Source organism: Salmo salar, chromosome ssa26, assembly GCF_905237065.1.
Source record: "Salmo salar chromosome ssa26, Ssal_v3.1, whole genome shotgun sequence".
In the NCBI taxonomy this organism is placed as follows: Eukaryota; Metazoa; Chordata; class Actinopteri; order Salmoniformes; family Salmonidae; genus Salmo; species Salmo salar.
This window is the reverse complement of record NC_059467.1, coordinates 12425174-12713531: the sequence shown is the minus strand read 5'-3', so window position 1 is coordinate 12713531 and position 288358 is coordinate 12425174. Positions and strand designations below refer to the sequence as shown.

At 44.1% G+C, this 288358-nt stretch overlaps 1 protein-coding gene and 1 long non-coding RNA gene across 11 annotated transcripts; one reads left to right on the top strand and one right to left on the bottom strand.

Moving 5' to 3' along the window:
* The first annotated feature begins 57604 nt into the window (after nt 1-57604).
* Nucleotides 57605-246892, top strand: znf536 (zinc finger protein 536). 10 transcript variants are annotated; one of them, XM_045708867.1, is made up of 8 exons: nt 58087-58750; nt 77419-77492; nt 85509-85552; nt 117505-117632; nt 138748-141002; nt 178059-178226; nt 183592-185217; nt 243928-246892. In XM_045708867.1, exons 5-8 carry the CDS (start codon nt 138749-138751, stop codon nt 244200-244202), a joined length of 4323 nt encoding a protein of 1440 aa, XP_045564823.1. In that variant the 5' UTR covers nt 58087-58750; nt 77419-77492; nt 85509-85552; nt 117505-117632; nt 138748; the 3' UTR covers nt 244203-246892. The 10 variants fall into 10 exon arrangements, with proteins under 10 accessions (XP_045564824.1, XP_045564830.1, XP_045564823.1 ...); XM_045708876.1 differs by lacking the exon at nt 243928-246892 and adding an exon at nt 218731-221219 and having other exon boundaries at nt 58088-58750; XM_045708875.1 differs by having other exon boundaries at nt 58089-58750; nt 178059-178217.
* Nucleotides 166637-217477, bottom strand: LOC106587308 (uncharacterized). The gene is made up of 5 exons (XR_006762245.1): nt 216926-217477; nt 196761-196803; nt 196525-196640; nt 178010-178201; nt 166637-167318 (listed from the first exon to the last, which is right to left on the bottom strand). It is a non-coding gene; the product is annotated as an uncharacterized lncRNA (long non-coding RNA).
* Nucleotides 246893-288358: the final 41466 nt, after the last annotated feature.

Sequence of the window (288358 nt, the reverse complement as noted above, 5' to 3'; positions counted from 1 at the left end):
CCACGTATACAATATAACCATTAGGCAATGTAATCAACAAGCAGAATAGTGTATAATTCATCAGACATTCACAGTTGAACACGATACAGTAATCACAGGTACAATTATACTCACACACACTTCTGTATAATCATACACAGAGACACACAGGGAGAAAACAGCAGAACCAACTTGCCGCACTGCTTGGCCACCACATGTGGACAGCCCAGTGCCGATTGGCTGGTTTACTGTCACCGGCTGATAGCCAAGCTCTAATGGAAAAGATACAACGCAGCCAAAGAATTTCATTCATTTTTGTGATAGAGTTATATGTTCAGCCTTGAACAACTGGGAGATAATGTTTGGACTCGTTATAATTCCCAGTGTGTTTAAACAGGCAGCACAGAATGCAAACAAAAGCAGATGAAATTTGAAAAGTATTATCAATATTGCAGATAGCGGGTGCCCTTTCCAATCAGAGAAAGCGTATCTCTCACGGCAAATATATGGTTGAATAGTTCATTCGTTTCTATTGGCCTGTTGTGTGTTTCTCTTTCCTTCATATATATTTATGCAGAATTGATGAAAAGGCCAAACAAACTGCCATTAGATATCCTCTTAATTCACTAACCCGGCCTTCTAAAGGTAGCCGGGTACATTTAAAAGGCATTCGTTTACTGTGACTGATATTTCTCTGAGCTCTTTCCAAAGGGCCATTTCTCACGTGCCTTTGCCACAGTCCAGCACTTTTGTAGCACCGGTGTGTGTGTGTGTGTGTGTGTGTGTGTGTGTGTGTGTGTGTGTGTGTGTGTGTGTGTGTGTGTGTGTGTGTGTATGCCTGTATGTGATAGGGTGCGGTGCCACTCTGCACGCTACTGCATGTATTCTTCAGGTATCTTAATAGCTAGCTGCTGGAGCAAAATAATTGTCTTTTTCCAGCCAGTGGGGCTAAAGTCATACAACATAATGAAATGTATAAAAATGAGGGGGAAATGGCAGACAGCAGGCATGCTAAATCAAATGTAGAGAGATCTGAATAATTTAGTGTATATGAAGGCGAGTGGAGGCGCAAATGGAAGTATGGTGAAGTGTCTAAGTATCGTTTATGTTGGCACCAGTATGTGTTAATGTGCACTCATATATCTATGGATAGGAAACACTATACACAATGAAAATAGGGGAAGGGACTGTGTGCCTGGCTGTGTTCTAGCGGGCCGGTGCTTCGGTAACAAGTGAATCGAGCCAGACTACTACTAAATGTCCTCAGACAGTGATCGGTTGATTTAAGCTTTGGTGTGACGGAGAGGAGATGAATGTCAGCGATTTCTTTTTTTAAAACCACAGATTCATCACCTGGCATTGAGGGTAATGAGCGAGGCGTGGAGGTGAACACATTAAACCAAGCCGACTTTGCCCAGCCAGGAGGGAGGACAGAGACGGTACAGGAACAGAGGGGCAGCGACCAGGACCAAACCAAACCCCCTCCACATCCCTTCCAACTCCTCCATGGTGGCCCCACACCTGTCCAACACTGGGAGGCGATTTTACACAACAACAACAACACTAGAACAGGTAAAGAGGACAACCATACTTATTCGCTATCACACACACACGCTCACACACACACTCTGACAGTCCTTGCTAGCTGTGATGCGCCGAAAGGCATGTTTCTGACCTAAGAAGCTGGGACCCTAATGGAGACACAGTTTTATTGTCAGTGAAACAATTTGCCAGTATCTGCAGCGAGCTGCCTGCAGCTGGTGATATAGTGGAGCCGGTGTGTAGTCAAGGCTGACATATACCATCCACTAGTGACAGGAGCGCCGGTCGGAGCACACACTCACACAGGCAGACACCAAACATAGGATCAGTTCACACACAACACTCAGTGCACACTACTCATATGCATGAATGCAATTCAAACATATAGCCACAAATGTGCACATTCACACTGGAGTGTGTGCACACACACCCACACACACATATAGGTCGCGGAGATGATTATGGAAATATTTTGTTAAACATATCAACAGAATGCCAGGAGTTCCATTACAGTGAGGGGGAAAATTCCACTTGTAAAACCAGTATATATCAGGCCGTAACTCTCCCATCTGCTGCACATTTCTGCAGAGTGACAAAGCAGACCCTACACTGGCCTGACCAAGTACACTGCATGAATCACTGCTACCACTCGGCTTGATAAGTAGAGACATAAAACCACAAGGATGTTGGTTCTAATTGTAGGAAAATGCTCATCGGGCTAACATGTCTCGCTTCACCGAATGGCCAACTGTGTATTACAGTTTTATAGACTAAGTCGGCCAAGATAGAGACATCCACAGTGTAACTATCCTTAATGGTGGTTGATTATGGGATTCTTCTCTTAGGAGTCATAGATTGGCGGTGCATAGTTGTCACTCCTGCACTTCCTCCCTGGGTGTTCCCTCTATGTGGTCCGGAGCAGAGAAGTTAGATTAGAGGAAAAGAAGTGGGCACATAAAGAGAGGAAAGTCTGTCCAAGAAGTATTAGTTCTCTTTTTAATTTTTAGCAAGATGAGGAATCCGGAATTTAAATGAAAGAATCGGTTTTTCATCCAGCTAATAGTAATCCATAATCCAGCCAACGTGTCTTAACCACAATGTGGTTGGTCTGATTAACTTTAATGCCTTCCCTCTCAATTTATTGAAATGTTGGAATGAACACATTCGGCTTGGAACCAAAGACTTCTTCTCTTTAAAATGAGAGGGGCACACAAAGTGACTCAGGCTGTGAAATTGAGAGTGGTAAGGAGAGAAGCAAGTTGAGAGAGGAGAGGGGGGAAGAGAGGGCATAGGAAGAGAGGGATGAAGAAGGTGTTGGAGAAAAGAGAAACAAAATAATATTTGACATGATTTTGGTCCATGTAGGACAGCATGAAGATTTACATTTTTCAGCAACACTTCAAATGAATTTCTGTAATGATCCCAAAACCTTGAAAAGGCAAATCCAATCAAACAATATCTAGTGGGTTTAATTTTCTTTGCTGGAAAATGACCTCCTTTGTCAAAGGGTGAGTCGGGGAGAATGTGGGTCGCGATAGTCATACAAATGAAGGGGGACAATTTGGTCTAGTTAAAGCTATTATCCATACAAGTGTGTGAGGGAGCTGCTGTAGCTTTAACACTTTGGAGCTTTGATATGACTCATTGTAAATGATGCTCCAGAAGGTCAATTGCAGAGTTCAAAATGGCCGTTGATGGAGGGAGGAGGATAAATGTGTCATGTTTTCCCCTCTCAGACGCGCTGCGGCGTTTATTTAAAAAACGAATCCCGACAGGCCTGTTCTTTTTGACTGGCGCAGTCAACATAACATTCTGGCCCATTTTTCTTGAGAAGCATGATTTCTCGCCCATTGTTTTTACTCCTTTTACCTTTAACCATTTGAAAGGTAATCATGCATGATTACAGGGATTAGGACATGAGTGGATGAGCAGCAATGCTCCACTGACCTTTTGTTACTCATTACTGGACGTTCAAAAAAAGTGTCTTGCTAAATCTTAAGGGAATGCTCAGCTCAGTGACCGTGATCTGTTATTGTCTGTCTGTACCATTTCACAGTGGCAGGCACAGAGTGAGGGGATTGACAGTGTATCATACTTCGCTGAGGAGGAGGATGATGAAGAGGATAAGAGTGTGGGTTAAGTGTTTAGCTGCGGTAATTGCGTCACCGGGGGGGCAGTCTCGTACGTTTGGCCTCTGGGCCCTGCAGGTGTGTCAGCCCCCTCTCCTCCTCTCCTCTCTTCTCCTCCTACTCTCCTCCTCTCCTCATCATGCCGACACATTACAGTCATTAGGAGAGTCTCTGCCTCGCTCACAGCACAGCAGCAAGACACACACACACACACATGCAGGATATGTGCCAAACTAGCATTAATTTAATCACTACATTAAAATAGGGCACTATTTTTATATACTGTGATGTGCGCTATATACAGACCCTGGGAAACACAATAAATCCAGATACCCAGTTAAGTGCCAGCTTTGTATAACAGCACTTTATATTTGTATTTTATATATGAATATTGACTGACTGACTGCCTGCCAGTATGCACCCCCGTCTAAAAAAAAAATGGTCTCTCCCACAATTAATGTGGTGCACCTGTGATGCTCGATAAAGACTGACGCACTGTGCACAGGTGTGGAACATTAATTCTGGGGGTGTTCCTTGAAAAGACAACCCCCCCCCCACCCCTCCCCACCCACCCACTCAGCAACCATGCCACCTCACTTCCACCCCACCCTTGGAAAAAAGGCAAATAAAAAAGAAACCAACCCACCACTTCTGTTCATTCAGTGATCTGTGTGCAAAAGTATGTAAATGACTGTGCTGCATACTAATCAATCCTGTCCTTCACACAGATTGAAGGGGAAGGCAAAAAGCTGGCTTGGGGAGTGTGCTGGAGACAGACAGACAGGAAAAGGAGGACAGGGATGCCAGGGAACTTCTCTGGTGCTGAGAGGTACGACCCCTTTCATCACACTGAAACATGGACGCCTGAGTCTAAAGCGACACTTACAGAGAGACTTGGGCTGGAAGTCTTTGACACAATGAACAGAAAGGGACAGAGATACAGTACATTCGGAAAGTATTCAGACCCCTTGACTTTTTACAGTTTGTTTTGTTACAGCCTTGTTCTAAAATTGATCAAATAATTTTTCCCCCCACATCAATCTACACACAATACCACATACTGACAAAGCAACATTTTTAGAAATTTTAGCAACTTTAGAAAAAAACAAAACAGAAATACCTTATTTACATAAGTATTCAGACGCTTTGCTATGAGATTCGTTATTGAGCTCAGGTGCATCCTGTTTCCATTGATAATCCTTGAGATGTTTCTACAACTTGATTGGAGTCCACCTATGGTAAATTCAATTGATTGGACATGATTTGGAAAGGCACACACCTGTCTATATAAGGTCCCACAGTTGACAGTGTATGACAGAGCAAAACCAAGCCATGAGATTGAAGGAATTGCCCATAGAGCACAGTGTCGAGGCACAGATCTGGAGAAGGATTCCAAAAAATGTCTGCAGCATTGAAAGTCCCAAGAACACGATGTCCTCCATCATTCTTAAATGGAAGAAGTTTGGAACCACCAAGACCCTTCCTAGAGCTGGCCACCCGGCCAAACTGAGCTATCAGGGAGAAAGGCCTTGGTCAGGGAGGTGACCAAGAACCCAATGGTCACTCTGAAAGCGCTCCAGAGTTCCTCTGTGGAGGTGGGATAACTTTCCAGAAGGACAACCATCTCTGCATCACTCCACCAATCAGGCCTCTGAATATCTCTGAATGTCCTTGAGTGGCCCAGCTAGAGCCCGGACTTGAACCCGATTGAAGATCTCTGGAGAAACCTGAAAATAGCTATGTAGCGTCGCCCCCCCCCATCCAACCTGACAGAGCTTGAGAGGATCTGCAAAGAAGAATGTGAGAAACTCCCAAAATACAGATGTTCCAAGCTTGTAGCGTCATACCCAAGAAGACTCGAGGCTGTAATCGTTGCCAAAGTTGCTTCAACAAAGTACTGAGTAAAGGGTCTGAAATCTTATGTAAATGTGAGTATTGTGTGTAGATTGATGAGGGGGGAAAAAAACTATAGAAATCAATTTTAGAATAATGTTGTAGCGTAACAAAATGTGGAAAAAGTCAAGGGGTCTGTATACTTTCCGAATGTACTGTACAGTATGGCAGAGGTTCGGAGATAAAAATGTATTGATTAATCAAGGGTGTAATATGGAATAAGCTGAAGAGGGATATGACTGATACATGTACATTATACTGATATTGCTGGTAAGGATCTTCCTTGACTGACGTACAGGTACGTTGTGTAGGTCAGCAGCTGTCCAACACTGTACTGGAAATCACTTCTATGTGCGGAGTACTCTGAAAACCACAGAGGATGGCATTCCATACCAGTTTCAATCAAGTGTATATTTCACATGAACGATCCCAACACAAGCATGACAACAGTGTTCAGGTGATAGACTCTACATCTGTAGTCAAAGCTCTATCCACAAGACCAACCTAAATGCATACCCACTACTGTATTGACAGAACGTGCAAGATGCTGTAGATAACTATGTGTGTGTGCCCAAGCCAAAATACAACAAACTTGCACTATAACTTCTCAAGGCCTTTTCTGGGAGCATCTGCGGTATAAAAAATGCTAATATAAGACTAGCTGATTAATAATTAAACAATTACTGTTATGAATCAATAACTTCTGCACATATTTTTCATCAGCACATTGGTACAATAAACAAATAATCAGTATTAGCAATTCAAATATGCATGGGGGAAAAAAATACATTCTAATCTGTATATTTTGATGAAAAATTAAACAGTCTTCAAAAAGTCATCCTATGGTGCCACATAAATATCACAGTATTTTCTGATAAATGTGTTATGTGGTTTCAATACAGTATATTTGGATGGATTTACTGGCCGTTTGAGCCTGTGCAAAGTTGGACTCACTTTCATTGCAATCTGGAACTTTTTGCTTCTTTCTGACGATACTGTAGCTTCCCTGGCTACAGTAGTTGTATCTATTACAGTGCCTTCTATAATTGATTGGTTGTGTGTTTGTGGTGACTAGATAAAACTCTAGATCATCTTTACTCCGCACACAGAAATGCATACAAGGCCCTCCCTCAACCTCCATTTGGCAAATCTGACCAAGCTGTCCTCCTGATTCCTGCTTACAAGCAAATTCTCAAACAGGAAGTACCAGTGACACACTCAATACGGACAGTGGTCCGATGAAGTGGATGCTAAGCTACAGGACTGTTTCGCTAGCACAGACTGGAATATGTTCCGGGATTCATCCGATAACATTTACCACATCAGTCACTGTTTTACAAGCGAGATAATGGTGCCGGAGGAGATGGCTGTCATTTTACTATCCCCTAACCAATTGTGCTATTGTGTGTGTTTTTTCGCGTTATTTGTAACTTATTTTGTACATAATGTTTCTGCCACTGTGTCTTATGACCGAAAATAGCTTCTAGATATCAGGACAGCGATTACTCACCCTGTACTGGAGGAATACTTTTTCTTTAACGAGTCGGACGGGAAGGATTTACTTCAGACGCCCGACTAGGCCATCATCCCCGTAATTCGCAGGCGAAAGAGACGGAGATATCTTTGACGAAGGTCTGGGTGCCTTGTAAGGCGAGTGTATAATCTCCCTTTACCATCGGTCCTATTAGCCAACGTTCAATCAATGGAAAATAAAATAGACGAACTACGATCACGTATATCCTACAAACAGGACATTAAAAACGGTAATATCTTATGTTTCACAGAGTTGTGGCTGAACGACGACATGAATAACATACAGCTGGCGGGTTTTACCCTTTTTCGGCAGGATTGAACAGCGGCCTCTGGTAAGAGAAGGGGTGGTGGTCTGTGAATATTTGTAAACAACAGCTGGTGCACGAAATCTAAGGAAGTCTCTAGGTTTTGCTCGCCTGAGGTAGAGTATCTCATGGTAAGCTCTAGACCACATTATTTACCAAGAGAGATTTCATCTATATTCTTCGTAGCTGTCTATTTACCACCACAAACCGATGCTGGCACTAAGACCGCACTCAATGAGCTGTATACGGCCATAAGCAAACAGGAAAACGCTCATCCAGAGGCGGCACTCCTAGTGGCCGGGGACTTTAATGCAGGGAAACTTAAATCCGTTTTACCTAATTTCTATCAGCATATTCAACGTTAAAAAACTCTAGACCTCCTTTACTCCACACTCAGAGACGCGTACAAGCTCTCCCTCGCCCTTCATTTGGCAAATCTGACAATAAGTCTATCCTCCTGATTCCTGCTTACAAGCAAAAACTAAAGCAGGAAGCACCAGTGACTCGGTCAATAGAAAAGTGGTCAGATGAAGCCGATGCTAAGCTACAGGACTGTTTTGCTAGCACAGACTGGAAAATATTCCAGGATTCTTCCGATGGCATTGAGGAGTACACCACATCAGTCACTGGCTTCATCAATAAGTGCGATGACGTTGTCCCCAGAATGACCGTACATACATACCCCAACCGGAAGCCATGTATTACAGGCAACATCCACACTGAGCTAAAGGGTAGAGCTGCCGCTTTCAAAGACGGGACTCTAACCCGTAAGCTTATACGAAATCCCGCTATGCCCTCCGACAAACCATCAAACAGCGGTCAATACAGGACTAAGATTGCCACAACCGACGAGCGTTGGAACCTACATCGGTTCCAACGCTCGTCGGTTGTGGCAGGGCCTGCAAACTATTACAGACCACAAAGGGAAGCACAGCCGCGAGCTGCCTTGTGACACGAGCCTACCAGACAAGCTAAATTACTTCTATGCTCGCTTCAATGCAAGTAACACTGAAACATGCATGAGAGCATCAGCTGTTCCGGACGACTGTGTCATCATGCTCTCCATAGCTGATGTGAGTTAGACCTTTAAACAGGTCAACATTCACAAGGCCGCAGGGCCAGACAGATTTCCAGGAGGTATACTGACTACTGGCAAGTGTCTTCACTGACATTTTCAGCCTGTCCCTGTCTGAGCCTGTAATACCAACATGTTTCAAGCAGACCACCATAGTCCCTGTGCCCAAGAACACTAAGGTAACCTGCCTAAATAACTACAGACCCCTAGCACTCACATCTGTAGCCATGAAGTGCTTTCAAAGGCTGGTCATGGCTCACATCAACACCATTATCCCAGAAACCCAAGACCCACTTCAATTTGCATACCGCCCCAACAGATCCACAGATGATGCAATCTCTATTGCACTCCACACTTCCTTTTCCCACCTGGACAAAAGGAACACCTATGTGAGAATGCTAATCACTGACTACAGCTCAGCATTCAACACCATAGTGCCTTCAAACCTCATCACTAAGCTAAGGACCCTGGGACTAAACACCTCCCTCTGCAACTGGATCCTGGACTTCCTGACCCCAGGTGGTAAGGGTAGGTAACGCTGATCCTCAACACGAGGGCTCCTCAGGGGTGCGTGCTCAGGCGCCTCCTGTACTACCTGTTTACTCATGACTGCATGGCCAAGCACGACTCCAAAACCATCATCAATTTTGCCGATGACACAACAGTGGTAGGCCTGATCACCCACAATGATGAGACAGCCTATAGGGAAGGGGTCGGAGACCTGGCTGTGCGGTGCCAGGACAACAACCTCTCCCTCAACGTGATCAAGAAAAAGGAGATGATGGTACGGCCCAGTACATCACTGGGGCTAAGTTGCCTGCCATCGAGGACCTCTACACCAGGTGGTGTCAGAGGAAGGCCCTAAAAATGGTCAAAGACCCCAGCCAACCCAGTCATAGACTGTTCTCTCTACTACCGCATGGCAAGCGGTACCGGAGTGCCAAGTCTAGGACAAAAAGGCTTCTCAATAGTTTTTACCCCCAAGCCATAAGACTCCTGAACAGGTAACCAAATGGTTACCCAGACTATTTGCATTGTGTGCCCCCCCCCCCCCCCCACCCCTCTTTTACGCTGCTGCTACTCTCTGTTTATCTTATATGCATAGTCACTTTAACTATACATTCATGTACATATTACCTCAATTGGCCCGACCAACCAGTGCTCCCGCACATTGGTTAACTGGGCTATCTGCACTGTGTCCCACCACCCGCCAACCCCTCTTTTTACGCTACTGCTACTCTCTGTTCATCATATATGCATAGTCACTTTAACCATACCTACAAGTACATACTACCTCAATAAGCCTGACTAACCGGTGTCTGTATATAGCCTTGCTACTCTTATTTTCAAATGTCGTTTTACTGTTGTTTTATTTCTTTACTTACTTACACACACACATACACACACACATATACACACACACACACTTTTTTTTCACACTATTGGTTAGAGCCAGTAAGTAAGCATTTCACTGTAAGATCTACACCTGTTGCACGTGACAAATAAACTTTGATTTGAACTACAATGTTGTTGATCCATCCTCAGTTTTCTCCTATCACAACTGTAACTGTTCTTCTACAGGCAACTGAGTTAGGAAGGACGCCTGTATCTTTGTAGTGACGGGGTGTATTGATACACCATACAAAGCGTAGTTAATAACTTCACCATGCTTAAACGGATATTCAGTGTCTGCTTTTTTGTTTTTTACACATCTACCAATAGGTGCCCAAATTTATGAGGCATTGGAAAAGATCCCAGGCCTTTGTGGTTAAATCTGTGTTTGAAATTCACTGCTCGACTGAGGGACCTTACAGATAATTGTATGTGTGGGGTACAGAGATGAGGTAGTCATTCAAAAATCATGTTAGACACTATTACTGCACACAGAGTGAGTCCAATTTAAATTCAGGCTGTAACAATAAAATGTGGAAAAAGTCGAGGGGTGTGAATACTTTCTGAAGGCACTGTAATCCAAGGCTTCTGGTTGAGATAATGTATGTGCAGTTGAAGTCGGAAGTTGACATACACTTAGGTTGGAGTCATTAAAACTCGTTTTTCAACCACTCCACAAATTTCTTGTTAACAAACTATAGTTTTGGCAAGTCGGTTAGGACATCTACTTTGTGCATGACACAAGTAATTTTTCCAACAATTGTTTACAGACAGATTATTTCACTAATAATTCACTGTATCACAATTCCAGCGACTCAGAAGTTTACATACACTAAGTTGACTGTGCCTTTATACAGCTTAGAAAATTCCAGAAAATGATGTCATGGCTTTAGAAGTGTAAGGCTTGAGCGTTGTGGGAGAGGAATCAGACGCAGGAAGCAGCGAAATCGGGTAATGGCTTTTAATGAGCTCAACGGCGAAAACACAAGCCGCCCCAAATAGCAATATGAGCGCACACAAAACAAAGTGCCCCAAACACAGGGGACAAACACAGTCGGCGCAAAAACACGCACTAGCGCAAAACACCAACAGCGTATACACAAGCAATACAAATGAGAAACAATCCCGCACAAAGAGCAGGCGGGCCAACAAGCTAATATAGCCCCGCTAATCAACCCAACTAAGGACAGGTGCAAACAATAACAGAAAGGGGGGGTAAACAAAAGGAATCAGTGGCAGCTAGTAGGCCGGTGACGACGAGCACCACCCGAGCAGGAGGGGGCGCCACCTTCAGTGGGAGTCGTGACAGTACCACCCCCCTCCCCCAGCCTAGAGGGTGAGGCGCAGGGCGATCCGGACGGAGGCGATGGAAATCCTTCAACATGGATTGGTCCAAGACGTCCTCCGCCGGTACCCAGCACCTCTCCTCCGGACCGTACCCCTCCCAGTCCACGAGGTACTGCAGGCCCCTCACCCGGCGTCTCGAGTCCAGAATGGCCCGTATGCTGTACGCCGGGGACCCCCCGATGTCCAGAGGGGGCGGAGGGACCTCCGGCACCTCACCTTCCTGTAGGGGACCAGCTACCACTGGCCTGAGGAGAGACACATGAAACGAGGGGTTAATACGGTAATAGGAAGGGAGTTGTAACCTATAACACACCTCGTTTATCCTCCTCAGGACTTTGAAGGGCGCCACACACTGCGGCCCCAGCTTCCGGCAGGGCAAACGGAGCGGCATGTTCCGGGTCGAGAGCCAGACCCTGCCCCCGGTACGAACACGGGGGCCTCACTGCGGTGGCGGTCAGCACTCCTCTTCAGCCGTCCACTGGCTTGCTTCAGGGATTCCTGGACGGCTCTCCAGGTCTCCTTGGAGCGCTGTACCCATTCCTCCACCGCAGGAGCCTCGGTCTGGCTCTGGTGCCATGGTGCCAGGACCGGCTGGTAACCCAAAACACACTGAAAGGTTGACAGGTTAGTGGAGGAGTGACGAAGTGAGTTCTGGGCTAACTCCGCCCAAGGAATGTACCTCGCCCACTCCCCTGGCCGGTCCTGACAATACAACCGCAGAAACCTGCCCACCTCCTGGTTCACCCTCTCCGCCTGCCCATTACTCTCGGGGTGATAACCGGAGGTCAAACTGACCGAGACCCCCAGACGCTCCATAAACGCCTTCCAGATCCAAGATGTGAACTGGGAACCTCGATCAGAGACAATGTCCTCCGGCACCCCGTAGTGCTGGAAGACGTGGGTAAATAGGGCCTCCGCAGTCTGCAGGGCCGTAGGGAGACCGGGCAACGGGAGGAGACGGCAGTACTTTGAAAACCGATCAACAACCACCAGGATCGTAGTGCTCCCCTGAGACGGGGGGAGATCTATCAGGAAGTCTACTGACAGGTGCGACTATGCCCGTTGTGGAACGGGGAGGGGCTGTAACTTCCCTCTCGGGAGATGCCTAGGAGCCTTACTCTGGGCGCACACCGAACAGGAAGAGACATAGAACCTCATGTCCTTAGCCAAGGTGGGCCACCAGTACTTCCCTCTGAGACCCCGCACCTTCCTCGCCACACCATGATGACCCGAACAGGGTAGAGTGTGAGCCCACCGAATCAATTGATCACGGACACCGAGCGGCACGTACATGCGACCCACGGGACACTGTGAAGGCGCAGGTTCCAATACTAACACCCGCTCGATGTCCGAGTCCACCTCCCATACCACCGGTGCCACCAGCCTAGAAGCTGGAATGATGGGATTCGGAACGATGGGCCGGTCCTCAGTGTCATAGAGACGGAACAGCGCGTCGGCCCTCGGGTTCAGGGAGCCTGGCCTATAGGAAATAGTGAACCTAAAACGGGTGAAGAACATGGCCCACCTTGCCTGACGCGGATTCAGTCTCCTAGCTGCCCGGATATACTCCAGATTCTGATGGTCGGTCCAGATGAGAAAGGGGTGCTTAGCCCCCTCAAGCCAGTGTCGCCACACCCTCAAGGCTTTTACCGCTAACAACTCACGTTCCCCACATCATAGTTACGCTCCGCCGAACTGAGCTTCTTCGAAAAGAAAGCACAGGGGCGGAGTTTCGGTGGCGTACCAGAGCGCTGTGATAGCACGGCACCCACCCCAGCCTCGGATGCGTCCACCTCCACTATGAATGCTAGAGAGGGGTCCAGGTGCGCCAACACGGGTACTTCGGTGAACAGCACCTTCAAACTCTTGAAGGCTCCGTTCGCCTCAGTCAACCACCGCAAATGCACCGGCTTCCCCTTCAGCAGTGAGGTAATGGGAGCCGCTACCTGGCCAAAACCCCGGATAAACCTCCGGTAGTAATTGGCAAACCCTAAGAACCGCTGCACCTCCTTCACCGTGGTTGGAGTCGGCCAATTACGCACGGCCTTAACGCGGTCACACTCCCATCACCACCCCCGTCGTGGAAAATGCGATAACCCAGGAAGGAGATGGCTCGTTTGGAGAACACACACTTCTCAGCCTTGACATATAGGTCATGCTCCAGCAGTCTCCCAAGCACCTTGCGTACCAGGGACACATGCACGGCGCGGGTGGCGGAATATATCAGAATATCATCGATATAGACAACCACGCCCTGCCCATGCAGGTCCCTGAGAATCTCGTCTACAAAGGATTGAAAGACGGCTGGAGCATTCTTTAACCCATACGGCATGACGAGGTACTCATAATGGCCCGATGTGGTACTAAATGCGGTTTTCCACTCGTCTCCATCCTTCATACACACCAGGTTATACACGCTCCTGAGATCCAGTTTTGTGAAGAATCTTGCTCCGTGAAATGATTCCACCGCCGTATAGCATTTAGACCTCTGTAATCAATGCACTGATGCAGACCTCCCTCCTTTTTCTTCACAAAAAAGAAACTCGAGGAGACGGGTGAGATGGAGGACCGAATGTACCCCTGTCCCAGAGATTCCGTGACATATGTCTCCATAGCCACCGTCTCCTCCTGTGACAAGGGGAACACGTGACTCTTGGGAAGCGCAGAGTTAACCTGGAGATCTATCGCACAATCCACCTGTCGATGAGGTGGTAATTTGGCCGCCCTCTTTTAACAAAAAGCGATGGCCAAATCGGCCTATTCAGGGGGAATGCGCATGGTGGACACCTGGTCTGGACTCTCCACTGACGTGGCACCTATGGAAACGACGAGCGCCACCCGAGTAGGAGGGGGCGCCACCTTCAGTGGGAGTCGTGACAAGAAGCTTCTGATAGGCTAATTGACATCATTTCACTCAATTGGGGGTGAACCTGTGGATGTATTTCAAGGCCTACCTTCAAACTCAGTGCCTCTTTGCTTGACATCATGGGAAAATCAAAAGAAATCAGCCAAGACCTCAGAAAAAATTATAGACCTCCACAAGTCTGGTTCATCCTTGGGAGCAATTTCCAAATGCCTGAAGGTACCATGTTCATCTGTACAAACAATAGTACGCAAGTATAAACACCATGGGACCACACAGCCGTCATACCACTCAGGAAGGAGACATGTTCTGTCTCCTAGAGATTAACGAACTTTAGTGCGAAAAGTGCAAATCAATCCCAGAACAACAGCAAAGGACCTTGTGAAGATGCTGGAGGAAACGGGTACAAAAGTATCTATATCCACAGTAAAACTAGTCCTATATCGACATAACCTGAAAGGCCGCTCAGCAAGGAAGAACCCACTGCTCCAAACCCGCCATAAAAAAGCCAGACTACAGTTTGCAACTGCACATGGGGACAAAGATCATACTTTTTTGAGAAATGTCCTCTGGTCTGATGAAACAAAAATAGCACTGTTTGGCCATAATGACCGTCGTTATGTTTGGAGGAAAAAGGGGGAGGCTTGCAAGCCGAAGAACACCATCCCAACCGTGAAGCACGGGGGTGGCAGCATCATGTTATGGGGTTGCTTTGCTGCAGGAGGGACTGGTGCACTTCACCAAATGGGAAATGGGACTTCCAAATGGACAATGACCCCAAGCATAATTCCAAAGTTGTGGCAAAATGGCTTAAGGACAACAAAGTCAAGGTATTGGAGTGGCCATCACAAAGCATTGACCTCAATCCTATAGAAAATTTGTGGTCAGAACTGAAGAAGCGTGTGCGAGCAAGGACGGCTACAAACCTGATTCAGTTACACCAGCTCTGTCAGGAGGAATGGGCCAAAATTCACCCAAGTTATTGTGGGAAGCTTGTGGGAGGCTACCCAAAACGTTTGACCCAAGTTAAACAATTTAAACGCTATGCTACCAAATACTAATTGAGTGTATGTAAACTTCTGACCCACTGGGAATGTGATGAAAGAAATAAAAGCTGAAATAAAACATTCTCTCTACTATTATTCTGACATTTCACATTCTTAAAATAAAGTGGTGATCCTAAGTAACCTAAGACAGGGAATTTTTACAAGGATTAAATGTCAGGAATTGTGAAAAACTGAGTTTAAATGTATTTGGCTAAGGTGTATGTAAACTTCCGACTTCAACTGTATGTAGTGTCACTGTGGGACGACGTTGTCGATGCACTTATTTATCAAAACAAATTGTATTTGTCACATCTTACAGTGAAATGCTTGCTTACAAGACCTTAACCAACAATGCAGTTTTAATAAAAATAAGTGTTAAGTAAAAAGATAATTAATTAAAAAAGTGAAAATATAAGTAACAAAGAATTAAACAGCAGCAGTAAAATAACAATAGAGAGGCTATATACAGGGGGTACGGTACAGAGTCAATGTGCGGGGGCACCGGTTAGTCGTGGTAATTGAGGTAATATGTACATGTAGGTAGAGTTAAAGTGACTATGCATAGATAATAAACAGAGAGTAGCATCAGCGTAAAAGAGTGTTCTGGCTAGCCCTTTGATTAGCTGTTCAGGAGTCCTATGGCTTAGGGGTAGAAGCTGTTAAGAAGCCCTTTGGAGCTAGTCTTGGCACTCTGGTACCGCTTACCATGTGGCGAGAACCAGCCTTCCTCTGACACCGCATGGTATAGAGGTCCTGGATGGCAGGAAGCTTGGCCCCAGTGATTTACTGGGCCGTACGCACTACCCTCTGTTGCCATACCAGGCAGTGATGCAACCAGTCTGGATGCTCTCGATGGTGCAGCTGTAGAACCTTTTGAGGATCTGAGGACCTATGCCAAATCTTTGCAGTCTCCTGAGGCTTTGTCGTGCCCTCTTCACGACTGTCTTGGTGTGTTTGGACCATTCTAGTTTGTTGTTGATGTGGACACCAAGGAACTTGAAGCTCTCAACCTGCTCCACTACAGCGCCGTCGATGAGAATGGGGGCGTGCTCGGTGCTCCTTTTCCTGTAGTCCACAATCATCTCCTTAGTCTTGGTTACGTTGAGGGAGATGTTGTTATTCTGGCACCACCCGGCCAGGTCTCTGACCTCCTCCCTATAGGCTGTCTCGTCGTTGTTGGTGATCAGGCCTACCACTGTTGTGTCGTCTGCAAACTTAATGATGGTGTTGGAGTTGTGCCTGGCCATGCAGTCGTAGGTGAACAGGGAGTACAGGAGGGGACTGAGCACGCACCCCTCTGGAGCTCCAGTGTTGAGGATCAGCGTGGCAGATGTGTTGCTACCTACCCTCACCACCTGGGGGCGGCCCGTCAGGAAGTCCAGGATCCAGTTGCAGAGGTAGGTGTTTAGTCCCAGGTTCCTTAGCTTAGTGATGAGCTTTGAGGGTACTATGGTGTTGAATGCTGAGCTGTAGTCAATGAATAGCATTCTCACATAGGTGTTCCTTTTGTCCAGGTGGGAAAGGGCAGTGTGGAGTGCAATAGAGATTGCATCATCTGTGGATCTGTTTGGGCGGTATGCAAATTGGAGTGGGTCTAGGGTTTCTGGGATAATGGTGTTGATGTGAACCATTACCAGCCTTTCAAATCACTTCATGGCTACGGACGTGAGTGCTACGGGTCTGTAGTCATTTAGGCAGGTTGCCTTTGTGTTCTTGGGCACATGGACTATGGTGGTATGCTTGAAACATGTTGGTATTACAGACTCAATCAGGGACATGCTGAAAATGTCAGTGAAGACACCTGCCAGTTGGTCAGCACATGCCCGGAGCACACGTCCTGGTAATCCATCTGGCCCAGCAGCCTTGTGTATGTTGACCTGTTTAAAGGTCTTACTCACGTCGGCTACGGAGAGCGTGATCACACAGTCGTACAGTCGTCCGGAACAGCTGATGCTTTCATGCATATCTCAGTGTTGCTTGCCTCGAAGCGAGCATAGAAGTGATTTAGCTCATCTGGTAGGCTCGTGTCACAAGGCAGCTCGCGGCTGTGCTTCCTTTTGTGGTCTGTAATAGTTTGCAAGCCCTGCCACATCCGAAGAGCATCGGAGCTGGTGTAGTATGATTCAATCTTAGCCCTGTATTGATGCTTTGCCTGTTTGATGGTTTGTCGCAGGGCATAGCGGGATTTCTTGTAAGCTTCCGGGTTAGAGTCCTCCACCTTGAAAGCGGAAGCCTTTAGCTCAGTGCGAATGTTGTCTGCAATCCATGGCTTCTGGTTGGGGTATGTACGTACAGTCACTGTGGGGACAACGTCCTCAATGCACTTATTGATAAAGCCAGTGACTGATGTGGTGTATTCCTCAATGTCATCGGGAAGAATCCCGGAACATGTTCCAGTCTGTGATAGCAAAACAGTCCTGTAGTTTAGCATTTGCTTCATCTGACCACTTTTCTATTGACCCGAGTCACTGGTGCTTCCTGCTTTAATTTTTGCTTGTAAGCAGGAATCAGGAGGATAGAGTTGTGGTCGGATTTACAAAATGGAGGGCGAAGGAGAGCTTTGTACGCGTTTCTGTGTGTGGAGTATAGGTGATCTACAATTTTTTTCCCTCTGGTTGCACATTTAACATGTTGATAGAGATTTGGTAGAACTAGGAGTGCCGCCTCTGGGTGAGTGGTTTCCTGTTTGCTTATTTCCTTATACAGCTGACTGAGTGCGATCTTAGTGCCAGCATCTGTTTGTGGTGGTAAATAAACACCCATGAAAAGTATAGCTGAGAACTCTCTAGGCAAGTAGTGTGGCCTGCAATTTATCACAATATACTCTACTTCAGGCGAGCAAAATCTAGAGACTTCCTTAGATTTCGTGCACCAGCTGTTGTTTACAAATATGCACAGACTGCCCCCCTTCGTCTTACCGGAGTGTGCTGTTCTGTCCTGCCGGTGCAGCGTATATCCTGCTAGCTGAATATCCATGTCGTCGTTCAGCCACGGTTCCGTGAAACATAGGATATTACAGTTTTTGATGTCCCGTTGGTAGGATATTCGTGATCGTACCTCGTCTAATCTATTGTCCAATGATTGCACGTTGGCGAGTAATATTGATGGTAACGGCAGCTTTCCTACTTGCCTTCTGCGGGTCCGGACGAGGCATCCGGCTCTTTGTCCTCTGTACCTGCGTCGCTTCTTCTTGCGAATAACTGGGATGTCGGCCCTGCTGGGTGTTTGGAGAATATCGTGTGAGTCCTGCTTGTTGTTGAAAGAATCTTTGTCTAATCCGAGGTGAGTGATCGCTGTCCTGATATCCAGAAGCTCTTTTCTGCCATAAGATATGGTTGCAGAAACATTATGTACAAAATAATTTACAAATATCGAGGAAAAAAACACATAATAACACAATTGGTTGGGCGCCTGTAAAACTGCTGCCATTCCTTCCGGCGCCATTTTCAATCAATCCACAATACTAACCTAAATGACAGAGTGAAAAGAAGGAAGCCTGTACAGAACAAAATATTCCAAAACAAGCATCCTGTTTGCAATAAGGCACTAAAGTAAAACTGAAAAAAATGTGTCAAAGAAATTATCTTTATATCCTGAATACAAAGTGTTATGTTTGAGACAAATCCAACACAACACATCACTAAGTACCATTTTTCATATTTTCAAGCATAATGGTGGCTGTATCATGTTATGGGTATGCTTGTCATCTGCAAGGACAAGAGAGTTTTTTAGGTTAAAAATAAATGGAATATAGCTAAGAACAGGAAAAATCCTAGAGGAAACCCTGATTCAATCTGCTTTCCAACAGACACCGGGAAAGAAATTCACCTTTCAGCAGGACAATAACCTAAAACACAAGGCCAAATATACACTGGAGTTGCTTACCAAGACAACATTGAATGTTCCTCAATGCCCTAGTTACCGTTTTGACTTAAATCGGCATGAAAATCTGTGGCAAGACTTTAAAATGGCTGTCTAGCAGTGATCAACAACCAACTTGACAGAGCTTGAAGAATCAGAAAAAAATATATTGTGCAAATATTGTAAGAAATCCCGCTACGACCTCCAATGAGCCATCGAACAGGCAAGCGTCAATACTGGACTAAGATTGAATCCTACTATGCCAGCTCTGAAGCTCATCGGATGTGGAAGGGAAACCCAGCTGCGAGTTGCCAAGTGTCGCGAGTCTACCAGATGAGTTATATGCGTTCTATGCTCACTTCGAGGCAAGCAACACTGACCCATGCATGAGAGCACCAGCTGTTCTGGATGACTGTGTGATCTTGCTCTCCGTTGCCGATGTGAGTAAGACCTTGAAACAGGTTAATATTTACAAGGTCGCAGGGCCAGGAAGATTACCAGGACACGTACTCAGAGCATAGTGACCAGCTGGCAAGTGTCTTCACCGACATTTTCAACCTCTCCCTGACCCAGTCTGTAATACCTACATGTTTCAAGCACACCACCATTGTCCCTATGCCCAAGAACGCAAAAGTAACCTGTCTAAATGACTATCGCCCTTAGCACTCACTTCTGTAGGCATGAAAGGCTGGTCATGGCTCACATCAATACCATCATCTCAGACATCCTGGACCCACTCCAATTCGCATACCGCCTCAACAGATCCACAGCTGACTCAATCTCTATTGCACTCCACACTGCCCTCTCCCACCTGGACAAAAGGAACACCTGGGATTGAACACCTCCCTCTGCAACTGGATCCAGGACTTCCTGACAGGCTGCCCCCAGGCGGTGAGAGTAGGCAACAACACGTCCGCCTCACTGACCCTCAACACTGGGGCCCCTCAGGGTTGCGTGCTTAGTCTCCTCCTGTACTCCCTGTTTACTCACGACTGCGTGGCCAAGCACGACTCCAACACCATCATTAAGTTTGCTGGCCTGAACACCCACAACGATGAGACAGCCTATAGGGAGGAGGTCAGAGACTGCCAGGACAACAACCTCTCCCTCAATGTCAGCAAAACAAATGAGCTGATTGTGGACTACAGGAAACAGAGGGCCGAGCACGCCCCCATCCACATCGACGGAGCTGTAGTGGAGCGGGTCGAGAACTTGAAGTCCCTCAGTGTTCACATCACTAAGGAATTAAAATGGTTGTCAAGAAGGTACGACAACGCCTCTTCCCCCTCAGGAGGCTGAAAAGATTTTGCATAGGCCCTCAGATCCTCAAAAAGTTAGACAGCTGCACCATTGAGAGCATCTTGAGTGGCTGCATCACCGCTTTGTATGGAACTGCTTCGCATCCAACTGCAAGGCTCTACAGAGGGTAGTACGTACGGCCCAGTACATCACTGGACCTCTATACCAATCGGTGTCAGAGGAAGGCCCTAAAAACTGTCAGACTCCAGCCACCCAAGTCATAGACTGTTCTCTCTGCTACCTCATGACAAGCGGTACCAATGGATCAAGTCTGGAACCAACAGGATATGAACAGCTTCTACCCCCAAGCCATAAGACAACTAAATAGTTAACCAAATATCTACCCAGACTATGTAAACTTCCAACTTCAACTGTACATACAGTTGAAGTCGGAAGTTTACATACACCTTAGCCAAATACATTTAAACTCAGTTTTTTCACAATTCCTGACATTTAATCCTTGTAAAAATTCCCTGTCTTAGGTTAGTTAGGATCACCACTTTATTTTAAGAAAGTGAAATGTCAGAATAATAGTAGAGAGAATGTTTTATTTCAGCTTTTATTTTTTTCATCACATTCCCAGTGGGTCAGAAGTTTACATACACTCAATTAGTATTTGGTAGCATAGCCTTTAAATTGTTTAACTTGGGTCAAACGTTTTGGGTAGCCTCCCACAAGCTTCCCACAATAACTTGGGTGAATTTTGGCCCATTCCTCCTGACAGAGCTGGTGTAACTGAATCAGGTTTGTAGGCGTCCTTGCTCGCACACGCTTCTTCAGTTCTGACCACAAATTTTCTATAGGTTGAGGTCAGGGCTTTGTGATGGCCACTCCAATACCTTGACTTTGTTGTCCTTAAGTCATTTTGCCACAACTTTGGAATTATGCTTGGGGTCATTGTCCATTTGGAAGTCCCATTTCCCATTTGGTGAAGTGCACCAGTCCCTCCTGCAGCAAAGCAACCCCATAACATGATGCTGCCACCCCCGTGCTTCACAGTTGGGATGATGTTCTTCGGCTTGCAAGCCTTCCCCTTTTTCCTCCAAACATAACGATGGTCATTATGGCCAAACAGTTCTATTTTTGTTTCATCAGACCAGAGGACATTTCTCCAAAAAGTGCGATCTTTGTCACCATGTGCAGTTGCAAACCGTAGTCTGGCTTTTTTATGGCGGTTTTGGAGCAGTGGCTTCTTCCTTGCTGAGCGGCCTTTCAGGTTATGTCGATATTGGACTTGTTTTACTGTGGATATAGATACTTTTGTACCTGTTTCCTCCAGCATCTTCACAAGGTCCTTTGCTGCTGTTCTGGGATTGATTTGCACTTTTCGCACCAAAGTACGTTAATCTCTAGGAGACAGAACACGTCTCCTTCCTGAGTGGTATGATGGCTGCGTGGTCCCATGGTGTTTATAGTTGCGCACTATTGTTTGTACAGATGAACGTGGTACCTTCAGGTGTTTGGAAATTGCTCCCAAGGATGAACCAGACTTGTGGAGGTCTACAATTTTCTGAGGTCTTGGCTGATTTCTTTTGATTTTCCCATGATGTCAAGCAAAGAGGCACTGAGTTTGAAGGTAGGCCTTGAAATATATCCACAGGTTCACCTCCAATTGACACAAATGATGTCAATTAGCCTATCAGAAGCTTGTAAAGCCATGACATCATTTTCTGGAATTTTCCAAGCTGTTTAAAGGCATAGTCAACTTAGTGTATGTAAACTTCTGACCCGCTGGATTTGTGATACAGTGAATCATAAGTGAAATAATCTTTAAACAATTGTTGGAAAAATTACTTGTGTCATGCACAAAGTAGATGTCCTAACCGACTTTCTAAAACTATAGTTCGTTAACAAGAATTTGTGGAGTGGTTGAAAAACGAGTTTTAATGACTCCAACGTAAGTGTATGTCAACTTCCGACTTCAACTGTATATGTACATACAAGTATCTACCTCTTCCTCAAAGTCAACCAAAGGAGATCATCGTGGACTTCATGAAACAGCAGAGGGAGCACCCCCCTATCCACATCGAAGGGACAGCAGTGGAGAAGGTAGAAAGTTTTAAGTTTCTTCGGCGTACACATCACAGACAAACTGAAATGGTCCACTCACAGACAGTGTGGTGAGGAAGGCGCAACAGCGCCTCTTCAACCTCAGGAGGCTGAAGAAATTTGGCTTGTCACCCAAAACCCTGACAAACTTACAGATGCACAATCCGAGAGCATCCTGTCGGGCTGTATCACAGCCTGGTACAGCAACTACACTGCCCTCAACCGCAAGGCTCTCCAGAGGGTGGTGCGGTCTACACAACGCATCACTGGGGGCAAACTACCTGCCCTCCCTGACACGTATAGCACCCGATACCACAGGAAGGCCAAAAAGATCATCAAGGACATCAACCACCCAAGCCACTGCCTGTTCGCACCGCTACCATCCAGAAGGTGAGGTCAGTACAGGTGCATCAAAGCTGGGACCGAGAGACTGAAAAACAGCTTCTATCTCAAGGCCATCAGACTGCTAAACAGCAATCACTAACTCAGAGAGGCTGCTGCCTACATTGAGACCCAATCACTGGCCACTTTAATACATGGATCACTAGTCACTTTATACAATGCACTCTAAATAATGCCACTTTAATAATGTTTACATATTTTACATTACTCATATCACATGTATATACTGTATTTTATACCATCTATTGCACCTTGCCTATGCCGCTCGGCCATCGCTCATCCATATACTTTCATGTACATATTCTCATTCACCCCATTAGATTTGTATGTATTAGGTAGTTGTTGGGGAATTGTTCTATTACTTGTTAGATATTACTGCACTGTCGGAACTAGAAGCACAAGCATTTCGTTACACTCACATTAACATCGGCTAACCATGTGTATGTGACAAACACGATTTGATTTGATTACCTCGTACCCCTGCACATCGACTCAGTACTGGTACCCCGTGCATATAGCCAAGTTATCGTCACTCGTTGTGTATTTATTCCTTGTGTTATTCTTTTTATATTTTCCTCTCTGCATTGTTGGGAAGGGCCCGTAAGTAAGCATTTCACCTCTTATTTACGAAGCATGTGACAAATAAAATGTGATTCTGATTTGATATATGTTCTTAAGATCCGCTGATTTTCCATTTGTTTTGTGCGTTTTTGATATTGTGTGATGACCTGGATAGTGTTTACGGTTGTGTTTTATTCAGTTGCTTGTGTCAATATGACAGTTCCATTTTTCATCTTGGGCTCAATGACAACCCCCCCATCCCTCTCCCCACACCGGTGCCATTGCAGTAATGGCTGATGCCACTGCAATAAGTGTTGAGACTGAGTTCAAGGATAAAAGCATAAACAAATCTCTGATAAGAAATATGACATGGACATCAGCATGCAAAATAAGCTCAAACCTGCGAGCAGAGGCAGCTAGATTAATGATAAATTATGAGGACTCGCCTTGTTTATAGCAGTACTTTTTCCTCTCTGCACCTGCTCATATTCTTCTGGCCTGCAGCTCCGCTCTTTTCTTTTTTTTTCTTTTTCTCCCATCTCTTTTTTTTGGATTCTTGCTTTTTAAATGGGCTAAATTCTACGGTAACTGTGCTAAAACCAGTGGGACTCCCTGTGAAACAGCCCATGTATGATAAAGCTGATTTGAGGGTGTGTGTTATCGGTATCTTCTAAACATATCTTGCTATCAGTGAGAGCAGAGAGGGGAGGGGAGTTAGGGAGGGAGTGGGAACGGGCCTTTTGGATGCAACACTAATAATACACCACTGAGCGTCAACAAAATGCTTAATTTTAATATTAATTACATATATCTCCTCACAACAAGGAAATAATCACTTTGGCCTGGAGTACTGTATTAGATGCAAAGTGAGGCTAAAGGCTACAGTAGTCAATATCGAGTGCTAAAGTCAAAACCCCCACACCTCATTACTTCAAGTGAGAATGTTAATTCTAGTGGGTTTATTAGTTAGAATCAGGGAAAAAGAGGTGGTTTGCATTTTTATTGTTCATTACCAGGGGTTGGCTGTACCTGAAGTTTGAACAGCTCTTACCCATTCCAGAGAGGCAGCGAGAGAGGGATCTCTGAGTGGCTATTGTCTAATTCATAATTATATTTTTATTATGACTAGGCTTCAGGCCTCCTGCTCTGTACAAAGCAATTTCCAGTAAAAGAGCGCTACAAGGGGAAAGTGTTTACATACAAAATTATAAGAATATACTAACAGCGTTTGGTGTTAATAAGCTATAATCACTCACCTAATTTAATCTGGTTGCCATGGAAAACAAATGCCACTTGAGGCCGAAAAGGCGGTGGGAGAAAGGGAAAAGGTGGGCCCTGTTCAAAAAGAGAGAATAAAAGAGGACAGACACACCCACCCACCCCCTCTTATTACATGAAGACACCTGCCTCTGTTCCCTGTGTGTAGCCTACATGGTAGCGAGAGTGCGTGCGTGGGTTTACAGTCTACATGTGTGCTGCTGGGTCAGAGACAGCTGTCTGTGCAGTCAGCATTGCTGTGCTCCTCAGAAGGCAGAAAATTGAGCGGGAATTGGCCTAATTGTACGGAATGATTGATGCCAGTGGAAACCACATTAAAAACACAAGATGCACTTCCTGTTTGGCATGCATGCCATTCTCGGAACGATGCTAATCCCCAGAAGGCTACTGGGCTGTGCTTTTAACTAGTTCATGAGGGGTTGTACAGTAATAGCACTGAGAACCACAAGGAAGTGCTTCACTCACATCAATACAATGTGTCCAGCACTCCTTCCCTGTCTCCGGTTCGGTGCAGTCTGTGGTCTGCTGATCGGCAGGGATTTGAGTATGGGGCTGGATGGGTGTCCATCTCTGTTTATCCTCAGTTGAGTGCAGTGAGTGTGTAGAGGTGTGTGTGTGTGTGTGTGTGTGGTTATGGTAATGATAACACTCACACACTGAGGGTGTAGGCCTAATACATGGAAATAAATGCACAGCACACATCATAGGTGCGGATAGGATTCATAGGATGAATTGAGGATGTGTTTGGAACATCTGTAGAGCCTTACAGTAACCATATCCTGAACTGGGTTGTTTCTAGAGACAAGACACAAGGCTGTTTTTATGTCAGGCATTAAATTAAAGCTCCTCTATGAAAATAATTGTGCATTAAGATGCATGTTCACTCATATCGAATTACTCTTTGAGGGTCCATTCAAACAACACCTCCCTAACACCCCCCCCCCCCCTCCACCACCCCACCTAGTAACTGCATGCATCTATTTTTTTTTGTCCACTGTTTGTTATTATTCAGTGGGAGATTAAAACACACCATGATGCTGAGAAATAGGAATTTATTCAGGCCTGGTCAGGTATGAGTCCCAAGGACCACGTCTTTGAGCTCTTTTGATTTCCGTCAAATGGATATTTGTCTGGTCTTAGTATCCTAATGGAATGACCAGACCAAGGTTATTGTTTGATACAATTTGTATCCTGAGATGCTAAACAGATCACATGACCTGACACTCAGTTCAATAGCCTGACACTCAGGTGCAGTATAGCCTCTTGTATACAGAACCGGTCACAAATGTGGACACACCTACTCATTCAAGGGGGTTTTCTTTATTTTTACTATTTTCTACATTGTAGAGTAATAGTGAAGACATCAAAACTATGAAATAACACATATGGAATCATGTAGTAACCCCAAAAAGTGTTAAACAAATATTATATTCTTCAAAGTAGCCACCCAACCAGCTTCACCTGGAATGCTTTTCCAACAGTCTTGAAGGAGTTCCCACATATGCTTTTCCTTCACTCTGTGGTCCGATTCATCCCAAGCCATCTCAATTGGGTTGAGGTCAGGTGACTGTGGAGGCCAGGTCATCTGATGCAGCACTCCATTACCCTTCTTCTTGGTCAAATAGCCCTTACACAGCCTGGAGGTGTGCTGGGTCATTGTCATGTTGAAAAACAAATGATAGTCCCACTAAGCGCAAACCAGATGGGATGGCGTATCGCTGCAGAATGCTGTGGTAGCCATGCTGGTTAAGTGGGCCTTGAATTCTAAGTAAATCACTGACAGTGTCACCAGCAAAGCACCTTCACACCACACATGCGGAGATCTCGCAAAGACACGGCGGTTGGAACCAAAAATCTAATTTGGACTCATCAGAACAAAGGACAGATTTCCACCGGTCTAATGTCCATTGCTCGTGTTTCTTGGCCCAAGCAAGTCTTCTTCTTATTGGTGTCCTTTAGTAGTGTTTTTTTTCTGGAATTCTACCATGAAGGCCAGATTCGCGGAGTTTCCTCTGAAGCGGCGCGAGCTCTAGGGAAGGGTCTTGGTGGTTCCAAACTTTTTCCGTTTAAGAATGATGGAGGCCACTGTGTTCCTGGGGACCTTCAATGCTGCAGACATTTTTTGGTACCCTTCCCCAGATTTGTGCCTCGACACAATCCTGTCTCGGAGCTCTACGGACAATTCCTTCCACCTCATGGCTTGGTTTTTGCGCTGTCATACACTGTCAACTGTGGGACCTTTATATAGACAGATGTGAGCCTTTCCAAATCATGTCCATTCAATTGAATTTACCACAGGTGGACTCCAATTAAGTTGTAGAAACATCTCAAGGATGATCAATGAAAACAGGATACACCTGAGCTAAATTTCGAGTCTCATTGCAAAGGGTCTGAATACTTATGTACATAAGGTATTGTCCATTTTAAAATAAAGCTGTAACATAACAAAATGTGGAAAAAGTCAATGGTTATGAATACTTTCCGAATTCACTGTGAATATATACTATATATATATATATATATAATTTGTGTCAATTGGAGGTGTACCTGTGCATATATTTCAAGGCCTACCTTCAAACTCAGTGCCTCTTTGCTTGACATCATGGGAAAATCAAAAGAAATCAGCCAAGACCTCAGAAAATTGTAGACCTCCACAAGTCTGGTTCATCCTTGGGAGCAATTTCCAAACGCCTGAAGGTACCACGTTCATCTGTACAAACAATAGTACACAAGTATAAAGACCATGGGACCACACAGCCGTCATACTGCTCAGGGAGGAGACGTGTTCTGTCTCCTAGAGATGAATGTACTTTGGTGCGAAAAGTGCAAATCAATCCCAGAACAACAGCAAAGGACCTTGTGAAGATGCTGGAGAAAACAGGTACAAAAGTATCTATATCCACAGTAAAACGAGTCCTATATCAACATAACCTGAAAGGCCGCACAGCAAGGAAGAACCCACTGCTCCAAAACCGCCATAAAAAAGCCAAACTACGGTTTGTAACTGCACATGGTGACAAAGATCATACTTTTTGGAGGAATGTCCTCTGGTCTGATGAAACAAAAATAGAACTGTTTGGCCATAATGACCATTGTTATGTTTGGAGGAAAAAGGGGGAGGCTTGCAAGCCGAAGAACACCATCCCAACCTTGATGCACGGGGGTGGCAGCATCATGTTGTGGGGGTGCTTTGCTGCAGGAGGGACTGGTGCACTTCACAAAACAGATGGCATCATGCGGGAGGAAAATTATGTGGATATATTGAAGCAACATCTCAAGACATCAGTCAGGAAGTTAAAGCTTGGTCGCAAATTGGTCTTCCAAATGGACAATGACCCCAAGCATACTTCCAAAGTTGTGGCAAAATGACTTAAGGACAACAAAGTCAAGGTATTGGAGTGGCCATCACAAAGCCCTGACCTCAATCCTATAGAAAATTTGTGGGCAGAACTTAAAAATCATGTGCGAGCAAGGAGGCCTACAAACCTCTGTTACACCAGCTCTGTCAGGTGGAATGGGCCAAAATTCACCCAACTTATTGTGGGAAGCTTGTGGAAGGCTACCCGAAACATTTGACCCAAGTTAAACATTTTAATGGCAATGCTACCAAATACTAATTGAGTGTATGTAAACTTCTGACCCACTGAGAATGTGATGAAAGAAATAAAAGCTGAAATAAATCATTCTCTCTACTACTATTCTGACATTTCACTTTCTTAAAATAAAGTGGTGATCCTAACTGACCTAAGACAGGGAATTTTACTCGGATTAAATGTCAGGAATTGTGAAAACTGAGTTTAAATGTATTTGGCTAAGGTGTATGTAAACTTCTGACTTCAACTGTGTTATATATATATATATATACTGTATATCAACTTTGATTTCAGCTCATCCATCAAACCATTTTGTTCTCCTACTGAACAATTTAAACACTGAAATACTATCTCTTCAGCGTTATGGTAATCTAGTGGTTTAGATTTACCTCGGTTTACTGTATTTGGAGAAATTTGTTTTTTGGGGGGAAGAAGTTAGAGAAAAATCAACTGGTCCTTGTGACTATGATTATGGTTTTCTTGTCCATCATCCTCCTCCACTCAGATGCATATCAATATACATCCTAACATCTGCATGTAGCCCACTGGATGCAATATACTCCGGACATTTTCATAATTATTATTTTCAGGAGTCATCAGGGTCTTATATAAGGAAATGTAAGTGACAGGCTTTTAAATGGCTTTTACATCATGTGGGATAGCAGAGGCCCTTTCAGAAATAATTGTGTCAAACTGGTTTTCACCTTTTGCCAATCAATATGCACACTTATTCATAAACTGACGACTGTCCATCAAAAGGCAGCGCTGCCTTTTAATATACATGCTTGCATTTTAATGGGCTACTTTAGCAACAATGCTGCAGACAACAATTTGGCTCCATGTAATATTCACTAGAAAAATGATGATACCTACTCTTTTGTAAGCATGCTCAGACATGCTCCGAGCTCAACCCACACACACACAACACACACACGCAGACATGCACGTACACACACACACACACATAGGGAGAGAGAGAGATACACACACACATAGGCACTCCGTTTGTTGTTAAGTGGTGGCCTAAGTCAGCGTAATCACAGTCACTTTGTTACACGGTTCGTAAATGATTTAAAACTAGATTTCATGCATGCTTTCATACTAATTCACTCTCATTTTTTCATTTTGGTTGGAGAAACTCTGAAAATAATCAAGATTTACTCCATTCTCCAATTAAGCTTCTAAACAGGACTAAGAAAAGGGACTCTATTCATTTTCTTTTGATTAAAATTATCGCAACATGCGTGGAGCTTTGGGGTTTATATATTAAATAATGCATCATTTCATAATTATATAGAATATATCGATTTAAAAAAAGAAAATAGGATACTGGGCAAAATGGTGACTTTAATTAGATCGGTGTGTAAGATATCTCCAGGGTATGATAAAACAATGTTAAATATCTCACAATGGATGTAAAATATGTTCAAACAGATAATGAAACACAAATAAGGCCTCATTTTGTCATGGCTCCTATTTGTTGAAACATCCCCCTATGTATTTCTGAAATGTGTTAATTATATTGAAAATACATGTATGATTAGGGGAGAACATATTTAGGTGCTAAATATGTTACACCCTGTCCCCCCAACTATTTCGGAGCATACATTATCATATTATTACATTACTGAGTTGTCGCACAGGAACAAACATATCACATATGGTAGGAACAGTCTCACATTCCTTAAAGGCATTCTGTTTATCCACCTACAAAAAACACACCTGCACGCCTGCATGCATGCATTCCCACACACACACACAACACCTCTCAATGAATGAGCAAATGGGTTAACTAAGAAAAAAGGCCAGAAGGGTCACTGGGAGCATAATATCCAGGCAACGATGAGCGAAGAGCAAAGTGTTAAAGAGCACTTGGCTGAAACGAATGCATTTACAACCAGAGCAATAATGGAGGAAATAAGTATGCTCTAAACACATGACTTTGCCAAGCAAACAATGCCTGCAGTCTTGTTGAAAATTACAGTTGCTAATTTGAAATGAAACACAAACAGTGGCGTGTTTGTTTCAAACCTCCATTATAATTCTCTGCATAGATCCCTCCTTTGCTATATATAAAGTATGTAAATGCTAGCTGCGGAAGTCAAATACATCAATGAAAGTTGACAGCTGAATTATAACCGGAGCTGAATGCATCAGTCTTTTGTTTTAACTCAAAGAATGGAGCATTTTTAAAACTCACAATGGCTTTAATCAAATTCTCAAGGTTGTTCAGTTTGGCATTGTATTAGTTTAATAGTTTCTGGTTCGCCGTTGACGTTAATGACACATTCCTATGTAAATATAATGTGCCTCTGAGAAGCCATCAAAACATTTTAAGGTCCAATGAATACGGTTGCATTTTTTCCTTTTTCTTCATACAGAAATCTCTTTTTATTTAGCAATCTGCGCCACGCTTACAGAAATAATAAAAATGGTGGATTGATTAATGGAGAGTTTAAGGTAGTGATGCAAAGCATTCATACAAATAACTTGGGCGAAAGAGAGGCAGGATGAGGCGAGAGAGAAAGGTTGCCCTCCACCTCCTCTCCAAGCTCCTCATTGACTTGGAATGACTCCCCATCCCATCCCACCCCCACCTTCCCTCCTCTATATCCCATGTATGGTTTAGGGGCCTTTGGCAAAGATTCATCACCCACTATTGAGAGATAATAAAACAGCACATTTTCTCCGTTTTCAAAGACTGATGAAACCATTTAGAGTAATATACCAGAATACATGAATGTCTCTATCATTTTTGGGGGCTTCATAATATGTCGCTATCTTAAAAGAAAAATGTATGTGTGGAGATCTCAGTTCATATCTTGAGCATGGATGATAGGCCTTCTTTTGTAAATATTAATTGCTTATTTAACTTTTTGGGGGGATATTTTTAACGGTTATTGCCAGTTCTGCTCATGTGATCTTATGCTCATGCCCCTTACCCTTCTTACAGCCCCTTCCACCCTCCTGCCCCATAGTATACTACTGTCACTACTCTGTGTGCCCCCAAGAGAAAAAAGAGAGGCACTATTGACCCCTCTTTTTGTTTGCCATCACTGAATGTCACCTAATCCGGATTTCTAGGGCAAGACCAGTTACGATAGACCAGACCAGACAGATACAGACCCTGCTAGAACATTCTTCAACCGAGTTTTCAAAGTCTGCGCTGAATCATAGTGACAACTAGAACACTCAAAGGCCCCTGATCTTTTTTTCTATATTTTTTATTTACCCCATTTACTACCCAAATGGTAATTACAGTCTTGCCCCATCGCTGCAACTCCCGTATGGATTCAGGAGAGGCGAAGGTCGAGAGCCGTACGTCCTCTGAAACACGGCCCCGCCAAGCCGCACTGCTTCTTGACATGGTGCCGCTTAACCCGGAAGCCAGCCCCACCAATGTGTTGGAGAAAACACCGTACACCTGGCGACCGTGTCAGCGTGCATGCGCCCGGCCCGCCACAGGAGTCGCTGGGCCAATTGTGCGTCTCATCATGGTACTGCATCTCCCGGTCGCGGCCGGCTGTGACACAGCCCGGAATTGAACCATGATCTGTAGTGATTGCGATGCGCCACTCGGGAGGCCCCTGATCTCTGGCATACCCTGTGTCTCTTAGTTACAGTTATAACAAGGCAACAGGGTAGAATACTTTTCCACGAGTGAATGAGAGAGAAGCAGATTGAGAGAGACAAATATCTAAGGAAATAACATGAGGCAGTTTAAAATGTTTCTAAAGACAAGTATTCAAGTAATTCAGCCTTTAAACATCACCTATGCAAATATCAATTAGGATTTACAACGGAGAATGTGTGTTTCATTCTATCTCCTTTCTTTGTGTTGTTTTTGTTGCATTGTGTGTGGCCTGAAAATAAATAAAAAACTCTAAATCAATCAATGTTCACCTGATAGTCTATTGTTCTGTCTCTCTTTTAATGTGTCATTATTATTTATGTACAGAATGCGCTCCAGCTCAAGCTGAATCTACAGTAAAGGAGAGGTACGTATCAAACAAATACAGCACGCAGAAATGTTTTATTCATGCGGATCGTGTAATAGGTTTATTTGTGTAGTTACCTCAAATTAGAACGTCAGAGTATCTCTTTTCGTTTATCAACTGTATTTATCTAAGAAGGCTGACAGAGGTGATAAACTATTGTTTTAGACTCTTATTCCTCACAAAGTAAGCCCAAAACTAGTACTTAGACACATTTGAATGGCGTTCCAAATGAATTATCCTGTCCAGGTAACTGAAAACACCAGTCCTGCCAAACAACAGAAATAAAGAACACAAAGTAGGTTATATCAGATTCCCACCACTCGTCAGACACACATATGTTTGCTTGCATTGTCTTCTCTGTGCTCTGGGGTGTTATATTTGCTTGGTTGGGAAAAACAATCTGATTTGAAAACAACAATATGACAAATTCAACCCCCTTATACCCCCCTTTTAATTTACAATGCAAAGTATAAAAATAAACAGTGAGGACTCAATTTACCGTGGTTTTCAGGCGGAACCCCTAATCCCCTCCCCTCCTCGTCTTCTGCTCGGGGACCTGGATTTTCCACTGGGAGGCTGTGGTCCCTTCTTGGGAGAGATAGGTGGGCAGAGTGGAGGGCCATTTCACACAACACACAGCACCCCCGGGCCCCAAGCAGCCCTGCTCTGATACAGCGCAGGCAGCACACTAATCACACAAACAAGCAGGAAACTCTGGTGCACGCTTATGTGGAGAGAAAAAAACTTAAACACAAACAAAAGAGAGTTGGTTAGACACGGATCTCCATGCAGAAACAGGACTTAGAGAACAAAGGGTGACATGAATAGGTGAGAAACACACTGGGATGTGATTGCTACTGTGCCTCAAAGACATTCTGAGGCTTAAACCCTCTCATCACCATCACTCTCTCCACGAGGGTTTCAGCTGGAGACACGTAGTCACTGTACCATATATATTTTTCCTCTGTCTTCCTCTGTAGGCCTAACTTTCTCCACTTTCAAGAGCACAATAGTATTACAATGGAAGACAACTGACAGCTGTTTACCTTGATGCTCAGCAGTGTTTTTGTTTTCCAAGTTAACCACGCAAAGTGGCGTCCTGATGTGAGTGAGCACACCAGACCCCTCTGATTCCTGGAACCCCTACCAGCGCCAAAACAAGCCTCCCTCCCTCCCCAGGAGCCTGCCGTCCACCCAGTGGGAGGCTATATACCTGCTGAACAGCCCTGCGCATCGGGGGGCCCAGGGTATGATGAGGAGCCCCCCCCCTCCCATCACCACCCCCACTTCACACCAAGCTAGTCTGACAGACTTTTGGAAGGGAGGAGATGATGGGGAGAGAGATCGTTAGATAAACAGAGAGAGCGAGAGGAGGATTGAAACAAGGGGATGACGGAGTGAGATGGATAAAGAGAGAATATACATTTAGAATCTATTGCTGAACAATGATACTTTGTTATACAGAGCTCTGTTAGAGGGGTACAGCCTTGGAGGATAAAGATATACCTTGGTCACTTGTAATATGATGTTGTGAAAACAAAGCATCGTCGCTGCAATACCCCAGTTTAAGCACTAACTCAAAAATGTTGTGTGTTTGCAGCCTGATTACAGTGCCCTATCTTCTTCAAAGTACGGGGGATTTTCAAATTGACATTTGAAGAACAAACACAAAGCTCAATTGGGTGGCATATTTGTCCATTGTTCTTTTTAAGATAAAACTTCTGTTCATGTGGATGTTAAGTCTTCCCGGGTAGCTTTTGTGCGTGCATGTGTGTGTGCTGCCTGTGTCTGTCTACAAGCCCCATTCAGATAGACCTCAGTCCAACTTTTCTGGTGGCCCATGGCCACAACCAGAGCTCTAATAGTGCATGGGAGTCATACATGCAGCAGTGTGGCGCCCCCTTATCTGACGAGACAGCACGGTAAGCTCGGATTAGCATCTATGTCTGGGAAAGTGGACTTCTGCGTAGGACAATGGTTAGAGGAGGGCCCAGGCAGGATGGGAGATATGGGGATGGACAGGGATGGAGCGATGTCAGAAAGCCAATAGACTTGATAGAGAGATCACTTTCATTCTGTCTTCTGTTGTTGTGTTTGCCTTTTCTCCTGGTTTTCTTTGAGTTGTTTAGTCTTTTGGCCACGGTGACAAGTTGCATGACGGCAATATGTTGCCTACTTGGAAGAGGACTTTTTGGTGGTCTGTCATGTGGACGACACTTCAAACCGCTGAAACATCACACTCATGGAGAGGGCTAAGTGGCCCTGTTTTTGAAGTCTTTCTTTGAAATAAGCGAGGCAATCCCCTTGGCCCAGGGATCATATTCTATTTACATTCCCCTTGCCAACGACAGAGGCGACGCTGGCCAAATTCACAAAAGAAGATCCACATTGGAAAATCCGGCTAATCCCTGATTGAAAGTTCATGTGTTGGCTTCGATGTATAAGCTCTGGCAGATTTTCCCAGGAAAGAAGAATACTTTTAAAAAAAATTTTTTAACTGGAATCTTTTGGTGAAAAGGAAGCCACCCTTCCAGGCATACGTAGTGAATGTCAGTGGTCAATGCCCATGTCAATTCTTTTTTAAAGAGAAGCCTTTCAAACTTTTCAAAGGCAGGAGATGTGTCTCTTAACCCTAGTAGAAGAGAGGTAACGTCTTCCAGGAGGTAACACAGTAGTCCAGCTCAACGAGGCCGTCAGGAGGTCATTGACAGTCCAGGACTGCTTGAACACCTCCTAACTTGTTATATTTCTTTCTCTCTCTGTTCCTCTCCCTTTCTTTCTTTCTTTCTTTCGTTCTTTCGTTCTTTCTTTCTTTCTTTCTTTCTTTCTTTCTTTCTTTCTTTCTTTCTTTCTTTCTTTCTTTCTCTCTTTCTCTCTTTCTTTCTCTCTGTGTTTCTCTCTCTCTCATGGTCTCTCTCTCTTTCCCTCTCTTCCAGGGGTGGTGGCTATGGCTAGAGTGTGCGCAGATGGCTGGCCAGCTTGCCTTTAGGGGAAGGCTCCACAGCTTAAACTTCTTGATTTTTCTTTTCTGTTCTTCGGGCAAAACTTTGGCCCTGCAACTTTTGATGCCGCCTGGCGCGGCTTTATCTCGGCGTACATGTGAGGGATAGCGGGGTCCTCCGAGGAGCTGTGGTTGGAAGCTAAAATGCCCGGGCTCTATGGCTCTGTGTACTGCTGCATCAATGAGGCCATCAGTGAAACTCACACATACAGTAGCCGACTCTAGCAGCTCTCAGAACCGCGGGTCACTGGGGTGTTGTATGGACTTGAAGGAGGAGATATTTGGGACTATAACTTCCCTCCCTCCCGTCCCCTTCTCTAAAGCACTGACTTACTGGTACAATGGGAGGGAGCTCTCCCATTCTGAGGGGTTGGATTGATGGACACATTGATTGCTCTATGCTGCTTTAGAGAAGTTAGTGCCAGGATGTAATGCTTTGTCGGATTGTCAGAAACAACAGCGTTTTGACAGTCCACATCATACAAATGTACTTGAAAACTTGAAATGGACATAATTTCATTTCATAATCAACATTTTGTTCCATGCTTATTATAGTGCTAAATTGAGGCTAATTTCATTCAAGAAGAAAGCGGGGTTAACAGAGATACAGTGGTATTGATGCCTTCTATGGTGTTTGACCCCGTGACTGTGCTGTATTACCACTCCACATACCATGCTCTGGAACTGAGTCATCCTCAATAGCGATCCTTAATGGCTCGTTGTACTTAAAGCTATTCACTAGACAAGTGCCACTGTCAACCATGGCCCTCTTGTGTAACAGATCAGTCAAGCAACTTGACCTGTGTCAAGTGAACACCTGATACTGCTAGCTCTGCTTTTAGTGTCCTTTCAGACCATAGAGTTAGTGCTAACTCTCATCTGGAATGAAAGGTAGCCTTGGAGAAATATAGACATGTTCTCTATGACTGTTCTCTGTACCTCCTGAGCTATGGAAATAAGGACATTTTCCTGGATAGGGTACTGTAGGTTCAAATAATCCTTCACTATGTGTTCTTGATTTTACATTTCAACACCCGTAAGTGTGCTGTGCACTAGCAAGTGTGTAATTCAATCTAAAGCTACTGTAATCTCTCTGCAAAGAAGACATAAGTAGACATGGTTTTGTGTGCCTGGTTTTTGTAAAAGGACCGGAGGGCCATTATATTGTCTTGGATGGTAGTGGGTTTTAAATATTGTGTCATAGTTTTATTGTGGTGGTTGTCTTGTGGAGGATGGCTCTATGGGAATTACATTTACCTTCACCTCTGACCCACACTAGCAATTACTCATAAAATTCTAATTATACGGAGAGATTATAACATTTTTTAAATATGATTGGAATATTTAATACACTTAAAAAGTTGTATGTGCCAGCACAGGACATATTTTTTATAGCATCATAATTAAGCCGAGAACGGATTTATCGTCAACGTGCTTCAAGCGTAACCTAATTCTAATTTTCAGGAAACAGCTGTGAATAGTTTATATTAAACTCATATTATGGTTATTTTATGTGGCCTTTTCTGTCTGTTTCTCAGACATCTCCGAGTAGTGGAAACAGACCCACCTCTGAGGGAGTCGAGCACCCTTTTCAAATGTCATAGTCAGAGTTGAAAAGGATTTCAGACTTTTGTCACAGAAATCAATTGAGAACGCGTACAAAATCGGGAGCAAATTGGGCGCCTGCGATAAGGCAAGATGTCCTTTCTCTCCCTAACGAAGAGCAGTGAAGCACGAGGTGTCCCAGGGTAAATAATAGAGGCATCTCTATCTTTCTTTCTCTTGCTCTCTCTCTTTCTCTCTCTCTCGCTCTCGCTCTCTTTTTTCCTTCCTCTCTTTTGCATTCTCTCTTTCTGTACCTGTGTCTCTGTCCCTGTGCAATGTCACAGCACTGAGAAACCTGAAAGGCAATCTTATTTGCCCGTGTGTTGAGCCTTAGAGGGAGTGTACGTTTTCTGCGAGGGCACACAGAGGGTGTGGGAGTGATTGCCCTTACACAATGTAGAACAATATGAGCATGCAGTCAGTCACTCCGTCTCTCTGGCTGGGCTCAGAGGTATTTTGCAGGTGCTGTAGAAAAGGACCCTTCTGCAGCAATGTGTCTTGTCTTGGATGGATCCTGACAAAGCCTCGTCTTTGGGTGCCAGATGGACCCGTGCATTCCCCATACTCTTGCGCTGCTAAGACCTAGGCTTTTCTCCCCTTTTTTTTTCTCCAAAAGAAAAGCGCTTTGGCTGAAAGAAAACCACAGCTGAATGTTATGGTGCCGCTTCTTTTGCCAAGCTGATTTTACAATTCAAAGGACGAAGTGCATGGAAATGCTGTTTCGGCTGCGTGGTCGATACGCTTTTGATGCGAGCTTGAATTGGCAGATATGTCTGCCACACTAATATTTCTCTACTCAGTGGGAAATCTTGATAAAATCCAGAACCGCACAGAAATGCTAAAACACAGCTCAGAGTGTTGTAGGAGCAGATCTTCTCCAGTCTAATTCCTATAAGGCCTAAATAGGGTGACAGTGTTGTCAGCGCAAACGTGATCCTGCTGTGTTTCCGACTTACCACAAGTCTGTGCAGTGTAATAAACAGACACACAAACACTCTCAGAGACACAAACACACACAGACGTTGCCTTAAACTGACGGTCAAAACCAGCCATTTTTATACCAGCCAACCCAAAGTCTTTATTGCTCTCCTCTCTACCTTAACAATGTGTACAGACAGTATGCTTTGGAGGCAGACCAGATTAAACAGATCCCACAACAGCTACTGCTCTAAGAGCATGGTTAGTTCTCACTGTTTGGACTGCAACATATCCCAATTCCCATAGTCATGACCTTCACATTATCGTATACGGTGCATTCAGAAAGTATTCAGACCCCTTGACTTTTTTTTACACATTTTCTTACGTTACATCCTTATTCTAAAATGGATGAAATCAAATAAAATCCTCATCAATCTACACACAATACCCCATAATGACAAAGCGAAAACAGGTTTTAGAAATGTTTGCAAATGTATAAAAAAATAAGGAACAGAAATACCTTATTTACATAAGTATTCAGTCCCTTTGCTATGTGACTCGAAATTGAGCATGTCTATATAAGGTCCCACAGTTAACAGTGCATGTCAGAGCAAAAACCAAGCTATGAGGTAGAAGAAATTGTCCGTAGTGCTCTGAGACAGGATTGTGTCGAGGGACAGATCTGGGGAAGGGTACCAAAAAATGTCTGCAGCATTGAAGGTCCCCAAGAACACAGTGGTTTCCATCATTCTTAAATGTAAGACGTTTGGAACCACCAAGACTCTTCCCAGAGCTCGCCGACAGCCAAACTGAGCGATCGGGGGAGAAGGGCCTTGGTCAGGGAGGTGACCAAGAACCCAATGGTCACTCTGACAGAGATGAAAACTCCAGAGTGCTCAGGACCTCAGACTGGGGCGAAGGTTCACCTTCCAACAGGACAACGATCCTAAGCACACAGCCAAAACAACGCAGGAGTGAATTCAGGACAAGTCTCTGAATGTCCTTGAGTGGCCCAGCCAGAGCCCGGTCTTGAACCCGATCGAACATCTCTGGAGAGACCTGAAAATAGCTGCGCAGTGACGCTTCCCATCCAACCTGACAGAGCTTGAGAGGATCTGCAGAGAGGAATGGGAGAAACTCCCCAAATACAGGTGTGCCAAGCTTGTAGCGTCATACCCAAGAAGACTCAAGGCTGTAATCGCTGCCAAAGGTGCTTCAACAAGGTACTGAGTAAAGGGTCTGAATACTTATGTAAATTTGTTTTTTTGCTTTGTCATTATGGGCTATTGTGTGTAGATTGAGGGGAAAAAAACAATTTAATCCATTTTAGAATAAGGCTGTAACGTAACAAAATATGGAAAAAGTCAAGAGGTCTGAATACTTTCCGAATGCACTGTATGATATGTGCTTGGAGGTCCCCTTCTCCCCAAACCATCCTTAAAAACATTTCAACAGCCCTCCGAGGGCCTGATGGCATCCCTTTGTATGAGGGTACATTTTAAGGTAGGCCCTATGTCCTCTCAAACAGTATTGAAGTCATACCTGCCAGATTCAACCACTTCAAACGCAGTCCCCTATCTATCTCACTCCTGTATCTCCCGCTCCCGCTCCCTAACCCCTGCCCACTGCTAGCTTAGTTATGGATTTGATCAGCACAATAATAAATATTGTGTGTTTTAGAGAGAAAGAATGAATATTGACGTGTGTAAATGTTTCAGCTAAACAGCTTCCACATCGGTCACCCAACTGCCACATCCATCAAGGCAAACCCATTTTAGTGAGTTCCACAGCGACATGTTATCAGACAGGCGTTGTCACTCAGGCCCAAAGTCACAGCGTCGTATCAGCAGGGATATGAAGCACAGTCAAGGAGAGGGCCAGGCCGTCTCTGGGTTAATCTCCCTGTTTTTGTATCTTAAACACCTTCGACTAAGCAGAGTCCCACAGTAGGCTACATTCTTTCAGTTAAAGAAAGAAAACGTTAAGTATTATTCTGAATACATAATTTGAGCTGTGTAACTCAGGCATAAAAGGTAGCTTAAATCACACTACCCATACAAACTCCCTCATTAATATTACAGGGACCATTCTTTGAGTTCATTTAGTTTCTCAATTTGAGCGAGGACAAACGTGGCAAGAGTAAGGAATTATAAGGTGTGCAAATCACATTTTAGGGTTCAGTGTACAAAGGAAGAGCTAAACTGCGTGAACCTTTGTCCCGCCATGACTTCTTCAACATTCAATGTTAAACTAAGCTCTAATTTCCCTCTATGACTTCCTCCTGTTTCAAACCAACTAAAATACATGTGGTCCGAATCCTCCATATAGTTTTTCTTTTTCTTTTTTTAACAAGTGGTATAATGTCATTTCATAATGTTTCAATTTTTAGTATTGCCTTGTTCTGTATGAAGAAAAAAAACACACATTTACGTAGCTTTTATATGGGTCTTGTTATTAGCACTGTGTTTGAAATACTTTATATTGTCTGTACCAGGAATAAATGGTATTTATGAAATATTTTCTTTCTTGCTGGGTATTAAAAAAGCTGATCGGCTAGTCAGTGAAAGTAAGAAACTGATTTCACATTTTGCCTGCTGGAAAAGCAAGTGAAGATGCCAAAGAGTCTGTGAATATCCAGTAATGGAGGCCGTAAGTGTAGGGGATAACTGTTTCAATGCTACTGCTGTCAACTTGGCTATTTATCACATACAATATCCACCTGGAAGTGAAGTTTCTCTGGATGGAGGTTCATCATGAACAGATATGACTTATGTGTTTAAACTAAGAACCAGAGAGGGGCGGCAAGAAATAGATGAAGAATGAGTGAGAGGAGAAAGCTTTTGTTTGGAAAAGAAAGGCTTATTGTTGCTAAAGTGGAGCAATACTCACTCATAACTTTTGGTAGAGAGAAAGATGGAGACACTCATGCAGGGGCATAGGTCAAATGACCTGTGTGTGTTTTGGTCTTATTGTTAATTGAATTAAACTAATGGGTTTAGAAGTATGCTGTGTTTCCTGGTGCTATTCAGGCCTATGCTTTTTTTCTCTTCACATGGGGGAGGTAGTCTGCCACAGTTAACAAATGTAAAAGTATCAGTTTTATTGATACGTGTGTGTGTGTGTGTGTGTGTGTGTGTGTGTGTGTGTGTGTGTGTGTGTGTGTGTGTGTGTGTGTGTGTGTGTGTGTGCAAAAATTAATCAAAGCGGGGGCGATGATGAACAGTTTCTGTAGAATTCTGTCAAAGGTTAAGAGCTAGTTATTTTTAAGAATGACATGAATCTCGGAGAGACAGTGATTGCCTAAATGACCACTGTAATTACCAATTACTTCTTGAAGCAGAGAATATATTCACGGCATGTAGCCCGCTAAATACAGACAGGCATTAGCCCATTTACGTACTAATGCACATCATTTAGATCCTGAAAAGGGCAGATGGGAACACAATGGAAGATATAATAGATACCGTCTAATATCATTCCAAAAAGAATATTGGATTCATTGGAGATGAATATTACTTTGTGTCAGATTGTTTTTCCATAAAAAGTTCCAAATATATTTCCTCTCTCTCTCTCCTTTCTCCTTTTGTAACCCGCTTTACCACTGTGATCATTAACATGGGTATTGCTACAGTAAAGTGAGATCCAGCAAGACAGAGCAGATTACTGTTGTGTGTGTTACTGGCCATTATCCTCGTCTCTGCATTAAAAGACGATGAATATTAGACAAACTTCACAAAACTAGTGTTGAAGTCGTGAAGGCCTCACACTAGTTACTGCATGTTGTTTAGTCTGTGGCATACAGCTAAGCAGTTCCAACTTCTGTGGCGGAAAACAGACTAGAAATCAGAGAGAATGCATTGTAGTATCAAGACTCGTTTAGTTTTCTCTTTGTCAACCAACCTCACTCCAAACCATTGAAGACAGAACGAGGAAAGTCGAGACAAAAGCAGAGGGGGGAAAAGTTGATGACAAGCCTGACTGGCGAAAGGATTTTTACTAAATTAGACATAAACTGCAAAGCTCTGCATCTTCACAGGAACTTGTAAAATCTCATAAATAAGTAAGACTAAATGACAAAGACGGAGTGCACAAACAAAAGCGGTGTACAAGAGAGAGTGTGGGATGTTTTGGGGGGTTGGGATAATGAGTTATATTTTTTGCTTCTTCTCTCAACCCCTTTCTCTCTCTTTTAGACACTGTTCCCTTTCTCTCTTCCTCATTCTCTTCCTCCTCTCCTGTTCCCTCTCTCCATGTCACCACCAGTGTCAGTCTTGTGAGACGCTCCCTGGCAGGATAATAGGGACACATATTTGCTCTCGATGTAATCTCGTCTTCCCTCCATCTGATAAGTACTTTGAGTGGAAGCTGATTATTGTAGTTGGCTGTGAGTTTCAAAGGGAAGGTGGTGAATGAGGGAGTGTGTTTTCTATCCAAACTTTGAACGGGTGACATCATCTCCCCCTTTGCAAAGTCATGTCCGCGGCTGCCCGCGTCCCGCTTGAAAGGGATTAGCTTATTCCATGTGGAGTTTTCTTGAACGAGCGTTGGCACTACACAGAAAGCAAATCCATAGGGGCGAGAGATTCACATTGTAATGGTAGTAATAGCTTGGGAAAAAAAACACTTGCTTACAGCCGTTGAAAAGCCGCCCTATGTCCCACACCCCTTCATCCATTGCCCAATTACAGAATGTTTTAGGATTGAAATGAAACAGGATATTTTTAAGTAGAGGAAACAAAGTGGCTGTGTGATGTTGACTGTTTATTTCTTCCAAATGTCCCTGTCATCTCTTGCCAAAGCAGTTTAGCAGCACCATTGTCACTCCTCACTTTGCCACTGGCTCTACTATGACATCTTTTTGTTTAAAACAATACCTGCCATTCTACAACAGAAGCACTTTTTCAGCTGTCTTAGCATCATCACTTTATCTTTTTGTGTGTACTGAGCTTTTTTTCATGTGATGTTGGCAGTTTTCTTTAATACTTAATGTTGCAGTGAAATGAGGTGACTTACTTCTAAACATCCCAAGGGGGGGGGGGGTTCTCTCATTGTGACCCTGATTTAGGAAAGGTTGAAACCCTTCTCAGATGAATGGAGTCATTAGATAATGGAGGTCAAAAGTGACTTTGAACCTGATAAAGAGACTAGCACAAGGACAATCATGCCAATAAGAACAACCAAAATACCAAAAGAAGAAAGCAACATTCTTCAGTAGCAGTATGGCTATTAAGGCATGGCGTTTGAATGACACATTGATGGCCACAACGCATGTGTCGAATGCCAAGAGTCCAGAAGATGGAACCAGTCTGGTTTGGAGCAGGCCAAACGCTTAGCGGGGAGTCCACAAACTGCTTAGAGCTGACATTTTGTGTGTCTCCGGGAGGTAAGTAAACAGGGATAGGCAGACATTCAAACCCCCCCCTAAACCCCCAATCTCCATCGATCACATTTAATTGTTTTTCCATTGGTGATGTTGAAGATAACATACATTTTCCCTTTACAGTTTAACTGGCATTGTGAGAACAGACCCTGTCTTCTCTTTGACTCAGGCAGTAGGGCTAGAAAATTGCTGATGTACTGTATTGTTCTTAGTCTGATGGGTTTAGAGTTCATTGAATGGGACCAGGTTCTTGTTAAATCACAGAGACTGATTGCTTTTATGTTCTACTGCACTGACTTTTCTATTTCAGCCTAAATAAATAAATAACCTGGAAATACAAAGGGTATGAGAGGGTGAACTCAACATGATTCCAGTGAAGTCGACAGAATATTAGAACATGTGCATTGTTTTACCATGAAACATATAATTAAAATCAAACAAATGGATCTTCACTTTTTTGTAATCTCACAACACTGTACCTGTCCCCAGACTATCCGACTCCAGGGCGGATGCTGGGAGGGAAAAGAGAAGAAAAGACAGCGAGGGACATTCCATACCCCATAGGCTTGATGGGCGAAGGTACCATTTACAAAGCTAATGGAATAGAAGCATTATATTGTAATTCCCTTGATTTGACTCATATTGCAATTCAACTCACATTTTGAGATCAACAAAGTTGGATCTCTTTGGTCAACATCAAAACCACACTGTAGAGCGACTGGGTACCTACCAGCTTCGATGACTTCCTTGGTGATATGTTCACATGAAATGATGCCGCATGCCATGAAAGCAATATCAGCTTAACAAGAACTCGTTGTTTTATGCTGTTGCTCACCATGTGTCATTGACTTTAATGCCTTATAAATACCATTTGATATACTAAATTGCTATGATATTGTCACGTTTTATAATCTCGACGGTAAAATTGTGGTGCTTTTATATAGGAAAATATGAAAAAGGCTCACTCGGGTTTGGAGTTGTACGATGACGAGTCTTGCTCGTTTCACTCAGGGCACTTTGTGTTGATAGCTTACTGTGCAGACGAGAGGCCTGTGGTGTTAGAAATAATTGTTCTTTTCGTAGTAAGAAAGGCCATATCAATTAATAATAAATAGCCTCCTTAGTTATTATGCCACTGCACAGTGGTCGGTTAGCCATTAAACGTGTTTTTCCCCTATCCCTTTTTCAACTTTTGCGGAATGACTAAGGGTATTTACGCCCATAATGTAAGCATTACATATCAGCTGCTTTAACCTATGCGCTTATTCATGAGTTGTTGCGGAACATACGTGTGTGTGTGTGTGGAGAGAGGTGTATTTGTGTGTGTGTGGAGAGCATGTGTGTGTGGAACATGTGTGTGTGGAGAGAGGTGTGTGGAGAGAGGTGTATTTGTGTGTGTATGGAGAGCATGTGTGTGTGGAGAGCATGTGTGTGTGGAGAGCATGTGTGTGTGGAGAGAGGTGTATTTGGAGAGAGGTGTATTTGAAATGAACACAGAGGAATCTATTCATCTCCAAGTTCAAACAATTCTTTGTGGATCATATGCTCTCCCAATTGTACAAATCTAACAGTTGTGTGAAAGGTGAATTTCTCACTGTCTTTTTTTTATGCATGCAGATAGGCATACCACTGCTGGAGAAATAAAGAATTTGGCTAAATCCTCCTCCGAACTCTTTTAATAGAGCCGTGAGGGAAAATACTGTATTTGTTTGAAATATTTAGGGGAAGGCCAGTGGCTACACACCAGGTTTGGATGAAGAGATGTCTTGTCTCACTTCACTCCTCTCTTGAGCACACACCCACTACACACCCATGTGCTCATCTCCTCATCCCTCATTCCATTTAGACATAAAGACGGTTTGGTCTTTACAGAGTTTGGTTTGGTCGGTTTGGTCTTTACCCACCATACATAAAAGTGAAACTTCCAGATTGAACGCTGTCTTCTCATACAGTATACGGCAAATGCATACACACACACACCCAAATGTTGCATTTTGCTCATATATCAAATAGAGCTTGGATTGGAGCAGTTAAGTGATTATTTGGATTCATGGAGACATGTTGAGCTGTGGTGCCGGCGACCTCTGACCTCAGTGATTCTCTGTGAATACGTGTGAAGATGGACCAGGGGCTCAGTCAGTGTGGGAGGAGACAGGAGTGCAGGGTGGATAGATGAGGTGTTTCTAATTGTCAAAACAATAGGCTCATCTGCTCAACTTAAACCCTGTACTACTAGAGGTATAGAGAGGTTAAACCGAGATAGGACTGAGAGTGTAAAAGAGAAGATGTCGCTCTTTGCTCTTTCCAACAGGACAGGCAGTAGGGGATCTCTGAGCCGCTATCCAGTTAGGAAGCATGTGATCTGGTATGTATCAGAGCACCACTAGGACTTTGGTCACGATGCCAGCCAACGTCGCTCAGTAGATCCAACATGCTGCTATTACTTTGATACATAGAGTGGTTGAGTTCACATCACGCACAGTTGATTTTTAATCTCAAGTACTCACCAGCCAAGCAACATCTGTTTCAAAATGTGGGATAGTATTTCCTGTTTCGACTCAAGGAGACACCCCCCCATTCAAAAAACATTCATCCACATATTCGTACATTGTGCAGTATTTACAAATGTATAAGAATTCAAATATTCTGAATAAAATGTAGCAAACAGAGGAGCAGCCATAAGCATGAAAACACATCAGATTTATTCCTCCTGTCTTGTTTACTGGTTCACGGAACACTGGATGCAAACAGAATGCAAATGCATTTGATTGAATCAGGTGATGCAGAGGTAATTGTATTTGGAGAAATGTCCAAGATTTTTTTTTTTATCATTATCAGTAGGGGGGTTTCTTTATGAAATCCATCTTAAACAAAAGCTATCATCGCTCCAAAGGCTTGTGATCTTCCTTTGTCACTTGCGGATGCGTCTTTAATTTCCTTTCAATTAAAAGTAAATATGCGGTTTTATTTTTTTTCCCACTGTGAAATCTAAACAAGAGGAGTCAACATGAGCAGACAGGTGAGGAATATTCATTTTTTTTCCAGATCTGATTCAACAGGCGCTGCTTGCCTCTCCCAATGCTTGTTCTCCCAGTGAGATCCACAACAGTGGAAAAGGAATACTTTTGAATAAATGTTTTATTGTCACATACACCGGATAGGTGCAGTGAAATGTGTTGTTTTACAGGGTCAGCCATAGCAGTACGGAGCCCGTGGAGAAAATCAGGGTTAAGTGCCTTGCTCAAGGGCACATCGACAGATTTTTCACCTTGTCGGCTCTAACCTCTAACCTCTAAGCTACCGGCTACCCGGTAATAACTGGACTATATATATTTTTTTAAATTGCCAAAAAAACATAACCATCATATGATTGATTTTTTTTTTTTTTTTTAGGTAAACCCACTGTGCTGTAGTTTTAACCAGTTTAATATTCTCGACAAAGACAAATCCCTACAGGATTTTTCTCTCCAGGTGTTAATAAAAAGGTGCTATTTTAAACCCCATCGTAAAACATGTTTGCATTGCTGGACCCAAAAAGGGTTTAAAGGTTCCCTGAGAAGTATTGGCCTGTACAGTATGTCCAGTTACCTCGCTATCCCACAGTAATTAAATGTCTGGACACACTTTCAGTTCTGTCTTTGTTTTAAAGCACCCTGCTCTCTCCATGTTTGCCTCGTGCCAGTCTAAATCAAACCGTATCTATGTTCAACAGTCAGAAAAACAACGACGCTATTCAATTTTTTTTTTCATTTTTCTTCAGGAAGGACACCAGTTCAGCTTAAGTAAAACTGAGTCAAGGCCTTGATTTAATATAAGTGATGTCATTATAGGGTCACATTTCAATGTGTAATATGATATACATTTGGTTTCCCTGGGCCTTTCCAGGGTATACTCTTACTGTGCTTTTAAGCTCCTCTGTTTCTCTGTGTGCTTCACATGATAGATGGCCTCATCCCTTCCAAATGTTTTATTGCTTTTGTCATTAGCAGTGGTGGCAGAGGCACACTACTGTCATTTACTGCATATATCTGGGTCAACAAAAGGGAGTTGGAATGAAACTGCAGCTGAATGAGGCCTGGGTATGTGAGATTAGAAGAGTTGGATTGTAAAATGTATGAATGTACACAGATACACCAGCTTGTGGAAATGTATCCATCATTGTGAATCTAAAGACGTATTTTACCGGATTGGTTTTGAGTCACATTATCTCAAACTAACTAGCAAACAATGGGCTGTGACCTTTGACATGTCACCCTCTCAAAACCTAATCTCTCCTCAAGTAGAGTTAATATATATTCTATAGGCTTACCACATGACACACTGACAGAGAAAATGAATTCAACTTCAGTTTTTTCCAACCCAAACTTACTCGGCGCTCATTTGTGTGCTGCGGAAAGGACTAGATGAAGGTGTGGAGAGGCGGAGAGTGAAGAGAGACAGAGAGATAGAAAAGGAGGTTTTGGTTGTGGGAAACCCTTAGCAAGCACAACATGCCATAATTGCTAGGATCTGACTGAATTTTTGGAGGGACTGTCTTTTGGATCATCCGCCACCTTTTGTCTGTTTCTCTCCCAGTTGAAGTGGATGTGTAGCCCAAGGTGAGCTAGTGTGCTGAAGCTTCTCGTTCTTTGGTGTTATTTGTATTTTTGACCTGGCGCCATCGGAAGAATTTTAAATAACAGATTTCCTGGTTGTTTTCAGCAAGGCCTCATGTAAAATGGATAGGGGTGGCACATTTATTGAAGTTTGATTTAAAGTGTTAGGCAAAAAAAAGAGATCTTGTCATAAATAATTTTACTCCTATCCAACCCTGAAATGTATGTTGGCTTGTTAAATAATGCCTCACCTAACACATAATTAGGACAACACCATTCTTTTTACTACGGGTGGTTCTTTACGATTTTTTAATGGATTCGGAGGACACCTGATTGATCTCAAGAAAACATTACCCCTCTGTAAATGGCAGCTAGTGTTTTAAATTCATGTTTCACTCTAAATGATATAGGTTATCATTTGAATGCTCATTATCATTTAGACACAAAATAAGCGAGGGTAATGTGTCCTAGAACACAAGCCACCAGCATAATGTTGTACCCAATAATGTACGTATATATTTGCTTTCGGAGAGTGATTATTGCCATCCGGAATGCCCGCTTTTTGATTTTAACACAATGTGACAAAATGCAAAGAGCTGTAAATAAAGAAAAAATAAAGAATATTTGAGGTGTTTTTTTTCTCCTCTCCTGAAGATAACACCTTTAGTGGAAGTGCCTAGGAGCATTAATAAGCAGACAGGATGTATGGGTAATCTTCAGCTTTGAGCCATTACGCTACATTTATCTGTGACCCACACACTTTATATTATTACAGTTAAAGTCCATGAAAGTGTGTTTAGACAAAGATGAAGGCATTACCTGCACAGAAACCCCAAGTGCTATTAGAGGTTTAGCCCTCGTGATGTGAACTGGATATTAAATATCCTTTATCTTACATTTCTCTCAGCCTCGGGTAAGCTGATATCTCACTTCGCCTTGCCTTATATTGCTATTGCTGCAATAAACACATTGATATCAATGGAGTGAGTTTGTCCCAGTCTGAAAAGATTATGGGAGCCATGCCTCCCTTAACTAAGTATGAGGGCTATATATAGCTACATGTATAAAGAGTGGTGGTAAGTAAGTAGGTTCTGAATAACGATTGACTTAGTGACACAGTGAAGCATCTAGCTGGATGAGTCAAGGGGCAGTGCGGGCCATCTGGAGTTCCTCAGGGATAACACTCACCTGTATTTGATCTCCCCTCACTCCCTCTCCGCCAGTCCCACTACTTGTATTACTTTTCAAGGCCAATGCCGTGCGCTAGCTAGGGAGCTAGTTTTAGCTGTAGCATCCTCCCTTGGGTATGGATGGAGGTTGATGAGATTAACCTATAGCGGTTTTCTTCTTCTCTATTACACTCCAAATTACACACATTTAAGGAAAAGACAGTGGAAATTGTACAAGGGCTGCAATCCTATTTAAAATCCTCTCCTTGGGGTGAGGAATGTGAAATTTGCTGAACCCCTCCCCTCTATCCATCCTTAGCTCATTGGCCCCCCTCGAGTTTTCCCGTTACCTTCGGGCTGCACCCTGTCGTAACCCCCCCCATGGAGAGGGGGGAGGAATTGGGATGGCATGAACACATTTTTCTTCATTTTCTATCATATAGTGTAATATTCGCCTGTAGGTCTGGCATTGTTGATCATGCTGATGATAGACCACTGTATGTGCTTGTCCCATGACTGCAGACATCAATGCTGTATCATACTGTACATATAGGGGAATATCTAAGCCACTACATGGTCAGTTTAACAGACCTTAAAGAGAGACAGACCTTCCACTTGGTGTTCTATAGGCCAGCAGTGTGGGCTACTTGTTCTGTAGCCCCTCCCATAACGATGTGGGAAAAGACCCACACAATCAAAGCCTTGCTACAATGGGCGGACACGCATTATAAAGCGTTAGGGTGGTTGTGACGGAGTATGGAAAACCGGCTCATAACTTCCTGGGTATGAATAGCCCTGATGGATGTCACCAACGTCCAATTCAATTCTTCTTAAAAAGGAGAATCCGAGCTGCTTATTAACTATAAAAGAAATCAATCAAAAGTCAGAGGCCTTTATGCTTAATGTACTCTGGACAAGCAAGAGTGTATCTCTGAATTATTCATGATTTTGATGAGTGAAGTCAATAACAGAACCAATCCTCGTTGTAATTGTTTGTAGTCCAGCGCAAAGGTCACTCGACAACTTCTCGGACGCGTCAAACTATTTTTTCCCCTATCTGAATAAATAGTGAAGAGCAAACCATAATGCTGTTGTGTTTTGTGGTACGCAAATATTTGCTGTCCAGTTGCTGGAGGTTTTAATGCACAGCTCCCTCTTTCCCGCTCCTCGCTTTCTCTGTCTCTCTCTCTCTGTCTCTCTCTAACACACATTCACTGCCAAATGAACACACACATGCACACACATTTACACACACAAGCTTCTTTGAGGAAATTGGGACTGACAATCAACGCCTGAATATGAGGAAACCCATCTCTATTTGAATATCTGTCGGCCCATTGAAACAGAACGTCTACATACACTATATATACAAGAGTATGTGGACACCCTTTCAAATTAGGGGTGTCCACAAATTAGTTTGGCTATTTCAGCCCCACCCGTTGCTGACAGGTGTATAAAATCAAGAACACAGCCATGCAATCTCCGTAGACAAACATTGACAGTAGAATGGTCTAACTGAAGAGCTCAGTGACTTTCAACGTGGCACCGTCATAGGATGCCACCTTTCCAACAAGTCAGTTTGTAAGATTTCTACCCTGCTAGATCATCACCGGTCAACTGTAAGTGCTGTTATTGTGGAGTGGAAACATCTAGGAGCAACAACGGCTCAGCCGTGAAGTGGTAGGCCACACAAGCTCACAGAACGAGACCACCGAGTGCTGAAGCGTGTAGCGCGTTAAAATCGTCGGTCCTCGGTTGCAACATTCACTACCAAGTTCCAAACTGTCTCTGAAAGCAACGTCAAGTCAAGAACTGTTCGTCTGAAGTTTTAAAAATGGGTTTTCTAAGCTCCCTGCCATTGGACTCTGGAGCAGTGGAAACGCGTTCTCTGGAGTGATGAATCACGCTTCACCATCCGGCAGTCCGTCGGACGAATCTGGGTTTGGAGAACGCTACCTGCCCGAATGCATAGTGCCAACTGTAAAGTGTGGCGGAGGAGGAATAATGGTCTGGGGCTGTTTTTCATGGTTCGGGCTAGGCCCCTTAGTTCCAGTGAAGGGAAATCTTAACGCTACAGCTTACAATGACATTCTAGACTATTCTGTGCTTCCAACTTTGTGGCAACAGTTTGGGGAAGCCCCTTTCCTGTTTCAGCATGACAATGTCCCTGTGGACAAAGCGAGGTTCATACAGAAATTGTTTATCGAGATCGGTGTGGAATAGTTTGACTGGCCTGCACAGAGCCCTGACCTCAACCCCATCGAACACCTTTGGTATGATTTGGAACGCCGACTGCGAGTCAGGCCTAATCGCCCAACATCATTGCCCGACTTCACTAACGCTCTTGTGGCCGAATGGAATCAAGTCCCAGCAGCAATGTTCCAACATCTAGGGGAAAGCATTCCCAGAAGAGAGGAGGCTGTTATAGCAGCAAGGGGGGGGGGGACCAACTCCATATTAATACCCATGATTTTGCAATGAGATGTTCGACAAGCAGGTGTCCACATACTTTTGGTCATGTAGTGTAGCAGCAGCACACACAAGCTGAGGAGGACCTAGAGGGGGTCATTGACCAAATGAATAAGAGACAAAATGTCAGATTTGATGGAAAAGTATTCTCATTCCTTAAGTCTACTTCTAGTTGAACTTATCGTTCTCTTTTTTGCCTTGTATATCCACTCTGAAATTATAGATGATGATAACAATAATAATGTCATTTTGTACCGGAATCTCAGTCATTACCTGCTGTAAAGTGCTTCTAATTGATACCTCCAGAGAGATAATGATTACAATGCCCTCCAGGAAGATATTATTGCAATATTAACCTTTGTATATACTTTTATGCAGAAGACTCAGGCACATTAAGTGATCTGTAAATCTTGCTTCTCTTGTAATGCCATTACAAAAGAAGGTATATTCGGAGGTGTGCCCTTTTCCTGATTAAGTGTGTCCAGGGTTTTTGGTCGTCTCTGGGAAATTAATGGCACGGAAGTGCAATTTCCCGATGTCTCTACTCTTACTGCGAAAAGGTTCTCAACCTTTGTCTCTGTGTCTCGCTCTTTGTTTTACCGGCTGGCAGCACGGTAGCCATGCGGCACTACGCTGGACTCCCCAAAACCAAACCATCTTTTCCAAAGTATCAGCTATTTTTGGATGGGCCATTGCTCCAGTGTTAATTGGGCTGCACCACAGTCACCAACAACATTCAGAAACATTCTCTCAGCATTGTAGGGACGCTGCAGGAAGGTTGCATGTCACAATCTGGTACAAAGAGAAGCTCTGCAGCTGTAATCAGATTGAACTGAGATGAAATACTGTGCAGTACACAGTACTTTACTGTTAGCTGTCCTGCTATCCCACTGTAAAGAAGAAAGCTGATTTAATGATTAAGGAGGAGGAGACGGACCCTTGCTTAAGAGATCCTTCAGCACAGCAGCAAAGAACAAGTACTGCTGACAAATGAAAACAAATGAATTCAGGGAGGACTGGTGTGTGTGTGTGGGTGTGTGTGTGTGTGTGTGCGTGTGCGTGCGTGTGCGTGCGTGCGTGCGCGTGCGTTGCAAGGGCACTGATTCAAACCCATGACACAGGGAGCACATCCAAAACTGAATCTTAAGAGTGAGCACAGGAAATTGGGATGTCCTTAGAGTCTGTGACCTCTTGGCACTACAGCTAGCAGGCGCTCTGTCGCCACTGCACCCTAGTTTACCCCCCCCCCCCCCTCTGTAATAACAAGCCACGGCCTCTGGTGTGCGCTGTGGTGAGTGTGGTTTTGATGGGAAGGTTGCCAATCATACTACATTTACTGAAGGTAAGCCTTAATGCAAACAATCAAATCCATAGCTGCATGGCCATTGCTGAGCTTGATCACATTGACAAAGTACGGTTACACTTACATTTCTCTTCATGTACAATGTTAGTATTAGCAGTAGTATCTTTTCATCTTACCACAATGTTGTGCTATATATCTTCACTATAGGGTTCGGTTGGAAATATAAAGTGATCTCGTGTGGAGCCATATAAGCCCATTTTCCAAGGATGGCTCATGGAGTATCCTGTGGAATTTGTGTTTGGTAGCTCATATTTGTAACACAAGGTCACCGTCCTTCTGTGTTTTTTATGTTATGTTTTTCTTTTTAACAAATAACCAACATAATTCTCATGTGATTAGAGATAATTCACTGATAATTTAAGGCAGTTATATTGTGTTGTATTTCCCTGACAAAGCAACACATTCCTTTTATTCTCTTATATTGTTCTCCAGGGCTCCTCAGCTGACATGAACCAACTAAGACTCTCCTTTGTTCGCAGTAACTGGAAACCATTGGTAAGTGTACACAGAGGTTAGTCTGACAGAGAAACTTGTGTGGTGTGGCAGCACCTTGCACTATTCAGCACTGTACTCTATGTGTGTCTGATGAAAGGAAACGGTACCAAAGGAGGTGAAAGTACAAAGGACTCTTTCTGAGGCTTTTTTTCAAGATGGACGTTTAATACTACCTGTTTATCTTCTTACTTTATAGTTTTCCTACAATCACACACTTTGTACCAGACCAGCTAAATGTATTGTGTTCATAGGCATGCCTATATGTTTGAATACATGACTATTGGATTGCCAATGCCAACCCGCGTAAGCTCAATGATAGCGGTCTCACTGGGGAGTAGCTTTGATTGAAGTGTTAAGGGGAGAGGAGCTATAGAGGAGGCATCACGTGTGTCCGGTGGAGGTCACCAATGGTCTGCAGGTTCTAATTATGTGCTAATAGCCACTGAGGAGGTCATTTGGAGCCATTAAGGAGCGCCTGTAGGTAGTTAACGGCCCACAGCATAACCCAGGCCCCTTAATGTTCCCACGGAGGCAGTTAGCCCTCCGTCACCAACGGCAGCTGCCTCATTATTGCGATTAGAAACCAATTGATAGGTAATAGTAAAATATGATGGCTCACTGTCCCATAAATATGGACTTTGGTTGAGAGGTGAGGAGACAGGAGGAAGTAGTGGTACAATACAGAAGTAGTTGGAGTATGAGGGAGTTAGCTGGACGTAGGGTCTGGTTAAATCTGTGTGATAATGGCACCCTCTGTAAAGTTATCGCCTGTAAGGTGATCAACTTAACAACAGATGGGCAGCCACGTACTCCCGTTTGGGTTGAGGCTTGGGTCATGTATCATTCTTGTTTGTCACTTAGAGGGAAAGTCCGTAAGCAGTGGCCTACTTGTCAACCCGTGTTTCCGATTTGTTCAGTAACTCCTCATAAGAAAGTTTCCCCCTTCACTTTCGTTCTGTGCCCGTCGGCTGTGTTGCCATTAGTCTTGTTGTCCCAGGGTTCCTCCTAACACACTGTAGTTTATTTTACTTAGACATATGAGAATGATGGAACCTATCAAACGAGGGATATTTTAAGCATGCAGTAATCATTATTAAATCCCTTATGCCGAACATTGTTCTTAATCAGTTTGAGTCAGATGTTTTCATTTAGTTTTTAGTTTTTTTCTCTTCCAGTAGAGACATTGATTCAGATGATTTAAATTAGCATCGGTCCAGTTATCGGTCATAGGCAATACACTGCACTAAGTAACTCATCAAGAGGGAGGCCAAGTTTGATCAGTATATACACTTTATCCTGATAAATATAGGAATACAGTTTTCCCCAGTCTCACAATATGAGGATGATGAAACCTCAGACTTTAGCTCTAAATATTTGTCTCTGCAGTATTTGTGCGAAGCCTCATTAATGATCAGAACTGCCAAACATGTAGTACACTCGACCCCAGTCTGAAGAAAAAATAAACAGTGGTGTGTTTGTCGAAATGCAAAAGCTTCACATACGGGATTGATGTAACCAATAATGATGAGATTGCGAAATGAATACGGCAATTGAACTGGGTTTTTTTTATAACGGTGCTCCTCATTTAGAGGATGTCATACTTGAACGTGTAATTTTAAGTTACATTTGAAAGTTTACAGTCACAGAGGGTTCAGAGAATCAAATTGCACTCACTCCGTTTTCATTAAAGTAGGATACTTAGAAAAAAATTATTCATCAAAGGTCTGGAACAGATTAATTGTACTTTGAGAAACTTCATTTGAAGAAAGAAGCATTTTCTCTACATATGAGCCAGCCACTCTGCTGTGTTTTCATTTAAATCTGAACTGGACAAGACTTTGTGTTTCAGACTGGTTTCAAACACACACGCACACACACACACACACACGCACACACACACCACATCCTTATAAAATGGGATGCACAGCAACATGAGCGCATTGCTACTGTAGGTCAGACTTTATTGCTATCATGTTGCATCAATGTTCAAAAATTGTTCTTGTCTGTTACTAATAGTACTAATTTGCAATTGAGCTGAGGATTTCAAATGACTACAAGCAGGGCCACATCCAAGAGTACACAGAGAGGAGACTGAAGGAATAACATCTTAATTTAGTTGAGAAGTGAAGTGGCGAGTCTGTTTTTCAAGCATGTTTTCTTGGAGGCCTTCCAAGCATTTAGTCCATAAGCAGAGCCATCTTCAGCTGGTAGTCAGAAACATCAGTCTGATGGGCCTGGAAGGACTGTCCAACACCCTGCTCTGTGCTCTCCTCCCTGACCCCTGACCCCAGGCCCCCCCCAAACCATAGCTCTGTCGACAGCGCTGTTGACTTCTAATATCTGTTCACTCTGTCAAATCTCTATCCTCCTATTGCAATATGTAAAAGATACAAGTAAAGTTGTTGTGAGGTCCAGGTACAGGAGGCAGGGAAGTACCGGGACGGAAACTTCTACACGAGACATGCAGTAATGAAATGTCAATTATCAGTGTGTTCTTTTTTCATGAATATTCATCGATTTTGTTTTTATATGAAGGAATAATATGATAGAGAAAAAGGCTTGGTAGAAGTCCATTTCCAAAGTATCATCACGAATGTCAGTCAATAAGTCTATTGCCCTAAAGAGGTCTCTTGTTGTGACTCCCCTTTTCATCTGGAGCACCTGTTGCTCAATATATGTAGAATAGTGCTGTAAAAGTTAACTGTAATCTTTACTTGTTTGTGGCTGTCTGCCTTTAGATTTGAAATGTTGGTCCTATTTTGCATACAGGCCTATATTCTATTTCCTATAGGCTACTGTATTAATTCAAGTCTTTTAAAACTCAAATTAAACATGCAAAAGTATGTGTTGCCTGAATTGGACAGAAAAAGTCAAAGAAACAAAATAGGCCAATAGGCATGCATTTTAAGTGAAGAGAATATTTTATTAGTTCAAGGAAGTTAATGTTGTATGTTCATGTGTTATTCCCTGCATCATAATGCACACTTATTTAAATGCAGGCTATATTTATGGGACATACCCGTGCTATATTGTTAGAAATGTGCATGTTTAAATCCATATGGCAACTTCCTTTTGACCTGCTTTCACATCCCCGTCGCATTGTCAAGCCTGTCACCGATAAAGAATCACTTGACTTGCTATAACAAGTTCAAAAGAAACCGAGAACGCGCTGTTGATCCATGAAGAATTGAGAAAAGGAACACCCCTACTGCTCTCGCTATCATTCCCATAGAGATAGCGATATTATTGATGGGTTAGTTATGCTAATTTCTTTAGAGACAAACTTTTATTTGGGAATTTGTTCAAAAAAGAATTTCATACACATCAAACTGGAAAATGCATGCTGAATTCCTAACCGTTTAAGGGGTAGCATGAGAATCTGATTTTCATAGTGAATAATGTATGTGGACTATCTTTAAAAAAAAATAAAAAGAACAAAAAAAAGATGTTTTGTCTGGAAGGAAAAGAAAACGCAGCCGGTTCCTTTCCTTCTGGATTATCTATTAATGTTCCACTGAAAAAAAGATAACACTAGAAATGAAGGAGAGAAAAAAAGACAAGAAAAAGTAATGACAATGTAGGCTAACACAATCAAACATTGTAGTTAAAAATAAACATACAGCAGTACATTTTAAATCACAAGATGTCCACGATCCTATAGAGTTATAATCCACCCCAATTAGGCTCATTGTAGGCCCTACACTCACACTTGAATCAAGCTGTAACATACCAACGTCCATATCAGTTTCATACACAGATGGAGTGGCATGTGCTCATAACACATTAGTTCACTGTCATACTACCACACGGAGCAGTTGCGTGTGAGTATCCTTGAGTCACACACCGCCTTGGCACAAGTGGAAAGGGGAGACCATACGCTCACAGCTGTTCTATCTCCCCGTATAAATACGACTAGGGAGTCCGGTGTGGACTTCTGTCTGGTTAAATACAGGATTTGATAGCATCTCGATCAATGCGATGATGTGTCCCATGGTTCGAGGACATTTTGAATAATCAATCAGTCTGCGTTTGGCCGAACCACCATCGCGTCACAGTCCTCCTCTTTGTCGACCTCTCAACGTTCTCTCGCTCTTATCGTCGTCCCAGAGTCACATGCCCTTACATTATAGAAAACCAACCGTCCATAGTAGTATTTGATACTTTTTATTATTACCAAACCGTTCCCATAATTACACCATAATCATTATATAAGAACGAGTCTATTTTAGCAATTGCTTTTGTCAACGCCGGAACAATGAATCTATAATTGCATTATATTCCGCTCCTTCCACCACCTACAGAAACATAATATATCAAACCATCTTTGTGCGAACATTTAGGAGAATGAAAGGTCGGCCTGTGCATCTCTGTCCTACCGCAAAAGTTATGCCCAAAAAAGTTTAGAGTCCTCGACGAAGTATACAGCTCTTTAAATCATTTCTCCAGGTTACTTGCAACCGTTGGGTGAGCGCGTTTAATATTGGACTTTTCTCTTTCTGTTTGAATAAGGTACGAAGTGCCCTTGTTGAACAGTTGGGTTGTTTTAAATATCATATTTACTAATAAATATGCTTAATTCCTAGCCCATGGCTTCAAAAAGCGCTCCCATGCATGTTGTTAGAATAAACCTGGTTCGTCAGGGCACCTGAAAAAAAAGCCTCCCTCAGGACCAGTTTGCGTTTGTATGCATGCGATTGGCAACATAACTGGCTTATTTACATTAAATACGCCACAAGGTTACAGTGAGATGAACGTCATTTTATCACTGATTACTTCTCTTAAGCACTAGAGCTGTGACTGATGCTCAGGACGCGCAGACTACACCGATTTACCCTGGAGTTTTTGGGGGGAGAAAAATACTTTAAATAGTTAACTGAAAAGGTAAGGACATGTACTTTTACAACATTATATGTGTTCAGTTGTTATCTGTTCACTGCATGGTCCCGGACTACATGTATCAAAGCCAATTATTCACGGTGTCAACGTAACAAGAATGACAAAGTGAATGGGTTCTGAGGAGAATAGACAGATTTTAATAAGAGTGTTTACGGGAGCTCAAGGTCAGAAACAAGCTGCGAGGTTGGGAATCCTTCTTCTTTTTTTACCGCAACACGGGGGAAATGTAGCCTACGATTAGAGATTATTATTATTTACGGTGTTATTTTATATTCTGTTACGCTCTTAGCTCCAGCAATGCCGAATGCCGCAAGACCTATATCTAGTTGCTGTGAATAACGCGGCGGACGACAATGGACTGCTTTTTTGACGGTACAATGCATTTCACCTACCAGATAGGGAGAGTCCAAGCTCAAAGATGGAAATATGTTGTGATGCTGAGTGATTAGTATCAATGAACACGTTTGGCCTGGGAAAAAAAACAGACCGAATGAAATAAAACGCAATTTTTTTACTCAGGATACGTGCGGAACAGTAAGATAGATAATTCTGCATTGGACAATCGTAACAGGTCCGAAGCGCACTTTTCCCCCATCAGCGAAAGAAAATGATCCGGTCAATCATATGGACATGCCTCATTATTCAATGAACACAATCTCTCACCAAGGCATCGTTTACAGACAGGAGTTTCTTCGCGCTACTCCAAATTTAAAGGTAAGAAGTGCGAAGCTTACGCATGGGTTTAGTGGGTTCGGAATGGTCACTCGAAGGCGTTTCGCTTTTGAAAGTCAGTTTGAACAAATGTTATTTTTATTGTATCATCTCAATGGGGCCTGTTTCTCTACGTGATCAAAAAATACAGTATAATTAAATATCCATAGCGGTGACGTTAGCATGCGGAGGGTGGAAAACATTTAGTCTACATAATGAAAGCATGGGAAGACATTGAACCGCGACCCAGAACCAACTATTGTCCTTTTTATGTCAATGATTTCATAAAAGTTGTATATTCCAGACGTTTAAAATAGACAACGGAGTGTGCATAAACGTATTGGACACATGACATGCATAGCCCAGGCGGATATTTGCGACTACTTTTATTGAAGTATAAACTGTTCCTCATACAATCTGCTTCGAAAACTTTCTCATCACATCCCTAGGGGGTTTTCTTCGAATTTCAGCTAACCTGAGTGCATATTGTTGGAGAAATAGGATCAAAGTTAGCCGCTGCATGCCATGTGTCAAAACTTGTGAGATGGAAGAGCCGGTGAGACCTGCCATTTTGTGCTGTGATCGACCTCTTATGAATAGCAGCCATGCATTATGCTTTGAGGAACGTTATGATGGCATTCAACAACTGAGGGCTAAATGTCATATCACGCTTTAAAACATTTTATGTAGAAAACACACATATCACTGGAGAAATTCAGATTTGAACGACTGATTCAAAACGCAGTTGCTTGGGGAAATGTATTCACATTTGTAAAAGTTATAGCTATTCGTAAACGAATAAAAAAAGGCACTCATGACAAGTAATGGTATGAAAAGAACGAGGTCTAGCGAGTAGCGTATGCCATAACCTTCATAGCTATAGAGAAATGCACGTTGCCTAATTTAAATGTTCCAAAATATAAATGATATCTTTAAAGTGCATATAGATTGTTGGTGTGGGTTTAGATGTTCCGTTCTTGCGCTGTGAATCTCAACTCTGTCAGGGTAAATATATTCCCAGGCATTCTGATAACCCCAAATTTGTTAAATGTGCCTTAGTACGAGTCTGTTATGTATCATTTCGTGGAATAAAACACAGGCTACCGTTGCACTGCCAGTGCTTCAAACTCTCCCCGGTAGGACTTGTCTGCAGGTGTCCCTCATCCAACCGAGCAGCCTTTCACCTTGAGTAGAAGGGAGCGATCCTCCCATGTAAATACAGATGAACCAGGTTTGAGATTAACCCAACTGGAAGGCAGCAAATTAAAACAGTAGCCTAGGCTACAATGGCTGAGAAGACACATGACCCCCTTAACCGTAACGTAAGCGTTACACAATGTCCATCACATTGTTTAACTTTTTTATTTTTTTTTATCTTCCGCAAAGTTGAGTTTGCGATAAATGTTTATTCCTTAGATTCATTGTCAAAGGAAATGAACAAATAGGATGCACAGATGCACAGTCCGAGTTAGCCACTGTCATTGTTTAACGGTATTCGCCAGGCGGATATTATGTCTGTAATAGTGTCTGGGCGTGAACCTTTTTTTCTGTCACTTCTTTTTATTTTCTTATTGAGATGAAATAGCGATGGACAACAGTCTCACTGTAGTGTACTGAATTACAGACCGGGGCCCTACAGTAGGCTCCATGCAATTACCGATAGTTAGGAGAATGACAATGAATTGTGAGAGGTGTTATGAGAGAAGAGAAAGTGTTACTTTACTAACTGGCATGTAGTTTCAGTTCCTGTGTGTGTTGTCTTGGAGATACTTGACTGGTAGTTGACTGTCTGCTACAAAATGTGGGGAAAATGTATTTTATTATTACATTATTATTACTATTTATTATTATTATCATCATAATTAATTGTGCAAGGATTCCATGCATTTTATGACAAGCTATCACGTTTCACATAGTTCAAACAATTGCTTTTACAGATTCAACATTTTGGTCATGTGTACGCTCTATTGTGAATTTGGTGTTATATTCCTAATCCCATTTTTAAATCTCGTGTTTTGTTCTTATTTAAATCACGTTCCTAAGCATCACAGGTGCTGTGTTTCAACTAGTTCGTCAACCTGTTTAGTGGTTCAGTATTGCAATGTATCCTGTTTTACCTGTGGCTGTGTTCCGTGGGCCATGACAAGCTACGGTGATGCACATATTTAGGGAGAGAGAGAGAGAGAGAGAGAGAGAGAGGAGGATGAGAAGGTGAGAGAGAACATGGCATGGGCATGGCATCAGTGCTCCTCTCCGGACCTGTCAATCTGCAGCCAGTCAACTGTAGCCAGAGTAGGAGAGCAGTCAGAGACGTGATCAAACAACCATCCCACTCTTAAATGATTCTCTCCTCCTTTAATTGGTCGAAATTGTCTTCCAGATGTACGGCGGTAGCCATGGTCTCTTGTGGGACGGTATGGCAGGCGAGGCCTGGCGATATGGTATTAATTGATATGTGCAGTGGAGCCCCCATCCCCTCTGGCTCCAAAGGCTAAGGCCTTTACCCCGGTGGCTGTGTGCTCCCTTCACAGCCCCCCCCCCCCAGTCTAGTTTGGCAGGCAGGAGGGGCTGTTTCAGGAGCAGGCTGGAAGGCAAGCTGGGGGCATCAAACATAACAAATAGGCTAGGCTGTGGTGAGCCTTGAAGTATGGTGACCTTGATTCAGAAGGTTCACTTTGGAGAGATGATGGTTAATAGGCCCTATGTCTTCTGACACATATCATGAAGCCCCGTGTTTGAACACACGAGCGCTACAGAGAGGAGATGTTCACGTCTCATGCTTGTGAAGTCAGGTCCTGTTTTCGTCTGTAGGCTGTGGCTCTTCACACTTCTCTTGTCACGTGTGTCTTACAGCATATATTGTTTTAAAGGTGTGTGTGTGTGTATGTGTATGGATATGAGAGCGACAAGGATGTGAAAGTCCAACGTTTTTTTGGGCGGATAGTAATCATAGACGTCAGTGTGATGTAAGAATAAGGACTGGGCCGACAGATGAGGTGATGACGGATGAGCTTGACTCAATTGCCTCATGCCAGGGTGCCACCAGAAGGAGCGTCTGTCTGTCTGGAAAGAGGGAATGAGGGAGAGCGAGAGCACAGGGAGCGAGAGGTTTGCAGTGCTAGAGCTCAAACGGAGAGGTAGGCCTCTGACTAAAAAGAAAGTTAGGCTGGTAAAAGGAGGAACATCAACTTCAAGTATGTGTATAACAGTAAATAGCTAGAATTTGTAGATATATTCACAGATATTTTCTTTGTCTTTCTCTGTCTGTCTGTCTCGCTCTCTCTTTCTCTCTCTCTCTCTCTCTCTCTCTCTCTCTCTCTCTCTCTCTCTCTTTCTCTTCCCGGAGGTTTTGGGATAGATCTATATGGATCGTGGACCTGGGGATCTAGATTGATGTTTACGCTCAATAATAGAATGTGTTAAGTTGGACTAGTTTACCCAGCCTTGGGAAAGATGAGCAGCTTGTGCTTCGGTCTTGGCCTTTGTCTAAATGATCTATCTAATCACACATGTCCACAGTAGCCTTTCAACTGCGATTCTTCTCAAAAATCAAAAATACTATATTAGCATACGTCCTGAAATGTCACCTTTGTATACAGTACCTCAGTCAACAGCCAGTTTTGCAATGTTAAAGCCTATTTTTTTTTTCAAAGTTTATTAGCATTTGGATTTATAAATGTGCTGCACATTGTGTCAAGACTGTTTCCTTTTGATCTGCAAAGGAGCACAACATTACAGCCATGTCATTTTTGCCGACAACAGCTTAACACAAACAGGCAACCACCCATCAATCACGGGTTCTGAAGCATGGCATTGTGTTATTTAGCATTCTCCCCGGCATGCCTAAAAGAATGGTAAATATCTGCAGTGCTGCTGGGGGTTGAATCCAAAACTGGGGGGTTTGGGGGGGGGGGGGAGTTACTGAAGGAAATCTGTAGTATGAGATCTCTCCAGCTCTATGCGGGTTACAATGATGTTTGTACTCTGATTCGGTATAGGTTGTGGCCTGCTGGTCGCTAGTTAGTGCATTTTGGGTCTATGTAGAGGGGACCCTGGTAAAGATGGCTTGTTGCAGAGAAGTAAGAGGACCCTGCACCTTTAATTATGATCAAGAGGTTTTCTCCAAAGGACAGAGGCGTAGCAGTTATGTTGCCTCGTAAATCTGCCCCCGATGCCGTATATTGTGTTGAACTATTACTGTACACTATTATACTGCATATTCAGCTGCCTCTTCAGGACCTGATTTGCATAATTGGATCTTTAATGAAACTTGCCTTGTGGAGAAAAAAAAAGAAAAAAAACGAGGAGAGAAAAAAAAGCCAAGATAGGCAAACCCCTGTGAATATTAGTTGGGAGAAGTTCTACTTGTTTTTTTGGAAGAAGGGGGGCTTTGGAAGGAAAGTGACCTGCGCACCACACATGTCAGTGGCTGTGCTACAAATAGGATGAGAAGTGCCCCTGAAAGCTGTACATTCCCAGCCAGGTCTCGCGGGTTATTACTACAATAGCTGGATTTCTTTAGCCTGGGGGATTTTAGGTTCTATGTCTACACTCATTTCGTATACTCGTTACACAGGGAAGATGGGTCTTTTGTAGAGGAGCTGCGCCGCTCGGCTGTCGGAATTCCTCTGTCGCAAATATTTTGACAATTCCTAATCAGGAGCAGTCAGATATTAGGAGTGCTGAGTGTCTTTGCTTTCTGGGGGCTGTGAGAGTTTCAAAGCCAGGTCTTTTTTTTCTTCTGCTCTCTAGCATATGCGTGAGAATCACTGTGTTTGACTGTTTCTATGTTGTTTTTTGTGTGTTTGTTGACGTGCGTGATACACTATATGAGAAATATAGTGAGAATGTTTTCAACATGTTTATATTCTGTGTGTGTGTGTGTGCGTGTGTGTGTTGTGTGTGTGCGCGTGCGTGCGTGTGTGTGTGTGTGTGTGTGCGCGCGTGTGTGTGCGCGCGTGTGTGCTATTCAGTGTGTTCTTGTCTGTTCTCCAACTTGTTTCTGTGTAAGAGGGTATTATGTTTAATTGGTTAATTAAACTTCCAGAGTCATTTTTCCTGGACTTCAACAAGGTGAAGGTTATAAAGCTACTGGTGTCACTTTGAAGTAAACGTGAGAGTCATATATAATGACATGTTATTTGTCCTGCGTTTGAAGGACCTATCGTTTAAAAGTGAATGGAGAGAGAAAAAAAGCACGCTGGCTTTTTAACAGCACAGCAGAAGAGGAGCTATTCAGCAGCACTATAGCACGAGTGGTTTGTATCCAGGAGGGGAAGAGTTGTTAATCAACCACCAATGTTAAAAACGTATAACAACCAAATGGTGACGATGTATCATCGTGCGAGGGGGCCAAAACGCTCCCTCTACTCCAGAGACATAAGAGTGGATCGTGTGTCAAAGCAGTTTACAGGTTGCCTTCAGAGTCATGCGAGAGAGAGAGAGACACACACACACAGAAAGAGAAAATATCTGTGAATATATCTACAAATTCTAGCTATTTACTGTCACATGGAGAGAGAGAGAAAGAGAGAGAGAGAGAGAGAGAGAGAATATCTACAAATTCTAGCTAGAGAGAGAGGTGGAGGACAAAAAATAGGCTCAAGTGCGTCAGCTAGCATTGAGCTGCCATTTACCCACGGTGTGCAGAAGACCCCCCCTATCTTTCTTTCCCTCCCCATCATTCTCTTTTTATCTCTCTTCCTCTGCTGCCAGTGTGCTCATGGGGGAGTTTCAGGCTGGTGCAGTTTGTTCTCCCAGGTGGACTTGTATTGTATTAGACCCTCAGCACCCCCTCCCAGACCCCCCTCTCGTGTAATTCCTTGAGGAGATGCCTGGGCCTGAGTTGCTGTATTGTCTCCCTGCCCCCCCCGTGGACCGGGCGCTCCCGCTGTTGAATCTCTCGGTAATGATGTCACAGCGATAGTGGAGGGGAGCAAATGTCTCCTGATTCCACCATTTAACGGCTGGCTGAATTGGCTGATAATGATAGCATTGGCGTCTCCAGACTCGGAGACGGATCAGGCCCTGTGAATTAGTGTCTCCTAACCTGAGAGAGAGAGAGAGAGAGAGAGAGTTAAAGAAGGAGAGAGGGAAGAGCTGCACTGAGAGAGTGAGGGCGAGAGAGAGGGGGGAATAAAGAGAGCGAGACAGTGAGGAGGGGATGATGTACTTAGCCATGTCTCTGGACTGCTTTTGAACAAGCTTCTGGAGATCTCCGTGGCAGTGTTGATAAATGTGGCTTGATAAAAAGTCCGTAAAATGTGGGCCTGTCTGCACACCTCTATTAGGCTAGGGGACAGTTGTAATAATGGCCAGTTGGAGTCAAACAGAGAGGTATAATGTCAGCTCGCACAAAATATACTGGAACTCCCAATCAAGCTTCAATGTGAAGGCCTGCTGTATTTTTGGTCTATCATTTCAAATAGTTGTCTTGGAATAAGCCGCTGATTTATCTGTTGCACTCTATGGATGCGTATTTGAGGAGCATGAGGGAATACGGTTGCAAGGTAGCTCTTTATTTGCGTATTACACTTTATGAACACAGATTCATTCGATGCCGTGTATATGCCGTCTGCCTTTTTACAACGCTTAAAACTGAGAGCATTAGTCTGCATTTTAAAAACACAACTTTCCCCCTGAGATGCACTAAAACCATATTACGGTTTTCCATTTATGCTAAAGTAAATATGTAGGCCTAAAAGGAAAATTAGCATTCCCAGCTTTGAACACATGCTCTTTTGTGAAGGTTGGTGCTCGCTGGCCACATCTTCTGGTCAACGGTAACACAAGAGGGAGCAGGATGGCTTTTTTTCCCTTCTTCTCGCAAGTATTGAATATAGGCTTATTCGTATATTTATGACATGCTCTGCTTGTCCAAAAGCTGGGAGGTACTCGTTCCCCCCCCCCAAAATAAATGTTTGCTGCGAGTGTCACCAAAGAAGGGCTCTTTTAGAAGGCTCTGGGAAAGTCTCTCATTGGGTATTTGGTCCTATGACTGCTGGACTTAAATTTGGTCCTATGACTGCTGGACTTAAATTTGGTCCTATGACTGCTGGACTTAAATTTGGTCCTATGACTGCTGGACTTAAATTTGGTCCTATGACTGCTGGACTTAAATTTGGTCCTATGACTGCTGGACTTAAATTTGGTCCTATGACTGCTGGACTTAAATTTGGTCCTATGACTGCTGGACTTAAATTTGGTCCTATGACTGCTGGACTTAAATTTGGTCCTATGACTGCTGGACTTAAATTTGGTCCTATGACTGCTGGACTTAAATTTGGTCCTATGACTGCTGGACTTAAATTTGGTCCTATGACTGCTGGACTTAAATTTGGTCCTATGACTGATGGACTTAAATTTGGTCCTATGACTGCTGGACTTAAATTTGGTCCTATGACTGCTGGACTTAAATTTGGTCCTATGACTGCTGGACTTAAATTTGGTCCTATGACTGATGGACTTAAATTTGGTCCTATGACTGATGGACTTAAATTTGGTCCTATGACTGATGGACTTAAATTTGGTCCTATGACTGATGGACTTAAATTTGGTCCTATGACTGATGGACTTAAATTTGGTCCTATGACTGCTCGCACACGCATGCACGCACGCACACCCACCCATCCAGCCGCACACACGCACACACACACATGCACACGCAAACACGCACACACACACATACATACACACGCACACACAGACACACACACACACACACACACAATCAGTAGTTCCCACCTGGTGTTTTAAAAACAGGAAAACAGGCATTGTGTGGGGAGAGCTGTCAGTCCTGTGTGAACCACTTTAAAAACTGCAGCTCAAGGTGTGAGCTAAATAGTATTTACTTTGGGGAATTTCTCTTTATTTATCTGCGTTATTACCAAGGTGAATTTAAAAGGGCTTTTGGAGAGAATTCCCCTGGCACGTAGCTTCTTTTATACCCCTTTTAAGTGTTAAGTTGTGCTCGTAGCCCTGCTGCAGCAAACCCTTAACAGATCTCCCGCAATTTCTGATGATTTTCCTAAATCAGTCTTTTTTTCTCTCCTCCCGTCTTTTGTGTTCTTCTTCTTTTTCTTTTTGATCACGAGGCGTTGTTTTCTCCTCTCCCTTCTCTGTTTCATCTCTTTGTTATGTCGTTCGCACCAATCGTTGTAATGGGGAGAAAGCTAAGTGGAAGTGCTGGGCCAGTGTCTGGTAGACTTTCTCCTGTTTTAGTAAATAGGACTGTCAGTGTGGATCAGGCAGGAGCCGTGTGGGCAACACTATCCTCGCTCCACTCACAGGCCCATCCTCCACTAGAGTTTGCGATAAACAAAGGACTTTGAAGAAAAATTGCTCCACAAGAGAAACCAAGTTGTTTTGGAAGAAATATCCATGTATCCATGTTCATGGTTACAGAACACAATGACGGGCTTAGAGAGTGAGTGGGAAAGAGTTCACCCGTGAAGGTTAGTCATCCGTTCACTATGTGCCTCTAAAAAGAGTGGCCCAGCTACCATGGCTCCAAAGTTGAACGGAGCAACTTTCGTTTTGAGTTGAAGCTCAGCTCACCCTGACCTCTGCACAAGGGGCCTCACAACCGGTCCCTTCATGCATTAGCCTCTCTGTGGTCAGGTGGTTTCCGACAATTCTTTGTGTTGTCTATCTAATGATTGGGTTGTACCCACAGACCTCCAATGGCCTGGCGTGAGGACCAATCACAAGTTCCTACAGTTCCACAGTTCTTCACGCTGTCTTCCCCATCTAGCCACCTCATCATCTGGGAGATTAAGCTAATGATGACCACACAGATGATGTCCTTGTTAGAGTGGTGAACTTGCCTGGTGTTGATAGTCAAAGGCTTTCTATGTGGGGGGGGGGCATCATCATTAGTGCAATGAAATATCTTCTCTGTTTAAATTTGCATGATGATGGTTCTGTGACCAGTCATCGTTAGATCAACCAGGCACAGCCTAGGTTGTAGAGAAGATTCATGTGTTATTCCCCAACCCTGGCATCTTGGGAGGTCTCTTGTTAAAACGCTAACTTCAGCAACCCCCCCAGTGGCGATCATGACTTTCTGGACCCATCCGTTTCAGCGCCGAACGTTTTCCGGAGATTTGGGTGGAGTTATTTCTCTCGCTTTCTCTCTCTCACTTTCCTCTGATTGCTGTAGCCTCGGGGCTCTCCAGCACACACTAGATCCCTGTGATTATATTAATGGCCTCCCGCTCTGAGGCGGAGGCAAAGGACCCACAGGATAATGGGCGTCAGTGTGGAGCGGCGGGTAGGGAGATGGATCTCTGACCATCGGGTCATAGGTTGAAAGGCTCAGGTGAGGGAAGCTGCTCTTGGTCCCCTTGGGCGGGGTGCTTAACGGGGAACGTGTTAGTGAGTGGACGCCCAGACTAGCTGGAGTATGGCAACATGGGGAATCACATGTATGAAATCTGGAATGAACCGTAACAGTACAATTACTGTACTGTAGCTAGGTAATAGCAGACGTTGGCTATCGTTTTCAAAGCCGGCTGATTATAAGGTGCTTAGGTAGTGTGGATCGGTGTTAGTCATTCTGCGTTCATGATAGCGACACAGTGGGATTTCATTTTGTGACATTTCCAATTGTATTTATCTTTAGCAGACGGTATGAGGACGGAATCCAAAGGTTTGTACACACTGTATGAATGTGTGTGTATGTTTGTGTGATACGCTGAAGCTTGTGGGTGCTTTGTAGCTATAGTACAATGCCTGAGGAACTTTGATATGGGTCATGTAGCTGTGGCGTCCGTACTGTAGCCCCCAGGCCCTGGATCATGTCCGGTGGGAGTCCCTCTCCTGCTGGGGAGCACATTTGATCCAGGCAAGGCCGGTACTAGCATGGAGCCGAGAGGGGTCAGGCCCGTCCTCACTCTCTTTTTCATCCAATTTCCCCGGCTGCAGGCGGCCGCTCTCCACGCTTTTGTTGTCAGAGGTAATCTGTGAAGGGATCTTAATTATGGAGGTTCGGCCTGTTTCTTTTTCTTTTTTTCTCACACGCTTTTAATCAAACAGCGTAGTTAGTTAGTAATGAGGATGAGGGAGGAACGGTGCATCTGCTTACCCATGCTGCTGGGTGTCGGGAAAGAGGAATAGGAAGCGTAAAGAGAGGAGCGTACCATTGTATTTATTATACCTTCATACTGTATTTATTTAGGACATGTCAACAATGCAACACATTTGTGATGGATTGCCTTCCCAAAGAATTGTCTCGTTTAATCCTCGAGAGAATTTGCACACGTAACTATTTCGGAAACCAGTCCAAGAGTCAGAAGACCCTAACGGTCCTAAAATGTTACCATTATTATATTCCAGAACCTGAACACAGTAAACATGACTTCAAGCATACAACATCACCATTCATGTTGTTGGAAAAGCAATGAAATGACTGACTGATTTAATGAATAAAGGGCTAAGTTGAAAAGACAAGAGGGAGGGGGTGGTGTGGGAGGATTGGAGGGGGGGGGCAGATGGAATCCATTACACATAAACACCCTTAGCATTGATGGGATGATCCAGAGGGATTAGATTGGAAATCCTGATGGACGCTGAAAAGGTGACCACATGGAGGGAGGGCTGCATAATGAGCTCATTGGCAGAGGCTAGAGAGTGGAGAACCTCGCCGCCCCCCCCCCAAGGTCAAACGGGGAGTCACATCCAGGTCACAGGAGGTCAGAGGACAGCAGCCTTAGTTAGAACACTGCGCACTGGAGGCTCAATGTTAACCGCTCAACAAAATCCTGATTGACTGACAGACAGACTTCTACAGACGTCTCCCTGCGTTTTGAGTGCACGCTTTCTAAAGCTATGTCTGTTTGTAGTAAACTAACATTTGTGGGAATAAACCTTCATGTGGATGTGACCAAGACAGTCTTTCCAGACTGTTACTACTCTGAACCTATAGGATTTCCGTAAGGAATAGTTCACCACCTGGGGGACTTTGATGATCTAAACTCTAAACTGTGTATCGTGGTGGAACCCTTGTGTGACGAGTACCAGAGTAGGACTTAAGGGATTGAGGAAGGTCTGGTTTCCAGAGTTAGGCCTGGCTAATTTAGACAGGGTCACTATGCCAGGGACTGGGGTTAAACGGTGTGACTGTGGAGGTCAACAGTAATTAGCTTCCATATGACCCACTGTGTGCGTGTGTGTGCGTGCGTTAGATAGAGAGAGAGAGAGAAGGGTGGAGGCTGTGTGTGGGTATGTGTTTGTTGAAGAGTTTCAGGACCGCGTTTGCGTGTGTGAACGAAGGGACAATTGCAGATAGCATCAGTTCTCTGTAGCTCTCTCTCTCTTATGATTGTGTGTCTCTTAAAGTCTTTCCAGTTCACCTCCGTCTATGGCCAACTCACATCTTGTCCTTATATTATTAAAGGTGGCCTCCGTGCTTTAAGGAAGACCAACAGATGGCCGTTTTCCTAAATCATGCTTAGAAGATGATTCTAGAAATCACCACCCACTATCCCGCTTCGGTTACAGTGGCTTACATTCTTACAGGCCTGTTTATCATGATGTCCTTGCGTGGGTTTAAAACTGTCCCTACCCTCTGTGTGTTCATTATTATTAAGACAAGACACTGATGGCAACATACAGTCAAGTTGAACAACATTCTAAAAAATAGGTGGTTAACTGATAGAATACAGCAATTTCTTTCTTTGCTACCTCCTGTACGTGTACGTGTAAGCCTGCTCCTCTCTTACGCTAACGTGTGCTCTTATGCTTGGCTGAAAGTTGCTCATAGCAGGATGTTAAATATATAGCAGTAAGAGAGAGAGGGGGGGGGGGGGGTGGATAAGGGGGAAGATTATGTCTGTGTGGTTCCACTATTCCTTGATGTATACACCATGTCAGGCAGCCATTGTCTCCTGGGTAAAGAATGATAGTTCAAATACCTACCATCTCTCCCCTGGTGCTCCAAATGCTTGGCTTTGAAGTTTTTATAATCCATCTGTCATCTTCGAGCAGGGAGGGCACATGTTCTGTACTGCTCAATTACAGCATTTTCTTTTGCCAGCTACAATGAGACAGGAAGCAAATAATATGGGCGACCCAAAAGGGAGAGGAGAGGGAGTGGAATCGCTCGAAAATTCCGCATTCCCGGCGTTCTCACGCACTTGATTGTGTCCCTCTCTCTCATAACAGGAGAACAAAGCATGTTTGTTATGGGTGGAAAGCCTAAAACGCTTCCTACTGTTACAATCATGAAGAATTTGATTGAATGCTTATTGTTTCAAGGACAGCACTACTTTTTGGGGGGGAATCAAACTGTCACTATATTCCACTTAAGAGCACTAACCTTACCGCTTTGTAATCAAATTGTATTTGATATTAAGATTTCATCTGCTACAAGAAATAAATGTGATAAAAATGTGCGTTTTGATGACGCCTTGTTCATTTCTTGCACACAGAATAGTATTTGTTGTCAGTTTGATGTACATTCTAATGAAGTTTTTTGCAGTGCATGGTGCTGAAGTCATCTTTAATTGGAAAATGCTGTGTTACAGTGCTTTAAAGCTACAATGACGAGCCTAGAACTTCTGATACCCTCTCTTCAACTGAAAAATAACAACAGCAGCAGTTGCAAATTAGACCTAAGAAATATTTCTTCTTTAGGAGAAAGAGGCTTTTCATAATTTTACCTTTAATGCACAACACCGTTAGATCTCTCTGTCTTATTTCATATCTTCTCTGAAAAGCCACAAAGAAGTCTCAAAGAAGATGAAAGATTGTGTTGCGAAACTAAAAAGGACATTTAACTTTCTTTTGTTGCCTTTGAAACGTGAATATTTTGCCTGGAATTGTGTCATACTACGTTATGTATCTTCATTTATGGAGGAATGATACATTGGACCTTTCTTCTTAAATAAAAGCAGCAGCCATCTGCTTGTGGAGCCACTCCTGGTTGCCTGCTCCTCACAAAAATAATATTCGTCCTAATGACTTCCACATATTTTGAAATCTCCCTTTTGAAATTGGTCTTGGCAGATTATTTGCAGGTACTTGAGTTGCATCTGTTTGTAATTTTGCTATGTGGAAGACTTTAATGCAGCACTCGGTGAGAGCCGGGGCTGTTTTAATCCCAGAGTAACACAGTCTGTCATTACAATTGCCTAGGTCCTACCCTGACCGGGTCCATCTCACCCAAGCTGGGTGAAAAACAAGACATTGGAGGGGTCAAGGTCAAGATCTCTGTGGGTCAGGTTTAGTGTGCCCTTCCTTTAGTGACGCCGCACTGTCTGCCCTAATAACTGGTTAGTCCCCTTGCAGTGACACAGCGCTCTCCAATGAGATGGGTCCTTTCTAAATGAAGTGATTAGGAAACCAAAGCTGAACTCATTGTGACTTCAGTCCCTATTGTTTCTACCATGTGGCGAGCAGCTGACTGGCTTAAGACTTTTTTTTTTTTTTTTTAATCTTCGTTCTTTAAAAAAAAATACAAATTTCCCCCCCTTTAAACTGTAATAACTTGCCCTATTCTCCCACCCAGGATATCAGGACATAACCAAGACCGCCAAACTGTGATTGTATAGGTGGTTACAATTACATGAATTAGATTTCATCAGGGGTGTTTATTCAGTCGGACGGTAAATGAAAAGACGAACTTTTAACTCCTTTCATTGTTTTGTATTTTTTGTTCTTTTTGTTTTATTAGGAGCGAGGGGAGGACGATACCAGAGGAGGAATTATGTTGAAAGTGTATGCCTTGCAACTTTTTCCCTGTTGGAAATGTTTATTTGAACAGTAAGCTCATGATTTGAATATTTGTAATCCATGCTTAAATTTACAGGCCAGATGAACTTCTTGGCACAGAATGGCAACCATAAGTAGGATTTTCTGAAAAGCTTTACAAAATTTTAAACCATTTGCATGGCTTAATATAATTTAGAGGCAAAAAAATGTGTTCTGTCTTATTACTTTATACATTTAAAATTGTCATTATTTGTCCTCTCATTTTATGTGCATATGCTACTTTCGAACTCAGTTAGGTCGTTGAACGAATATATGAAGACTTAAAAAAAAATGCAGTGGCCCAGACGCTGGAGTGGTTTTCCTCCATGTTCAATTCAAACGAGTTTACTCCATATTGACTTCTAATGCTGAAAGGCCACCCATCTTGTAGGCTGGGCGGTCGCTGAGCCGAGCAAAATGGAACGCTTTCTTAAATGATGCTAATCAGTCCGGAGGGGCCTGGCCTCCATCCTTCGTCAGTTTTCTGTAATTCAGATGTGCTGAGAACCTGAAATTAAACGTGCATGTGTGTATGTTCAGCAGGGGTGTGGGGGGTTAAGGAGAACCAAATTAGTGGATGGGAGAAATAACTGAAGCCGTGGCTTTCTCTTGGGCTCCACGTTGGTGAATGTCAAGATGATTTAGCTTCTTTTCTATTCGTTGTCTGCCTGAAAAGTCCAACCCTCCTAAGATTGCAGGGGTTTCTGCTAGCCATTTGATGAAGGTACACTTTTGTTTGAGTCAATCGGAGCCTATAGGCAAAGCGTCAGTATGTGTGTGTGTTCTTGTATGTGTGTGTGCGGACGCCAGTTGGGCGAACAGCTGAACCATGGCGCAGCCCCCTGCCCCTCGTAGGCCTTGGCAGTTAGCAGTGTGAAAAAGCCCACTCTTTGAGGGCATTATATAGATTAATGTGGTGTGCCTGGGGCTTCCAGCGACACCTCATCAGGGAGGCCGTACGGCAGATCTGGGGGGCTGACAGGCGTTAAGGGGGGACCAGGGAGGACTGGGGGGAGCAGAGCCCCGTCCTGGGGAAGGCAAACAGAGGCTTCTGGACTGGATATTGGGGGGATTGTGTGGGGCTTGTGTGACCTGCGATGGGCATCATCTGGCCCATGCGGCTCATTATAGGACTCTGCTCTCCTCAGCCAAGCAGCTCCACTGTCTGGATCTCTGTTTCAGCCAACTGAGACACTTCCTTACACACACACACACACACACACACACACACACACACACACAAACTTCTCCTACTTCACACACGCACACACACACACACACACACACACACACACACACACACACACACACACACACACACACACACACACACACACACACACACACCACTTATGCACACGCACACACACAAACACACACACACACACATTGACATAAGCATACATGCTAGTATACTCTCATCAGTGCATACTTACAGAGAACATACTTACAGAGAACAAAGGACTGTACTATGTCACCTTGTATTCATTGTATTAAACGGAAATATCCAATGAGAATGTTCTGGTATCAAATAGTCAACAATAGTTAGTCTGAACCGTGTTTCAGATTATCACACACACACACACACACACACACACACACACACACACACACACACACACACACACACACACACACACACACACACACACACACACACACACACACACACTGTATCCCTCTTAAGATCTGTATGTGTAAAAGAAAGTAGAAAAGAACAACAGAGTACTAATCTTTCTAAGTTGGAATAAAATCTTGCCTACTTAAACAGCACATGAAGAACAACAACGGGCCCATTGTTGTCTCTCTGGTGATTGTTAATGTTTCCCAATCTCTGATTTCATAACTTCACTTTCTATAGTGAAAATGTGGAGATTCATTATCAGGATTCAGGATTTACCACATTCCATTCAAGATTAGGCACATCTGGTTGTGTGTGTTTGATTTGGTTTATATCAAATTGTGTATACAGTATATACCTGGGAGACATGGATATGTGTGGGTCTCTATATCTGTCTAGCCATGCGTGTGTGTGTGTGTGTGTGTGTGTGTGCGCTTGTGTGTGTCTATCTGTGCGTGTGTGTGTGTGTGTGTGTGTCTATCTGTGCATGTGTGTGTGTGTGTGTGTGTGTGTCTATCTGTGCATGTGTGTGTGTGTGTGTGTGTCTATGTGTGTGTGTGTGTGTGTGTGTGTGTGTGTGTGTGTGTGTGTGTGTGTGTGTGTCTGTGTGTGTGTGTGATTGTTCTAGCAGGAGCGCTCCTTAAATAACCTACTTTTGTCTGACAACAGCATTAGTTGTAGAGGTGCACATATGCAAAAAGCTATTTGGAAAGGCATCCTCGTTGCTGTCAGCTTTTATTATGCGGGAAGGTGTCATGTTTGTAACGAAGCTGAGTGCAGATGGCAGAGTGGAAGAAATGGATCACTAATTTTAACAATGATTAATGAACAGAGATGGAAAATGAATTACATTGGACTATTGGAGGCAAGGAATATTTTCAGTTAAAATGTGAACTTCGTCTGCCAGGCTGGTGTAGTATTGGGAAGGGGAATGGGTGTGTGTAGTGTGTGTAAAAACCAGACTTGTCTGCTCTTGACTGTCATTCCCCTGCTTAAACACTGCATGTGCTATATACATTGTTTTCACCCCCTGTGTATCAAGCTAGCATTAAAAGAACACAATGTTTAACAGGGTAAACACAGCAAAGGTTATCCTGTCTAAAAATTTTGGGTATTTCCTGCATGCTCTATCTATACATCCTGGAGATCTAGTGAGGCAGAAGCTGCTTAAAGTCCTTCACCCCTTCCATAATGTTGGTCATGGGCCTTTTTACCGTATGGCCCGAAATCTCACACCATCGTTGACCACACCACTACCCTCTAGTATCAACTATTGGGTACACCATGACTGTTGAGCTGACTCTTTCTAAGACAGGAGAGGTGACCTACCCAAGTCCCCAACTCAACACTCAAAAGAACATCTGAAAGACCCCAGAGTAGCAAAGTCTCATCCGTGACACACAGGAGTCTGAGAACAGGAGTTTCCTCTCTCTGTTTTGTTACTGTTTTCTTTCTTTTTAATCCTCTCCTTTTTTGTTGCTCCCGGTCTTGCGTCTCTATCGAGGCTTGCAGGGTGGGCGGCTTGTGCAATCCAGCATAATAGATATATGTGAACTGTTTTGAATTTAATTAAGCTCCTGATGGGAAATACTTAAAGGAGAAAATACCGCAACTTCTGGAAACAATGTGAGTGTGCGCAGAGATCTCATGTTACCCGGCATATGCTAAGCACTCAGAAAACATACACAATGTCTTTGGTGAACAAGGTAGGGAAAATGCTCCTGGGAGCCAATTTAGAACGTGACTTAAGGCAAGTGTGCCTTTGTGTGTGTGTGTGTGTGTGTGTGTGTGTGTGTGTGTGTGTGTGTGTGTGTGTGTGTGTGTGTGTGTGTGTGTGTGTGTTTTCCTCTTGGTTTTACTATTGAAATACTAGTGGTGATTAGAATTCCCTTTACAGGCTCCTGGGTTGGCCTTCTTTGAGAACCACATCTGTGACCCCCCCCCAGCTTCAGCCCCAGCTCCTCTCCAGCTTCAGCCCCAGGCCTAGCTTCAGCCCCAGCCCCTGTCTCAGCTTCAGCCCCAGCTCCTGTCTCAGCTTCAGCCCCAGCTCGTGTCTCAGCTTCAGCCCCAGCTCCTGTCTCAGCTTCAGCTCCTGCCCTAGCTCCCCCCACCCGATGCTTCAGTCCCAGCTTCTACCCCAGCTTCAGCCCCAGCTCCTCCCCCAGCTTCAGCCCCAGCTCCTGTCTCAGCTTCAGCTCCAGCTTCTTACCCAGCTTCAGCCCCAGCTCCTCCCCCAGCCTCATCCCCAGCCCCTCCCCAGCTTCAGCCCCAGCTCCTGACCCAGCTTCAGCCCCAGCTTCCTACCCAGCTTCAACCCCAGCTCCTCCCCCAGCTTCAACCCCAGCTCCTTCCCCAGCTCCTGACCCAGCTCCTGACCCAGCTTCAGCCCCAGCTCCTTCCCCAGCTTCATCCCCAGCTCCTTCCCCAGCCTCAGTCCCAGCTCCTTCCCCAGCCTCAGTCCCAGCTTCAGCCCCAGCTCCTTCCCCAGCTTCAGCCCCAGCTCCTGCCCCAGCCTCAGCCCCAGCTCCTCCCCCAGCTCCTTCCCCGGCTCCTGACCCAGCTTCAGCCCCAGCTCCTGCCCCAGCCTCAGCCCCAGCTCCTGCCCCAGCCTCAGCCCCAGCTCCTTCCCCAGCTTCAGCCCCAGCTCCTGTCCCAGCTTCAGCCCCAGCTCCTTCCCCAGCTTCAGCCCCAGCTCCTTCCCCAGCTTCAGCCCCAGCTCCTTCCCCAGCCTCAGCCCCAGCTCCTGCCCCAGCCCTACTCACTCTGACTCGATGTGAGGCCTACACCCAAACCCACTCACTGGGTTACGCGCCGCTTTAGAGGGAGGGCAGGCCGTGTAGTTCACATAGCTTATGCCGACCTGATTATTTGTCTTGTGTGAAGCGGCAGGCCTTTTAAAAACTGGATTGGGTAACATTCTGTGCGCTGAAGGTTTGTTTCACGTTTTGTAGCGCATGTCGTTTTGGAGGACCTAGCCTCTGTTTCGATTATCAAATGTAAATGCAACCCTTCTCAGTCTTTTTTTCAATACCATGTGCCATGGACCACACCTGTTGTTACTGTCGTTATAACAACACTTTCATTTCATTTAGGCTTCTCTATGTAATGACTGTACTTGTGCTACTGTACTTATACTACTGTGCTTGCAGTCCTTCAGAATTTTATGAAAAGGATCAAATGTTTGGAAAGTATTTACTGTAATGGGTATTTTGGTGTTGTTTTCTCTGTCGCTATTGTGCACTCTTGTCTAACTTCAATAGCACCGGCACTGAATTTCCTGGTTTGTCTGCTTTGTTTACAGGCGCTTGTCTCCCCCCCTCTGCAAACCTGTCTGTGTTCTTCCTGAGCTACGTCGGTGAGGTGGCAGTACTGCAGGTATGGATCAGTGGCACTCCGATTGATCACGTAAAGAGCAGGATATTAAAGATGTCTGTCACACTCTCCCTCCTCTCTGGCATGGTTCTGGGGGGGAATTGAACAAGTGGATGTGAACTTTTCAGCTCAGCGCTGTCACCCCCCTAATCAGGAAGTGAAATCTGTAGCACAGCACTCTCATTTAACTTTCCTAGACCCCCCCCCCCCCCAAAAAAAGAACAATTGCGCTGGAAGTAATGTGATTTCTAAATAAACGCCCGCCTGTCAAAAGCCGAGACGCATTTACTTCCCCAATGTAGCTCAAGGAGACAATTAGCAAACAGAGGTGACACGGTAAACAGGTGCACCCATTATTTCTGGAGCTGGTGGCGATATATCCCCATCTCTGAGACTGATGGTAGATCATGTGACATAGAGGGTGAAGGATCTGTCTGCATCAGGGCTCGGCTGACGGGGTCTGCCAGCAGTTTGCAATGTCCTCCTCGCCATCATCTCAAAATATGTATTCTCTCTCCTTTACAGTCACGATGTATAGGTTAGATCGTGTCTGTCCTCTCTATGTTTTTCACACCATCTCTTTTCTCAACGCCCATTTTCTCTTTCTCACTCTATACATTTTGTTTTCTTGCATATTCTCCCTTTTCCTTGCCCACAATCCCTTCCCTGGAATTATTGACAACACTTTCTTTTTCTTTTAATTCATAGTAGACCCTCGTCCGGTGAGAGAGGTCAAGCCGGTTTGTAAAAATAGATTGCTTGTAAAGTGCTAATCAATGGAAACCTTTTCTCTTGAAGCTGGGAAATTCTATAACATTTATTGAAAAAATATTCTACTGTTTGAGCTTGAATTATAGGACAGCTGTCTTATATACCCCGCAGGACTCCCATGTCAAATTATCAGACAGCCTTAATACACCAATGATGCTATACTTTTTATCATTTGAAAATATAGATCTATTTAGTTCATCATGTATATATATATTTTTTTAAATAGAGCAATTCAAAGGTATTTCACTCTTAGATTACATTGAATGACATATTTCAAACGTGTGCTATGTTGTAACAGTGTAACAGCCTTGGTAATTGTCGCTGGTGTTTGGACTGCATTTGCCTGCTGAGATGTATAAATCAAATATAAAATAGCGAGTCAGTCTTTTGGCTTGTGCAGCATCAGAGGTACGTGAGACAGATCTCAGTCATATTGGATACATCACAAACACATGCTCTCTCTGACGCATTCTCACACTAATTCTCACACAAGGCATACATGCACGCAACCTTCAGGCTTTCTCCAAATGATATCTGGGCCATCACAAGTACAGGGACTAAAGGGGATTCCATAAACACGTACCATACTTCTCAACACACCTACTCTCTCTCCTCCAGTATGTGCTACTGACGTTCCATAGACATCATGTAAAAGAGGAATGTTGAGTCTATTTGAATCATTTAGGGACGTTGAGACAGCATAAAGGGTTCGTTTATGGGTTAGCCTGTAGCAGTTTGATCCGTATGAGGGGACTTTTTCCACCAGAGCCTTTGGATGGATTCAGTTAGCTCAGCCTGTCACTGTTGTGAGAATACATCCTGCTGTTAGAAATAAGAAATGATTGGCATCCAAGGGACACATTTTGTCTCTGACACTTTGGATAAGAATTAGTTGAAGGAGCGACAGCCTTGATAAGGAGTTATAATGATAATAATTATTTAGCTTTTTTTTTTTATTGCAGGATAATTATTGAAGAGGGTCGTGTAGTCATCACTGTAATCAGTAAAGAAAGATTACAGAAAATCCACAGGGAAACAGATGGTACTTAGTTGTTTTTTGTGGGGTTTTGAAAATATTAAACTAGTACACTTAGTACCAGGCTTAGGGTGAGGACAATCAAAAGGAAAAAGGATCAAATTAAAATCTCTTCACCCTCAAAAAATAAATAAATAAATGAGATTCACATGCACAATTAGGACTTGTTGGTGTCCTTTGCCAAAGCCACCCAATCAACCCACAACACACTGTACCGATAGGGGAAGAAAATGCACAAAAAGCCTTTCAACTCAAAGAGCGGTAGTTAAACAGAAAACCCTGACCCCTTGACTTTGTCTATGAGCATAGAGTGTATTGCATTGGTCGCTCGCACGCAATCGGCACGAATAAGGTCACCATTTGTTCGTTTCGCTCTTTTGGGATGCGCCTACGCGGCGTACACCCGGACTTTCGCTGGGGCCCAGGCCTCGGATATGTGTTTTTTTTTATTTATTATTATTTATTTTTATTGTACACGACCAGCGAGGAAGAAAAAGGCTCTTGCTTTCCAGGGTCGGAGTGATCGGAACACAGAGGCTGCTGCCCTACATTCCTGACTAATTGTATAATTGGAAAAGCTCTCCAAATGAGCGCCCCCCCCCTTTCGCGGGCTGATCTTCCCAGCGCTTCCCCCCTTCAAAGCAAATCACAAAAGTGCATTTTGGGAATAATAATAATTGTAAAAAGCGTCCATTATTAATCTCTTTTACCGCCACTACTACCGCTGCTGGTACTCTCACTACCACACATGGCACCCATACTCATTGGGAGCCAGGCCACCAATAGCGGCAACTTTTCTTTGATCAATGTCAGCCATAACCGCGGTCAAAGTACAACCTGTGGACGACCCTGAAACTAGCCTACTCACCACATTATTTTTGGATGGCCCTGCCTTTAGTGAAAAAGCATGTGTATAAACTTTTTAAAATGTTGCCTCACTGGCATATAACTGATGATCTACCTGTGAGCTGTCTTTGCTTTCATATTTTACTGTTGCGCCCGTGCTCATGGTCAAATTGGATTTTCAGATTTATGGCCCCTCTTACGCGCCTTTCATTTCCATGGATACGGAGGGACAGCGGGATGATTTCTGAGGTCGACGACTCAAGCAGGATTCCAAAGTGCAGTTAAAAATGAATCTCTTAATTAACCCTATTGATCAGTAAAAAAAATTGAAGCAAATGTGATTTGCATACACCGAGACTGATCAATGCATTAACTCATTTTCTTTTTTCCAAAATCTGATTTCCTCCGTTTTCAAAGTGAGCGAAAGGAGAGTTGAGACTAATGTGGATCGATCCTGCATCTTGCAGGCCGGAATACAAAGCATTTTATTAGTCACTGAAGGGCGAAACATATCAGGAAGACATTTGTTTGAAGTTTGATACGTCAGATTATTTTCTCACCTAACCAAACGTTGAAAGTACTCATCCAGTCTCTCTACTTCGTTTATACTCTGTAACAACAGTAATTATCATAAAGTCACAGATTTGCTTTGTGAACATGAGATTTAAACAATACTCTAATTGTAAGCTGAATAGAACACATATTAGAAAGGGGATATTTGTTCTGGGAAAAACCAAATATTTTTCTCTTTTTATTGTGTGAAAAGCAGCAACAAAAAACATCACCACCGACAACAACAGGAAGAAAAAACTAAAGGTGTTAAAAAAGCAATATGCTGCTTTTTCTCAAGAGCAGCTTATTATAGAGTATTGATTTATAAGGCTTTAAACGCGATCCTCCATGCTCAAGTCAAGGGCAGGGAGAGATGGCTGCAGTCAGGCTACATGACAGTCATCGGGTGCTGCAGAAAGCCTGTTTCTGAATAGTTTTGGAACACAAAAGGGTAATTGTTTTAGCCCAGATGTTGCTTTCGCACAACAAGCAGGATACAATGTTCCTACTGAGCTGATGAGCCCAATCAGTGAAATGATTAAAAATTGATTTTGTCCCTGTAATTACAGTATGTAAACTACTTAGCCAGGATTGCAAAGGAAGTGATTTTCTAATTACGTATATACTCTGGTGTCTAATGATTGGTTTTTTGAAGTAATGAAGAGAGGGTCCTAACGACTCCTCTGTGTTCTGTTGTTTAAGAAAAAAAAAGAGACCATCGTTAGGGCAAGGCATCAGGCAGACAAAGAGCTCAAATTGAATTTTCGCCAGCTAACATGCACAAATTCTGTTTGTTAGCATGCGATCTGGACGCTAATGGTGGCCATGACTTCTGCGGGGTCACCAGTACAACAATCTGGACCCTCCAATTAAAACATTCAGAGGTTATGATGTCATTGTCACCCCCAACACTAAAAAGGCAGATTACAACCTATGTGTTGTGATAATTGTGTTCCTTGTTCTATAAACTGTTAGTTCATATCCCTTCCCACCGTGATATATAGGCCTAAAGGCCGAGACAATAAGAAGATACGGTGGCAGAATAAATTCAACCACACCTTTGTTTAATCACAAAACCAGAGAGCAACCTCTGTCTGGTGAACTCCACAAAACATATTGCATGTAACAAACAGTTACATAACCTAGAGCATGGTCAAGCAAGTTAATGTTTCCAACATTTTCAGCCAAACCAGCTATTTATTTAGAACCATGGAGAGTTACCGCAAGTCGCAAAGAAAACAGGAGCTATTCCAGCACCATTTCAATTTCAGCATCATCAAATCACCTATGCTTATGCTAATACAGTGACAACTAAAAGATACCAAAAAATGATTTAGTCCAATCAACTTAAGCTAAATATAATGTGGTTGTCCATGGTTCTGATTCTGTGTGTGTGTGTCCGTGTGCTTGTGTGTGTGTGTGTGTGTGCGTGCGTTCGTGCAAGTAGAAAAAACATGTTGACTCACCCTAGTTGTATTGAAACGCCAATGCCATCCTCCTCGCTTTCATGTTGATGAAACAGTCTATGACTCATACAGTACACGCTTTTTAGCTTTGCTCGCTTGCCTAACTTCCTTTCATGGGCAATGATGAGCCAACTAGTTAACATTATATACATTATACATTATACATTATACATATTATACATTCATACATTATATAGTATGAATTTATGGTTGGATCAGAATTGTCATTATAATCATTGTCCAGTAGAGAGAATTAAGTAAAACCACAAGTCCAAATCCCTATCTCCGTCCATTTAATTTAGGAAAGGGACAATTTTAGCTAGCCAGCAAGCCACCGGAGGTCAACGTCATAACGAGATGCAACAATTCAAGTTTTGCTGTTAATGACGTTTTGCTTTTGATGTGATTGGTGTGAAACCAAATCCAAACTGGCTTCCCTTGACACTTATTTTTGGTGTACCAGGACCATTCACAGTTGAGTTCACCTAGTGTAGCTCAACGCTGACTGGCTATTATTTTATATAAAAATGTATAAAGGGAGGCCAAATGCTTGCTGGCTTCCCTTTCATTCAATGCTACAGGTGGCAACAATGTCATACTCTTTTTAATCAGACAGCATTAGATATATGGGCTAAACATACAGAGACAGATGGGCACTGTTTCGCTCGCTCAGATGCTTTCTCTGGTGAGATACATTCAGCCTTTTGCGAATTTGAGGAAAATGATGAAACACAAGAGACGAAAGATACATTATTATATATACTGTATATATGATTTATTTTTCTTGGTAAATACACACCACTGAATATACTAACTGTGATGTACTATATCTTTGGGTGTCAGTGTGCCACTAGTATTTTCCCTGACCATAATACTCCTTTAAATGTATCGTTAACTCTTCTTTATCTTTTATTCCCTTGTTCTAACTCTTTAAAGTATAAGGATCATAAGAGGTTCAGCCCCTCTGTCCTCTCTGGCTCCCTTGTAGAATCACAAGCTCTGAACTGTTCCACATGGCTTCTGTTGTAAATGCATGAACTTCTGATACAGATTTGACCTAGAATGGAGGCCATGTGTAATATGGGCAAATCTAAAAAAAGGGTTTCAAGGTCTTACCAGGGGAAATAGAGAGATAAAGCTCCAGGGACATAATGTATTTTAAAGAAAACACAAATCAGACCACTCAAAATATGTCATTATATCAATCCTGCTCTTCATTCTTTAGCAACAAATGTAGTACTTCGGAAACTTACTAACTGGAAAGGTCTGATTATTGTTAGTAGTGCTCATGGGGTTTTGGATTTTCTGACATTTTTAGGTGACACAAATCCAGATTCGTTACAGTGTGGTGCCAGGACAACAGCCTCTCCTTCACCGTGATCAAGACAAAGGAGATGATTGTGGACTACAGGAAAAGGAGGACCAAGCACAACCCCATTCTCATTGACAGGGCTGTAGTGGAGCAGGTTGCATCGAGAGCTTCGGGTTCCTTGGTGTCCACATCACCAACAAACTATCATGGTCTAAACACACCAAGACAGTCGTGAAGAGGGCACGACAAAGCCTATTCCCCCTCAGGAGACTGAAAAGATTTGGCATGGGTCCTCAGATCCTCAAAATGTTCTACAGCTGTGCCATCGAGAGCATCCTACCTGGTTGCATCATGGCAACTGTTCGGCCTCCGACCGCAAAGGCACTACAGAGGGTAGTGCGTACGGCCCAGTACATCACTGGGGCCAAGCTTCCGGCCATCCAGGACCTCTATACCAGGCAGTGTCAGAGGAAGGCTCTAAAATTTCTGGGGCCAAGTATCCTGCCATCCAGGACCTCTATACCAGGCGGTGTCAGAGGAAGGCCCTAAAATTTGTCAAAGACTCCAGCCACCCTAGTCATAGACTGTTCTCTCTGCTGTTGCACGACAAGCGGTACCGGAGCGCCAAGTCTAGGTCTAAAAGGCTTCTTAACAGCTTCTACCCCCAAGCCATAAGACTCTTGAAGAGCTAATCAAATGGCTACCCAGACTATTTTTTCATTGCCCCCCCCCCCCCTTTTACGCTGCTGCTGCTCTCTGTTTGTTATCTATGCATAGTCACTTTAACTCTACCTACATGTGCATACTACCTCAATTGCCTCAGCTGACCGGTGCCCCCGCACATTGACTCTGTGCCGGTGCCCCCTGTATATAGCCTTACTACTGTTATTTTACTGCTGCTCTTTAATTATTTGTTACTTTTATTTAAAACATTTTTGTTATTTTTTATGATCTATTTTTTACATAACACTCATTTTTCTTAAGACTGCATTGTTGGTTAAGGGCTTGTAGGTAAGCATTTAACTGTAAGGTCTACACCTGTTGTATTCGGCGCATGTGACAAATACAATTTGATTGATCCAAAACTTAAGAGAGAGAAAAGAAAACTAGGAGTAAAAAAAAACAACGTTGAAATGCTGCCAGTGTCAAACTGTACTTTTCAGACACAGTTGATTGTAAGAGAAGCCGATAGCACAGCCAGCACACCCCTTTAATAATTCATTTAGTTAGGCTATGATCTATCATTTTGTACCTTTTGACATGTGATATTGAAATTTAATATTGCATCAATACAAATGATGTATTGCCAGTCGGCCCAAGGATGTGGGTTGCAAAGAGATCTCAGAACGTCTTTGAGTTCCTTCTCTATTCAAAGCCACATTGTACTAGAGCAGAGACACAGAAGAAAAACATCCGTCTTTCTGGAGCTTTGATATGTATGTTTAAAAATGACATCTTAAAAAAACGCTCAGGGAGAACTTCTTTCCTCTACCCAAAGTCGTGTCTGAGAAGGGAAGAAAGGAAAGCGAAGGGAACATGACAGTGGTGTTTAGGGGAGACATCTTATGTTGTAGGGATCTTTGACATACTGTTTAGTTTCATGAAATCCCCTGGCAAAACTCTGGAGCTCACTATGAGGGACTTTTGGGTGCGATGTCTGTAGTCTAGGCTGTAGACTAGCCTATTTCTCGATTACTGTATAGTCATACATTTCCTAGTTTATCGTTCAATCCGTCTTTACTATTTACTAACTAACCTCTAAATCCCTAAGATGATGCCAACCCATGTTTCTCAAGTTTTATTCTCTCTCGGTGTTTTCTTGTAATGCGATAGACAGGATGTATTTGATTGTATTGAACTGAGATCCTGATCTGTTTTTATCTGTGGTGCTAATGATTTCCTGTTTGTGCGATATTTATGATGCTGCTCTTGGAGACGAGTCTGTTGGTGTGTCATTAACACTGTCTCTCTCTCTCTCTCTCTCTCTCTCTCTCTCTCTCTCTCTCTCTCTCTCTCTCTGTTGTTTGCTTTTCCAGTGATCTACGGATGTCAATTAGAACACCCAAAGAAAACACTTTAGGTGAGGAACATGCTTACTGTATTTCTTTTATACCATATAGAGGTGAGACTGAGAAATTGGACCCAACTGACATTTCCATATTCCCCAGTCATTTCAAAACCAACACCTATCTACAATTTGAATTGATTCATTTTTTTTAGGGACTATACCAGTTTAAATGGCTTCCATTTGGCTCGTGGTGTACACCAGACATCAAGCGCAGGGCAGGTTGTCAGGTTAGTGTCCTGCGCCTGTGACGGTGGGAGAGGGATGTCGTGTGAGGAGGTGCTATGGGGCTCTGTGGGGCCTCTCCCTGTGTCTTCTGCCTGGGCTTATTAGTCTACCTGCGAGGGTCCTGCCCCTCTCCGGAGGTGTGCCTGCCGTGGGACAACACCTAGGCAGGAGGGATCCTCTGTGACAGATGACCTCTGTCTGTCATTCGCCAGACTCATACCTCACTCTGAGAGGCTGACAGTCAGACAGAGCCCAGGTGGACTTAAGCTGGCTCACCCAGGGCTTGTTGTCAGTGAGGGATCTCCTCACTAGCTCTGTGTTGTCTCAATGGGGGACTGGCCGTGCTATGTGTGTTTTTGTGTGAAGGGATGTTTGTGTGCTTGCCGTCTTGTGGGGGATGGACTGTTGACACACTTCATATTTCAAAATGTGGGACTGTGGAAAGAAATGAAGATTGATGTGGAAAAATGTTTAGAACACGTCTTATGTCAGTAAATATATTATAATTTACACATATGTGACACATCTCACAAGCCTACTGTATATGCATACACATGATCAAAAACCCACACATATTCACAGGGGGGCTGAGATGTTATTAAAGCTATATGCTGTAATTGCATTTGATCTCAAATAAACACAAATTCAGTCCATCTCCCACATAAAGATGGCAGATGTGATGGATGACCACATTAGCGCCAGGGACAACATTAGATTTGCTCAAAATTATTGATCTTTTGTTTGCGAGCCAAGTCGGCAATAAATAACCGTATAAGAGAGATGTGACTCATTATCGCCGTGCCAACTGACAGACCTCTGTCAAAACAACTCTCCTACATCGCCACTCTCTCCTCTCTAACCGGATGGATTTAATCCACTTTTAATTCTCGCACTATTACTATCTGATTCCCTTAAAATGTTAATCCCACTCCGATAACCTGTATTATTCAATATTTTATACACATGTATTCAGAGGTTTTCTGTTTTATCCCTACCTTCTTAGTGAAAAAATCCTTTTATCACACAATGGGTAATTTATATCCATTACCAACATTTTCAATCCTTTTCAGTGCTGCTGTCAGTGCCTTTGGCACAGTCATGATTAATGTGATCTAATAATAGTATGCCATTATATTTCCTTTAGTAAAACATGTACCAACATCCTATTCAGCTCCACCAAATTCATTGCCTCTTAAAATATTTGTCCTTTTTCAGTTGAAAGAGAAGATCGCTATTTTCTCTCAGGAGATGATTATGAAGGTTTTTAGTGAGAATGGTTTCCTATTTTCGGTCTTATGACTTTGTGTGAGTTTGATGAGTGGTGGCAAGATGGTGGTGTGTGAGGTGATTTGGACATGCTAGAGTCTTCTCACGCCACAGGTAACACAACGCTGCTTCCCCCGCCTCCATTGTTCGCTCGTGGCTTGTGTTCGATCGGAGTGAGGGACTTGTGTGCTTCAAGTGCACAGCAATCGTTTGTCATTTTAGACGCACAATGTTGCCGGGTGGTTCCAGACATCACGTTCAGTCATCAAACCTTCAGGCAATGGGTTAAAAATATAAATGAAATATGCTATCATATCAAATGTTATATTTATTTTGTTTTTTTTTCACGGATAATTGTCTACTCGTGTTGGTGATCGTGCAGAATTCGAGAACATTGTGGTTTCATACAGTAAGTCCTTCCAAATGTAGATAGATTCATAGAAATTGACCGAGACAATGATGTCCTAGTTGGGATAGGATAGGGGCGAATGGGGGGGGGGGTGTAATGGAGGGGCAGCCTGCTGACTCCCTTTGGAGCGACTGGAGGATTTGGGGGGAGATGTGGAGCGGTCCAGGAGTGGGCTCCTGTCCCACCAAGCCCGGACGGTCTGAGCCAGCCTGCCACTCGTGGGGGCACGTTTCTGACTGGGGTGCCAACAACCTCCCCCGCTCGCTCCCCAAAGAGGGTTAACCCTTACTGGGTTCTTAGACTTGTATCCAGAATCAACAGGTGGTCACACAAAACATGGGCATTCATTTCCTCATGACTTATCCCAGTGTGGGTAGAGGGGGAGGGAGAGAGAGATAGATCGGGAGACTGTAACAGAGGGAAAGGAAGAGATAGAGGACAGAGAGAGAGAGAGAGACAGCGAGAGATAGCGAGACACAGAGAGGAAGGGTGTGTGTGTGTGTGTGTTCCTATCTTGGTTTTGTTTATTACTAGTGTGGTTGGTGGTATGGACCAGCTTGTGGAGGGTCCCACCACTGTGTGAAATTGACATCAGATGGCCGTGATGACTAGAACAGAACAATATCACATCTCGTTTCCATTTAGCAAGGGGCAGCTGTGGCGGGCGGTGGGGGTGGGGGTGGGGCACCTGACCCCGGAGTCAAACCACACTCCGACCCCCGCACTCCCAGAACCAAGCACAGCTGTCAACACTTTACATCAAAAGACCCCCCCCCCCCGCATATGTATTTTTCCCTTCTCATATGCTATGCTCCAGAATTGATCCTACTCCATTTAAGGATCATGTGTATTTGAGACACAGCTTTTTTTTTGTATTCCCTTTTTTGTCTCAAGTGTCTGGCTTCAAGCAGTGACAATCGAAATGAAACCGTTTCGAAGCCAAACGATATGGGACAGAGTTTTAGTATATCTCAACATGGCACACACAGCATTTGCCTCTGACCACAACATTCATCCAGCCCTCTGTAGTTGGGATAGCTGTGGTCACTTAGACATGTCAAGATCAAACACTCGACAACGTTTAACACTGTTGTTCTTGTTTTGCTGGGAGGTCTTTGTTTAGTAGGACGCACATAAATAAGTGGAGAGTAACCAATAAACAGTTGGCGAAAACAGCCTTTCTGAGTCAGCATATTTACTAATGTCTGATTACATTTCCGGGGGAAAAAAGCTTGTAGGTTGTAAATAACAAACTGTCACAATGTTATTTACCGACTTTAATATGCACTCCGTGTGATGAATATTTTCTGCATGTTGTATGTGCATGAGTGAAATGTTCTCCCTGGGACCGTACGGGGACCAAGACTGGAAGGTTACAGTTGAAAAGTCCTTTTTTTTTTATGTCCTCATAAATGGATCAGTCAATGGAGAGATTCAGACAGATAGATAACAGAGAAGAGGAGCGATTGTGTACTGGGGTTATTACTGTACAGTAGACTCACCTTTTCCTCCTCTAGGTCCTTCACATCGGCTCTCCCTCTTAATAGGGGAAATCCTTCAGGGGTGGGGTGAGAGAAGAGGGGGGGGGGGGGAGGCTGTGAGCTCAGCAATTTCCTTGCAGGACCCAGAGTAGAACAGACCAGAGCTAAGCAGAGCGTCACAGTCTGTCTGAGACTCTGGAGTGAGTCAGGCATTTAGAGAGAGGGGGTGGGGGGGAGGAGAGGGGTTAAGAGAGGGAGAGCGATAGATAGGGAGAGAGAGAGAGCAAGTGTGAGGGAAGGAGAGGGGGTAGACGGAGAGGGGTAGAGCGAGTGAGAGAGTGAGAGAGAGAGAGAGAGGGAGAGGGAGGGGGGAAAGAGAGTGTCGCTCACATGGAATAAGCCCCACACGTCTGGTGGCACCACACAGTTATTCCCATGATGCAATCTGTGTGGGGTGATGATGATGAACATGATGATGATGAAGGTGATTATGATAATGATCAGTGCACAGACAACAGTTGTCGTGGCTGCCTCTCAGTTTGCATCATCTGGCCCTATATAAATATACAGACGGCCTACATGGGCATATCAATGCTAATGCCCCTTTAATCCCATAAGTGCTCCGTTATGGCAGAGGTGGGTTAGTCTCTTAAAGTCCAAGCTGGCTCTCCTTCCCTCCATCCCTCCATTCCGCCATCCCTCCTCCCTAATTAGGCACCAGAGGATCTGACTAGAGGGGCTGTGTGTGGCAGCAGCCCTGAGCTGAGCCTGGGTGGTGGTGGTGGTGGGGGCACACAGGACTGCAGCAACCCAGCCAGGAGGCAGGTCACAGGGGGAGAGTGCCAGGGCAGCAGTGGACACTCTGGAGGTGGGGCCCCTGGCATGCCACACCAAGGTTAGTTCACCTAGCAGCTATTTCTAACCCGGCCGCAGAAAATGCCTTTAACGTCACCCCTTACGTATGTTGAGGAGGTGTGGGGTGAATATGTAGCGCTCATCTGTTGATAGCGGGTAAAACACAGGGCCCAGCATGTTGATTTATATCTATTTATATTAAAGTCAGGATGCTAGAGGAGCCTGACACCTAAATGTAGTCGCGTGATGGAGTTAGCACCACCCCCCTTCTCTGCACCACCACCCCCCCTTCTCTGCACCGCCCCCACCTGCTCTGCACCACCCCCCCACCTTCTCTGTACCGCCCCCCACCTGCTCTGCACCGCCCCCACCTTCTCTGCACCACCTCCCCACCTTCTCTGCACCGCCCCCCACCTTCTCTGCACCCCCCCCGCACCTTCTCTGCACCACCCCCCACCTTCTCTGCACCGCCCCCCACCTTCTCTGTACCGCCCCCACCTTCTCTGTACCGCCCCCACCTTCTCTGCACCACCCCCCACCTTCTCTGTACCGCCCCCACCTTCTCTGCACCACCCCCCACCTTCTCTGCACCGCCCCCCACCTTCTCTGCACCGCCCCACCTTCTCTTCACCACCCCTCCCACCTTCTCTGTACCGCCCCCACCTTCTCTGCACCACCCCCGACTTCTCGGCACCACCCCCGACTTCTCGGCACCACCCCCCGACTTCTCTGCACCGCCCCCACCTTCTCTGCACCACCCCCGACGTCTCTGCACAACCCCCCCACCTTCTCTGCACCACCCCCACCTTCTCTGCACCGCCCCACCTTCTCTGCACCGCCCCCACCTTCTCTCATCTTTTCCTTTTCTAAATTTGGACGAGGACATTAAATGGATGTGCTATAATTCAGTGTGTGTGTGTGTGTGTGTGTGAGAGGGTGTACATAGTTCTGTGGTTATGAAGTGAAGCATTATGGCAAAAAAAATGCTTAAATAATTTAGCGATCACATTATTTTGTAATGCCATTCTTTAGAATGGACTCATTCACTCTAATAAATGCGTTGCTGGAAAGTTCCGGGGATTTTGTGGGGCGCCAGTGAGCGATAGCAGCCACCCGACTCCTAGCTCCAGTCTCCCCCTCGATGCTACCATGTGACCTGCACCATATTCCTCACCATCAACACTGTGGCCAATTGAGACCAAAAAAAAGGACACATATTTTATTTATGTGTCAAAAGTGCGGTGAAAGGATGGCGGGATCACTCTATCCGCGCGGGTCAATTCTCCCAGATGGAGGGTCCGGATGGTGCACAGAAATGGTAGGGTTATTGATTTGTCAAAGAAATACAGCGTGCGGGTTGGGCTTAAACGGCCACATAAACCTGAGCTGTCAGGAGCAGAGAGGCTCAGCGCTGACATTTAGCCACACAAACGGAGCGTATAGATTCACCGCGCCAACACGCCCGTCTCAGCCAGATCATATTCCTCTATTGTGAGCGCCTGGGAGAGGCTCACTTATGTAGGGGATTTTTCACATTACACCACAGTGGCATAAAAAGAGTTACCCCCTCCTTTATTGGAGTACATACCTGGTATTAATACAAGGAGTGGGAGGGAGAGAAAAGGCACAGAGCGGAGTGAGGGCCCATAAAAAGGATAGTTTAACAATTGATCGAGAGCAGTAGTGGAAATGGCAGCTGTAAATCAATTTCATCTCAGAGCAGTTAAAGACTGTTTTCTAATGAGGTTAATGTCACTTAATGACCAAATTCCTCCATTTAAAAATGCCCTCAAGGTGTTGGAAAAAGATAGATGTCGCCTAGCAACATTAACTCGTCATGACCCAGCTGAAACTGAGGGGAAAAGTTTTCCCCCCAAGAGGAATGGAATGTTTTATAATATTTAAAAAAAAAAAAGAATGAAACGTGGAACGTTGAAGTGGATGGCGGTTGGGAAAGCAAGGTGAGGGAGGGTTGGGAAAACGTTGGGCTGGCTGTCTAGCGCTACAGGGCGGAGGCTCAGAAGAGAAGCCGTGGCTTTAAAGGAGAATGAAAAGGAAGAATGACCCATCACTAATACACAGTGAATCGGGTTTACCCTCCAGGGTTTCAGGGTGTTTATGGAATCTCTTATGTCATGGGAGACGATACTGGTAAGGGTGGTGTGCACTTTGCAGAGGGCAGATGGAATGCCAACAGACATGCCAACACAAAAACAACAGGTAAATGATGAGATCATTACTAGACCCATACAAAGCCTTTACTTTTAATCTGACACAAATCTTACCATACTAATATTTGGGCTCTATCTGTTTTGCAAATCTAAGGCCGAACCACTGTGCGCAACCTAAAACGGAAGAAAGGGTTCCGATCCACAGGCCAACCATTCATCACCGAGGCCCTAAAGCTATTATCATGATCTAATTAGGTTTAAGATAAGTCTGTGTCATGCCCCTGTCCAAGGCTGCCTTGTCCCCAATTCTACAAATTCAGAACATCCCAATTTCAAAATCCCACTCACGCTGTATGTTGAACGAATACAGGAGCTACTAATGCAATTTCATACTACTACATACCCGCCCACTTACAGAAATCCATAAATTCACACGATGACACAGATTTACACACATTAACGCGTACAGTAGCTTGTGTGTGTGCGTGTTCACAGTGGAAGTAGATCAGATACAGCATGTGATGGAGGCCCATGTCTAAGTCTCTCCATTACTCACTAGAGGCATCATTTTCTCAGCACTGTGCTCTTACCCCTTCTGTGTTCTTCTCCTCCTGTGCTGTAATGAATTGAGGTGCAGATGAGATGATTTTTTTTGGGGGGGGGGATTACAGTAGCGTTGCTGAGACACGCAGGCACTGACCTATAAAGAAGCCCTTTGAGGAGACCCATTAATCCACCTGTCCAGAAATACTATATTTATATGTGTATCATAAATCTAGGCTGAGGTAGTCAAATGCAATTTGGAATTACCAACGCAGATACGCAATTCATTTCTTTAGCGTGATTAGCGACAGTGGTGCGACTGGCTGGCTCAGTGGCTGCCAGGGGTGGCCTGATGTACACGCCGTGTGTTCGTTACACCAACTAACTGCACTGGGTGTGTAAAGAACACACGCGCACGTACGTGCGCACAATAAAGTACACTGCTCCAAAAAATAAAGTGAACACTAAAATAACACATCCTAGATCTGAATGAATGAAATAATCTTATTAAATACTTTTTTCTTTACATAGTTGAATGTGCTGACAACAAAATCACACAAAAATAATCAATGGAAAAACAATTTATCAACCCATGGAGGGTCTGGATTTGGAGTCACACTCAAAATTAAAGTGGAAAACCACACTACAGGCTGATCCAACTTTGATGTAATGTCCTTAAAACAAGTCAAAATGAGGCTCAGTAGTGTGTGTGGCCTCCACGTGCCTGTATGACCTCCCTACAACGCCTGGGCATGCTCCTGATGAGGTGGCGGATGGTCTCCTGAGGGATCTCCTCCCAGACCTGGACTAAAGCATCCGCCAACTCCTGGACAGTCTGTGGTGCAACGTGGTGTTGGTGGATGGAGCGAGACATGATGTCCCAGATGTGCTCAATTGGATTCAGGTCTGGGGAACGGGCGGGCCAGTCCATAGCATCAATGCCTTCCTCTTGCAGGAACTGCTGACACACTCCAGCACATGAGGTCTAGCATTGTCTTGCATTAGGAGGAACCCAGGGCCAACCGCACCAGCATATGGTCTCACAAGCAGTCTGAGGATCTCATCTCGGTACCTAATGGCAGTCAGGCTACCTCTGGCGAGCACATGGAGGGCTGTGCGGCCCCCAAAGAAATGCCACCCCACACCATGACTGACCCACCGCCAAACCGGTCATGCTGGAGGATGTTGCAGGCAGCAGAACGTTCTCCACGGCGTCTCCAGACTCTGTCACGTCTGTCACATGCTCAGTGTGAACCTGCTTTCATCTGTGAAGAGCACAGGGCGCCATTTGCCAATCTTGGTGTTCTCTGGCAAATGCCAAACGTCCTGCACGGTGTTGGGCTGTAAGCACAACCCCCACCTGTGGACGTCGGGCCCTCATACCACCCTCATGGAGTCTGTTTCTGACCGTTTGAGCAGACACATGCACATTTGTGGCCTGCTGAAGGTCATTTTGCAGGGCTCTGGCAGTGCTCCTCCTGCTCCTCCTTGCACAAAGGCGGAGGTAGCGGTCCTGCTGCTGGGTTGTTGCCCTCCTACGGCCTCCTCCACGTCTCCTGATGTACTGGCCTGTCTCCTGGTAGCGCCTCCATGCTCTGGACACTACGCTGACAGACACAGCAAACCTTCTTGCCACAGCTCGCATTGATGTGCCATCCTGGATGAGCTGCACTACCTGAGCCACTTGTGTGGGTTGTAGACTCCGTCTCATGCTACCACTAGAGTGAAAGCACCGCCAGCATTCAAAAGTGACCAAAACATCAGCCAGGAAGCATAGGAACTGAGAAGTGGTCTGTGGTCACCACCTGCAGAACCACTCCTTTATTGGGGGTGTCTTGCTAATTGCCTATAATTTTCACCTGTTGTCTATTCCATTTGCACAACAGCATGTGAAATGTATTGTCAATCAGTTTTGCTTCCTAAGTGGACAGTTTGATTTCACAGAAGTGTGATTGACTTGGAGTTACATTGTGTTGTTTAAGTGTTCCCTTTATTTTTTGAGCAGTGTATATACTGTGTATATATGTAAACATACGGTAAGGTATCCACACTCATCGGAGACGGTCCCGCTGACATCGTGTTCTAGCCACGCTGATTTAATTCCACTTGCGTAGTCCGCATGGCTCAGTTGGTAGAGCATGGCACTTGCAAAGCCAGGGTTGTGAGTTTGATTGCAACGCGGGGACCAGTACGACAAATGTATGCGCTCACTACTGTAAGCGGGTCTGGATAAGAGCGCCCGCTTAAATTACTGAAATGTAAATGTGAAAAAGTCTTTCTATGTTGTTGATAAACGTAAGATATAGGTCACACTGGAAATCCTGACCTGATGAGATGCTTTTCATTCTCTTTGTCATGCCCCGTCCTCCCTTACGGCAACGAGAAGAGAAATATGATTAAGAATGAGGGCTCTCTTTCACTTACTTACTTCCCTCATCTGATAAAACTCAGCTGAATGGCCACAATAAGAGGGAAATGGCATTTACTCCATTTTGATCTGTTCAGGTTTTCTGAAGGGCCACTTTTACCCCGACGAGGGTCTTTCTCTCCTCTTTGATTGATATGTGAAATACGTCTCCCTCTCCAGCTCTAAAGGCAGACCCTGTGTGGGGCTGAAAGGTGCTCATTGTCAAGGCAGGGACACTTTGTCAGGAAGCAATCCTGTTCCCAAGGCCTGGAGAATGTGTCCAAAAGATACGGACCCCATTTGGGTACTTTAGGAACTTTCGTTTTGCGTCTCAGGTCATTTTAATCCTGATGAATTTTTATAGACACTGTGGCGTTCAATAGCTAGCCGGTCTAATGCCCTAAAAAAGAAAGAAAACCCACCCACAGACACAACTAACAATCCTAAACTTAAAGCATTAAAGGGAGGGTTAAAAGGAGAGGTCTTTCTTGAAGGACTCATTGGGGTGTATTTAAGTTCTACAAAGGCCCTCTCCTGAATGGAGCCTGATTTCTGTGACCAGATTTTTAAAACATTCGCGGCCTAAAAATAGCAGCGTTGTGATGAAACAGGGCTTGAAAAAAACGACGAGTCTCATGGGACAGGGAACCTGATGTGAGTTAGACACCCAGGACGCTCACACATTGCTACGCTGAAAGAGAACAACAAGAAGAGAGACAGCTGGGGAGTATCTGGAAGGGAATTAACGGTATGATGGAACATGCTAAATCGCACAGTGGATTTCTTTAACCTTGTTTTTTATCAGTGTTTATCCAAAACCACACAATGGGGGTTCTGTGTGGATGGAAGGATCTTTTTTTGTAATGTACTTCTCAATAACATCCCAGGTTTTACTCCTAGAATCAACCTTATCCCTATTTTAAATCCCTGTTTTCTGGTTGGATGTTTTTTTGTCGTTTCTGTGGGTGCCTCTCGACCTACGTTTCGGCTTCAAATTGGAGGCACATTTATGCAAACGCAGTAGACACCTACAACCAGAGGAATATGTGTCAGCTGTAGAGGAGAATTCAATTAAGACACCCCGGAGGTGTGGTAATTGATCCGCACGCGTTTTGTTCCTGCCTCTGTCTTTCTTCTCTCCCCCCTCTTTTTTTGTTGTTGTTGCCTCTTGCCTGTTGTTGTCTCATAAAAACCAAACTCCTGTTTCAGAATTGAGGAACGCAAATGCCACAGTGACTCATCAGCAGTTGTACTCGTTACTGTGAAGCTCTCTATAGGTGCCAATGCTATGCCCCTTACTAACTTGATCACTTTCTTTGTCGTGTTATTTTGGCACCCAGTGTTGATGACTGCTCTTCGCGTGATCTACATCCGATGTGTCACTTTGTCCTGATTTTCGTTTTGATCTTCTTAACTCCCGGAGTGACAAAAGGAGTGTATGAATCCGTCTGTTTTTAAGAAACAAGGCCAATTCAAACAGATGACCTGTTGTCACAGACAGAATGAAGATCCCCACTGATGATTCATCCCAATGTGAAGTTTATGATGTTGCCCGCCACACTGTAACCCGTTGACTTGTTTTCTACTTATTCTAATTGGTTGAAACGTTCTCTTTTACTGACTTTGCTCTTTCCCTGTGCTCGCCCTCCCCGTCTTGCCCCTCCCCCTCCTCCTCCTCCTCTTGTATCGAGGTGGAGGGTTCCAAGTGCTCGATGATGCATTAATACGGACACCTGCTTTGTTCTGGCGGCTGGCGTATCGCCTGTTTCGCCCGCTCCCCCTCTTTCATCATCCGTCTGCGGTTTGTTTGGAACCGTCCTACCTGATCTGAGAGCATGGCTGGCTTGGGTTTCACTCTCACATTCACCTTCAAGGGAGGTGGGCATGCAGGCGGAAGGCTGGGGATGCAGTGTGTGGATCTGTCTGTCTGTCCTGTCTGTCTGTCTGTCTGTCTGTCTGTCTGTCTGTCTGTCTGTGTGCGTGCGTGTGTGAACGGACTAGTGGTCCATGGGTCTGTCTGACCTCATTCCCCTCTGAACTCGTATGTGACTTATGTATGTCATGTGGTGGACTTCCAATGTAGCAGGCTGGCTTCAGGTCAGTGTGTTCATCCCCCAGCTTAGGCAGTACATGCAAGAAGGGAACAGTGTTAGAATCCATCCCACGTCCTTGAAAGATTCAGACTAACCCTCCCCTGACTTGTCATTCCATTAAATCCGAAAGAACTGGGGGGAAAAAAACAGTAGAATACTTAATGTGGCACAATATGTTCTGTTACATTATACTTTCTTAGCTGGGAGAGAGGCAAAAGGCCAGTGAAAAGGAATACTTGCTATTTAATTACTGTCAGCTGAATGAGCTCTGTTCTGTTCGCCCCCTCCCTGATGTAAAAATTCTTATTCACTTAGTATGTAGGTCACATTACAGCGGTGTCTAGTTATTGGACATGGGCTTAGATAACTGTTTGTTGAGTATTAAATGCTTTTGCTGCCTCAGCACCCTTTCTAACTGGTGTTTTTCACACAGCTGTGCTACTGAAAGGAGGCAACGCTGCAGCAAAAATCATGCCACCCCCTCAGACCCCGCCAAAATGTGGGGCTGGGTGTTTTTGGACTGTAAAAAGTGATTTAGTGACATACGTTCCAATTCCCCCCCCTACGATTTAACACTTTTAAGTTAAGAAGATCATTTATATATGAAGTGCAGTTACAGCTGTTTGCCATTGGAATGGCAAAGAATAAACAGAGATGAGCTCTATGACCTGTGGTGTCAGCCAAGCAGGTGAATCTGTGCTTTCTGTACTCTTATCCGTGTTTGCTTTCTGTGACCTTGCGCTCGGCTAATGTCGAGCTGCTTTCGCACAGTGCCGCCTTAATGGTGCGGATAGGCCCCAATGTTGCCGCAACGTTTTCCTCAGGTTTGGCCTAGCCTGTTGTTTCTGGCCAAACGGGAGCTGTTGGTTCTTCCTCTCGCTCTCCTCCCTTGTATGAAATGAGCCCAGATGGTGATTGATTTTTCAAGTGCCGACATCCCTGCTTGAGAACACACTCCCTTCCCTCTTTGTGCCGAGCAAGTCAGGCACAATAACATCATGATGCGATCGTCAGCTTTGTGCCGCCACCATCCGCCATTGATTGACAAAGGGCACACACACACAAACACACACACGCCACACAAAAACTACACAACTCGCATATTCTTAAAGCATATTCTCTTTAGAGAAGAAGATGTTTACAATGAAGACAGAGACACCACCGGAGTGATCTTGGGAGACCTACTGGTTCAGAAAACACCAAATATGCCCTGTAATACACAGTAGATATGAGACAGATAGTTCTGGACGGTGAGAGCAGACCCCGAATGGGTGGACGTGGCAACAGTGCACATTTGCCACAGCCCCATTGAGTCAACTCTCAAGCTAAATGATGTCATTGGCTAACTAGCCATTCTCAGGCCATTGCCTCGGTTTGCGTGACTAAATACATACAATTAAGGCCCCGGCACTTCTCAATCTCTATGAACGCATTGTTATCCCGGGTTCAAGTGCACTGATAATGGGGGCCGGAGGAAAACAGGCGTATCATCGAGGCGCTGCACACAGAGGGCTGGTGGGTAAAATAGATGTCTCATTATTAGTCGCATTCTCTTTCGCCCCAACAGCACAGCTCTCTCACTCCATCTATCTCGCTGTCCTTTCTCTCTCACTCGTTCTCTCTCTCTGTCCTTTCTCTCTCTCGCACTTTCTCTCTCTCTGTCCTTTCTCTCTATCTCTCTCTGTCCTTTCTCTCTATCTCTCTATCTCTCTGTCCTTTCTCTCTATCTCCCTTTCTGTCCTTTCTCTCTATCTCTCTTTCTGTCCTTTGTCTCTCTCTCTCTCTCTCTCTCTCTCTCTCTCTCTCTCTCTCTCTCTCTCTCTCTCTCTCTCTCTGTCCTATCTCTCTTTCTCTCTCTGTCCCTTCTCTCTATCACTCTCTCTCTCTTTCTGTCCTTTCTCTCTCTCTCTCGCTGTCCTATCTCTCTACCTTTCTCTGTATCTTTCTCTCTATCTCTCTACCTCTCTCTGTCCTTTCTATCTCTCTATCTATCTCTCTGTCCTTTCTATCTCTCTATCTCTATCTCTCTTTCTCTCTCGCTGTCCTTTCTCTCTCTTTCTCTGGCTTTCTGAGGACGCTTTGTGGAATCGCTGTTGTCTTTTACGATGCATATTTCCACGTTGGTACAGTATTAACAATATGACGCAGGGCTGTGTGCTGAGCTCTCTGGCCAGATGTACAGTTGTGAAAAGGCCATTTCCCCTCTGCTCTCCTGCTAATTCTCCCTTTAAATGCATCGTTAGTTCTTTAGGGTGGTGTGAAAATAGCTGGACAGTGGACAGGAAGACAAACGAAGAGAAAATAGCTCGGTTAGAAATGGTTTGTTATGGATATGAACTTCGATTTTTTTTTTACATTTACAGTTGTTGTCTTATCAGATCTTTGTGGTTGATCAGATCTCTCAGTAAACGGTGGAAAGTGGACCACCTATCCAAAACCGCTATGTAAATTGCAATGCTAGTTTAGCTGACGGTTTCTAGTTATATCCACGCAAATCAACCACAACAGTTTATAATGTTCTACTGATGGAAGTCACATCCTGTCCAGTCGAACCGCACGGTCAAGTGCAACATTTACAGGGTTACTTCCTTGACTCTCTCAGTCCCCTTGACAGCGACGCCTTGAAGTCATGTGACGCTGGAGCTCAGTTGCTTCTGTCCGTCTGTGTAAGAGGGTCACCCCTCTCCTCCTCCTCCTCTGACTGCCCCCCCCCCCACCACCACTCCCTCCCCAGAGATAGATGGGCTGACCACAGAGGCAGAGCAGACAGAGCTCTGTGTTTTTTCTTTGGGGGGGTTCACCTCCGAGATTGGGGGGGGGGGGGGCAGCGGGCCGTAACGGGTGCGTTCCCCTCCAGTCGCTAGCGGCCGTGTAGGCAAATGGATCTTATTTTGCGGTGCGTCAACACGTGTAAGGGGGCCCACGGCTCATTACACGGCCCTGATCCCGCTGCAGACACGCCGATGATGGATGGAGAGGATGGACCCGGCCCCGAAGACTCCTCTCCTTCCGTCGCTCTTTCTGCTCCCCTCTCTCCCTCATCTCTCTCTCTATCTCCCTTTATATATCTCCCCTCTCTCCCTCATCTCTCTCTCTCTCTCTCTCTCTCTCTCTGTCTCCCCTCTCTCCCTCATCTCTCTTTCTGCTCCCTTTCTCTGTCTCCCCTCTCTCCCTCATCTCTCTTTCTGCTCCCTTTCTCTGTCTCCCCTCTCTCCCTCATCTCTCTCTCTCTCTCTCTCTGTCTCCCCTCTCTCCCTCATCTCTCTCTCTCTCTCTGTCTCCCCTCTCTCCCTCATCTCTCTCTCTCTCTCTCTCTCTGTCTCCCCTCTCTCCCTCATCTCTCTCTCTCTCTCTCTCTCTATCTCCCTTTATATATCTCCCTCCTGTTGGAGGGAGGCGGAGGGGAGACGTCGTGCACCATGCCTGGGACTGATTACCAGGGCCACACCACAAGAGCCCTAAATCGTGGTCAGGTTTGGTGGTTTCACCAGGTAGTGTAGTCGGTGTTGGATCCCAGTGTCACCACGGAAGGCTTCAACCCCATCATCCCCGCTCCCCCGCTCCCCCTTCACACGTAACCCCTCCCTCGGTTATCCTTAGTCGCCAACCACCAACCCTCCTCCCCCCTTCCTGCATCCAGTCAGAGGTTTTCCACTGCTCTGTGCATTCCTCCCATTCACGGTACGCAGGCTTTGCTAGTCAAATGGTTAATTGGTTACAGATTGCTCTTTAACCTCAGGGGTTACACACCACTCACAGGCTGTTCAAGTATTATGGGAAATGGTGTGTGGTTTACAATGCAGCCGCGGGGGGGGGAAAGGTCACCGGATTCCCCACGCCACATGTCCAAGGCTCTGGCACTCACTCCCTATGACAGTCACTCACGTGATGCCATAGGTTACGTTGCTCTGCACGTGGAGAATATTTACCCGTTATAGTTCTCACCACAACACGCGCACACACACGCACACACACGCACACACACAGACACGCACGCACGCACACACGCACACACACCAGCATAAAAAGAGAGAAATAGAGAACCGTTGAAGGGGCCGTTCTCAAGCAATCTGTTACTTCCAGGCGTCTGTTGCAGGTGGTGTTTTGTCATTCGTCCTCCTCTGTGTGTCACGACAAACATGCTCCGTTGGAATGGCGACAGTCGACATGACGGAGCTCTCAAAACTGGGAGGTGGTTCTGAGAGTTGATACTCTTGCCAGTCACTTTAACCCCAGGTCCATCTTGGACTGCTACGCCGATCACATTTGAGACCCAGTTGGGTCTGGGAATGTAAAAAGGACAGCAAGAAAACTGAGCAGACGTATTGCCATGCGCACGTCTGTGAGCACAGCTCCCATGATGCTTTGTTGTCACGGTCTCTCTCTCTCTCTCTCTCTCTCTCTCTCTCTCTCTCTCTCTCTCTCTCTCTCTCTCTCTCTCTCTCTCTCTTTCTTGTCCTTCTATACTTTCAATCTCTTTCCATGCCAGATTAGTACATAGCTCAGTGTATCTATATCCCCAAAATCATTTGGCCTCTATAGAGCAGGTAGATGCAGTATATCTGCAGGCAAATAAACCGAGCCAATGTACGGTAAGGGGTTATAACACGGCGAGGGCCAATTATTTTATGATGCGCTGGCTGTCGGTCTGAAATGAAGCACAGACGCCTGTTTGTAGAGGCACATCTCCTTTGATGCAGAAGAGGGGTGTCATAATCAATATCATGATAAGCATTCAGGAACCTGACCAAGGGGAAACATTTCGGAAGACTCAGAAAAGCCCTGTGAGCCATTGTGTCAAGGGCCTAAGTCAAAATGAATAGAGCAAACGCCACTCCAGTTGTGGGGAAAAAAGCGGTTGTTATCCACGTTCTGGGAGATGTCCGTCACAGAACGTCTGTTAATGGTCCAACGTATTCGTTTCCCAATACGCCCCAGTAAGTGTCTTTCGCCGCTGGGTCTGAGCAGTGCTGTGTGGGTCAGAGGTCAAACAATGCGGTGTAGCCGCGCCTCTGTTGTCCTCCTCCGTTTCCTCTTCATTATCATCTGGTGAATTAGATTTTCTGCGTGACTAAAATTTCTCCCCCCAAAAATAATGAAGATGCCCGTTTGTCACCTGAATTAGGTTTCCACTCCTAGCTGAGCGTATGAAAAAGGCCGCCGTGCGTCAGTATGCCTGTTGTGCATGTTGATCGTGATTCCAGTTAACAGATTTTGTTCAACACGGGAACATTACTTAACATAGCAGTTCAAATCAAAACAACACACAGAAGCTGGTCGTTATGTCAAAACATAGTTTGCATTTGAGGGGATCATTTTTATATGTGAAAAAGACCTGTTTGGGTATAGATTCTATCGCTCGCTGACTTGAGATACTATCTCATGAATGATCAAGCTATCCTTGAGGGTAGATAATATTCTGACGCCATTTTGTATCTTGCCTCTACACTCCTCCACGTCTCTAATCATTTAAGCGATTTATCCTGAATGAGATGGACGTGTCCCTCTGTGTGCCAGGCAGGCGGGCAGCATGTGCTGGTTTATACACAGGACGGAATGGGATGGCATGGGACGGAATGGGGATGGCATGCTCACAGTTAATGCCATGGGTTGTTTTTGCAGGTCCCCCTCTTTTACTGCATTTGGACAGGAAAGGGATGAATGTGATTGGCTTTGTTCAGTCTTCCTGGCAGTCGACATGCGCTGACATCTGTTCCCTCCTAACCATTCAAACTAATGTCGATCAGAGCACACACCACACACAGACGTGGACATACGCAGAAAGTATGCAGCCCGTTTGAGTTCACACACACGCGTGCACAAGCACACGGACACACACACACACACACAAACATGTAATTGTGGCACCAGTCATGCAGGGTTCAGTGATGAGGAACATCAAGAGGCACAATGGCATATAAAAAGTGGCATGAATTATTAGCAGTGACTGAGTCTCAGAGCTTGACGGATAGAGGGATCATTATGTGACTGAGTAAAAAGCAACACTGGCACGGGTGGGTGAGAGAAGGCGGCTGATTTGCTTATGGATTCAGGGCTGATTGTGGCAGCGTTGCAAATCTTATTGCATTGCTAATTTATATTATAGATGCTGGCACCGGAACCATCATATATCTTAGACTTGGAATCTGAGGCGAGAGCGGTATTGGGGGGGGATAGAAGCATAAAGAATTTCTGTCAGTTGTCCCTCTTTAAGCAAATAACCGTCTGGATGTCTGTGTGGTATTAAAGAAACTGCACAGCTTTCGCAGAGAAAAACAAAAGATGAAAAGTCCATCGATGGGAAGCTGTTTCAAATTACTCTCAGTTGGGGCCCTGAGAAATGGATGTGACGCGTCCAGATTTCATATTTTTGTTGCAATTACCCCAACTCTAAATTAATTCTTTGCAGGCTCTGTGTGATTGTGTTGCGCGCCTGTGAGCAGGTGTTCGCCACATTTGAAGATGACAGTGAGGGTAAGACCCACGCCTCGGCTAATAAAGGCACTCTGCGATGGAGCTCATGTGACACTCCATCTCTAGGGTCTGGGGGTCTACCCCCCCGTCCACCCCTACCCCCCTCTCTCTGGCAGGGATCCCTCTCTGACAGTTAAGGCTGCAGTCTTTGATTACAGGGGATTGTGTAAGGCATGTGAGGTCCTAGGATATGGCTAAGTTAAGTTCAACTCAGTACCATATTGATTTATCCCACACCCAGTAGTGTACAGCACAGGTACATGCACATTTTGCCGACGTATACAGTCTGCTAACATAGACTTAGATGTAACCCGCAACTTAAGTCATCACATGCATGATGCATGAGCTCTAGCTGGAGGATATGCAGTAATGAAGAACGGAGCTGGAGTGTTGAGGTGATGTGTTATCATTAACTAATCCAATTGCCTATGAGATGAGGAGGAATTTCCCGCTCTTGAGAAGGCACTTTTGCTCTCTCTCTCTCTCTCTCTCTCTCTCTCTCTGTCTCTCTCTCTCTCGCTCTCTCTCTCTCTCTCTGTCTCTCTTTCTCTCTCTCTCTCTCTCTCTCTCTCGCTCTCTCTCTCTCACTCTCTCTCACTCTTTCTCTCACACTCTCTCACTCTTTCTCTCACTCTTTCTCTCACTCTCACTCTCTCTCTCACTCTCACTCTCACTCTCTCTCTCTCACTCTCACTCTCACTCTCACTCTGTCTCTCTCTCTCTCACTCTCTCTCACTCTGTCTCTCTCACTCTCTCTATCTCTCTCTCTCTGGTTGCTGTTGTGTCGCTGTGACCCGAGGTGGCTGTAGTGTGGGACTCAGCTCTTCGGTGGGGCCTGCCCCAGGTGTCTCAGTGTATTCCCTGAAGGTGCAGCCTAACAGGGGAGAAGCAGAGTGGTGCGCTCCATCTCGGAGAAGCGTGACAGTAATGCCGTGCGGCAGACAACTATTTCAGCAGGAGCTCAGCGGGGCTGTCGGATGATGTGTTCTGTCATCGCTACACAGGTCCAATCTGAACTCGGCACAACTTTCCCAATATTCCGATAGCTTACGTCTTGGGATGACGGAGAATCGGGAAGACATGGGAGGGATTGAGAGGAGTGGAGTGGAGGAGTGGAGTGTGTGCAGCGCTTTAGTCTCTTAAAGAGGAGGTGGAAGGGGAGAGGGATGGAAATGAAGCGGGTCAGCTGGAAAGGGGCTGAGAGTGATAGGATCTCGCTCACATAAGGATGTCATTTAAGTTAAGGAGACTTCTAACACTAGCTGGGTCGTACCTGGGCTAGCCAGACTCTTTGCGTCCTCACATTGACAATTACAATCAGGAAACATTTCAGATAGGCCCACCTTTACGCAGCCTTTCTCAAACCAGGAAACGTTCTTTAAAAGAAGGACCAAATAAGCAACAACTGAACAAAGTGAAACAAAGTTATTCTAGATTTTCTTTCCCCTCTGGTGATTATTCTGCTAGTGGGGAAGGGGGACACAGAGATCTTAAAGGAGGACAGTAACATTCTGTTCTACTGAGCAATTCTCGGTTAAAACAACCAATCACGCCACAGCCCATTTGATGCGATAATCAGCCAGGCTAAAAAAGTGATTAGAATATATCAGCACACCTCTTTTCAGCAATGCAGCTGCTCGGAAACACAAGTCTTACAAGATAACGTCAGACTGACTGGGCCTTGGTGTGTGTGTGTGTGTGTGTGTGTGTGTCTGTTTTTGTTTGTGTTCATCCATTGTCTCTCTGAGGTTTCTGCTAAGCCTTGAAACGTTGCACATTATTCTATAACTCCAGCTCCGCTGAAGAGAAATACACAGTTTGAATTTTTGTTGATGTTATTTCTTTTCTTCGTTATTTCCAGAGTAATGCTCGGTCGACCTTGAGCGTTATTTACCGCGACACGTCTCTCTGGTAGCTATTTTGGAAATGTTTCTGTACATTTTACAGTGTTCACTTTTCAAGGCGGTAGATGCGGTTTCTTCATCTGTCGAGTACCTTGTGAGGTAGTAGACTAGGGCATGTCTTTAAAGGCCAGGGGTGGAGTGCAACTGTGGAGATGTGATTTACCTCAGAGACTGTACCTCTCCGTGTGTTGGGAGTCCTGGCTGCCATAGTCCCCTCTAGAAAGGATTTCTACCACCGTTGTTGAGGCTTCAGTGTCACCTTTTTAACCCTTTCAACACAAAACATAGATCTCCTTTTGACTGGGCAGGGACCCATCTCATAGTGAAATCTATTTCCCTGATAATATTGCGGTGGTCTTCTTACTCAAAAGGAGCAGGGAGAGAGAGAGAGAGAGAGAAAGAGAGAAAGAGATTACCATTTGTAAGATAAACCCATTCCAGCCCTGCCCCAGTTTAAATTACACTGTGTTTTTCTTTTTTGATTTCCATTTGCGCATAATGCTCTCTCTCAGCATGTTTAAGTTATATTATTAGCGTGTGAGCGTTTCTCAAGAGATTTTTTTTCTCCCCCCCCCCCCTCGCTTTTTTCCCCTCCCTTTATTTCAGTGGGATTCTCGCCTCCCGATGCATTAGCCTCCTGTAATTGACAAATGATCTTTAGATGGTCTGGAGATTGAGAGGCAGCTCACTAGCCCGACTACAGTATAGGGCTGCATTACTGTAGTCTATTTGGGACGGGCTCTTTTGGTACAGGAGGTGTTCCGGTCACTGTATCATCCAGACTCCTAATCGTCCCTCTCTCTCTCTCTCACAGCTCATTGTGTGAAATAACAAATGGCCGGGCAGCTCCAAGCACAAAGGGCTATCACCACATTATTAAAGAGAAGCCGTGGAGCCTTGCCAGGGTCCGCTGTTAGGAGGGGAGGAAAAAAAGGAAATCTGCGTATTGTGATTTGCCATTTATAATTGGCTGGTGATGCTAAATGGTCGGTGGCCAGAACTTTTTTTTATTTTTTTTAAACGCAATCTGTGGCTGTGTTTTCGGGCCGATGTATCGCTAATGACAGATCGCCACGAACGCTCGGGAACAGAATGGCGCTCATGTAAGGCTAGAAAAACACAAATATGTTTATGTGTTCTGTCCAGAGATGTTTGGATGAGTCAGAGGTTATAGTGCAGCAGTTTGACATTGCAATAGAAATATATGAAAGAAACGAAGGGGGGAAAATATAGGAGTGGGGGGGGGAAGAGATAACTGACGACCAGACGCTGTGGCTATAAAGCTATGCTCAAATCCCTGTGACTATTTTGTAGAGGACACGCCCTCTATTTGGAAGCCAGAGTAGCTGCCCCCCCCTCCCGCCCCCAGTCTGAACAGAGCAGTATTTCTGAGGTATGAGATGACAGGGCTCATGGCTGATAGTCCTGTTGGCAGTGAGAGAAAGATACCGGGCTGGTTCTCAGGGGGAGCTGTCCTCTACATAGTGAGCTCAACAAAAGATACTATTTGATAAAGACTCCCCTCCCCAAAGCCTCCATAAATAATGAAAAGTTAATGAAGAGGTAACTTAATGATGTAATGAATACCACTGAGCAAGGTCAAGCTGAAGGGGAAAAGTTGGTGGGCTTTATAAAAGCCATGTGATGAGATCTATTGTATGAGCCTGTCTGTGGGCCTGGTGTGTTCTTTTTGGTTGGTCGTGCAGTCTAACCTTGCTTTCTGTAAGTGTACTGCGTGTGTGTTTGTATGCATGCATGCGTGTGTGTGTGTGTGTGTGTGTGTGTGTGTGTGTGTGTGTGTGTGTGTGTGTGTGTGTGTGTGTGTGTGTGTGTGTGTGTGTGTGTGTGTGTTTGTATGCATGTGTTTGTGTGTGTGTCTGTATGTGTGCATGCATATGTGTGTGTGTGTGTGTTTGTATGCATGTGTTTGTGTGTGTGTCTGTATGTGTGCATGCATATGTGTGTGTTTGTATGCATGTGTTTGTGTGTGTGTCTGTATGTATGCATGCATATGTGTGTGTGTGTGTGTGTGTGTGTGTGTGTGTGTGTGTGTGTGTGTGTGTGTGTGTGTGTGTGTGTGTGTGTGTGTGTGTGTTTGTATGCGTGTGTGTTTGTGTGTGTGTCTGTATGTGTGCATGCATATGTGTGTGTGTGTGTGTGTGTGTGTTTGTATACATGTGTTTGTGTGTGTGTCTGTATGTGTGCATGCATATGTGTGTGTTTGTATGCATGTGTTTGTGTGTGTGTCTGTATGTATGCATGCATATGTGTGTGTGTGTGTGTGTGTGTATGCATGTGTTTGTGTGTGTGACTGTATGTGTGCATGCATATGTGTGTGTGTGTCTGTATGTGTGCATGCATATGTGTGTGTGTGTGTGTGTGTTTGTATGCATGTGTTTGTGTGTGTGTCTGTATGTGTGCATGCATATGTGTGTGTGTGTGTGTGTTTGTATGCATGTGTTTGTGTGTGTGTCTGTATGTGTGCATGCATATGTGTGTGTTTGTATGCATGTTTTTGTGTGTGTGTCTGTATGTATGCATGCATATGTGTGTGTGTGTGTGTATGCATGTGTTTGTGTGTGTGACTGTATCTGTGCATGCATATGTGTGTGTGTGTCTGTATGTGTGCATGCATATGTGTGTGTGTGTGTGTGTGTTTGTATGCATGTGTTTGTGTGTGTGTCTGTATGTGTGAATGCATATGTGTGTGTGTGTGTGTGTTTGTATGCATGTGTTTGTGTGTGTGTCTGTATGTGTGCATGCATATGTGTGTGTTTGTATGCATGTGTTTGTGTGTGTGTCTGTATGTATGCATGCATATGTGTGTGTGTGTGTGTATGCATGTGTTTGTGTGTGTGACTGTATGTGTGCATGCATATGTGTGTGTGTGTCTGTATGTGTGCATGCATATGTGTGTGTGCGTGTGTGTGTGTATGCATGTGTTTGTGTGTGTGTCTGTATGTGTGCATGCGTATGTGTGTGTGTGTGTGTGTGTGTGTGTGTGTGTGTGTGTGTGTTTGTATGCGTGTGTGTTTGTGTGTGTGTCTGTATGTGTGCATGCATATGTGTGTGTGTGTGTGTGTGTGTGTGTTTGTATACATGTGTTTGTGTGTGTGTCTGTATGTGTGCATGCATATGTGTGTGTTTGTATGCATGTGTTTGTGTGTGTGTCTGTATGTATGCATGCATATGTGTGTGTGTGTGTGTGTGTATGCATGTGTTTGTGTGTGTGACTGTATGTGTGCATGCATATGTGTGTGTGTGTCTGTATGTGTGCATGCATATGTGTGTGTGTGTGTGTGTGTTTGTATGCATGTGTTTGTGTGTGTGTCTGTATGTGTGCATGCATATGTGTGTGTGTGTGTGTGTTTGTATGCATGTGTTTGTGTGTGTGTCTGTATGTGTGCATGCATATGTGTGTGTTTGTATGCATGTGTTTGTGTGTGTGTCTGTATGTATGCATGCATATGTGTGTGTGTGTGTGTATGCATGTGTTTGTGTGTGTGACTGTATGTGTGCATGCATATGTGTGTGTGTGTCTGTATGTGTGCATGCATATGTGTGTGTGTGTGTGTGTGTTTGTATGCATGTGTTTGTGTGTGTGTCTGTATGTGTGCATGCATATGTGTGTGTGTGTGTGTGTTTGTATGCATGTGTTTGTGTGTGTGTCTGTATGTGTGCATGCATATGTGTGTGTTTGTATGCATGTGTTTGTGTGTGTGTCTGTATGTATGCATGCATATGTGTGTGTGTGTGTGTATGCATGTGTTTGTGTGTGTGACTGTATGTGTGCATGCATATGTGTGTGTGTGTCTGTATGTGTGCATGCATATGTGTGTGTGCGTGTGTGTGTGTATGCATGTGTTTGTGTGTGTGTCTGTATGTGTGCATGCGTAGTGTGTGTGTGTGTGTGTGTGTGTGTGTGTGTGTGTGTGTGTGTGTGTGCTGGCATGTGTGGCCCAGTGGAGGGACTGGATCTAGTGTTGAACTGGTGATTAAAAATTGAAAGGGTTTGAATGACACCGATGAGAGTGTGTCGGTGCCACGTGCGATCGATAGTGCTCCCCTCGGTGGCGTGCACTGTGTGTGTGTGGACCATAAACCATGCCGTCTCAGGTCTTCAATGGTCAGCAACCAGTGTTCCCTATCACCAATAAACATTTAACATCAGAATAATCAGTAATAGGAAGCTGTCTGTATTTATCCATGACATTATTTTATGTGGTGTTGGGACTTGCCCCAAGATGATATTTTCAACCAAAACTGTTTTCCCTCTGTGTCCTGTACTTAAAGATGAATGGACGTTTGGTCCATTTGTGCTGGGGACATGACCCTGCAGAGTGGTTCCAGTTTCAGCCCGCTCGTCTCAGCCCGAGAAGTGCTTACTTGGCGGCAGCCAGGTGGCCTGTTCAATCTGTTTACCTTTGGCTGAGGTAAAGAAATGTCTGCCCTGACTCCCTAGGCGGTGAGGCTGAGGTAAAGAAATGTCTGCCCTGACTCCCTAGGCGGTGAGGCTGAGGTAAAGAAATGTCTGCCCTGACTCCCTAGGCGGTGAGGCTGAGGTAAAGAAATGTCTGCCCTGACTCCCTAGGCGGTGAGGCTGAGGTAAAGAAATGTCTGCCCTGACTCCCTAGGCGGTGAGGCTGAGGTAAAGAAATGTCTGCCCTGACTCCCTAGGTGGTGAGGCTTCTACAACACATGCAGTGGGGAGAGAGGGATGTACAAGTCTACGGTAGACACTAAAACCAAGATCTGGTAGTATGGCTTCGATCTGTTGCCGAGGTAGACCACGTTAGCATAGTGTTGTCGGGCAGGTTGTGGTAAAAGGCTGTGTGTGTGCGTGGATTTGCCAGTGTATGAAACTAGGTGTGGGATGATGGTCTGAGGACTTGTGAGAAAAGGGGCACAGAGAGAGAGAGAGAGAGAGAGAGAGAGAGAGAGAGAGACACAGCCTGTGTGCTGCAGAACAAGCCTCTCACATGGGGCTTTGCCTTGCACCAGGCAGGGCCAGGGTCTGTGCAGGTTATACAGATTGTTTGCAAGACACACACACAAACACACACACACACACACACACACACACACACACACACACACACACACACACACACACACACACACACACACACACACACACACACACACACACACACACACACCGTTACGCTAGAACTCTAACTCCAGTGCGAGGTGGGAATAGCATGATCTGTAGCACAAGTGCAAACATGTTGCGCGGTTTCCTAATGTGACTGGAGAGACTTGGGGGTCTCCCTCTCTGGCGAGTTTATAGATGACTGGCGTGTCTGTGCCTGTGTGTCATGCAGACCCGGTCCACCCATCCAGTTCCCCTTAACAAGCCTCAGGTCAGACTGCCTGGCACTCATCTACCCTTAAGCACAAGTCAAGCTAGTAAACAGATGGAGTCAGCACTTTTAACTACTCAAATGTAGCTAGTCAACCTCTGATATACAGTATACACTATTAGGATAGTAGCAAGAGTATGAGTTCCTAGTAGCTTTCTTACCTAGTCAGTCATCTAGCTGGGTCTTAGTAAATATGCTCAAGTAGCAGCAGAAAAAGGGAGTGAAAAAGAACAGCTGATCTCAGAACGGTAATGAAGCGACGAGCAAGGCCGGGTGGGTCTTAGTAAACATGCTCAAGTAGCAGCAGAAAAAGGGAGTGAAAAAGAACAGCTGATCTCAGAACAGTAATGAAGCGACGAGCAAGGCCGGGTGATGGAATAGCGGCGCATGTCTTAAAAGTCAAATCATTTCATTTTCTTCATCAGAAGACGGCTAACCAAAAGGTTCAGAAGTCCCGTCTGCACACTGCAGCAAAGCCCCGAGCCCTTAGATGGCTAGCGATTCATAGGTCCTCTATGTGATTATCATAGAGGACAGGGCTTGTCCCAGGCCAAGTCCTATGGGACGGCTATGGGTTACAAGGGGAACGGCGTTAGAGAGCTTTTTCCATTAGGAACAGAGAATGAAAAAGCATGCTTACGCCCAAAGGCCTTTTACCAACATTCATTTATGGGATTGTGTTTTTCTTTTCTTTCAGGGGCAAGCGGATGTTTTTTTTTTATACCCAGGATAAATAAGGATGCACATTAAATAGAACCTTTAGAATGTTATTTTATGAAGTTAGTGTCTGCATGGCGGCTTTTAACAAGGCATAGAGTACAGTATGTGTGACTGCTTGAGTGTGACCAGTCCACCCTATTCCCGTCCCTGATTGTCGCCATCCTTTGCTGTATATTTCTAAAAGGGGGGAGCAGAGTCGTATGGAGCATCAAAGGTGTGCTAGGTGGTGCATGTGTACGTGTTAAAAGCAAGCCTCTTTGACTGGAAGCTTTTTGGATGTGCCCTGTGGTCTACCACCACCTGACTCACTGTGATGTGCCACACTTAAATTGTGCATGGTGGTGTGCTGAGCATCAGTCATCAGAAGACACCATTAAAATACATCTGCTCTGACATCTGATCCTGTCTCGTGTTGTGTCTCCACGGACACAACCCGCTTTTACCTTCAGCCTGGGCCCGTCTAGTGTTGTCTATCCACGAACACAACCCGCTTTTACCTTCAGCCTGGGCCCGTCTAGTGTTGTCTATCCACGAACACAACCCGCTTTTACCTTCAGCCTGGTCCCGTCTCGTGTTGTGTCTCCACGGACACAACCCGCTTTTACCTTCAGCCTGATCCTGTCTCGTGTTGTGTCTCCACGGACACAACCCGCTTTTACTTTCAGCCTGATCCTGTCTAGTGTTGTGTCTCCACGGACACAACCCACTTTTACTTTCAGCCTGATCCTGTCTCGTGTTGTGTCTCCACGGACACAACCCGCTTTTACCTTCAGCCTGATCCTGTCTCGTGTTGTGTCTCCACGGACACAACCCACTTTTACTTTCAGCCTGATCCTGTCTAGTGTTGTGTCTCCACGAACACAACCCGCTTTTACCTTCAGCCTGGGCCCGTCTAGTATTGTCTATCCACAAACATAACTCACTTTTACTTTCAGCCTGATCCTGTCTAGTGTTGTCTCTCCACGAACACAACCCGCTTTTACTTTCAGCCTGATCCTGTCTAGTGTTGTCTCTCCACAAACATAACTCACTTTTGCTTTCAGCCTGATCCTGTCTAGTGTTGTCTCTCCACAAACATAACTCACTTTTACTTTCAGCCTGATCCTGAAACTACACAGAAACTGCCAATCCCCCCCTAGACTCTACAGCCAGACACACAGTGACCCACACAGCCTTGTAGGCCCCCAGACAACCTTGATGTGTGTTTTTGGTTTGTGGATATGCAAGTTTGCAGTGTGTGTGTGTGTGTGTGTGTGTGTGTGTGTGTGTGTGTGTGTGTGTGTGTGTGTGTGTGTGTGTGTGTGTTGGCAATACTTGGAACAACTTTTTATATAGGTGATATTAGATATTACTACTCCAATAAACCGATAATAAGCATTTGCTGAGTCTACCATTTTTTTTTGTATCACTTCTGATGAAGTGTAAACACTCAATCTTTCCATCAAATTCCATTAAACACAGTGAGAAATGCAAACATGCGTGTGCACTCCTAAAAAGCCCCAAGCAGTGAATTTTAAACAGCCGTGCGTGGACATAAATAGTTTAATCTGATGTCCGTAAATCATATGGAGAATGTACATTTGGCCTGGGTACGGCCTTCAGGTTCACACACGGATTCTGTAAACATGTTTTTTAGCCCGGTGGCGTCGAGTCTTAAGAGACTGCCATAATCAAAAACAATAACCGCTCTAAGCGTAAACTCCTCAAAAAGTCCTGGAGAGGTATGGAATAATAATCTGTGGGTGGGCCCCGCCGAATGCTGAGAACGCAAACATTTCACTGTTAAGTTGTTTAAATAAAGGCCTCGGGCGTATAGATGGCTGAGAGATAGGACATGCTGCCTTAATTACGCACGGCCGTAAAAAAGTACGGTATAAATGATGTCTCTCCGTTCAACAGGGTTTAACCTATAACATGTCAGCGAGGTGTGCACTTCAGACGCGAGAGAGCGGATGTATTGTTTGGAGAAAAAAACAACAGGCTCTGAAGGAGAAAAAAATATAAATGACAACAACAAAAAGAACGAAAGACTACAATCAACAAAGAGAGCAGTGTTTACTCTGAATACAAAGACTTTCAAATTCTTCCCCCACCGTTGCGTGGCCTTACAGAGAGAAAAATAGACCAGCTAATCACCCCGTTTATTGTTCATAAACTCTGTGAAAGGTAATATGCTTTAAAAGCACAGTAAATGTATTGGTGTTGCTGGAGTTTGCTCTTATGGACGGTGTAAGTTACATTAGGCAGTGGAGAGAAATAGATTCTTTTTCCTGAAGTTTCTACTGCTGGGTGGGCCCACTCCTCTTTAGCTGTGTTAACATAAGAATAGAGGGGTGGCTAGAGTGTGAGGGGGGGGGGTAGCTGGTTGAAATGATTCTGCGCCTCCGCTGCTGCATAGCAGGGGCTGTTGTTATCCACTTATAACATCAGACGTTCACTCTCTCTCTTTTACTCCCTCTGTTTCATATTCCTCCCTCTCTCCCTCTCTCTCCCTCTTTCCCCCTCTGCTCCACTGTGTCGTAGAGCAGTTTGGGCATCGAATCGGGGGGCCTATATACCAGTCTTATTTTGTAATGCCTGACTCAGCCTTGGCACACCTCTGTCCCAGATCTCCTCAGGCGCGTGGCCTACAATGTGACGCGGGCGTCACGCCCGACGTGGAATTTTCGACCCGGGAGAGAGGATAAAACGTCTCTCCTGTCCACAGCCAGAAGGCCCAGAGCAGGCGTACACACACAACACGACCCAGGAACTCTGCCTGCTCTTAATCACGTTTCATCATCCCAGTCTTAAGGCCCTGGATCTGAACGGTAGTTCACCTTAAGACGAGCTAGGGTCTGGGACCGTGACACTGTTAAGCATGGAGGAGGAATGGCGTTAGAAATAACTGTTTGTATTCGTTTAGCGTCCGTCTTGGAGCGCAGGGAACGGTGGCTGAACGGTGCTTAAAGACATCTGGATGCGATGAAATGCCATTGATCTAAACAAAAGGGAGTCTCTCTGCCTAGCAAGCCACCCAACGTGCGTTCGGCTTTCACCGCGTATTTGTGCAATGTTTTCTAAAGTGCTATATTGACAAATGTTTCATCGCAACTGTATTAAGCTTTCCAACATGAGATGGCTTTTCCTTGCTACGATTTCCCCCTAGATAAACATGGAGACCGTTGAAAGTAGCTGTGCACTTGATAAATGACTGAAAAGGCGTACTTCAGGGCTGGTCAAAAGACGAAAAAGACCAAACACGTTGTTATTGGATTGACATTTTATAATAACAATAATATTCTTTTCAACTTCTATAGCGCTATTCATTACATAAAGAATCTCAAAAAGGAGAAGCGATTTAGAAGAGGAAAAGAGCGTAGCTTTCATGAGATGGGAGGTGGTGAGAGGGTCGGGGAAAGTTTGTGGATGGAGTTGTCTTCGGAGGGAGGTGGTCAAAGGAGGGAGAGCAAGCGAAGATGGTCTCTGGGACATCGTATATAAACACGCTCAGAACATTGGAAGCCGTACAAAGTGTTAACTTGTTTTTTTTTAGAAATGCATGAACTCGTTTTTGCTTAGTTTCAGAGCAATCTGGGCATCAGCTACGTTTTACAGTACTACAGCATATCCATCAAGATTGATTTCCCTCCCTGTTTTTCCACACCATTGGTGATCTGCAAATCAGACTTACTATGAGAGAGAGAGAGAGAGAGAGGGTGATGGAGGGAGAGAGTGGGGGGAGAGAGGTGGCCTGTGTGTGTGTGTGCATGAGAAGTGCACCTATAGATTTATCAGCTCTTTCATTCTATTTAAACAAATAAGTCTTGGAGCCTTGGATGGCAGTGTAGGGACATGCCTAGGATAATAAGCGTCATGGAATCTAATCAGATTTATAAGAGGAATTGATTGTTGTGTGGCAGGAGGAGCAGGAGTGGGGTTGGCAATAAGCTGAAATTTAAGTGTTAATTTTTATGCTAATCCGCTGGCATCTCCGTGTGATGCAATTTGGTTCCCTGCACCGCAGATATGAAATTGTCCTGCTCACAGAGAAAATGTCAGCTTGCCAGACCCTGAAAGCTTGTTATTTATTAGGTATGTTTCTATTAGTATGTGTCACAGTTGTTAGAGAGCCACATGCACACGTATAGACACACACGCGCGCGTGCGCGCACATACACACACAAATACACACAATGGTGCTTCATGCTTGTTCCGCCCAGCTCTCGGCCTTAAAATCGTCTCAGCTCACTGGTTGCAACACTGGGGCATTAATGTATTATCATATATCGGGTGGTCCTTGCCCTCTGGACAAAAGGCTATTTAATACAATTTAATGACATTCCCAAGCAGGAGAAAGGGAGGGAGACAAGGAGGCAGCCTAGATGAAAATAGCATCTGTGTTTCTCATGGCTCGCCCATGCAAACATTTCAGCTTAAGATGCGTGACTTCTAGCCTTTCTCCGGCAGAAAGGGTGGAAAGAGGGAGAAGCTAATGAGAGGGAGAATTAGAGAGGAAGGAGAAGTCTAAATATGAATATCCATAAAGACAGTGTGCTGTAATCCAGGCCTTAACGCGGCGTACAGTAACATGTCACAGACGGCATTGCTCTCCAAAGGCCATTAAGTGATCCATTTCCACAGTCACACGGTGATGTCATCCACACGAGACAGCAGAGGGACGTTGACAGCCAGGCGCTGTGTTTGGGTTTCATCCAGCTCTGACAGCTTCCTGTCAAGGCGCCGCTCTCCTTTGAAACGCCTATTCTCTCCGTCTCTCGCGTTCAAACTGTACCGTACTCTGTCTAGTCCCCATTCACACTGCTGTTCTGTGTGCCAGTCCCTTAATCCAGTTATATTGTACACTGGGCGTAGTAACAGAGTAAAAGGTTTGGATGCAATTCACATATAGGTCAATTAAATGCACCAACATCTGCTCTCTGCTAACCATTTGCATATAGTATTCATATGTTGATGATGTCCCTTGTTTTTGTGTTTGTGTGTGTGTGTGTGTGTTTTTTTTTGCACTTCCTCCCCTCCTCCACATCTCTTTGTAATAAAAAGAAGAAGATTCACACTTCCCAAAACCGGATACAGCCGTCCTATTTTTACTTCCCCTCTCACCAACGCTTAAAGGAAAGAGTTTCTTGAGCAGACAAGTGCCGGGGTTGTTCTGTTGCCATGCCCCTGATTTCGAAAAGAAGAACCCTTTTACTGTAGTGGGAAGGCCTCCCTTTTCCAAAGCAGCTTAATGCCTTATCAATCAATGATGAGACAGATGGACCAGCGATAATCTATTTAGAATGCCTCACAGCAAATATTGTCGTACAGATGATTAGAGATTGAGCTATTTTAACTCGCCCCCTTAACAAATCTTCCGCACATTTTAATACTTTGAATTATAGGGGGGGGGGGGACTTCACAAATTTGGTTATTTTAAAATGAATCTCAAACATTAGAAAAGGGGTCTAATGTGTAAACGGCTGAAGTCGGTCTTCTCTTTGTGGCGTTATGGGTGGGGATAGGGGAACAAAGAACATATGAAGAGTGTGGTGGTCTGTTGCCAAAACCATAATGACAATGCATGTTTCTTTAACCAGAAAAGGGGGGTCCTTTAATGGAATTGTGTCTGGGGGTGTAAATGGCAAAGCTAGAGGCCTCAGTCTCTTTTATGGTCGATGGCTCCCGATTTAGCGTGAGGAGGAGGAGGAGGAGGAGGAGTGAGAAAATGAAGTGGAGGTTGTCAGATGTGGCAGCTGCTTGGAATCCTGATAAATATAAGCCCTTATTGATCGGATGAAAATGAAAGATCCCAGAGTGCCGTGCAGTATTTAGCATCTTGTCTGCCGCGCGTCAGTGATGGCCTTGCCTTGGAGGGATAGATTTTCAGCCCGCTGCAAGGCACGGTTTTTATTTCATCTTTAACCTTTTCCGGCTGCGTTTCCTTGACCTCTGCGCTTCGCCGCCATTCAGAGAATTTGTTACATTTCACTTGACATCATCTGCCTCTCTCTCTCTCTCTCTCTTTCCTTTCCTCTCTCTCTCTCTCGCTCTCTCACTCTCTGACAGGACAGGACAGAGACACATCCCTCTAGGTCGGTTGTCATTGCTGTGTGCTGTAGTGACTCAGTGGCAGTGACTGCCTGGGTCTCCTCGAACCTGACAGACAGGCTCCAGACCAGTATGCAGTTAGTGTGTTAAGGTATGCCCCCCCCCCCCCACACACACACACAGACCTTCTGTCACACACTGATCAGTGATCAGTCCCCCTGTCCCACTGGCACAGCTCTATCACACTCACATCGCTCTCTCTCTCTACGTTGCCATAGGCTTCTGCTAATGCTTGTAACTTGTTACAATCTGGATTGTGATAATCTACCATAATCATCAGCCACATGCCACCTAAAAACACACATGAACGTCATTCAGTTACCACACTGAGACATGTCATCTTCCCCTCCCCTTGTGCCACCTCTCCAATGTCACTATACTTCCACTTCATGCCTACCCACTCTATGTCTTTTTCATTTATAAGAGCTAGCTAGCAATTATAACATGAGAAATATGGGACGAATCATGAACAATTTATGTTTTGGCATTAGTGTAATTGAATTCTACTCGTATATCACAGGGAGAAGTTTCAGGCTTGAATTAAACGAGAGGTACGGATCCATGAAAATAAGGCTCCCTTCCTTGTCTTTTGAACAACGCTCCCTTACTCTTTTAGATGGATGATAAATCCCCTGTGAGGGAGCCTGCAACAGCTGTTGGCAGACAGGCTAGATATGAGAATAGCAGCATAGGATGAGCGAGCATTAAAAATTTATACGCTATTTAGCCTAGGTGTATTTTAGGTATTTGACATTTTCATGTCCGGGACAGACTCGATTTATTCATAGTACAGAAAATAAAAAAAAATAGAGAAGGGGTGGGGGGGAAAGAACCATAAGTGAAGGCCATTCTGTTTTTATGGTCACTACACCCTACGGTAGTGATCCGTGTGAAGGCTTAAAGCACACTGTCTGTGTCTATGGAGGAGACTAAAGCTCGTTATGACTGGAGTAATAATTAGCACACTGCACAAAGGAAATGATTTGCCTCTTAAGCCCCCAATATCTTTCTTTTTTTGTGATTCCTTCCCCTCCCCCCCCCTTCACTCTCTCTTAACACTGACTGGGAAAGCTACACAAAAACACAAAATAAGCAGGGACATTGGGTAGTGTTCTTAAAAAAAAAGCTGGTAGGGTAGCTAGCTAGGCCCAGGCCCCAGACGGTGAAAGTGAAAATCCCAGCCCTCATAGTGATGAATTACTAATGCTCCTTCAGAACGTCTCCGTATCCCTCACAATCTGATCGCGCCGAAATCTAAGACGTGTCCTGTAAGGAAGGATCTGGCTATAAGAGACACCTCAACCTCCCTCCCTCCATCTCTGCTCCTCTCCCTCTTCCTTCCACTGTCTGACTCTCACCCCCTTTTTCCCTTCCGTCCTCCCTCGCTCTGTCTGCGTCCCTCGCGTTTTATTTCTCGCACGCTCTTCTCCACGTGTCCTTTGAGTCTCTCTCTCCGTGTGTTTCTCTTATTGTCTCTCCTTTACCCAACTTCCCCCCTCTTTCTTCCATTTCCTCACGCTTCCAATCGTCATGTATACACTGTTATTACCCTGGGGAATATTTAGCAGTAACATGTTCAACTCTCGTCTTAACTCCGAACACAAACCTGGAAGGCACAAACCGGAGAAGTATGCGTAAGTATACTGTGGAAATGATCAACGATAAACAGAAAGCTTTTATTTTGCAGTTTAAACCTATTACTGGAGCGCTCAATCTCAAGCCTGGGATAATTTTTGGAGATATCTCTCCAACTACAAAGAAAATGGGAATCAAAGCCATTCACTGTTTAAAGGAGATGGAGGCACTTTGAAAGCATACGTCTCAACAACGTCCTTCATTTTCACATTTCATTGATTTCACGTTGCTGGAGTTCAATGCCACTAGTGCTTGAGACATAGGGCCTGCGTTACCTGCAGCTTTGTAGAGATACACTCATAGAAAATGCTAAACATTTGAAAGATGTCAGTAGAAAATATCCTCAATCCGTCAGTCTCTCAGAAAATCCCCCAAAATACACAAAAACATGTCCAATGTTAAATGCCCAGGCTTGAGTGATCATTTTTAGCCTAGCAGTATGTTTTTGTGAAAGGGTACGTGGAGTTCTTACTGGAGTACGACAGTGCGACATGTGCAGAGAGTTGCCCTCCCTGGGTCTATAGGGGTTTACCAGGGAGCTGTTTCCCTGTGGCGCGAGGGTTTAAGTGTCAGAGCCAATGTGCCTTTGAGGCCGTATCCTAGCAGATTAGCGTCTCTCCTTATCATTCCAATCAAGCCCTGCTCCCTTTGAAAACATATTGTACATATCTACCCCTCCCTCCCAGCCCCCTGCCGTCGTCCATGACAACAATCTGTAGGCATGATGGTCTGTCTCAGAGGAGCAGTGGGAGCCCTTGACAGATAGCAGGTCTGGCGCTGGAGTCAAAAGCAGGCACGTCCGTCCTCCTCCCTACCCGGCGCAGGGGAGAGGGGGCCGAAGGGGGAGACTGTCAGGCGACAGAGGGGACCGAAGGGGGCTGGGCGGGGGGGGGCCTGGAGCCCAACACTCGAGCCCTTCATCATCCTCCTATGATAGCATGGGTAATTGATATATGGGCACAGCCGTCTCTTCCCCTTCGCGTGTTAAGGTCGACTTATCTACATTTCACCCCTGATTTCTCCACTCCCATTATATTTTCTAGATATTGACTGACTGGTGAGGGTGGTGTGTGAAAAAAATCCCATAGAAAAAGAAAAGCAAAGTGCTTTTATTCCGGCGCCTAACCCTGCCTGTTATCAAAGTAACTTTGAGCTTATTAGCGACAAAGGGCCTATCCCCCCCCTTCCTGCTTTGTGTGGCCGTGAACGCCAGCGCTTCCTGAATTAAACTGCTGGCTTCCTGTTCTTTTATATGCATGGCCACATCTGGGGAGCTTGCTCACAGCCCTGCTGCCTAATAACAATCACCTTCCCTTTCAGTCCCCCCTGATTGTTTCTAATTCACTCTGACAGATAGTGGCTGACAAGCCGCCCGCGCCTCCCTCCCTCCGTGACCCCGGATCACTCACCGCACTTATAAGGCCTGTCATTTTTAATATTTGATTTCAGTTTTAAGTTATGTGTTTTACCCAGATGATGAAATCAGTGTTTAACGGAACACAAAATGGATCTCCCTCTCTCTTTTCATCTTCAATCTCTCCCTTGCTTGCTTGCTCTCTCTCTCTCTCTCTCTCTCTCTCTCTCTCTCTCTCTCTCTCTCTCTCTCTCTCTCTCTCTCTCTCTCTCTCTCTCACGGAGATGAGGGGAAGATATTAGGGATAATATAGGCACACAGACACAGACACACAAAGCTCACAGCCACGCGGACACACTGCTCTGCATTTCATTTTACACTGATCTGCCAGTGGGTATTATACATTTTCTCTGTATCTAGAAGTCCAGCAACAGGACATGATGCGTGGCCATTGACAAATATCCGATTTTGTATATGTCCTCAGGCCTGCAAGTTACTTAGTTCCGACATTCTTTGCATTCCATTGATTGCCAATAAAGGTGTTTAGACATGGATAAAACGCATATCAGGTAGACTAATCGCTAAATGAATTTATCGATTCATCGACAAGTAGATGGTTGACATTTTGCAGGGCAATCCATGCAGTCCCTCAATAAAAGAAAAACGCAATTTAGAGTTAAATGAAAATAAGCAATTACTTAGTTAGCCAGTTCAATAGTTTGCTTCCCACATACTTCACAGAGATATATATGTCTAGAGAGAGACAGAAGAACAAGAATGTGAAGAAGACCAGAGAAAGAGAGAGATCCTACTACACCCACCGTCTCAAATAGACACATCCACCGTCCGGCGAACACGTTGACTGTGTATTCACCTCACAACAACAAGGCAACATCCCCCCCCGAAAACTCATCCAACTCATAAACACTCTGCAACCCTATCACCCCAACGTACCCAGACACCATCTCAAATACACACCCACTTCATACCGCCAAGGCATTGTATCATTCCGGGACACGACGGTGCCTTGGGCATGCCCGATTCCATTTTTTCTCTCCCGATGACAAAAACAGAACTAATTGGAGTACCACTGCATGTTTTCACTAAAGGCACAATTTAATTACATTTGAGCTGGGAATGAGCATTTTGGGAATGTCATATGTTCATTCAGCAAATGGAGCGAACGAAAAGCAATATTTGTTTTGCTTTGATTAGCAAAACCGGCAGGGTAATTTGTTAAGAAAGGGACAGAAAATCTCTGTTTAACCCCCCTCCCCCCAAAACAGACTCTCACCCCCCCACCACCCCTCCCGACACAGCCCCTACAATGTGAATCAGCATCAACCCCCCCCCCTTCCTTAAGCCATTTATGCGTTTATCTTAAATGTTAATGAACTTTTGCCCCCAGCATTTTTGACTTTGGACCGCTGTCTCCGGTCTCCAGTCCCCGATCTCTGTCCTTTTGTGGCATTGTTGATAAATACTTTATGAATAACTTTTTTCATAATGTAAAGAGTATTGTTTTCTCCAAGGTTGTATTAATAAACATGAATGAATGTATTTGTCTTCACCAAAGCATGATTAATGCACATTAGCCTGTGTATTGCTCACTCTAGCCCGCGCCCCTACTCCCCCAAAAAATGACCCATCAACATTAAATATTTATGGCATAATATTAATGGTTTTGTAAAGAAAATAACAAGTTATTAATCCTCTGATTAACAACTGATTAACCTTTTTATTAAACACGTGATCCGTGCATCGTCGATTCAGGATATGTCGCCTGAGTGTGCTGCAGAATAATTATTTTTGTGTCTTTTCTAATTGCAAAAATCGCATGGTTGAACTGTTGTTTTTTACACATGCACACACACTTACACTTGCTCACATAACGTGAGATTTGCAGTCCAAGTACACATATACAAAACATTGGCAAAATTCTATTGCATGAAGCGAAAGCGACTAAATATAGCAGCAGATCTTTAAAACAATGGGGTTTAATTCACATATCCGTTTATTCCACAGTTATTGGCATGCTGTGGGAAAGTACAGAGAAAACACTGTGCTGAAGGACAAACGCTTTCTTTCTCTTTTTTTTGTGTTTGCTCATCTCTATGCCATTGTGTGTATTTTTAGTCCCCCGTCTCTGTCCGCTAAAACACAATTATGTTATGTTTTGAGACATGCCAAGAGTGACTTCACTGTGCAGGCTAGAAAAAAAGACAGATCTTTGGTGCCATGATCTACCAGGTGCTTATGCAAGTAGGGCTTTTTCAGTTGACATTCGCTGTAAGAATTGGTGAGGTTCAGGGATTGGCTTGTCAAGTTGTAAAAAAAGATATCAAAAAATACTTTACCATAGCAGTCCAAAGAGAAGTACTAAGAACTACCAACTCTAGACGGTTTCTCCTAGGATATTTACAGTGGTTTTCCAAGTAGTTCTCTGTACTGTGCATATTAAGTAGATAGGTAAATAATGATAGAATAGACATTATGATCAACATTTATTCATTTCACTAATGATAAAACGAATTCTATAGTCTTTGTGTGAAGGCTTTGGCTTAGTGCTCAGGCCTCAGGCACAACTCAGGGACACTCTTCATCCTGGGTCCTGGGTCCTGGGTCATCTCACAACTTCTTTTCATTTAATTCATATCTTTGTTTAAGCATGTGTTTTTTTTCTTCTTCATACACCCCTGTCTTTCATTCTGGCCCTTTTCTTTAGTGGGCAGAATCCATCAAAGGCCAATGTGTTGTGAAAGGCAACAACAATACGCCTCTTTGTGGAAAGATGTGTGAGGGGATAAGTGTGTTGGGGACACTTGTTTTTTTTTTTATGGCATGGTCTTATGATGGATCGGGGCTTGTTCGGCAGGGTGTCTTTGTTCGTTTCCCTTTTCCTCAAATACCAATGGAAGATTTCACCTTCAGCGACTTTCCCTTAACCCCCATCTCACTTTGGACTTGCTCTCTTTCTACTCTCCTTCTCTCTCTCTTTAATTTGCTTGTCTCTAGTCTCTCTCTCTCTCTCTCTCTCTCTCTCTCTCTCTCTCTCTTTCTCTCTCGCTCACACACTAGTCTCTATCTATGTCTTTCTGTCTTTCTCGCTCTCTTTCTCTCTGTCTCTCTCTCCACCACACAAACTGGCCGCCCTGGGATTCATCAGAGTCAGTCACACACCCCTCTGAAAACAATTATCTTTGAACTTGCTTTTAGTGCTGTTTGTCCTAATTGCAGATAATTTTCTCTGTCAGATTTCTACTTTTATTGCAGTTTTGCCCTGAATGTTGATCCTATTGAGGTTCAACCTTATTTTACTCGCTGGGACACCCCTAAGACCTGGATTCATCACATATCCCCCTAGGACTTCTCTCTCTTTCTCTCTCTTCAAATTCATTTTTTTTCTCATCATTTCTTCTTTTTTTTAAGATATCATTTTTTTGTAGTATTATCCAAATGAATTAGTGGGATCCCAAAATACACAGAAGGACGTACGGTTTGTCCCAATTTCTGTGTTATCGTTCACATTTTGGGCCAGGATTTCTTTTTTTTTTGCTGAGGTATATCTCTGTGACACGTTGGACTGAGTAACTTCAGTGCCACTTGGGATTCACTATGCATTTATAGATCGGTGGTACAGAGGTGGACTTCGTAGTAATTAAAGACGAGTAAAGGTGGTTAATTCCGTCCTCTGCGTCGTTCCAACCATTAACAATCTCCCCCGTTCTGTTAACTATTTATGAGAGGGTCTCAACTGAAACCCACACACACACACGCACGCACACACACACACTGTACATGCATGCACCTAAGCTTCTTAAGGATCCTTGTCACCATGCAGACACCAGACAACATGCGCTGCGGTTGCAGAGAGAGGTTTAGATATGGTGCAGGGCTTTTTGAATTAGAACTGGATTGTGTGGAAGAGATGTTCACGGGCCGGGTCAATGACAGTCTATGGGATTAGTGTCATAAAGTGGTTCCAGCCACAATGAGTGTGAGTAAACACCGTAGATGGCGTGGAGAGGTCCTCTGCCCCAGATTTACAATGAACCTGCCCTACCTGAGGGAAAGACTGCGACGTGCAATGCTGTATTCTGACTGTCCCAAATGCTGGTGCGTGATGCAACCGCTCACAATCTGTTCAGGGGGAATCATGTCATCATACAGACAGCACTATAGCACATTTACTGTCCTTGACTTAAGCAGTCAGTGACACTCCTCTATTGTCCTGACTGTCTAATCACACAGGATGTCTGGGTTTGTTTGGCCTTAGACTATATATATTTTTTTTTTCTTCATTTGATTGAACATTTATTTAAATAGGCAAGTCAGTTAAGAACAAATTGTTATTTACAATGGCGGCCTACGCCGTCCAAACCCGGACGACGCTGGGCCAATTGTGCGCCGTCCTATTGGACTTCCAATCACGGCTGGTTGTGATACAGCCTGGATTGGATCCAGGGTGTCTGTAGTGACGCCTCTAGCCCTGACGTGCAGTGCCTCAAACCGCTGCACCACTTGGGAGCTTATATTATAGCATTTCTCCTCCAATGAGAATACAGCAATTAAATGACGTCCGCTTTGCATTACTTGATATAGGATATGGATCCTAAAGACATATTTGTTGCTATTTTTTGCTGACAATTAGAATTAACTTGAAAAACAAATGATTTACGCCCATGCACTCTCACTCGCCTGTTCAGTGCCATCCAGTTGTGTACAGTTTTATTTCTTAACAAAAGGCAGAGGAGAAGGTCTTTACGTTCGTTCAGTGAGTGAGCGATGGCAGTTTTTTCTTTTGAAGTACCTCCTCGACGCGACACACACTGGAGAGATGTTCATTTATTCAGGGCACAGTGTGAGATAGAGAGGCAACGCTCTCCTCTCGTCCCTCTCCAGTGGCCCGCCTGCCCGGCCGACTGGCCCACGGTGGCCTGAACTTCCACACCGATTGATGGCTCCGTGTGGACCCCCAGCTCCTCCAAACTCCCATAATACTTAGGGAGCGCATCTTTATACACACACACACACACGCCATAATTGAATTACATCCCCTTCAGCTCTGGGGTCCTCTACTGAAGGAAAGAGATGGTCTGTTTCACTGAGACCGAGCTACAGAGTCGTAATTCTCACAATGCCTATCATCCACATTAGATGTGTCACCAAGACAAATAGAGACATAATGCAGGCAGGCAAAGAGATCCGTCACAGTGACTTTGGCAGTGGTTTGCGACTGTTTCCGAGAGTTTCTTCTAGCACCGCCACTGTGCTCCTCATCACAGAGAACGTTGGTGACAGCCAGTGAAGGCTGCTTTGTTTGTGTAGTCGTCTACTCTCTTTAATGAGCCATTTATTGTGTGTTTTGTATTTGTCGTGTTTGTTCGTTTTTTTTTTCTTCTGCTGGTTGAGTTTCGGAAAGAGAGGCCTTGTCTTCCTGGACTCCTTTAGAAAGTAGTCAAACCGCCCTGAGAGTGACTGGGGCTGCGTGTTTGGAGCACGTCAAGTTTCGACCTTCCGTCGCTCTTAACCGTTTCCCAAATCAAAGCATCGGAGTTGCAGTCAAACTCTCCTCCTCCTCCTCTTCGTCTCGTCTCGCCGTGTGCCTGAAGCGCCGTGGCTCTCTCCGCAGCAGGGGAAAAGCAGGGCGTCGGGTAGGAGCGGGACGGGGGGAATGTAGCAGACTGTGACACGTACCTGTCAGCAGGTACTCCAAATAATTGGTAAATTACTACCGCGGGATAGAAGAGGCTTTCTTTTCTTTCTGTTTGATGAATATTTGAAGTCGCCAGGCAGTCGTAGAACAACGCCGCGTGTTTGGCTCGGAGAGTCGGGCTATCACGCGCATAGAGGAAGAGGAGCAGCTAACGCATAGAGAACAGAAGGGATCTTACTGTACTACTTAGTGTAGACAGACACTGAACAGGGAGCACGGGAGCACGGCGTGGAGACTGTCCTCGTAATCTAAACAGGTCTGAACTAACAAGCAGCATAAGCGTATACATTGAGACAATGCTTTACTAAGTGACATATGCTCTCTGTTACACACACTGGCTGACACTGACACGCCCGCTCGCTGACATACTCACTCTCACACACTTGGAAGCCTAAACCCTTTTCCATTTTGAATGGGTGCCACGTGAAGTTCACTTGCTCCGTGGACAAATGTGTTTTAACTTTTGGGGAATCTTCACTCCCCGCCAATTCGATGGGAGCAATTGGGCTCTGTTTGTCTGTTAATGAAACGTATTCGTCTTCGTGTTGCTCTTTCGTCGGCCTCAAACTCACTTTACACCGTAGTCAATTAATCCCCCGAGGGCCGCTCTGTGCATTAAACGATATGTAACGCTTTGACGTTTCAGCTCGCTCATAGAACACTTTGTGATAAGCCGTATGAAGAAAATGCGGAGGAAATTCAAAGGGCCGTGCCACGACACTAGTATGAGGTGGTGAGACAGTAGCCCCGAGCACGGAGCAGTCTCCAAGGGAATGTGTCCTATGTAAAGTAGCCATATCTGAGTGGTAGACTTAGATAGAAATGTCACTGGGGGACGGTCACGTCATAATGACAGGTTTTGGTAGAGCTGAGGCAAGTGCGAGCTGGGGGACATTGGATGCTATTGGTCAAAAGACACAGAATGGACTAGACTAGATTGAGGTTGTGCACAGAAAACACTGTGGCTGGGTTTGAGGACCTTGGTCCGTATCGCCTGCATGAAGTGCTTGTGCTGGGTGTTGATGCCGTCAGTGAATGCCTTAGATATGGCCAGTGGGGTCGAGGTGTAATGAAGCGTATGGGGCACATCCTCGATCCTACCCCCCACAAAGCAAGACCTCCTTCAGGACTGACTGGACCTAGGGTGGCCCACAGGCCTGTAGTTTAGCCCACGTTTCAGTGGACGTGAAACAGCTTGACATGTGAGACACTTCCCCAGGGTATGAGGCGTTTCATCTGCCTTTTACCCTGTCTGCCATGGTGAGGCTGAGTCAATGAAGGCCATGTCTGGCCAGTGGATCTCATTGGAAGTAGCCTGCTGTTGTGTGTATTCTATGGTATTTGCTAATCCCCATCACGCTCCAAATCAAATTTGATTTTCCATAGAACATGTCCATCTCAGATTGCATTTCTGAGAATAATGTGATTGTTTTGTGGCGGAGACTTTCATGGTGGTACGTGTTTCCTTATGTAGGTTGTATCAATAGGTCCAGTGTGTTAGATGTCTGAACTCTGTTTGGTATGCTCACCAACCAGTAACCTAAACAACAGATCTCCGCTGCATTGTTTCCTGTTACTCTATGGGGACTGTGTCCTGCTTGCATATAAACAGGGGGGTGTTTTATATTATTGTTGTTTGCTAGCGACATCTTTGGGTAGACGTTCAAGAAAGGTCCCCCATTTTGATTTATTCATTTCAGCACAGGATTTATGCGGAGATGCTAAAAACGTACATCTCGCACGGACTGACGGAGGATCTATTATTCATGAAAGCTAATGCATTGTTTCTTGTTGCTTTATATAATTTTTCCCCCCCTTTTTTCCCCCCTCACCAGCATTTTCTCAGGCGGCTTGGCAGTAATGTCTGTATTGAAATGAGAAGTTTGAAAGACAAACCACTAGCTCCTTATATGTGTAAACTGCGTTAAATCACACTTTGAGCTTGCAGAGCGGAGCTTCAAATGTTAAATGGGGGTTGAAGTCTGCCTGAACTAATTTGTAGGGCTTTGCACCATGTTGACATTTAAATGTGATAAGAATAGGAAACTGTATGCCGACCTATTTTGAAGATGCTTTCGGAATACATTCACATCAGCGCCGGTCTATAATTAATAAAAATAGACAGGCTTTCTCGCTCCAGATTTGATTATAGTACAACCTTATAAACACTACAGGGATGGAGAAAAAAACAGGGGGAAAAACAATTTGATGGGGGCAGGAATTAAGAGGGATGTGGATTGCGCACACCTGGTTTTGCGGGAGATTGCGTTGGCTGGCTGCTGTGCTATCACATTACTGTGATCCAGCCCCTGTGTTTGTGAGAGAATTGAGGAGAGGGACCGGCGAAATCAGCATGCAAATAATGGCACATTGTTAACTTAATCAGATGCAGGAGCAAAAAAAAAATATGGAGAGGGAGGGAGAGTGGGAGGGATGGAGAAAGGGAGAGGATGGAGGGTAGGAAGGAGGGATGTAGAGGAGGTGGGGCACATAAATAAGAGTCAGGGCCCTGAGATGGCGGAGGGCAGAGGGGAAGGGGTATGTGTATGGGGTTGAGGGGTGAGCTGCCGAGTGGAAGATGGGGGCTGGTTTCAGGGCATCAAGATGATGCGGCCTCTCCAGAGCTCCGTCAAGTGGCTCAGACAGGCAGTTTAACGGTGATAGCAGAGCGCCGTCCGTGTTGTGAGCCCTTCTGTCACCGGCCCCCGAAAACAGATCACAGCTGTAGGACATGGGTATTATCTAAAGGCTGAGGGGACAGGGAGGGGTGGTGGGGTGTGGCAGTCAGGCAGGCAGGCAGGCTAAACATGGCAGGTTCTCCCATGTTGCTGGTGACTTTCTAGGCTAAGCTATACGTCACAGTGCCATCCTTAAATGCTTATTCACAACAAATACATTATAGCCTCATCATGGATGAAATGCAGTACCATTAGATTTTTATTTGAAATTCTTTCACCAAAACATGGATGCCCTTTTATATGGCTTTTAAGATAATTTTGATTTGTAAATCTGATGATGTCTTTCAATGTGTTGAAATTGCACAATGCACCCCTAGAGTTCGTAGCTGCTACGTTGTGACCACTATAGGAATACAGTGGCTTGCGAAAGTATTCACCCCCTTTGGCATTTTTCCAATTTTGTTGCCTTACACCCTGGAATTAAAATGGAGCTTGTATCATTTGATTTACACAACATGCCTACCACTTTGAAGATGCAAAATATTTTTTATTGTGAAACAAATAAGAAATGAGACAAAAGAAAACTGAAAACATGAGCGTGCATAACTATTCACCCCCCCCCCCAAAGTCAATACTTCGTAGAGCCACCTTTTGCAGCAATTACAGCTGCAAGTCTCTTGGGGTATGTCTCTATAAGCTTGGCACATCTAGCCACTGGGATTTTTGCCCATTCTTCAAGGCAAAACTGCTCCAGCTCCTTCAAGTTGGATGGGTTCCGCTGGCGTACAGCAATCTTTAAGTCATACCACAGATTCTCAATTGGATTGAAGTCTGGGCTTTGACTAGGCCATTCCAAGACATTTAAATGTTTCCCCTTAAACCACTCAAGTGTTGCTTTAGCAGTATGCTTAGGGTCATTGTCCTGCTGGAAGGTGAACCTCCGTCCTAGTCACAAATCTCTGGAAGACTTAAACAGGTTTCCCTCAATAATTTCCCTGTATTTAGCGCCATCCATCATTCCTTCAATTCTGACCAGTTTCCCAGTCCCTGCCGATGAAAAACAACTCCACAGCATGATGCTGCCACCACCATGCTCCACTGTGGGGATGGTGTTCTCAGGGTGATGGAGGTGTTGGATTTGCGCCAGACATAGCATTTTCCTTGATGGCCAAAAAGCTCAATTTTAGTCTCATCTGTCCAGAGTACCATCTTCAATATGTTTGGGGAGTCTCCCACATGCCTTTTGGCAAAAACCAAACGTGTTTGCTTATTTTTTTCTTTAAGCAATGGCTTTTTTCTGGCCACTCTTCCGTAAAGCCCAGCTCTGTGGAGTGTACGGCTTAAAGTGGTCCTATGGACAGACACTCCAATCTCTGCTGTGGAGCTTTGCATCTCCTTCAGGGTTATCTTTGGTCTCTTTGTTGCCTCGCTGATTAATGCCCTCCTTACCTGGTCCGTGAGTTTTGGTGGGCGGCCCTCTCTTGGCAGGTTTGTTGTGGTGCCATATTCTTTAAATTTTTTAATAATGGATTTAATGGTGCTCCGTGGGATGTTCAAAGTTTCAGATATGTTTTTATAACCCAACCCTGATCTGTACTTCTCAACAACTTTGTCCCTGACCTGTTTGGAGAGCTCCTTGGTCTTCATGGTGCCGCTTACTTGGTGGTGCCCCTTGCTTAGTGCTGTTGCAGACTCTGGGGCCTTTCAGAACAGGTTTATATATACTGAGATCATGTGACAGTTAGATTGCACACAGGTGGACTTTATTTAACTACTTATGTGACTTCTGAAGGTAATTTGTTGCACCAGATCTTATTTAGGGGCTTCATAGCAAAGGGGGTGAATACATATGCATGCACCACTTTTCCGTTTAACATTTTTTAGAATGTTTTTAAACAAGTAATTTTTTTCATTTCACTTCACCAATTGGTACTATTTCATGTATATCCATTACATCAAATCCAAATAAAAATACATTTAAATTACAGGTTGAAATGCAACAAAATAGGAAAAACGCCAAGGGGGAAGAATACTTTTGCAAGGCACTGTAAAACAGAGAGGTTACGACCCATGATGCATTGCTCATGCAGAGATGCCTCTTGAATACAATATGTACAATCTGCAGTCATGGTAACATAAACAACATATTAGCATCATGGTGGTGGTGGGGGTTAGCGATGACGAGGGTTCGGGAAAACAGAGAATGTGAGTAATATCACTTATCACCAGCCACACGGCACTACACCGGGACAATTAAAGAAGAGGCCTTGTGTTGCTTCAAGAGCAAGACATCTCCAGGGAGGGAAGCACTGAATGCACTATACAGAGAGGTCATTTTTCATTAAACATCATCGCCTTCATGAACACACACACGTGCACACACGCGTGCACACACACATACACACAGACATGCACACACACACACACACGCGCACACACACACACAGGCACACACACAAATACATACACAAATACACACACAAATACTCACACACAGACACTTGTTCTCTGCTGAACTGGGTTGTAGCCGCTGGTAGTGAGAGATGGTGAATCAGTGATCATGTTGAAGGTCAGAGAGGGCAGGGAGAAGTGATAAAAATGCAGACAGGTCAGAGAGAGAGGAGTGTGGAGAGACATTTGGAATCCAGGGCCTGGGCCAAATTGGCCCTTCAATACACACATCTCTTAGTTACCTCAGTAGAATGAAACAAAACAGTTTTGGTAATGTATACTGTCCTTTAGCCTCTCAGATTTACTGTAGAAAATGTGTCTTCTAAATTTGCTTTGCAGTAAAAGCTATTATCTTTAGCAACCTCACCAAAAGGAAGCTGCTGTTCTGGGATGGGTGTTTCACAGAGGAGAACAGGACGAGGAGAGGGTTTTGTAGTGGAGTTCAGAGAGAGGCCTGTTTTGAAGTTTGACCAACTTTGCCTTATTCCGCTAATCAGTCTTGTCTTAGTGAAGCGTTGGCATGTAGGCAAACACTTCTGTCTGGCCCGCAAAATGGTTACACTCGCTCTCTCTTCCCCTTCTTCCCCTCTTTCCCTCTCCCCCTTCCTCTCTCACTTTTTTTCTCTGATCCTAAGAGAAGTAGCCCCACTGTTTCAGATAAAGTGAGATAAATAAACATGTTCCCTGATGTCCCGAAGGCTCCCCACCCTCCCCCCTGAGAGCACACCCTCCTAACGCACTTCCTCTGCCACAATTAGTCTATAATAAATACACTTTAATGCAGATAATGTGCCCTGCTCTCTGAATCTCCCTCTCTTCCTCTCTGTCTTTCTTTCCTTTCTTATTAAGCCACATTAAGACAGGATCTGACTTTGGGTCACACGAGAGGGAGAGAGAAAATGATGAATTATTCTCAGAGCTACTCACAGCTGCAAACAATAGCTGCAAAGAAAATACAGATATTGTAACGTATGCAAAGAATCGAGAGCATTTGCAGTCAAGTCTCACTTCCTGATGGCTTTGATAAGATTAGTTGCTTTCTTAAACAGGATGTGTGCTGCTTTTAAAAAACTGCTCTATGGACATACCGAGTACAGTTGCATAACGGCCTGCCTTGACAGAGTGCCTGCAAGAATTGAAAGTTTCCTTCACATGAAGTCTCTCCAGATGAGCTTGAGCGAGTTTATCAAAGTGATGGAATAAAGGAGATTTAACATTGTCATATTAAAAAGACATGCAGTGGTTCAATATTTAAAAAGCCCATTTGCCTGGACAGAAGTGCTTTTTCATTCAAGAGCATATGGCTTCCCTACCTGTTTGTAGTCTCCACCTTATCTTCTCACAGAGAAAAAGGGAGAGAAAAATAGATATTTTCAAAGACATTGAAGAATCGTTCAATGAACGGGCGGCATGATGTAAAAGAATTACTTGACTTGCTTTCCATAATGAGTATCTCTAATTAGCCATACATTTGTTTTGTGAAAACTCCATTCTACAGTTGTGAGGAGATGGTAAGTATGTTGAAGTAGCACCCAGCCCCTCTCCTCCCTTCCCTGCACAAAGGCAGCATCACTTGGCTTCAAGGCACAATTTACCTCCCCACGTATGCATACGAGCGACGGAAAATAGTCAGGAGTGTGAGGGATCTTTTTTTTTTGTTTAATTAGCTATGCAACAATTAAAGGATCCACAAACTAAATTGAACCTTGTCTCCGTCGCCTCCCAGTTTGATTTCAGCACCTGTCACAACAACAGCCCCTGTTCAGCCATTATGCAAAACTTCCTAAGAACAAGAACCAGCATGAGGAGGAGAAAACGGCAATTATTTCTGATATTCACTTACTGTATTTCAGGTAATATTGACATTTAGAGTTTCGAAAGAAAAAAAGAAAAATCCTGAAAGGGAAGAAAAGGTGGCCCGGTTGACTTTTTCAACTGGCGCTAGGCAGATATGGCTTTCTTTTGCCAACATTATAGCCGTTCTAATGCCTGTGAGAGTGTGATGATGGGTGACTCACTCAGCACTACCGGGCTACCCTTCTCATTTCCCACTGTAGAGTGAAAACAATCGCTGGGTTGATTGTACTGTTAGCATGTCTGCCTTTTTAAGAAACAGTGTCAGTGATGCCTTGCTAGCGATGTGTCATTGTATTCATTTTCCAGTATGTAGTGTTCAGATGCAGGCAGGCATCCCAGGGGAATAATGTAAGCCATGATCGACCCTACACGGACAGCTACACTGTGGTCATTGTTCGGTGGCCTTTCTCTGCTGTAGAGTAACCATGCGTGATCAGCGATTCGACCGTGACTACTGTAGCCTGCCATGAGGACGCGGCCCTGTTTTCCCGACAGAGGGTTGTGTCACGAGGGAGAGGGTAGGAGGGGAAAACGGCACATGACAGAATACGGACAATCATTTACATGTTAGAAATTCTTTCCCCATTATCTAAAATCATTCCCTTTTTCCATCCCTTTTTGTGCGCTTGTTTGTCCTCTGTCATCTATCTCATCCATCTCCCTTCTTATTGTGAAACACAGTCTGGTTAACAAATGTTCGAGCCAATTAATCCCCCCACTCGTCACAATGCATAAAATCAACTGGCAGGAGTCTCTCCACACCGCTGTGACCACTATTGCAAGATATATACATGAAAAAGGCACACACACACACACACACACACACACACACACACACACACACATCTGCTGGTCATCAAAATAATACCAGGAATGGTTAGCATAAAAGGAAGCTTTGAGCTTTTGGCCCGGCTCCGGTTGATGATGTGGCTGACCAGGACAATGAACTGTGGGAATTCGCTTGTCTCCCGTTGATCTTCCTCCTTGGCATCCCGAAAGCCTGTCAGACGCAGGGATAAAAAGACAGGCATTTTTCTTTCTCTCTTTTCTTTCTATTTTCTTCTTTCAGCGGGGGCCTCATAGTGATCTGTGGAGATGAGCTGAAAGCTGAACTACCTGTTGACAAGTCCTCTTAAGAGACCTCAATGACATATTGTGTGGGACTACAGAGCAGAAAGGAAAGGCCCAGCTAGGTCGATTCATATTTGTCACCGTTGTATAGCGTTCATGTTCTTGTATAGAATTTTTGTTTTGATATATTGGGTTGCTTCATTCGTGCTATGTTGTGAAGCTCGAGTCTTGGTTCTTAACTCCTATGTTAGCGTAGTTGTTGTGTGCGGTCTAGGTATGTTGGAAGAAACGGACTAGGTTTATTGTACTTTATTTCACTTGTTGTGCTGGGAACCGTTCTGTTTTCGCCTCATTACAGCATGTAATAATCCAGTTCAGTCAAAGAGCATGGAGAGGAAGAAAAACAACTCACTTTTCTATTGGGTTAATGAGAAGAGTTCCGAAGACCACCTGCAATAGACTAAACATGCATGAGGAAAAAGTCATATTGGTTTCAATTTACTGCCATGCTTAAAATGAGCCAAGATTTCTCAACTTGTGTTGGTATCTGCTTTCCTTCAATATTTTGTAAATATGCATTCCTCAGAATATGTAACATATGGCAAACGCACACATTTTCCATCGGATTGTTTTCCCCCTCTAAATTCATTAATGATTTGGTGCAAATATGATGGAATTCCGTTACTTTGTGAATAATGATTGATTATTTAAAAGCAATGACCTTCATTATAACTTAATGAGGTATTGCATTGTAATTAGTTAATGGATTCTTGTCAATACATGCCAAAATAACAAAGTATTGCCTTACTAATGGCTTTTCCATTCATAATTTCTCCTTATAAACCTAGTTAAAACAATAACAAAGTGGCAAATCAAAAGGCTGAGGGATGGACCTGGAGAAATGTAACCACTTTCAAATTCATACACAGAGCTATGGATGCAAGGACTGAACATCCATGATATCAAAATAATAGTTTTAAACATGTTTTGAGGCTATACAGTGTTTTTTGTATTACGTTGTTTACTAACATTAGAGTAAAAAAAAAACTTAGATTTGGGGTTCAATCAGTACTTCCACACTGTCTTTTATGAAATCCAAAACCTTCACAAGAGCATGTTTAGGCATACTCTACTTACAGTATGTGTTTTTTGCCTTAGAATATGCAAATGTCTGTGGTGTTCAGTGTGTACATCATTTGTAATACTCACTGAGCAAGTGTTCTCTGTTTCGTTCAACTTTGCATGTACTTTACAGGATCAGAGCACATTTGCCCTCATACATTTGCGATGCTTGTTGCTTAGATAATGACACGCACTGAGCACAAATATATTCGGACAGAAATACACTTCCATTGTGTTAAAGATACCGGCCGTAATTAAGCTGTGGGTTGCAGAGCAATTTGCTCAGAAAAAAAAAGAAGAGAAATCTGGTTTTGTGCCGCTTTACTAAAAACGGTAAATATTAACCACAAACTGTAAAGTAGAGCACTACTGCACCTCTGTGAGAGAGTGCAAAAGGAAGTCTGGTGGCTTTGCAGGCGTCATTTGAGCCTTATCGTTAATGAAAGAGCATTGTTGTAGACACCAGACAAACGTTAGATCTGTTTCAGGTTAGAGCGAGCGCAGACATTGCTACAGTGTGCTGTTTGGATGGCAGACATGTCAAGGTCAAACATACAGGTGTACAGTTACTCGGGAGCTACTTGTAACGCTAACTATGACGGTAAGAAGTTACGACTTGTGACCCTGTGATGTTTATAATGCTAACCACACAGACTTGAATTGCGTACTTGTGTACAAGAGAATGAAACGTTGGATTACTGGTACTTACTGTCTACCAACTGGTACAACTTCCTCTACGTGTGTACATCAACAATTTTTCTTTTTTTCAGAAACAGAGTTCCATATGAGTGAAATAAGACTGTCATGAATACACGGAACACTCACTGTGTCAGTGTTCTAAGAGCCACCTGCATTGTTACTTATAGAGGGCACTCTGATATTGAATTGTTGTCAAAAGCAATGTATGTGTGTGTGCGCGTGCGTGCGTGCGTGAATGTGTGTCTGTGTTTGTGTGTGTTGCATGCGTGTTGATAGGATGGGGGGGGGGGGGGTGTCACATAAGAAATGTCCTTTTTAATCAAGAAAAAAAATATAAAATGACTTGGGAGCAAGGGAGGCATATTAATGGAGTTCATTTGCATACGCTTGTCAGCAAGGATACGTAAAAAAAATAAATATGGATTTGTCAGTTCATTTCACATTATTCCATTGTCTATCTGCCTTTGTTATATGTTAAAGATAAAGCCGGAAATCAAATTGAAGAAAAGGGCAAGCTGCTATCTCTATAAATGAGCAACAGCTCATCAGTCTTGCTTGAATCATAGATGTCTATGGCAAAAGGCAGCGTGTATGCAGGGCACTTTCAAAAAGGGTTCCGTCTGATATTGGCCGAGTTTACAAAGGATTGTGGGTGGCACATTTAAGAGTCACTTCATTTTGTCTGGCAATGGACAATCCTTCCTTAGAGATCAGGATGAGAAAGTTGTCCAGAAACTGGTTTTATCTACCTGTGTATTCTCCCAACATTGTATTTAGAAAATATACTCATATCAGTGTAATATTATTGCAGTATTACAAAGATGTTTTCTGAATGGTATTTGCAGTAGTGTGGGATAGTATATCTGTGTCTCAGTTACATGATAATAAGCTCATACAGTCGTGCGTGACCTCGTCAATGTAAGCAGGCTCTGCATACATGAGGCATGCCCAGTCATCACATAGTCTACATAATATAGCCATTATATCCTTCAAGGGTTCATTTGATGGCCTTCTCCTTTATTACTAGACAATGATTGCAGTCACGTTCTAGAGAAGAAGAAAGTATTCATAAGCAGCCCACAGATCGTATTCATATTTTAGAGATAAGAGTCAACAACAAGCAACAGTATTGGAAGAACGGTCGGCTAAAGAACAGCCAGGCCTAAGTCTTCCAGGGTCTTCCAGGGTGCGTCAGCAATGTGCTTCACTCCCACATCCTCTCTATCGTGTGTGTACTTTACATGTGTAACGGTTTGATTCAACATTTTTTTTATTTATTTCAGTTGTTCTGTCTAGCCTTGTCAGTTGGTGGGTGTCTGGGTTAGCACCAGTTAGAAGCCGAGATAGGCATAAGCTAGAGAGAGAGAGATCTTAAAAGCGAGAGCGAGTTGTCTTTGAGCCCTGTGAAGTGTGAGCGGGTGTGTGTGTGTGTGTGCGTGCGTGCGTGCGTGTGCAGGTGCATGTGTCTGTGTGTGTTTCGGTTGGGGGTGTCCCTGAATCCACAGGCGTCTGGACATAAACTGATCTCACTCCACTAAAAGATAACTCATGTTATGCTAGTGCTAAGTCCCTGAAAGGATTTTTTTTAAAATGATTATAATCGTGTGTTATAGCACGCTGCCACTGTTACTAGGCAGCATACTAATCAGCTTAATGAGATATTATACAGTATTTTGTTGACCAAGGCAGAACTCACTTTATTGTTTCTGAAGCTTGACCCCACCTGTTGCAAGTTAAAAACACGCCATTATCCTTCTTAAGAGAGGGGAGGGCATCACAAACAACCGGCAAGCAAGAAGACAAAAACAGACTCTGCTTGTGTATTCCCTTCAGCTTGACGGTGTATGCTCTGGGCCGTTGAAACCATTCTTAATGGCTTGGAGGCCTCTGATACATTGGGAACCCATTCAATAACACCAACTGTTGTTTTCCTCATTGGAAGCCATGAGAGGAGGGGAAGAGAAGGCAAGAGAAAAGTGATTCACATCAAATGTAATGTGCCTCTTTAATGGAGAATTACGACTAGACAAGTGTCGCAGTAGGGAGATAAGAGCGTGTGTTTACTGAAGTAACCCCTTGGTTTTAAGTGCTATTGTTAATATCATAATTGTAGCATTGCGGTAGCTTCATGACAATGGCATTGCTCCGTTTCATTAAGGCGTGTAATTGGAGGAATTCTGATAGGATGGGCCCAAGTAGCATAATTAGGCAGTGCCCGCCGTGTTTACTGTGTAATTATTGCATCCAAAACTGTGTTACAGTTTGAGAAAGTTCTGAGGGTTACAGTCTTCCAACCACAAGTGTGAGAACATAAGCTGTACTGAAAATCAAAAGAAGAAAATGACATTTATATGGGCGGCAGGTAGCCTAGTGGTTAAGAGCGGAATAGGTGAAAATCTGTTTTTGTGCCCTTGAGCAAGGCACTTCACCCTAATTCCTCCTGTAAGACACTCTGCTAAATGACATCTCTATTTCCATTCATCATGCACTGACAATTTACTCTAATACTTCTCGTTCTTTTCCGGTGTTCAGATTTTTGGATGAGCCATAGCTCTTTTTTAATGCATTGCTTATCAGGTTGATTGACTGTGGTTGACCGTTGTGATATCCTTCTCTCTTACAGGATGGAGGACTCTAGTTTGTGCCTTGGTGTGTCTTCAGCAGTATCGGACGCTGACAAAGACCATCTGAGCAACGCTGTGCTAAATGGCCGATACCCCATCAGTCAGAAGCTCCACCAGCTGACGGCCCAGCTGGGCCACGCCTTTCCCGACCTACAGAGCCGACAGCAGATCCCTGAGGAGAAAGCTGCCACCCCATTGGATGAGAAGAGCCACGCTGCCCTGGCCAGTCAACCAATCAGCAGTCAGATGGCACTGCTCGCCAACCAGCTCAACCGGGACATAGATGCAAGTGCCCTGGCCAACCTGAATGGGCGTGTGGACCTGCAGCAGTTTCTCAATGGGCAGAACCTGGGCATCATGTCCCAGATGAACGACATTGAAGACGATGCCCGCAAGAACAGGAAGTACCCTTGTCCGTTGTGCGGCAAGCGATTCCGCTTCAACAGCATCTTGTCGCTGCACATGCGCACACATACAGGTGAGAAGCCTTTCAAGTGCCCCTACTGCGACCATCGAGCAGCACAGAAGGGCAACCTCAAAATCCACCTACGCACCCACAAGCTGGGAAACCTCGGTAAGGGACGTGGCCGTGTCCGTGAGGAGAACCGTCTTCTACATGAGCTGGAGGAGAGGGCCATCCTGAGGGACAAGCAGATCAGGAGCAGCAGCCTCCTTCAGCCAGCCCAGCCCCTGCAGCACCAGCCACACCTTGGCCCTCAGAACCAGCAGCAGCAGCAACAGCCTGGCTCTGCCTGTGGCCTCCTCACCCCCACCAGCCTGGGCACTCCAGACTCCCTCTCCCAGCCGTCGTCCTCCCCCAAGCCGGCCGGCGCCCAAGATGACCAGGCCCTGAACCCACCCACTGGATTCCGCTGCACCTTCTGCAAGGGCAAGTTTAAGAAGCGGGAGGAGCTGGATCGTCACATCCGCATCCTGCACAAGCCCTACAAGTGCACCTTGTGTGAGTTTGCTGCCTCGCAGGAGGAGGACCTGATCAGCCATGTGGAAAAAGCCCATATCACGGCCGAGTCAGCTGCGGGACAGGGTGCAGCTGGCGGCTCTGAGAAGCCTGCCAACGAGTTCCGCTGTGAGGTGTGTGGCCAGGTCTTCAGCCAAGCCTGGTTCCTCAAGGGCCACATGCGCAAACACAAGGACTCATTTGAACACGTCTGCCAGATCTGTGGTCGTCGCTTCAAGGAGCCCTGGTTTCTCAAGAACCACATGAAGGTCCATCTCAATAAGCTGGCCATCAAGAGCAAGCCCCCAGCAGAGGACATTAACGCTGTCAACACCATGAACAGCATGGCCCAGGAGGCCCACGCTAACCTCTACTCACGCTACATCTCCTGCCTGCAGGGCGGCTTCCTATCCCCAGACAAACAGGGTCTGAGTGAGCAACACCAGATGCTGGCCAAAGCCGGCATTGCCATGAAGGAGAAGGAGATGCTGGGGAAGCTGCTAGGCCCCATGGCAGGGATGGGCCATGGCCTTGGTGAAGGGGAGAAGCGCTCTCTCCTGGGCTGCCTGAACCTGGTGCCCCCCCTGAAGTCCAGCTGCATGGAACGCCTCCAGGCGGCCGCCAAAGTTGCAGAGATGGACCCGCTGAATAGTTATCAGGCCTGGCAGATCATGGCACGAGGCATGGCCATGGACCGCGCCTTTATGCCCAAGGAGCAGCACCATGAGCAGCACCATGAGGAGATGACCAATGCTGCCGGCATGGCCTTCACTAAAGAGAAGCATGACTACCCTATGATGGGCTCCAACGATGGCTCCAAGCAGAAGCAGCACATCGAAGCTCTGCATGGCTCGAAGGCCGGCAGTGGAGCCATGATGCCCCTGAAAGACGACGGAGTGGGTTTCGACAGCCACCGTGACTTCATGCCACATCATGGCGGCCATGGCCTGGGCCTGGGCCACGGCCTTGAGTACAACCACCTGACTAGCCTGAAAGAGAAACCCACAGAGTGTCCTGACTGTGGCCGGGTCTTCAGGACCTATCACCAGATGGTGGTCCACTCTCGGGTGCACAACAAGGAGCGGCGGCCCATAGAAGAAGCCATCCAGCAGCAGAACAACACCACAGGACTGGATGAGCGGCGTGGCTCGGCCAGCGACCCAGATTCCCAGTCCATCAGCAGGTCCACCACCCCTGGATCCTCCAACGTGACGGAGGAAAGCGGAGCCGGAGGAGGCCACTCCCAGACCGGCAGCGTCCAAGACGACAGCCCACACCCTTCCTCCCCATCCTCAGGTAAGACAAAGTCATTACTATACCCTGAATAACGATCAATCCCATAGTCACATTATCCTTACTATCAGGACTTATTCCAATGTATTCTTCATTATTTATATGGGGAGGACACGTAAGGGGGAGACCACTGTGTCCAAAGAGGATAAGTCCTTACACAAAATGAGTTTGCTGATGGCTGGCACAAGATCTCTGACAGACGCCATTTACTTTGACATCCCTTCGACACAACACTGGACCCTAAGGAGTCCACTTAGACTGGAGAGAGAGAGGGGGGATCTGATCAAAACTGCCTGTTCAAAAGCAGAAAAAAACACCCTCACAGAGGGTCTATAGGATACTTTCTGCGCACTGTTTTTACTGGAGAGAGGAGGCCTGTCTAAACACACTCACACACTCAAACAAAACAATCATATGGAGATGCTCAACTCCCACGACGGAGCTGTGACTTGTGTCCTTCACACTGGCACATAGAACACAGACACGGTGTGGTGAAGAACATGCTCTATACAGACTAGCATGTGTCCCCGTGTAAAATGAGTCACGACTACGAGCACGGGCCAAACATATTACGAGTGATGAAAACATCTCCTTTAACATGGGAGGGAAAGTGATTCCACCGTAGCCAAATAAGCAAAAGCAGATACAGTGTATGTTTAGCAGGATTAAGAGAGGCTGTTCCTAATGATTAGAGACGTTTTAAAGGTAACTTTCTCATTCCTTCGGGTGGAACACCACATCTAAGCAGCTCGCCCGTTAATTAGGCCATGACTATGTGATGATCAGTTGGTTTAAGCTAAACAAGACACTAATTAAAGATATACATATGAAGCAGGTCCAAAAAAATTGAACTTCATTTGCGGAGTGAAATGTGCTTTTTAAGTCGTTTGAAAAAAGTGGCTTATGCTTAAGGCTTGAAGCAACTTAATTCCAACAGTACAGACAAAATTGTTTATTTATTCACAGTAGCATAGAGTCCTTATCATCCTAATGTAGTGTGATGGGTTTGAACATGGAATGGGCTATGTTTATTTTAATCTAAGAAATAATAACAGACAACCCCCCCCCATGCACACACCCCAATTAGGAATGAATAAAAACTAGAGTGAGATAAAAACGTATTTTCTTTATAGAGGCTATTAAACATAGCACTTTTCAGCGGGGGGGGTATTTTGCGGAAGTAATTCTCTTCTGAATTTTAATGCAGGAAGTTTCATTTCTTTTTCTTCTGGTTCTCAAGTACTTTGGATCTGAGAAATGTAGCTTATGGCATTTAGTTAACTTTATAAGTATTTACATATGTGTGATGTGAAGAACTTCCACATCATCAAAAACGTACAAATATTGCCAATTGAAATTATATTTACAATAAAACCTACATCAACTGAAATATTTTGGGTATTCACGCTAAACAACGTTGAATATCACACACACACACACGCGCGCGCACACGCACACACACACACACACACACACACACACACACACACACACACACACACACACACACACACACACACACACACACACACACACACACACACTCTCTCTATCTCTCTTTCTCCCTTGCCCTCTTCAACTCTCTCTCTATCTCACTCTCTCTCTGTAGTCCTACCTCGTCTATCAGTGTCTCCTGCCCTGCCGCCTCCTCTGTCCCTCTCTGAGTGCTGTGATGGAGTGTGATCGCCAGCTCAAACGCCTGTGTTTTTCCACCGTACAGGGGGATGCGGGCATCGTGCCAGCTCCCTCCTGCTGGCTCTAACGGGCCTTAAAGTTGACCTTGAGGGCCCCCTACCTGCTTTTGGGGGGTTTGTCTGTGCGGGCGGGGCTTACATTGTTACAGGTACAACCTCTTAGCCTGGTTCTCTCTCACAATCTCTCGTTCAGACACAGTTCACAGGCTTTCTGTTGTGAGACTCAGGAAGCTGTGTATACACCACTCCACCATAACAACAGGGTCAAAGGGGAAATAAACACTAAAGATGTACAATTTGTTGTTGTCTGTATTTCATTAGTGACAGCACAAAGCCCTACAAGTTTTTCATCCTTCATAACATTGAGTATGATTCATATTTGGAGCTTTGGGACACCTAATTTAGAAACTGAGGTGTGTGAGAAAATGTGTCTGCAGCTAATGTGGAGGAAGGTGCCATTTATGTGTGTGTATGTGTTTGCGTATGAGTGTGTTTCTGCTTATGTGTGTGTATGTGTTGCATGAATGTGTCAGTGTTTTTAAATGAACAGGATGTGGCTGGCTATACCTCTCTGTTAGTCTTTATATTATACTCTTGCAATTTTGCTTGTTGAGAATTGTTTGTGTTTCATTGTAAGGCTGTGTGTGCGTGTGTGTCTTGCAAACATTGCTAACCATCACCATACCGCCAACCTCGTAACCACCTTCCCACTGCAATTTTGAGTTAAACTTGAATTACAGTAATCAACAATAACATCTCAACTGTGAAAGAAGGTCGAGACAATCTCTTTTGTCTTTGACACTGCACTTGTTTAAAGACTTGCTGAGAAAAAGTGTCTGCCTCAGAAATATCCTTCAGAGACCTTGCTTCTTTCATCCACAGCAGTAAAACCTTTAATGCTTTTGTATTTCATAGAGACGTCAGAACCTTTCGCCTCTTTTTCATAAGTACAGTCCCCCCCCCCCTAATCATCTCTTTTATTTGTGTTATTAGGCTAACGGATTGGTTTGACTGCGGAAGGAATCTATTGCTTCAGATTTCAGAGTTCTCCAGTCTGAATTGGGCTTGATAAGCAAGAATGTTCCTACTTGATAGTGTCTCTCTCTGAATGCATTATGGTGGGCCTCAGAGCGCCAGGCCCTGCAGAGTGCAGGTCTTAAACAGAGGCTTACCCTGAATGGCGGAACAGAACCCATTGAAACCTGATGTAATAGTATGTAAAGCAGAGCTGCCAGTGTGTTGTAAGATGGGGGGTATTTATGTTAACATCCATTGTAGATTCTAAAATGTAAGAAAAAAGGGAGATGGAGAGATTTGGACGAACTAAAGACAAGTTTAAAGTTGTTTCTGGTTGGGCCTCTCACAGACTAGGAGGATTCCATTGGTTGCTAGCGTGAGGTAAGTGTAAGCAAGCAATTCACTGTTGAAGGCGCTGCGTGGTCAATCCGACGTCTGCATCGGCCGTGCAGCGTTTACGGTGATGCGGCCTCTGCAGAAGTCAGGGCATTCATGCTTCTTGAGCTTTGCGGAGAAGCGCAGAGCTGTTGTGAAGGAAGTTGTCAAGAAAGTGAGTTTTTGTTTACACAGGACCTCCCGCCCCCCACCTACCATCGACCAATCATGTCAATGTGGAGCTATACGAAACCCCCTGCGTTGTTCCAACATTTGGGAGGCGCGCAACTACGCATCACAGAGCTCAGTTTGGCCTCTCTGTGTGCCATACGGAGTCTCCGACCACATTTTCGGATCAAGACTAAATAGGCTCTTACTCTACACCTGTTGTATACGAAGCATGTGACAAATGCAATTTTATTTGGGCTGCGTGGAGGAAATAAAGAGAGCAGAAACAGAAAGAGAGAGAGAGACAGAGAAAAGAGGAGAGGGAGTGAGGCGGAGCGACAGCGAGAGAAATAGAAAGAGTTTGAGCAAAGGGAAGGATGGCAACCAGTTGATGAAAATGACTTGCCGCTGAGAAAGGAGCGTACAGTATGATCATGCAGCTACTCAGAGCCTGGTCGCATCAGACTGTAGAGCGAGAGGGGCTTTTCTCAAGGCCTCGAGCAGGAGCACCTCCACTCCACCCCTCACTCCCACCTCTCTGCTCCGGCTACAAACCTACTGCTCCTATTCCTCTGGAGAATCCCCCATGTCTAAATATGTTTAAGAGGAGCAGCGCTTTAACATGGCAAGGATTAGTCGTATATCCCTAGGTCTTTACGGCTCTCAAACATGGAGGCAAAACGCTTGCGCCATACAAATTGAAATTGGATTTGCCGACTGACGCCTTAGGTTATAAAGCACGGATATTCATCTAATTACGTAATTACAATGGGGGTAATTACACATGCAGACTTACTGTTACATTGTAATTGCTGTGTAATTAAAGCAAAAATAACTAGAACTGTTCATGCCCAAATTGTTAGAAAAGCTTGGTGAGCGTCAAAACGGTAGCTATCTGAAACCCGCTCTGCGTCTGTCTGCGTTCGTCTCCGTGGAAACCCACTCTGGTATAAGATTGCTACTCAATCCCACCTTGACTGTCATACGAAGAGTTACACTTTATCCGTCTCTCATCGTCTTTCTAGCCTAAGAGGCAAGACTACGGACTCTGTTCAGATATGAAGTGGCGACCGAGAACGTCGCCAAAAATAGACATAGAAGTGAAAGGAGAAACAACTCAGGGCATTCGTGTCATACAGTAGATGGCATTGAAAGTGTGATTTAAAAGCCCGGTGGTTTGAAGGCTAGGTAGAGCTGGCCTGTGAAACCCCACCCCAGTGTCAGATGGAGGAGAGCCATCGGTCTGGTTGGCTTCTTCAAAGGGCTGGAGCTAGTATGGCGAAGTAAACAGGTATCTGTGGGATCACGGAGAGTCTCCTTCGGTACGCTCTTTCTCACAAAGATACCGTTCCTCTCTCCCAGTCAAGCCAGACCTTTGAAATGAGAACAGTGTTCTGTCTGTGTGTGTGTGTGTGTGTGTGTGTTTTTATAGCTAATTAGGGGGGGTATTTGGATGAATTATGTCAATGCCTTCCCTCTCTCTTCCTATCTCCATCTTTCTCCCTCTCTCTGTCTCTCTCTCCCTCTTTCTCTCTGTCTATCTCTCTCCCTCTCTCTCTCTCCCCCTCTGTCTCTCCCCCCCTCTCTCTCTCTCTCTCTCTCTATCTCTCTCTCTCCCTCTCTGTCTCTCTCCCCCTCTCTGTCTCTCTCCCCCTCTCTGTCTCAGTTTACCTCTCTCTTTCTCTCTCTCCCTCTTCACTTATTTCTTTCTCTTTGTAATTGACATCCGGGTTCTCTTTTTTTCTTTCTTAATATTTCTTTCTTTCTTTATCTGAGAACTTGCCTGCTTCAAACCTGTGCTGTAGCCACTCTTTTGAAGACTAGCGCCTCAAACTGGCATGTCGTGTCTGTATTTTTTTTACGTGTCACAAAACTCAAAAAGATGTCATTGTGTCCGAAGCAAATTCATTACAGAGCTGTATTTCAGTATTGTAGGTCAGGATTCTGGTGTCTTTCTGGTGTCAAAAGTTCTATTCACTAATTGTCAGTGTGCTCTACTGATTAACATGTCTTGGATAAATGTAGACTTAGTATTTTTGTACACGCTTGCACAATATAAAAGGGCAATTTATTTCTCTTCAGCGGCTCAGTCGATTTCTCTCCCTTTTTTGTACTCACTGTCTCCACAATCTCTCTCTCTCTCCACAATCTCTCTCCCTCTCTCTTAGACTCAATTTGTAAATATTACCCATGGTGGGAATAAGCTAAGCCTTTTTAGATATTTAAAAATTCCAATTGTATTCCAAAGTGTATTTGAAAGAGTAGAAGTCAGTGTCGTTTTCTCTTGCTCACCGTATTCCTGGGTGGTTATCACCGGGCTGTCCTTATGAAACATTTATCAGGCTGTTTCATGTCTTAATGATCACGTTAGGATTCCCCACTTGGTTATGGAGCTGGAGCAAAGAGATGTGCTGTTGAGAGAGAGTGAGAGGGAGAGAGAGAGAGAAAGAGAGAGAGAGAGAATAAACTGCATGCATTATACCAACCACTTTTTAATTCCACATCTTTGCCAAAACATTGCTTACCTTTCTCCTGAACAAGCCTCCTTGGCACGTCACACATTTTCTTCCTCGTTCCCACCATTTCTGTTTTCTGTTTTTATAATTAAAACATAATATTTATCTTTCCATAACAGAAGGCTGCCTTACTGTGGTAGGTAGACTGTTTGAATATTAATATTCTACATGCTATCTCCTCCGGAGTCTGAGGAAGTGTCATTGGTGAAATAGTGAAAGTGAAGGTGACTCGCCCTCTGTTCTGTCAGAGAGCTGGGAACCAGAGCAGGGTTGCCAAGTTTAGCTGATTGAACATGGAAGAGATTGTGAAGAGGTTTTGACTAAATGAACACGAGGGACACGTTGGGGGAATGCATCATGCTGTATTTACCTAGCCGCAGTCCGAGTACTCTGACAAAATAACCCTGTATCCAAAAGTTGAAACTTAAACTGAAACTTTGATTACATGAAAGCCTTCACGTAGGAGTTGGTGCTGTTGTCTCTGACAGGGATAGTTGAATGAGAGGAACGTAGGGTTCCTTGTTTCACTGGTGACAGCTGTCTGACTCGGTCAATGCTGAATTCCTCCAAAATGTGTCTGGGCTCTCAGACAGAGAATGCAAATGGATGGCAGGGTGGGTGGCTGGGTGAGAGAGCTTTGTTTGAACAAGTTAACTTGGGCATGATTGGGGTTCCTCCCGTGTGAAAGAGCAAGTGAATACATTGACCTTTGTCTCATTAAAAATGGAGGACCAGCCGTATGATACCATGATAGAGGAATCTCTCTCTTTCTACCCTTCTCTCTTTTCCCCACTTATTTCTCTCTCTCTCTCCCACACACCCACACATGCACGCAGACACACACACACATAAAAAACTGTGGGTGATGTCATATTTGGGTGATGGCCTATGGGTGAGGGGCTATTTCGACTTGAATATCACCACTGGCCATGGTATGTGGTCACTCCTAACCCCACTGACAAGTCACATAAAACAGCCCTTTGTGTCAACTCTGGGACGATGACATGAGCCAGATAATGACATGAACATTTTGCCTCTTTTTTTTAGCGAAGGTAATCTCTTAATCATAAAGAGGAAAACAAATGGGCAAGAAAAATGAAGTCCAAGGATTGAGATCTTTGCCTGCACATTCCAGTTGTTCTTAAAATATTTGGCAATGTCAATTAGTAAGTGAGCAGAGCTAGCTGATGAACACAATTTTCCACTAGACTGAGCACCCTATTGTTGTGGAGTGAACAGCAGATTTCTGAGGTCATTATCATTCCCCGTTAGCCTGGCCCAGCTGCTCCTCTCGGCTCCAGCCAAACTCTACACCACGGCTCAGGGTAGCACGCAGCAACAGGGGGGCGCCAGGGAGGAGGGGGCTGGCAGGCTGGAGAGGGAGATAGAGAGAGACAGAGAGATGGAGGGCAAGAGAGAGGAGGGGAGGAATGAGGGACTGAAATAGAGGGATGGAGTGAGGTTGGGCGCCAAGGAAGGATGGAAAGATGGGAGAATGTAAGAGGTGCATGACAGGAAAAGGGCATGATAGAGAGAAAGGGAGAAATGCCCTTAGCGTTCTAGGATAACTCCATCTTTTATCTGGACTTACAGCTGAACTCAGAGGCTTGGAAAATAGAAACTAAGACCTATCTAAGACATGCGAGAAAGCTGTCTCTAAACCAACATGCTGCTCTGCTTCATAGGCCCTCAGAAAAAAATACGTCTCCCAACGTGTCTCTCTGCGCACAGTAAATTCCACGGTGGTGTGTTGAGGATGTGTTTGAGCTGGTGTTCAGGTTGGAGCTGGAGGAGAGACAGACATAGGGATGTTCTATAGAGCAGTATCCGCTGAGCCCTGGTCTCCCACCCAAACCCGGCTCAGACTCAGCTCCTCTCTCCTGGATCTGGAGCCCAGGAGTGCTTAGACACTAGCAGTGCTCATATCTTTACCCCAGCTTTTCTCTCTCTCTCTCTCTCTCTCTCTCTCTCTCTCTCTCTCTCTCTCTCTCTCTCTCTCTCTCTCTCTCTCTCTCTCTCTCTCTCTCTCTCTCTCTCTCTCTCTCTCTCTCTCTCTCTCTCTCTCTCTCTCTCTCTCTCTCTCTCTCTCTCTCTCTCTCTCTCTCTCTCTCTCTCTCTCTCTCTCTCTCTCTCTCTCTCTCTCTCTCTCTCTCTCAAAATTGTCCCTTCCTCTCAGCCTGTTAGTGTGTTGTAGAGTGAACCTGGTTTCTCTGGCCGAGTATGGATCCATGTTTGCAGGAGATTTGAGTGTTGAGCAGGGAGCTTGTGCTATGTGTGCATATATCACCTAGGATCAGAACAGCCAGGCCATTTAAGAGAGAGAGGATGACAGTAAAGCTGCTAAGGGGACAAGGACTCACAGATGACAAGGCAAGGGGAGGGAGGAGAGGGGGATAAGGGGAAGGAGAGGGCGCCACAGCATGCACTGTTACGTGACTCAGACATCTACTCTGCCACCTCCCCGTATAAGAGACATTATCTCTGATAGGTCGCCGCTTCCTTTGAACGCACAGAGAGGTTTGAGAGCCCAGCTGTAGTAGTATCAAAGATAGTCTAGGTCAGGGACAAGTATAGGGGCTCCGCCACTCAGGAGAAGTGTCATTGGACAAGTACAACTATCTTAGACAAAGTGTCACATGAGTAACTGACAGTAGTGAGTATTGCACATACAGCAGTGTTCCCCAACTGGCGGCCCCCCGGGCCACGAGTGGGTTTATTTGGCCGCCCAAGTTTTCTGAGCAAATAATATACTGTACCAGTCAAAAGTTTGGACACACCTACTCATTCCAGAGTTTTTCTCTATTTTTACTATTTTCTACATTGGAGAATAATATTGAAGACATCAAAACTATGAAATAACACACATGGAATCATGTAGTATGCAAAAAAAAGTGTTAAACAAATCAAAATATATTTTATATTTGAGATTCTTCGAAGTAGCCATCCTTTGCCTTGATGAGAACTTTGCACACTATTGGCATTCTCTCAACCAGCAGCATGAGGTAGTCACCTGGAATGCATTTCAATTAACAGTTGTGCCTTGTTAAAAGTTAATTTGTTAATGCTTTTGAGCCAATCAGTTCTGTTGTGACAAGGTAGGGGTGGTATGCAGAAGATAGCCCTATTTGGTAAAAGAGCAAGTCCATATTTTGGCAACAACAATTCGAATAAGCAAAGATAAATGACAGTCCATCATTACTTTAAGGCATGATGGACAGTCAATGCGGAAAATTTCAAGAACTTTGAAAGTTTCTTCAAGTGCAGTCGCAAAGACCATCAAGCGCTATGATGAAACTGGCTCCCGTGAGGACCACCACAGGAAAGGATGACCCAGAGTTACCTCTGCTGCAGAGGATAAGTTCATTAGAGTTACCAGCCTCAGAAATTGCAGCCCAAATAAATGCTTCACAGAGTTCAAGTAACAGACACATCGCAACATCAACTGTTCAGAGGACGCTGCGCGAATAAGGCCTTCATGGTCGAATTGCTGCAAAGAAACCACTACTAAAGGACACCAATAAGAAGAAGACACTTATTTCAGCCAAGAAACATGAGAAATCGACATTAGACTGGTGGAAATCTGTCCTTTGGTCTGATGAGTCCAAATTTGAGATTTTTGGTTCCAACTGCCTTGTCTTTGTGAGATGCAGAGTAGGTGAATGGATGATCTCCTCATGTGTTGAATCCACCGTGAAGCATAGAGGAGGAGGTGTGATGGTGTGGGGGTGCTTTGCTGGTGACACTATCAGTGATTTATTTCGAATTCAAGGCACACTTAACCAGCATGGCTACCACAGCATTCTGCAGCGATATGCCGTCCCATCTGGTTTGCGCTTAGTGGGACTATCATTTGTTTTTCAACAGACAATGAAGCAACACACCTCCAGGCTGTGTAAGGCCTATTTGACCAAGAAGGAGAGTGATGGAGTGCTGCATCAGATGACCTGGCCTCCACAATCACCCGACCTCAACTCAGTTGAGATGGTTTGGGATGTGTTGGACCGCAGAGTGAAGGAAAAGCAGCCAACAAGTGCTCAGCAAGACTGTTGGAAAACTCCGTCAAGACTTTTGGAAAAGCATTCCAAGCATTCCAAAAAAGCAAGATGGCACCGACAGAGAGGGTCGCCTCACTTCTAGTCCTTAGGAAACTATGCAGTATTTTAATTTTTTTTGAATGTATTATTTCTTACATTGTTATGCCAGAAAATCTTAAGTGTTATTACATACAGCCGGGAAGAACTATTGGATATCAGAGCGACGTCAACTTACCAGCACTATGACCAGGAATACGACTTTCCTGAAGCGGATGCTTTGTTCGAACCACCCAAGGCATTCAAACTGATTCCAGAGGCTGACCCAAAACAACGTCGCCGCAGGAGAGGTAGACGGAGCGGCCTTCTGGTCAGATTTTGGAGGCGCGCACACCACCCACAGCTTCCCAAGTATTTTACTCGCTAATATCCAGTCCCTAGATAACAAGGTAGATGAAATTAGGGCTAGGGTTGTTTTCCAGTGAGACTTCCGGGATTGTAACATACTCTGTTTCACGGAAACATGGCTCTCTGGGGACATGCTGTCGGAGTTTGTACAGACACCGGGATTCTTTGTGCGTCACGACGACAGGAATAAACATCTCTCAGGGAAGAAGAAGGGCGGGGGTGTATGTTTCATGATTAATGTAATTGTAACAACATACAGGAACTCAAGTCCTTCTGTTCACCGGACCTAGAATTACAATCAAATGCCATCCATATTATCTCACAAGAAAATTCTCGTCGGTTATTGTCACTCCGGTGTATATCCCACCCAAGCCGACACCACAACGGCCCTCAAGGAATTCCACTGGACTCCATGCAAACTGGAAACAATATATCCAGAGGCTGCATTTATTGTAGCTGGGGATTTTAACAAAGCAAATTTGAGAACAAGGCTACCTAAATTCTATCAGCATATTGATTGTAGTACCCGGGCTGTCAAAACACTGGATCACTGCTACTCTAACTTCTGCGATGCATACAAAGCCCTCCCCGGCCCACCATTTGGCAAATCCAACCACGACTCCATTTTGCTTCTCCCCTCCTATAGCCAGAAACTCAAACAGGATGTACCTGCGACAAGGACCATTCAATGCTGGTCTGACCAATCGGAATCCATGCTTCAAGATTGTTTTGATCACGCAGACTGGGACATGTTCCAGGTAGCCTCAGAGAATAATATAGATTCATATGCTGATTCAGTGAGTGAGTTTATAAGGAAGTGCGTAGGAGATGTTGTTCCCACTGTGACTATTAAAACCTACCCTAACCAGAAACCGTGGATAGATGGCTGCATTCGATCAAAACTAAAAGCGCGAACCACCGCATTTAACCATGGAAAGATGACCAGGAATATGGCCAAATACAAAAAGTGTTGTTATTCCCTCCGCAAGGCAATCAAACAAGCGAAACATCAGTATAGGGACAAAGTGGAGCCGCAATTCCACGGCTCAGACACGAGATGAACTTCTACAGATGCACAATTGAGAGCATCCTGTCGGGCTATATCACCACCTGGTACGGCAACTGCACCGCCCACAACCGCAGGGCTCTCCAGAGGGTGGTACATTCTGCACAGCACATCACCGGGGGCACACTGCCTGCCCTCCAGGAAACCTACAGCACCCAATGTCACAGGAAGGCCAAAAAGATCATCAAGGACAACAACCACCCGAGCCACTGCCTGGTCACCCCGCTAACATCCAGAAGGCGAGGTCAGTACAGGTGCATCAAACCTGGGACGAGAGACTGAAAAAGAGCTTCTATCTCAAGGCCATCAGACTGTTAAACAGCCATCGCTAACACAGAGAGGCTGCTGCCTACATACAGACTTGAAATCATTGGCCACTCATTAGCCACAAATGGACCATTAGTCACTTTAATAACGCCACTTTAAGGATGTTGACATATCTTGCACTACTCATCCCATATATATATATATATACTGTATTTTATACTGTCTATTGCATCTCGTGTATGCCGGTCGGTCATGGCCCATCCATGTATTTATATGTACATATTCTTATTCCATCCCTTTACTTAGATTTGTGTGTATTAGGTAGTTGTTGTGGAATTGTTAGATTACTTGTTAGATATTGCTGCACTGTCGGGAACTAGAAGCACAACATCTGCTGACCATGTGTATGTGACCAATAACATTTGATTTGATTTGATGAAGCTGGTTGAGAGAATTTCAAGAGTGTGCAAAGCTGTCATCAAGGCAAAGGGTGGCTACTTTGAAGAGTCTGAAATATAAAATATATTTGTTTAACACTTTCTTGGTTACTACAGGATTCCATGTGTTATTTCATAGTTTTGATGTAGAAAAACTTTTAACTGGTATTCTATATAATTCTATATATATATATATATGGAATTTGGAATTTTTATTGTTGGACATAAAAGACTGTACAAACACCAGGAAATCAGCTCCAAGTGATTTTAATTTAAGAAATCTGGTCCCAAGTATTCCCACACATAATAGAGAGACACGTGATCGTATACAGATGTTAGCAATGTTAGAAATGATTATATGTTTTAGTCAAACTTTGTCTGTTTGGGCTTCTTGCAGACAATTTGCAGTCTACAAATTATTAGTATTTATGTTCCGGCACCCTGACCATCCGCTCCGGAAAAAAATTGTCCCGCGGCTGAATCGAGTTGATGATCCCTGACATACAGTATGCAAACCTTCACATTGGGGTTTGTGGATTCATATCTTCTGTAGTTATTAGCAGGAATAATACTTGTTATATTGCATGACAGCAGACAGTGATTGATCAAGACTGAATGATGTAAATCAGGAGTGGAAGGGACTGTGACATACCCAGTGAAGTACATGCAGCCCTACTTTCTCTTATAAAACACTGTCCTCTTTCTCCTGAGAGTCAGAACACAGTATTACTGTAATTAGCCGGTAGTCATTGACACTGTACATACAGTGGTATCGTGGTCACATATCACAAATCATTCAACACCCTGCTGTTTTTCATGAGTTAGCATTGGAGAAAATACGGTTTTCCTTCATATTACACAAAGCATCCTGATACCTGCATCTTAACATCCAAAGGAGTCCTTTTTAAAAATGATTAAAGGTTCTTTGACTCAAAGTACAACAAACTATGGAAGAGAAACAAGCTCTCTCACTTTTGTACTTGCCAGCTGCACATTTTAATGTGCCCCCAGTAGCATCTTTACCCCTTCCCGTCACCCCCTGGCACCCTTTCCCTCTCGCACCTTTCCATATTCTACTGTATATGTCTAATCCCCCCTCGCCTACCTGTAGAAAGTTTGCATTAGTTGAGCGAGCGGCATCAAAGCGTTGCTCTCAGCTTGCAGCTGCCAAGCTCCCCGTCCCCAGTCAGCAGGCATCCAGCTGTCAGGCTCAGAGAAGAGGAAGAGAGGGTGGAAATCTCTCACCAGCCATATGGTACTGAGTTCTGCCGGAGCCTCGCCGCTCCGTGAGCAAATGGCAAACTCATATATCTCATCAACACTCTTAATATCCAGGGCTGAGATGGAGAATATTTACATTTTTACAACCAATACTAGATAGTAGGTGACATGTGGTACAATGTTGATGTGACCTGCCCGCTCTGATGTGAGTGTGACTATTAGTATTGATAGGAGTAGGTATTACCAAGCATTATGTGTTTGATTAATTAGCATTCAAACTCCCTTGATAGCTCTCCCTAGATCAGTAACATGTTTCACTTTATAGAACCCCTTCTGGAAGGCCCAGGCAGTGAGATTTGAGCGGGCCTAACCCCAGAGACATTGGGCTTTCTCATTTTTCTGTTAGCAGGATGCTACGCCTCCTCTGTTAATCCTTAAAGGCCTGTGCATCCAGGATCTCCTGCTGCAGTGTAAGTAACGCCTTATGGCACCGAAAGCCCCAGCGAATCGCAGGGAATGTTGGCGGTATTAGCGTTACATTACCGCATAAAGCTCAAAAACACTGTCACCCTCAGTGGCAACGAATCCCCCTCTATTCTTTTGCAAACACCATTACATTGCCCTGAGTGGAAATTACACAATCTAATTGGGGGAGAGAGAGAGCTATAGAGAGAGGGAGCTATATAGAGAGATAGCTATAGAGAGAGATAGAGCTATAGAGAGAGATAGAGCTATAGAGAGAGATAGAGCTATATATAGAGAGAGCTATAGAGAGAGATAGAGCTATAGAGAGAGATAGAGCTATATAGTGAGAGAGCTATAGAGAGCGAGAGAGAGCTATAGAGAGAGAGAGCTATAGCGAGAGATAGCTATACAGAGAGAGAGCTAGAGAGAGAGAGAGCTATAGAGAGAGAGAGCTATATAGAGAGATAGCTATATGTGTAGCGAGATAGCTATAGGGAGAGAAAGGGATAAAGGGAGAGAGAGATAAAGAATGAGAGATAAAGAAAGAGAGAGAGAGAGAGCTAGAGAGGGAATGATAAAGAGAGAGAGATAAAGAGAGTGCAAGATAAAGAGATAGTGATAGAGAGAGAGAGAGATAACGACAGAGAGAAAGAGAGAGAGCTAGAGAGGGGGAGCTATAGAGAGAGATAATGTGTCTGCTATGTGAGAAATAGAGAGATCAGGAGAAAAAGAGGGAAAGAAGTGAGAAAACAAATCTTTTCTCAACCCAACCTGAAGCAGTCGCCATTACAAGCGAGGCTAGAGGAGATTGATATGGCGGCTGCAGTGTTTTGGAGGGACGGTAACGTTAATGGCCCCACTGGGTTTTTAATGAGTGTTGTGCCCCAAACAAAATGAGCTAATTAGTGTTATCATCCATATATCAGACTCTATACACACACATGCAACCACACACACACACACAACCACACACACACACACAGACAGATAGACAAAACCAATATGGTATGCTAAGAAGGCTGATAATGTTTCTTTGAGCCATCCTGGTGTACCTACATTTAAACCCATGATTTAAGTATTTTCAATCAGTTGTCCACCTTGCAGTAAGAATTAGGAAGCAATATATATATATATATATATATATATATATATATATATATATATATATATATATATATATATATATATATATACAGTACCTTCGGAAAGTATTCAGACCCCTTGACTTTTTCCACATTTTGTCACGTTACAGCCTTATTCTAAAATGGATTAAATAAATAAAAACTCCTCATCAATCTACACACAAAAAAATAAAAAAAATAAAGGGAACACTTAAACAACACAATGTAACTCCAAGTCAATCACACTTCTGTGAAATCAAACTGTCCACTTAGGAAGCAACACTGATTGACAATAAATTTCACATGCTGTTGTGCAAATGGAATAGACAACAGGTGGAAATTATAGGCAATTAGCAAGACACCCCCAATAAAGGAGTGGTTCTGCAGGTGGGGACCACAGACCACTTCTCAGTTCCTATGCTTCCTGGCTGATGTTTTGGTCACTTTTGAATGCTGGCGGTGCTTTCACTCTAGTGGTAGCATGAGACGGAGTCTACAACCCACACAAATGGCTCAGGTAGTGCAGCTCATCCAGGATGGCACATCAATGCGAGCTGTGGCAAGAAGGTTTGCTGTGTCTGTCAGCGTAGTGTCCAGAGCATGGAGGTGCTACCAGGAGACAGGCCAGTACATCAGGAGATGTGGAGGAGGCCGTAGGAGGGCAACAACCCAGCAGCAGGACCGCTACCTCCGTTTTTGTGCAAGGAGGAGCAGGAGAAGCACTGCCAGAGCCCTGCAAAATGACCTTCAGCAGGCCACAAATGTGCATGTGTCTGCTCAAATGGTCAGAAACAGACTCCATGAGGGTGGTATGAGGGCCCGACGTCCACAGGTGGGGGTTGTGTTTAAAGCCCAACAACGTGCAGGACGTTTGGCATTTGCCAGAGAACACCAAGATTGGCAAATTCGCCACTGGCGCCCTGTGCTCTTCACAGATGAAAGCAGGTTCACACTGAGCACATGTGACAGACGTGACAGAGTCTGGAGACGCCGTGGAGAACGTTCTGCTGCCTGCAACATCCTCCAGCATGACCGGTTTGGCGGTGGGTCAGTCATGGTGTGGGGTGGCATTTCTTTGGGGGGCCGCACAGCCCTCCATGTGCTCGCCAGAGGTAGCCTGACTGCCATTAGGTACCGAGATGAGATCCTCAGACCCCTTGTGAGACCATATGCTGGTGCGGTTGGCCCTGGGTTCCTCCTAATGCAAGACAATGCTAGACCTCATGTGGCTGGAGTGTGTCAGCAGTTCCTGCAAGAGGAAGGCATTGCTGCTATGGACTGGCCCGCCCGTTCCCCAGACCTGAATCCAATTGAGCACATCTGGGACATCATGTCTCGCTCCATCCACCAACGCCACGTTGCACCACAGACTGTCCAGGAGTTGGCGGATGCTTTAGTCCAGGTCTGGGAGGAGATCCCTCAGGAGACCATCCGCCACCTCATCAGGAGCATGCCCAGGCATTGTAGGGAGGTCATACAGGCACGTGGAGGCCACACACACTACTGAGCCTCATTTTGACTTGTTTTAAGGACATTACATCAAAGTTGGATCAGCCTGTAGTGTGGTTTTCCACTTTAATTTTGAGTGTGACTCCAAATCCAGACCTCCATGGGTTGATAAATTGGATTTCCATTGATTATTTTTGTGTGATTTTGTTGTCAGCACATTCAACTATGTAAAGAAAAAAGTATTTAATAAGATTATTTCATTCATTCAGATCTAGGATGTGTTATTTTAGTGTTCCCTTAATTTTTTTGAGCAGTGTATATATATATATTTCTGTTGTGCTGGTATCATCAGCCACAATGTTCTCCTTCTATATCAGTCATACTGGAAAATACAACAGTTGCTTCATTTCCCAGTGTATGTGGATGGACTATAGATATATCTATCTTGAGTTGTTTTATCCATTCTTCATAGTGCTTTTTCCTCTGAAGCCCGTGAAGCCGTGCCCTGTTTGTGAGCGGAGCGATTATGTCCACAGGTTTATAAGCAGGATAACAATGCCACGAGCAACGTCGGGGAAACTAAAGGGTCCTCCGATTTCCTGGCATCTGGACTCAATCCCTGTTACCTGCGTGTAAACCTGTGTTTGTCCCGCCACTGCTTCTCGTTGACCACGTAGACTGACCCCCACTTTATTTTTCTGGCACTAAGCCTATTATAAAATCAATAAACAATCGTCTTTTTTTTGTTGGTCTTTTAAATCGTCTTTTTTCTCCTCTGTATATCCTCTGCGATGGAGGGAAACGGGTGGCGCACACAGCGGATGCAAAAAGCTCTGTAAACCCGTTGGTTTCTCTTCTCCTGCCTGCCAGAGCAGACTCAATTGAGTCTTTAACCAACTGCCCCCCCCCCCCATGTCAGAGTCATTATCCAATTGCGTCTATTCTACCGTATGTGACCCTAGGATGACCTGAGGAGCCATCATTTTTCACTTAAAACAGTCATGGGGAAAACCTCTCTTATGACAGATGCTATCAGAGGAATAGCTCTTTACTCGAAAGGGACATTCTGTACAGGGGGAAATGATTTCCAGACTTCCCCTGTATAATCTGATATTGATGAACAGATTATGTATTTTATTGGAAAGTTTAGAACTCTGGACAAATCACCAAATATTTACTATTGATCCTTTCTTAGTAGCTTTTCACTAAGTTTACAGCCGCTAATAGGCTGCTTACAGTAGTTTAGCATTCCACCCGCATGTTACAGATTGGTGTTTGATGCCTATGGCATGATGGACATTTTTAATTGTCACTTTCTGAAAATGTAATAATCCTCTCGATAAAAATCAACAAACACTGACTTTGACAACTGATTTTTAAATTGAGCATAAGAGTAAAGCAGCATTCCCAGATTTTGATTCTCACTGTCAGTTTAAACTAATGTGTCAAACACAGCGGTAGCGATGTCAATGTAAACCAATTTCATTCCACCAGCTTGAAAGAAGAATTTTGAAATGAAAATGTCTGTAACAAGTCTACGTCATTTTTTCCCCCCACCATTTATTTCATGTCTCCCTTGTTTTTTTCTTTTTTTTAGGTTTTCTTGGGAGTGTTCATAATTATGGGTAATCATAAACAACTTAGGAGTTACTAATGAGACTGTGTTGTACTGTATGTTGGGTTCGTATGGGCCCTCTCCACAGCCGTACCAGTGTGGGCAGAATAAACAGCTCTCGGTTCTGTGTTAGGTGTTCCTTTTTGCCAATTTGATCTTGTGCCTTTACAGTAGATTCATTTCCCCCTTACCATACTGTGAATTAGATACAGAAACAGATTTCTCCAAGCTGTTGAATCCTCTGCTGTGGGTTCCCACTAGCCTCCAGATTGGCTGCCTCTCTTCACTGAAGCCCTGATAGGTTATCCTAATTGGGAAGGCTCTGACCAGCAGGCCCTTGCCCAAACGGTCCCCTGGACTGCGTTATGGGCCCCAGGGACCAGGGAGGGACACACAGGGGCCGCTCACAGGGAGCTCCACCGTGACACTGAGTGGGCCGCTGGCTCCAGCCCTGGGAGAGGCAGGATGGTACAGGCATGTGTTTCATCTCTCCCATCCAAAGCAGACGGAGGATTGTATCGTTGTCATTAATGTGTCACGCAACCTTGCTCAGTGTCTGCACTGTCAGAGCCTGCCTTAGCGACAATTACCGTGGAAACCAGCTTTTGATCTTCCTGGTTCGAAAGGTCTGCGTCGTGATTGGCGGCTGTTTTATTTTCCTCTCCTCCGCTCCGTCTCTATCTCCATCTCCTTTGCCCTCCCTCTATTCCTTTTGGAGCATGCTCAGTTTGTGTCCTCTATTGGATACGGGTGTAGTGTGCTCATATTATGGCGTTAGGCAATGAATGCTTCTTACCGTAGTTTAGATATTAGTTCCTGGGTAAGCAGTGACAACCCCTGGACAGGTCACCTCCTCAAGCCTTATTTACCTGGCCTCTGCTCTGGAATCACAGAGAGAAAAGCACTCCTCTTGCTCTCTGTTTCTGTCCTTTTTCTCACTCCTGTTCCCTTATTTCCACTGGGAGGAACGTTGACCTCATTTGTGAGGACAATAACCCCCTTGACTTTGGGGATTAAGACACGAAACCTTTGTGGATTAATTAGGTTTGAAGCTGAATTCATTTTGTCGCTATGGAATGCAACACAAAAAAAAAAAGAAAGGAAAAAAATGTAAAGTGTGTGTGAGCTCTAGGTTGTGTTGTGTTGTGTTGTGTTTTTACTGTTTGCCCAGGTGGATACTAGTTTGACAATCTTACCGGCAATAGGCTACAGTGGGTTGGAGCTGGAGTCAATGCAGTCGACTCTCTAGAGCTCCACTTTGGCTTGTCACACATAACGAGCAGGAAGTAGCAGCTCTGACAATGCCGCAGGAGTCATATTGTCTCAGTTGTCTTGGTAACAAAGCAAAGTGTTTGTTTGTCTAAGATCTAGCACGATTGCAATTGAGATGGTTAACACCTATTGTTTTTTCTTAAGAGCATATGTTGCTTGAGATTAACTTTCACGTGAAAAGAGCTGTTAGCCATGTTTGTTTACAAAATACCAAAGGTGTTTAACTCACTGAAGATGAAACAACATAAGCTCAGAACATTGCGTTTTTTCCTCTCAACGTATATATTGAAACTGTGGGGGTTATTAAAGTCACACCTTTATGACTTGGTAGACCAAGGTGAATATACATTGTGTCAGCTCCCATAGTTCCCACACTGTTATTCTGCCTATATCTCCTGTGACGCTAGTCCCAGTAAATGCAGAGCCAGTGATATTGCCTAAGTTGAGTGCCCTCGCCGTTCCAGGCCTGGTTTATACTAAAGGAATGATCTGATCCTTATTCAAACTCCTAGTCCAGTGCAGTGCTACGGCATTGTATTGTATTGATTACGTGACCTGATGCACTAGCTCACCAGAGGCACGGGATCAGGCTCTGTCTCAAAGTTTCCTCCGACTCTCAGCGGGATGGAGCTCTGCTCTGAACATCAGGCCTCGACCCTGTCTGAAGTGAGCTGCTCCCTCTGGAGACAGGACACAGGTTTAACCAGGGCTTTTTGGGGAAGCTCAACCCTCCCCTGTGTTCCTCCACCAGCCCCCCCCCCCCCCCTTAAGACGTGGGGCTAAGTCGTGACTGAACCCCTCGTGGCGACGGATCGGCCAAATGCCACCTCTCCTGGCGTGGGTTGCAGGTGAGGTGTAATCGTGCCGGTGCAGTGCTCCTGTGGCCAGAATCAGGTATTTGCTATTAGACACAGAGATGAGGATTCGGAGGAGGACGTGAAATCGCTTTTGGTCCCACACTCTCTGGGTCTTTGAGCCCCGGCCTCACATTTCATACCTTTCATGCTGGTCCTCAACAACACAGGATCAGCCTTTTGTCTTGTTTCTTTCGTCTCTCGGGGAGAGAGAAAAAAAAAGGACCATCTGAAAGTTTGGAGAGAAAAGTTTAGAGGACATTTCTGGATTATGTTCAGGAGACACAAGCTGCTCACAGTATGAACATGGCACCCATTCAATGAGATCTATTTCCATAAAGATGATTTTTACATCACCGGAGTCAATACACAGTTATTGTTGGATTGAAGTTGACTTACCATAAGAAGTCCAGTCGAGTTAATCTTCACCATAAACCAACTGGAAACAACTTCCCATTTCCAGGTGACCTAATAACCGGCGATGCAGCCATCAGATAATGACCACCCATCTCGTTCAGCATTTCAAAGCTACGTATCTGTCCTGCAGAGTTGACAAGTGTTGAGTTCTCCTTTGCGGTAAGCCTAACATCTGATGGCTCTCTGAAATATCCAACGTGTTGGACAGGTGAGGTGCTGTAGCGAGCGACACTTTTGAGATGCGTGTTGGCACCCTGTCACCGTTCTGCAGTGTGCGTCCGCACAGATCACAGTGCGTCTATGAAGGTAACAGCCCATCATTTGAATTACGACTGGTTTCGCCCGCTTTAGCTACAATTAAAGGCTGAAATCTTAGCTGTTTCAGAGGAAGTACTGTCTCCCCTCACTGTTTATAACAAATCATGTCGCGATGTTATGCATTGGGATTTCAATGGTACACGTGTCTACTGTCAGACTGAGGCAAACGGATACTTGGTTCAGAGACCATAGATATTCCTTACCCAGTATCCCCACATACCCCTTACTAAATGAAGTAGCAGCCGTTGATTGCATTGTAAAATCACTCCCTCATTGTGGAGATGTTTTCTCTTTAACTGCATGCTGCGTGGGCTCTTGGAGGGGCTTTGCCTCAACAGACGGGCTCCCACTGCAGTGTGGGGCCAGGTCCAGACATTTTGATGCTTTTTGGGGTGCATCTCCGTCTCTCTGGAAACGAGCTCACAAGAACACACCATATTTTCCAGCATGGTGTTGGTGAGGCATCTAGCTGCTATCTCAATCAGTGTGTTTTTTTTGTACTGTGGCCTGCTGCCTGACGGAAATAGCCCGTAGATTGTGTTAGACCGTTGCCAGTGTCTAATTCTCTATGTAGCTATTTATCTCCTGTATTTATCACAGTCTGTTTATCTGACTTTAACAGACTGCCAATGGAGATTACCCAAATCTGCAAATGAACTCCAAAATGAATCCAGCCTAAATCGCTAAAAAACAACATTTTCTTTAGATTAACATGTCTGTTCCCTGTTTTGACTGTTTCCTCATACATTGTAATATAAAAACATGTTTCCTACTGTATACACCACAGTAGTAATTAATATTATACCATCTACTTTTTTCATTAACTATAAATTGACTTATTTTGTCTCGCATGCACTTGACGTATGGGTAAATTGTATTATAAAAACCGGTGGAGGCTGCTGAGGGGAGGACGGCTCATAATGATGGCTGGAACGGAACAAATGGAATGGCATCAAACACATGGAAACCATGTGTTTGATACCGTTCCACCGATTCCGCTCCAGCCATTACCACGAGCCCGTCCTCCCCAATGAAGGTTCCACCAACCTCCGGTGGCAAAAACATGTCTCTACTGCGTACACCACAGTAATAATTCATACCATGCCATGGGCTTTCTTCATTAACTAGAAGTTGACTTCTTCTGACTCGCCCGTGCTTGACATATGGGTACGCGTATCAGACCAACACAATAAAGGTAATATTAGGTGGTAGCTGTTAGATACATGTTTTGGGAACATTGTGAGATCTGTGGTTTTAGGTCTTAAGGCCATACTGTATGAACATAAAAAACGCGATGTATTTCCATAGCAATTACTTATGACTGAGTTGACCTATTCCTGTGGGAATCAGCCACGTCTTCACGGGCCATCGTCTGTAGCTGTCACGCAATCAATCTACAACCACCCTCGCACTCCCCTCCCCTCCCCTCTGAATAAAAGCCACATAACAGCGATCGATGGATCCCTCCTAATCGTGTTAGATGTATTGTTTTCAAATACCAACGCCCAGCTGGTGAATCCTGTTTTGTCTCTGTTTTAGAGATCAGGCCTCTTTTACCTTCTCCTCTCTCCATCTCTCCGTCCGTCCCTCTCTCTCTCTCAATTTGTTTCTTTTCAAAGCTCGGGGAATTGGCCCAAATCCTAGGTATCACATATCTGACCATATTTCAAGCCGAAATGAAGCATGTTAAAACCTTTTTCCCTTTAAAGGTCAGACATTAGTGCTGGTTAAAATGGATCTGTGGATTTATGAATTTAGCCCTGTGTTGGAGCTCCTTTGTAATGGAAGATTCAGCGGGGAAGCTTAACATTGCATTGTTTTGCTTTGACAACGCAGCCACCAGAGCCACTGCAGCTGTTCCCCCCCCGCTCACAATGGCAGATTAATTAACACAATCATGTGCTTCTGGCTCCGGCTCAACATGCAGGTCTGCTCTGGGATAGATAGGTAAATCCTATACATGTGTTTCCAGACGGAGAATATTCTTATGTTGGGTTTCATAACTAGATATATTTGGTTTGTGACTGGTCATCTCCAAAATCCCAAGCAAGGGGCCTAACTAATTGGACTGAAGTATATCTGGGAAGTGTTTTGTAGTTCAGAGAAGCACTTCCTCATTCCTTCTCGGGGCTGCCACGGCCATTAGGCGGCTGTTCTAATTAACATTCCGTAGGCCAACCCGTCTCCCTTTCTTAGTTAGTTCCCTGACATTTTAAACTGTCTATTATTCCGCCCGGCTTTCAGGTGCAATGCTGTGTAAATGGCAAGTCAAAAAATTATGTATCTTTTTTTCATACAGTTATCCATCAAGGACCGGTGAGGATCAGTCCTAGTGCTTAAATCATTACGGAATGCTGTGATCTTTCCCGATTGATCATATCACTTACACCCACTGTCATGCTTTTACCGTACTTCATCTTATTTCCTCTTCTTCGTTTCTCTCTACTCCTTGTTTGGTGTTAACATGACCGCAGTTTTTCAATATTTTAACCTTGCCTCATCCTCTCTGTTTATATAATATTCACTTAACAGTCAAGAGTAAGGGAAGGAAGAAATTAGGGCGGGTGCGACGGCAACAAAAACACTGAAGCAATTATGTTTCTTTCAGCCCAAGCGTTCTCACGTTAATGAAATCCCTTATCGTTTTAGGGAGGATGGGAAGGTAGGACAGGTGCAAGAAATGGTGTTCATTTATCTTTTTCTAGAAAAGAAAAGAAAAAAGAGAATGTCGAGGTAAAGGCAACAAGTGTGGAGAGAGTTTCTCCTTCACATTTTGTTACCATTGGATAGTTTAAAGCAACTCTAATTTTGCTGTTTTGTTCTGGGGATTTTGACCAGACTGTATGTGTGTGCCTATGTGCATATGAGAGAGAGAGAGAGAAAGGGGGGGGGGGGGGGGGGGGTGAGAGTAAGAGAGGAGGTGAGAGATTGGGAGGAGGTTGTATCACAAATTTGTGTCTGTTTAAAGGGTAAGACGACACTCCTGTGGCTAACATTTGAAGTATTTACCTCATCACAAGATGTCTGCCCTTTCCCCCTGTGCAGCTCACATGCAGATTAGAGCGGTAGCGGAGGTAGCAGTGGAGACCGCTTTGATGACGCTAATGCCGAGTGAGATCCTGGCTCCCTTTAAAGGAAGCTATCTGATTGGAAACAGATCTGGGACGCTGGGAGGTTGGCCCTGGCTCGTTTGATTTAATGACCCATTTCCTCGGCTCGTGCCACAAGCAGTTAACGGCAGTCAAGGTGCCCAGAGGTTCGCCGTCATGGGAGTGTACCATCATCCAGGCCCAGAATGAAGAGAGAGAGAGAGAGAGAGAGAGAGAGAGAGAGAGAGAGAGAGAGAGAGAGAGAGAGAGAGAGAGAGAGAGAGAGAGAGAGAGAGAGAGAGAGAGAGAGAGAGAGAGAGAGAGAGAGAGAGAGAGAGAGAGAGAGAGAGAGAGAGAGAGAGAGAGAGAGAGAGAGAGAGAGAGAGAGAGAGAGAGAGAGAGAGAGAGAGAGAGAGAGAGAGAGAGAGAGAGAGAGTTAAGGACTGTATACATTTTGGGGTGGCAGGTAGCCTAGTGGTTAGAGTGTTGGGCCAGTGACCAAAAGAAATCTGTCGTTCTGCCCCTGAACAAGGCAGTTAACCCACTGTTCCTAGGCCGTCATTGTAAATAAGAATTTAAGAATAAGAAGAACTAACTTGCCTAGTTAAATAAAGGTTTAATTAAAAAAATACATTATGAAGCAACCAATCAGAGCTTGTGTCTGTATGTCTGTAGTTCAGCCAGCCGGAGGTGACAGGTACAAGTTGAAGGCCCAGGGAGTCGCCTTGGTTTCCATATATCCAGCCATATACTCTGCTTCAGAAGTGTTAACCACTCTTTCAATGCAGACAGTCATGGGACATGGTGTTTCATTCGGTCTATTAGCTTCCTACTGTACAGTATGCCTCGTTTTCATTGGTCATCAGAGCAATCATAGTCAAAGTTCAGTATTACTTTGTGTCTAATTTGTTATCCCATGAGTTGCGTTGACAACACATTTGAAGTGATAGTGTTCCCTGTTTAGAACCCACCAGAGAGCGAGAGAGAGAGAGAGACCTTACTCTGTGTACATGCTCGACCTTCTAGTCAAGAGCACTCCAGGCCTGAGTAGTGGCCTAATGGAGCCAGTCAACTTTGAAAACCAAACTTGAGCACGCTTAGACATATCAAGCTAATGATCAATTATTAATATTCACAATCCTCGGCCTTGATGTCGCTGTATGGATATAGACGGCAAGCAATTATGTCATGGTCTTTGGGTTTTGTCTATCCCTGCCCGACCGCCTGCTTCCTGTATGTGGAGGTTTATAAATATATAACAGATAGTTCTTAGCGAGAGGAGTTATACACTCTTATTGCAGATATACAGATGCAGATTAATTTGTAATTAGTCTTGAAATGTTGAGCCTCTGTGGATAAAGGATTCAAACTTCCATTCTCCATTCCATAAATGCTGATCACTTAAAAAGAACAAATGCTCTGAGCTTGATAAAAATAGCTTAAGCTTGAATTATTTGTTTGGACACATATGTTTGAATGCCCTAGCAACACTAAGCGGGAGTAAATGAGTTTTAGAATAAACTGTTATTGTTTGCGTGTAAAAACGGTTCAGTGCATTAGATCAGTATAAGAGAATCCTAGTGTCTGGTTAAATGTCCGTTTGTTGGTACAACTCTAAGAGGGAGGCAGGGAGAGAAAGTTTCCACGCCGTCTCTGTTTTAACAATGTGACTTCATTTTCAACGTCCAACCATGGTGTACCGTTTCTTTCGGGCTTTTAGGTTCACGTTCATTTTCTCCAAATGTCAGATACCTCTCCGTAGAAGAAAACAATGACGAATGGAATGAAGACATATGTTTTTTTTTGGGGGGGGGGTGAAAATACCAGAATAGTTTTTACTCGTATAAGGCAGGGGGAGTCTATTAATAGTTGAGTCATCAGCGCTGCTGCAATGCTCTGAAATGGCAAATTGTGAGATCCCCAATGGTGATTATTACTCTCTGTCAATGACCTTCATAACAGATGAACATTCCGCCAGTGGAACAGAGCGTGCTCTTTAATAGGGGTATGTGTGAGGCGTGGCATTGCCTGTGTAAACTGGGTGGACTGGGTGCTATGGGACGAGTAGAGAAGGGGAGAGGACAGCATGGGATTTGGTTCTGAGACACCGCAGACTGAAGGAGGGAGGCAGGTTTTTATTTTTCATTCATTGGCATGGATCTCCTTTTTTGGGGATTTACAGCGGAAAGAAATCACATTTCGATTTGGTTCTTGCTTTATAATACAAGGCAATTATTAGTATTATCCTGATTAGTGGTGTCATTTTGACTGAGCTAGTTTAACCCTGAGGGACTGTTGAAGAGGAGGTAGAGCTGTGGGGAGGGCCACTGTTTTAATACCACTTTGCCAAAATCTGGCCTTTCTCTAATGTATTCTGATAGTATGGCTCACTCACGAGACACACCGGTGTTTGGAGCAGCAGTATAAATCTTTTTATTTCATTTTCCGAGACACTGGACAAGTTCATATAAGAGGAAAACGGGAAACGTCCTTGGTCTTTGGATTTACGGGCACCCTGACTGTGGAGAGAGGGAGAGAGAGAGGGAGAGAGAAAGGAGAGTGAAGAGAGAGAGAGAGGGATAGTTTCAGTACAATTCAGCACAGCTTGAATTGAAGCACAGCACACTGAAATGCACCTCTCCTCTGTGGCCTTGTTAAGTGTGTTCATCACCTTTATGATAATATATATCTTTAAGTGCACATTTATGTAATTGAGGTATTGATCAGTATACATTCTCCCCTTGATAATGACTATTTTATTATGGGTTCTTAATTAGACTGGGTTAATTTTAAACTGATGTTTGAATAGTGGTTAATGGTTGTGATGCTTATATAACTCTGATGCTATATATATAGCATCAGAGTTAATATATATATATATATATATATATATATATATATATATATATATATATATATATATATATATATATATATACAGTTGAAGTCGGAGGTTTACATACACTTAGGTTAGAGTCATTAAAACTCCACAAATTTCGTGTTAACAAACTATAGTTTTGGCAAGTTGGTTAGGACATCTACTTTGTGCATGACACAAGTAATTTTTCCAACAATTGTTTACAGACAGATTATTTCCCTTATGATTCACTGTATCACAATTCCAGTGGGTCAGAAGTTTACATACACTAAGTTGACTGTGCCTTTAAACAGCTTGGAAAATTCCAGAAAATTATGTCATGGCTTTAGAAGCTTCTGATAGGCTAATTTACATCATTTGAGTCAATTGGAGGTGTGCCTGTGGATGTATTTCAAGGCCTACCTTCGAACTCAGTGCATCTTTGCTTGACATCATAGGAAAATCTAAACAAATCAGCCAAGACCTCAGAAAAAAATTGTAGATCTCCACAAGTCTGGTTCATTCTTGGGAGCAATTTCCAAACTCCTGAAGGTACCACGTTCATCTGTACAAACAATAGTACGCAAGTATAAACACCATGGGACCACACAACTGTCTTACCGCTCAGGAAGGAGACGCGTTCTGTCTCCTAGAGTTGAACGTACTTTGGTACGAGAAGGGCATATCAATCCCAGAACAACAGCAAATGACCTTGTGAAGATGGTACAAAAATATCTATATCCACAGTAAAATGAGTCCTATTTCGACATAACCTGAAAGGTCGCTCTGCAAGGAAGATGCCACTGTTCCAAAACGGCCATAAAAAAGGCAGACTACAGTTTGCATCTGCATATGGGGACGAAGATTGTACTTTTTGGAGAAATGTCCTCTGGTCTGATGAAACAAAAATAGAACTGTTTGGCCATAATGACCATCGTTATGTTTGGAGGAAAAAGGGGGAGTCTTGCAAGCCGAAGAACACCATCCCAACCATGAAGCACAGGGGTGGCAGCATCATGTTGTGGGGGTGCTTTGCTGCAGGAGGGACTGGTGCACTTCACAAAACAGATGGCATTGTGAGGAAGGAAAATTATGTGGCTATATTGAAGCAACATCTCAAGACATCAGTCAGGAAGTTAAAGCTTGGTCACAAATGGGTCTTCCAAATGGACAATGACCCCAAGCATACTTTCAAAGTTGTGGCAAAATGGCTTAAGGACAACAAAGTCAAGGTATTGGAGTGGCCATCACAAAGCCCTGACCTCAATCCTATAGAAAATTTGTGGGCAGAACTGAAAAAGTGTGTGTGAGCAAGGAGGCCTACAAACCTGACTCAGTTACACCAGCTCTGTCAGGAGGAATGGGCCAAAATTCACCCAACTTTTTGTGGGATGCTTGTGGAAGGCTACCCGAAACAATTGAGCCAAGTTAAACAATTTAAAGGTAATGCTACCAAATACTAATTGAGTGTATGTAAACTTCTGACCCACTGGGAATGTGATGAAAGAAATAAAAGCTGAAATAATTCATTCTCTCAACTATTATTCTGACATTTCACATTCTTAAAATAAAGTGGTGATCTTAAATGACTTAAGACAGGGAATTTTACTAGGATTAAATGTCAGGAATTGTGAAAAACTGAGTTTAAATGTATTTGGCTAAGGTGTATGTAAACTTCCGACTTCAACTGTATATACAGTACACTATACAGTGCATTCGGAAAGTATTCAGAACCCATTACTATTTCCACGTTTTGTTACGTTACATCCTTATTCTAAAATGTATTAAATTGTTTTTTTCCCCCTCATCAATCAACACACAATACCCCATAATGATGAAGCAAAAAAAAACGTTTTTGGGACATTTTTGCGAATGTATTCAAAATAAAAAAGTTAAATATCACATTTGCATATGTATTCAGACCCTTTACTCAGTACTTTGTTGAAGCACTTTTGGCAGTGATTACAGCCTTGTGTCTTCTTTGGTATGACTCTACAAGCTTGGCACACCTGTATTTAGGGACTTTCTCACATTCTTCTCTGCGGATCCTCTAAAGCTCTGTCAGGTTGGATGGGGGCTCTGGCTCACTCAAGAACATTCAGAGACTTGTCCTGAAGTCACTCCTGCGTTGTCTTGGCTGTGTGCTTACGGTCGTTGTCCTGTTGGAAGGTGAACCTGAGGTCCTGTTGGAAGATGAACCTGAGGTCCTGGGCGCTCTGGAGCAGGTTTTCATCAAGGAACTCTCAGTACTTTCCTCCGTTCATCTTTCCCTCGATCCTGACTAGTCTCCTAATCCCCGTCCCTGAAAAACATCCCCACAGCATGAAACTGCCACCACCATGCATCATTGTAGGGATGGTTCCAGGTTTCCTCCAGAAGTGACACTTGGCATTCAAGCCAAAGAGTTCAATCTTGGTTTCTTCAGACCAAAGAATGTTATTTTTCATGGTCTGAGAGACCTTTAGGTGCCTTTTGGCAAACTCCAAGTGGGCTGTCATCTGCTTTTTACTGAAGAGTGGCTTCCGTCTGGCCACTCTACCATAAAGGCCTGATTGGTTGAGTGCTGCAGAGATGGTTGTCCTTCTGGAAGGTTTTCCCATCTCCACAGAGGAACCTTAGGTGCTCTGTGCCTCGACACAATCCTGTCTCGGAGCTCTATGGACAATTCCTTCGTCCTCCTCGTGGCTTTGTTTTGGGACCTTATAGACAGGTGTATGCCTTTCCAAATCATGTCCAATCAATTGAATTTACCACAGGTGGACTTGTAGAAACATCTCAAGGATGATCAATGATGCAGGATGCACCTGAGCTTAATTTCGAGTCTCATAGCAAAGAGTCTGTATACTGTAAATACGATATTTCTGTGTTTTATTTATAATGGTGGCGTTAAGCTCGCCACCATTGGACTCTGGAGCAGTGGAAACATATTCTCTGGAGTGATGAATTACTCTTTACCTTATGGCAGTCCGGTGGATGAATCTGGGTTTGGCGGATGCCAGGAAAATACTACCTGCCCGAATGCATAGTGCCAACTGTAAAGCTTGGTGGAGGAGGAATAATGGTCTGGGGCTGTTTTTCATGCTTCTGGCTAGGCCCCTAAGTTCCAGTGAAGGGAAATATTAACGCTACAACATACATTGACATTCTAGACGATTCTGTGCTTCCATCTTTGTGGCAACAGTTTCGGGAAGGCCCTTTCCTGTTTCAGCTTGACTATGCCCCCGTGCACAAAGCGAGGTCCATACAAAAAGGGCCTGCACAGAACCCTGACCTCAACCCCATCGAATGCTTTTGGGATGAATTGGAACGCTGACTGCAAGCCAGTCCAAATCGCCAAGCATCAGTGCCCGACCTCACTTATGCTCTTGCGGCTGAATGGAAGCAAGTCCCCGCAGCAATGTTCTAATATCTATTGGAATGCTTTCCCAGAAGAGTGGAGGCTGTTATAGCAGCAAAGGGATGACCAACTCCATATTAATGCCCATGAGTAGTGTCTGTGTTTTATATATATATATATATATACACACACACTGTACATGGTGGTAGAGAGCCTTAAATGTGTATCTGTAACTCCAGTTTATGATTGCCCATTGTGCTTGTTGTTGATTCGGTGTGGTGGAAAATGAATAGGAAATCAATGATAGCAGAAGATGATTTTTTTTGCATCTTTAAAGGTACAGTGCGTGCATGCAGCGTTGTTACAGCGGACTGTAAAGACGTTATATGTTGTCTTCCTGGAACACGTCTTGTGTTACCAAGTAGTTTTGTTTTCCATGATTGTAGGATAACAATTGTTCACGTAGGACATGCTATATTTCCTTTATACAGAGACGTATGAGCTATCGGCGCATCAGTACTGGATATGCTCTCTTATCTCCTGGCCTCTCTTCCTCTCTCACCTTATCGCCCTGCCCCCACCCTCCTCCCCCTCCTCCTGTTCATCCTCCTCCAGTCTGAATCCATAGAAAGCACAGTATCCCTGTGAAGACAGGACCTACTCAGCCTTCACTAATGATAACTACTCACTTCCTGCCAAACAGTGTGCATGATGAATATTTACCCTGATTAATACCCTTCCCCCAGACCCTCCTCCTGGCCATTGTGTCCTAAAAGACGCCCACCTCAACAAGTCCCTTTAGCCCTGTGAAATGTCCCTGTCCTCCCTTGCTCCCCTCGTGCAGACGGACAGACAGCGGCGTCCGGGTGGACGTCTCCGTCCCACTCCGACCCTCTGTCCTTCCGTCTCTCCCTGGAGCTGTGATCATCCTGCAGAATGATAACGTTAGTGAGACCTCAGTGCTTCTTTAGCTGTGACTGGGTCTTTTTTTTCAATGCTCTTTGAAGCCTGAAACAGACTTGAGAAGAGAAAACAAAGATGGGGCCCGTGCCAGGCAGAAACTTATGCCACCATTGCTGTTCCCCTATCTCGGCAGAGGCATAGCCTTTACAGAGGGAGAGATGCACCTTCTGTCACTGGTAGAGGAGGAGGCAGGGAGAGGGGGAGAGGAGGAGGGAGTGGAGAGCAGAGGGGATGTCCACTGTCGAATGCATCCTAAAACGCTAGCTTAGCCATCCTCCAAAATGATACCATGATATGAAACATTCTTTATGAATGAGATGAATGATTCCTTATGGAGCTCCACATTATTTTATGTGTTGTAGTTCAATAAGGCTGTACAGGTATGGTCTTTGGCATCGGGGAGTTCTGACTCCAGCTTCATTTCTGAGGAATAATCCATAAAATATGGAAATTAAACAGAAAATGTATTAACCGTAATTTCCCCTACCTCTTCATCGATCAAAAATTGGGAACAAATAAGCGAATAAATGTGCTACGATACAATTTAGAAATGTCTCCTCTGCCTTCAGCAGGCAGAAAAAGGCTCATCTTTCCTCCTCTTTTTTTTATAAGACCAATTTTAGTGAGACCAGTGCTAATAAATATAAATGTTTGTGATTAGCATCTCTGCGGCACAGGTGCATGTTTGTTGCAAGGGGAGGCATGTTCATTAATTTTCAGCGATGATAAGTACAGTGCGCCATAAACACAGAGTCCAAAACCCAGCTCCCTGATAAATGAATGCACAGATTGTTAATGTACCATTGTATGGCTCAGCCTCGGGGAGCTTAAAAAAAACCAAAAAAACTACTGCCAAATAAGAGCTAGCTTGAGGTGGGGCTTCCCTTTCAAGGTCCAGATTACACACGATGGAGCTTTAAAATTGCATTATTTTCCCCTTACACATAGGGTCCGGGATAATATAGACAACGCATCCCCCACTGGGCTGCACTACCATGTGCTCTGTAATTAGATTTTTTTTCAGACTGGTATTTACTGTTGATGCAGGTACTGGTACTAGTACACTGCTGGTCTGTGAGGAGAGACCAGGCTGAGAGCAGCATTTGGTGTTGAAGTGTCTATTTGGCCTTGTGTGCCGTACCCTAGAATGAAGCCGTTCCAAAAAAATTGGTGAACAGTAGATTTAATCCGCAGTGTTTTTCACAAATTGTTATTATCATAATCATGATTTCATATCTGGTTTAATCTCTCTCGCCAGTCTGTGTGGACTTTGCTGGCTCATATACAGTGCATGTATGCACATAAGCAACTCACTGCCAAGCCAAAGCCTAATCGTTATTATACTAATCAAATCACTGCTATTTATGTTATATTGACAATGGAAATAAGACAGAATGATTTCTGTTAATATATAAATGAAGGGTTCAGTCATGGCGCTGCTTGGAGCAAGAAAACAAGTACCCGGCTGCCGACATAGACAAAAGCAGCCCAAAATAGTTGTTTATCAGTAGCTGTGAAAATGTTTTATTAGGGGACTGCTGAACACCTGCCTTAAAATGTCGTTTCAACGTCTCCCGAATGCCATTTTGCTTAATTGACTTGGAAATGGCCCAAATGTATTGCTGAATGCGGTCTAATTAATATTAATAATAAATGCCATTATTAACATCAAAGAACATCTGGTGCCCCTGTTTACCCGCGTGCCTTATATGTAGCACATTTTGCGGCTGTTTCATCTCACAAACATCATGGGGTAAACACTTTCTGAATTTCTTATTAATTGTATTTTATTTCATTTTGTTACACAGGGCCACCGATAGCACCCTCTGCCCAAGTGTTGGTGGGTTCATCTCGTGTGCCTGTGGTCTTTTCCTGGTCTGAAGCTGGTTGCTGTGATACCTTAGAGGGTTCTGGGCCCCTGGTGTACTCCCATTCCCTCCCCCCAAAAAGTGCTTTCACTAGCATCTGCATAGGGGTCTGCATTAGGAGTTTTGTGCCCATAAATCACACACTAAATAACTTTAATCAAAAATTTCATTAAGTAGTCCTTGTCAGGTAGTAAAAGCAGGGATAATGCAGTGGTGTTTAATGATAATTGGTGTTTGGTTAATAAATTCGACGAGTTCGGATGACTTTCTAGCAGTGGCTAGAATGCTAGCCTCAGCAGTGTAACTAAACCTCAAATTGATTAACTCGCATGAACCAGCCGTTCACAAAGATGGCACCCGTCCAAATTAAAAAAAAGAGAACAGGGGATCAGCCGGATGGTGTTGTGTTGCTCCGGCGTAAGGAAATCAACTCCCCCCGGGCGCATTTTTAAAAGCCTAATGCCTTTCAAATGATGTCATCACATTTTACTTGCTCTCTCTTTTTTGTTGTTGAAATCCACACGTTTCCTTACCGTTGACAGTAGTTACATCGAGGGAGAGGGCACTGGCTCTGACAGAACACAAGATGCGTTAGAATAATGGAGAGAGAGAGGGAGACATCTTGTGTTTTTATGACACAATTTTTTTATTCTTTTTTTTTTTTGTGTGTGTTTGTGCGAAAGTGATATCACTGTAATCAAAACCACAGAACAATTTAGCCTGGAAGTGTGATTGAAAGAGCACCATTAAGGAAGAGGCCTTTTCCCTTCAGTTATTTCTTTGGTGTTGTTGCTGCTTTCTCCATTAATGGGAACAGGGTGTGGTCCGTCTGGAGGGGCTGCCTCAGAGGACAGACACACAGACACGCGCACACACACACACACACAGGTGCGGGTGTTGTATGTGTCGGTGGGCTCCTGTGGCACTTCCCCTTGGTTGGTTGAGGAGTTGTTTTATTGTCACTAGCAGAGCTCCTGGTGTCAGAGCTGTAGTGCAACAGACAGCAGCCAGAATGACTGATTCTCATCCTCCTCCCAGATGGCCTGTACAACTCTGCTCCAATCTGATCTCAGCCCCTTTGTTCTGTTATGTTCCATTACATTTGGATGAGCCCAATAAAATCAGAGCTGGTCTCAAATCAGAAAGTCTGAATTATATATGCGTGTGTGTGTGATATTATTCCACTGCAACAGAGCCTGGATGTGTCACTTTGTATGTAACTGGAAAAGCAGTGCGTGTTCGGATAAGAGTACAGTGTAATAGATTAGCTAAGGAAAAATAACAAGCCACACAATTGCAGTTTGCAGTGTGTACTAAGATAAGTACGGCAATACTGGGGATGTTTAATTCAATTGTGCCATTTTATTTATTAGCACTACTTGCTTGTTAAATCAATAGCAATTGTAAAAATGACATTGATCACTAAGACATGACAACAGTGAAAGCATCTGACTATATCCATGTAAGGCTTTTCGCTCACCTCTGGGTAATATTAACTTGAACTAAGCTAACTTAACGCATTAGACATGTATATAACACTGGCTGTGGCCTAACGGTACACTAACAGTGTGTGCACTATACTAGTCTCTGAGAGATGATGGTAGCAGGATTTAACAGGGTAATAGATGAAGCCAGTGGCTTGCCTGTGACAATCAATTTTAATGTTGTGTCTCTTACAGATTTTTTCCTTTGCATAAAAAGGAGCAAAGCAATGGAAAATCAATACATGGAGAATAGTTATAGGTGGCGAGTTATCGAGAATCTCTCTGTCCCAGACTCGCGCCTCTGAAAGACGACGTGTAATATATGAGGTGACCTTCAAATGTCATAAATGTGTTGTGCAATAAACTGTCAATATTTGTGGTTATACGGCGCAGGATGACTTTTACAGTAATTGGAACAGCCCTATTAAAAGCTTGGGATCAGTCAGCTGATTAAGGACAACCACGCTGGACGCCCATCGCCTGGGACTATCTCTCTCTCTCTCTCTCTTTCTCTCTCTCTCTCTCATCCATACACTACATGAACAGATACATTGAAGTTTTGGTGTGTGTGTGCGTGCGTGCGTGTGTATTTGTTTGCGTGCGAGTATATAGCGATTGGAACATTCGTTACTGAAGGACTGTTAAATGCTGGGAGAGCATCCTCTCCCTGGTACAGGATCACTATTAACCCTGCCACACAGGGGGCCAGAGGATGAGGCTGGCCATAAGCTGTGTTTTTAGGGGTTTAATTCAACTCCATCTGGGATGGACAGGTGGAGCTGTATTTGCTACATGAGAGGAGGAAACATTGCCAAGAGGGGATATGTCAAGTGGTGTAAAATGTGTTTGTGGAGAATTTGGTTACAGTACGGTATGTGTACAGATGTAGGATCTCAAGGCTCTGCACACATTGTGCCGAATGGGGATCTAGCGTTCGTCTGTCGATCGTCTGTGCGCTGTGCTTTAGGGACCAGCAGCTGGAGACTTCTGACTGCCGGCGTTTTTCACGTGATCCTTCATGTAAAATTGGTGTGCACATTACGCTCCGAGGTGGTAAGTCCTCTCGGCCAGCAAACGCTATTGTTGTTTCTGAGCCCTTAATTTGAGCCAGTTTCTTACAGCAGGAAAATAATCCTGCAGCAACAGGAAATGTCAACTGTTATGTGGATTATAATTAATGCACATTTTTGAAGCAGTTGATACATTTTTCATAAGGGTAAAGTGGAAACTACAAACTGTAGAAGCCTTTTTTTAAACCTCAATACACTACAATTTTAAAAGTTCCTGCGCTGCGGGAAAGTTCTCCTGCAACAAGGTGATCAAATTAAGATCCTACATCTGTATATGGACTGCAGACATGTTGGGAGTATTGATTAAAAAAGCCTTGTGTCTGTGCATTGGTTCGGAGAGGGTGGGTTTGGAAAGGTCACATGCGGATCAGAATTGGGTGTACAGTATGAACGGGGCCATGCTTGTTACAGGTAAGGCTATGTAAACTGTTCAACACTGTATGCCTGTTGCCTTGGGGGGGGGGGGGGGGGGGTCACATCCACATAAATACAATAGTACACTGTATGTTGGCAGTGTGGGTGTAGAATCATGTGATCAGTGCCAGCAGTAGGAGGACTTTCTGACTTCAGTCTAGCTTTTCTTTAAACCTTATTTGACTCTTAAAGAGGGTGGAATGGGGTGGGGAAGAAAATAAAAGATTTGGCTACTGGAAGAAATGCTTTTGATTGTGATGCATGGTTGCTTTAGTGGGCTGCTCCATTCAGACGCTCTCTCTCCCCACACGCATACCATGTCATGTGCCGGACTCAAGAAAAAAAAGAATAAAACACAAGCAGCAGATGTGGACCAGAGATTGCTTCTGGGGGGGGTGATGGGGTGGAGCCATAAACAGAATACTTTATCTTACTGTAAACTGGTACTTCTTACTGCTTACCCGTGATGCAACAGGGTATGTGGTTAACAAGGCTGTTATGTTGGCATTGGGCTCTGGCGTTCACTCCACCTCATCGGTCATTCTGCTTGACTAGAGTGTAGCTTTCATAACACATCAGAGCTTGCAAGGACTTCTTGAGAAACCATCTCCACAGTTAGCTGGTCATGTAATGAGGTCATGACCCGTATAAACGTGTGAGATAACATCCTCACCTTATGATTGTGCTGCCGTCAACTCTTTTCAAATCTATTTCAGTTCCTCCTGAGATTCGGGTGATTATGTGGAGAGCAGTTGTTGGTCTCCACACGTCTCTGCAGTATTAGTGGCAGTTCAAGCAGGGCGGGGTCACTCTTATCACCCTCTCGTATCTCTGACAGAAGCGATGCTACCTGTCAAAATCAGGGCGCTACGGAGACGCGTTAGCCCACTGCTGACGTAGCCGTTTCTTTTTCTGTATTGTTCATTTCAACACAATCCGCCATATGCTACCACAAAATGAGGATAGCGGGGATAAAACATTCCGACGGGAGTGGGAGAGTGTGGAGGGGGTCGGCCCGGTGTTTCTAAAGGAGCCTGAAAGCTTATGAACTGTCAGCGTTCTGTCAGCTTGAAATGGGGGGGAGAAATAGCGGCAAAACGTGAACCCATTGATGTGTTTTACTTTGTGTGGTGTTAGCAGATTTGGATGGAAAAGGAGGACAAAGCAAAAGTGAAAGTGTGTTTTCTGACATGGTGACGGTTTGACGTGACACTCACCGCTCCTCCTTTGTGTGTGTCTGTGTGTGTCTCTCTCTTGTTGCTCAAGATGTCGGGGATGACCTGGGGAAGACAGCAGGGAGTGTTCAGCAGGCCCCCTCCCAGCACAGGGACAGGAGCCTGGGCTCGGCCATCAAGGACTGCCCCTACTGTGGGAAGACCTTCCGCACCTCCCACCACCTCAAGGTCCACCTGAGGATACACACAGGTCAGTGGAGTGAGTTCCCCTTGGATATTACTGCCGTCACCGTTCTCCCTTCTGCCACACCGCTCTCTGCCTACAACTTGAGTCAACCCCATTTGGCCATGTTCGATACCATTGGTGAGGGCAGTTATTCAAAGCGCGCAGCTGTTTCCTGGAAATATGCTGTAATTAATGGGACAATGGCATTCAGTGGTTCACTGTAGCTACTGTTCTAATCTTAGCCGTATCTAACAAACGAGTGTCAAAATATATCTCTACCTGGATGACCTTCTGTGTTAACTACTGGGAGGTAGAGGTGGTCCCATTGAGAGTAATGGTGTGGACACGGTGTCCACTGGCAAGAGCCAGAGCAGGCTGTTATACCTCACTACACTGCAAGGTAGAAATGCCCCAGTAAATATCCAGGCTAATGTCACATGTAGGCCGTTCTAAGGTCGCCTTAGATCAAGGACATCGGCTCAGCTAATTGTCCAAACAGGCTACTCTGACATCCTACGTGCTGCGTATGCTACAGCATGGCTTCTACACCATATTTCTGCATTGAGTGTGTTTTGTGCATACCTTGTAGCTTTGGAGTACTTCTTGGAATGTAGCTTAGAGTACTGTACTGGACCACCTGTGAAAATCCATGGCATAGAGCTATGAGTCAGCCCATATCAGACACAAAAGAGCATGACCCTAGAAACGAGTGTTTAGCATTTCTTCAGAGCTGAGCTCTAATTACTTGGCTGAGGGGAGAGCTTGAGTGTACGCCCTAGTGACAGTCTACTACACTATGCTACAATACCTCTTCATTCTGCATTGCTTTCTCTCTTTCTCAGATTAGGCCCGGGAATGACTAAGTACATCCTGTGTACTCATGGAGACCTCATGGTATTTAGCACTTCATTTCTTATCAGCCTCTGTTCTTGTTCTACATTTAACTGTGAATGCTCTCGGAGAGAGCGTCTGATGCCCTGACCTCTGTATCTGAAGACACCATTTTACAGTCCTCCCCCCCCCCCCCCCAAAAGAAAAATGTCATCCTTAAGTGCCAGTAAAGGCATGGCTCAAGCCTTCAGAACTTAAAATGGAAATCTCTTGCAGCTGAGGAAATCAATGCTTGCTTTTTTTCCCCTCTCTTTTTTTCGCCATGCACTTAAAAAGAGAGAAGGGAGACCACCCAAACTGTGCCCCCCCACCCCCCTTTAATAAGGACCACATACCTCTGGTCTGGAGGGGAATTAAGGAGCCAGCGTAGCTCGTAGCTCGGCGTAGCGCAGGAGCACTTGTGCACTACCATAATTAGGATCTTTGTGTAAAATAGCACATCCAGGTCAACGAGAGGAGCCTCAACCCTGATTCTGCAGACCTCTCTGAATACCTCGCCGTCAGTAGAGGAGGGGCCGGGGACGGGGACAGGGGACAGGACGGGGGAGCATGGAAATCTGTTACCTAACAGAGGGGGGGCTGAGTTATGTCCTGCTTTGAGTGGTACAGTAAGGGTCCCCAGAAGGGCCATATTTCAGCAGAGAGGAAACAGAGGCCTCATCTCAGGCCCTCCGTTAACTCACTCAGTGCAGCAGGCCAGGCCAGGCCCTGCGTAAGCACAACTCAACATGGTCACTTCAGACACAGAAACCGTCTGATGTATCTACAAGGTGTTGCCCTTTAAATCACTCGTACATTATCAGATTGACTTCAGGTCGAAATGGTTATGATTACATCAAGGCGATGACTTTTACATCCGATGAAGATTCCTCCTTGATGGCAAAACAGTGGAACTCGGAGATGACATAATGCATCCTTCATCCTAATTCAGTCTGAACAGCACAATGGCATTGCTTACTGAGAGGTGCTCGCATTGTGCAACACAATGTTAGATTAATGACTCGCTAACATTTTGTTGAAAGGAATGAAGTGAATTTAAATTTCTCTAAAAGTTAAAGAGCTAATGTTACAGTATTAATTTCCTCTTGAACAGTGAGTGGGAAAATATCCATTAGTGAAATTAACCACAGTTTCTAGGTAGCTAACATTGTGCAGAATACAGTGTGGGGCCACAGTTAATGAACACTGCAGTGGGTGATATTTCATTATACAAATTAATGCTCACATTTTAATGGGAAAGTCACATAATGAATCTAGGCTTCAGTGACAGCAATTAGAGACACAGATTGTCCCCTTCTGGACAAGGCAGTATTTAGCAGTAAGCAGCTGTGTGTAAAAAATAAAAAGGTCTTGGATCTTGACAATGGCTATGCATAACTTTAGGGGAAATAACCAGTGGAGTTTCCACTCACCTTTAAACGGAGACAAGAGAAAGAGCCAGGCCTCGCCCATGTCACATAACCTTAACCTCACCTTGCAATCAGAATGAATCAATGGGGACCCATGATCTTGCTCTCCATTTCTCTCCATCTCTCCCGCTCTCCATTTCTCCATTTCTTTCTCACCCTCTCCATCTCCGCCTCCCCTCGCTCTCCCTCCCCTGTTATTTCCCTTTCTCGTTCATGAACAGGTTCAATGCTAACATTCCCTACCTTTTCCCAAAACTAGTACCTCTTTGCGTGTAGCAACACTACTGTTTATTAACACACATGTTGATGTTTGTTGCTAACCAACAGCCTTGCTTATTAAATGCTATTTAACAGCGACTAAAAGGCTAGGCGTTTGGATTGGTTCCTTTCCGAAGGGTTTCCCAGTTCAGCCCGGATAAGATTTGAATAACAGCACTTCTTCCAGTGCAAAACCGCCTTTCAACGTTACGTAAAGCCATATGGAAATGTATCTTAAAGTATGTCATATCTATTAACTGTTTTAATTGCCCCTCTGTAGCGGCTCTGGGTGTTTATTCTGAGTGGTTACTATGGAGCTGTGACGAAGTATCCAAATCCAGATGAAATCTGTTGGGAGTCGAGGAACTGCTTAAAGAAGTAGAGCAAGAAAAACGCTATGTCCCGGCACTGGGAGGATGAACACATTGATACATTGAAGCGTTATAATAGTTGTAATGGAAATCTATTTTTCTTATAGTACTGTGGCAGGTGACCGTAAAATAGTTTGCCCCGGGTATTTTATGAATTTGTGTTTCCATTTTTTTGTTTCCTTGATTGTGTTAATATATTTTCTTGACTGCAATTTTTTTTGAGGGGGAGAAACTTATATATTTCTAAACAATGGCAAATGATCATTCCTTTCTTTTGTGCCATGGAGATCCGTTGTGTTCCGCAGAGGTTGTGCTGTTTGCGCTGATATCAATTAAAAGTGGATTAACGGGTACGTAATGACCTTTAGCAGTAAATTGTGTGTAATGTTGCAAGGCAGGATACAGTATATTCCCCAGATATCACACATGCCCCTGACGAATGATTGAGCAGATGTCTTAGCGAGTCCAAATGGTCCACAAAGAACACACACACACACACCACACATTTACGGTATACATTTCCCAGCCATGTGTACATTGATTACTCGTCAAGGTTTGTTTAGATAGGTATCATATGTTTAGTTATATTCAGTGGTGTTGTGGAGGATAAAGGTGTCTGCTAAATGGCAGATATTATATTATTATTATATTAAATGCAAGTAAACGTAGTTTACCCACTTTAGTTTTTTTGCCTAACAGTTTACCCACTTTTTCTGGAAAAATGCATTGAAAGTATAGGAAGCGTTACTTTATTCACCACGACCGCCGATCAGAGTTTAACCACCTATTTATTTACAGTACCATTACATCACTGGTTACATTCAGATGTCTGAAGCCCAAGATGAAGCATGTCTTCTTATGCTGTTTAATATTTGGATGGTGGTGTTGATGCCCATTTTCATCGTTAACCAAAAAAAACAGATCACTCTAATTTCACTCTAATTTTGGGCCTAGAATATAATTTTGTCCAGTTAAAGGAATTGAGAATGATCATTTGCATCAGGGACGTTTCCTTATTAAATCAGCCCAAGCCCCTGTTATCCTGCTTAGAGGATAAGCACTTATTGGGTTAAAAGCTCATCTCGCATGGTTTATTTTAAATATACGCTTCAAACTCGCTCTTGTGTAAAAGAAAATAACACGGTACTCTCCCTTTCTCTCTCGCTCTCTCCCTTTCCCTCTAATTTTCTTTCTCTCTCCCTGGTATCAATATTGTATTGAGTTTGTATTTGTGGCCCTTTATTTGAGAACTGTGCAGTAGGTCTGCAGATCCTACAGTCTTTTTCTGGAATGGTGCCCTCCAAATAATGATAAATTACTTGAGCAGTATGCCATTTGCTAATTATATCCATGATTTACTACAGAGCGAGACTTAAATCATTCAATTCAGTCTTGCGTAACAATGCAACAAAAAAAACAAAAAAACGGGGGAAAATGGTTTCCATGTGTATAATCTAAACATGGTATAGCTATATATACACACGCACAGTACTTGACAAACATTCTTCTATTCGGGACTATTTACAACAACCCTTGCTCTTCACATATTTAGCTGTAACTTATTCAAAAGAAATGCCAGGAACATTACTATGTCAAAAAGTCAAGCTTAGAATTTCTGCTTATTGTTTTTTTCTTCCAAATCTGGCTTTGGTTTAAAATGTATTGTAATTGCGAACAGGATGCATTTAATGTTAAGATACTGTTAGTAATTTATCTCTCCAAAGGTAAAGGAGATCCACTTTTCTGGCAAAAATCATGATTGCATTTTACCTTTCAAGAATATGTATGAATATTTATATACACCGTTTATGTATGTAGAGATGTTGTAACTGCATTGTAAGTCAAATTATGCAACTACCACCATACTACTACCGTGATATACAGACACATGTTTTCCATATGTACATTCTTGCTCATTTGTGTCAGTTAAAGTCTGTTTTAGTTTCATATGAAGGGACTGCATCTTCCACTATTTGGTCCAAATAGCCATAGAGCCATTCAACTGGGACGGAGCGCTTCTTCTCTGTGAATGGTGATTTATGATAAACTGCAAATAGAGAACATCCTAGAAATCACTGTCTCATCGCCAAGGCAGAGGCCTGTCAGCGAACAAGGCCAAGAGAGAGACCCCCCCCCAATGCAAACAGAGATAACATCGAGACAGTTGTGTTGTCAGTTGAAAATATTATCTCTTGTGGTGGACTGAAAGCAACATATGGTGAAATGGTTTTTATTGTGTTGACATGAGTGATGGCTCACTTGGCGGAGCTGGATCGACCCGTATTCAGATGCCAATCCCCGAATGGAGCCGAGGAGCTGTTTGCTGAATGCAGAATTCTGTTGAATGTTGGTTATCACTGAGATCACTGTGTTCGCTTTCACTGTTGTTTCCTGTCTTATTCATGTCCTGTCTCTCTCTCCCTTTTTCCTCACTCTACCTATCTATCTATCTATCTATCTTTCTTACAGGAGAGAAACCCTACAGGTGCCCTCACTGCGACTACGCAGGCACCCAGTCTGCCTCACTGAAGTACCACCTGGAACGCCACCACCGTGAGCGGCAGAATGGCGGCGGCCCCTCCTCCGGACACGCCCCTCTCTCTGAGCACAAGGAAGAGCACGGCAAGGGTGGCGTCTTTGCCCGTCCCGATGTCCTCCGCGGTGTCTTCAAGGGCATGCCCTCCAGCCTGGACTTCAGAGGGGGACCGTTGCACCCCCACCAGTGGGCCCCTCCCGGTATGTTGTCCCCCAGGGAGCGTGAGAGGGACAGAGAGCGTAATGGCCTGGGATCTGATACTCTCTCTGAAAGCATGAAGAGCCCAGAGGGCCCCTCCGCCGCAGACGTCCCAGCCAGCTTCAGAGACCTGGGTCGGGCGTACCAGAGCATGGTGGGAAACGGTGTCAACTTCCAGGGCTCCCTGCAGGCCTTCATGGACAGCTTCGTCCTCAGCTCCCTGAAGAAGGAGAAGGAGATGAGAGAGAGCCACCTGCAGTCCCAGCATTACTTTGAGAGTGGTGAGCCCAAAGCCAAGAGGGCTGATACTGGTGAGGAGAAGGCTGAGTCCAAGCCCTCAACGGGCAAGCCTGGGTCCCAGTACGAGCCTCTGGACCTGTCTGTCAATGTCAAGCCTGAAACAGGCTCTCTGCCTGGCTCCTCTGTCACCTTCCAGGACAACGTGGCGTGGCATGGCTGCCTCTTCTGCTCCTTCACCACCGCCTCTGTCGAGCTGATGGCCCTACACCTGCAGGCCAACCACCTGGGCAAGGCCAAGCAACGCAAGGAGGGCAAGGAGCACCAGGGAGAGCCCTCCCACTTCCTCAAGACCAGCATGGGCCCAGCCCACCTCCATGACAGAGACAATGACCGAGAGGGGGAGAAGAGCCAGTCAGCCTGGTCCAACCACATGGAGCCCCATGCCAGCATGGGAGCCTTCCAGAGTGACTTCTATAAGCAGTATGGAGGCATGTATGATGGCTCCCCAAGGACCCCGGGCCTCCAGGGGTTTGGAGCGACATGCCCTGACCCAGCCCTGGAGCAGCAGAGCCAGGCCAGAGAAACAGCTGGGGATGAGCTCTCAGACAAGGCCTCCTGCGGGGAGCTGGAGGACCAGGCCCAGTCTGAGGATGAGGAAGGCAGGGCTGGAGAGCGCTGCCACAGCGCCGAGTCCACCTCCGCCCAACCAGCGAGACAGCGACCCCACTCTGACGACGAGGAGGAAGAGGAGGAGGAGGAAGAGGACGGGATGGAGCGGGAAGATGAGGACAGTGCCACTTATCAGATGCCGAAGCCGACGCAGGCCGTGTCCCCGGCTAGAGAGGCCCAACGACCAAGGGCCTCCATGGGCCCTGGAGCCCCTTTCCCTCCCCAGTCCCGGCCTCAGCCGCCCCTGGAGAAGCAGTGGCAGCAGGGCTTGGGTCTCCTTTCATCTCCTGGTGGTTCCCCGGGGCTGCTGAAGCCGGAACATGCCCATCTCGAGCAGCAGATGAACATGCTGTCCGTCCTGAGGGCCTACAGCTCGGAGAACCTCGCAGCGTTCAACGGCCTTGGAAGCGGCTCAAACAGCGGCAGCGGCATCAGGAGACCAGACGCACCCAGTAAGTGAGCCTGACCCTGCCGCATGGCACCGCCTCTGATCTTATTGTCCCTACGTCCACAGACACACAAACCCACACGCACAGCAACACATTCAATTGTGTATTTACCTACGCTCTCTAACACTACGACATGTACATTTGCCGACACCACGTTTCATACACACACAGCATCACACATACACACACAGATTCACAATGAAACTCACACACAGAAAAAAGAGATTTGCTCTAAAGTGATTTCAACCTTATTTCAAGCAAGTTTAGAAGCTATTGGAGTGGCGAGTAGCAACAGATTAATCTTTATTACACGTTTATATTAGGGAGACAGTAGTGTCTTCTCTCCCTCCATCCCGGGGAAGGAAATAATCCTGTCTCCCTGAGAGCAGGACCTCAGCTCCCATGTCATCTCAAGCACACGGCGGTTAACTATCTTAGCTCTCATAAAGCCCTCTCCCAAAAGCCCATTACTTTATAAGACCCAAAGATCTATGGGCCTGTGAAAAATGGACTGTCAGCTTTCATGATTCTGTTAAGGTTACAGGCGCTCCTTGAGACTGCTGTTTTTCGGAGTGCCTTTTTTTTGTTGCAGTTTCGGTGATAAAAATCTTAGGGAAAAGGAATCTTCAAGCTGAGCTCATAGCTCAGCACTGGGCCTGCCAGTGTAGTTGTACGTAGTAGGAAATGTGAACTACACACTTTAGTCCAGAACTCAACTAGCCATATCTGGAGGATTCCATCATTGAATACGTCTCTCACTCGCCTCTCATTTTAAATGACAACATAAATATTAAATATTGCATTTCTTGAATATACTGTAATATTCATTAAATGTCACACACATACGTTATCTGAGGCGTGTTCTCTAGCAACCTGAATTCATTTAGTGTTTAGGCTGATACCACTGCTCATATTCTACAAATATCGAATGGCAAGACAGATATTTTTATTTTGATAGATAAACAATCCCTTTGCAAATTGATTTAGGATTAACAGACAAAAAAAATAGGCCTTTTTTCATAAAGTTTCGACATGCTGCAAAATACTCAATATGTTTACACGAGAAATAGTTTTATGATATGTTTTTGTCTTTCTGTTTCCGAAATAATTTAATCAAAGCCCATATTCAAATGAAATGAATAGCAATACTCTTCAGGCAATTGGTTTTCTACGTAGAGGATCAATGTTGTCATCATAAATAGCAGTCGGGTACAAAAATCTGGTACACCAGTGGATCGTGAATACGTGACCCATCATAAAGAAATTACACAATTGTTCATGATTAGTTGACCTTTAGCGCCATGGAAACTATGTCTGTCATCATGGAACCTGTTGAATATTTGACCATCTTAGAGGGTCATTCACAGTGATGAAAATGAGTGGCATTTTTACTTTGTAAGTGCTTTTGTGTTGGAATGTCCTCCTTTAATCGAAAGGCATTTGAAAGCTACCCTTGTGACGTAGTCGCTTTTCAACAGAGCCGAGAATGCCTGACCTTTTTTTTAGATAAGGCTTTGTCTATGGAACAAAGGGCTTTCTTATGTGTATGTTATTGTCCCCTAGCTTGAGTCAGTCTCTCATTGTAATAGGACCTAGCTGTTGGCTATGTACACAGCTCAGCATCATTGATACTCTTTTACAATCTCCTGACCCAAGAGATAACCCACGAAACATAAGAGATTAATATACACTGACTGTACAGAACATTAAGGACACCTTCCTAGTATTGAGTTGCCCTCAGAACAGCATCAATTCGTTGGGGCGTGGACTCTACAAGGTGTCGAAAGCGTTCCACAGGGATGTGGGCCCATGTTGACTCCAATATGTCCCACAGTTGTGTCAAGTTGACAGGATGTACTTTGGGTGGTGGACCATTCTTGATAAACACGGGAAACTGTCGAGTGTGAAAAACCCAGCAGCGGTGCAGTTCTTGACAAAAACTGGTGCACCTGGCACTTAAATCTTTAGTCTTGTCCATTCACCCTCTGAATGGCACACGTACACAATCCATGTCTCAATTGTCTCAAGGCTTAAAAATCCTTCTTTAACCGGTCTCCTCCCCTTCATCTACACTGATTGAAGTGGATTTAACAAGTGGCATCAATAAGGGATCATAGCTTTCACCTGTATTCACCTGGTCAGTCTATGTCATGGAAAGAGCAGGTGTTCATGATGTTTTGTACACTCAGTATATAACATCAGTGCTCATAATCGGGTGTGTGTGTGTGTGTGTGTGTGTGTGTGTGTGTGTGTGTGTGTGTGTGTGTGTGTGCGCCAGTGTTCAAGTTCCCTAGCCCCGGCAGGGAGGCTGAGTGGCTAAGCAGCATGTCAGCGTGTCAGAGCCCATGTAGCTGGAGCTCTTCTTGACCCGGTAACACTCACCTCTGTTTCACCCCTGCTAAATATTCACCATGCGTCTAGTGTTACAGTCACACTCACCTTTACCAGGCACAACAACACCGACCAACAACACCTCGCTAGGCTACATCGGTCTATGAGGCCCTGAGAACCTCCTAAGGAAACCCCTCTAACCCCCACAACCAGGGGTAGAGAAACAGATAGTCACCGGACCCGTCCTAACCCACCTCCCCTCTGTATGCACTGTGAGTGTTCCGCGGACAGGTCGTTCTCAGTTATGGTGCACTCGTCCTCTGGTTCTCGGCTAGCTAAGCACAGCTGGGTGGAAGTGTGCCAAGCCTGACCCCGCCTCCTTCTCCACCCCCCACAACGCTCCGTCTCCTGGCGACATCTGCTCCAGAGACCTCTGGTTTACAGAGGTGACGGAATACAGTAAATACAGTAAACAGTCATTCAAAAACCCTTCGGGAAACATTCTCCAAAACTTCACAACGTGTTTCCGGAAATCAGGTACAGGTGACGGCAGTGCTGTTAGATATAGAAGTCCCGGTAGATGCATGGAACAGGAGATACTCTCGATGCGTGAATATGTAGAGTGCATGGATAATAGTCACGTCTACCTATCCCGTATAAAGTAGCAGAAAGTCTTCCTTAATAAATCCCACTAGCCCCTCCCTTCATCCGCTCCTGATCTCCTTATGGAGGGGTCTTCCATGGGGAATTGCAAGGAACATATTCTCCACAGTTATTTGAGGTGGGGGGTGGCAAGCTGTCCTGAAAATTCAATTCAGAACTGGCAAAATGTGATTATCTGAAGTGGGTTTGCATTAGGTTTGTATGCAAATAGAGCATAAATCATTAATATCGAAATTCTCGCCTGAATTTCGGCTGTCGAGCACATGGGCTGGGCTCGACAGAGAGCTGAGCGTCGTAAGTGGCTCTCTCATCATTAGCATGCCCAGAGCTAGGGGTGGGTCCTTCACACACACACAGACACACACACACACACACACACACACATTTCTCTAAATATATTAATGGCAAATCAACAGTGATCATTCCATTCCCTCTGATATCTCATTCGAGAGTGATTTCCAGTTGGTATAGTGTGTGGTACGGAGTGTAGTGTTAAGATTGCTATTGGTCCACTGTGTTGTTGAGGTCAGCCAATGTGGATGTGTTTCACACAGTCATTAGAACCACTTGGGATCGAGGCCTAGCTACAGTCATACACGATTAGGCCTGTACCGTTGTATTACTTAAACAGTGCAACATTTAAAAGTTATACAACAGACTGTACATCGTTACGGTGCGCACCTTTCTTTAACACTCACATGGTCTCTCGTCGGTTGAGATTGGCAGTCTGAAGAGGCCGCATTGCTGAACGCGTGGGTTAGGATAGGGCTTGGGTGGGCACGCTTAGGTGTTGCTGCTGGGAAAAATAGCATAACTCAAAGTGAAGCACCTCTCACAGGAGAAGGAGAGAGATAGAGACAGAGTGATGTATAGAGACCGAAAGCTACGCTCACATCACTTATACGCGTATCTCTGGCTTTCTGCGCACGAGGACACTCTGCGTGTGCCCTGTAGTGTCTGGGCTGCTGTCAACATGGTTCTTTGTTTGTTGTTGATGATTGTTAGATAAACGGTTATCTTGATTCGCCTGCTTTAGAAAAGTGAACAATTGCTTGTTTGGACAAGTATTAACCAACAACTCAGTGTCACGGTAATGGGGAATAGAAACATCCAATACCACGGCCAGGCTTTACATTTCCCTCTGTCCTTATCTATTGTTAAGCTACAGGGTGAGGCTGGCTCAGTGTAGCTAACAGACAGTGTCACAAAGGTGAGACTGGCTCAGTGTAGCTAACAGACAGTGTCACAAAGGTGAGACTGGCTCAGTGTAGCTAACAGACAGTGTCACAAAGGTGAGACTGGCTCAGTGTAGCTAACAGACAGTGTCACAAAGGTGAGACTGGCTCAGTGTAGCTAACAGACAGTGTCATAAAGGTGAGACTGGCTCAGTGTAGCTAACAGACAGTGTTATAAAGGTGAGACTGGCTCAGTGTAGCTAACAGACAGTGTCACAAAGGTGAGACTGGCTCAGTGTAGCTAACAGACAGTGTCACAAAGGCGAGACTGGCTCAGTGTAGCTAACAGACAGTGTTATAAAAGGTTCCAACAGGGTCATTCAGTGCTGCTATGCCACTCACATTATGATGTCCCTAGGGGCAAGGTCACCTGTCACTACCTCAAATTCTGATGTTTACCGCTAAGAGTGTACAGTAACTTACCGCTAAGAGTGCACAGTAACTTACCGCTAAGAGTGCACAGTAACTTACTGCTAAGAGTGTACAGTAACTTACCGCTAAGAGTGCACAGTAACTTACCGCTAAGAGTGCACAGTAACTTACCGCTAAGAGTGAACAGTAACTTAACGCTAAGAGTGCACAGTAACTTAACGCTAAGAGTGCACAGTAACTTACCGCTAAGACGCTAAGAGTGCACAGTAACTTACCGCTAAGAGTGCACAGTAACTTACCGCTAAGAGTGCACAGTAACTTACCGCTAAGAGTGCACAGTAACTTACCGCTAAGACGCTAAGAGTGTACAGTAACTTACCGCTAAGAGTGTACAGTAACTTACCGCTAAGAGTGCACAGTAACTTACCGCTAAGAGTGTACAGTAACTTACCGCTAAGAGTGCACAGTAACTTACCGCTAAGAGTGCACAGTAACTTACCGCTAAGAGTGCACAGTAACTTACCGCTAAGAGTGCACAGTAACTTACCGCTAAGAGTGTACAGTAACTTACTGCTAAGAGTGTACAGTATCTTACTGCTAAGAGTGTACAGTAACTTACTGCTAAGAGTGCAGTCCAATCAGAATCCTCAGCCTCAGCACCCTCACCCGACTTTTGCCACTTAACCCAGACATTCCAGGGGCATGGAGGGCAGTGGCGTGTTCAGCTCGGTGACACGGTCAGGGGTAGCGCAGGCACTAGGGTTCAACAGGGTCAGTCTGTCAGCGTTAATGTTATAGCACTTGACGTGGAGAAGCAGGGCTGGCACACATGAGGATCCAAGGCAAATGTAGCTTCTGACGTTAGAATGGTAAGGCGCTGGTGGTATGTCTACTGTCGAGCATCTTCGGGGAGAAAGGCAGACCGATGGTGGGTGTAGGGGTGCAGGGATATAGTGGTGGGGGGGTGGGGTGGGGGGTGGGGGGGGTTGTATGTCTCCCCCTCTTGATAATAGTTCATAAGGGCATAACACCCCCTGCTGGAATTGCAGAGGAAGAAGAGGGAGAGAAGGAGGAGACAGAGTGGAAAGAATGAACGAGGAATACTGAGAGGTATTTTCGAGTGAGAGAAGGATCGTTGTCAAAAATAATATTTCTGGTGAGAAGACGTGTGAATCCACCATGTGGCCCTTTGGGTTTATCAATTTACAAAGCCCCTCAAATGCAGGCGCAGTATGTTCCCGATGCGCGCTGCACAAGTGGCTCATGCCAAGCTCGCACCGCGGGAAGTTCAGGAGGAGGAGTAGGAGGAGGAGGGAAAGAGAGAGAGAGAGAGAGAGAGAGAGAAGAAGAAGAAACAGCAAACACAGACACAGATTGCCTGTGTCAGGAACACAAACTATGTAAAAAAAATAAAAAAGTAAATGTATTCAAGCCTTCTCTGATATTTTTAGCCCTGAGTACAGCCTCCTCTGACAGCGTCGGTCTGCTAGCCTATGCTCGCGGGAGATTTTTCGGTTTCTTGTCAGGGGGTTGTGGGGTTGTAGGGTTGGTTGACTACTTAGTTGTAGCAGTGTTCATGTCACTGGTGGCCAATTACCTCTGTCAAGAGGGAGAGATTTGAAGGCGGCCCTCCCTGTGTGGGACTTGAACCCGCAATCGTAGAGGTTAGACGCAGGGTTGTGGTACTCCTGGGCCTGTCAGCCTCCCCTCCACTACTGAGCAGAGCCTGGTTCAAGCTCAGACCAGATTAATAAAAGGATCATGTGTGTGGGTCCCTCTGAACAGGTTCTTTAAAGTTATTATGATCATTAAAAACATAAGGTGCCTTTCCTTGACTGGGAGATGTCACAGATGTACAGGATCATAGCTGGAATTACAGCTCCGTTACTTTCTCTGTCGAGAAGAATGCAGGGCTTTGCAGTTCAAACACTTCCTCTCATACTGCGACTCATACAGTCTCTCTCTGTCTCTCTCTCTCTCTGTGTCTCGCTCTCTAGTTCTCTTTCTATCTATTTCTCTCTATTTATTTCTCTCTCTTTCTGTCGTGCGCACAAACACGCACACAGGCGTAATCATACATTAGGATGCTGTAGTGAAATACAGTCTCTGAAACGCACCGTGCGCGCGCGCGCACACACACACACACACACACACACACAGATTAAAGCCCGTGTTCTTTACAGCTTTTTCAATTTGCTGCTCAGTAATTACAAAAGCCACCTAATTCAGGGACCCATGGACTATTATAGGAAAACAGAGTGAGCGACAGTGATACCAGCATTCTCAGTCAGAGTCGAAAGATATTTATATATTTTCTGTGTTTTATTTTCTCCCTTACTGTGTAACCCTCTTAATACACTACGATAGGATGAAACCTGGTAATTGCCAATAATACTGTCCTCATCAGGTGGCTAATTATCATTAATTTGGTCTTTGTTAGTCTGTTAGTGTACAAACACAGCAACACAGCTCTGGCAAGTAGGGAGGGCTGGGTACAAACACAGCAACACAGCTCTGACAAGTAGGGAGGGCTGGGTACAAACACAGCAACACAGCTCCGACAAGTAGGGAGGGCTGGGTACAAACATAGCAACACAGCTCCGACAAGTAGGGAGGGCTGGGTACAAACACAGCAACACAGCTCTGACATGTAGGGAGGGCTGGGTACAAACACAGCAACACAGCTCTGGGAAGTAGGGAGGGCTGGGTACAAACACAGCCACACAGCTCTGACTAGTAGGTAGGGCTGGGTTAGCTCAATGCACTAAGACACCTGTGTGTGTGCTAACGGCCATGAGAGGCTGTCTCACACTGATGATGTGTGCTGAAATGAGTGAGATTGTGTTTAACACTAATGACATGCACTAATGTCAACGAGAACCTGTCTCACACTGATGAGCCCTTCTAAAAGTAGTGAGTTGACGAACTACCCGACTGGGAGCAACGCACTTCCTTCCCTGCATGGGTCAACCCAATAGGTCCCTGACCATTTTCACTGCTCCCCCCGTACAAAACACTGGTGAGATCAGCCTTCTGTGGATCGTTCCCACATCCATGGAGTCTTTATTTGAAAACATCGCTGGAGGGGGAAAGTTCTCCCACGATTAAGCTGTCTTGAGGATGTCGGTTTCTCTGAGTTTCTTAGGCGACAGACAGTGTTGACGATACTCTTTTTGTGCATTGTGCAGTGTGAGATGACGAGTTGACGGGTGAAGCGGAGGTGCTATTTCACATGTGCAATATTACCATTTTAACTTGCGCCGAGGTGAATTATCACCTTGTCACTCACCAGTGCAAATACGAGTTTCAAAGAGCAATTAGTTGTAATAGCTGTTGTCAACCCCTCTGGATGATACCTGTTGCTCTCCCTTAGCAGCTGTGGGATCTCTAAAAATATTTTCCCCCCCTTGCTAATTTCCCAGATATTAACTCTTCTGTGCTGAAAAGCTTTTGAAAGGCTTCATATTCTCTCCTTCTCTTTCTAGCTCGATTACCTTGATGATATTGGCCTCATCATTTCCTGAAAGTACAGCGAATGAAGTATCAAGTTCACCTCGGAAGAGAGAGAATGAATATCGGATGCTAACAACTACATGACAATTATTCTATTCATTATTTTAGAAGCGAGCGAGAGAGAAGAAAAAAAATCCAGGCTGGGATCTTGGGAGTTGCAGAAAGTAGCTGTTCCCATTCATACGGTAACGGATGCGTGTGTGTGTGTGTGTCTCTGTATGTGCGTGTGGGTGCATGTGTGCATTATATTCAATATAACAAAACATAAAACAATGGGTTATAAATTGGCCTTCCAACCCAATATACCGCATTTGATATGATTTTGCTTTCCATCTTGTTATTTCGGTGTTTGTTTTTCTCACTCCTGTAAGACTTTGTTCAAATTTGAGATATTCCTCTTACCGCTGGGGTTCTCTTCCCAAGGCGCCCTTAGATGTAAGGAGTCGGCCTCGGAGGGGTTTGTACTGATAAAGTAACTCTTCCTGCGAGAGCGCAGGTACACCACACGCGCAGCACAAACATAATAAGCGTACTTACACCGCCAGCCGACACATAATGAGAGAATGCACAGGAACTTCAATGACAACAGAGAGAGAGACGGGGAGAGCGGGTACAACGAGAGAGAGAGAGAGAAAAAAGAAACTATGTCACCTTTTATTCGCTCTATTATTCAACATCAATGGTACCGTAGCGTGATGCTAATGAAAAAAAAACACACTCAATAACACAAGTATAGACAGATAAGCAACAGAGGTGTTTTTGAAAAGTATACTGTGGCAATTAGGGACAAATAACTAGCCTTATTTCCGGTCTTGTTGTCTTGTGAAGGATGAACCAGACCACTAAGCCACGTTTGATTTTAAACATTTCAACAACAACAAAAAAGACGTTTCACGAAGAGGGAAACGTTATTGCCTAAAGAAATAAGCCCACATTATAACATTAGCTGTAAAAAAATTAAAAAAAATAAAAATGCACTTAATTCCTCTGTAGAGATGGAAATAAACAGCACCCGCTTTTGCATTGTTTCATGCAAATCCCATAGACTGGATTTAGAATGGTGCATTGTTTTTTGGGGGGAGAAATATGGGGGAGGTGGACTAGTTGTCGCTCTAATTACAGTCATTTAATCAGGATTACAAAGGTTACCTAGGATGAGGCTATAAGAGAGGCACTGCAAGGACATCTGCTTTACCGAAGATACAGGCATGTTATGTGTATGCTCTTGCTTCACGCCTGCCTTTTTGACGATGATTTCATGTTTGAAACAATTACATTCTTCTCAGACTGAGAAAAAAAGAGTGTTCTATTGTTTCCTCTCTCTCTCTCTCTCTTTCTGTCTCTTACTCATTTCTCTTCTCTCTCTCTGAGCCTTGTTAACTAGGAGCCAAAGAGAATCCATTTTAATCTGATTAATAACTTAGTTGATCACGTATAACCTAATTTTCATTCAGTGCTGCCCTTGTCCACAGAGTCATATACAAAATGACCTTTGAGTCGCCACGGCTACGATAAAGCACAATAAGCGCCATTGTACTGTCAAAAAAAACCTGAAGATGTTTTACATCATTACAAGACTTTAATGTTCCCATCTTTTCAAATGCGATGCCTTCCACAAAAGGCCACCCTCCAATTGAGGGGCCATTAGGCCTGGACTCGAGTTTCCTGGGGCTAGGAGATGGGAACAACTTTTCTCCTGCATTCACAGTAATATGAATCGTCCTTTTAAAACAGATATGGTTACATATTAGTTTTGAAAGGTACAGTAACTGCTCAGCTTAAGCTGTCTCCAACAGTGGGGCTTTTGTTTCCTGACAAACCTAATAACTGTCCCTTGATCCCATCTCTCTCTCTCTCTCTCTCTCTCTCTCAAGTTTGAAAAAGTTTACCATGTTCAATTTCTTGGTTGAGAATTTATAACTGATCGCCTGTTTCTCGCTTTATGTTTTTATGAAAAAAAAGTGCTTTTGACATCATCTGGATGAATCTGCATTTGATTTGCTGTTATGAGTAGCGATCCCAAAGGAAACCTTGTGAGATGGAATTATACCCAGAAATGAGAAACATAAAGAAAACACAAATACACACCGTCTCTCTCCCTTTCTCATTCTCTATCTCTCACTCTTTCTCTTTATTTCTCTCTCTGTGTTTTACACAAACACAGACACGCACAAAATAAGAATACAATATTAATGAAGTGGGCTGGGCTCTACATCCACCCATATGCTTCATCACTGAAGTAGCTTATTGCACCGTAGTGAGTCTGTAGTACTGCAGTAGCCTGCATGTTGTAAATAATCATTTGAATAATAATATAAAAGCCCACATGCATGCATACATTTGTGTATATACGCACAGTCTTTCATATGATTCAGCCACAAAGCTAAAAAAGAAACTCCATTTGATAACGTCGATGTGGCATTTTATTCACCATTAGAAACGTGTGCTGCTGTGTAGTTATCTGTTCTGAAACGTGGCCTCCTAGCTGAGGATGAATTCTGGGTTCAGGATTCACGAGGCAGAAACTCTTGTAAAATCAAGCCCAGCATGCACCAGTTTCCAGAAATTGTAAGAACTTTATGGTTAATAGTTTTTATTGGACGCGGGAAAAAAGGGTGGAGGGATTAAGATGTGGATTAACACCGTACTTTAAGATACATCTTTTTTAATGTGAAACCTCATCCCAGCTCATTCTGGGAAGCTTCTCTTATTAACCACGTTTTATACATCACCCTTTGTGTCCTATTTTCCTACCAACTTTAAGTACACGCTTTTGACGAGCTCCGCACCACTAGTTTTGCCAGTTATACAAACACATTCTTTAAGCTTTTAAACACAGAACAATGGCAAAGCGCATAGCTGTGCACATTAATGCGTTTGGAAATGGAGAAAAAAAAGCGAAATAGAAAAGAGATAAGCAGAGCTCGGCTGCACTGCCCTCCCTTCCTCATCCCTCCATCTCTCTCCCCCTCTTAAAAAAAAAGAAGCAAACCAAATCTCCCTCTCCATCGTCAAATCCAGGCTGATCTGTATGCCACAGATGCTAACAGACAAACATCATATTCCCGGGCTTCAGCCTCTCTAATTGACTGAACAAGGATTGGTCACACTTATAAGTAGCGTTCCATAATGGATTTCCTTGTTTGTGCGCTTTTAACTGGCAGTGCAAATGGAAGGCAAAATGTGTCTTTATTACCAAAAAACAACAGCGCTCCTTTTCCGTAAAGATGGTATCAGCACCTCTCTGTTTGTTGCAAGGTCAACGGAGGCTGACAGATGACAAACGATCTCAAGATGGCCGCATCATCTGTCCTGTTATTGTCGGGGGGGAAAAAAAATACAAGATGAATGCAACATCTTTTTTTTTCTTCTCTTTTTTAACATTTGAATCTCTGATCATGTAAAATGGGTGAGAGAGACTAAAATAGGCACCTGATTTTTCATGGCATGCATGTTGTCATCTCTCCTCCAAGGCCTGGGAGAAAAACGGAAAGAATCTTTCAAAATCTGCACTTATCATATTTCTGTATCACGAGGACTTGGCAAAAGACAGGGATTCAGTATTATAGACAAGCTGGTCATCAGATGGGAGTTGGGATTTATTTCTCTGTCTTTTCCCTCTCCCTCCTCCTCTCATTTGCTTCCCGTCCAAGATGTGTCTCATTTTTCCTACTGGACAGCTACAACAGAATGCTTGAGAACTCCGTGTCCTTGAGGACAGAACAACTTTTCATTTTAATAATTTGATAGATTTGTTTTCTTCTTCTTCTTCTTCTTCGTTGTTATTGTTTTCTTTTTGTCTTTTCTGCCTCATTATTTGCAATATGGATGAACAATAAGTGGGAAAGAATTCTGCTAAACTTCAACTTCAACAATGACGGCCACTTTGGCAAAACACTAAGTTCGTTTTTTAATTACCTGACTTTCTAATGCTGTTGTCATCTCCGAGACAATAGCCCTTTTCTCTGATGTTTTTATTATGTTCTCATTTGGATGGCTACACTCTGCAGGCAGTCCGTGCATACTGCATACCCCCCCCTCCCCATCACATCCCCCCCCACTGTACACTACCTCCCATCCCTCCCCACACTTCCATACTTTGTTTTTTTAGGATGTTTAATTGCATTAAGAGACGTATCGAGAGAACTAGACAAAGTGTCATCGCTTTTTAAAACACAATTAGGTAACACCTCGTCAGGGCTTCTGTCTGGCGTTGTTGACAGGCCCGTGAACAATCGTGGCAACATCGCCTTGCATCTGCTGGCGTTGTGCTCGTCAACAGGATTGACAGCCGTTTCATGGAGAGAACCCTGCCGATCCCTGCCATGTCCCAAGCTCGTCAGCCTGTATTTTAAGCAAATCAATAAGCTGCAAGGTGTGGTGTGCAGGATGTAGGCAGACGAGGACTAGTGGATTTCACTAGTGCTAATGAATCTGTTTCATGATCAACACTGTTCCCCCCCTCTTCCTCCTCTTCATCTGACAAAATGAAAAGCCTGCTTGTTAATTTGAAAAACAACATTCAGCAACTTTATCAAAAGTAGAGGAAAAGAGAGCATTTGGGCAGCAGTCTCTCTCTCTCTCTCTCTCTCTCTCGCGCTCTCTTTTTTTTTGGAAAGTGTAGCGCAGCATACCTGAAGTTTTAGAAGTAGATTCTATGTTCCAGACTGTTAGCTTGAGGCCATCATCATTGTTTCATCAGACGGTTTGATAGAAATGCACATGATGCTGATGATGATGACGATGGTAATGATCATGATGATGATGAGACAGTGCAGACCCAGTGTTTTCTGGCTGCCCATCTGCCTGATTAAAAAGCTCATCCTTATCACAGGATTCACTTTAACTAGGTCTGAATGGGAAAGAGATTTTCAAAAATATAGACGCCAAACATTTTTTGGGGGGAACTGCTATAATTTGGTTAGCGCTACACAATCTTAGGCTCTGAATTCATTCAAATACGTCCTCGTTAATGTCGTCACTTCCGTACTGGGCAGAGTTGGATTCACTGATACAATTAAATGAATTGAACAAGGGCCATTGGCTTTGGCTGAATGCAGAGGCAGCAATATTGGATATTACAACTAGGAGCTGACGCAGGAAGACAAAGCATATGGAGGTAAAAGTAATGATCATCTACAAATATCCATATGAGAGTGAGCCAATGTTTAAGAAGATGTATGGCTATTGATGTTTAAATAACAGTAGTGTCATGAAAAAAAAGAAAAATATATATATTTTCTCACTGTGTCCACCACTTAATCGAACACCCTCGAGAGGCACAACACTCGAGCTCGGGGTAAGATAAAACACAACCTTTTTGTATGCCTTGTGAACAAAACCATAAATAAATATATAACCAGTTAGTATTATGCAGGTTCGCTGTGAAAAGCATTATCTGTCTGGCATTGCCTTCCTCCTCAAGAAAATAATATTTGACAGTGCAACTCCCTGATGAAAAAAATTGTAAAAAGTTCTGACTTCAAAAGTGTTTACTCCCCATGTTTTTTAATTTGTCTGGGCATATGCAGTGTATTTGCACTTCAAATACCTGTATTTGAAGCAGGTGGTTTAAATGCCAAGAAGCGAATTGATGACAATCAACCATGAGCATCAGGGGAACTCTTCTTGCGGCTGACATTAAAACTAAACGAACAGCAGCTAAACAAACACATACAAATAGAACTCCAGCCTCCACCCTACCTCATTCTCTTTCTCTCTCTCTCTCCAACCTCTCCTCGCTCGCTCATATTTTAATATTCCTGTACATCTGAATATCAGTGCGTATAGAGCTGGATACACAGCCTTGTGTTTAAACAGACTGTGGCTCAGTGGTTTAAAAAATAAAAAGTAGAAAATAAACAGGGTTTGGGCTGAGAGGAATATATTCAGTGCCAAACAGCGCCAAACCCCCCCCGCTCCCCATCTACCCCCGGTCCCCCTCGCCCACCCCTCTCTCTTTTCATCGCTTCCATATTCATTTCTGGAATTTACAGTAAATCCAATAGCTGTCAATCATGAATTAAAACTCACATTTTTACAACGGGAGGAAACAGCTGCTTCAACATTTACAGCAAGACCACTCTAAAATATTAAAGGCATGTCACCACCACTGCAAGGCCCTACATCGGCAACCATCTGTTTTCTATTAAACATTACACCAAACACTGCTATTTCCCTACTTTTAGAGCCACACAGGAAAACAGAATTGACAGTAAAACCTTGACGTGATTTGTTTTTGCTCACACCCGATCCAAAATGTCAAAAGCAAAAAAAAAAATGTTTATAGAAATCAGCTAGCTAAAGAAGGTCATGCTAAGTGACCCAGACAATATGCCGATGGTTATCAACAAGACTAGAGTCTCTTTAATGACTTTGTTCATTCCCGACTTTCAGATTTGATTTCCTTTCTTTCCCATCGTTTTCTCATGTGCTCACACGGGGGGCGTGGAGTCATAGAGGGTCTGATGTGCTGCGATGACATTTGAGGCCCTGGCGCCCTGTAAGGACGGAGAGAACACAGAGTGCGTGGCTTCTGAAAGGGGATGCTGAAATATTCTGTTACAGACGAGCGGAGGAGAATTATGGTCGGTGTCAAAGGTAAACAATTACGACGTCGTGAGTCACTTTTTGGAGCAGGCGTGAAGGAAGACCATTTCGCCATCTTAATAGGTCATTTCCTTTGTCTTCTGAGTGATATTTCACATGTTGCCTTAATCAGGGTGGTCATTTTCAAAAAGGGCAGCGAGAGACAAAACCTTGGCTGTGGATACTATGTCAGTGTTTTTCAAGCAACTTTTTGTTCAAATAAAAGGACTGACAATTTAGAACGATGTACGGATGGATTTCGAAGACTTTTTCCCCGCCCCTCCTCTCTTAGTCTATCTTCTCAGCAAAGCTTTTGTCCACTTCAGTTTGTTGTTTTGGTGCCTGTTTTCCCGAACGACGGCGTTGGTTGGATCTGCTGAAAGATGTCCCTACATCAGGGGGATGTGATGTCACTGACAGTGTGCGGTTCATTAGGATCCCAGTGCACTGCGAGTGACAGAAACACTCTGATTAACAAGCTCTCTGTTTTTCTCTCTTTTTTTTTTCTCCCTCCTTTTTTTTCTCTTCTTCTCGAAATGAGAACTCCCGTCGCTCCAAACGACATTTCTCGCTCTCCTTCTCCGTGTCTCTCCCTCCCTCTTTCCTCCTCTCATCCTGTCGAAGATGGCAGGAGTCACAGGTGTGTGGCAATAATTACACATACACTCAGGAAAATAATGTCATTTCCCCCATTTAATAAGTCCCCTGTAAAATGCGAAGGGGTGCCCATGAGGAGGGGATGCTTAAATCTTATCTGATACACCCCCACTAACTTAATCATATGGCTCTTAAGAGCAGGGCACGGGCAGCTGGGGCTCCGTAATATGCATGCAATATGTGTGTAAAGCGATATGCTTTAATTTTGAGCCCACTTTAAGCAGCAACAAAATCTGTTTATAAGGGAGACAATTACAATAGGAAAAAAGCAGTTAACTCTTTCATTCCGACCGTGACAAAGGACATCTGTTTTGTCTCACAGTTGTACTGTATATCTAATATTTAGGTTGAGCATTTCTTCACGGTAATGTCAATATTCTATGATTTCTGTCCATCACTGTATACTACTCTACATTTCATTCGAATAATGGACCTTTTAGAAAAAGCAATTACAGCCAGTATAGGCTTGATGTAGAATTATTGCGTGATTATAATCAACGCAATTATGATTATGGGTTTATTGTGATTAAAATACGCTTGAAAGGTAGGGAACAACTCTACGGGGTTCAGCAGTGGTGTCGTGGAGCGGTACCATCTAGTGTGTCAGCAATGGGTGCTACCAGAGACCATTAGGGAAGAGAGCGAGGGCAAGAGAGAGAGAGAGTAGTGGGGAGGCAGTAGGGGCTTTGGGGGCGAGGAAGGGTGGTGGGGGGGGGGGACTTCAAAAAGCCTCCGACTCAAGCTGCCGCTGGCCCTGACCACTCCACAGATGCTTTTGTTCATCTCTCTCGTTCTCTTCTAACCCCCCCCTCCTCTCTTCCCTGTGTCTTTGGTGATACACTGGGAGCGAGGATATCAAAGTAGAGCTGTCTGTTAAGACTTCAAACCAGGCCCGTCCGTCAACCCCAATCATATCTGCGCCCGAAACGGAAGGCTCCGACTCGAGTGGAATATTTGATCTGTCCTCTTCAGGAGGATCAACAGTCAAAAACGCCAGTGAGCGTTAAAGATGGGGGAGGAAGCGGGCACTGGGGGGCGCCCAGCCATGAAAACACCCCACTTGACTTCAGAAAGGCCAGTCTGTGCACATAAAAGTCAGACATATTCTCCTCAATGCTGGAGATGTATATTTAACGTCTGACACATGTAGCTTGTAGGATACGAGGCCCGACAACATTTTCCTATTGGGCATCTAACATCAGAGCCTGTTGCGTGTCACTTGAGAAAGTTCCTCATTCTAAGTGGAGTGCTTTTTCTCATTAAACGCAACGACAAATCCGTGTCTCTCTATCTCTCTCCCCCTCGCACTCTCTTCCTCTATCTTCATCGGCATCTCTATCTGGATCTCAATATCCCTGTCTCTTATCTATCTCCTGTATCTATCTTTATTTCAGTCTATCTATCATCCAGTTATTCATAGACATTGATATGTGTTTCCAGGAGGGCGGGTGCTGGTGGTATAGTTAGCTCTTAAATCCCCTGGCTATGAGATCAGACTACATAATTACCTATCGCATTAAAGCCTTTTATGTCCAGGAGACTTAGGCCCTGCTCTTACTCACATAGGGCAGTGCTGTAGCAGCTGGTGGCATTAGTGGCACCAGAGTATGCCCAGGGCCGGCATTTCTTGACGGGGACTAACTGACGGTGGTGCCCCCTGGGCCCTCACTATCCCACAATCTATAGGAGGTGGGGTGGATGGATGGACGGGTGGTCTGGATCAATAGTGCAGTACGTGGATTTTTTTTAGGGCGTCATGTTCCGTTGGATTCAGTCCCCAACAACCACGTCAATCCATTGAGACGGACTCTGTCTTCATGATATGCCCTCGTCTTCAGTCAATCAGTCGGCAATCGTCCTACCAAGCTGAAGCACAACCCGGGCACATCCGTCTCCTCATAACCCTATCCCCAGAAACACCCCGCATCCTCTTGTGGGCACGTGTCATGCTACGGGAACAGACGCAAGGGGCTTATATCTTTCCTATGACTAGTCAGTCTATTATACTTTAAGCCCTGGTGAACGTGGCGTTAGTGTATCGAGTACCTTCCTAATCTGTGGTTTCCGGTCTGCTGCACTTTCCATGTGTTCCAGGAAGTGCCAGATTACAAGCACACGCAGTGGTCAATGCTCATCACGCCACACCATATATATATATATATATATATATATATATATATATATATATATACTGTAAGTCCCTCTCTCCTTGTCCTGCTAATATGATGTAATTAGAGCAACTGATTTATATGCTAATCGGAGGCATGGCAACTCACAGAGCTGCTTATGAACACACCGTCACCTGCTTAGGCCACCATGTGTCAGCAGCACACCTTAGCCATGTGACTACAGGTCCAGTCGCTATGGTCTTTCAACTGTTCTTATGACAAGCCCCACAAAGGACTGTAAGTCAATGCAGTTGTTTCAGAGGAGGCCTGAACTACTGTAATGCGATATATGTCCACAACTTTGGATAGGAGAAGACATATGCTCATGTACAGTCACATTTTTTAACATTTGTATTTATTTAACTAGGCAAGTCAGTTAAGAACACGTTCTTATTTACAATGACGGTCTAGGAACAGTGGGTTAACTTCCTTGTTCAGGGGCAGAACGAACATATTTTTGTCTTGTCAGCTCGGGGATTCGATCTAGCAACCTTTCGGTTACTGGCCCAACACTCTAAGCACTAGGCTACCTGCCGCCCCTATAATATAATTCAGACAGATGTATACACACGTAGCATCAGCTTGACAACAGTGTTCTCTAATATGAGCAGTTATTCAGGTGTACAAGGGAAGGAATTTCAAATATAGGCGTCTTTAGCCCCTTCAGTTTTTTTCTTCTTCTCCACTCTGCAACTTGTCAATTACGGAGACAAGAAGGAGTGGATTGGGGATGTTGCTGTTTAAGGGTGGGAGGTTATAGGGATGGATGCGGTTGTAAATTGCTCTGCATCTGCTGCTGTGTCCCATGAAAGTGAAGAATATACTGAATCTGATTTCCTGACATGCTACGACAAGCCAGCCCCTTATGAACCGTCTCCAAGGATTGTTAGTGTTAAAAAGGAACGGTGTGTTCTGTGTGTATGTGTTTATAGATGTTCACTTGTGTGTGTGGTCATTGTAGTAGCTTTCAACATGAACAAACAAACAAATTAATACATTTCAATAGCGTACAGATTTGGGGAGGGGGGGAGTAGGGGGGGCTCATTTTAGTAACAGATGTCCACGCAGTGGCTGGTAGGACAGCACTTCACCATCAACACGTGTTAAGTGACAGTGACGGACAGCAGGCAGTCTATTTAATAATTCAATATATTGTAATATTTTTCTCTCTCTCTCTCTCTGTCTGTTTTTACACTGACGGCAAAATCCAATTCCGCGTCAAGGTTAGGATTACACAAATCTGCATTAAATATGCCATTTTTGGGATGGAAAATACTGACACAGATTGTGGCTTTTGTTTGTCTGTTAATTTCTTTAGTATGTGTGCCTATACGTTGATCATGTATCTGGGTTGAGTAATTAACATGGTGATCTACTTACACACAAACATACACAGATACTGTACCATGCGCCTTATATATACTAATGGATTTTCAGGCCCGTGCCACCACATTCCCAAGTGTTTTTCTATCAGTTTATTTTTTGGGAGGGGGGGGGGGGGAGTACTGTAATCAGATGACTAAAAAGGCAAAAGACAAAAGGGGAGAGTAGACACAGGTCTTTACATTTCCCCAGCACAACGATGTGGGTAAGTGAGCCTCAACTGACCAGAAATGATTTGCCTCTGTCTGTTAGACACGTAATGGAGTCATTTAACTAGTCAAATTAGGAGCTGCAGAGATGCCGCATGCTTCATTACTGGGTTCCAATGGGCACCATTTTACATTTACGTCAGGAATAATTTCAGGGCAAATTAATGTTTTTATTGTCTTTCGAAAATACACCCACATGCTCCCAGGCTCACCACATCTAAAAGTTTAGCACCACCTAGAGGTCAGAGACGGGCACTGAGAGGGAACTCCAACCCAGCAGAGTTGTTAGGTTAAGGGGGTATCATGTTTAGATGATAGCCAGTCAGTCCATTCTTAGATCCAAACTCTAAATCAGAAGCATGTGATGGAGGATGTAGAATGTGTCCACCAGCGTGGGACATCAAACTCTGAGTCTGTGAGCGACAGTGCTGAGGGCTCTGGGACCTGTCAGCAGGAGGCTTTGACACGTCTGATTACAGACAAGAAGCAGGCCCCGTCCAGAATACAGACTAACCACGTTTTGGGTTTCTACACTATTTCTATTGGGCATGTGGTGAAAGTTACCACAGGATCAGTTCTTTCCATCCAAATCATTATTTAAATCAACTCTGGATTTGATCAAATCCTCATAGAAGTTTTTGAGTTTAAAATATCTGTTTTGGACACAGTTGATAGACTGTCGTGGTGTTCCAGCAGAGAGCTCTAGCAGTATCCATTAAGATACTTTAGATGTGGAAGTACATGAGCAAACCATAGGCACCTTTGAGTTGGCTGCTGATTTATATGTCCTGTTGAAATCCCATGCGAGAGGAATTACTAAAACAATCTACAGTTGAAGTGGGAAGTTTACATACACTTAGGTTGGAGTCATTAAAACTCGTTTTTTGACCACTCCACAAATTTCTTGTTAACAAACTATAGTTTTGGCAAGTCGGTTAGGACATCTACTTTGTGCATGACACACGTAATTTTTCCAACTATTGTTTACAGACAGGTTATTTCACTTATAATTCACTGTATCACAATTCCAGTGGGTCAGAAGTTTACATACACAAAGTTGACTGCCTTTAAACAGCTTGGAAAATTCCAGAAAATTATGTCATGGCTTTAGAAGCATCTGATAGGCTAATTGACATCATTTGAGTCAATTGGAGGTGCACCTGTGGATGTATTTCAAGGCCTACCTTCAAACTCAGTGCCTCTTTGCTTGACATCATGGGAAAATCAAAAGAAATCAGCCAAGACCTCAGAAAAAAACATTGTAGACCTCCACAAGTCTGGATCATCCTTGGGAGCAATTTCCAAACGCCTGAAGGTACCACGTTCATCTGTACAAACAATAGTACGCAAGTATAAACACCATGGGACCACGCAGCCGTCATACCGCTCAGGAAGGAGACGCGTTCTGTCTCCTAGAGATGAACGTACTTTGGTGCAAAAAGTGCAAATCAGTCCCAGAACAGCAGCAAAGGACCTTGTGAAGATGCTGGAGGAAACAGGTACAAAAAGATCTATATCCACAGTAAAACAAGTCCAATATTGACATAACCTGAAAGGTCGCTCAGCAAGGAAGAAGCCACTGCTCCAAAACCGCCATAAAAAAGCTAGACTACGGTTTCCAACTGCACATGGGGACAAAGATTGTACTTTTTGGAGAAATGTCCTCTGGTCTGATGAAACAGAAATATAATTGTTTGGCCATAATGACCATGTTATGTTTGGAGGAAAAAGAGGGATGCTTGCAAGCCGAAGAACACCATCCCAACAGTGAAGCACGGGGGTTGCAGCATCATGTTGTGGGGGTGCTTTGCTGCAGGAGGGACTGGTGCACTTCACAAAATAGATGGCATCATGAGGGAGGAAAATTATGTGGATATATTGAAGCAACATTTCAAGACATCTGTCAGGAAGTTAAAGTTTGTTCACAAATGGGTCTTCCAAATGAACAATGACCCCAAGCATACTTCCCAAGCTGTGACAAAATGGCTCAAGGACAACAAAGTCAAGGTGTTGGAGTGGCCATCACAAAGCCCTGACCTCAATCCTGTAGATTATTTGTGGGCAGAACTGAAAAAGTGTGTGTGAGCAAGGAGGCCTACAAACCTGACTCAGTTACACCAGCTCTGTCAGGAGGAATGGGCCAAAATTTACCCAACTTATTGTGGGAAGCTTGTGGAAGGCTACTCGAAACGTTTGAGCCAAGTTAAACAATTTAAAGGCAATGGTACCAAATACTAATTGAGTGTACAGTATGTACATTTCTGACCCACTGGGAATGTAATGAAAGAAATAAAAGCTGAAATAAATCATTCCCTCTACTGTTATTCTGACATTTCACATTCTTAAAATAAAGTGGTGATCCTAACTCACTTAAAACAGGGACTTTTTACTAGGATTAAATGTCAGGAATTGTGAAAAACTGAGTTGAAATGTGTTTGGCTAAGGTGTATGTAAACCTCCGACTTCAACTGTACATGTTTTTAATACCCGCTTAAGAATTTTTAAATTAGTTTTTATTTTTATGGAACTCAGTTTAATCGTCTGCTTGTTTCCTCATCTAAGCGTTCTCTTTGCCGTTTGTTCTCCACCGCTTGCATTTATGTTACGCTAGATTGTAGCCGTATTGTATTATGCTGATTGACAGGCAAGGATGTTTGTGTGTGTGTGTGTATGTTTGTGTTTGTATGTCTTTTTGACTATACACACACCACCCTAGCCCCCCCCTCCCCTTTTTTCCAGACCTTGTTGTGTGCTTGACATTCTGTCGATATCGTTACACCAAACGCTGGACTGTTTGATCCCGTGTTTGGCTGGCGCGCTTTTTAGCTGGAGAGGCTGTGTTTGTTCACTGCCGCAGAGCCGTGTTTCTCTTGCCTCTGTTTAAAGGCGTCCACCCGCCCGCCCCAAAAGTTCACTCCTGTCTCTCTGCGATAACCCAACAGTCCAACCAGACAGTACGCCTGCTCGGTTTCATACGTTGATATAAAAGCATGTCAGATCTCTGTTAACCGGTTACATTTACAGATAAGAGAATTAAGATGTGATACTAGGGGTTTGAAATAACCTCAACTTAAAGTTACTCGATGCATTCACTGATCTCTCTACTGGTCCGACTTCTGTCAGTCGAACAGTCAGCCCCTCCTCTCTTTATCTTCTTTGTCCACAAAGAAAAGGAGAGGAGAGACACATTCTCCATCTTCTGTTGCAGTTTTGTTTTTAATTCTGTCTGTTCTATATTGATCCTGAGTGTGGCTGGTTATCTTTGCATGGTGGGCAGTTATAGATGAATACACAAAGCCTTTCATTTGGACAAGGGATCATTGTGCTGTCATCCTCCCACGCCTGGAGAGCAGCGAGAAGGCAGGGGGGCGAACGGCAGCCATCGATGTGCCTTCCCGTCATCCGAGGGCATCACGTTAGTCTGAAAGAAATATCTGGGCATAGTTGCTTGAATACAGAACTTAAAATGCCCTTGCTTGACCTTTATCTCAATATATTTGGGGCATTTATTATGGATGGATATGATCAGGTTTTTGCTGGTAGGGTTAGTTCAACAGTGTGCTTCTGGCGGTCACTCCATAGTTCCAGAAGGCACTCTGCAGGACTTCACCAGGCACAGAATTCTGGGAGAACTGCCCAGGGGTTCCGTCTGACCTCACGAGTTAAAAGGAAGCAGCATGAGATTGAGAGAAAGAGCGAGAAAAAGAGAGAGATGCAGACAGAGAGAGGGAACCAGAGAGAGAGAGAGCAGAGAGAAAGGGAGACCAGGGAGAGAGGGCTTGTGATCAAGAGAGGGAGGGGAGGGGGTTAATGTCATCCACTCTGACAGTTGTGTGGGGTGACATCTTGAGGGTTCTGGTCCCATCCACTTCAGGCCACTCATCGACTGGACTGTACAGCCCACTGTTTCCCACAGCCCCCTGCACCAGATGCTCATAATTACTCTTAAAAAAGGTAATATTGTAAAATGAATGCTGTGCTCTCTCCCTGAGGGGAACAAAGAAGCCTTATTATACAACCTCGTCAGCTCTCCTGTGTGTCTCAGCGCTGTACAATCACTGTTTTCAGCAGGATAAACAGCATGTGGTAAACGGAGAGAGAGAGAGAAAACGACAAAGGAAAAGTGGTTGTCTCAGCCATCAAACGGCAGTCTCTAAGTGTAACTTCTGCTCTTAATTTGTTCAAAAATATGTCTTCTCTGTTCTCAGTTCTTTGCAGTTTGTTTAATTTATTTGAGGTGCAGAAACACACACACACACACACACAAGCGTGCGCGCACACAAACTCGCCGCTAAGTCGAGAGACGTCTTCTCATTGGGAAATCTTTCAATAAATCAATGTGGCTTTAAACACATTTCCCCCGTGACATCACTGAACTGGTAAGAACTGAACTAATCTCTGTTGAGGCTGTCGGAGAGCTTTGAACAAAATCTAGTTTGCATCTCTCAGCAAGGTTATTTGTCAATGACTTATAATCCCAGGTACATTTCCCGAGTTTTTATATTAGAAACGGGTAAATGGTTCTCATGTCTGATGTTTCTCAGCCTTGGGAAAAGAGAGAGAAGGCTAAGGAACAAAAGAAATGTTATGGATTTCAATGTCAGAACAATGAGAGGAGTGAGTGATCAAAATAGGACTGTTTCTGCATTGCCTTTAGACTTGTTTCTGCATTACATTTAGACTTGTTTCTGCATTACCTTTAGACTTGTTTCTGCATCACCTTTAAACTTGTTTCTGCATTCCCTTTAGACTTGTTTCTGCATTCCCTTTAGACGTGTTTCTGCATTCCCTTTAGACGTGTTTCTGCATTACCTTTCGACTTGATTCTGCATTACCTTTCGACTTGATTCTGCATTACCTTTCGACTTGTTTCTGCATTATCTTTAGACTTGTTTCTGCGGTAGCTTTAGACTTTTTCTGCATTACCTTTAGACTTTTTCTGCATTACCTTTAGACTTTTTCTGCATTACCTTTAGACTTGTTCCTGCATTATCTTTAGACTTGTTCCTGCATTACCATCCTGGAAATGAGTAAACTAATGACAATGTTGATCATATTTTATACTTTTGAAATGTGCGCCATAGAAACTGAAGAACCCTGTATTTTTGAGTTGTTCAATCAATATGTCTGGAGAGTAAACTCCACTTTCATCTCTCCTTACTGGCCAAACACTGGTTGAATCAGCGTTGTTTCCACATCATTTCAATGAAATTACGTTGACCCAACGTGGAATAGATGTTGAATTGACGTCCGTGCCCAGTGGGTCCTTTCTCATCCTTATCTCAGTCATGTTGTCTACCTGTACTGTAAGACACAGTCCACATCAGACAGAGTGTCATGCACAGAGCAATGAAGTGTTCCTCTTGAGGGTGTCACTACCTTGTCTAGTCCCTCCAAGGGCACGGTACTGGCCAAGAGCAGGAACAATCATCACCAAGGCTTTACCTACTTGGTAATTTATGAGGACTCAATTAGAAGCGCACACAAAGTAATGATTCTGAAAAACACCTCGTCCGTGTTGTGAAATTTTATGTTCCGCTTTCTGCTTATTAGAACCGCCACCCCAGCTTCATAAACAGTGTTTGGAGATAAATAATTGATATTACACATTATCGCTCCGGAGCGAAAGAGAACATCTCCTTTTTTTTTGGCTGTGGTGAGTTTGCGTAGGGGGCCATTTCACTACAGAGGCCCCACCTCCTCTTCCATTCCCCCCGCCCCACCCAACCTCTGAAAAAAAAGGAGAGAACTTTAACAGGACGCGTCCCCTTGTGCAACGTTCCTCAGTGATCACATCTTCATACGTCGAAAGTCTTTCTTTGATTTGCCTTCGCTCTCCGAATCTGTTTCCCTTTTCACACACAATCTCACGGAAAACTTTTGCCATATCTGTCATCTCAAAACGGAGTCTTGGTCTCAGATGAATAGTTTTGATCTTTCTCGACTGTTTACGGCCGCGTCAAGTGAAAAAAAAATAAAAAAAAGACTTGCTGTAAGTGCTTCCACCAGCACTGAATAGTTTGACATCTTGCTCTCTAACGACGTCTTTAAAGTAAATAAAAAACTAAACAACGGCCTAGCCTGCAATTAAACTGATCTGAATATGACATGTTTGTACCGGAGTGATTTCTCTTCGCCCTTTTCATGTATCGTTTTTTTTTTTAAGGGGTTTCTGTGTGTGTGTAATATTGTACGGGCTGTGTCAGATCACAAAGGGACTGTAGCCGGGCTTGATAGCCTCTGGTCACGGCTGCTTTAGTCCCTCCGTTCTCACTGACTGTTTAAGGCTAGACAGTGGCGTTCGTCCACCGTGGGCCGAAGGACGCACACACAAAGCCACACCTAAACCTGAAGAGGCTGCCTTTCACACTGCCTCCCAACGCTCCGCCACACACGTACCCTGAGAGCTCAGTAATATGTCATACAATTCCACATCTATTCTCCCCACGCTGAGGTCACATGTTACAGGCTGACTGAGAGGGGTAATAGGAAAGATCCTAGTGGGAGGAGCTGGTCTAATCATGAAGAGCAGGGTGTCACTGCTTAAGGCCTGCGGTTAGAGATACTGTGCTGTAGCAGAGGCTAAGGATTCACCAGGAAGTAAAGTCCAAACAGTCCACTAGAGATTTTTTTTTTAATTGCTTCATATGGTGTTAAACTCACTGCCCCAATGTAGATGTGTACTATAATACCTCTCAAGTTGAATTGGGCTTCACCAGAACAATAATAATCTGTAATTGTTCTTGAGTTAAAAACAGAGATGGTGTCTGTCAGTATATTTGGACATGTCGTCCCCCCCCATTTAAAGAAGCTGTAGAATTAACAACCTGTGTACGTCAAACGTAGTTGCAGAAGAAAATCTTCTGTTTCTTTCACTGTTTCTGTTACTGGAGCGGAAACAATGAGCCTTCTGGAGGTGCTGGCTGACCATTGCAGAGTAAGAGAGGGAGGGAGAGGAAGACTGAGCCGGAGAAATAGGAGGGGGGGGGGGGGGGGGTCCTGGAAGGTTTCGTATATCATAATTATCCCGTTAAGCAACGGAGGGGTTCCCTTCGGGAATTATTCTTAAATGGAGGATTTGCAACGAGAATGGGTCAGAAATGCTTCCAGCAAGCAGGAAATCCTGTTTTCATTTACATAATCATATCACCACTTCTCTTTGGTCCTTTCTTAAAGGCGGATGCTAATTCACAGCCCAGCTTTTGTAGGTTTAAAGCTGTTGTTGTTTTTATTCCCTCTAATACGTGTCCCCTCACTGCCAGAGCTTCTCTAAGTCTACTCACTTTTTGACCTTATTCTAAACATCTTCTTTGAGCCCTTTTGGCTCTTCTTTTCTCGAGCACATATGTGAAAAACAGAAACATAAATAAAAGTTGATTCATGAATAGCGCTGTCTTAATTGAGACCCAGTAAGAGTAAGTAGCAGATGTTATACCGGGAACTGTTGAATCATCAGAGACCAGAGGAAGTCTGCAAAATCATATAAAAAAAAACAAAAAACAAGCCAGGTGCTCGTGATTTTCCATTGCAGCACACTGTGGTGATGTGGGAGGCAGAACGGGGGGAAAGGAGGAGGAGGATAGGAAGAGGGATCAACAGAGAAAGTGCTAGTGCAACGTAGCATTCAGAGACATTTCTGGTGTCACCCTACTGTTTGATCTTGCCCGTGAACTCCCTTTATTGTCCTTATTACGATAGTAAGCCTCAGATGATTCACTGTAGAGCTTGTCTGAGAAGACGCATTTCTGTATCATACTATTGGCGCTTCCACAATCACGGGCGTATTCCAAGTTTATGATGAACACAGAGAAAGGGAAGTGTTCCCTGTCTGAATCCTCATCACTGAGCACATCCCAAGTCTCCAGCTGCCTTCTTTTCTTATTTTAAACTCCTGTCCCTGATCCATTAGGAGCCCATTTTATAGTGTAGGGTGATTCCTGCCCTAGGAAGCGCTGTGCTTCAGCGGCAGGCAGGTTCCTGTGCTCTGTCTGTCTGTAGTAGTAGAGTAGGGAACCTGTGAGGAGGTGCAGTGACAGGCCCACTGTGGTGGATTAAAGGCCCACTCTGTTTCTCCTCATCTCTCTCTCTTTTTCTCTATCTCTCACTGTCTTTCACCCCCCCCTCCCCCCTCCGTTTCTCTGATGTGACAGACAGTGTCGTTCTCGTCACTCAGAGGGGACCTCGTCCCAGGCTGACGGAGTCGCTTCAGCGTTCCTCTCCATTCCCACCGCAGCGCGACGCCACACAAAATTAGTAACCAGATATGGCAGTGGCGCGATGCTAGTGCGAATAATACCACACACTCGAGGGAGCCCAGAGCTGTGAGATTAGCACAGACAATTAATACAGGACATGCCTGCGAGAGGGCCTCGGAATATCTTTATGTTGTTTTAGCCGCTGCTACGTGTCAGTGTTCGAGGGAGTGTGTGTGTGTGTGTGTGTGTGTGTGTGTGTGTGTGTGTGTGTGTGTGTGTGTGTGTGTGTGTGTGTGTGTGTGTGTGTGTGTGTGTGTGTGCGCGTGCTCTTTCATGTCTGTATGTTGTGGAATTGAAACCTTCATTTTGACAGGTGTTGTGATCTCATCTTCCTTTTTATAGCCCTGAAGTCATGTACTGTACGGTAGCTTGTCACAGACATTCTTGTCCATTGAAAATCACTAACAACTGTAACGGTAACATTCCCAGCCTGTAGTCCATATGGAAGTGAAGGAAGGAAGTGTGTGCGGTCTATGTAAGCACAGCTAGGTCCTCCCTGCGTACAGGCTTGATAGAATAAAAAGCATTATTCATACTCAAATGAGGCCTGATGAGCACAGATGACCTCATCTCTTCCTGTTGCCAAACAAAAGGTTCCTTTTACAATGGAGACGGGGGGGGGGAGTACAGAAGATCCCAGGCTCGTCCCACCAACCAGAATGTGCCCTCTACAAAGACAACAACAAAAACTTTTAGCGACAGCCTTTGGTTGACCTTGTTAGCGCCAGCGCACTTGGGTAATCTGTGGTTAATTATTTTCTCCCCTCCCCTTCTACATTAGACTACAGCTTGTGCTCAAACCACAAGCAATGGGATTTTTTTGGGGGGGTTGCACATTCCAACGCCGTTATGTTACATTGTTGCTGAATAAAGGCTGGTATTATGTTCCCGCAGTAAAGGGCAGAAGTGGACAGAGTTTTTATCTGCTGAACGAATCAATCAGGATTATGTCAGCTGAAAAGAATCACAGACAGCAGTCGCCAGTGCGTGTGCGTCTGGGTGTGCAAGTTTGTGTGTTTGTATTTGAAATGTTGCTTATTTAAAGGGGAGCTATTTGTTGGTTGTGAGTACATGGGGGGGGGGGGGGGGTGACTGAGATGTCATTTCTCGGGTACAGAGAGGATCTCTTCTATTTATTTTATCCTCTGTGGGAAGATTGGAAGGGCGCTCATTATCATTTCAGCAGAAATGATTAGGAGATCAAATAGAGATCGAATGCCATTTCCTTCCATTAATGCGGGGGGTTTAGTGCGTCTGTCATGGCATGGCTGTCCGGCTGCCTGTGGGAAAAAGACCGAGGGAAGAATGGAGGAGAGGATTAAGAGGGGACCGGGGCTTGGCAAGGGAGTGCAGGGCTATTCATTAGCAGGGCCCAAAGTGAGGCACACTGGCATGCATAGAGTGAGAGAGATAGATAGATAGATGAGCCTTGAGCAGTAGCTCTACCACACAAAATGGAGGGTAAAGGCAAAAGTCAGTGATCACATGGTCAAGTTTGCCCTCCACATTGTGCAAACCTACTCATGCAACACTTTGTCCTGCTTTGAGACTCACACGCGTTAGGGTGAGGGTCCTGCCCTCTGGGGTCACATTCAAACAACCCACCTTACTGTTGGGTCTAACAGGCTGCTAATGCCTTGCCAGCAGTGGTGTAAAGTACTTAAGTAAAAAATACTTTCAAGTACCACTTAAGTCGTTTTTGGTATCTGTACTTTACTATTTTTTATTTTTGACTACTTTTACTTCACTACATTCCTAAAGAAAATAATGTTGTTTTTATTCCGTACATTTTCCCTGACACCCAAAAGTTAAAATGGTCCAATTCACACACTTATCAAGAGAACATCCCTGGTCATCCCTACTGCCTCTGATCTGGTGGCTTCACTAAACACAAATGCTTTGTTTGTAAATGATGTCTGAGTGTTGGATTGTGCCCCTGGCTATCTGTAAATTAAAAAAAACAAGAAAATGGTGCTGTCTGGTTTGCTTAATAAAATTAATCAGAAATGATTTTTACTTTGGATTTTTTTATACTTTTTTTACATGTGATCAATTACATTTACTTTTGATACTTGAGTATATTTACCAAATACTTTTAGACTTTTATTGAAGTAGTATTTTACTGGGTTACTTTTACTTGAGTCACTTTCTATTAAGGGTCTTTACTTTTACTCAAATATGACAAGTGGGTACCCTTTCCACCACTGCTTGCCAGCCACACAATCAACCTTCAAGTCACGACCATGACACAAAAATGGGCCTATGTGCCATTTGTTTGTCAACTTAGGCGCAAATTGTGACTGCATGTTTGAATTTGGAGTCAGAACAGCGCTCTCGCTGTTCTGTGATCTGTGAGTTCAAATCCCTCCATTAGCGCTCTGACACAGAGGGTTATTTTGCCCATCAGAAGCACTACAATCTTGCATACTTCTTCTGTCTGAATAGCCATTCTCTCTGTATTGTATTTATGTATTGAAAAAAAGGTAATAGATCAAGCACATTCCATTATTCTCTTCTAAGATCATTAGCAAATATAATTAGATATGAAAGAAAGTCATTTGGAAAAGAGGGGGGGGGGGGAAACGCTATCAGGCAAAGAAGACAGATTGTTGCATCAGAGTGTTTGGGCTTAAATTGCTCAGCGGAGGTATTATCTATCCAACCATCTTAGTCTCAGAAACAGTCACTGGGAGAGGGAGGGCACTCACTCCAGCCCACTGTTTCTCAACCAAGACCTAGAATTTTCTGTACGCCCATGTCTCATACAATACCTACGGGTAAGGAGGAACGCATCAAATAAAATCTTAAACAACAATACCTACATTGTGTAGTGCCATTCTTTAAAAATACAATATCAGATAGAGCAAAATAGCCCCCCCCCCTGCATATATGGATTCTCCTTTTGTACTTTTGTCTTACCTAAAAAGGAAACACAAATCTTCTTCCTTGATGCAGTATAGCTGGGAACCTATTCATTGTGCCGCTACCACATGCAGGAGTTTGTCACTGTTTGTGCACCTTTAACGCAGTAGTGTGCTTTCTAATGGGGATCTGAGCAGAAACAGCCATAAACACAAAATCCTGCTGTGTCTCACCGCAAATGTGCTTTTTTTTTTCTTCTTTAGTGGTGCTTTGAGGGATGGGGGTGGATGTGGATTCCTCTAGTCTTTGTGAATCACAGCAAATGGTATTCATAAACATCCTGTATTCATTAAAACCTTCTAAAAATATGATTTGGGTTCACTTCCTCGCGCTCAAGCGGTGGTGTGTGCTGTTCATATTTACATATTTATAAATACTGGCTTTACAATGAGGCCTACCTTTGCCAAAAACAACACTTTTTCGACTGTCGCCGGATGCCTGGGAGAGAAGAAAGTCCTCAGAGGCACCTTCAATGGCAGTACTCTATTGTAACTGCCTGTTTGCCTGCCTGCCTGCAGCACACTCAAATGTACATAGGGCATCAGTCACTTCCATGGCACTTATGTTACAGCTAAACTCAAGTCTCATGCAGTCAAACCCACATCATTAGAAGACTAGCACTTAATCTACAATACATGGAGGCTAGGATTATCTGGGGGAATTACTTCTCTTGCTTTAGTTTGGCCTCAACAGAATTCTACATTTTCGTCTCAAACCTTTACATACCAGTAACAAATCCAGAGCAAAACACAATGTAAAATAGAAGGATTTATACTGTTTTCCATAGTAACCGATTAGCTTAATAGTCTTGTGTAGTTTGCGTACTAGCGAGGCTTTCACAGCAAAATGGCTTGTGAATGTCATGTGAGAGACTGCTTAGAGACCCCCATGCTAACACTAGTATTTCCCAAGGCGGTTTACAACACATGCTCTCAGCCTTGTGTTAGGCCATTGTTCTGTCCATCTATTCATTTATCCATTCTGTTAAGCATGACACATGTATTAACACAGGGTGGCTCCTGGAGCTATGTGTCCTCTTACCATATGCCTGGGTTTCTAGGGCCCTCTTCTCCAGTAAATGGCCATTCTGACTGTTATCTCACAGTTTACCAGTAGAGGGCGTCCTCACCCTTTCAGCATTTTCAATAGTCCTTTTGACTACGGTGCATTTTTGCAATTCACTGTAAAATATATACGTTCTCATACAAATAATGATCTAATCAGTTGTCACACATATAGAGAGTCTTGATGACCTGATGCTGTTGTATAAATTGTAGCATTTACCAATCCCAATATTATTACTTTTTGCATAATACATGTAATGCTTTTCCTAATGGTAGGATTCCTTACATTATAATGATAAAGTATGTAGTCTACAGCATTGACCAGATCGTATTTATTGAAACAGTACTGACCTGGTATGATAAGCGGTAGTTGTTTTTAAGATGGCAGACACAAGTGGAATGTCAACGAGGTCCTTGGGTTGGCTGGTGAGGTGCATCTGTTCCGCACACGAATGGGAAATTAAAACTGAGAGGAAGTTATGAGGAATCTATAAAGTTGGCCTGGAAATCTCCTGCTCGCAGTGGCAGTTGTTGGGGGAGAAGAAATGTCATGCTTAAATAATAACATTCCAGGTGGCTTAGTTAATGAACAGTGAAAATCAAGTATGGGGCTTAATCTGTAACTCATTACTGGAAGTTAAAAAAATAAAAATGAAAGAAGAAGAAGGGAAATCACGAGGAGAAGCCACCCTTGAGAGACCAGATACTTTTTATGTAAAGGAAAACATTTGTTTGTTTATTAGGTGGACTACGACAACATATTTTGTTTAGGGGCGGAGGGGGAGGGGCTTCGTATATTAGACAGACAGGATGCCATTGGCTGCATTCCAAAATGAAGGTGTTGATAGACATTTAGTCAGATTCCTTAGTGAATGGCTGAGTAATGAGAGATTTATGCGTGAAGCATAGATGTAGACGTAGAATAGTATAAACCAACAGGCTGTTCCATCATATTGCCATTATATAATGCATACATGACATACACAGGCTTAGTCTGCCATCTAGTGGTCAAAGTTGGCTCTGACAGTATTTCCTTAGACTGCGCCGTGGTACAGAACCATGCAGATGAGACTGCAAATGATGGGCAGAACAGTGATGCTCTCTCTTTAAGAGATGAAAGCAGTTGTGTGCAGTATGTCTTGAAAGTTAACACTCAGAGATGAACGTTTTAATTTGTTGACGCGCCTGGCATAGGATGTTTCAAGTGTGAACGAAGATTGCTTGTAACTCAGACGAGCCCTGAGGGCTACTTTAATTCTCTTTAGAATCTTCATCGGCCTTTTTCTAAACTGTTTGACGTGTGAGTTTTAAGTGAACATACAGTACGTCTTGATTTGAGAGTGACGGTGTGATTGTGTAGCTTAATACAGAGAGTAGGTGTCAGCGTAATTGCTCTTTGAGAAATCAAAATCATGATGTTTTATCCTGTTTTTAGCTTTCCGTTGCTCTGCACCGACTCTTCATTTCATTTCGATATCTTCCTTGCGACAGCACAATCGATTAAAAGCAATTTTCATTTCACTTTGTCAGTTTCATAACGTCACTTTAAAAGAACATGACATGGAAACGTATTCGGTAGATTTTATTGCCAAAACATGTCCTCTAGAAGTTGTTGAGGCAATGGAACTGTGAAAGGAAATGTTATTTAGCTCTCACACTGTTGCAGAACTTGAAGATGAGCGTGTTTTACTGTCTGGGATTCAAACGTGTAGTATAATTGCTTACTTGAGTACACGTATCTAGCAAACAAACTTGCTTGGAAAAAGTATGGAAATCATGTTACTGCTAGTGTCTCATACCATTTATAGACTGCAACCTTTGATAAACACCTCACAACCTCACCTCTGAGTCCCTGTTAGAGGCCTAGCATACATTTGAACCAAGTTCATCATTTTTTTAAATTTAGTCACCTCAATGTTAGTCTAGAAGTTTGTCAGTCATATATGTGTAATAATAATGCGAAATGTTGGTTCCTGAACAGAATGTCAGTTTCTGTTTTGCACTTACTTCACCCTTTGTGATGTTTGTTACAGTAAGAGGTGGCCATTTTGTGTGTATAACTGCTATGCTATGTTTAGTGTCAGAATGGTTGTGTTGTGGCTGTGGTGGGGTCCGGGGGCAGTCTTGTTAATCTGCGTTTGTTCTCTTAACTGTAGTTCATCTGTGGGTAGGAGAGGAGGAAGGCCATGGAGCCCTGGGCCCCGCGCTGACCCTCGACCCTAACCTCGCGCTGCCTAACCTAGCTGACACTGAGACGCACGACGCAGCCTCTCTTAACAGAGACTAACTCCGGCCCGAGCACCCGGCTGGAGCAAGGCAGGAACATGATGATGGTGGTGATGAAGGAACACACTATATCAAAGACTTTATTTAAAACATGCTACGATCAAACAAGAGAAGTCATTCAAAAGGAACTATGAAGGAGTGTTTCTGCCCCGTGTGAGGATGGAGAGGAGACTGAGAGACAGACCTGCTGAAATGACTTGTAGAGGCCACTGGATGTGACGCTCAGCAAAGTGACAGACAGACAGCGACTTTAACCATTCGGTTTCCTGTCCTCTCATGGATGACTCCTCCCTCCATCTTCTGTCTTCTTCATGTCTCTCCTTTGATTTGATGTTTTTGATTAAACTACCTGCTAAATGACAGTCCCTAACACACCCCTACTATGACACATTCCTTGATCCAAGATGGCGTCCATCATTGTTGACAAAAAAAAAAGAAGATAATATTCAGACTGAACTGTTGTGCTGACCTGTGCTTCACCTGTACGACAGGCTCTCTCTCTCTCTCTCTCTCCTATCAGACCCAGTACAAAGACAGGTATTTAATGATCCCCGGATCACAGTAATGGTATTGTCCCTGGACTGTACCATTCCCACTCTTGTCCAGCTGGAGCTGTAGCTTAACACGCTCCTTTTGACCAGACCAACCATCTATGGAGACCAAGCACACTTATTTCCACGCACATTTTAGTTGCTATTTTCTACCCTGTTTTAGGGCCCAATGCTCAGCGTGTCAAAAACGAACTAACAGGGAGAAGATAAAGGAAAAACTAAACCAGAAGTATGACATTCTCTGACAATCTTTTCCTGTGCTAGCTAACTAAGAGAGAGCAGTAGTTTTCAGATATGATTGGGATGTTAGTAGATGTGACAACGAGAAGAGAAAGCCTGAGCATTGTACATACAGTAAGGTGTGATGATGGACAGAGGACTGAGGATCCTCACCCCACCCTCTCCCCATAACAGAAACAGGACTGAAGTGAAGACTCTTTTCTCGCTCTAAATCACAGAGCCTGTAGATGCTCAGAACTAAATGTAAAAAGAGAGAAGTAGCCACAACAACAAAAAAACACAAAAAAAAAACCCGTTGTTTGTGAAGAGCAGAAAGTGTTGAAGTGACGGTAATAACTAGTTTACACGACCTTGTCCTGTAGGTAAACATAGAGCTTGAAGAGAAGATATCAAAAACAAAAGGGGATTGTATTTTCTCCCCTTTTCATCTCTCTTATTGACTTCAAGGACTATAGTGTTGCAAATGTTTGTAAGATACTGCCACCAATCAATGTTGCAAAGTGTTACTGACTACTGAAACGGTTTGATGTATTTACTTTAAAAAAAAAAGACGGAAAAACTGGAAAAACAAATATTGTCTAGCCTTAGATACGGTCATCTGTTGTTGCATCGACGAAGCTAGTTGTTTTAGATGGTAGGCCTTAGGGTTGATCCATTTTTTTTCCCCCCAAGTACTGTACTTTTTTGCCTTCTACATTTCAAAGAAAAAAGAAAAAGATTGACAATCTACTCATGTGCTCCAAACATATGCCCATATATACATAATACATTATGCATAGAAGGATTTTTTTTTTCTTTTCCAAAAGTATTTTGCACTGTGATAGTATTATAAATCAAATCTATACAGTACAAAACTAGCTAACTAACTACAATGAAGGTGTGTGTGTCTGTGTGTCCCTTGACATTGTGAAATGTTTCTATGTCCTCTTGTGAACCCTGAGAATTCTAATGCGGTATGTACAGTGCACATATATACAGTACATTTTCAGTTTGAAGGACTACAGTACATGGCTTTGACAAAAATGTTATCATAGTGCCAACCCCAAGGCATGCAAGTCACCTGTGTGGTCATCATTTACATACTGTTTGTTACTAAAGCAGAGTGATGATCGATGCTCAAATTCCACATCGGGTTGAAATTCAACTCCACACAAAAAAAGAGCCTGTTTTTAATTTGCTTTTCTTGACTTTAGAATTCCCAATTCCAAAATATGAAGGGGGGGGGGGGGGGGGGGAAGGACGAGAAATTAAAACAAAAAGTGATATTGTAGGGAATTAAACAGGGTGCTGAGAAGTGGATTGTGGGACTGGGTCTGAGTTAACCAATCAGAGGGCCCGGTCAGTCCCATAGTGATGCCCTCGCTCCCCTTCTCTCCGTTGTGTGGTTGTATACCTGAGAGGTTAATATTAACTACCTGGCTCTCTCTGAACCGGTATAAGAGCATTCCACGTACGAACCTGTCTTGTGAGCTGAAAACCTTTTGTTTGCTGTATTCTCATGGCAGATGCTTCGTTTTGTAACTACTGAACTGTACTTATAATAAAAATAAAATGTATTCAAACTATAACGGATTGTTGTCGAGCGATGGATTGTTTCTTTTTTCCCCCCACAGGATAACAGTCACTTAGGAGAAAATAAAGCATCAAAATGCCAGTGTTGAGTGAACGATAGTCTGAATATGTCACTCCCTCAAAACTATTCAATTTCCAGTCTAGTCCTTTATCTCAGAGCTTCATGGACTATGCTCATACTGTTGAATAGGCTACAATACCAACTAATTGTGGTAGGCCTATGTGATATTGTCATCCACCACCATCAACAAAGTCACCTCACTGCATTGGATGGAGAACTGTCCTATGCAGACTCAGATAGTTTTGTGCTCTAAAAGATATACACACATGAGTATAGGCCTAGCCATCAGCTTCCACCCCTAATGCACTCAGCTACAAGAAAACTGAAAATGGTTTACACACTCATGTAAACCAGGGAGACCCACAATGGACCACATCCCGTCTGACGCACACACACACACAGACACACAGACACGCACAGACACACAGGCACGCACGCACGCACACACACACACACACACACACACACACACACACACACACACACACACACACACACACACACCGAAAGAAAGATCAGTGTTCAGCTGAGAACACTTCTCTTGACTGTTGTTGGTGAAGCGCTTGTTATATTGCGCTGAATGATGAGCAATATAAATGATGTATCTTTCTCCCCTCTCCCTGACTTCACTGTTAAGTGCTGTACAAGGAAGTAGCCAGAGGGGATACAGTGCTGACTGACTACAGAGCTGACCGTGTAGCACCAAACTGGCCTGTTCCATGACAGCTCAGATGACAAGTTATGGTGTTGCTAACTGTAGCCCTGTGCCCTTAGGCCAATGTATTGTTAATTCCAAAACACCATCCAGTCTTATTTCAGGGTGGGCAAATAATTGCTCTTCTCCTTGTTTCTTTTTTTCTAGTCTATCCATCACGCAAAGTTGTTTTGGACATATTGTGTGTAATTGGTTAGTGTGTGTATGTGTGTGTGTGTGTGATCTAAGACAGATAGTGCTGTGATATAATTTTTCACAGGTCCATTACCAAGCTGGAGGGTGCTGCACCTTCCAGCCCCCGAGACCGTGTTCGTCTCATCTAAGGAATCTCTCCATTTCCCATAGCAATGTCATAGGCAGGAAAGTAACAGTACGAACACATTCAAAAAGATAAAACTTCCTTACCCACATCAAAAGTACACGTCACTCAAGTCCGCTTTGTTCCCCTAGTTCTAGTCTGGGATGTTCTTCAAGGGGAAGTTTTTTCTGTTTTTATTCCTCCTCTTTGGTGGTACAGGCTGAAACCTGATCCAGGTCTGGTTGATGGGATCCATATTTGAGTTAACCTAACGTCAGGACCCAGCGGCTGCTGAGCCTGCTGGGAAGAGGCCCAGGTCAATGCCTGACTAATTTTTAAACGGATCAGCTGCACCGCACCAGATGTGGGGGCGCTTGTGATGCACGGAATCTGGTCCTAATAAAACTCACATCCGTAGAAAGTAACCATTTCACATAATTATTTTCTCCTTCTGTCTCTGGAAGTGATTTTTTTTACATTTTTTAAAATTTATTTAACTAGGCAAGTCAGTTAAGAACACATTCTTATTGACAATGACGGTCTAGGAACAGTGGGTTAACTGCCTTGTTCAGGGACAGAACAACAGATTTTTACCTTGTCAGCTCAGGGATTCGATCTAGCAATTTTTCGGTTACAGGCCCAACACTCTAACCACTAGGCTACCTGCCGCCCCAAACTAAATAGAGTTTAAAGGAAGGATGTTTTGTATGATTACAAATCAGACAGTCCCTAATCAAAACCAGGATATTACTGTGTGTGTGTGTGTGTGTGTGTGTGTGTGTGTGTGTGTGTGTGTGTGTGTTCACCTACTGTGAATGTGATCGTGCACGTGTCACTGATTAAAGAACACATCAGGTCTTTTTTCATTCGATTCTGCTCTTATGTCTTTTCATTGCTTGATGATCTGTGGCGCGTCATCAGTTTGCCTCATGACCCTGTTCAGAGCTTGATGAACATTTCTTCTCCCTTCATTTCGTTTCTTTCCCTCTCTCACATCTCTCATCTTGCCGTTGTCTCTCTCTCTTCCTCTCTCTCTCTCTCTGCATCCATTTCCTCTTTCCTTTTCACGCCATATTGTGCTGCAATGTGTGCAGCGGCGATTGATGTGCTTAAGATGATGGTGCGGCTCCGTTCAAGTGTGCCAGCAGTTGTAACTGGGCAGATGGTGACCTCCAGTTGAACCTGTCTTTGCGCTCATTTGTTCAGCTGTGGTTAATTTCACAGGCCTCCATGTTGCAGGCGTCTCTGCATTATGCACTGCTCCACCATGGCCACTAGAGGGAGGTAAAGACCAGCTTTTACCACATCAGGAGGCAACTAGCTACTTTCTGCCTTTGTTTTCACATTGCACTGAAAGGACTGACTTACGACAATAGTATCATAGAATAACAATAAAATAAATAAATAATAATTAAAATGAATTCTACAATAAATTGCACCTTTTGTTCTGAGCAATTTGATCCAACGTTATCAACCCCGCAACCACAGTGTCGAATAACCAAGTCTATTTAATGTTGAAAATATATGCTTATGAAGGTGCTAGTTACTTATGATCTGTCGTTTGAATGCTACCCATCTGTAACCATAAGACATGGTTGTACAGTCTGGGCCTCTCAGACTGTGCTTGGCACTATCCTCATAGACAGGGAGATTGTAACGTTAAGTTATTTCAATTTGAGAAATACCGGTACTGTTTTGGGATTCTAAGCCTAAACTGTAACGCTGTTCAATAATAAACACACACCCACCCATACACACCCACACCCATCTACACCCACATCCAGACACACCCACATCCAGACACACACTGGTCATCTCACCACATAACGTCATCTCTTCTGCTCAATCAGTTTAGACAATCCCTGCATATTTACAGTACACTGAAATGCTGTTTATGTTGTACTGTATGTACTGTAGAGTGTAGAGTAATATCTCTCTCTACACACACACACACACACACACACACACACACACACACACACACACACACACACACAAACAGAGAGACACACACACAAACACACAGTCCCCTGGCCTCCTGTTTCCTGGTAAATGTGTTTCTGTGCTAGTCTCAGGCTCTGGCTTATGAATCGATGATCATGTGGTGTAAGGGAGATAGATGGCTTTTAGCTCCATCTTGTCTCCTCTAATTGTAAAATATTAGTTACATTAGACTCTGCCTTGTGATTAATGGAACTTATTTGGAGGTGGCCCTCTCCTGGCCCTCTCCTTTCCAAAGTCCCCCACTGACTTTTGAGAATTGAGTGATTTCACTTAAAGCAGACAAATAGGGCTCTCTCTCTCTGAGAGGAAGAGAGAAGAGAGAGGCCGAGTAAAGGGAAGAGAGAAGGAGGGAAGGAAAATAAGAGAAGGGAGGAGGAGGAGGAGGACAGAGAGAGATAAGGACAGGCAAAGCTTGCATGGGGGAAAGCACTGACGATAAGGTTTAAAAAGTTATGCCAGAAAAAATAAGCCAAGAAATTTAAGCTTTGCAGGAAATAAAGCTTCGCCAGATTTATACCGTGTAACACATTGCAGATCACACGCTGAAAATACAACCCGATCTCACAGAGGGAAGTGAAGTCTTGATCTTGTTCTAAACCTGGTCGTCACTGAGAAAGGTACGTATATTCATCATAACGGACTGTATTAAGAATGGTGCTTTCCAATAACTCTCAGCCCAGTCCCCTTGCCTTGGAAACACAGTGACTGTTATTGATACCCGCAGACCACTTAGCTGTGCTGGGAACATGTTTGTGACAGCCAGAGACCGGGTTGCCCTTGTAATGTCTGCCATAGGAGAGAGATAGATCATGTTGCGGCGATATGAGCACCTTGTAGGGGACTTACTCCATACGGCAACTTTTCCATCCCGGCCCTCCTCTGTTCCTGAGCCCATGGGAAGTGTGATGTTTTTATTCGTCCTCTCTTGTGTTGTTTTTTTTCTTTTTCTTAATTGGCTCAGAGGCCTTGAGCAGCACCTGGCATGTATCGGGCGAGCTGACATGATCTGCTCTGTTTAGGACACTGTCTCCTCTGGCTGTTCAGCTCCCACGGTTAGCCTGACACACACATCACTCTCTGTTCTCTGTTAGCCACTGCTTCAGTCATAACGCTCCTTTTTGACACGGGTTCGTTTTTTTATCAGCCTTCTTTTTTAATCCTTTCTAGAAGGTCAACAGGAAGTTTCCACAAGGCTTATCTGCCGTGTGAGTGGTTTATTACCTTTTAGTCCAAATGAACTCTTTTTTTGCTCCCTCTCTTTCTTATTGTTTCTATCTTCTCCGTTTCCCGTACACAAGCACACAGAGACTGTAGCCCACACTCTTACAGACTTGGACATCTATTAGCTGTCTGCAGTGACAGGTCAGCCCGTACACACACACACACACACACACACACGCACACACACGCACGCACGCACGCACGCACGCACACGCACGCACACTTGCTGAGACAAGCTGACATACAGGCCATCATCACATGATGAATTTACTGCCCGTGCACCCTTGAGCCCCAACAGTCCTCAGCCAATCACAAGTGGGAGAGGCCCCGGTTTGTGTCTGCTCAACAGAGAGGACACTGACACTGCAGGTGCAGGTACAGAGGCTCTGACCACTGGAGAAGTTTGACCTTACAGTATGGGGTTTATGGTCCTAGCTGAATGGCATGTACAGACACTAAGAAAACAACTGTTTTAGTGGAATAGAGACAAAGAAGGAGAGAGTGGGTGAGAGAGAGATAGAAAGACTCACTATTTTGAGGAACCTATTAACAGCTCCTTCTGGTACAGCAATTAATAATCTAGTTCAGTATTTAACATGGGACTGAATCCCCAGTGACTACTTTTTAGCTTTCTTTGATGCATCAACACCCCCTCCCCGCTGCCTCTCCATAAGTGTATTCCTTAGTGTTATGTGTGTGTTGGTTTTTCTAGTTAACCAGAGAAATAGACCAGATCGCTATTCCCCGAACCTCAGCCCAATTTTACATCAACACACACAGACTTCTGAAACCTCTTAATACTGTTGAAAAGTCAAATCCCTCCAGGGCTTTGGATGTAAATACAAATATTTTTGGTAAATCAATAGACATGTACCTTGAATCAGAGTCAAAAGGTCTTTATAGGTCTTTAATGTTTGAATAGGGTAGAACAGGGTTCCCCAACTAGTGGCACGTGTGCTGAATTTGGCCCGCGGGTGGTTTTATTTGGCCCCCAATGTTTTCTGTGTAAAAATAAAATATTATTATTCATTTTGGGTGATTTTCATTGATGGACATAAAAGACTGTAAAAGCACCAGGAAATCAGCTCCAAGTGATTTACATTTTGGAAGTCTGTTCCCAAGTATTTCCACGCATAATAGAGAGACACGTGTTCATATACAAATGTAAGCAAGGTTTGAAATGATGTTTTAGTCAAATATTATATCTGGTTGGGCTTTGTGTGGTCAATTTGCAGTCTACAAATCATTTGTAATGATGTTCCAGCCCCATGACCATCCACTCAAGAAGAAAACGTCCAATGGCAGAATCTAGTTGATGATCCCTGGGGTAGACATTCTAATGCTTTTTCCCAGCCATTACATTTTCCTATCTGATGTTTACGGATCCATGCCACCGATGAATGGACGCTACTGTAACGTAGACCTGGGACGATAAACCAAACATTATCGACCCCGACCGTACCGATCACCTATCGCAGGCATTTTGCTGATATAGTTCATTACAATAAGTAGCCTATACTAGAGAAATGTGACGTTTGAACTTAAATACATTTTAGATACCTTAATAGAAAATGACTCAAGTAAAAGTGAAAGTCACCCAGTAAAATACTCCCGAGTGGCGCAGAGGTCTAAGGCACTGTGGTCTAAGGCACTGTATATCAGTGCAACAGGTGTCACTACAGTCCCTGGTTCGAATCCAGGCTGTATCACATCCGGCCGTGATTGGGAGTACCATAGGGCGGCGTACAATTGGCCCAGTATCGTCCGGGTTTGGCTGGGGTAGGCCGTTATTGTAAATAAGAATTTGTTCTTAACTGACTTGCCTAGTTAAACAAAGGTTAAATAAAAATACTACTTGAGTAGAAGTCTGAAAGTATCTGGTTTTAAATGTACTTAAGTACAGTGGTGGAAATGTACTCAATTGTCATACTTGAGCAAAAGTAAATGCTATACATCAAATTCCTTATATTAAGCAAACCAGACGACACAATTTCCATATTATTATTATTATTTGACAGCCAGGGTCACACTCCAACACTCAGACATCATTTACAAACTAAGCATTTGTGTATAGTGAGTCCGCCAGAACAGAGGCAGTAGGGATGACCAGGGATGTTCTCTTGATAAGTGCATGAATTGGACCATCTTCCTGTCCTGCTAAGCATTCAAGTTGTAACGAGTGCTTTTGGGTGTCAAGGAAAATGAGTGAAAAGTACATTCTTTTCTTTAGGATTGTAGTGAAGTAAAAGTCAAAGTTGTGAAAAATATGAATTGTAAAGTAAAGTACAGATACCACAAAAAACTACTTAACTACTTAAGTATTTTTACTTAAGTACTTTGCACCACTGAATATGGGTGATTGTTAATGGGACAACTGTGGTGAACATTAATATTAGATGAGGGCAGTGGGAAGGTAGGCCCCTAAATGACAGGTAATTCAAGAAGAAGACAAGTAAGCGGTCAGTACGTTGTAATAAACTTGAAAGTTGTAATAAAGTTGTAATAAACTTGAAAGTTGTAATTAAAGTTGTAATAAACTTGAAAGTTGTAATAAAGTTGTAATAAACTTGAAAGTTGTAATAAAGTTGTTATAAACTTATCGTTCTATTTACTGTTATCGCATCAATTCAAGCAATTTATTGCAATAAGTATGTTTGTCCATATCGCCCAGCTCGAAAGTACACTCTTAGAAAAAAAGGTACTATCTAGAACCTAAAAGGGTTCTTCGGCTGTCCCAATAGAAGAACCCTTTGGAAAATCCTTTCGCGTTCCAGGTAGAACGCTTTTGGTTCCAGGTGGAAACTTTTTGGGTTCCATGTAGAACCCTTTCCAGAGAAGTTTCTACTTGGAACCAAAAACGGTTCTCCTATGGGGACAGTCAAAGAACCCTTTTGGAACCCTTTTTTCTAAGTGTACTGTAATGCTTAGAAATGATGTGTAGGATGCCCCAGCCAGGGTTACAGGTCAGGATAAGGGGGTATAGATGTATAGGCTGGACATGGAGTGTGAGGTGGTACTTGGGTGTTTGGGAGTGCTGTTTGCTGACTAAACTCTGAGCCTTTACAACACGCAGGTTATTATTGGCCGACAGATGGTGCATCACATTTTTACTGCTCACACCTTCTGTGGCTCTCTCTCTCCCCAGACACAACTCCAATTTTTTCCCCCTTCTTCAGAGGAATGGAGCATAGCGCTACTCTTTGATACACAACACTCTCTCTCAAACCCATACACAAACACAAACACACACGCTCACCTCTCTCGGTATGTGTCTCCTATAGGGACTCGAACACCGCCATTTTTTCTCTGTTTGTCACTCACATTCTGTACATATCCATGGCAACACACAAACATACACATAATTCTGTCATCACATATGTTTACGTATAGGGATACTGTATGTTTCCTTATACTGTACATTAACAGTTCACATGTTTTTTTCTTTACATCCCAAAGAAATGTATTGCTTTCCACAAAGTGATATTTTGGGATTTTAGCAACGAGGCCCTTTATCTACTTCCCCAGAGTCAGATGAACTCGTGGATACCATTTTTAATGTCTCCGCGTGCGGTTTTGAAGGAAGTTGCTAACTAGCATTAGCGCAATTTCTAACTCGAGTTAGCTCAATGACTGGAAGTCTATGGGTATATGGCTCACGAAACTAGCTCTAAATTCCTTCATACTGGACAGAGAGACATACAAATGGGATCCACAAGTTCACCTGACTCTGGGAAGTATGAACTTATATGAACATTGCAAAAATCCCGAAGTATCCCTTTAATAATGGTGTAAATTGTAATTTATTCAGAACATATTGTGGTCATCTTTATACATAGATGTGCAAACACAGCAATACAAAAGGCTATTTTAAAGTTGGCGACAAGGTTTCCCTAATACAAGTAAAAATGGTTGGCTTGGTTATCTTTACTTGTGCCATTCATTATTTCTACACTTAGGGGAGAGTGACGTTAAGTCGTGCCAAAATGATTAGTTGTGCCACCCCTTGTTTCTTGGAAACCATACACAATTTAATCATGTGACCAAATATTTAGGAAGAGGTTGTCATTTCATGGAGTTTGTGAAGGAAGACCCCATGTGGCCTTTTATACAGCAACATAAAAAGGCTATTTTAAAGTTGGCGACAACGTTTCTCTAATATAAGTGAAAAAGGTTCAGTTTGGTAAACTTTACTTGTGCCATTCTTTATTTCAAAATTTAGGCTCAATCCCAATACCTCCCCTTAGCCCTCCCCCTCGTTTTCAAGTGTCCCTCAAAAACAAAGCAACTAGTGGTAGGGAGAGGTAAATAACCATGAGGAATGGGACGTCACTCGCACACAGCAAAAGCCGCCAAAGGTTAGCCTACCATGCAATTAATTGACTACGAGCCTCGTGTTTTTCCACAATGCCTGTAATGACGGCAGGAATAGCTTTCCTTATATGTCTCATGCAAATAATATGTACTTACCATATGAGCAACAAATGAGAACTGCAAAACAACAATGTGCCATAATGTCGCCATATTCTGGCTGCTGTGGCTGTGGTTCAACGTGGAGTAGTATTGAAGCAGGAACATTCATTACATAATGGCAATTTGACATGTAACAGTGGCATTTCCTTCACTCAGTCATGATTAACCAGTGGAAGCAATTAAAACCACTGTTCTGCACTAATATTTATACCAAAAGTGTAAGGGTCCGTACACAGATTGGCTACATAGCTACACATCCATAGGCATACAGATATTTTTATCCACCACTACACAATAAGTAAGAAAATAGTTAGTACGTTACTTCGGCTGCATTAAATGACAAATATCTTCAATCTCTAACGTTGACATTACTAGCCACAATAAAGAACACTGACAAGTGATTGACTTCGATTTTCTTTTTATGAACAGCAAGGCAAGCTTACAAAATTGCTCATTCAATTTGCAGTAAATGCATCCACTTACAGCCACTGGGTTTCACAAGATGAAAGCCTGGTTTGCTGGTTTGCTCAGGAGTCCCTAAAACATTAATAGGATAGTTCACCCATTTACAAAATTACACATTGGTTTCCTTACCCTGTAAGCAGTCTATGGACAAGGTATGACAGCAATCCGTGCATTTCTTTTGTTTCCCTGGTGCATTTTTAGCACACATGCTAAAACGTTTTGGCATTTGTGGCACAAATCCCAAATGTATTTCTAAATGTAGGCCTAATCCCAATACCTCCCTTAACCCTGGTAATGATATTAGCATTTTCCCGTATCATGTTCAAATCATCTATAAGGGACTTTGTTGAGCTTCACAATCAGTTGGAGATACTTTTGGATGATTTGGACATGATGCGTGGAAAATGCTAGTATCGGTACCAGGAATTGGATGGGATTTTTGCCACAAATGCTAAACGTTAGTATTTGGAAACAGTGCCAGGGAAACTAAACCAAAGCATGGATTGCTGTCTTGCCTTGACCATAGTGCTTAGAGGGTAAGGAAACCAATATGCAATTTTGTAATTTGGGTGAAATATCCCTTTAAACAACACAAATTACAATTCATACAAATGTCAAACGCTCATATAGCAATCTAAATGTATAGCTAGCTGGCTAATGTTAGCTAGTCAGATAGCTTGTTAAATAGCAATTTTTGTAAGTTAACATTGTGACAAAGAAATATGCAGAATCATTTGTCTCTACATTAACTAACATATTCCTCTTAACTGTAATTTTTTTTCGTATGATTCATTATGAAGTAAAAATGACTAATATTTGCTTCAATTCTAGTATTTTTATCAGACAATACTCTTAAAGCAACTCTCCAGGGTTGGGTAACAGAGCTTCATGGGAATTTTGGGATAAACCTGATAGAAAGTCTGCATTTCGATTCGCTTTGTTTGGAGAGCCAACTAGAGGGCTGAAAAGGCACTACGCCTCGCTCAAAGTTTAATTGGGATAACACTATGACTCGATGGGGCACACGGGATTGCGCAAAAGGAAGTGGGAGGGCCAAAGGGAAGGCTAAGTGGGGGGGGGAGATTGAGACACCACTTCTTTTCCAGTAAACCATATACAAAATGAATCATGTGACCATATAATTAGGAATAAGTCATCCTTTAACGGAGTCTGAAGGAAGAAACCACATGGGAAAATTGGTAAGCAAGCTACAGTAGGTCCAAAAGATTTTCACAATGCCAAATTAATGTATTGTGTTTCATAGGTTTCATGATGCTTGTATCTAAACCAAATTAGATCGTTTTAAGAGTGTTTTATACATCAGTTCGGATATCTGTAAGCTACAATACGAGATCCTAAACCTAGCATGAAAGTGTATCATTGTAGCTGTGTGCGCTAATATAGTCAAATGGTTGCTTTGGGGTAAATTGTTTAATTTGGCAAAGGGCAAGTTGAGCCAATGGCTCAACATACCCCATACAAATGATGATCACATTTGGTCAGTTTTATGCATAATATGCATAGTATTTTTGCAATTTATTATGCATATAAAGTCACACTACTGCATTTGTATTGTGCCCTGTGTATACAAATGTAAAACACGCAGGGATCTAGCTCGCCTTAAGGTTCTTGAAAGACCAGCCAAGGAATTGAGAGAAGGGAAGAAGTCCATTCAAGCAGCAGCAAGGGATGAAAAAAATCTACCTAAAGGGAAGAGAGAAGGAGGGAAGGAAAATAAGAGAAGGGAGGAGGAGGAGGAGGACAGAGAGAGATAAGGACAGGCAAAGCTTGCATGGGGGAAAGCACTGACGATAAGGTTTAAAAAGTTATGCCAGAAAAAATAAGCCAAGAAATTTAAGCTTTGCAGGAAATAAAGCTTCGCCAGATTTATACCGTGTAACACATTGCAGATCACACGCTGAAAATACAACCCGATCTCACAGAGGGAAGTGAAGTCTTGATCTTGTTCTAAACCTGGTCGTCACTGAGAAAGGTACGTATATTCATCATAACGGACTGTATTAAGAATGGTGCTTTCCAATAACTCTCAGCCCAGTCCCCTTGCCTTGGAAACACAGTGACTGTTATTGATACCCGCAGACCACTTAGCTGTGCTGGGAACATGTTTGTGACAGCCAGAGACCGGGTTGCCCTTGTAATGTCTGCCATAGGAGAGAGATAGATCATGTTGCGGCGATATGAGCACCTTGTAGGGGACTTACTCCATACGGCAACTTTTCCATCCCGGCCCTCCTCTGTTCCTGAGCCCATGGGAAGTGTGATGTTTTTATTCGTCCTCTCTTGTGTTGTTTTTTTTCTTTTTTCTTAATTGGCTCAGAGGCCTTGAGCAGCACCTGGCATGTATCGGGGCGAGCTGACATGATCTGCTCTGTTTAGGACACTGTCTCCTCTGGCTGTTCAGCTCCCACGGTTAGCCTGACACACACATCACTCTCTGTTCTCTGTTAGCCACTGCTTCAGTCATAACGCTCCTTTTTGACACGGGTTCGTTTTTTTATCAGCCTTCTTTTTTAATCCTTTCTAGAAGGTCAACAGGAAGTTTCCACAAGGCTTATCTGCCGTGTGAGTGGTTTATTACCTTTTAGTCCAAATGAACTCTTTTTTTGCTCCCTCTCTTTCTTATTGTTTCTATCTTCTCCGTTTCCCGTACACAAGCACACAGAGACTGTAGCCCACACTCTTACAGACTTGGACATCTATTAGCTGTCTGCAGTGACAGGTCAGCCCGTACACACACACACACACACACACACACGCACACACACGCACGCACGCACGCACGCACGCACACGCACGCACACTTGCTGAGACAAGCTGACATACAGGCCATCATCACATGATGAATTTACTGCCCCGTACCCTTGAGCCCCAACAGTCCTCAGCCAATCACAAGTGGGAGAGGCCCCGGTTTGTGTCTGCTCAACAGAGAGGACACTGACACTGCAGGTGCAGGTACAGAGGCTCTGACCACTGGAGAAGTTTGACCTTACAGTATGGGGTTTATGGTCCTAGCTGAATGGCATGTACAGACACTAAGAAAACAACTGTTTTAGTGGAATAGAGACAAAGAAGGAGAGAGTGGGTGAGAGAGAGATAGAAAGACTCACTATTTTGAGGAACCTATTAACAGCTCCTTCTGGTACAGCAATTAATAATCTAGTTCAGTATTTAACATGGGACTGAATCCCCAGTGACTACTTTTTAGCTTTCTTTGATGCATCAACACCCCCTCCCCGCTGCCTCTCCATAAGTGTATTCCTTAGTGTTATGTGTGTGTTGGTTTTTCTAGTTAACCAGAGAAATAGACCAGATCGCTATTCCCCGAACCTCAGCCCAATTTTACATCAACACACACAGACTTCTGAAACCTCTTAATACTGTTGAAAAGTCAAATCCCTCCAGGGCTTTGGATGTAAATACAAATATTTTTGGTAAATCAATAGACATGTACCTTGAATCAGAGTCAAAAGGTCTTTATAGGTCTTTAATGTTTGAATAGGGTAGAACAGGGTTCCCCAACTAGTGGCACGTGTGCTGAATTTGGCCCGCGGGTGGTTTTATTTGGCCCCCAATGTTTTCTGTGTAAAAATAAAATATTATTATTCATTTTGGGTGATTTTCATTGATGGACATAAAAGACTGTAAAAGCACCAGGAAATCAGCTCCAAGTGATTTACATTTTGGAAGTCTGTTCCCAAGTATTTCCACGCATAATAGAGAGACACGTGTTCATATACAAATGTAAGCAAGGTTTGAAATGATGTTTTAGTCAAATATTATATCTGGTTGGGCTTTGTGTGGTCAATTTGCAGTCTACAAATCATTTGTAATGATGTTCCAGCCCCATGACCATCCACTCAAGAAGAAAACGTCCAATGGCAGAATCTAGTTGATGATCCCTGGGGTAGACATTCTAATGCTTTTTCCCAGCCATTACATTTTCCTATCTGATGTTTACGGATCCATGCCACCGATGAATGGACGCTACTGTAACGTAGACCTGGGACGATAAACCAAACATTATCGACCCCGACCGTACCGATCACCTATCGCAGGCATTTTGCTGATATAGTTCATTACAATAAGTAGCCTATACTAGAGAAATGTGACGTTTGAACTTAAATACATTTTAGATACCTTAATAGAAAATGACTCAAGTAAAAGTGAAAGTCACCCAGTAAAATACTCCCGAGTGGCGCAGAGGTCTAAGGCACTGTGGTCTAAGGCACTGTATATCAGTGCAACAGGTGTCACTACAGTCCCTGGTTCGAATCCAGGCTGTATCACATCCGGCCGTGATTGGGAGTACCATAGGGCGGCGTACAATTGGCCCAGTATCGTCCGGGTTTGGCTGGGGTAGGCCGTTATTGTAAATAAGAATTTGTTCTTAACTGACTTGCCTAGTTAAACAAAGGTTAAATAAAAAATACTACTTGAGTAGAAGTCTGAAAGTATCTGGTTTTAAATGTACTTAAGTACAGTGGTGGAAATGTACTCAATTGTCATACTTGAGCAAAAGTAAATGCTATACATCAAATTCCTTATATTAAGCAAACCAGACGACACAATTTCCATATTATTATTATTATTTGACAGCCAGGGTCACACTCCAACACTCAGACATCATTTACAAACTAAGCATTTGTGTATAGTGAGTCCGCCAGAACAGAGGCAGTAGGGATGACCAGGGATGTTCTCTTGATAAGTGCATGAATTGGACCATCTTCCTGTCCTGCTAAGCATTCAAGTTGTAACGAGTGCTTTTGGGTGTCAAGGAAAATGAGTGAAAAGTACATTCTTTTCTTTAGGATTGTAGTGAAGTAAAAGTCAAAGTTGTGAAAAATATGAATTGTAAAGTAAAGTACAGATACCACAAAAAACTACTTAACTACTTAAGTATTTTTACTTAAGTACTTTGCACCACTGAATATGGGTGATTGTTAATGGGACAACTGTGGTGAACATTAATATTAGATGAGGGCAGTGGGAAGGTAGGCCCCTAAATGACAGGTAATTCAAGAAGAAGACAAGTAAGCGGTCAGTACGTTGTAATAAACTTGAAAGTTGTAATAAAGTTGTAATAAACTTGAAAGTTGTAATTAAAGTTGTAATAAACTTGAAAGTTGTAATAAAGTTGTAATAAACTTGAAAGTTGTAATAAAGTTGTTATAAACTTATCGTTCTATTTACTGTTATCGCATCAATTCAAGCAATTTATTGCAATAAGTATGTTTGTCCATATCGCCCAGCTCGAAAGTACACTCTTAGAAAAAAAGGTACTATCTAGAACCTAAAAGGGTTCTTCGGCTGTCCCAATAGAAGAACCCTTTGGAAAATCCTTTCGCGTTCCAGGTAGAACGCTTTTGGTTCCAGGTGGAAACTTTTTGGGTTCCATGTAGAACCCTTTCCAGAGAAGTTTCTACTTGGAACCAAAAACGGTTCTCCTATGGGGACAGTCAAAGAACCCTTTTGGAACCCTTTTTTCTAAGTGTACTGTAATGCTTAGAAATGATGTGTAGGATGCCCCAGCCAGGGTTACAGGTCAGGATAAGGGGGTATAGATGTATAGGCTGGACATGGAGTGTGAGGTGGTACTTGGGTGTTTGGGAGTGCTGTTTGCTGACTAAACTCTGAGCCTTTACAACACGCAGGTTATTATTGGCCGACAGATGGTGCATCACATTTTTACTGCTCACACCTTCTGTGGCTCTCTCTCTCCCCAGACACAACTCCAATTTTTCCCCCTTCTTCAGAGGAATGGAGCATAGCGCTACTCTTTGATACACAACACTCTCTCTCAAACCCATACACAAACACAAACACACACGCTCACCTCTCTCGGTATGTGTCTCCTATAGGGACTCGAACACCGCCATTTTTTCTCTGTTTGTCACTCACATTCTGTACATATCCATGGCAACACACAAACATACACATAATTCTGTCATCACATATGTTTACGTATAGGGATACTGTATGTTTCCTTATACTGTACATTAACAGTTCACATGTTTTTTTCTTTACATCCCAAAGAAATGTATTGCTTTCCACAAAGTGATATTTTGGGATTTTAGCAACGAGGCCCTTTATCTACTTCCCCAGAGTCAGATGAACTCGTGGATACCATTTTTAATGTCTCCGCGTGCGGTTTTGAAGGAAGTTGCTAACTAGCATTAGCGCAATTTCTAACTCGAGTTAGCTCAATGACTGGAAGTCTATGGGTATATGGCTCACGAAACTAGCTCTAAATTCCTTCATACTGGACAGAGAGACATACAAATGGGATCCACAAGTTCACCTGACTCTGGGAAGTATGAACTTATATGAACATTGCAAAAATCCCGAAGTATCCCTTTAATAATGGTGTAAATTGTAATTTATTCAGAACATATTGTGGTCATCTTTATACATAGATGTGCAAACACAGCAATACAAAAGGCTATTTTAAAGTTGGCGACAAGGTTTCCCTAATACAAGTAAAAATGGTTGGCTTGGTTATCTTTACTTGTGCCATTCATTATTTCTACACTTAGGGGAGAGTGACGTTAAGTCGTGCCAAAATGATTAGTTGTGCCACCCCTTGTTTCTTGGAAACCATACACAATTTAATCATGTGACCAAATATTTAGGAAGAGGTTGTCATTTCATGGAGTTTGTGAAGGAAGACCCCATGTGGCCTTTTATACAGCAACATAAAAAGGCTATTTTAAAGTTGGCGACAACGTTTCTCTAATATAAGTGAAAAAGGTTCAGTTTGGTAAACTTTACTTGTGCCATTCTTTATTTCAAAATTTAGGCTCAATCCCAATACCTCCCCTTAGCCCTCCCCTCGTTTTCAAGTGTCCCTCAAAAACAAAGCAACTAGTGGTAGGGAGAGGTAAATAACCATGAGGAATGGGACGTCACTCGCACACAGCAAAAGCCGCCAAAGGTTAGCCTACCATGCAATTAATTGACTACGAGCCTCGTGTTTTTCCACAATGCCTGTAATGACGGCAGGAATAGCTTTCCTTATATGTCTCATGCAAATAATATGTACTTACCATATGAGCAACAAATGAGAACTGCAAAACAACAATGTGCCATAATGTCGCCATATTCTGGCTGCTGTGGCTGTGGTTCAACGTGGAGTAGTATTGAAGCAGGAACATTCATTACATAATGGCAATTTGACATGTAACAGTGGCATTTCCTTCACTCAGTCATGATTAACCAGTGGAAGCAATTAAAACCACTGTTCTGCACTAATATTTATACCAAAAGTGTAAGGGTCCGTACACAGATTGGCTACATAGCTACACATCCATAGGCATACAGATATTTTTATCCACCACTACACAATAAGTAAGAAAATAGTTAGTACGTTACTTCGGCTGCATTAAATGACAAATATCTTCAATCTCTAACGTTGACATTACTAGCCACAATAAAGAACACTGACAAGTGATTGACTTCGATTTTCTTTTTATGAACAGCAAGGCAAGCTTACAAAATTGCTCATTCAATTTGCAGTAAATGCATCCACTTACAGCCACTGGGTTTCACAAGATGAAAGCCTGGTTTGCTGGTTTGCTCAGGAGTCCCTAAAACATTAATAGGATAGTTCACCCATTTACAAAATTACACATTGGTTTCCTTACCCTGTAAGCAGTCTATGGACAAGGTATGACAGCAATCCGTGCATTTCTTTTGTTTCCCTGGTGCATTTTTAGCACACATGCTAAAACGTTTTGGCATTTGTGGCACAAATCCCAAATGTATTTCTAAATGTAGGCCTAATCCCAATACCTCCCCTTAACCCTGGTAATGATATTAGCATTTTCCCCGTATCATGTTCAAATCATCTATAAGGGACTTTGTTGAGCTTCACAATCAGTTGGAGATACTTTTGGATGATTTGGACATGATGCGTGGAAAATGCTAGTATCGGTACCAGGAATTGGATGGGATTTTTGCCACAAATGCTAAACGTTAGTATTTGGAAACAGTGCCAGGGAAACTAAACCAAAGCATGGATTGCTGTCTTGCCTTGACCATAGTGCTTAGAGGGTAAGGAAACCAATATGCAATTTTGTAATTTGGGTGAAATATCCCTTTAAACAACACAAATTACAATTCATACAAATGTCAAACGCTCATATAGCAATCTAAATGTATAGCTAGCTGGCTAATGTTAGCTAGTCAGATAGCTTGTTAAATAGCAATTTTTGTAAGTTAACATTGTGACAAAGAAATATGCAGAATCATTTGTCTCTACATTAACTAACATATTCCTCTTAACTGTAATTTTTTTTCGTATGATTCATTATGAAGTAAAAATGACTAATATTTGCTTCAATTCTAGTATTTTTATCAGACAATACTCTTAAAGCAACTCTCCAGGGTTGGGTAACAGAGCTTCATGGGAATTTTGGGATAAACCTGATAGAAAGTCTGCATTTCGATTCGCTTTGTTTGGAGAGCCAACTAGAGGGCTGAAAAGGCACTACGCCTCGCTCAAAGTTTAATTGGGATAACACTATGACTCGATGGGGCACACGGGATTGCGCAAAAGGAAGTGGGAGGGCCAAAGGGAAGGCTAAGTGGGGGGGGGGAGATTGAGACACCACTTCTTTTCCAGTAAACCATATACAAAATGAATCATGTGACCATATAATTAGGAATAAGTCATCCTTTAACGGAGTCTGAAGGAAGAAACCACATGGGAAAATTGGTAAGCAAGCTACAGTAGGTCCAAAAGATTTTCACAATGCCAAATTAATGTATTGTGTTTCATAGGTTTCATGATGCTTGTATCTAAACCAAATTAGATCGTTTTAAGAGTGTTTTATACATCAGTTCGGATATCTGTAAGCTACAATACGAGATCCTAAACCTAGCATGAAAGTGTATCATTGTAGCTGTGTGCGCTAATATAGTCAAATGGTTGCTTTGGGGTAAATTGTTTAATTTGGCAAAGGGCAAGTTGAGCCAATGGCTCAACATACCCCATACAAATGATGATCACATTTGGTCAGTTTTATGCATAATATGCATAGTATTTTTGCAATTTATTATGCATATAAAGTCACACTACTGCATTTGTATTGTGCCCTGTGTATACAAATGTAAAACACGCAGGGATCTAGCTCGCCTTAAGGTTCTTGAAAGACCAGCCAAGGAATTGAGAGAAGGGAAGAAGTCCATTCAAGCAGCAGCAAGGGATGAAAAAAATCTACCTTATGACACTGAAGAGGTACGTTGACAAAAGAGAAAACAAAACGTGCACCTGTGCGAAAGAGAGTCTACGACAGAGTAGCAGAGGCACCAGTGTCTGACAACATGGAGTCTGAGCTTGCTGAATATAACAGAAATCTTATGGACCGGTTTCATGGTCTTAGTAGCCTCAAGTACATCTTACCCCAAGGCTTACCCTGTCCCTATGTTCAATTTACCCCATACCCGGGGTAAGTTGTGCCAAGAGAACACTTTTTTTTTTGGACAAGCTACGTTTTCAAAACGGTTCTGATTATTTCCACCGATACGCAACATCCTAACATGTATGTAGATATCTTCGTTAGAAAGCATACCATATTTCCCTTGACGTAGTGATGCTGAGTAAACACAATAACTCAACATGCCCCGCTCTCCCCTATCACACCAATGAGATAACTGGTCAAAGTGTATAGTGCAGTCTGTAAGAGAGTGCATGTTAGAGTACCTGTAACGTGTGTCATGCTTCTAAACCCTTAATAACACACTGGGTGGAAATGAGACAGACTAGCCCCCCCCCCCCATAGCCTTTTCCCTTCATTCTGAGGGTAGAATGACTGTTTGTGAGCATCTGAAAGTCATTAGAGGTTCTGCAGTCTGTCAGGTGCCAACACACACACACACACACACACACACACACACACACACACACACACACACACACACACACACACACACACACACACAGGAATGTTCACACACACATACTTACATGGACACACACACACACACACACACACACACACACACACACACACACACACACACACACACACACACACACACACACACACACACACACACACACACACACACAGGAATGTTCACACACACATACTTACATGGACACACACACACACACACACACACACACACACACACACACACACACACACACACACACACACACACACACACACACACACACACACACCCTCACAGACGCACATACACAGAGATACAAGCTGAAAGTGCTGAAGCCCAGCAGCTTCCTTCTGCTGTGCAGGGCCTGGGGATTCGTCATGTGCTGATGAGCTGCTATAACAATATATGAGCGAATCACAAGCAGTCTGCAAATGAATCATTTTCCCCTCTCTCTTCCCTCCCTCACACCCTCGCACACACTCGCACACATACTCGCTCTGTTCGTCAGGCTTCGGGGAGAGGGGCTTCCTGCCTACAGACGTAGGTGAGGAGTGCTCTCTCACAGATGGTAGCACTGGCATCAGATGGAGTTTATATAAGAGTGGTTTTGATTACGTGCCAAGGCACTGTCGTGGGAGAGTGTGTGTCTGTGTGTTGGCTTCGTGTACATATGAAATTTGTTTGTGTACGTTCATGTGTGTGTTTGTGAACAGATTTGTGTGTTTGAACGTATGTGTGTGAGAATGCTTTGGTCAATGTGCACGTACTGGTTTGTCTATAGGTTGTTCCCGTGTGGATCATAGAGGGAGCCACCAGAGGGAGGCAGTCGTAGTGCTGTTACACTTCGACGTTCACTAGGAGAGAGAGAGAGAGAGATGTTTGAGTGGAGAGCTGGGTAATCGGGGCTATTGCAATAGAGGAGAGAGATAGGATCATAGCAGCACCTCATGGATCTCTCTTACTTCCCTCTCTGCGTGGAAACGTGATCAGAGAGCGCCCTGCTCCATCCGCTTCACCACAGACAGCATCCAACACATCTCTGTTAGCTAGGGAGGGGTCAAAAGGAGCGAGCTACAGTACCCATCTGCTGCCACCCAGCAGTAGAGAGGCTGGCAAGGGAGGGGTGAGGAGGTGGAAGTAAAGGAGGAGGGTGAGAGTGAAGGGGAATGAGGGCGGTCTCCTCCTGCCTTTCTCTTCTCCGAGGCGTGAAGGAGGGAGGGCTGAGGGGTAAGTAGGGGGCGCAGGCAGAGTGAGTAGATACAGTGGGTTGTTTGAGGAAGTCATGTGGTAGTAACCCAGCCCCCCCCCCCCCCCTCCCTCTGATCTCTACGCTCAAGGCCTTTGGGTGTTAATTAGGAGACCTAGATAATGCCACACTAATGAAAACAAGACCAATGTTTTCTCTTTCTTTTCAGATAAAGCTTTGGGTTGGGTTTTGAACAGTCTCTGGACACATACGAGAGAGAGAGAGAGGGATAGAAAGAGAACGAGAGTGAGAAAGAGATGGAATGATGGAAAGACAGAGGGAGTGAAATGCGAAAAAGAAAAGGAGCGAGAAAGCGAGAGAAGGAATGAGTGGGAGAGGTTTCTGAGGTAAAACTATTTTTCCTGTTTCTTGTCACTCAGCACCTCCACACACAATGGCCCAGCGGAGTGTGTCATGAAGGGGAAAAGGAAAATCTCTCCTGTACAGTCAGCACTGTTCTACCTGCTGACCCATTGTGTGGGCGACTACACACACACACGCGAGCACACACACACACACACACATGCACACACACACACACACACACACACACACACACACACACACACACACACACACACACACACACACACACACACACACACACACACACACACACACACACAGCTCAATTCTGGTTTGCAGATCCCAACATGTTTGTGTGCAGATTTATGATCTGTAAGGGGATTCAAGTGGGTGATGTGAGTAGGTGTGGGTTAGCCCTCCGGAGAATCAGAAGAAGTGTTGATATCTGAGGGAGGTGGTGGGTGAATCGAGGGCCACCATCTTGGGCATAATCCATGCGGGCAGTGCTGGTGTGTCTTTGTGCGCTGGCCATTTGTTTGGGTTATCGCAGTGTGTGCCGGAGTAGGTGGATTAGATGGAAACTTAAGAAGCATGGCTGTCTCCATGCAGCTGGGTCCAGGCATCTGTCATTCCTCTGTCCAACACCCTATAAATCCCAGAACACACAGGCCAGACTGACGCACTTCATTTCAACAACACCATTCAGAGATACTGCAGGGAAGGGGGGGGGGCTATATGTGTGTGTATTCTTCTTTTGAAAGGAAGACACTATTTAGTTTACAATTCAACCCAGGATAAGCACCATATTCCTACAGTGTTATGCACGAGTGGAATCGCTCTGGTAATCTCAGACCCAGCTTGCCTTTGTCTTCATATAGGACAGTCAATGTCATTATGTTTGTTCAAGTTCTAGATTGTACTTTTTTTTTTGTAACATTGGATAGACCACCGCTGCAACGTTAGAACTGATCTGTGTTTATTTTAAAAGTGCCGAAAAAAATAGAGAAATAGAAAAGGGAAGAAGAATAGAGTTGACTTGTTTGGGGCAACACTCGGTCCCCCTAAGTGTAAAATGGGATGAGATATTCTGCCTCTCGGATTTAACGTAACGTAAGAGAGTGTGAAATTAAACTGCACAGGAATAAAAAGTGGCCTTCATTGTGTGTCGCCGGCTCGCTTATCGAAACATTCCGACAGCTGGAACATCTAAAGCTACAAAAAGTTGTAGCAATCTCCTTTGTGTAGGGTCCTGAGCAGACATTGTGATATTTGAAAGCCGCTGAGACTCCAAAGCCAGCGTTAGAATGGCAAACACAACGTGCCTCTAAATCCTGCCTCTTCGCGACAACACCGTGTATCGGTGAGTGTGTATGTGTTTTGTGTACCTTTAATTCCTATCCTTCTTTCACTTTCTCTACATTCCCTGCACCTACACAGCGTCTATAAACTCTGTTAATTTGATTTACCGCATCTCAAATTGAATTGGAAAAAAAAAGAATGACAGAAAATGTACCGTTATTAATAATAACCGAAAGCGGTGTACAACAGAAAAGTGTCTGGGTTTGCTCTCGGCTGGATGAGCGCGATAAGTGAAGTCGGTTATGATGGGCACGTTTTCTACATCGCTCAAACAAACAGCGCAGGCTATTAAGGGGCCATTGTGTTTGCTGCAGTGAGGATCAGATCCAATTCGAGAGAGCGCGTGGAACTGTTGGGAGTGGTGAAGAATACAGCTTGTGCAGTACACCGCTCAAACACCGCAATGTTCAAAGGGAACCGCCGCTGCTCCTCTTAGAAGATGCATATCAAAAGAGAGGGCACTGAAAGAGTTTTAAAGACACGTCTCAGGAGGGTACTAAAGCTAAAGCACTGTGTAGTAGGCAGACGGTACAGTCATATTCAGTGCCTCGGTGACAGAGCTCGTTTTACATTCTGGTAAAGTAATACCGAGTAATGATGAGGTGACTGACTGTTGTCTCTCTCTTGTTGTCCTCGCACAGGTCACGGAGGTCACGGAGGTCAGGGGGGTCGGAAGCCGTTCCAGTGCAGGTACTGCTCCTACGGTGCCTCTCAGAAGGGCAACCTGAAGACCCATGTCCTGTGTGTCCACCGCATGCCCTTTGACAACAGCCAGTACCCTGACCGCCGCTTCAAACGCTCCCGCATCGACTCGGACGCCTCAGGGAACTCTGAGGATGGGACCACCAGCTATCCCACGGGAATTCACGGGGGCATGGCCGACCCCCCTCTCTCTGGAGAACCCCTGCATCCATGACCGATGTCACCTGGTGCCAGCCTTCAACTCTACAACTACTGTACTCACTAGAGCCACATGACAGGGACTAGTCACTTCGCTTACTCCCAGAGCAGAGCCAGATCAAAGGGGGGCATCAGTGTTCATACTGTTTTACCCAGAGCTCACAGGACATCCTCAGTGTGTACTAGGTCAGTAACAATAACATAACATGCATATAAACGACACATACCATGGGTAGAGTATTCTTTAAGATGGGTCCTGAAGAAATGCATCTATTCATTAATAGAGAACTAGGGTATAGATATGTTAAGTGTAGTTATGTGACAAATAGTGGAGACGACTATATAAAAAAAGAAATAATAAAGAAAATATAGAAAATCCTTAAAATGACTTTTCCCCAAAAAGTGTGCATTTATCAGAAAAATGATCCCGTAAACGATTTAGCGACAATTGGGGAAGATGGAATAGGATTGTTGAACACACCCCTCAGAACATGACACCGGCGGCTGCCTTTTGCAGAGGGCGAATGATGAGCAGCCAGTGGAGGCTGGGGCAGGCAGCGGCAGTGGTGGTGGGGGGGGGGGCCTTGGTGCCAGCCTGACTGGAGCTGTCATCGCAGAGGAAATCAATTCAATCCCCCTCTCCCTTTTTTTCATCTTTCTCGACCCAGCAGTCCAGCCCCATCCACTCTTAGCCCTATGCCCCTACTGCACTACAGGAGTAACCTAACCCTGGCCGACATGTGAGGGGTCAAACTCAGTTCCATCAGCTGGCCAGAGTCGCCGTCCCCCCCCCGTCCCATCCCCCGTCCCCCCCTTTCTATGGCCCTTTAAAACGACTCAAATCCAACATGGCCTCTGGAAGAAGAAAAAAAATCAATGATGTATTTGAAGGAGCCATTAGCGATGTGGAGCCATCACAGAGATGTGTTCTGTGCAATATTGTCATTTATTTGGATATCACCTTACCAGACACTGCGAGGTGGAGTTAATTGAATGTGTTTTATTTCATTTCAACTTTTATGTTAGGAGGTGGATGGTTGTTCTTTGAAATTGAAAGTGTAGATAGTGAAGATGTACATAGTGGAATTGGGACCTTTACAACTTGATGTACTGTAACTTAAGCCAGAGGCTGAATGTTTCGTTATATATGAAGACAGTGAACGTCACAGAACTTGTTTCCTAAGACACGACGCAGGACTATCTTCCTATAAGCTCTTCTAAAGCAGCTTCAGAATGAGCAATAATACATAGAGATAAACACCCTGCTCCCTGTCTCTAATTTAAATGTATCAGTTACAAAATAGACAAAAGGACCTTTTCTACAAATGTCTTTTCCAATTCATTTCTCGGTTTCGGACAAAGCATTTTGTGAGTAGTGGGGGGTAAACAGAAGATGAGGGTTTTATTGTGTTGGTATGGAGGCATGGGGGGGGATTTTTAATGTTTCTGATAAAGAGAAATGATCCGGACTTTAAGAAAGTCAATATCTTCCCTCACAGCCAAGGAGAGCTGAACACTTAAACCCCAGGGCCTTAACACCACAGCTATGCCTAAAGGAGTTTACAGTCCGCTCAAATACACTGCTCCTATCAGTTGAGAGAGAGAGAGAAATAAGAAAAGAAAGAAAGAAAGAAAGAAAGAAAGAAAGAAAGAAAGAAAGAAAGAAAGAAAGAAAGAGAGTATGAATATGTACAGAATGCAGCCGTGGTTTCAATGGGGTCATTTGAATTAGGACTCTTCTGCCATGCAGCGATCTACTTACAGTGTTTTTTTTTTTTGTTCATTAGCTTACCTAGCCTAGTTCGCACCGCCTTACTTCAAATCGAGTCGATCAATTTAATGCAACTGTTAGTCTGATATCTACCATGGAGCCACAACATTGAGCTACAACTGAAACGACGGTGGTGAGCTTTAGGTTTAAATGCACTACTGTGTTCTTGGTGACTGTGTTCCAGTCGCTTGCTTTTTCGTGCGTGTATGTACGTGTGTGTGGGTGTGCCTACCTAACTATATTAGAGAAAAAATAACAACAAAAAAAAAGTTAAAAATAAACTCTGAAGAAAATTATTCACATTCCGTTTCTAGCACTTTTCAGGTTTTCCAGTATATCTGTATGTTTCAAACTATGCGATATGGCAATAATGCTGTTTATGACACCGGAAGCATCATTGTTTGCCATTCTCTGTGACGTGTTCGTCCATCCCGTACTGTGCTACTGTTTACCTGCCTGCATTTCAAAATAACCCACGTGTTCCCTGAAAATATTTTGTTGTCACGATTCAATTAAGAAACAGACGCAAATGTACAATTAGAACTTGATCATCCTTGCGCTAACAAAGAAGATAAATCATTTCTATGTACTTCTCTGTGTACTCTGTGTTCATGGCCCTGATACTGTCCACATTCCTTGATGAAGTAAATGTCTATATTGGAGGTAAAGTAAGTAGAGGGTTTTGTTGCTACTACTATATACTTACAACCAGTACACGACTTTGTATTTAAATATAACTATTGAGCATTATTTATTATTCTACATCGGTTTTACAGAAGAGATAAACAACTCTGATAACCGTAAATCTACGTTGTTTTTTTCATTCCAAAGTCATTTTTTTCATGGACTCTTTCTGCTGTCAGGAAGTCGTAAAGTCTTTGAGGCAATTCGTTTTATCCAGTGTTTTACGCAATAAAAACCTCTACCTCTGGAAATACTGCCTTTGTCTGGTCCAACATGCAACATAATAGGACTCTTTTGTTAGGCCTTCCCTTGGTAATCCTAATCTTAACAGTTCACAACTGAGCAGGTAACTCCTTCCCTGCCAATAACACCTGAGGTAATCTAGTTGTGCCTGCTCACCTACCTGTAGATGTGAGTACTATACCGCTGATTACTGTTATTACCACACGCGCATGATTTGTTACTGTCACCCTATAGACACTCACATATTCCAGGGAAACCCGCCTACACAGCCACAGAACACACTGATAGAGCTCATCCAAGGTGCCCTAATATTTGAAGACAGTCAAATTGAAAAGAAGCCGGTGATGTGTGGCGCCAAATGAGACTGAATGAGATAGAATGGCTTTCATAAACCGTAATGAGCGCCACCTGTTACGTCTCACCAGCAAAGCCATCACTAGTGTGCCTATAAAGAAAATGTAGGACTGATACTTTGTATTTTGAGTGTCAGCCTGCAGAGAGAGACTGAGAAAATGAGGAGAAACTGGAGAGATACGCGAGGGGTAGAAAACAGTGAATTTGAAATGTTGTCCCCAGCGCGAGCACTTTTTGCTGTTAATGGAGAAATACAGTGCGTGGCATGTTTAATAGGTTTCGTTTTTATTATACAGCGCCGAATAATTAACTTGGAAGCAGAGTGTCACATAGATTTATCTTTTAATTAAAATAGCGGGGTTCACGCATATTTGAGTGGTAGTCCAAATAAACGCAATATCCAAATTTATGTTTTGTTTATCTTCCTGTTAATTATCAGGAGATTGTTCGCTGTATAACCCTTCATCTTTTTTCCTTTAACAAAGTTAGGAGGTCTGTATCGCAAGCAATAAACCCTCACAGTCAGATTTTATTAATTTATGGGTAATTACGAGAACAGGGACGAATAAGGTGCTTAGAGTGATCCAGGCTCATTTTTATAAACAGTGATGAATGTGCGTTGCTGGCTGGCGCAGAGAGATGATGAAAATAAGCATGATTTTTTTGTATTTATTGCTGGAAATTTGAATAATTGACAATATCTCTATTCCATCACAGGGCTGAGCATTGTGAAACAGCCACCGAGCATAGGACGGCACATACGCCCACTCACAGCATTCAACATACAACCATTCACATACAGTAAACACACATGCACAAGCAGTCACGCTTACATCCGCGCTGTGTGCGTTAGTTTCATTTCCCGTCATTCCTGTCATGTTGGTACAAGTGTATTGAGGGCGTCATGCTGTAGAACTGTACACTGTATGTTGGTAATGTGCTTAACGTCAGTCTGCTAGCTACAGTAATTGTTCCAGTGTGAGAAGAGAACAGGCCGGTCCTCATCCCCCCCAATGGAAAACCCTGTGTTCATCCCCTCCATCCCGCCAAGCCAAGCTTCACACTCCAGATAAGACCGTCAAAAGGGTGAGTGGCTGTGCAAATGGAATCTCCGCCGCTGTGAATAGTGGTGATGGTGATCTAATTCTGAGTGAGTGTTGTGTGTGTGTGTGTCCAGGCTTCCTCTCCTCTAACAGGGGGCTGAGCTGCTGGATCCACGATGTAGCATTCGTCTGGGTCGATGACTGTCGGCTAGATTCTGTAATCTGGCTGATAGCTCCATTAGTGTGGAGAGAGGGTTTGGGCCCGTCGTCAGTCAGTCTCTCTCTCCCACGTTTCCCATCCCTGGGTGATGGTCCCTGGGCTAAGATATCCCACCTGATCCAGGGACTCGACAATGTGAATGAGATGTGGCTCATAGTCTAAGATGTTTCTACCTCTATAGGAGCCCCATAGGAGTATGTCAAATCCTTATAGCCCAAGGTAGTTTTACGTTAGGACTGCCTTTACCTTTACCCCAGGATCCAGAAGTGTAGACTATATAATGTCCCCTTTAGCAAGGTATGATCCACCCAGTTTGACGTATGCTATTTGGTACAGAATGAGGATGTGGCCATACATCTGCATCACAGACCATCGACCATCATAGCGTTCATATTGACCTACAAAGCCCTGGCCCCGACACTGGACCTGAATACTAATGTACTGAGGGATTTCCTGTGCCATGTCCTATGGAATACATTTAGAGGTCATGGGAGGTCAGAGCTGGTAGGTAACTTGAGTGTGTGAGACGTTTGTGTGTATGCTTGCTCGTGTTTGATGAGTCATTCTGCATTACAGAATATGTATGTCCCTCATTGCTCTTATTTTACCAAATTGAGTCCTGTCTGAAAACTATAGCTGGCCCCTGTTCACAATTACAACACTCAATCCCACACACCTATTACTTTCCCACAAACATAAAACAATTGTACATATTTTGAAAACACCCGAAACAAATTTTTCCTGCAATGGAGAGACAATCACTATGCTTAATTCTATGTAATAAAAAAAAAAAAAATTCTGCATATCTAAGCATACCTCTTGAGCTGTCTGCATCTACGGAGTCTGTATCTACACACTCACACACACTGACACTCCATCACACACACAAACACCCACTTTCTAATTTGCTCAAATACACATAATATACACATACGCTCATACTGACTCTACACACACGCACACCCACTCGCATACAATCATCATATAGGTTTGTCATATATTCGGATGCCTAGTCACCTTACCCATATACATATCTACCTCTACCACTCTGGTATCCCTGCACGTTGCAGATATGCTACTGGAACTGACTGACCGTGTAAATAGTATGCTTACTTACTTTCTTGTTTCTTATGTGTTTTTGTTCTACCTTACGTTGTTTTTAGTATTACATTGATATTGATTACTGCATTGTTGGGTTTAGAGCTTGTAAGAAAGGCATTTCAATGTACTTGTGCATGTGACATTAAAAACTTGAAACTTGGTAGCAGGCATGCCAGCTAAGATAATCAAGCTTGCTACTCTAACTTGATTGATAGCCTGAAATGGCTTCATGGTAGCTAGATATGAGATTGGGAACCTATATGGGCTAGCTAAAGCTAACTTAATAAAATTGATAAGTGGCTAGTAGTATTGCAGTAAAAAAAATAGAGAAAAAAAATAACATGTAACATATATGTTATTATATATATATATATATACATATATATATTTTGAAACAGGACAAATAGAGGGCACGTGCATGACACCTCTGTCAATATACTTTTTTCAAGGTGCATTTGATTATTTGACCATGTTTGAGCCATTGTTCCTCACAGGCCAGGTTCTATCAAGGCCCTGAAACTAGAACTGCTTTTTAGCTTGCAGCACTTAAACTCCCCTTGCACTAAAGAAAAACATCTTATTTTTACAATGATTTTACAAGAGCCGTTCACTTTACAGAATAAACCTGAACCCTGAACTGTTTAAACGAAGCTTACAAGATGGATGTCAATGTCTCAGTACCCAAAGCGATGAGTCACAGATGTTGTCTGTCTACTTTGTGTTATTAGTTGACACTGTCAGGTAAAGTTAAACCTTTACATAGAGCAAATGAAGCCAGTCACATGCATAGTTACAGTACATGACGCAGGACAACAACATGTTAAAGTGGAATTATGTTTTTAGAATTTTTTAGAAATTAGTTTTAAATGAAAGCTGAAATCTTGAGTCAATAAGTATTCAACCCCTTTGTTATGGCGAGCCTAATTTACAGTATACCTGGCGCTAACATGCGTCCTTTTACCTAATCTTGTCCACATTCTGATTATGCCCACATGTCTACACAGGGTGTTAAAATGTCCCCTATCTATTCTCTGTGTCCACATTGTGGTCCCTCCTTGTATGCAAATTATTTAACAGCTGTTCTTTCAAAATAATATTTATTTATTTATTTTAATACACATGTCGATGCCTTAAGTCAAAGGTGCCACCTGTCAATGATTTTAGTTGGCGGGATAGAGATGATTTAAGTGGTTTCATTGTCCAGATCTGTCTACACTTTGCAAGATATCCAGACACCATGCGTGCCTGACTACATCCAGAAGAGGTCCGGAAGATTGATCACAATCAGATCACAATGCGTATTTTAATTGTCTACACCTGTCTGAAAAAGTGTGCGCAAAATCAGAATGTCCGGTCAAGTCCACAAAGCAAATATTGCGTGTAGCAAACAGGTATATGACTTGCAGCGTGGTCAAGCAAGTTAATGTTATACAGTTTACTAAACAACTACTGCTTTAGAACCACTGAGTTACCACAAATCAGCACAAAGACAACAGGAGCACAGCCTCCGCTATTCCAGCACCATTTCAACTTAAACATTTAGACATCATCAAATCAACAAGGCTATATATGCTTAGTGTAATACACTGAAAACAAACGTAAAGATACCAAAAACAATTTAGTCCAGTCAATGTTGCAAAATATCATGTGGCTGTCCATGGGACTGATTTCTGCTCCTGTGTGTGTGTGTGTGTGTGTGTGTGTGTGTGTGTGTGTGTGTGTGTGTGTGTGTGTGTGTGTGTGTGTGTGTGTGTGTGTGTGTGTGTGTGTGTGTGTGTGTGTGTGTGTGTGTGTGTTTGCGTGTGTGCGCAAGTAAAACTTTTTGGGGGACTCACCCTACTTGTAGACTAGTTGAATACCATTGTCGTCCTACTCTCTTTCATGTTGGCAAAATGGTCTATGGCTCTGTCATACAGTACGCTTTTAGCTTTTGTTGTCATAGGCTACCTAGCTAAAATGCTTGCTAGCCTAACTTCCTTTCACAGGCAACAATGGACCAGCTAAGTTAGCTAGCTAGTTAACGTGAGCCTACTAGGCTACATATTAAACTTCAATCATCTCAGGCCAGTGGCACAACATATAAATGTATGGTTAGATCATAATAATTGGCCTGTACAGAGAATTAAGTCAAAACCACAAGTCCAAATCCCCATCTCCATCCATTGCTTAGGAAAGGGTGGATTTAGCAAGCTAGCTACTGCAGGACATCAACACAAGCAGACAGACACGTTTTTCTGACAATTATGACATTTTGCTTAGGATCTGATTTGATTGTGGTGAAGCCAAATCCGAACTGGCCTCCCTTAGGAGGCATTTTACTGCACCAGGGCAACACACAGTTGATCTCAGCTCAACACTGATTGGCTAATTATTTTATATATTTTTTTTGCAAGGGGGGCCAAATGTTTGATGGCATCAATCAGATACATGGGCTAGACATACTTAGACAGAGGGGAGCTGTTTCCCTCACTCGGATGATTTCTCCCGTGAGATTCAGCCACTTGCAAATAGACGGAAAATTATGAAAAAACAGAGCGACGAAAGACGCATTATTTTAGGCTTTTTATTGGTCCGATATTTGGGGAAGCCTGTCTCCCCTTGGCACCCATGAATACACGCCACTGGGTACAAATGGGCCTAATGCCTGGCTAAAAAGACAAAGAGACTGGAAGGATCAGTGGAAAATAAAATGGATTCATGATGACACAAGGGACATTATATGATACAACCTTAACAACAAAATATTCCCACATTTGACTCAATCGCCACTGTGCTCTGCAATGTTTCTTATTCTCACACAGACTTCTTATTCTCCTGTATAGTACTGTTATTGTTACCCCTCAAGAATGAACAGCATACACAGTCCAAAATCAATTACACAATTACAGTCAGCTAAAAGAGAAGTTTTTTCATCCTCTCTTTGTTTCTTTCCCACTTTGGCCTCAGTCTCAAACGTCGTGAGTGGGCTGAAAACAGTTAATGTTTGGAGATAAAATATCAGATGTGTTTTGCCTCCAGATATCCATTAAAGTACAGAATGCTGTTTTCTATCACAGATTAGACGCCAGATGTTCCGCCATCTCCACTCATTGCAGATGTAATGGGCTAGAATGCTGCAGTTTGTGACTTTGCCGGCATCCATTCTGTATGCTGCACAGGGAAAACAGTTTGCGATATATAATTATACACCATCAATACTCAAGGTTTATTTCTTTGCAGCAGAACCAAGCTTAATAAAATGGCAACCATCAGTGCCAGGCGTTCTCTTTCGAAGAGCGAGCTGAGAGTTCCTGTTTGTGGGTGTTTGCCTAAAACCATCCAGTTTAAAAACATAGGACAACAGGACTCGAGTGAAATGGGGCTGAAGTAAAGAGTATTGCCTTTGCTATTGCGTACTCGCTCCATCCTCTTTCCGTATGTGATAACAAGTCCAAAAGGTCTCTCTTACACATCACTGGTAGCTTAGCACTGTGAGACTAGACACTGCAGACAGTGTAGGACGTTCCGTAAGACTTGGTAATAATGTGTGACACAAATCCAAGGGCAGAGATAGAAAGTGTAGTTCACTAGCTTGTTATTACAGTAACAGATCACTGAGGGACCTTTGCTGAGGGTTGAATTTGAACACTGGTTTGGTTATTGTCCTGGCTCCCGTGGTTCAATACAGTCAAGGAAAGGCGTCTGATTGTCATTCACAACCTTTGCTGTAGCTTCAGACAGAAACATATCTTCATCGCCTGTTGTTGTGATGCAGTTTCACATTTGATCTTGGAGGATGTGGTCGTGAACAATCCAAATCATAATTAATGGATACAGTGCAGCAAGGAAGTTTAAAAACGGTGTCCGGGGTGGCCGGTGCTCATCTGTTTCTTTTTATTGAGGTCTCTCTGTGTGCAAGCAACAAAATTGATTTATATCCGTGCGCTTTTAAGACCCAGACATTCAGAAATGAGGCGGAACGCCGCTAAGAATTTAAAATGCGCTTTTAATACAACCTCCTCTTATTGACGTTTAGGTGGGATTCTGTCTTTAAAAAAAAAAAAATCTGTCATTTTTAGCTGCATCTTTGTGTGTGTGTGTGTGTGTGTGTGTGTGTGTGTGTGTGTGTGTGTGTGTGTGTGTGTGTGTGTGTGTGTGTGTGTGTTGAGGGGGGGAGAATTTGTGTGCGTGCGTGTGATGGGGAGGTAGCATTTATTCCTCCCATCATCTGTGGAGAAGCTAGTGAGAGAGACCGGTAATGGTAATACTTTTCTTGCGCCGAGGGTCTGATGTCATTTCTGGAGAGGACCGCTAGATTGATCTGAGCCCTGGAGAAGATATGCTATAGGTTGCATTTGCCCCCTCCCCTCTCCACATCCCTCCATTTGATTAATGATCCGAATATGTGAATACAAATATCAAAACAACTCGTCAAATAGAGATAGCGAAGACACAAACGGCTTAAAGGAGGAAATCGCATGAGTAATGAGCTTGTTCCTATTCACATAAGCGTTTTCCCCCTCAGTTTTGTCTTTGCATATAGCAATTGAAAGGTTATTTAACCCTTTTAGAATGAAATGCATATTCATGTGTGCAGTACCATGATGAGCTAGCATCTACTAAAGCTAATATGGTAACACTCTATAGTACATTACAGTGCTATCGTTACTGTGTGATTATTTCAACAAATGTCAGTATTACACTGTACTTACAGCAGTAACCCTAGCCCTAGACCTAGCCCTAGACCTAGACCTAGCCCTAACTCTAGTGGGACTGAGTGGGACAGATTGATTCTAAGTTTGTGCTTGTGAGCATGTGTGTGCGTTTTTCTGAGGAAAGTCCTGTCTAATGGAGGGATCATTGTGCGCCTATGGGTGTGTGTGTGTGTGTGTGTGTGTGTGTGTGTGTGTGTGTGTGTGTGTGTGTGTGTGTGTGTGTGTGTGTGTGTGTGTGTGTGTGTGTGTGTGTGTGTGTGTGTGTGTGTGTGTGTGTGTGTGTGTGCGTGCGTGCGCGCGTGGGCATGAACGTGAGTATTGGAGTGTGTGTCTGCGTGCGTATCTACTCTCGTCTAATGGAGGGCACTGTCGATGGTGTGCAGAGACCCAGACGAGGAGGCTGTGAATTTGTGGTGGCCAAATCAGCCCCCCGTGACAGAGCAGGCCACTAATTGACATTTTCATTAACAGCAAATTTATGTTCCTATTTCTGTCAGTGATAATGACCATTCCTTTGGAGAGAAGTAGAGTCTGCTAATGGACATGAAATAGGGGGGGAAACTTGTTTAATTATGACGAAAAGGAGGGTCTTTTGTGCGCTCTCTTCAACTCTACCTCACAGTGGTTCAGAGGGTGGGGGAGAGGGTGGGGTGGGGGCGAGAGCGAGGGGAAATACAGTATGTCACATAACAAAATAACTGGGCCATATAATAGAAACACATTGTGTAAATGATTATATTTTCTACCCAGAGGCTGCAATGTGCTTATATTGGCTAGAAAATAGGCCTTGTAATAGCTCAAAATACTAGAACTATACTATTGTATTAGAGGTTAATTTTAAGATCAAATCTGACCATGTTTGATCTTAAAATGCATATATATATATCTCAAATGCACCCAGTGTACAGTATGCACAACTATACATACATTCAGTATATTCACAGGGGGTATAACATTGTCAAGCATCTTGTAGAGAGTTGAGTCTCACGAGAGAGGATAGGAATTCCGTAATTTGCATACAAAGCTAGGCAGATCCGCTATCATATGATTAGGGGGAGTAATTAAAACAGATGTAACTCTAACACTTTCTTAAGTACCGATAATTAATATGTAATTATGCACTCATTTAAAGACAAGTTAGCACATCTGATAGAGGCAGACATGAAATGTAAGTCTGTGGTCCCAATTACTGTCATTACAAAAAGTCTGGTCCTCATTTCAAGGTATATAAAAAATAAAAAAAACACGGCGAAAGATAAAACCTCTCAATTGTTTTCCTTCCCTTTTAACGTTTTCATCGCACACGTTTTTTCTTTTTCAGGAAACAGAATCACCATCAGTACCGAAGGAGGGTGGGATGGTAGATAATCATGTTACAGCTCACAAGGCCCTATTACAACCACAGTCTTCAGTGACGGGAAGTCAAAAGGGTCCATGACAACCACTTTGCTTTCCTTCATCGTAATCTCAGCGTGACGCAAGGCCCAGGTATTTCCATGGAGTCCACCGTACAACCCCTGCTGTGCCTCCTCTCATGTCTTCTAACCGTCCCTCCTGTTTGTCTCTGTCGCCCTCTTACCCTTATCCCGTGTTCAACCATACAAACGTTCCCTTTGATTCCGCAAGTAGCACCACCAAGGAGAGGACAGACGCTCCTTTCTTTTATCCTCCGAGGGGAACAGAGTGAGGGAGGTACAGTAGATGCCCATCTCTAGTGGATCTGAGAGGCAGTGGGCATCAGAGCGCCCCCCCCCCCCGTGGAGGGGCCAGCGAGCGCTCAGTGGTGAGTGTGGCATGCACAGCGGCACAGTGGGTGTCCCGCTCCACAACCTCACAGCGCCGCGTCCTCCCTGTTCCCCTGTCTGTAAAACAAGAGAGCACCTCGGGCAGCTGCGTAAAGCCTTCCGCCGTCGTTACGGCGACGCACAGCTGATCAGCAGCAAGCCTGACAACTCAATTCAGCTACCACCTGCTAGCTGTCAATCACAGAGGAGAGGAGAGGGGTGGGGGATTGAGCGGGTGAAGGGGGGGGGGTGTCCTGGGGCTATTGACGGAGCTGTCAGAGAAGGGATGAGACATGCCCGTCGAAGCTCTCACCCGCTACCTCACTCTCTCTCTCTCTTCTCTTGATCACTCCATCTGTAGCCGGCGTTCCCCCTTAATCCTTCATTATGCCGTCTACACTTACTGCTAGGTGTGCGCACGTCATAGTAAAATAAACATTGCAGCACCACCCCACTGACTGGTGACTGTGTGCTGTTCCTTAGCTTGTTTCTGATTCGTCCATGGCTATGCCAGTGTCTTCCATTTCCTCTGCGCCATGCTGTGGGGGAGAAAGAGCGTCTCTCCCCAATCATTTACTATTACCATCTCCCTTTTCCCCACAAGCAGAGAAAGGCACAGGCAAAGGCATCCAACTCCATCACCAGCGCTTCTAATACCCGTTTAATAATGCAACGCTTCAAATCAGAACACCTGTTGCTAAGATGTGCTGATCCAAATATCAAGGGGATTAATTAAAAGTCAATTACATTCATTTGGTTTTTGAAGGGTGATCGGGCGAGATACAGAACGATTCCGTGAACACAGGTAGCCCAGCCTCTTGATTTCAAATGCAGTTTTATTAGGGGTCCAATAGAACCCTGCTACTCGCCTGCTCTGTTGAGATGGCGTTCTCTTCAAAATTTAATGAGCATATTAGTTTCATCTTTTAATGTGCATATCTCAGTGTTATGCATAATTGAAAAAATGCTAATAACTAAAATGTTTATTTCCATCTTCCTGCGTGTGATTTGTGGTTGGAACACAAATGGAATCAACCCTACCAAGCCATTTAACCTTCTACACGGCTGAGGGTGAGGGGGTTTGTTTGTCCTAGAAAAGAGACTATTCTCACACAGAGGATAATAGTGTGGCTGAATGACAGAGCGAGCGAGGGGTAGAGGAGAGAGGGGGACAGATAGCAGCTCTATAGGTGTCAGTACAGTACCCAACGGCCATTGTACTGTGGCTCCTGCTGTTTGGCTGGGAGGCAGTGTTCAAGGAGATCTTTGCCCTCTGTGAAACAGCCACAATGGGACGTTTTGACCTGTGTGTATCAGAGGAGAGGCAACACATTTGGCTGGCTGGTCCCACACCGCCACTCTAGGAGCAGGCCTCTGCCAGATCTATTCTCCACAGATTTGGAGTAGCGCTGGGCCCTGACGCTGAGGTCTCTCTCTCTCCCTCTCCCTTCCCTCTCTGTCTACTCTCACCCCTCTCTCCATCCCCTCTCTCCATCCCTTTCCTTCCGCACACTGACCTGATTTACCTCCCCGAGGAGAAGATCCAGCCTCCTTCTGCTGAGCAGTCCCATCTCTCTCTCTCTCTCTCTCTCTCTCTCTCTCTCACTCTCACTCTCTCTCTCTGTCATTATCTCTTACTTTCATGTACATTCAAAAACACAGCCCACAGACTCTCATAGGCATGAGCCGTATAGCTGTCATGCACCAGCTCCGTGCAAATAGGATGTTTGAGAACTGGGAATATTCGGTGGGCTGTTTGCTATGCTGTCTATACCTTACATGTACTGGTTCCCATTTTGCATTACCAGGTTGTGCCCAGGCTCACTGGCACACTGGACTGTGGAGTTCACCTCGCTTCAAGTCTTGCAGACTTTTAGATTTTCCCAAAATGTGCTGGTCTGAACATACTGTAGGCCTTGACCTGGCACGCACGCACACACACACACACGCACGCACACATGCATGATGCCCCTTACTGTGTTCCATTCAGTATTTATGTATCATGCCATACAGTACATGGCATGTGTTGACCGCCCCGCTTCCTGTGAAGCCATGGCAGCTCCTTGGGCACAGTGACCAGCATAACGGGAGGGGGAAACACTTCCTCCGGGACCCACATTATTTTTGTTATCGCCGCCCATCAGAGGTCCTTGAGAAACATGTACTTCCAGCCCAGGCAATCATTCATCTGGAGCCTCACACAAGAACGAGGGGGAGGGGGGGGGGGGGTGTCTATCTGAATACCGACAGATACCCTTCACCGGCGAGAGAAAGATGGACAGACAGACAGATACCCTTCACCGGCGAGAGAAAGACGGACAGACAGACAGACAGATAACCTTCACCGGCGAGAGAAAGATGGACAGACAGACAGATACCCTTCACCGGCGAGAGAAAGATGGACAGACAGATACCCTTCACCGGCGAAGAACACCTTCACCGGCGAGAGAAAGATGGACAGACAGACAGACAGATACCCTTCACCGGCGAGAGAAAGATGGACAGACAGATTCCCTTCACCGGCGAGAGAGACGGACAGACAGACATAAAGGAAGAGATGATTAGCTGAGTGAACCTGTTCTGCCCTATGAATACCCATTCACACACAGGTCCAACCTCCTCTTCTTCTAGTGTGAATTTGTGCTTTCATCCACTATGCTCCTTTAGGAATGGTTACGTCCCATAAAAGACACATTTGGCTCATTACCAGGCCTAAATACGATTGACATTTTGGACCTCCCAGTGTGACCTGTGTGAGGGTGTGTTTGTGTGCCTTACAGCAGACGGGCGGGCGGGCGGGCGGGCGGGCGGGTGCGGTGTGCAGTACCGGAGGTCAGGGGGACGGTTCATCTGATCCTGATAGTAGAGCATCTGTGTCACTGAGGAGAGACAGCTTATTGTCATGACCCCCCCCTCGTCTCTCTCCTCCCTCCTCCCTCTCTCCATCCCTCCATCGGGCCTTCTCTCTCCCTCTGATTGTCTCATCATTCCATCGGAGCGGCGCTCACACCTGACGGGAAGACAGGCCTCAGCCTCCCGCGGGCCGGATAATCAACATCCTGTCCGACCTGTCAATACCCTGCAGACGGAGGGAGCACAGACTCACACACACAGGACACACACACACACCATACACACACACACACACGACATACTGTACACACACCAGTACGCAGACCCTTTGCAGGGGGGTGTCCTCACACGGACGTTGTCACTGAACATCCCGACACACAACGCGCGCGCATGCACACACACAAACCTACACACACACACACACACACACACACACAACACACACACATACAGACACACCTGGCATAAATCACCGGAGCCTGTCATGCCGTGCTCTTCGTTAAGCGGAATTAGTCTTTGAGCGGTTTCTCCTGATGAACGCCTCAGGTTTATTAATTACGCCTAATCATGATAAATGCTCCAGCCGTCATCTCATCGCGCCGCCTGTCGCAGCGTCAGGGTTCAACCAGGAGGGGAGGGACGGTGACAGAGCCATCCAACCTATCCACGAGGGCAACCTGAAAGATGACAGGCCCCACGGCCTAGCCAGAGCCAACCCACAATCACTGTGTCATTCATTCCAATGGCTCTTCGGAAATGTTGTGATTTTTTTTGTGTGTGTTAGGGAAATACACGGGTTGGGAGTTATTCTTAACAGGTCATGACGATGCAGCACGCAATAATGAAAAGATAAAAGACAACAATTATATTGTGTCCCATCACCTAGTCTGTTGGTAATGAGATTTTACAGTGTTTACCTCATTCATTTTACAGTGTTTACCTCATTCATTTTACAGTGTTTACCTCATTCATCTCAATTAGATCATCTCCATTGACTATTGAAGACAAAAGCATATTCACTGTAGAATAACATTGGCTCCTTGGCTAGTCCTCCTCAGGCAGTAAGGCGTTGAGCAGAACTCGCCTTTGTTCCAAAGTCACCGACATGATTGTTGTTCATAATTGTGGCTGTTGCCATTGGAAACAGGAGGGACGCTCACGTTTGCTCCTGAGTGCCCTAAAGCCTGGTTGTTAAAGTTGTTCTTCTTCACATCACCTGACTTGTGCCCACTCCCTCTCTTTTTTCACTCTTTTTCTCTCACGTCTTCCCCCAACTTTTTCTCAATAACCTGTCAATGTCTCCCCCCCCTACTCTGTACAACCACTCTCCCCATTTCCTTCTCTTCCGGGTTAGGTGTCATTACTTACGGCAGCATCCCAGGTCTGTGTGTGTGTGTGTGTGTGTGTGTGTGTGTGTGTGTGCGTGCGTGCGTGCGTGCGTGCGTGCGTGCGTGTGTGCGCGAGGGAGAGGCAGGTCCTTCACAACCACTGACCCTGAATCAGTTAAGGAAACAATGTGACAAGTGCTGTAATGAGAATAAATGAAACGACAGAGCATCATCATCCCTACTGCACGTAAACCCCCTGCTCCTCTCTCCCCCCTCTCTTCTCTGGGCTGGGGCTCCTCCCTGACTGGGTCTGGCCGTGAAAAATTACACCTAATTAGTGGTGTAGTAAGAACAGAGAAGAGGACAAATGTTGCAGGCTATAAGTGGCGCTGTCTATTATGAGAATGATATATTTATGAAAACAGGGGGAAAAACGAGAAAACAATGAGGTAATCGGGTGGGTTTCCGTGGCACCCAGGGAGAATCTGACACGTGACGGGACAGGTGATTCTCCACGGCTCCTTGTTATAATGAGACTTTTCATCACAGACATCAGCACCTCCTCTCTCTCTCTCTCTCTCTCTCTCTCTCTCTCTCCCTCCCTCTCTCTCATTCTCCTTCACTCTCTCATTCTCTCTCTCTCTCTGTCTCCTCATTGTTCATTGCACTTTAAATAAGCAGAAGCGGTAATCTTATCAAAGAGATGGTTTTGGTGCCATTACACAGAGATTGTGTCACACCAGCAAAAGACAGCCTCTTGTCACACGCGACTGACTGGCAGCTGTCCGTCCGTCCATCTGTCTCTCAGGGCGCGGGAGCAAGGCTCTGGCTGACAGCGCCAGGAAGAGGTTGTTTGAGCAACAAACTCTAGCCTGTTCGCCTCTGACTCATGGAAAGGCTACGGACCATATTGGTTAAGTTGGAGCAAATGGTTCCAGAAAAGGAAGACTGGAAGACTGGGAGAGATACAGGTATGTACTGTATGCTATTGTGGACTTGACTTCACTGCTGATGAGCCCATTGAAATCAGTCATTCCCAACATAAAAGGATACTCAAGACAATGTAAACCAAGAAAGAACGTTGTCGTTCGCAAATACAGCATTGCTCGTACAGACGCCAGATTCATTGGCAAGACATTAGGAACAGGGACCACGGGCACTTGGTTATGTCCAGTTGGGATGGAAGGGTTCATATATTATAGTACCCAACATTAATTACAGCATGTATTCAGTGTTGTGTTGTGTACAGCTTCTACACCCCCTTGTCTCCCAATACTGCAGGATGCTGTTGTTGGATGAGTGAAATAAACATTACATTTCCCCCCCCCCTCCCCTCTCTCTCTCTCTCTCTCGCTCTCTCTCTCTCTCTGTCTTTGTGTCTGGTAATTAAAGCGTGAGCACGAGTCAGACTCCACTTCAGACTAGGAGTGTGCTGTGTTAATTAACCTCGCTTGTCCCCGCGCGCAAACGGGGCCCACAACCACCATTATGCTTCTAATATGCCAAATTAGAAACTGATTTTGAACTGCCCGTGCCCTGAAGGGTGCTATTGATCCCCCCTCTCTCTCTCTCCCCCCTATCTCCGCTGGCTGCTTTCATGCCTCCCCACCGGCCCGACGTCTCCAGCAGCACTAGAGTGCTATTGCCTAAATGAGTTATCCGATTGGTCCCTTTGATTAATGATGGGTCCCCCTGCTTCATTACACATGACAACAGGATCAGAATAATCCGACGTAGCCACCGCTGCAACCACACCGGTGACCCCCCGCACACCCAACAATCTGTCTCTCACTCCTCCCCTTAATCATCCCCTCCTCCCCCAAGTTTATTTATCAAATGATTTAACCTATAGGGGTCATCATTCATATAGTATGACGTTTTTCTCGATCGAGAGCCGTTGTAGAATGTCACAAATGCATAAGAAAACAAGGTAAACTAGATGTGCAAATCAATGGGTAGGGCTCTGGGGAATGTAAACAGCTACATCAACATGCAGGATTTGACCTTGTACGGTATGTATTATAACTTGTCACCACACACTGTGGACAAGAAAATGTGTCGAGCTGGACACACACACACACATACACACACGCGCGGGCGGGCGGGCGGGCGCAAGCTCGTAATACGGTGGCAGATTGTTGTCTTTCTGTCTATTTATACGTTTATGGACAGGTGGCTCTCAACGCATTTGGCAGCATCCCTCAATATCTCCTTCTGTTTTCCACTTTCATGCTATTTTTTGTTGTTGGTACAATTATCTTCCCACAGGGGAAAACCTGTTCTACTTTGTTGTGGAGATGGACGAAAGCGATCAACTAAGTTAGCGGTTCTCACCAGGCTGTGTGTGTCTGTGGCTGTGTGTGTCTGTGGCTGTGTGAGTGTAGTAACTATAGATGGTATTGTACAAAGCCACACGTTTTGGCTTCCCTGATCACAGGATGTTGTCAGTTCAGTAATGACATGAAGCTAATTCAATGACGCCTAATGACGGCTGTATCATTTATCATGATTGTGACTATTGTCGTTAGTTCAGTGATTGGAAACTAAATGCTATGAATTGATCAATGGGATGGTATTGTTTGTTTGGTTATTGTTGTGAGTCGCTACGCCACTTATATCTTGAACGTCTTGTGCAAGTGGATGTTCCCAATAGTATATTTCCACAAAGTAAAGGGAAGTCACAGCATGTAAACTATTAATTGCATTATTAAACCTAGGGACGTGCAACAAACACATACATAGGGCCATCTGTAATGGTCACAATACACAATACACACGATAATATTCTGCTCTATTAGGGAAAGAGGGACTGAATGCATTCAACAAATGTGTCTTCCGCATTTAACCCAACCCCTCTGAATCAGAGAGGTGCGTGGGGCTGCCATAATTGACATCCACGTCTTCGGCACCCGGGGAACAGTAGGTTAAGTGCCTTGCAGAACGACAGACTTTTACCTTGTCAGCTCGGGCATTCGACCCAGCAACCTTATTAATGACAGTAACAGAATATTCTGCTCTATTAATGACAGTAACAGAATTGTAATGAAGACTCAGGGAGGAAAAGGTGTAGATCCACGTGCAGAGCGCGGCAGGTGTTTATTTTGCCTTCGCAGAAGGCAGGAATAGTGGTCACAGGCAGGCAATGGTCATACACAGGTAGGCAAACAGTCAGGTGAATCAAAAGTAGGACTGAAGGCTATAACTGCTCCTCACAAACGAGCTAGGACAAGGCTTAGTAGAGTCAAAACGAACAATACCTCACAAAGGCACAAACAGAATGAACTGAACTAAATAAGGAGCTGATGAGACCAGGTGAGTAACTAACACAGGTGAAATCAATGAACAAAAATGAAAGAGAGGGCTCGTTCAAGAGCACAACGAAACAAAACACAAGGTTGACTAAGAAAATAAATACAGAACCTTACAAGAATATTCTGCTTTATTAATGACAGTAACATAATATTCTGCTCTATTAATGACAGTAACATAATATTCTGCTCTATTAATGACAGTAACAGAATATTCTGCTCTACTAATAACAGTAACAGGGTATGCTGCTCTATTAATGACAGGAACAGAATATGCTGCTCTATTAATGACAGTAACAGAATATGCTGCTCTATTAATGACAGTAACATAATATTCTGCTCTATTAATGACAGTAACATAATATTCTGCTCTATTAATGACAGAAACAGAATATTCTGCTCTATTAATGACAGGAACAGAATATGCTGCTCTATTAATGACAGTAACAGAATATGCTGCTCTATTAATGACAGTAACAAAATATTCTGCTCTACTAATAACAGTAACAGAATATTTTGCTTTAATAATGACAGTAACAGAATATTCTGCTCTATTAATGACAGGAACAGAATATGCTGCTCTATTAATGACAGGAACAGAATATGCAGCTCTATTAATGACAGTAACAGAATATTCTGCTCTATTAATGACAGTAACAGACGGTATACCAATGATTCTTCTTCAAAACAAAGTAAAGAGGGTGACCCAGAATCCACCAGAGAAGCAAGAAAGACCGAAAAAGGACAAAATGCTAATTGCAGACACCTCATAGATGTTTCCGCCCAAGAGAGGAAACATTAAGTTGTTATTTTCAATAATGTTTACAAGTATATTGGGCTATGTTCAAGTGAGTGAGGGAGGGCAGCCTTAGGCAGACGTGGCAGCACGACTTTTCACTGGTGACGCTGCTCATCGTCTCCCTGACAACAATCAGTAGTTTAGTTTTTTAACCTTGTCTTCAAAACACGACGGATGAGGGGTCGGGCTCTTTAGATGCATGATGTGTAGGTTACGTAGGTGCATGTATGTGTAGGGATAGAGGGGAGTAGTACAAGATGGGTCTTAAAAGAATGGTGTGCACTGCACAGCATAGAACAGCGTAAGAGTGACGTTTATTGTTTCCTGCTTAAAGTTGTGAGTATTTTTAAGGTATTACACAGAATATAGTTCGAGATGCCTAACAACACTCTTTGTGTGGTGGGGTTGGCCTAGGTCAATATCAAAACTAAACATAAACAGTCTGAAACACACATGTACAGCACACAGACATACACACACTGGCTGTGTACAGCACACACACATAGGCCTACACAGATTGGAAGGAATCAGACAGGGCCCTGAAGGCCTGAAGGCCTGAATGGCGGAGACACGGTGTCTGCAACCTAAAGACGGGTTAATAAAGTGGAAAATGTTTAACCGATGTGAGCGAACAGAGCAGCCAGGTGCAGGGAGTCTTGGCATCGCTGTGTTCTCTCGTTATTCCAATGGCTCTGCTCGAACATTACATTTTATTTATACACCTATTAGCTTGATAAATCTCCTCAGGATATGAAAAAATCCTGAGGGAAAAAAGTTGCAAAGGAAAACAAAGTTGTGATCTGGTCCACAAAGAGTTGAACTGTGAATATAAGACCACCACAGATGTGTTCAAATGCTTCCTGTTGGTGACGTACTGGACAGAAAAATTTGGAAAACAGCTCCGCTGAAAAAAAAAATATATATATATTTTTTTCACTTGCCAAATGTCTCATGCTGTTGACGATATCAGCATGTTTTCAACTTTCATCTGATCTCCATAATATCTGAAAATCCATTCAGTATGCAGGGATGTTCCACCCATATTGTGTGTATCAGTGGATGTGATGCTGGGAGGGAGGGAGGGAAGCTGTATAGTACAGTATGTATGTCTCCAGGGGCCTGGGCAACCATCAGCAGGAAATTAGTGCTGCCAACAACACAAAACCGACACAAATCTGCGAGCAATATCACAATATCCTGATTATCTATTCTATCATTTGTAAGCTATTTCCTTTGGAAAAATAGAACTGTCACCACTCAGCCCCTAAATCTTTTGTTAGGCTAATCAACGCCAGCTCTCTTCTGCCCCTCTTTGGTTGGATTAGATCCATGAGGGGGTTGCCAGACGTTGTCACGGTCAGAGAACTCAGATTTACAGCTCTGTTCTAACACACAATTAAACGTAGAAGTCAAGCAGGTCTAAAAAGAATGACCCCTCACAGTTTTTCCTTTTTCCTCATTCACTCTCTTCTTGGTTAATGAACGTTCTCTCTGAGTTCCTGTTAAAGAGAGAGCGTGGTCATGTTTTGCCTTTCTCTCATCTCTTCATCTATGTCATTACCTCGATCTCTATATTCTACCCTTCTTTTCAGCCTTTCTTTACCTCACACCCACCTCTCTCGCCCTCTCTTGGTCTCTGATATTGTAGGCTGTGAGCTGATTCTCTTGACTGGTCCGGCGGCTCGTTTGAGGGGCTTGTTTTGGGTGAAGTGCTAACACCTGTCTGCTCGCCTCCCGGCAGTAAGCGCCTGTGCCCTCACTGACAGCCCTGTCTGGTTTGACTAATGATGTGATTGATGGATGAAAGAGTGTGCATGTGTGCACGCACGCACACACACACACACACACACACACACACACGCGCGCAATCTCTTCCAGCAAAGCATACACTCAAGCCAACAGCACAACCTCGCACATGCTCACACAATACCCCCTACACACACGACTCCGAGTATCTCTAGCCAGTGTTGTGTAGCACAGTACCAGAGTATAGTGTAGTGTCAGCAAGCCCCCATCAAGTGGCGGCTGAAGCTGAAGGTGTATTCCCCTGCATGGCTCATTACCCAGTAATGGCAAAGCCAAAAAAAAGGGAAAGAAGAAAAGTAGAAGAAACTGATTTTTCTCATGACACCAGACAGCAGGCAGGTTTATGGACTAACGGCCCATCACAACAAACCCATCACAGGGGGGCACACACAGTGGAGCGGCCGCCCACCTCGCCACGCTCCCCTCTCTCTCTCTCTCTCTGCCACGCCGAGAGGGAGCTGCTGGGCTTGCAGGGAGACAGCTGAAGAGGGAGAGCGAGGCGAGGGGAGATTATGATTCTGAGCAGAACACAGGCGGAACCGTTGTCTCTCTGATTAGGCAGATTGCCTCGTTTGTTTTGGTCATGCGGTGCTCTGGGAGAGTGGAAAACGATCCCTGTAATAAAATGCCGAACAGAACTTTGCAACAGATGCGGCCAAATATCAACCTCGCTGAGACGATTTGAATTCCTCTGGTGACGTGCACAATCGATCTCTTCTATTATCCCCGTCTAGGTTCTTCCAAACCACGCGTCATATCGAATGAGGCTCTGCATGACTGTTCTGGTGACTACATAAGCGGCTGGTATAATAGAAAGTCCTCTATACAACGCAGCCAGGCGTATTTTGAGCAACGTTCAACCGTTGAAACCGTTGAAATGGAACGCACACTCCATGCTGTAGTCCTGAATGCAGAGACATCCAGGCCTTTGCTATTGTCCAGGACCCTAATGATTCTTCTGATCATTGTATTTTGGGGCCTTTTCAGAATCTAACTGACGATGGGGTCACCTGTGTTTATGGTATGAATAGAGTCATTCATCTTCTTTTCCATAAATGGTGGAAGCACAAACCACAACTGTGCCTTCCACTCATAAAGGTCCAGATCCCTGACTACAGTGGTTTAACCTCTGTGGTTCCTCTGAGGTAAATGGCTTCATGTAGTGTTAATGACGCAGATAACAGAACATGGTCACAGGCCCTGTCTCCTGGTTATAACCTGGGAGTACCAATGTACAGTATATGTAAATGTATACTATATGATTGGTGTGTTCGAGGGAGGGTACTATGGTGATAACAGTGTGTGAGGAGGGCAGCACTGTGGATGGGGCTTCCTGTTCGTCCTAACCTTGAGAATGGTATCAGTACCCTTCCTCATCTCGTCCTCCACACTATTCCCCATTCAAATTGGGATTTCATAGTGAAACACTTACTTTCACATCATGGATCAGTCACATAATTTTTCCAGATGGGAAACATCCATATTATTAATATGTTTGATGGGAGTTTTCATTTTTTGGAGTGGGGAGGGGAGCTGTAAAATTGTCTGTGAACTCCAATGGCGTGGAAACTTTCCTTCTGAACTGAAGTTTCTAGTTCATTTAAAACTTGGTTGTGTGCGGACCTGCCATGGCCCTCCTGAGTCCCAGTAAGACTGATGTCCCTGATATGGCTAGATATGTTCATATTCACTCTCACGCCTTAAAGCGGGAGCGGGGCCAGATTGATGTAGCGGCCCTCGCTTTCCCTGGAATCAAAGAACCATGCGTCTGAAGTGACGGGTGATGGAGGAGGCTGTCAGGGGAAAGGATGAGGATGTCGTAAGCAGGATCCACCATGAGGACCAACAGCATCATTAAGATATCCTGTATGGGAAAAATGATGAGGCAACCTTTTGATTAAGGAGGTGTCTCTCAAGAGTCTTTGGCGCCAGGCAAAAACGAGATGTTTTTCATTTTAGCAGAAGATTTATGCTTTGAAAAATGTGGAAGTGGAAGTTGAATAATGGGATATTGGCATGCTTTGATTTCTTAATAGCTGTAATTGCTCTTTGTTTTTTTTCCCAAAGGCCTGTTGCCATTTCGTTACAATGTGATGAGGAATACGTCTGCTGCGTGTTAATACATGATTTAACAGAAACTTTACCCTCAAAACTGCGGTGCACTGGCGAGAAATGTCATTTATCCTGAGGGACAAAAAGTAGCGAGGGGAAAACATAATTCTTATCTCCCTGCAATTGTGATCGACTTTAGCTACATGCTCAGTGATAGTGTTTGAGAGTAAAGGAGATAGGGGACGGTTTGATGTCTGTTTGATTAGGCTAAGAATGAAATGTTCAGCCTCAGTGTTATGCAAATACAGTTGAAGTCGGAAGTTTACATAGACTTAGGTTGGAGTCATTGAAACTCGTTTTTCAACCACTAAATTCAACCATTCAACCAATTTCCAAACGCCTGAAGGTACCACGTTCATCTGTACAAGCAATAGGACGCAAGTATAAACACCATGGGACCACACAGCCGTCATACCGCTCAGGAAGGAGACTTGTTCTGTCTCCTAGAGATGAACGTACTTTGGTGTGAAAAGTGCAAATCTATCCCAGAACAACAGCAAAGGACCTTGTGAAGACGCTGGAGGAAACAGGTACAAAAGTATCTATATCCACAGTAAAATGAGTCATATATCGACATAACCTGAAAGACAACTCAGCAAGGAAGAAGCCACTGCTCCAAAACTGCCATAAAAAAGCCAGACTACGGTTTGCAACTGCACATGGGGACAAAGATCGTACTTTTTGGAGAAATGTCCTCTGGTTTGATGAAACAAAAATAGAACTGATTGACCTTAGTGACCATCGTTATGTTTGGAGGAAAACGGGGGACGCTTGCAAGCCGAAGCAGACCATCCCAACCGTGAAGCACGGGGGTGGCAGCATCATGTTGTGGGGGTGCTTTGCTGCAGGAGGGACTGGTGCACTTCACAAAATAGATGGCATCATGAGGGAAGAAAATTATGTGGATGTATTGAAGCAACATCTCAAGACATCAGTCAGGAAGTTAAAGCTTGGTCGCAAATGGGTCTTCCAAATGGACATTGACCCCAAGCATACTTCCAAAGTTGTGGCAAAATGGCTTAAGGACAACAAAGTCAAGGTATTGGAGTGGCCATCACAAAGCCCTGACCTCAATCCTATTGAAACTTTGTGGACAGAACTGAAAAAGTGTGTGTGTGAGCAAGGGGGCCTACAAACCTGATTCAGTTACACCAGCTCTGTCAGGAGGAATGGGCCTAAATTCACCCAACTAATTGTGGGGAGCTTGTGGAAGGCTACCTGAAATGTTTGAACCAAGTTAAACAATTTAAAGGCAATGCTACCAAACACTAATTGAGTGTATGTAAACTTCTGACCCACTGGGAATGTGATGAAAGAAATAGAAGCTGAAATAAATCATTCTCTCTACTATTATTCTGACATTTCACATTCTTAAAATAATGTGGTGATCCTACCTGACCTAAGACAGGACATTTTTACTAGGATTAAATGTCAGGAATTGTGAAAAACTGAGTTGAAATGTATTTGGCTAAGGTGTATGTAAACTTCCGACTTCAACTGTAGATATGAGATATGTTGTATGAATGTGTTGCGCGTCTTTTTTTATATGAATGTGTTTGTCTTAAGTGAGCTCTTCTCTTTGTCCCATGTGTCTCAGTATTTAGCATTTTCTTATGAGCGTTGGCATGTGTAGTAATGCATGTTTCTGTATATGCTGGTGGAAGCGTTTCTGTGTGTGTGTTTGTGTGTGTGTGTGTGTCAGGGGTACTGCAGAGGTCACCAATCCCAGCCTCTGTGCTCCTGCCGGCTCCATGCGGATCCTCCCAGAGGAGCCAGCTGCTGAACCTGCTCCAGAGTGGCTGCCTCTTGCTGCCACATCCTATGATCCGGCTCTGACAGGCGGCTCCACCCAGATTGGCCATCCCTCTGGTGCCCGGCCAGAGAGAACCCAGGAGCAGCAGCACTGGTCAGGCCCTCTGCAGACTGTCTCTGTCAGCCCCGCCTCAGCCCTGCCACCTCCCATCCAGCTCTGCCCTCCTGTCAGCCCCATCCACCCTAACAGTCCCCCAACCAGGAGCAACACTGGAGGGAAACCTGCCACTGGCATGATGCAAGTGTAAGAGTCGCACAAACAAAACGCCCTCAGTACCATCATGGGACAGTGAGACAGAGAAATGACAGCTATATCTGAGACAACTGGGCCTGGAACTCTGTAGATTGGCCCACAGTAACCTTTGTCAACTTCAAGGCCACTGCCTAGTTAAATAAAAGGTTAAATAAAAATTTTACAATTAAAAAGGCCAGACTGTCAGGGTCAGTGTCAGGCTCTTTAGGGTGACCCATTGCTCACTCTGTGCTCCTTTAGTCAGGCCTGATGGCCAGAGAGTGCCAAGGTGCATCTGCCAAGTTCATAGAGAAATCACAGTTTTTTAATTTATTTATGGGAACTAAAAATGTGAGGGGGAAAAAACACATGCAGTATTAAGCTCCTTTTTTTCAAATATATTCACATGATAAAATATTTCAGTAGAGAAAAAAAGGCTAAAGAATAGAGTAAGAATACGAAGTAGGAGGAGAGAGACAGATGGCTGGGCGCTTTACGTTTAAACATCATCCTCATCGGTGCTCAACTTCAAGCGGGTCCACGGGGGAATGGGTACTCATTGGGAAGATAATGCCGTTCCATGGAGAGATGGACGTCAGGGATTCAACGACGCGCTTCACTGTAGGCCCAGTCCGAGCAGCCAGTGATAAACATCTCCATTTACAATGCATTGAATAAGTAAAATAATTATCTAAGACTTCAAACAATGTCCATAGCAGGCTATTTTTGGCCTGCCTTTTTGAGTATGCGTAAGCTCAGTTATTTTGACAATCATATTTCTATTCTGCATCAGAATGATGGACTGTGGATTCCATGTTTTAATATGCAAACCGTTGTCAACAAAGCTCCGATTGAGAGGCTAACCAATTATTGCGACGGCAGTGGAGAGATTATTATCTCGTGAAGGACTTAGTTCATCGTCACGACCGAGGAAGTGCTTTATTGATTGACCATCAGGTAGCTAATAACATGGGTTATCTACATGTAGAATGAGACAGGGTCTCTCCTCAATACAGCTCTAGTATCAAGATGTACGTTGTCCTACAGTTCCAACATAGCCAGGAGAGGGAGGTTATATACCTTAGACAAGCTAATGAAGGTCACCCTATCGCAAAGGTATCTTCAGTGTGAGAACGTGAGCATGTAGGCAATTATATGTTGTGCTGTCACTATTCTATTTTATACTCTCATCCAGTTGTTCCCTCATTGTATTGATCATTGGGCTATGGTCTTAAACAAGTATTTAATATTGACAGACAGATCCATAACAACACTATGTACTGGATGTGTCTACCCACGCATATTCTACTGTATGTCCTATCCGTTTCTTATGTTTAGAATCTAAGCATGATTGTTATACTTCATCAAAATAATGCAATTTAATTTAATCAGGAAGATGCCAAACAAATACCTATTTAATCATTCACTGGTACAAAACAACATTGGATGAAAAGTCAAGATTCACTCCTTAAACTGGTGTTGATTAGTAATCACAGTTTGTGCCTTTTTGCCGAGAATGTGTACGTATGTAGCATGTTTGTTTAGGACATGTGCATCACACACATGTACCCAGCTGCACATAAGTCACATATACATGTGTGTGAACTTGTGGAACCTGTCTGTAGAGTGATCTGGTGTCCAAACATTCTTCACTGTGACAGGGGAGCCCATGTCCCTATTTATGCCATGGAGCCCCAGTCTCCTGAGAAATCAACATGACCGCAAATGGGCATTCTCAACATCAAATACACACACGCGTGCATGCAGGCACACACACACGCACGCACGCACACACACACACACACACACACACACACACACACACACACACACACACACACACACACACACACACACACACACACACACACACACACACACACATACACATATACATTGAAAACAAGATCACACACGGACTCTCACATTACCTTACTTGCTTGGACCTACATCCTGGGAGAGGAGGACTGTAATACAAAGGGTCCTTTTGAAAAATCTCATGGAGAGGATATTAGCAGTCCATTTCCTAGTTGGTCATTGTTTTTCAGGCAAAATGGAGTGGCTGAGGGCTGAATAAAAAGATTACCAAAGTTCAAGATTTCTTGGAATCCTCAGGGGAGGCAGTGTGCCGAAGGCCTGAGATTACATTTCAGTCCAACCTTACCGTCAAACCTCTCCAGACAGAACAGGAAATTGTGTCGCTGTCACAGAAACGCATGAGAGAAATGTAAATGCCCTCCCCATCTCATATGCACCCTGGGGTCTCCCTCAGGGGACCCCTCTCTTGGTGTCCGTCTTGTGTCAAATACCACTTTTTAACACTGAATTTGTATTGGGGGTTTTGCTTCCCTCCATGCATCTTCTTTGGTTACTAAGCAATGCTGCAGTGCCTGGCATGGCATAGCGATGCATACCAAAACAGACAGGGCTAGAAAAAAAAGAAGAAGAAGTGTGAGGGCAGATGTTGAATCATCCAGTAAGCAAATACACAATGGGATTACTGTGTTAAAGCAATAAGTACAGGAGCTAGAAAAACCTCAGGATTCATATGTCACATTCTAAACTTTCTTTAAGCTGTCAGTTTCATTTCAGAAAATGGATGAAGCTAAAACAAACAAATCACTGAGGGAATATGTAACTGCTGAGAGTTCCCTTTGACTTGAAACCCTATCCCAAAATACTGTAGATGTCGACTGTTCTACAGAACGAAAAGAAAGGAGACAAATGAATATCCAGACACAAGAGTAACTACCATGTCAACATCTTACCTGCCAGTTAACTGTCGCAAACCCTTAAGAATGATTTGACAACACTTTTAGATAGCAGGGATGAAAACCATTCCCCTGCTTGTATCACTTGGCTGGACCAAAGTCAGAAACTAAATGGCTTCTTTTCTTCATCACTAAGGATGACTTTTATAGTGTATAGTCATCATGGACGATAGATGTTTCTATTTGAAGGTGTGATTCATCAGAGTTAACACACTTCAGATTGTAGCCCATCACTGAAATGAATGCAGTTAAGAACAGACACCCTTGTCGTTGTATGATTCAAGGAGTGGCTGTAAGGGGGCTAGAGGGGGCACAGGGGTGACAGAAACGTCCGGCCAACACACCTCCAGGTGTGGCCATACGGACCAGGGTTTTGACTGAGGTACTTCCAGGCCGGCCTTAGGAGCGATTTATCAATGCAAAGTTAATAACATCCATTTGAATCTAACTAAAAATCAATATTTCATTACCAAATTGTTAGCGGGAATGAAGAAGGATTGCGGAAGTCGGGGCGGGTGCGTTGGAAAGGAGGCGTCAGGAGGTTCGATGGGAAGACTGGATGATTCATGGGACCATCAGGCCAAGAGGGGGAGGAAGAGGGGGCAAAGGAGGGCCAAGGAGGATGGACGCTGGAAAAACTTGGAGAGGGCTTGCTCTCCGGTGACCTTGGCAGGGAGGGAAAAATATATATAAGAAAATGAAAGCAACTGTCAACTCCCCACAGGCCAGGATCAACCCATAAATCACACATGAGACCACGGAGAGGGAGGGGGACCAGAGAGGAGAGGGGGTTAACCCTTACACTCTTACACTGGCCTTCCTTTACATCCACTGGACACAGAGCAGTCACACAGTCTTAGATCTGTGCAGATGGATTTACCCATATTAGGATATTAAATTGAAATTTAAAGGCAACGTTTCCCGCATTTGCGGAGACTCCATTCACGTTACACTCCGCATATATCTGAAATGACCGTCAAATTTCAATCACACTATAATGCGGATCTTCTGCGATACGTACTGAATCTAGCCCTGAACCTCTTGAGTCTACCGATTCATGTATTCATGCTACTGCATTCGTTAATGTCAATCCGTGTACCCTTGTTGTAATGTGTTAGCAGAGAAGGTATTAAGATGACTATAAATGAAGTGTACTTCAAATAGTCTGATAGGCTTTTTGCATGGCAGGCCACTCAATGACCATAGAAGATAAGGCCCTGTTTGCTTAATAGGTTTTTTCCCCTTATCCAGTAACATCCCTTCCAAGTGGGAATGATATTATTGGTCTGGAGCCTTAATGGAAATACTTAAGGAGATGCAAGTAATATCAGCCTTGAAGGTTATGGCCACAAAATGAGTAGAAAAAGATCTGGCAATATCCTCTCTACCTCTTCATATCTCACACCGAAGAAAGCGCAGTTGGTTGAATAAGTAACAGTTGGAATGGAATACGTGAGTGTCATATGTACTACTATTTATATTTGTTTTGTAATCTTGCCCACCGAACCTTAGAATTCATAATCTCCACAATTAAAAATGGGAAAGACACAAAACAAATTGTGATTAAAATGGACAAATCTTTCAGCCCTAAACCTAATTGACAATTTTCATGTGACAATGCTTATGGGTTCCCGAACGTCTGTAAAGTGGTGATTTCCATCAAGCGCCTTACGCAAATAGATTTGGGCACGAGGAACAAATGTTTAAGGATGTTTTAGCAGAAAATAGTTTTCAGGGAGAATACCTATACCCAGTGCAATGGTTCATATGTTCTTTAAACCCCACCCCGCCCATCTCAAGGTTAATACATCTTACAACATATTTGGCCTCAGGTTAATAAAAGCGAATGTTTCCATTTAGCCATTTGGTTGTTGTTTGTTGCCTCACCACCCCCTCCTCTCCTCAACTAAGAGAAGGTCAGATCTGGGTTTTGACAGTGCTCCAGATTGTATGCGCATCAGGTGACAATTAAGACATAGCAACATAAGTTGTCTGCTGTCACATTACTTCTCCTTCCTGCTTGATGCCTTCTCACACGACCAGAACAATGGGGGGGAATTTGAACCACTTACCTAGAATCACCCCACAGACTGCACTGACCTGTGATGTATATTTAGAGATATAAAACTTGGGGATTTGTTTCCCTAGTTCTGAAAAAAAAGACTGACTTCCTTCACCCCACTTATCTTTTCGCATTTCAAACAATACAAAAATGGCATGCACACACTAAATAATTAATTGGCTACTAACATTAAACAACTGTTTAACACGCTCAAATAATTAGTTATGCTTGCTTGACATGTTTGCATCTTTAATAATTAATGAATTTGTCTTAATTACCAACAACAGTATTTTGGCCTTGTTATTCCTTTTTCAACAAAAAAATAAAATAAAACGGAAAAAGCAATTACGCTATAAATATTAATTAGATACCCTTATTAAGAATTCAGACAAAGGGGCATATAGAGTCTTAACTGTATTTTCCTAGGAATTAAACAGCGTTATAAATCTTTCTCTGCCTGGACAGGTATCTATGTGGCAAGACATCTTTATCGGTGGTTTTTGAATAAAATATAGTCACTACTTAATATCCTCTTGAACATGATCACATTTAGAGAAACATTTATGCTGTCAATGGGTTCCGATGATTAATGTAATAATTATGATAATGTTATTAAGCAGAATTTTAAATGCAATCACATTAATCATGGCTCGTCCCCTTTGTGCCTTTGAGAACGTATTCTCTCTTAACTGGAGCTCTCAAAAGAAACAAACAAAGGACTAAACAATGAGGCATGTGGAAAATGCACATGACTTGAGAAAGTGTCCTTACACAGTCTCAGACAGTTCTTGCTAGGTACAGTGGGGGAAAATAGTATTTGATTCCCTGCTGATTTTGTATGTTCGCCCACTGATAAAGAAAGCATCAGTCTATAATTTTAATGGTAGGTTTATTTGAACAGTGAGAGACAGAATAACAACAAAATTATCCAGAAAAACGCATGTCAAAAATGTTATAAATTGATTTGCATTTTAATGAGGGAAATAAGTATTTGACCCCCTCTCAATCAGAAAGATTTCTGGCTCTCAGGTGTCTTTTATACAGGTAACGAGCTGAGATTAGGAGCACACTCTTAAAGGGAGTGCTCCTAACCGCAGCTGGTTACCTGTAAAAAAGACACCTGTCCACAGAAGCAATCAATCAATCAGATTCCAAACTCTCCACCATGGCCAAGACCAAAGAGCTCTCCAAGGATGTCAGGGACAAGATTGTAGACCTACACAAGGCTGGAATGGGCTACAAGACCATCGCCAAGCAGCTTGGTGAGAAGGTGACAACATTTGGTCTGATTATTCGCAAATGGAAGAAACACAAAAGAACTGTCAATATCCCTCTGCCTGGGGCTCCATGCAAGATCGCACCTCATGGGGTTGCAATGATCATGAGAACGGTGAGGAATCAGCCCAGAACTACACGAGAGGATCTTGTCAATGATCTTAAGGCAGCTGGGACCATAGTCACCAAGAAAACAATTGGTAACACACTACGCCGTGAAGGACTGAAATCCTGCAGCGCCCGCAAGGTCCCCCTGCTCAAGAATACATATACATGCCTGTCTGAAGTTTGCCAATGAACATCTGAATGATTCAGAGGACAACTGGTGAAAGTGTTGTGGTCAGATGAGACCAAAATGGAGCTCTTTGGCATCAACTCAACTCGCCGTGTTCGGAGGAGGAGGAATGCTGCCTCTGACCCCAAGAACACCATCTCCACCGTCAAACATGGAGGTGGAAACATTATGCTTTGGGGGTGTTTTTCTGCTAAGGGGACAGGACAACTTCACAGCATCAAAGGGACGATGGACGGGGCCATGTACCGTCAAATCTTGGGTGAGAACATCCTTCCCTCAGCCAGGGTATTGAAAATGGGTCGTGGATGGGTATTCCAGCATGACAATGACCCAAAACACATGGCCAAGGCAACAAAGGAGTGGTTCAAGAAGAAGCACATTAAGGTCCTGGAGTGGCCTAGCCAGTCTCCAGACCTTAATCCCATAGAAAATCTGTGGATGGAGCTGAAGGTTCGAGATGCCAAACGTCAGCCTCGAAACCTTAATGACTTGGAGAAGATCTGCAAAGAGGAGTGGGACAAAATCCCTCCTGAGATGTGTGCAAACCTGGTGGCCAACTACAAGAAACGTCTGACCTCTGTGATTGCCAACAAGGGTTTTGCCACCAAGTACTAAGTCATGTTTTGCAGAGGGGTCAAATACTTATTTCCCTCATTAAAATGCTAATCATTTTATAATATTTTTGACATGCGTTTTTACGTATTTTTTTGTTGTTATTCTGTCTCTCACTGTTCAAATAAACCTACCATTAAAATTATAGACTGATCATTTCTTTGTAAGTGGGCAAACGTACAAAATCAGCAGGGGATCAAATACTTTTTTCCCCCACTGTATTTTGAGGCCCACCATTTTGTCATGAAAGAGTACTAATTTGATGCTAACACCGAACAACTTCTATGTGCAGTCTTAGGCGGCCATTTTGAGATATGTAAAAGGGCTTTTGACATTTTCAGGAAAGGCAATGTTGACTCCCCCCCCCGCCCCTTTTTTTCAAGGACGGCCTGTTGGTGGCTATGATGAGTTTGTGTCATGTTTAAATTTTCATGGGTCGCATCCTTCCATGGCTAACTAGAGAAAACATGGGAACACTCACCCACTCACTGACTCTCAAAATGCAACTGTCAATGAGGGGCAAGACAGGCAAGTGGATGACTTTGGGAGGACTTTGACGATCAGAGGGGAAGTTTATTTTCCCTTTTTCTGCTGGATGATTAAAAGGCAAATGAATGACACTGCTCGACACCCCAAATCAGCCCTCTGCATTAATATTTCACACTGATGGCAGCTGTGTATCAAAACAGCGTGTAAATAAGTAGGGAGAGAGTAGGGAGAAAAGGAATGAGGTTCATACGTAGCAATCTTATTGAACACATAGACAGTTTGGGTTAGATTTTTCTGGAAAGGAGTTCAATTTTCACAAATATTATTTCTTTAATTTAATATTCAATACACGTTGAAACATTACAAGCTAATCAAAAGTGTAATAATAAGATTGAGCTAAAATAAATAGATTAGAACAGAAAAAAAATATTCAGGGTTGAAATGAGTCAATCTTAAGGTCAGGAATTAACTTCATCGGTCTTATCAGCGCATTGTTGGATAATGGCCATGAAACATGTGGGCTGTCAGTGACACTCTGAATTGGAAATGTCCATATTAGGCAATATGCAAATGCTGTTGATGGGGTGTAAATTCTGAGACGTGACAGCAAAACATCACAGGCCGATGATTAAAATGTGAACGTAAAACGAGGACGTTGGTTGGGCAGAGATTGCAATGAGGGCATATAGTCAGAGATAACCATCGACTGAACCATGCAGAGTCGATGAGAAAACAAGCATATCCCTCCTGTGTAAGGACCCTTCCATGGCAACCTCGCCGACTGATGTTCGGTAGCTGTCAGTCTTTAACAGCCTGCCGCATTAGTATATGCTGACCACAGAAAATTCAACAACCAGTATAGGCATTGACCTTCCCATCTCTGACTGTCCTGTGTTCCACTCATACACTACACTCTTACAAAAAAGGTGCTATCTAGAACCTAAAAGGGTTCCTTGGCTGTCACCATAGGAGAACCCTTTGAATAATTTTTTTGGGGTTCCAGGTATAGCCCTTTTGGTAGCAGGGAGAACCGTATTGGGTTCCATGTAGAACCATTCCCCCAGAGGGTTCTACATGGAACCCAAAAGAGTTCTACCTGGAATCAAAAAAAGGTTCTACTATGGGGATAGCCGAAGAACCCTTTTGGAACCCTTTTTTATGTATCATTTTCAAGACCTCAGAATCCAGAGTGAGATTACATTGAAAAGGTTACATACAGTTTGTGGTTTGGGGAGGACCAAATAATAAAATAAAAAAACACAGGAATATATAAATAAATAATGAATGGCATTTAAAGAGGGAATGTGTGTGTTGGGTTTATAGTCTGTTTTCTGAGTACATTATTTGAGCTTGACAGTGTTAATCATTCACACTTCCCCCGTCTCCCTTTTCCTGCCCGTCATGGATTATTGAAATATAAAAATAAGTGAGAGAAGGGCCCCCGAAGCGGTATCAAAATGTCAGGTTTGTACTTACAGCCTTATGCTGCTAGACAGGGTCAAGGGCTTCAATTATTTGTATATGTACACCCAGGCACTACAAGAAAGGTTATGTCACCCCCCGGCTATTTACTCCCACTTTTGAATGGGACTGATACTCAGCTCAATAGCCAGTGTCACTGATATGGAACTGACATAGCATTTGGAGGCAGAGGGAGAAAGAGGGGGCGTCAGAATAGACTGCCAGACAGGGGCATGGGACAGAAGGATGGGGGACGGGACGGGGGACAGGGGGGACGGGGGGACGGAGGGGATGGGGGGGTAGTAGAGAAAGTGTGTATGGCAATCACATGACCAATCTTGTATACCACAGTACCTTTGGTCTTCTGACCAAATCTGTTGTAGTTCAAAACTCTAAAGATCATTAACTAAGAAGCACTCTTTTTCTACAAAGCGATACAGAGGAGTGTTATGACAGAGATTGAAATGGGACATCTGATATGAGTAATATATCATCTGGGGATAATTATGATGATCTATTGGCTTTTATGCTGAACTGAGTTCAAAATGATTGCATAGGAAGAGATGACATTAATGGCTGGCCTCAACTCTGATCTAGCTGTGGAAGGTTGTACCGTACGCCCACCTCGGCCCACCAATAGTTTGTGTAAAAATCTGAGTTATTGAGAGTGATATGAAATTTCTAAATGTCATTAATTGACACCTTTTTCCTCTGAGCTGTCAAGAGGGAGACAGAAAGGTCACAGCTCTGGGGTGATATATATATATGACCCCCCCCTCACCCCCTCCCCCAGCATTGTGAATTATGGCTGTCGTTAACACGAGGGAATGGATGGTGGAGCCGACTGAAAGCCTCTATCGATCCACTTCCTGCACAGGAAAATCAGGGGCCTAAATATGGTGCCCTCCAACAGGGTCTCCCAGGCTTCAATGAAGGGGCTGATGCACTAAATTCTGGTTCTGGTTTACTCTTTGCCAAATAATTTATCCAACGAAATACTGTACACAACAAATGCCTAAAATGTGGCAGTATTTACAGCAGTAACATAGCCAGAAATTTGTGGTGGGTGGGCTGGCGGAAATGTCCTGCAATTCTTCACATTTTGCCATGGGGCTGAGAGACAATGTAGCAATTTTAAAGCTAAATAATGCTAGAATATTGGTGTGTTGACTGTGGTCAAGGCACTGGATTATGAGCTGTCTTGTTTGCTAAAGGAACAAATGAATTAGGCAATGGCATGGTGCATACAGCCATAGAAGCACAGTGACATACTTTATTACAAAATGCGGTCAAATTCATGGTTTATTGGGGGTGTGGCTTTCAGTTAGTTATTTTTGGCCACACATCCCATGAGAGCGAATGTCATTCCAGTTCATCTGAATGTCATTCCAGTGCACTGGAATATGACTGCTTGCTATGAATTCTATCTGATGGTGTTTGCATGTTCAGGTAAAAAGACAATTAATGTCCCATTTGGAATTCTGACAAGTAGAGAGCATAAACAAGAAACACAGGAGTGCCTTCAGGAAGTATTTACACCCCTTGACTTTTTCCATATTTTGTTTTGTTACAGCCTGAATTTAAAATTAATTAAATTGAGATTTTGTGTCACCGGTCAACACACAATACCCCATAATGTCAACCGCTCATGGATTTCACCATGAGGCCAATGGTGACTTTAAAACAGTCACATAGTTTAATGGCTGTGATTGGAGAAAACTGAAGATGGATCAACAACATTGTAGTTACTCCACAACTAACCTAAATGACAGAGTGAAAAGAAGGAAGCCTTTACAGATTTGTTTTCTTCTCCCAAACACTCATGCTGTTTGCAATAAGGCACCAATGTAAAACTGCAAAAAGTGTGGCAAAGAAATGAACTTCATGTCCTGAATACAAAGCGTTATGTTTGGGGCAAATCCAACAAATCACTGAGTACCACTCTTCATATTTTCAACCATGATGGTGGCTGCATCATGTTATGAGTATTTAAAAATATATATTTACTGAACTGAAAAGACGAGCGACCCAGAGATTTGTGTGCTTTGGGGACCTTTAACAGAATGTGATTGGCAAAATGGGTGTTGTATGTGGAGGATGAGGGCTGCAGTAGGTATCTCAGATAGGGGGGAGTGAGGCCTAAGGGGTGTTTTATAAATAAGCATCAACCAGTGGGTCTTGTGACAGGTAAACAGAGGTGACCAGTTTACAGAGGAGTATAGAGTGCAGTGACGTGTCCTATAAGGAGCATTGGTGGCAGATCTGATGGCCAAATGGTAAAGAACATCTAGCCTCTCAAGAGCACCCTTACCTGCTGATCTATAAATTATGTCTCTGTAATCTAGCATGGGTAGGATGGTCATCTAGATCAGGGTTAGTTTGGCAGATGGGGTGAAATAGGAGCGATTACGATAGCGGAAACCAAGTCTAGATGTAACAGCAGCAGTTTTGATATGTGCTGAGAGAAGGACAGTGTACCGTCTAGCCATACTCCTAAGTACTTGTATGAGGTGACTACCTCAAGCTCTAAACCCTCAGAGGTAGTAATCACACCTGTGGGGAGAGGAGCATTCTTCTCACCAAACCACATGACCTCTGTTTTGGAGATGTTCAGAACAAGGTTAAGGGCAGTGAAAACTTCTTGGACACTATGAAAGATTTGTAGATTGTTTAACACAAAATCCGGGTAGGGGCCAGCTGAGTATAAGACTGTATCATCTGCATATAAATGGCTCAGGCAGTTACTTCCCCCTAGGATTGAGTCTTGGGGTATTCCCTTGGTGACAGGAGGTGGCCGAGACAGCAGATGTTCAGACTTTATACACTGCACACTTTGAGAGTGGTAGTTAGCAAACCAGGCCAAAGACCCCACAGAGACACCAATACTCCTTAGCCGGCCCACTAGAATGGAATGGTCTACCGTATCAAAAGCTTTGGCCAGGTCAATAAAAATAGCTGCACAACATTGCTTAGAATCAAGGGCAATGGTGACATCATTTAGGACCTTCAAGGTTGCAGTGACACATCCATAACATGAGAGGAAACCAGATTGCATACCAGAGAGAATACTATAGACATCAAGAAAGCCAGTCAGTTGATTATTGACAAGTTTTTCCAACACTTTTGATAAACAGGGCAAAATAGAAATTGGCCTATAAAAGTTAGGATCAGCTTGACGCACCATGGCTGCCTTCCAAGCAATGGGAACCTCCCCAGAGAGGAGAGACAGGTTATAAAGGTCAGAGATAGGCTTGGCGTTGATAGGGGCTGCAACCTTAAATAAGAAAGGATATAAACCAACTTTGTAGCTGGGCAGGGGAAAAAGAGGTAGAAGCATCAGGGTTAGTCACATTAGATGGGGTGGGAGATTAGGAAATGTTGGACGGGCAATGAGGCTTGGCTGAGTCAAATAGGAATAGGTATACTTGTTGTCTGCAAGGACTAGGGAGTTTTTTTAGGATTAACAGAAACGAAATAGTACAGGCAACATCCTAGAGGAAAACTTAGTTCAGTCTGCTTTCCAACAGACAATGGGAGACAAATTCACCTTTCAGTGGGATAATAAGCTAAAACATAAGGCCAAATATACACTGGAGTTGCTTACCAAGATGACATTGAATGTTCCTGAGTGGCCCAGTTACAGTTTTGACTTAAATTGGCTTGAAGATCTATGGCAAGACTTGAAATTGGCTTTCTAGCAATGATCAACAACCAACTTGTCAGAGCTTGAAGAATTGAAAAATAATAATGTGCAAATATTGTACAATCCAGGTGGGCAATGCTCTTAGAGACTTACCCAGAAAAATTCACAGCTGTAATTGCTACCAAAGGTGATTCTAGCATGTATTGACTCAGGGGTGTGAATACTTCAAATAAAATAAAATTGTATTAGTCACATGCGCCGAATACAACAGTGAAATGCTTACTTACGAGCCCCTAACCGACAATGCAGTTAAAAAAAAGAATTAAAAAAAAGAATACAAAATTTGGATAAGAATAAGAAATAAAAGTAACAAGTAATTAAAGAGGAGCAGTAAAATAACAGTAGTGAGACTATATATAGCCGGTACAGAGTCAATGTGTGGGGGCACCGGTTAGCTGAGGTGATATATACATGTGGGTTGAGTTATTAAAGTGACTATGCATAGATGATAACAACAGAGAGTAGCAGCAGTTAAACAGCCTGGAGGTGTGTTAGGTCATTGTCCTGTTGAAAAACAAATGACAGCCCCACTAAACGCAAACCAGATGGGATGGCGTATCCCTACAGAATGCTGTGGTAGCCATGCTGGTTAAGTATGCCTTGAATTCTAAATAAATCACTGGCAGTATCACCAGCAACGCATCCCCACACCATCACACCACCTCCTCCATCCTTCACGTTGGGAACCACGCATGCGGAGATAATCTGTTCACCTACTCTGGTTCTTGTGGTTCTTGTGATGTGAAAATGTAATATTCATAGCAACATTGCAGCCATGCTGGAAGAATCTCAACTCCATGGAATCACCTCGCATGGTCTTCAGTCCCAGACAGGCCCATGGTAGAGGTGGTTAATTTTTTAACTGAATATTATGGTACATAAGCTCTGGGCATTTAAGTTGAAAAATGTCTTTCTGCTTCGCCCGTCAGCGGTGGTCTTTTCATCATCAGTGAGCATGGAGGAAGGAGGAAGAGGGAGGAAATGACACTTTTTTCAAATCTATTTCCTGACTCAATGTTTAAGCAGTGCAGGGGTGTATGTCTCTTTGGTATGTGTGGAGATGGAGTGCATCCCACAGCATGTTCCGTGTGCAGCATCATGTCCACAGGGGAACATGAGATCTTTATCTGGAAAAGAGAGGGAGGGATGGATGAATAATCAGCAGAATTGAGTGGCTGTCCAGAACTCACATGAACTGTAGTATTCCTTGAATGATAGAAAATAATGACCCCAAAAAATGTATACTTTTGTTGCGATTGGAAGTGGAATATCGCCCCAGCTCTCTGCTTATGACATTATTATCAGCATCAACTATGTGAGGTGTTTAAATCACAACCACTACTGCTACTTAAACTGATCAGCATACTAAGAATGAGACTGAATTCTGTGATACAATTTTAAAATGGGAAAAAAATGCAGAAAATAAGAGAAACAGGTCATGTCTGAATACCCATACTTGTGTCCTAAACAGTAGGCTGTTTGAGTACGTGAAAAAAATTGAGTTTAATGGTATGCGACATTTTGAAAATCGAGTATACCGTAGCTCTTTATTGCAGTCAAATGATCAAATCGCTATCTAGTGGACTCATGGGTGGAATGTTATTCATATTTTTCCTTATTTCATAATCAATCAATATTATTATTTTTTTTTAATCCGGTGTTACTAGGTCAAACGATTTTGTTATAGTTCCGTCTTCTCTGATGTATATGTAACCCTCTCACCAGGCTCGAATTTGATTCTCACGATATTACCTTACGTGGAATATCTCAACAGCATGGGATGTTAGGTGAGAAGGACAATAAGAATCCCTATTGTAAACTCTCTAGGGTGGTGACAAATTAGGGTATTAACTTCAGATGGAATGATTTTAGATTTTTGTTATTGTATGCTTTCCCATGCATTAAATTAAATTGAAACAGGAAATGACTCCAAGGCAACATACATAAGGTTCAAGATGTGTATTATTACATTTTCAATGCACCACATCAAAGAAATAAAAATAATAAACCCCAATGAGTCGTGCACAACCCATGTCCAAATTATTTTGAGCTTGTTTAACTCCGTTGGCGTGCGTTGGAGCTAAAAAAAAAATAACGACACACATAAAGTCCCGGAGCACACCACCGTTGTGGTTACTCGTAGATATTCCCTCAGTGAAGTATGGCAGTTCCGTGCAGGTTTCCTCACAAGAGGAAGCACAGCTATCAATGCAGACGGTACTCCTTAGTAGTAGCCGATATCCCATGGAAACATGAACTCTTTAATCTTCCCCAAGCAAATCTCTCTCGGTGTCGCACGATGCTAGGCTAGCCTCAAGGCTGTCAAATACTGGGTCTTGACCCTGCCCTGTGCAACTGGGTCCTGGAATTTCTGACGGGCCGCCCCCAGGTGGTGAGGGTAGGAAACAACATCTCCACCCCGCTGATCCTCAACACTGGGGACCCACAAGGGTGCGTTCTCAGCCCTCTCATGTACTCCCTGTTCACCCATGACTGCATGGCCATGCACGCCTCCAACTCAATCATCAAGTTTGCAGACGACACTACAGTGGAAGACTTGATTACCAACAACGACGAGACGGCCTACAGGGAGGAGGTGAGGGCCCTTGGAGTGTGGTGTCAGGAAAATAACCTCACACTCAACGTCAACAAAACAAAGGAGATGATCGTGGACTTCAGGAAACAGCAGAGGGAGCACCCCCCTATCCACATCGATGGGACAGTAGTGGAGAAGGTGGAAAGTTTTAAGTTCCTCAGTGTACACATCACGGACACACTGAAATCGTCCACCCACACAGACAGCGTAGTGAAGAAGGTGCAACAGCGCCTCTTCAACCTCAGGAGGCTTGTCACCAAAAACACTCACAAACTTTTACAGATGCACAATCGACAGCATCCTGTCAGGCTGTATCACCGCCTGGTACGGCAACTGCTCCGCCCACAACCGCAAGGCTCTCCAGAGGGTTGTGAGGTACCCTGCCCTCCAGGAGGTGTCCTGCCACCCGATGTCACAGGAAGGCCAAAAAGATCATCAAGGACAACAACCACCCAAGCCACTGCCTGTTCTCCCCGCTATCATCGAGAAGGCGAGGTCAGTACAGGTGCATCAAAGCTGGGACCGATGACTGAAAAACAGCTTCTATCTCAAGGCCATCAGACTGTTAAACAGCCATCACTAACATAATTTTTCTTCTTTATTTAACCAGGTAGGCCAGTTGAGAACAAGTTCTCATTTACAACTGCGACCTGGCCAAGATAGAGGAAAGCAGTGCGACACAAACAACACAGAGTTACACATGGAATAAACAAACGTACAGTCAATAACACAATAGAAAAGTCTAAATACAGTGTGTGCAAATGTAGTAAGATTGGGGAGGTAAGGCAATAAATAGGCCATACTGGCAGAATAATTACAATTTAGCAATTAAACACTGGAGTGATAGAGGTGCAGAAGATGAATGTGCAAGTAGAGATACTGGGGTGCAAAGGAGCAAAAAAAGAAAAAACAATATGGGGATGAGGTAGTTGGGTGGGCTATTTACAGATGGGCTGTGTACAGGTGCAATGATCGGTAAGCTGCTCTGACAGCTGATGCTTAAAGTTAGTGAGGGAGATATAAGTCTCCAGCTTCAGTGATTTTTAAAATTCATTCCAGTCATTGGCAGCAGAGAACTGGAAGGAAAGGCAGCCAAAAGAGGTGTTGGCTTTGGGGGTGACCAGTGAAATATACCCGCTGGAGCGCGTGCTACAGGTGGGTGCTGCTATGGTGACCAGTGAGCTGAGATAAGGCGAGGCTTTACCTAGCAAAGACTTATAGATGACCTGGAGCCAGTGGGTTTGGCGACGAATATGAAGCGAGGGCCAGCCAACGAGAGCATACAGGTCGCAGTGGTGGGTGGTATATGGGGGCTTTGGTGACAAAACAGATGGCATTGTGATAAACTACATCCAATTTGTTGAGTAGAGTGTTGGAGGCTATTTTGTAAATGACATCTCCGAAGTCAAGGATCGGTAGGATAGTCAGTTTTACGAGGGTATGTTTGGCAGCATGAGTGAAGGATGCTTTGTTGCGAAATAGGAAGCCGATTCTAGATTTAATTTTGGATTGGAGATGCTTAATGTGAGTCTGGAAGGAGAGTTTACAATCTAACCAGACACTTAGGTATTTGTAGTTGTCCACATAATCTAAGTCAGAACCGTCCAGAGTAGTGATGCTAGACGGGTGGGCAGATGCGGGCAGCGATCGGTTGCATTTAGTTTTACTTGCCTTTCAGAGCAGTTGGAGGCAACAGAAGGAGTGTTGTATGGCATTGAAGCTCGTCTGGAGGTTTGATAACACAATGTCCAAAGAAGGGCCAGAAGTATACAGAATGGTGTCGTCTGCGTAGAGTTGGATCAGAGAATCACCAGCAGCAAGCGCGACATCATTGATGTATCCAGAGAAGAGACTCGGCCCAAGAATTGAACCCTGTGGCACCCCCATAGAGACTGCCTGAGGTCCGGACAACAGGCCCTCCAATTTGACACACTGAACTCTATCTGAGAAGTAGTTGGTGAACCAGGCGAGGCAGTCATTTGAGAAACCAAGGCTGTTGAGTCTGCCAATAAGAATGCGGTGATGACAGAGTTGAAAGCCTTGGCCAGGTCAATGAATATGGCTGCACAGTACTGTCTTATATCGATGGCAGTTATGATATCGTTTTGGACCTTGAGCGTGGCTGAGGTGCACCCGTGACCAGCTCGGAAACCGTATTGCATAGCGGAGAAGGTACGGTGGGATTCGAAATGGTCGGTGATCTGTTTGTTAACTTGGCTTTCGAAGACTTTAGAAAGGCAGGGTAGGATAGATATAGGTCTGTAACAGTTTGGGTCTAGAGTGTCTCCCCCTTTGAAGAGGGGGAAGAACGCGGCAGCTTTCCAATTTTTAGGGATCTCAGATGATTTGAAGAGAGGTTGAACGGGCTAGTAATAGGGAATGTAACATTTGCGGCGCATCATTTTAGAAAGAGAGGGCCCAGATTGTTTAGCCCAGCTGATTTGTAGGGGTCCAGGTTTTGCAGCTCTTTCAGAACATCAGCTATCTGAATTTGTGTGCAGGAGAAATGGGGGAGGCTTGGGCAAGTTTCTGTGGGAGGTGCAGAGCTGTTGACCGGGGTAGGGGGTAGCCAGGTGGAAAGCAATAAATGCTTATTGAAATTCTCGATTATCGTAGATTTATCGGTGGTGACAGTGTTTCCTAGCCTCAGTGCAGTGGGCAGCTGGGAGGAGGTGCTTTTATTCTCCATGGACTTTACAGTGTCCCAGAACTTTTTGGAGTTTGTGCTCCAGGATGCAAATTTCTGTTTGAAAAATCTAGCCTT

Bases quoted from the DNA above. Each gene is read 5' to 3' on its own strand.
- znf536 (XM_045708868.1), top strand. From the start codon at position 138,749: ATGGAGGACTCTAGTTTGTGCCTTGGTGTGTCTTCAGCAGTATCGGAC. The intron at 141,003-178,058 runs GTAAGACAAAGT...TTGTTGCTCAAG, and splicing joins CCCTTCCTCCCCATCCTCAG to ATGTCGGGGATGACCTGGGG. The intron at 185,218-243,927 runs GTAAGTGAGCCT...GTCCTCGCACAG, and splicing joins CAGGAGACCAGACGCACCCA to GTCACGGAGGTCACGGAGGT.